A 288,358-nucleotide genomic window follows, 5' to 3' on the forward strand; every position below is an offset into this window, starting at 1 on the left:
AGAGCTTCAGAATACAACTGGCATCTTCAAATCTCATATTATTTGACTTTTCAGCATTTATTTTTACTGTAGATTATTTCCTCATTTTCAAAATTCTCTTTTCAAAATACTCTCCTTTGGGCTTCCTTAACACTTTCTTCCCTTGTATATCTTTGGTTACTGAAAGTCTCCTTTGCAAGATTATTTTGCAGGCACTAAGTGTTGAAACATTCAGTACCTTAGATTATTTCATACACACCCACAGCTTTGGTTATCCTCTGCAGGCCAATGAGTCTTTCTCCAGTATGGACTTAACTTTTTAGCTTTGAATCAGTACATGCAACTCTCTACCCAATACCTCCATGTGACTGGTTGTCTCCAAAGTTCTTCCTAAATATTTCTCAAATTTGTTCACTTCTAGCTTCCACTGTTACTGCCCAAATTCATACTGCCTACTTCTTTCTCTGGGACTACAACACTGCATTTCTTACTGGTTTCCACATACACTGTTGCCCTCTCCAAGCCCATCCTCCAAATTGCAGTGAGAATAATCTTTCCAACACAGTAAGTCTTATCATGTTAAGTCACTCCACCCACTCCTCCACACCTATCAAAAACCCTTCCTGAGGTCTCAATGCTCGAAAAAAAAAAAAAAAAAAAAAAAAAATTGTAGGGTCTTACTACATCTCTAGCCTCTTCCCAGTTCATTCTCCGTTTGAGTAGCTGCAATCCAGCCAGACCTTTCTTTCGGTTCCCTTGAATGCTCTGTGTTCCCTTCTACCACTGGGCGTCTAAGCAGGCTATTGTCTCTGTCCTAGTATCACCTTGGAGAAGTCTACTCCTTCATGTGTTCCTTCCTCATGGCAGCATTTCTTGACTTCTGCTGCATAACAAATCACAAAAGACATAGAGCATTACAACAAGACAAATTTATTACCTCACAGTTCCCTTGAGTTGTGACTCTGGTTAACTGAGGTTAACTGAGTCCTCTGCTCAGAGTGTCACCAGACTTAAAAAAAAATTGTTGATACATGCAAACTTATCTAAGGCTCAAGATTCTATTTCAAGCTCATTCAGGTTGTTAGTGGAATTTATTTCCTTGTGGTTGTAGGGTTGAGGTGCTCATTTTCTTTCTGGTTTCCATCAATAGGTAAATGAATAAACAAATCACGATATATCCATAGAGTTGAATATGATTCAGCAATAAAAGCAGTGCACTCTTAATGCACTCAATAACGCGAGTGAAATTCAAGCTAATTATTCTGAGTGACAAAAGCCAAACAAAAAGGAATATATACTGTATGATTCTATTTTTATTGTCAGGGAGAAAAGGTAACATCTTTTCCTCACGCATCACAAAGTTCATGGCTGAGGCTCCTATAGCAAAAATGCAGGTTAGCAAGAGAAAAATCATACAAATTTATTTAATATAAATGGTATGTGGCATGGGAGCCTTGAGAAATGAAGACTCAAAGAAATAGGGAAATGTGTGTATTTTTTAGGCTTAGGTTTGATGAACAGTGGACAATTGTGCAAAAGTATGATTGGGCAAAGGGGTATGACCTAATGGTGATCAACTAGGGAGATCTTGGGCCTGTTTGTTCAGATTCTTCTTGGTATCTCTGTGTTTTCAAGGATAAGGATGTCTCTTTCCTCTGGATATGAAATATAGGAATTTCAGCAATGGCATCTCTAGAATGAGAGTTTCATGACCTACTTTAGGAAAAGATCATCTGGGTTTTATGGCCTACTTCAGGGGAGGAAGGGCGAGCAGAAGTTGAGAGTGACTTCCTTGCTTTTGTTGTTTTTTCAAATGCCAACATGCCATATTTGGGGGTGGCATGTCCTGAGCCCCATCAATATAAACTTCGAGAAAATTTGATCTATCATGGCAAAAAGCAAATTGCTGGTTTCCCAGGAATGGGGCAGGTAGAGAATTGGGAGGGAGAATGACAGACAGGCATGAGGAATCTTTTGGGAATAACGGGTGGGCTTCTGATCAAATTGTAAGTTTTAAATATATGCAGGCATGTGCCATGGCTCCTGCCTGTAATATCAGTGCTTCTAGAAGCCAAGGAGTTGCTTGAGGCCAGGAGTTCAAGACCAGCCTGGGCAACATAGTGAGACCCCCATCTCTACAAAAAATATACAAAATTAGCCAGGTTCAGTGGCATGCACCTGTAATCCCAGCTCCTCAGGAGGCTAAGGTGGGAGGATCATTTGAGTTCAAGGCTGCAGTGAGTGATGATCATACCACTGAACTCCAGCCTGGGCAACAGAGCAAGACCTAAACTCAAAAAAAAAAGTTGTAATTGAAAATAAATAAATCATTTCATGCAATTTGTTATACATCCAGTATAAAGCTATGAAGAAGAAGAAGAAGAAGAAGAAGAAGAAGAAGAAGAAGAAGAAGAAGAAGAAGAAGAAGAAGAAGAAGAAGAAGAAGAAAAGAAGAAGAAACACTATAGGTTGTCTCATGTGTCTGAAATCATTGTGTTCTCTCACCTCCCTTGGTCAGAACCCCTGGGCTCCTTTTGAGTGGTTTCTCTCAGTTCCCAGGACATGGTCTTGGAAGTACACTTTGTCAGATGACCAACCTTTAATTGAAATCCTAGGAAAAGCACTGGCAATTATTTAGTCCAAGGACAATTTTGAGAATTGATGAACAAGTTTTAATCTTGTATGGTAAACTTTCATCCCTACCAAAGAGATCTATTCATACAGGGCTTTACACCAAATGGCACGTTGAACTAAAAATAAGGAATGCCACAAAGCTTTGCTGAAGGTACCAGGGAAATTAAATTCAATTTGTAAAATATCTTTTTTAGTGACCAATAAGTCAATTCAAACTAAGCTAAGGGTTTTTCAAGTATGTGCCCAAGAAATAAATTTTAACTGAAATCAGTTATATGTTTTCTGAAATGATTGAGAGGAACAGAACTAGAAATGTTCAAATGTCACCATAATACTGAACCAGAATCCATTTATTTGATTCAGGTGGTTCAAGTTTTTGTTCCTGACTTTGTCCCCAGTGTTACAGGCAAAACAATGTCCATGGTTTGTAGGCATCTCAGTGTAGCTCTCACTGGATAATATCCTAGTATAGAAAAATTATTACAATTCCCCAACTTACATGGAATGATTCTCTAATAAATGCAACTGATTAAATTCTAGTTAGAGTCACACTAGGCTTCCAAGTACCACAATTAGAGTAAGTTTCACCTCCCAAATCTGAAGAAAATACCTATATGAAAGAAAACTCTAGTCACTGTCAACCACATAAATGAAAGTGCTTGAATACCACAGCATGCATACAATTAGCTAATAAACTTCAACTCAATAATTACCTGAAATTAGGAAAGCATAAAAGAAAGAAAGGAATGTGCTGCATAACAACTCCACATTTTTCCCTAAAAGCCTTGCTCTCCAGTGGTGACAGTCACAACATGTTTGGGAAAATGTTATTGGACCTTGTGGAGTTAACAATATAGTGTGGCTTTCAGCTGGAAAGAGGGCTTTAAAGCAGTGCTAAGAATATGGTGGTAATTGTGTTCCACACCAGGGAAAAGAAGTAAAACAGCAAGATGTTGAAAATAATGCATTTTAATGGAAAGAAACATGAAACAAACTTCACAATGGTGCCCTTTTAATGTACTCATGATAACTGTTAATTTTGAAAATGTAAGTGGACTGTTTATAGCATATTCAGAGGTAGAAGGTAAAGGTTAAGAAGAAACTATTTTGGGATAATAGAAAGTATGCTACTAAATCTTAAAGCAGTAGCTACTTAAAATCTTGTCATTTTCCAAATTTAGTCCATGACCTAGAAAACGTTTAAATTGATTGTACTGCAAAGACTACATCTCCAAATAAAGTCACATTTGAGGTACTGCGAGTTAGGACTCTACCCTATCATTTTGGAGGGACATGATTTCACCCATAACACATAGATTACATAAAAACTAAGATTTAGTTATTGTTTTTTCACTTGAATGGTACCAGTAAAATTTGTCAACTGGCCATGAGATGATAACATCTTTTCTGTTGGAACTAGATACTGCATTGTTTTAATGGTTTGAGTGGAAAGTAACCTGTGCCTCCTGCAGACTTACTAATCTCTAACTCACCATTGATTCTGTACCTAATAAAGTAGCTCCATGTTGTTCATGAAAAAAAAAACAAAAAAACATTTAAATACACAATGTCAAGAAAGTCTTTTGATTTAATTTTCTGCTTGTTTCACAAGATCTTGGACTCATATAAATGGCAAAGAAACATCTTTATTCTATGGTTAACATTTTCATCTGTGTTTAAATGGCAGGACAATTATTATTATTATTATTTGTAACAGTGAGAATGTTGCTCAGAAGAAAAAAGAGTCTGCCAATGTTTTACAGAATTTCCTATTCAGGTCAGGCTACTATAACAAATTACCATAGACTGGGTGGCTTATAAATGGCAGAAATTTAATTTTTTACAGTTCTGGAGGCTGAAAGTCTGAGAACAGGGTGCCAGCATGGTCAGGTTCTGGTGAGGGCTCTCTTACTGGCTGCAGACTATGGACTTGTTGTGTCCTCATGTAATGGAGAGCAGAGAGAAGCAAACACTCTAGGGACTGTTATAAGGATACTAAACCCATTCATGACATATCTTCCCTCATGACCTCATCTAAGTCTAATCACCTCCCAAAGGCCCTACCTCCTAAAACTATCACAATGGGAGGAGTTTCAACATGTACATTTGGGGAGATTGTGAACTTTCAGTCATAACACAGTGACTAGAAAAAGGAGAAAGTTGTAGCACATTTACTAGAACATTTATGGAGAAATAAAAGCAGGGTAATACCATGGTTAACAGGATGGCTGTGAAGTCTGATGGTTCCAGGTTAAAAAATCTGTCATTAGCTAATTTTATGATCTTGAATAATTATCCAAACTCACTTTGCCTCATTTTACTCCTCAATATATTGGTGATAATACTATATTCATATAGATATGAGAATTAAATTGGAAAATATTCCTAAAAGCTCATAACAAGCCTCCGTATGTAATTGCTCTTATTAATAAACAATAGATGAGAGGGTTAGGAAACTAAATTACTACATAAGTATGAGCCCAATATTATATTAATAAGAACTATAAGGTTCAAAACTTGTAATGATACCCAAAAGGAAAATAATTTGGAAGTAGATCCCTTTCATTTCACATTTTTTTCTTCTTTTTTCTTTTTTTGAGACAGTCTAGCTCTGTCACCAGGCTGGAGTGCGGTGGCGCAATCTTGGCTCACTGCAACCTCTGCTCCTGGGTTTAAGTGATTCTCCTGCCTCAGCCTCCCGAGTAGCTGGGACTACAAGTGTGTGCCACCACGCCCAGCTAATTTTTATATTTTTAGTATAGAAGGGGTTTCACCATGTTGGTCAGGATGGTCTTGATCTCTTGACCTCATGATCCACCCTCCTCAGCCTCCCAAAGTGCTGGGATTACAGGCAGGAACCACCTGGCTAGCCACTTTTTTTTCTTAATCATAATAATTTCCTCAGGCAAAACATAAATCATTTTTACCTTGACAATGAATTTGAGGCCAGTCACTTGTATTCACTTTTCACGTAAGACTTTTTAACTTTCTTATTTTTATCACTTTTTTCCAATCATAAGCATAGAAAGTGTAAAATCAGGTATTTCTAGAAATTGGTCTTAGAGATAATTTTGTCCAACCCTTTCATTTTACTGCTAAGAAATTGCTATCTAGAAAAGTTAAGTGATTTTCTTAATGTTACACATTGAGTTTCTAACCAAAGAAGACTTTGACTCTGAGTTCAACAGTTACTGAAGGGTGGTAACTCTTCAAAATAATACTAACATATATTATATTGAGTCACACAGTATTGAACTTCCAACTGTTTTTTAACTTAATTTTCTGCCAAGTAAGAAGATTCCATTGGATTCACTAATAGAAAATTAATTGCAGCACCAACACCTGATATCCTTTAAAATCTCCCCATCGAGCAAGAACTAAAAAGTACCTACCTCATTGGCACATAAACAAGTATAAATTATCCTAAACAGGTATAAATTATCCCAAATTGAAATTTAAAACTAAACCATACTATATTTATTTAAAAAGTAAAGACACCCCTAAACTGATGGTATAACAAAATGAAATTAAGTTAATGCTGCAGCCCTTGGCTAAATTCATGTAACTGATTAACATGACAAACTCACTAAAAGATAAAGTAAGAGACAGGATCATTTTTAAGGTAGTCAGATCTGTCTACATTAAGTTCTCTTGAAGACAGCCAAACCCACAATGCCTTGCATTATTTGTTTGTTTTTTCACTGCTCAAGAGATTAAAAAGAAACTGATGTAATTTCTATTGACAAGGTTTCTAATCATCCTCACAACTCTACTTTCCCAAGAGTTTTGAGAATAACAGCCAGAGGAACTCTTGAAATGATGAAATTTAAGTAGTAGCACCAATTTTGGGAAGGATTTGTCTTCTCTTGGAGGAAGAAGAGGGTAGGAGGGAATAGTCTGGTTCTTGTCAAAGATGTGCTCCTAGGATGGGTAAATTGTTGACATTCCAAACACTTTTCCTGGTGTTAGAGGAATTGCAGAGGGCAGGTATTAGCAGAGGGAGAAATCTGTAGACACTAATAGGAGGAAGAGGGTCAGAGGCAGGACCATAGTAGAGGGACAGAGTGAGCAAGTGACAAAGGCTCAGTTGGCCTTTGTCATAGCATTAACTGTGGGCCTACAGTGTGGAATGAGCTTACACAGACAAACCTGTTGGGGAAAACAAACAAACAAAAACTCTGTGTCGAATTGAGGGAAATAACTTGCATTTGTAAAACATAAGGTTGAAATGGCATTTAGCTTTACCAATGCTTGTTTGCTTTTATGTTTAGAGTTTGCCATTTGTCACATTTTATCTATAGATAAATTCACAGGAAATGCGTAGTCCCATGCTAGTTTACAGAACAACAATAATAAGCTGATTCTAGTTGTGTGTATTTTAGCTTTAAAAAACGAAGCCAAATGCATATTGGTCTTTGAACTGAAGACGTTTTTAGATAATTTCCTTATTAATTCGGTCTGATCATACCGCAGGCCGCTGGAGCTATTGTTTTGTGACACTATTCCATGTCTTGTATCTGATTTTTTCTCATTTTGGCTTATTTCCTTATTTTGTGGGAGTAAACTTTCTTTAATTTTATTTTATTGTGGACATTTAACATTAGATTTACCTTCTTAACAAATTTTTACATGAACTATACATTACTGTTGACTATAGATACCATGTCATGCAGCACATCTCTAGAACTGACTCATCTTGCTTGACTGAAACTTTGTGCCCACTGATTAGTAACTTCCCATTTCTCCCCTCCCAAGCCCTTGGCAACCACTTGAATGAATCTGACTATTTTAGGTATCACATATACGTAGAATAAAACAGCACAGTATTTGTTTCTCTGAGACTGGCTTATTTCACTTAGCACAATGTTCTCAAGATTTATCCATATACTTGCCAGGCGCAGTGGCTCAATGCCAGAAATCTCAACAGTTTAGGAGTCTAGGGCAGGAGGATTGCTTGAGCCCAGGAGACTGAGACCAGTCTGGGCAACATAGTGAAACTTTGTCTCTACAAAAATTTTAAAAATTAGTTGAACATGGTAGCACATGCCTGTGGTCCCAGCTAGTTGGGAGTCTACAGTGGGAGGACTGCTTGAATCCAGGAGGTAGGGGCTGCTGTGAGCTGTGATTGTACCACTGCACTCCAGCCTGGGCAACAGAGTGAGATTCTGTCAGAAGAAGAAGAAGGAGAAGAAGATGGAGAAGAAGAAGGAGTAGGAGGAGGAGAGAGGGGAGGAAGAGAGGAGGAAGAAGAAGGAGATGAGGAGGAAGAAGAGAAGATTTATTGAATATAACAAAACTTTCTTGTTTTTTGAGGCTGAATAGTATTCCATTCTATGTATATGCTACATTTTCTTTATCCAGTCATCTGTCAATAGACATTCAGATTGTTTTCACATCTTGACTATTGTGTAAGGCAATGAACAAAAGAGTGTTAATATTCTTTGAGATCATTATTTCTATTCTTCTGGGTAAATGCACAGAAGCAGGATTGCTGGATCATATGGTAGTTCTATTTTTAACTTTTTGAGAAACCTCATACTGTTTTCCACAGGAGCTGCACCATTTTACATTCCCACCAACAATATGCAAAAGTTCAAATTTCTTCACATCATCACCCACTTGTTTTCTTTTAGTTTTTTGATAATAGCCATACTGACAGGGGTTAGGAGATATCTCATCATGGTTTTAATTTGCCTTTCCCTGATGATTAGTAATGTTAATGACTTTTTACATACCTCTTGGCTATTTGTACATCTTCTGATATGGTTTGGCTCTGTGTTCCCACCCAAATCTCATCTCGAATTGTAATCCCCACAATCCCCATGTTTCAAGGGAGGGACATAGTGGGAGGTGACTGAATCATAGGAGCAGTTTCTCCCATGCTGTTCTTGTGATAGTGAGTGGGCTCTCATGGATCTGATAGTTTTATAAGCGTTCAACTGTTCCTCCTTCATATGCTGTCTCTCAACTGCCACCATGTAGGACGTGCCTGCTTTCCTTTCTACCATAATTGTAAGTGTCCTCAGGCCTCCCTAGCCATGCAGAAATGTGAGTCAATTAAACCTCTTTCCTTTATAAATTACCCAGCATCAGTAAGTTCTTTATATCAGTGTGAAAACAGACTAATGCATTTTCTTTGGACATGTCTATTCATTACCTTAGCTCATTAGAGGCATCACACATAATGATTTCAAAATATATTACAAGGCTACAGTAATCAAAATAGTATGGTACTGGCATAAACGGTTGCATATATGGTCAACTGGTCTTTGACAAGGGTACCAAGAATATGCAGTGAGGAAAGCATAGTCTCATCAACAAATGGTGCTGAGGAAACTGCAAAAGAATATACATATAAAATAATGCACAGGCAAAAGAATAAAATTGAACCCTTATACAAAAATCAACTCAAAATGGATGAAAGACTTAAACATAAAACTTAAAACCTTCACAACACGGGTTTTGGCAATGATTTCATAGATAGGACACTGAAAGCATACAAGACAAAAACAAAAATAACTAAGTGGGATGATACAAAACTAATAAGATTCTGCACAGCAAAGGAACCAATTGACATATGAAATGGGGGAAAATATTTGCAAACCATATATATGACAAGGAGTTAGTTTTCAAAATAAATAAGAAACTCCTACAACTGAATTACTTAAAAAATCAATAACTCAATTTTCAAAAGGAGCAAATCTTCAAATAGATACTCATGAGAAACAGTACGTGGAAAGTTAGGTGTTTTTTAGACCATTATGGTCTCTACAGTTAATCCTTGAACACCACAAGTTTGAATGGCATGAGTCCCCTTATAAACATTTTTTTACATAAATATATTGGAAATTTTTTGGAGATTTGTGTCAATTCGAAAAAACTTGCAAACTGCATTGCCTAGAAATACAGAAAAGTAAAACGAGAAAATGTTATGTATGACATCAACATGTAAATTATACATAGCTATTAGTCTATTTTATCATTTACTACCATAAAATATGCACAGATCCATTACAAGAAGTTAAAATTTACTAAAACTTATGCACACAGACTGTACATGATGCCATTCAAAGTCAAGAGAAATGTAAAGAAATGTAAAGATGGAGTATTATTAAATTGTAACTGTATAAAATTAACTGTAGTACATACTGTACTACTGTAATAATTTTGTGGCCACCTCCTGTTGCTTTTGCCTTGAGCTCAAGTGTTGCCAAGTATCCTCTTAAAATGCCATGTTATGCTCATCATCTCCCTGTGAGCAGTTCATCTCCCCAGTAAAATGCAAATCACAGTAAAAAGTGATCTCTTGTGGTTCTGGTGTATTTTTCATGTATAGTGCAATACCATAAACATTGAATAACACCATAGGACCCATACGAAGTACCTCTAGTGATGCCAGAAGTGCTCCCAAGAAGCAGAGAAAAGTCATGATATTACCAGGAAAAGTTGGATTGCTTGATATGTACCATAGATAAGATTTGCAGCTGTGGTTGCCTGCCATTGCAAATAGACAATTTATCTTGTAAACAGGCAACACAAACTTACAGTATGGATAAATACAATACAGTAATGTAAAAATGTGTTTTCTCTTCCTTATGATTTTCTTAATAACACTTTTTTTTTCTAGACTATTTTAAGAATACAGTATATGATACGTATAACATACAAAATGTGCTAATAGACTGTTTATGTTACGGGTAAGCCTTCCAGTCAACAGTAGGCTACTAGTAGTTAAGTTTTGGAGTAGTACAAAGTTATATGTGGATTTTTCAACTGCACAGGGGGTCAGTTTCCCAATCCCCTACGTTGTTCAAGGGTCAACTGTATTTTTTCTAGTTTCTTTTTTTAAAACTTTATTGAGGTATAACTGATATACAAAAAAACCCACTGCACATATAAAGTATTACATCTATTGAATAACATAAATCTATATAAAAGAAACAAGCAAATCACAAGATAAAATGACTCTTGAAAAACAAAAAATGTGATACCCATTAAAAAAATTGTATATAATTTTTGAAGACAATACTGAAGATATATTTCAAAAAGTAAAACCAAAAACAGCTAGGTTGAAAATAGAAGAGTACAAATACATGATATTAGAGGATCATTGTCAGATGTCCTGCACCCAAATAACAGGACTTTCAGAATAAAAAGAGAACATAGAAAATTTAGTAATGATTATAAAAATAATGACAAAAATAATAAATATTTCTGAAGTAAAAGGCACAAGTTTCCATCTTGAGTGAGTTCTCTGAGAGCCTAGCATCATAAGTGAGAAATGACTCATACCAAGTCATGATATGATGACATTTCAGTTAATGGGAAAAAAGACCTTAAAGCTTCCAAAGAGAATAAAAGTGTGTCCTGTATAAATAATCGAGAATCAAAATGACATTAGAATTCCCAGAAGTAACACTAGAAGCTAGAACATAGTAGTGTAAAGCTTTCAAATTTTTGAAAGAAAGTGAATCAAACTTGTAAATCTGTAAGTAACTGAGTTATCAGCTGGGTATAAAGTTAAAGAAATAAAATTTAAGATATTAATGGTCTTACCAGATAAATAACTTTGAGATATCTGCTGTAGTGTCTATAGTTAACAATACAGTGGTATGCACTTAAAAGTTGTTAAGAGAGCAGACCTCATGTTAAGTGCTCTTACCACAAAATAAATAAAATTAAGTTAAAAAGCAAAGGGACACAAGGAAACTTTGAAAGTGATCGATGTGCTTATTGCCTTAATTGTGGTGATGGTATCCAGGTGTATACATATGTCCAAATACACATTAAATATGTGCAATGGGTTTTTATTTGAAGCAGTGAAATGAAGGGAAATAGAGCATTGCATGGAGGGACAAATTATTCATAAATTCATGCAGCTGAAATGAATATGAGTTATACGTATGTGTTGGGAGTGTGAGGGGCAGATGCAATGGGAAAACCAGGCTGATGAAAGAATAAGAGTTCCTTTGAGGCACTGTGGAAGATGGTTCAATGGGAGCCAGTTAATTGGGGGGCCTTGAAGGCTGAGTTGCAGAATTTGAAACAAGTACAAAAGGCAGGGGGGAGCCATTAACAACTATGACTCATGGTGAACCTTGCATGTGATTGAGCAGGGAAGTAGGAACGCCAGTGAAGTATCTTTTCCACATGGCAGATGAGAGGTGGTGAGAGTGATAGTGAGGCTGGGAAATCTCAAACGAACTAGAAATGAAGGATGAAAGAAAGATATTGGGAAAAGCTCTTAGGAACTCTAGATGATAACCGCTAGGTGCTAAGAATCAGCCTATTATAGGAAGGTCGCTTTCAAGTAAAAAATAACATGAAAGAGCCTAGGGCTTGTCTTTATGATTCTGGAATGTCTGTATGAAAAGTAGAATGTTATTCAATTGTTCCAATATTTCTGTGGACAAGCATTTAAGGAAGATTTGGGAGATGGGCAACATTACACACTTCTGATAACTGGTAGATTTATAATACTTATGTCAAAGGCCACCAGAAGAGAGAATACTTCATAGCTACAGAAGAGAAAATCCTTCCACATGCAGACAGAATCCCCAAATATGTCCTATGTTACCTAGCAAAGAAGTGATGCTGCAATTATTTCACTAGAAAAGTAGATGGGCAAGATCAATTCTTAAAAAGCTACCAGGTGGAAGAAAATTGATTGCCAGTATAGTTTTAGACATGGTTATTTTTCAATAATGCTTATTTTATGACAGATAAGACAAAATTGATAATAATTATGGACCCATGTTGGGTTTGACAACAACAACCAGATTTGAGGTTAGGCATACTCGAGTACAAAAAAAGGTGAACAACTAAAGTAAGATATTTTTTTCTTGATTTTGTACATTCATAGATGTTCAGCCAAAAAACCTAATTAAGGTATAAACTAGTGTGTCTTAAAATACATTTTTTGCTCTGGCCAAGCCAAAGCTTTTCTCCTGAAGTTACAATGGTAATTCAGTCAGACACAGTGTAATGACTACATTAACATTTGGTGGGAATGTTAGGACCAGCATGTGAGTCCCCAAGGAAAATAACCCTCAGTTATTTATGGACCTAAGAGCAGGTGCTCAGTTTCATCTCCTCTGAGAGTCTGCCGTTTCAGCAATTTAGCATCTCTTGTCATCACAGCCGCAGGGAGTTGATTAGTGTGATATTGAGGAAAAAAAAAAAAAAAAGATAACACCTACAGAATAATCAGTTCTATTTCTTTACTGGTGGGCAAGAGGGTAACTGCTACTTGTCCAGCTTCATGAAGGAGAGAGGACCAACTCACAATCATTCTTTCTACCTGCCCTTTATCACACTCCTCTCTCCATGAGAACCAGAGAGAGTCTGGCTGGGTAAGCCGAAGCAGTCTGCTGCCTCAGGAGGAGTCTTCCTTACCCTGGGAGTTTACAACAGGAAGTTTACAGCAGGAACTTGGAACTTTAGAGCAGGAATTTACTTGGGAACTTTACAGCAAGAATGAACCTGAGAGTGGGCCACTGTGAAGGCCAGTTCTGGTAGACATGTTTAACAGGGGAAGTTAGATATTCATATTGCCCCAACTTTCTCTCCTATGAAACCCTCTGTTGTTAAAGAATGCATCTAGTTCACTTTTTACATCACCCCAAAACCTTTCTTCTTGGGATTTATCTTTTCATTAAAAAAAACCTCCACATGATCATAGCATTCCTTAAAATTAGGCATGTGTGTCACCTCAGTTTTAGGATTAAAATCAAAATTATTGTCATGGCCTAAAAGACCTCTATGATCCAGCCACTGGCTGATACTCTGTGCAGCCTCATCCCCATCACTCCCTTTGTAGATCACCCTGTTCTGTGCAGATAGCTTCTTTCTGTTACCCCAGTCCCCATGCTCCTCCCCACCCCAATACCCTACAGGGGCTGTTTTCTCACTGGATAATGGCCTCCTCTCATTTCTACCTGGCTAATTCTTCCTCACCTTTTCAATCTGAGGTCATGCCACTTCCCACAGAGGACACATTTTACTGCCAAATTCAGATTAGATTCTACTTAATGTACCCTCTGATACACTGTAGTTTTCCTCCATGACACTTAGCAAAATTGTTGTGACATAATACTTATTTGGTAGGTGAGGTTTTTTGTTTGTTTTTAATATCCCTCTCTCCTACACAGATGTAAGATCCATGGGACAGGAACAGCATCTTCTCTGTTACCACCAAATCTCAGCATGGTGCTGATACATAATTAATGTTCACTAGGTATTTGGTGAATGCAGGACTTCACCAAATGCTTTTATCCCCCACCAGGACCTGAAAGAGTAGTAATATTGTTAGTATCCAACATTTTGCCACAAGTAGTATGTATCTTAGTAGGACTTCTAGAAAAATGAGTTTAAAACATCATCTAAACAGTAAGATTTGCAAAGACGGTACTAGGACTGAGTCCTGACTTCAAAAGTCAGCTCTGGTCAGTTGCAGCATGCTCATGCCTATAATCCCAACAATTCGATAGGCCAAGGAGGGAGGATCCCTTAAGGCCAGGAGTTCAAGACCATCCTGGGCTACGTAGTGAGACCCTGTCTCTACCAACAGTTTTTTAAAAATATTATCCAGGCACAGTGACATGTGTCTGTAGTCCCAGCTACTCAGCAGGTTGAGGCAGGAGGATTGCTTTAGCCCAGGAGTTTGAAGCTACAGTGAGCTATGATCACACCACTGCAGCTCAGCCTAGGTGACAGGGTAAGACACTGTCTCAAAAAAGAAAAAAACAAACAAACAAACAGTTCTGACAGCATTTCAGTGTTATGCATAGAATGCAAGGAATAAAATTACTGCTGTTGAGAGTAAAGGCTACTGAGTTTCAGTGAGGGGGTCAGGAAAGGTTTCGTGGAGCAGGTGAAGTTTTGATTAAAGCTTGAAAGATGACAAAGCTTAAAAAGGTATAAAAGGGATGATAGAGTGGAGGTTACTCTAAGCAGGAAGGATATCTGAAGTTAAGAAAGAAATTTTGCCCTGAACACAAAGTTCCCATGGAGAGAACTAGGCAAACAACTGGAGCAGTTTGGGATGAGACTGCTGAGGACTTTTGATAGCATCCCAGGACTTCAGCATTGTGACTGCAGCCACCACAGGAAGAAGAATCAGGTGCCGGTGGTCATATGGGCTGAGCAGCAGAATTGATGCAATGGAAATGGATACTCAAGAAGGGATTGATTGACAGTTGGAGGCAGAGGCTCACCAGATCAGGTGGGCAACTCTTCATTGGAGAACAGATGTGGGAAGAAAATGGGAGGGGATTAGAAGCCCAAGCTGATCTGATAGATCATTGGCAGCCTCTCGTGGAAGTGTCTGAAGAAACAGGAGTGCAGAAAAGGGAGTACGGAGGACTTGTTTGTCCACAGCTGAGGATGACTGAGCTGGCAAATGTTGAGTCTAACTGGTCTCTATGACCTTGTCGGTAACCAGATGTGTTAGTCCATTTTTACACTGCTGATAAAGACATACCCGAGACTGGGTAATTTATAAAGAAAAAGAGGTTTAATGGACTGACAGTTCCATGTAGCTAGGGAGGCCTCCAATTATGGCGGAAGGCGAAAGGCACGTCTTACGTGATGGCAGGCAAGAGAAAGAATGAAAGCCAAGTGGAAGGGGTTTCCCCGTATAAAACCATCAGATCTCGTGAGACTTATTCACTACCATGAGAATGGTATGGGGGAAACCACCCACATTATTCAATTGTCTCCCACTGGGTCCCTCCCATAACACCTGGTAATTATGGGAGCTACAATTCAAGATATAGGTGGGGACATAGCCAAACCATATCACCAGGCTTGTGATGCTTTGGGTTTTTCAGATTACCTTCCTCAAGAATGGGAGCCATAGAAGGTTTTAGAATAGGGAAGTGGCAACTAAGAGTTATTCTTTAAGAATAATCATGCAGAAAGGCTAGTGAGTGACATATCTATTCTGGACAAATGAGATCTGCCACCACAAACCCCACAAATATTGAAGGTACTTTTATATCTGGGTAGAATGCACGGTGGGGGTGAGGGTGATCCTCACAAGAGTCTGATAAAATAATTAGAATCAATTTGATTTTTCCCTTTTGGCCAAGAGGGAAATGTAAAATTGGCAGTGTAAGTAGCTTGCCTAAAGTAATAAGTCAAATTAGTGTCAGAACAGGGAGTAAAGCTCTCTAGTTCTGAATCCATTTTTATTAACCTGTAATTATTGTTAGATGTGTCTAAACCCTTATATAGTGTGATGCCCATCAGGTTAGGGGATATTTCACAGGCCACTGGTGGGGCCTTTGGCCCTTGGTCCTTCCCTGCTCTGTAGCCCAAAGTTGCCCCCTCCATTTGCAGAGACCTGAAACTTCAGTAAAAACCAAAGACTGCAACAACAGTCTAGTCTACCCACCTGCCATAATAATTAAAATTAATATGTTTCTAGGAGAGGGGGCCCAAAAGCTCAGGGCTCTAGCTGAAAGAAATATAGGTATGTAATTTCTCACACATTATGCTTCATTTATTTTAGAGAAAAGAATACTAGAATCCGGAGAGGTCAAGTGATTCATCTAAGACTGTACAACTACTTATGAGTGGATCAAAAACTACAATACACGTGTAATGTTTTAAGTCATGGTTTCAATGATGAGTCTTTTAAAATTCTGCTTATTCTGTGTGCTAGCAGGTTTGGAAGGCTAGAAAGTGAATTCAAAATCATTCGTTATTGATGCCTTATATTTTCCCCTGTTTAATAGCATTCTATGTTGCTGCGATATCTATGATTTGCTTGAATCAGTTCTATAGGTTAAGAACCAGTTGAAAGAGAGCGACAAGCAGTCATCATGGTTGGAAATAATCAACTCACCCCCTACCCTCCACCCCAACCTTTATTTGGGAACTCTATAAAGTCCTTTATATCAAGATAATGACTTCTTAATGTTTCTCTGTTACCTGAATGATGAGTTTATAGGGGATAATAAATACTAATTGACTGAGGAGGAGAAAACCACTCTGAAAACCCAGTGCTGGAAAACAGTTCTAAATAGGAGTCCGGCCTGGTCCAAAGGCCTGATGCCCAGGGCCATGTACCTCAAGCAGACAATAGCAGCAGCACATATGCGGTCAGTTAACCATCCCTCTTGTGTGGGTTGAAGAATTACCTTGTGTGTGGAGAATAAGGAGCAAAGCTTGGGATGTTTCAAGAACTTCTGAATTTATTTTGAGTCATTGTCATGGCCTGAGATTAGGCTATTATTATAGGATAGTGTCCTGACATGAAGTCCCACCTCCAGTTTGCCACAATAGACAGCATGTGGTCAGGCACTAGCTCACAGGTCTTGTCACTCACAGGAGTGACAAGAAGGGGAAGGCCTCACTCAAGGGCCTCTATTTCCTGACATAGTACTACCAGCTCCAAGAGGACACCTGGGCCCTGAAGAAAATGGCAGTGGCACGCCATTTTCATTCTGCTTGTTTTTGTTCTGACTTCTCTGGTCAAAATCCCAGGTAAGTCAAAGTGCTCTAGACTTGGAGTCATAAAACCTGGGTTTCCTGCCACTGGCCAGCTGTTACTTTTAGCAAGAGGTGCTCCTTCTGCAAAATGGGCATAACAATATCTACCTCAGATATCAATTGTAAAGATTTAATGAGATAATGGGTAAAGAATGCTTACTCTGGGACCAGCAGCCTATGAAAACTAGATGTCACTAGGGTCACTTTGATGACAAGGAAACTGATGCTTTGAGCAACTAGCAAGTGCAGCATCTTGAATTCAAACCCACACCTCCCAGACTCCTACATCCATAGCCTTCACTGATACCCTATATTGCCTCCCCTGACATTCAATAACTTTGTTTAAAAACCTCCACTCTTCTCCCAAAGGAATAACATTTACTGCATTTTATTCTCAGCATTCGATGTAGTCCTTTTTTAAGGGGAAAAAAATTAAGTCACATTTATAAATGTTTCCAGAAGCATTCCTGATACCATTTTCGTATTCTAAAAATTTCCTTCTTTCTACTTCTCTTTCCTTTCTCTGTCTCCCTGTCTTCCATCACCTACTAACCTAGTACACTTAGTGCTTAAACTATCATTATATCTCCATATTCCTACAGAATGTATAGACATTGTGGTGCCAGCAAAAGAGTAATTCAAAAATATTGAACAACTCTGATTCTATAGTAGAGGTTGTAATTTCGCAGTTCATTTTCAAGCCTCATTCATGCCTTCAGAATGGGATATAGGATAGCCTATAAGGAATTTTGTGTCTCCAGTAGAAATCTTGTGTCTGTAATTTTGTGCCTCCATTTTTTTTGCTTTTGACTCCTCTGCCAAACTCAGATTTATGAAGAGCATAATGTTCCACTACCTGTCAAAGATTTAGGTGCTTTAATTATCCTCCTTCTTCCACTGCTCTCACCAACTTTTCACTTTCCAGGCCTCTATTGGTGCACTGCTGCTGCTGGTCAGAGCTTCAGGAAGGTTTCCACACACGGGGCGCCTGGAATACTTCAACAAACACAAATCAGATTTTTGACAACAGCCAAATTGCTTCTTTCCAATGCTGAGCCACTGACATGGTACCAGAGGCATGTTTATCATGGCTTTTGGGTCCCATACTTCATAGGGGAAAGATTCATTTCACACACTTCTTTTCAAATTCATAGTTTAAAAAAATAAATAAATAAATAAATAAACCCTGCTCTTTTGGAATTTTGCCTGAAGAAAGTTGCTCATTTGTACTTCAGCTTATAAGAAAGATTGAAACAAATGTTGATTTATAATAAAATACATATAGACAAAAACTCTAAGCATAGGGAAAAACGTAATGAATTATCTACCCCAAAATACTATTTGTGAATGTTTTTGAAGGAGGAAGAGAACAAATGTAAGATAATCATAGCTTCACAAAAATACTGATTTCAGACCAAGAAAAAAATCACATGAATCATCTTGCTCAGATGCTTCATTTTATAAATGAGCAAATGAGGTCCTGAGAAGGTGACTGATTTAGCCAAGGCCACCTGGCCACTTAGTGACACTTATTTCAGAATAGTGCATCTGAATGCAAAACTACCACTGTGCTGTATTCTTTGGTTACCATTTGAAAGCAATTGCCCTGGAAATACAATCCCTTGCTCTTACACGATTGCAAGGTTCCTTAAGCCTAACTGATTATTAGTACTAAAGGGATCACTATAATACTATTAGAGTTAGCTAATGTTCAGGGGCTCACTACCATCCTCATCTCATGGATGCAAATCTTTTTTTTTTTTTTTTTTTTTGAGACAGAGTTTCATTCTTATTGCCCAGGCTGGAGTGCAGTAGTGCAATTTTGGCTCACTGCAACCTCCACCTTCTGGTTTCAAGTGATTCTCCTGCCTCAGCCTCCCTAGTAGCTGGGACTACAGGCGCCTGCCACCACGCCTGACTAATTTTTGTATTTTTAGAAGAGACGGGCTTGCAACATGTTGGCCAGGATGGTCTCAAACTCCTGACCTCGTGATCTGCCTGCCTTGGCCTCCCAAAGTGCTGTGATTATAGGCGTGAGCCACTGTGCCCAGCCAGATCCAAATCTTACTCAGGTGTATCTTGAGGTCTCTAGGTAATACTCATCCGTCAGTCTGTCAGCACCATTTTCCTTTTGTTACCTACTGACCTGATCTTCAAGGTCACTTCCAGGTGTCCTTGAACACTGCCACCACTCACCGTACCCTCCGTTACAGTACTGGTGGTTCCTCATTAAATACAAAACTACCTTCCTCCTCTCTAGGTCATAGGTGTACCTCTGGGACCTCAGGTTTCTAGTGTATCAATATCACACTTCTTTATCCCTCTCCTGACCCAGCTTTTCCTGCTTTCTTTTTACTTGGCAAACTCTATTGCTGTGACTACAATGTAACTGTTTATAGGATTGAGTTCCATGGAGAGACTTCCTGAGTGTTCTGGAATTTCTTCAATTCCAGATTAACAGGAAAGAAAATCAAAGTGATCCATCTTAAGTAGGATGTCTACTCCAGATACAAAGGGATTCTATCATACAAAATATCTATAGGACACCTACCTCCAGGGAAAGAGAGTACATTTCAAAGAAGGGGAAATGGCCAGTAGGCCAAGCAGCTATCAGATGGACTTGTTATCTGCGGCAACCTCAGTTCTGCGGCAACCTCAATTCTTGCCTCCTCAGAAGAAAGAATTTGACTGAAAGGCATAAGGCCGAAGGAGCGACCAAAGCAAGTTTTCGAGCAGGAATGAAAGTTTATTAAAAAGAATTTTAGGGCAGGAAGGAAAGAAAGTACACTTGGAGAGGGCCAAGTGGGCAACTTGAAAGACGGTGTGCAGTTGGACCTTTTAACTTGCGGTTTTACACCTCGGCATACTTCCGGGGTCTTGCTTTACTTCTACCCTGATTTTTCCTTTGGGGTGGGCTGTCTGCATGCACATACTTGAGCCCACTTTCCCAGCTCCTGAGATCTTATCAGGAAGCTGCTGATCACCGGTTTCAGGTGTTTCATCTGTTAGGAGCCCGCCTTTCCCTAGAACCAGCTGTGACCAATTATTATTTTAGAGAGACAGTTAACAACAGCCTGACCATCACCTGATAGTCGCCCGACATTCCTAATGTGTGCGTGTGGGGCGGGGGCAGCCCTCTCCTGCCCTGCTCGTGTCTGACCTGCTACTTACAGTAATAGACTCATTGTGAGACACATATCTGGGTCAGATATTTTGATGCCCATCCCAATTCCCTCCCTCTCTTTTTTGCTGCACAAAAACTTGCCCCTGTGATAATCAACAAATATAAATGAATAGATGCCACCTATTTTTTTCAACCTGTCAGATAATCCTGAACATCCACCAGTGAGCTGAACATGGGTTCAAGCTCACACCTTACTGCATAAATTAGTCTCTCAATATTTAAAATAATAATTGTACAGTTCACTCAGAAAATCTCATCCATTTAATCATTTGAATTTATAACAATGGAATAGTTTGCATGGTTTAGATCTCTTGAATATTGGAGAAAACACCCCAAGCCCATACTGACTGAATGTTAGGTAATAAAAGGTAGCCTTCTGCCACACCTTCTGCACTCTGCAAAACCTACCTTAGAATTCTTGTCTTTGAACCACACATTTGAGCCATAGCTCTTCTTCCTGTCCAAATACTTCAAATATCCAAGTGTAATTTTAAACACCAATGTGTAATCTCCTATAAATTAACTCTCTCATTTATTTACTGACAAAACATAGTAACTCATTTTCATAGTTCTAGAAAAGAGAAAATCTTCCCTTGATCTCCAAATTAGTCATCCATATAAATGGCATATTCCATTTTTTAATTGAATCAGACCTTTTCAGTCCCCCCAGCCCAGAAGACACATGCAGGGCTGTGCTGTTCCAGAACAGCAAAGCTCTCATCTAAGGTGCTTGGCTCTGGCTTTTGGGATAGGCTTTCTCAAGCCAAGTAGTTTCTCCAAGAGAAGAACAATTTGGAGAGAAATTCAACTCATTTGTTGTAAAACATGAAAATGCAATTATGTAATTTGCAATGAAAATGAGGCTTTCAATCTTTAAATTTAAATTGCTGAATCTCTTAACTTGGTGCTTACATATTGCCTTATATATTTTGTATTTCCTGATATTATATGTCCTTTTCCAATTGATGGCAGAGAGCATGCATTAAACTCTTTACATCCTCCACAGCTATTTTTATGTTACCTTCTGCATAGTAACATCAATTGCCTATTGACTTAAACTGGGCATAAAGCACTTACATTTTAATTGCATTTTTTAGAATAAATTGAATCCTCCAACTGAATACTGAAGGGCATAAACACAATGCTATTTACCATTCTTTATTTTGTGGAGAGTATATTTTGATATATACTTTATAAAATATTAAACCTTCAGCTTTCTACTGAATCCAAAGTATTTTAAGTAAAATAAAAGACAAAAGTATATCAGACCTAAAGTAAAAGTTGCAATCAGCAGTCCTAGATTCTGTTGCCAGCTTCACTTGAATTTATCCCTTCCTCTGAAACAGTTTTTCCTAATTGGAACAATCTTCTCAAAGGATAAGTGGAAGCACCCACTGAGAGATGCTGATCCGAGATTCTTCTGGGTAAAGCTATTAAGGTAAAGACTTGGAAGATACTGTGTCACTCAAACTCTGTTTATGTGCTGACGGACATTCCCTTCTTGGGACTTTACTCATCACAGAGCAACCTGGACCAAGCCAATAGTCTATCAGCAAGAGTCAGAGGGAAAAGCCAATGTCTTCTCTATTGAATCTTTTATGTTGAAGAAGTTATTAAGATGCATCCATTTGCTCATTTTTTTCTGAGTGGAAGAGTGTCAGATAAGGGCCCAGTGTTGTTCTGCTGATCAGGAGTGGGAAAAATGAGGGGGCCATAACCACCAGGACATCATTAAACCAAATGTATCCCTGATGTTTGAGGTGGATGTCAGTTGCAGATAAAGGGTCATTATTTGGACCATCCTCCATCTTAGGCCACTAATAGAGACCTCTAAAATTTGCTTCTTGTCTTCATCCATTTGTCATATTTTCCAAGGATAGCTCTGACTCTTGGCACATTCCTTCTCTATAGAAGAATTTTTTTGAAATTCTACGTATAAAGAAATCTACTCTTCAAGGACCAGTAAACATCCCATATTTTACATAGCATTTTCATTAATTAAAAGAATTAAAGGAAACCCCTCCTATCTCAGCATTGCTTATTATGTGTTCTGTGAGAATAAATTATATTCCAAAGGACATCACAGTATAGCTGTGTGTACACATGTCTAATGTTCCCAGTTAGAATGTAAACTCTCAGCAGGTGGGAACCAGGTCTTAGGTGGTTTTGTTTTCTCTTTGGTGTTTACTATACAGTCTGATCCCCTTGTATTTAAGAAATAAATATTTCATACTTGCAAAATGTTAAACTGATGTAACATACACAAATTTCATTAAGGTTTTTAAGAATTAAAATGAACAAAAAACATGCAGGGCAAATTAGTGTTCTTTCAAAATCCCTTTCTGACTATTATAATGCATTTATGCACAAATTTCTTATTTTCAGGAACCAAATAAAGTTCTTTCCCCTGGATTTTGAACCATAATAACATTTTTAATAGAGTAGATGGTTGGAGATAAGATTTATTTTCAGAAAACTGAAATATTGCTTTGCAACATCTTCTGTGCTGTATGTAGCAGATAGCGGGAGAAATTTTGCTCCTATTTCATTCATATGAACATTATTGCCGCAACTTCTATAAATAGAAAAACCACGACAGAATGTTTAACATAGGAAAAATAGTTGCTCAGGAAATCTTGTGTAAGTGGTCAATATTCAAATCATCTAGGAAGTATTAAAATAGCCATGTTCTTAGGACAGGAAAAAGGAAGAGTAATCCAAGGAAAACAATCTGAAACCTTAATGTATTATGTACTCAAAAAGTTAGGGGATTTGGAGAATTATTCAGAGGGGGAGAAAAAGTGCTGTGCTTCCTTATCTGTGTCCTTAAATTCAACTTAATCTTACAGCCTTATTGGGTTACTTTAAAATTCCATTCTGCAGGTGATACTGGGGGCAAAGACCAGGAACCCAGGCTAGATAAAATAGCCAGCAGAGAAGTATAGATCAACTGACAACTCCTACATCCCAACCCACGCATCTGATAGAGGCAGTGCGTCTCCCATTTCCTCACCTGTTTATTCATTTACACCATGATTATAATGCCAGAGACACTGCTAGATATTGGGTATACACTGCTGAATGCAAAGACCCACCACCTACCCTAGTACAACATTCCAGTTTTAGTGGAGCCAGACAAGCAATAAAGAAGCAAATGGACAACTATAAATAAAAACTGTGACTAGTTCAGGCCATGAGAGTATTTCTGCTTAAGAATGTATGGAGGGGTTCTATGTAAGGCATTGTGGTCACAGGAAGTTTTGTTGAGGAAGGCACAGTTAAGTTGTTGCCTGAAGAATTAAAGGAGTCAGACACATCGGTAATGATGGTTGGATGTGTTCCAGGAAGTGGTGTAAAAACTTAGAGACGAGCTCAGTGTCTTTGGGAAACTGAAAGAGATAGAGAGCTGATGCATGGAGTCTGAGGATGTGATGCAGATCTAGGTGAGGTCACAGAGACAGAGAAGAAATTATGTAGGATTTGTCTAAGCCATAGTAAGTAGTATAGATTTTCTTTTTTTAAGCTTAAGATGAAATGAGAAGTTATCAAAGATTTCAAGTAATAGAATAACCTGATTCTGTTTATGTTTTCAAAAGATTATTGATGCTGTTTTGCTGAGAACAGAAAGAGGGGAAGGAAGGATGCAGAAAGACATGTGGGAGGCTGTTGCGGTTGTCAAGGTCTAGGGGAGGAAGGAGGGTGGTTTGGGCAAAGAGACAGCCATGGGGCCAGAGAGAAATGGATGGACTTCAGATATATGTTGAATGGATGGACTTCAGATATATGTTGAAGGCAGAAGCAACAAGACTCAGTGATAGGTTCACTGTGAAGGGTAACAAAGAGATAAGAATAAAGGATTATGCTTAGGTTTTGGATTTTATAGTAATATCATTTTTACCAAGGTGGGGCAAACTAGATAAGGAAAGAGAAGGATATTTTGAAATGAGATTAAATGTCACTATGCTTTTAAAACTTAAATGTTCTTTTTAAAAAATAGGAGTGTTATACAGTCAAAATGCATGCAAAACTTCTATTTCTCTCTCCTTCATGCATGCATTTTCTCTCTTTCATACGCAGACACTTGAAAAAACTACAGATTTAGCACATTTTGAAACTCAATCTTCAACTGGTAGCAGGTAGTAAACACAGTCACAATCTCTTGGATAGAAGTTTACCCACTTTCTCAGTACATGGTTCCTGCTATGTTCTGAATGTTTGAGTCTCCCCAAAATGTATATATTGAAACCCTTATCGTAAAAGTGGTGACATGGGAGGTAGGTGATTATGTTGTGAGGGAAGAGCTGTCATGAATGGGATTAGTGCCCTGACAAAGCCAGCCCTGGAGAGTTTGTTCCCCTTCTATCATGTGAGCACACAGAAAGAAGGTGCCATCTATGAACTAGAAAGCAGACCCTTACCAGACCCTTGATCTGCTGGTGCCTTGATCTTGGACTTCTCAGTTTTCAGAACTGTGAGAAATAAAATTCTGTTGTTTATAAACCACCCAGTCTATGGTATTTTGTTATAGCAGCCCAAGCAGACTAAGATGGTACCCTTGGTGTCTCAAAAAATATTTTCGTGAGTGTACATACACACATATACTGGAAACAATTTTATTTTATTTCATCCTTAACCACTACCATTACTAATGGGTTGCATGTGAGCACCTCTTGGGCACTGCACAGCTTCTCAAACCTGTAAGCAGATTGCACACTGCCACCCTTATTTCCTCTTTTACATTGAATTCTGCAGGCTACTTGCTTTTTATCACAGCGTCCTTAAGAAAACTCAACTTTTCAAAGTTATGACATTATTAAGAGGAATGTAGTACAACTCAGTGATGCAACTGGGAATGTATTTAAGCTAATAATTTGCTTATGTCTGACAGATATGGTCTTGCTTCCTTTGAAAATTTAAAATATTTGCTGTTCCCCTACGAGTTTCCTGAGATGCCCTGGGACCCCTTGGTGATAGTGTGGGAAATGCACCTCAGTGAGCTGCTAGGAAAGCATGTAAAACTTAACCTATGTTCTTCGGCAAACAGCATTCAGGGACCACATTAGCATAGTCCAGATCTTTCCTCAAATCAACTTCTCCTCACTCTATGGTACCAACTTCCCAAGATTATTTATTTCTCCCAAGTCATTTCCATTATAAACTTTCCATACTCATGAGCCTCCAGTGGATTCCATTCGTCCTTTTGGATTTCAGTGCCAAATTTGGACTCTTGACAGGAGATCCTGCATCAACTGACCGTCTCTATCACCGTTCTCCCAATTCCCTGCTGTAACGCCCCATGAACACCTCACTTCAGCCCAGGAAGTCTTTTCTCCACTCTTTTTTGCACCTTTCTCCTCGAGAGCTTTTGCTATTTCTCATTGTGTAATCCTTCTTACCTTTCTACTACCTGTCCATGCTCCTTCAGTGACTAAGAACCATTTCATCCACAGGCTTCTCTGAGAAAACTCTGGGTGCAGCGTACTGCATGCCATTAAGTGCCTGAGCATGGAGTTTATTGCCAGACTGGCTGCATGTTCATCCTGTTTCTCCATGTATCAGCAATACAGTCTTAAATTACCAAACTTCATATGCTTCTGTTTCCTGAGCTGCAAAACAGGGAAGAATATTATATACATCAGAGGGTTGTGGGAGGGTTAAATAATTCCTTACTGTGAAATACTTAGATCAGTGCTTGACCCAGAGGAAGCACTTGGTAACTGCTAAATAATGACTATTATAGTTGTTGTCTTCTTTATTTTAATTACAAATTAAATGTGCTTGTTTTTCTGTAACTAGAGTAAAAGGTCCTCCTCAAAGATGAACAGCACAGTGTTTCAAGTTCTGAAATTGAGCTTGACTGGAACAATAAATCATTTTTCTAGATGATTATAAAATGATCATGTAAATAAGTGCATTATTTATGTGTACTCATTTTTCCATAACTACAGTAAAAGATCCCCTCAAAAATCAACATCACAGCGTTTCAAGTTCTGAAATTGAGCTCGAACTAGAAAAATAAATCATTTTTTGAGATGATTGTAAAATGATCATATAAATAAGTGCATTATTTAATTAGCAATCTGAGTTTTATGTAAATGAAGTTTCCTCAAACTGACTTTTACCCATATTGTACACTAAAAACTTTAAAAAAAATGTTAACTTATCTACTTGGAAGCTTTCTAATATACTCATTTGCTCTCTTAAAGAGAGGCTACTGACTATAAGTTAAATTAGTTTTGACTCACTATTTTCAACACAAACATCCATCACCACTCAGTGACTCTGTCTAGTGACCTTCCCACCTGTGTCTCCTCTGCCATTTCTCTTCTCATCTTGTTTGCCTGAAACTATCACTTTCTTTTAGTCAGAGAGAGGAAGACCCAAGAGGCTATTTCATTTGTATCCTTACTTTCCAAGTAAGCAGTTTGTTTACCACCACAACATGTGGTGGCCTGAGAAGGCACCTAATTGGGCTTGGTGAAGGAGAGAAGAATAAATTGGGACCAACGAGGCCACACATGATGGCTGAAACAATGACATCTGGGTTTATAAAGCAGAAGTTTTACAATAACGGTTTCAAATTATCAGAGAAAAGTTTGCTTTTTTGTGTGTGGTTTGGTTCTGAAGATTTGATATTGGCAGTGTATGAAATACAGAAAAACAAGGTCTTTCCCTATTTTTATAGTATGGTGTTTTAAAATGGTAGGGATGGGGTGAGGCCCAGTTGTGAAGAATCCACTTGCACCAGGGCATGGTTGGTGCTCCATTTCATTGCTATACTTCCAAACATTTCGTTTGAAGGAAGGGTTCAGAAGCCCCCTATTTTCAAAATGTGAATCCACTACATTAAAATGATGATGAGACAGAAATCACATCTTCAGTGATACATAATGGATTCAAAAAGCCAGACTAATGCAGGAGGCTGTGTTGTGTGGTTTTGTGCCTGCTGAAAGTGAACATTTAGTATGCATATCCGTTCTTTGTGTATCCTTCCTGGATGCATTATGTAGCTAGTGCATGTAGAAGAGATCATTATGGTACCGATTATTTCCACATTAACATGGCTGTACAACAGATTGGCTGACATCACTACCTTTATTAGATGCTTAGCAGTGGTTAACTAACAGCAAGAACATGAGCGGTGCCCTTGGACATAGTGTCACAATGGGTTGCCACCACTTTATTGTAAAATCCACTTTTGATGGCTAATTTTATATGTATGTCAACTTGGCTAGGCTATGATGCCCAGTTAATTGGTCAAATGCCAGTCTAGATGTTGCTGTGAAGGTATATTTTAGATGTGATTAGAATATACATCATTAGACTTTGAGTAAAGCAGATTGCCCTCCAATCAACTGAAGGCCTTAAAAGGTCCTTTGACAAGAGGATTTCTGCCTCAGTCTGTCTTCGGACTCAGGACTACAGTATCAGTTCTTCTTGAGGTCTCCAGCCTGCCAGCCTGCCAGCCTGCCTTGTACGTTTTGGACTTGCCAGCCCTCACATTCATGTGAGCCAATGTCTTAAAATAAATCAATGTCTCTCTCTCTCTCTCTGTACACACACACACGCACACACAGACACACACGCATACAAGCACGCACACACGCACCCCCCTTATTGATTCTGTTTCTCTGTAAAGCCCTGACTTATATAACAGCAAACCTAGCTGACAGCTACTTTTAATCTAGCTTCTTCCTCTGATTAAGAGGAAATGTTTCTTTCCAAATATAGAAGCCAATAAACTGATACGTTGCAAATGGCTTCCACTTGGGTTACTGCATTCCAAAATATTATTGTTATTACATAAATCAAAACAAATCAGAAGAGTAGCCCTGAATGCACGGTGCCCTTCAGGATGCCGAAGAGTGTTACTTCATACTAGGACAAAGGGAAAAGCTCTTCCAGGTTCCTGTGATAACACCACTCCTGCAACATCCCAGATTTAACATTCCAGTGTTTATATGGAGAGACAAATGAGACCCCACTAGACAACATCCATTGTTGCTACCTAATGAGGATTTCACCAAAAACACAGGAAAGCAAAAGTCTTATTTGAAATTCTACTTCTCCAAAGCAAGAAATATTTTTCTTGTGACCTTTGCAATTGATGGAATATTCGGTTGGATACACCTCATCTTTTCATTCTCTAGATTGTATTTGCTTAGAACAGTGACAAAGAGGAGCAATGTGGAAAGAAAGGGTGATTCCTGACATATAGCAGCAGATTGGCCAAAGGAAGGTGGGGATTCTGTGAAAGAGAGGAGGAGTGAAAAGAGAAAATAAAACTGGGAAATCAAAATAAAACTGTAAAAGGGAAGCAGTAATTCATTTCCATTCCAAATCTAGACATTTCTAAGAATTTGCAAAACTTGCAGTAGTTTTGTTTTGTTTTGTGTCCGATCAGCAATTGAGGCTATATTTTTTCCTTTCAAAATAGAACCATCAGTGTTGTTATAATCTTCAAACTATGCAAATAAATGGTTGGATGAATTTCATTTCACCAAGTAAGGATTTATGCTGAAATTTACTTCAGGCAGAGAAGTTAGATGCGTAACGATATATTAAATTCTCCAGGGGCTTGTGATGAATTCCTAGAGTGTAAAACTGCTCCCCACTGTTGTTTGTAGATAAGGACTTTTCAAAGTGGTCTGTGGATTTGAGAAATAAAGTAAATGGAAAATTTCTCCAAGTAGGGCATATTTCTGATGACTAAGATGAGTATATTATATCTATTCCAAGCTAAGTCAATAATGAATTGTTCCCAGATAAGCATACAAAAATGGGTTATATGTAGCTTAGAGCTGAAAGAGTTGATGTTAATTAACTAATTTAGTTCACTATACAACTGGTCCAAAGAAACAAACAAAAAACTCCCCAAATACCCCTCAAAATAACTGACTGTGATAGCATGACTTGCATCAAGTGATTGCATCAAGTGGATTCTGAATTCCATAGTGCTTTTTATCTTTCATGTTTTCTTATTTTCATGATCCAAGTGAAAACACTGAGCACTCATTATATGAGAGGAAAATCAAACTATAGAGTAAGTCATAAATGTGGACAGAACTGGATTAGAAAGCACATCCTTGAAAGAGGCATCACTGTGACTGATGAGAAAAATCTCTTAAAATCTTTGTAAATCATTTTTCATTGAAGATTTTTAAACCTTCTAATTTTTTTAACAAAATTGTTACTGGTTTTAAAATTGTCTCAAAAGCTAGGCGTTTAAATGGTAGCTTTTCTAATTCTAGAGAAATTGAATTTAAACAATAATTTACCGGGAATTTAAGTCAGCATAGAATGTCCCTGTTTTGCCTCCTTCCATGGTAAACCTATGTCAGTAGAACCATGCATTTTTCTTTATATTTTAAAATTATAAATATTTGAAAATGCTAGTGCTTTTCAAAGTATAACCAAAACTATAAAATGGAAGTGAAAATGGGTAGCCTTTCTGTCATGAAAATGGTAATTATAGCTTACTTGAAACTTATTTCACATGGAATACGTAAGATGCTTATGATAAGAAAAGAGAGGGAGGAGGGAGCTAGATTCTTGGAGTAGAAGATGAAAAGTGGTCTAGAGATGAAAACATACATGTTCTACCTAAGAGAATTTTTTCTCCAGGAAATACTTCCTCTTGTAAAAAGATATTCCTAGACCACTTCCTAGAACTGGAAAGAAACCCACTCTCCTGAATGTAAAGCAAGGAACCCAGGTGATGAGTCAAAATCCTTGCATTATGGTCGTCTCTTTATCGCTAGTGAATCCACACGGGTTGTTCCACCTCTCTATGCCTCAGTTTTTTAAGTTGTCAAATGGAGAGAACATCTTGTCTAAATATTTTATTGAGTCGAGGAAAAGAAAACTGAGATGCTATACATGGAAGACTTCTTAAAGTAAAAACAAACAAACAAACAAACAAAACAAAAAACAAAAACAAAACTGCTTGATTGCAATATTTTATTGCTTTGATTCCTCTACTTCAATAGTTTTTTTTTAGATCTTGCAGTTTTTTTTTTTTTTTTTTCGTTCTCCATCTCAACAGCAAAGCAAACGTTTCATAAACTCCAGTGGAGAAAAGAAACCTCCTCTGACAAGCTCCTTAATTTGCTACTCAATCATATTCTACCACATCAAAGTAAAATTGCTTTTGGAAGTTAGTGGCCCCATTAAAGAGAGTACAGCCAAGTATTGGAGTGAGATTCAGGTCAGAGGGCTGTGTTCAAACGTTGAAGAAACACTGAACACAAATAGAGCACAGGAAAATTCTCTCCGAGTCCTTTTCACATAAGATCTGTGCATAGCTTCCATCTCGAATTCATTAGAGGTCCTTCCTTAACTCACAAAGTACAGAACAACAACAAAAAAATCACATTGTCTTAGTAAGAATAACACAGTTTCTTATGAGGAGCCGATGCTCTTCTGTCAAGTTATGGCTGAAAGGGCTGTCAGGAATCACCTAAACAGGTGGTTTCCAAACTTTTTTTAATGCAAACTTTCTTTCATCAAATGAGGTCTTACTCTGAACATGGATACATAAGATGGCATAGAAGTGGCTCTGCTTAGTTGAATCAGGGGAGGATGAAGTTATCCGTTCAGTCACTTCACCTACCCACTGGAACTGTCACATTTTCAGAGTCCTAAAGCTCTGCGGTATGCAGTTTTAAAATAACTCATCTTTTCTCTTATTTTACAGACAAGGGATATTAATTTGTGTCCCTGGTGGAGGGACCAGAGCCCACACAAGCTAACTACATCTAGTGTTCTTTCTATTACACTAGCCCTTTTCCTTCATTTTCTTCCAGTGTCATATTCTGCTGAGCATAAAAGAGTTGGTTAAACCCCTGTGAGTGTGCTCCATGAGGGATCCTGTGGGAAGGAGAAGACTCTGGGTCTGTGAACAAAATAAAAGAAAAAGATGTAATGTGTGCCTCATAAATAAGATTCAGTCATTCAAAGGCAAAATAGAGAAATAAGGAATTAAATGAGGGTAGAGGAAACAGCAGCAGTTCACCAACTTTTGGTTGCACTTTAACATGTTCTAAATTACTGAGGATTCAAAAAAGCCTTGACTCTTGTGGGTTTTATTTTTTTATGTTTACCTAAGAAGAACATGACTGAAAAATTATAATGTATTTGTTAATTTATTCATTTAAAAATCATGTCAATAAACTGTTATATATTAACATAAATAAGGTATTTTAAAGAAAAATAATTATTTTCCAAATAAAAGATAGTGAGAAGAGTGGCAATTGTTTTATCTATTTGCAAATTTCTTTAATGCCTGACTGAGAAGAACACAGCTGGATTTTCATATCTGCTCTGCATTTGAGATGATATGAATGAAATCAGTTGATTTGAGTTATCACACACCTTGCAGCCTCTGGAAAATGCCACAGTAGGTTCAAAAGAGAATCCGAGTACAAAAGGCAAATGGTATCATAGTAGTAGTATGCAAATAGCTTTGACCCTACAGACTCCTGATAGGTGTTCAGGGACCCAGACAGGGGCTTGGATCACACTTTGAGAACTATTGGCTTAGACAGACCAGATATACCATGGGGATAACAAATTAGATAAGAAATAAGACAAAGATAGCACTTTTCAGTCGATCTTTCAGCAGTGATGTCTCTACTTGGAAACTGATAAGAAGTATGAATCAAAGCCAACAACAACAAACTCTAAAGTGGTATTCGAAACCCAAGGCAGCCCAATCAATTTGCTCTTGGAACTAAAAATATATAAATTGGCCATTTACTTTTAGACTGTGTAAGGCGAGTGAAGAGTAAATATCAACTTCGTTTCAATTAAATAAACAAAAACTAAACAAAAGGCAGAGTTTACTGCCACCACTCTACAACACATGTAGAAAGAAGCCGCAGTTCTAGGACAGGCAAAATTTCTGGAATTTCAACATGGAGTTTCTGAGTACAATATTGTAAGAAATCTATTTTACTTAGAGAGAAACTAAACTCTTTAAGAACCTTTGTAATTTGTTATAACATGTGGTCATTTTTATGTACTCCATGCCAGGCTTGTAGAGTTTAAGATCATCTTTAGAGTGACTTGTAAGTGTTTCTACAGGGACACTCTGAACTGAATGTTAAACCTTCTACCACTGTTTCCTTTCCTTTCAAAAATTTGCTGCATGCTGAGCCAATCCACTTGTCACCATTATCTCAAGTTTCTTTTGTATGCTCCCCACATCCAGATTCTCAAAAGTGTACAAAGCCATGTGCCCACAGGACAATTTGAGGAGGTCCCCACAGGGGCACATGTTGTGAATGACTCAACCTGAGAATGCTGGCTCCATCCTTAAGCCCCTCCAGGCTTGGCCTCAGGCTCTTGATTCAGGAGAACAACCATGATGCATTTTTAAATGTGAAAATGTAGCCTTTATTTCTCTTTTTCTCTGAGTGAATGGCCAAGAGAATGATAAGAGGAATGATGCTGCATTAGAAATTCAACTCATGGAACCCTATGTAAGAAAGACAATCAATCTTACTAAAGCAAGCATATTTGCCAATTTTGCCTTTTCAATATACTGCAAATGATACATTCAAAGTATTACAAATAATACCTTGTTGAGGGAAAATTGATAAAAAGAAATAAAAAGGAAAGAAGAACGATATAAGAGTAGAAATTGGAGAAACTGCATAGACAAAAATTTCCTTAAATGCATTTATTTCTTTTGCTTCTATCCACTCTATGAAACTCACTTCAGGCCAAAAGAAATATGAATGCATTCGAAGGTGAAAACAGATTATAATAGAAGTATCTCTTTGATTACTTTTGAAGCTTCAAGCCTCCACCATTTATTTTTATTATTTGAAAGTTATTGTGGCAGATACAACACTAACACTTGCAGAATCTGATAGAGACATCAACAGTGGAATAATGCAATTGCATGCAAATAGAATACCCCAACAATAAGAAAGTGTCAGGTGAATAATGACACATATCAGAATCCTGCTGGCATTTAGGGATTACTTTAATATAGAAAAATAATGAGGCAAGCAGAAAAAAACACGTAGGTGAATGTTTCCTAGAGAAATACTGGTCTGGAAAATTTACATTAGCCTTTTCATTTTTCTAAACTAAAAATACATAGTGTAGTCTTACTGGAAAAAAATTGTGTGCATATTTTTAATAGGAGGCTCTGGTTTGCCATGTAAATTACCCATCAGGGAACATAAGAAGAAAGGACTGGCTATAGAATTAAAATGACCTCAGTGGAAGCTGACACAACACAGAGGTGAGAATTTGTTGTGCTCTGTCATTGGTGTCCAATGATCAGTACCAGAGGACTGTCCCCCTTTGGGGTAGAGACTGGAGCAATGAAACCAGAGTGGTTTTTCTGTATGGTATTTATGCAACTAAGTATAAATACATTAAACCTGACTTGAGATTAAGGAAGCAGAGAACTTGTGTTCTAATTCCTAGCTCAGTTGTTTTAGCCTGTGGCCTTGGGCAAGTCTATGAGCCTCCTTATCTTAGTGACATATGATGACAATAATAATGCACTCAGGAGCACCAAGTAAGACATAGGGATGTGAAGTCTTTCTTTTTGAGTTGCTGCCAATCTTCTGTCTTCTCTTTCTTCTACAAGGGTCAGGTGTTCTGTAGGCATCAGTTTAGTGCCATCATAGTTTGCACACCAATATTCACAAGTTTTTAAAAAGAACTTCAAGACTTTTGCCTAACAAAGACTTGTAACAAATAGGGTATTTGCTCGATAAATACAAAATAAACATATAGCCTACATATTTAAGATTCTGTCCACATATACATACAGACTCTTCAAGAGGTATAGAAAAGTCTGCATTAGTTGATTTTCAGAGAGAGTGGATCAGTGTCTATCCAGAGACCTGTGGACATGACTGGGACTTCGTGTCAAACATTTTTTCTCCCATTCCTTCACCCCCACTCATTCAGCTTCGGTTCTTTTTTTATACATTGTTTAACCTTCCTTTGGTTCCAGGAGGCTTTTCCCTTCTGTTTGCCAAATATGTTTATAACCCCCACCCACCGCTGCCTTGAGGGTGTGCGTGTGTGTGTGTGTGTTGTGTTGTGTGTGTGTGTGCTGGGGCAGCACCTGTACTTCATGTACTACTTATGAAGTTTCTCTTTTTCTTTTGCAACTATTTATATAGTTTCTGTTCCCAACTTGCAAACAATACTTGTGCTTTGCTGTTTCTACTGTAAAGCATGAAACTCACTTGCCCTGGAGATACACCGTGGCCATAGATTTGCGTTTGGTCTGCACCAAAATTTGCCTTCTAGAGAATAGAATGCTTCTGGGGTTTTCTTCCCCACTAATTCTTGGTATGATTGAAGGCCAAGAAATTGGCCCCAAAGAAATTCTGTCTACTGAGTTTCCCGGCAAGTGCCTCTGTGAAAAGCACACCCCAAGGAAACAAATCTCCTCTGATGGTACTTTCTTGTTTCATTGGTTTTAAACATCTTTCACACAGCTCAGAGACAGCAGCAGAGGGGCTGCTTTGGGAAGTAGCCGAAGCTCTTTTATCTTGTAGTCTCCTCAATCTGGGCATAGCTTATAAAACAACACTGAAATTTATAAAGCCCTATAACATTTGATGTATTTTTAATCCACTCTTGGGTTGTGTAGTGATAAAAATTCAGGCAATGATAAGGCAACCTTCAATAAAAAAAATATTTTATGGCCAGAGAACTAGTTCATGTAAGCCCTACTCTAAAATCACTTGATCTGTAACTCCAGGGAGCAACAACAAAGAACAGACAACAAGGTAACTCCCTCTTTTGTATGATTCCCCTTCCTTAATTAATCAAAACTGTAAAAATGCAATTTTAGAATATCTTCTAAATACTCAATATTACATAAGGTTTAGAAAAAAAATTCACTTGCAAGTTACTACTACCATACTTTGAGTTTATTTCCTAATATGGTGAGCACATTATTTTGCACCTTGATTTTTTTACGTAGTGTATTCCAGAAATCTCTTCCGTATTTCTATGAAGTCTTTATATCTGTCATAATTACTATTAATGTAGCTTTTTATCTTACTTCAGCAATGAGATTTCCTTTTGTGATTCCATTTCTGAGTTACTCTAATTGATAAAGAGTTACGAATTGTCTCTTCTTTACTTGATGCATTAAGCACAGAAGAATTTAAGGCTTAGAAGCACAAAAGGTGGGGCGAGGCCTGTAATCCCAGCACTTTGGGAGACCGAAGCAGGCTGATCACGAGGTCAGGAAATTGAGACCATCCTGGCTAACACAGTGAAACCCCATCTTTACTAAAAGTACAAAAAATTAGCCGGGCGTGGTGGTGGGTGACTGTAGTCCCAGCTCCTCGGGAAGCTGAGGCAGAAGAATGGCGTGAACCCAAGAGGCGGAGCTTGCAGTGAGCTGAGATCATGCCACTGCACTCCAGCCTGGGCAACAGTGCAAGACTCCATCTCAAAAAAAAAAAAAAAAAAAAAAAAAAGTGGGGGGGAGAGGGGCCAGAGAACAAGTCATGGCAAGGAGCTCTAAAAGGTTTATTTCAGTGCTATGCCTGCTACTAGGAATCTCTTCCTGGTGTCTCAAGATGGCAGCACCACACTAGTCCATTGGCATCTGGGAAATGTTCATAGAGTCCCCTGGCTTCCAAATAAGTGGCCATGACCGAGGTTCAGGTCTAATACAGACTAATACAGACCACCGTTCTTAATACAGACTAACACTTGTCAGAGAAACCAAAGGAGCCATAACATGCACCTGTCTTCGAAATCTTGCTTGAAATTGAATCAAGGTACTTGAAACAAACCACTTCATTAATATTTCAGCAGAGCTACCTTCTGTTGCTGAGCTTGGAATGGTATGTCAAATAACATGATGCTTCAACCAATATCCTCAAATAGTCCAGATCACAGCATCACTCATCATTTATCATTCACGAAGGCTTGTCAGCTTGGCCATTTCCCTATGGTGCTAAAGCACATTGTTGAAAGCTCAGGCAAATCTATTTCCCTGTCATCCCCATCATGAACTGAGGTGAATGCAGATGCATGTTTAGGAAGTACTGATGTTAATCCACGTGGGAAGTAAATGTCACAGTCTCTTGTTATTGCATCAAGATCTTGTACTGGATTTAGGATATTTGGAAACATTGTCAAGTCTTTAACGCAGTCAGGAGTTCCTCTCCTAAAATCATAGTCAACAAACTTTCACTCCTGAGACAATATGCCAAAATTAATTTTAGATAGATAAAAGGGTAAAAAGTGAAAGAAAATGATAAAATCATTTTTAAAATCTAAAAGAAAATATGGACAAATGTTTATCTGATATTTGGAGAAGGAGAGACTTTTGAAGCTTTATATAAGGGAAAAATCACAAAGGATTTGACTACATAAATATTAAAATGTTTATATATCAACATTATAATTGAAATTTAGGTCCATCAAAAAGCTGGTAAAATATTTGCACCAATATGGCATTGTTAATAGTCTTAAACAATAAATAGATAATGAAATAAAAAATAGCAATGATAATTCAATAGTTAGAAACATAACGATCTTAAGCAGAACATTCGTGAAATAATAAAAACAAAAATTCACAAAAATGAGAAATCAGTGAACTTCCACTTCTAGGAAGATGAAGTAGACCTATTTTCCCTATTTCTCTGCTAAGTACAGCTAAAAACCATTATCCATAAAACAAACATAAGAAGTCTATGAAAGGTGGACAAAATATGGCAGACTGGCTAGTGACCTGGGAACTCAAGTGACAAAATAGTGGTGAGTTCTCTAGGATTTATTTATTTTTTTTCTTGTATATTCTGACTTGGGAGCTGAAAAAGCTAGTAACCTGGAAACATCAACAGATACAGACAAATGAAACCCAAACAAGAGCCTGTTCTCTGTAGTCAAAGGACCAAGAAAGTGGCAGCTTAGCATGAAAGAGAAGTTTTAGATAATAATCACTCTATCCTTGACAAGCACATGCCACAGACCTTGTTGGGAGCCTATACTTCATTCTCAACTGGCAGACATGAAATACTCTTTCTAATTCCTTTCTACTAGGCATCCAAGGATACCTAGTAGAGTCAGGACTTCCATTATGGCCCAGGAATGGTGAGGACAACACCGCTCCATGGTTTCAGTGAAGGTTATATGGAAAGCAGTAACAAGGCACTGTAGCCCCTCTCAGCCAAGGAGGCATCCGTCGAGGCCTAGTGTGAGCCAGAACTCACCGCTCATCCAACAGTAGCTAGAAGTCCACCTGCTCAAGTCTCTATGGAGACTGAGTGGGCAACCTGAATTTCTACCTGACTTGGCACTAAATAGGTAGCACCCCTCATTCCCCAGCCAAAGAGATGGTGGGGTGGGGTGGGGGGACAGCTAAAAGTAAAATAGGAGCTTTAGCTAAATCCAGAACCTTAAAACTTAACACCCAAAATGTCTATGTTTCAATTAAAAATCATTTCTCACACAAGAACCAGGAATATCTCAAACTGAATGAAAAAAGACAGATGTCCACATCTAGATGGTAGAGAGAGTAGAATTTTAAACAAGCAATTATAAAAATGTTTCACTGAGTACTTATGAACACGTTTGAAACAAATGAAGAAATAGAAACTGTCACAGAGAAATAGAAAGTCTTAACAGAGAAATAGAAGATATTTAAAAAAGAACCAAAAGGAAATTTTAGACCTGAAATACAAAACTGAAGTAAAAATTTTAACAGCAGAATGGAGGGCACAGAGGAAAGGATCAGTGAACTGAAAGATAGAACAGTAGGAAAGATCCAATCTGAATAACAGAGAAAATAACATAGGAAAATGAACAGTGCCTCAGGGACCTAAGAGACTATAAAAAAAGATGTCACATTCATATCATTGTGGGTCTCTGAAGAGAGAAAGAAGATGGCAGGGTTGAAAAAGTACTCAAAGAAATAATGGCTGAAAATCTCTCAAATTTGGCAAATGACATAAACCTACAGACACCAGAAGTGAAGTAAACCCAAAGAAATCCATACCAAGATACATCACAATTGAACTTCCGAAAAGCAAAGGCAAAAAGTCTTAAAGTAGCTCAAGAGAAATGACACCTGATCTATAGGGAAAAAGCAATTTGAACGACAATGGACTTCTTATCAGGAGTCATGAAGCCACATGGAAGTAGAAAACATTTTCAAGTGCTGAAAAAAGGGAACTCTTAACCCAGAATCCTTGGATATCCACTGGAAACAATTCAGGAATGCAGGACATTCTCAGATAAAGGCAAACTAACAGTTTGTCACCAGCAAACGTATCCTTCATTTTGTATCAGTGCTTTTGCGCAAGCATTTCCAGATAGCATAGCAACAAAGTGGGGTTAGGGTGATGGTGGACACTCCCTCTGGAGTAGCAGCGCAAGTTTCCTGTACAACATGGGTCCATGAACCTTACAAAGTTGGCTTATGGTTGGACTTTAGAAAGGTCCATAACATCCCAATATTGTATGCACAATTTGTTCCCCATGTGGATTTCTTTGAGGTGATAGTCATATGCTTTCATTAGATTCTCGAGGGATCCAGGACCTAAAGATATTTAAACCATGGTAATATCCCCAATGATACAATGACTTACATTGATGCCATATGCTGAATTAACTGCTTTGAGAAGTTTTGTCCTCATTTGAATTAAGATGGGACATGGTAGATAAGCTAGAATAAAGATACATTCATTTAAGAAGCTGGAAATTGTATCATTTAAATTCCTTATTAAGTATTATAGCGAGGAAGCTGAAATATAGTGGCATGGATAGTTGATGAAGAGCCAGTGAGGAAACCCCAGGGACAGGTGACTGAAAGGATTTAACAGCACAGAAATTGTATACATCAGAGTCCAGGAGGTGAAGCAGACCTCTTTACGTGAACAGTCTATAAAAATCTTGAGTAAGGCTTTGTATTTCCACAATTCATTGACCTAGGCATTTAAGTCAATTGTATCTAAAGTTCAAATGGTAAGGAGGCAACAAAATATTTTTTAAAATCTTTCAAAGCAGGTGGTGCCACAATCTCTGTGCTTCACAAATCCAAGTCATCATTGTTGGCTACCACTCCTCCATAGCCACAGGCAATATAAGTCAGGTATTCCTTCCAGCAATTGGGGCTATAATGTAAACTTAGCAAAGCTTCCAGATTAACACAGTTGTAAAAACAAGGCTTCCTAATAACCTGTCATCTTCTTTCCGAATTTCTCTATAATTTTAGTCTGTAGATGACATTCTTGTGGAGTTTTAGGTGACTGTCATATTGCAGCCATCTGGCAGCCTGTTTAAGAAGCACAACTTTGACATTATAAGATGATGCATCAGTGGTTAAAAACAAAACAAAAAGTGGTTGATGTTTACTGTAATAGAACCTCATAAAATCTGAGAGTATTAACTAATTAGTATTCATAAAAGCATCTTCAAACTGAAACATCCATTACCATTGAAAATCATTTTAATTAGATAAAATATTTCCCCAAGTTGTTTTTTTGTGACACAAAATAAACAAAAAAAGTAGACATTCAATGATTATAAAATGCTTATTTTGCTTTTAGAATGGGCATATCATGAATATCAGGTTTTTTTGTGTGTGCTTATGTAATTTCCTTGCTAGTAATTTTTCAATAATTCTGCACAATGTGTCTCAACTCCTTAGGTTGGACATGAATTCTTTTGTAGTCTAAACCTGACCATCTTTTAATTTAATTCCCACAATACTCAGACAGTAATTTTATATCCTACTTGTGAGGAAATACTAAGTAGGGTCCTGAGCTCTTATACCTTTCTCTTTTTTGTCTTTTTGCCTCGATTCATGTTTTCTGATACATGAATTGTTGTTGCTTGTTGTTGACCTGAAAATTTCTTCTTCAAAATTCAGATTTTCCTATGTTTTCAAACACACCAAGAATTTTTTCTTCTATGTTCCTGTAGTGCATATCCGTTTAATGATGTATAATGTATATATATTATAGTAATCTGTACAACTATTGCACCCCATTTATCTATTTGTTCATTTAAATATGTGGAAGGAGTGGCTCACACCTGTAATTCTAGCACTCTGAGAGGCAGAGGCAGGTGGATCACTTGAGGTCAGGAGTTTGAGACCAGCCTGGCCAACATGGCGAAACTCTATCTCTAATAAAAATACAAAAATTAGCCAGGCATGGTGGCTGCACCTGTCTCCCAGCTACTCGAGAGACTGAGCACCTAGGTGCATGGTGGCTGCACCTAGTCTCCCAGCTACTCGAGAGACTGAGGCAGGAGACTTGCTTGAACCTGGGAGGCAGAAGTTGCAGTGAACCGAGATTGCATCCCTGCACTCCAGCCTGGGTGACAGAGTGAGACTGTCTCAAAGAGAAAAAAAATATTATATATATGTGTGTGTGTGGTAGACTCACAAATAAGCAAGTGGTAGACTCTGTTCTAGGCACAGGAAATAAGCAGTTATCTTAATCAGGGTCTAAAATAGAAAGTATTTTGAATATTTACAACAGAGGGGGTTTAAATGGAGTAGTGGTAGTTTAGGTGATGGAGGAGACTAGAATCCAAACAGGGCCCATGGAAGCAGCCAGAAGTTAATAATAGGAAACCACCAGCACCCCAACACTGGTGAAGCTGAAAGAGGAGATGCTGCAAGAGCCCTGGAGCTGGGGTCACCCTTCATAAACTGGAACCATGACTACCTGCCTAAGAAAGCTACTTGCCTATGAAAGCTACCTGAAACCATGCAGGAGAAACAGCCTCTATTGGAGAGGCCATCACGGAACAAACTGAGGGAGAAATAGCCTGGATGCTCCTTTCTCCTGTTCTTCAATCTATTAGTCCTTTCCATTGTTATTGGTTCATTTGGAAGCCCTCGATTAAAAGAGCCTGAGAAGTGTCATCTGTAAGTTTGTCTCCCACCGTGGTACAGAGCACAGCAGAGGAAGAGTACAGAATGGATTGTAAGGCAAAAATGCCCAGGATTGGAACCTTGGTGAAAAATCAGAAACATTTTCTCAGCCTTCACAAACAGTCTGAGCATTTCATTCTATTTCATCTGTTTTCCTAACTCCTTTTGTGGCAATTGCACATTATAAGTGGCAAATATACATCTTGATTACCTTAATAGGTAAATGAAACAGGTACGAAATAAATAATCATTTTGATCTCACGGTTCCCTCCACAACTCTGACAAACTGCTTCACAGGAAGACAGTTTGAATGGCAGTTTCATCACATGATATCGAAAAAGCAGGACATAGCTTTCACTTCCCTCGTGGGCATTTTAGTTCTCTATACATATTGAATTTTCTCTGGTGTTTTGCTTTAGGCCTCATAAATCTGATATCCTTCCAAGGCTTCATAGTCCGGAGGATTATCAGTGTCACTGTATTCCAGGTGATGTAAATTGTTGTGACAATTTCCAGGTTTCATTCTGTTGTATTTTGTAGGACAGAGCCTGTCCCAACAGCCCTTCTTGCAGATGTTGCACTCAATGTTCTGTGAGAAGATCATTGGATTCACCTTGTGCAATCTGGGCATAAGATGGGCATTGGAATCGATCGCAAGCTTTTCTGGAGCAGACATTTCCAAGATTCTGCTGAACTTGTTGGCAAACTCTCTCAGTGTTATGAGTAGCATTTAGATTAGCAGCTGTTCCTCTTATTCCTATAAGGATTTTCTCCCTGGCCAATGTCTTTTTCTGAGCCATTCTAAATGCCAAAATTAGTTCGAAAAACGTGGATGGAGAGATTGTATGAACCCTCCTTACAAAGTGATTCAGTTCAGTAAACATTTTGGCATGTGGATTCTGTGCTTGGAACTGTGCTGAGCAGAGGGTGAGGGAGACAAAAATCACAGAGCAGTTAAAAATGTGAGCTTGAGTTGGATGGCTTTGATTCCACTGTTCACTGAATATGTAACCTAGGGCAAATTGCTATGTCTTTTTGCATTGGTCTTCTAATACATAAAAAGGAGATAATAATGGTATCAACCTAAAAGATTATTTTAAGTGTTAAATGAACTTAGCCATGTGGAATGATAAGAACAATACTTTGTGCATAGTGTTGGTCATCATCATCATCATCATCCTTACTTAAAAGCACTGCAGAGTCTGCATACTGCTGAAGGGCAAGGATTGAGGTGCCTTTACCTTGGCATCTCCCCAGTGCCTAGCAGAGTACCTGGGCCACAGTAGCTATTCCTATTTTTAAAAAGTATTCATATGTAGTGAAATGCTTCAAATTGCTTACTATATCCTATTAGAACATGCCCTAATTTTCATCCCTGATTCATTCAATCAGGAGAAATAAGCCCTTCACCCAGCATCCTGGCCTTTAGGCTGACTCCTGGATCTCTCATTCTCTGTCCACCTTCAGTTTGCATTTCGGAATAATTGGAGTTCAAGAGGAAAGTGGAGACAACAAGGGAAACCACCAGTGATGAGAAAGGCAAATTCAAAGTAAACATAGTGCGCCAGAGTAGGATGACACAAATCCTGGCACCAAAAAGGAATAGAATGAATGGAAACTATACCCTTTCCAAAAGCTTGCATGCTTTAAGGGTTTCCACTCTCACAAAGGCTTTCAGGTAGGTCTCATTACTTAGAATGCCTGCCCCCTCTTTCCTCCAAGCATCTACATCCTAACTATCCTTTTTAGTCCAAAGATGTATTTCTCCTGGGGCCCACAGGAGTATTTTCAATACAGGACATAATCCCCTTATAGATGTGAGTAGGTATTGCTTAGAGGCCTCCAAATTTGATCTTGTTTTCACTTAATTCATTTTTTCACTGGGTAACTAGTTCATTTATCAAGGTATATTGAGTGCGTTGTCTGTATCAGGCCCTGGGCTAAAGCACAAGACACAGGTGAATAACTCCAGCACTTTAATCTCACAAAACACAGAGAGACATTATTGTATAAACAGTTACATTTGTGAGAAAACTTTAAGCAGGAGTACATATGAGTGCTGTGTGGGCAGAGAAGTAGGAATACCTAAATATTTTTAATATAGACATTTTTTGGCTACATATCCAGTCTTCCTCAAATCCTAGCTTTCTCATTCTCTTAACATTCAATTAACTGGTCAATTCAGTTTGCTCATTCAATAATTGTTTATTGAGTTCTTGCTGTATGCTGACCTGTGCAGAAATCTAAAGTATAAATGATGTTTCTTTCCATGTAGGACTTTATAAAATATTAGGGAGAGAAAATAAAAACTCACAAAGCCCCTCTAAACAATAGAGGTTATAGTTTAAAAAGAGTTCATGGAGGGGGCGGACCTTAGCTTGGGCCTGCAAGTATTTACAGGAGCCTGGTACCTAGAGGACAGAGGAAGAGGACCTTCTAAGCAAGGAAGATTACTCAGGGTCCTCCTGAGACTGAATAGGTTCATGTTGTGTTGAGAGGACATACAGAAAAAAGAAAATCATTCAATTCAGGGAGTTGAGAGAGACAGGTGATAGGAGATGAGGTTAGACTGATGGGAGGGATCAAATCATGTAGGGTTAAAAAAATCTCAGAAAAAAACTGTATAATTAATTAGAGTATCTCATGCATACTCAGTGCCCAACACCCCATTCTACACCTTCCAGGAAAACAGAAGGCAAATAAGTGAATTACAGGTTTTCTTTGACAAACTGAATACACTAGATAGTTCCATTGCAAAGAGAAGTTGCTATCTTGTAGCCTGAACATAATGTTTAACTTCTTGTCTTTGCCACCTTTATTAAATGTCAGCCGCTGTCACTGCCTTTAAACCTTTTCACTTTGATCTCTCGGTTGTTGTGGGATCTATTGGTGGTCACGTAGAAAATCGTGCTGGTTGCTGGATTCCTAAGCTTTGCTCACATTGCTTGCCTTTTGTCTGCAACTCCTAAGATGGTGACACCTTGTCAACAGTGTCACAACTCAATATGGGCCAACTTTTTAACCTTGTCACCTTCCAGACTGATGTTTTTGAAAATATGTCAACAACACAGATGCTTGCAGGGCAGTTGTGGAGGTGAGTTTGTGGGTAGAACTGTGGTTATAGTCATGCTGAGGAAAAAGCTTATTTATACAGATAAATGAAACATCACAGAAAAACAAATATGTAATTTTTTTGACTTGAATAGCTAGACAATTTCAAAGGAATAAAAGCAGCAGAGCTATGAAGACAACCAAGCAAGTTACTAAGCATTTAAACAAAAATTGAGTATTTATACAAAGTAGCATGAAAAATAAGCATGGAATAGAGTCAGGGTTCACATGGGGCTTCTAAGTAGAGGGCTGAGAAATGAATTTCTCTTGATATTCTTCTTGGTTTCAGAGGGCACCGAGATTATCCCAGAGGCCTCCATGTAGCTCCGTCTCTCTCCCTCTCACTGCTGTTTTTGACCTGGGCTTCCCTCCTCTGTTGCCTGTGTGAGTAATAAAATTCAGGCTTCTACCCTCTTTCCTGGTGCCCAGCTTCTCACCTCATATCAACAAAGGAAAATACATGGCTGCTCTTCTAGGGTTTTCAGAGGGCTTCTCCAATCATGCCCTCAGAAAACTCCAAAAGTTTTCTTCTCCAAGAAAACTTCAGCCTCTTGGGTTGGGGACCCCTTCGCAAGACTCTTTTCTCACCTGCAGAAGAAAAAGTAGCCACACGGAGACCGAAATATCCATTTTAGTTAGTCTCTTGAGACTTTCTGTGGAAGCTAAAACAGGAAGTTTGAGCCAGTGCAGATGAGGGCAGGAGTCAGTGGAGACTAGAGGCCGTACAGCTCTCCAGGAAAGGAGTCTCAGCGTTTAGCTTCTCCTTTTGACTCTCACTTCTGTAGCCAACAAACATGTTAATCTCAACCAGGCCAGGCCAGGCTTTGCTGTGAGGAAGGCATCAGATAGCTGTATTTCCAAGGCAAAATAGGAAACATGAGTAACAATCAGGATCACGGGCTGAGGTTTGACATTTTTCTTTTTTTCTGAGAGGGGATTTCCAGTTGTTACCTGCACAAAAGGCAGCCATTTTGCTGTACTCAATTTGTAAAACAGAGTTTAGATACATTATCTGTCCTCAGATTAGTTTGGTACCATTGGTGTGCAAGGGCAGAAATCACGTAAGAATGTGATGATGGGATACAGCAATACTGCTTTGCCTACAGAATTTTCAAATTACATTTTAAAAGTTTATTCACTCCAACATACTTGCTGATAACATACTACTTACTTGGGGTGGTGGAGGACACCAGGAAATAAAAATATACAGTTTCTTACCCATAGGAGCTTTCAGGCTTGTGGAAGAAATGCTGGTGCTGTTATTCACAGCAGATGTCCCCCATACCCAAAATACATTTGCCTTAATAGCTATGAGATTGCAAGGAAGAAAGATTATGCCTGGTGAGGGGCTTCAGACAGGAAGTTGGATTTCCTTTGAGATTTTAAGGAAGGAAAACTAAAATATACTCTTCTGACAGTGAGAATAGATAGAATGATTCAAATCAAAGGGAAACAGTGAGGAAAGGCATAGAATTAACAGAGTCTGTAGTTTGTAGATTTGCAATTAGTGGGAACCCTGGCTTGACTGAAAATAAAAGGTATATGAAGTGATTTTGTCACACATTTAAAAAAAAGATGGAGAACAGTTTTGTTTCTTCATAGAGGGCTTACATACAAGGATGTGTAGTCTATATAGCAATGACAGCCGCAGGATTTATTGCACAGGAGAGTACCTTGACCAGGTCTTTAAAGCTCAGTGAGAGGTTTCCTTCCATGTACCTATCCTACAATATCATGCATCATACTGGATTGTAACTGCTTCTCATATATACTTTTTTATAGACTGAAGATTCTTTTTAAGTAAAGAACTACTTATTGAAAGAGGAACTTCTAGAGAACACTAGTTAGAACTTGGTACATATCATGGACTAAAAAAGTCTTTTGAATAAATAACTGAAAATATCACAGCTGACAAATATTGTACCAGTCCAGGGAAATCAGGGGTATCTTGGATAGATACTGGACACTTCCTGGGGGCTGAGTGGATGGGGAAGGCAAGGAAGTGGTTTTCAACCTGGTGACTTTGGATGGTAGTGCCTTGGACAGAAATAAGACAGTAAGAAATTGTCACTGCTATTTTGATGGGAAAATGTGCTAGCACACTCTTCCAAAATCACAAAATGCAAGCTAAAATAGCATGCCTGATCTCTATAAATGGATGACATCAGACAATTATAAAACAAAATCAATATGCTTATGAAATTTAATGTTTGTTTACACATATATTTTTTAAACTTCCATATATTAAAAGGTAACCTGTGCATTTGTCAGATGTTTTCTGAGTGTCAATATGCAACTTAATATCTTGCCTGAAGTCCAATGAACAACCAAACTATTTTACCCTAAAAATTTTAAGAAAACTCCCATAGAAAGAATGAAACAAAAGTGGTGGATCTGTTATTCATTAAATTGTTATAGTATGGGGCTCAATGGTAACTCTGCCCTGTTACTCCCTACAAATCATCCTGGTGGCGCAGAAGCGGAGATATTATCAAAGAAGTGAAGAGACAGTGGTTGGCTTCAGTTCAGTGTCTGGACTCACTCTGTCACTTCCTTCAATACTACTAACTGAAATGTCAAATGCTATTTAATTATAAAGTTTTAAAAAGTTAAACGCTGAATATTTAACAGGTTAAACTTACAGAATTAAGCATAACATTAACAGAGAGAAATTGTTAGTGGTGGTAGAATGTTATGTTCAGGAACACAATTTTTTACGAAAAGAGCCCTAGAAATAGTGATAGCTATAAATCAGTGCTCCAGGAGAACTACAAAATGTTTCAGGTATTTGGAGCAGAGAGAGATCTTTTATGGCTAGAAGAAAAGTACAAGTATTCATGTACTCAGGAGTACATGAACTTGACCTTGAATTATGGGTAGATTTGCAACAGGCAGCAACTCAAAGAAAAAGAATCCAAATAATACACTATGGAAAGATATTCCACTCCTGAGCTGCTGTTATTAGAACTAGAAAATTGACTGTGCTGTAAGCCTACAACTATTAAGAAATATGTATCCCAGAAGTTAACCAGGAAACACACTAAGAATAGAAATGCTCCCAATTACAGGGCTGCAAAAATTAAGTTAGATGTCGACAGAGAAAAATGTGTAATAAAATTCTGGTTAGTTACAATTTATACTATGTTAGAAGAATTCAATTCCTTTGGAAGAAACTTTATTTTCCCATTGACTTATAGTTATAGATGTGCTTAATTCCATCACTGATTTACTTTTATTGGTAATGAATATTATTGTACTATAGCTTAAAGTAGCTCTTTTTCTTGTCTTGTATGTCACGTAGTTAATGACCTGTAAATGAACTCAAGTATGTTAGGGAAGCTCATTATTTAAGGTAATTATTTAGCAGAGCAATGATCCTTGGGTTATGCAAATTACTGACATTAAATTATAAATTTGCAAGTATCTAGTTTTATGTTTCATTCTGGGCCCTCAAAGCGACCTTCCAATCCAGGTATTGCTTGATCTAAAGTTAAAATGAAAATATATACTTCAAGAGTGAGAGAGAGTGTAGATGTTGCCAACATTATGAGATTCCTACATTTTCCTGCAGGTGATAGAGCTGGAAATGATGCCCAGGATGATAGTGATGATGGTGACCAGAACAGTGATAGCCTTGGCTTAACATGTCCCCACCATGGGTATTTATTTAGATTTATGAATCTAGTATGTAACAATAGAAGACATATCTAAAGATTTTCAGCTTTAATGCCACTTTTTTCGAAGACTGTTTTTCTCAGATAAACATTTGTAATATTGTGTATGTGTACACCCACTTAAGTCCCAAACATTTAGTCAGTACTGAAAATAATCTATGCATGGTGGCATGAAGGAAGGGTAGCCAGGGGGGGAAAAACAGGCAAATCAATAAACATTTTCAACACTATGTGCTAAGTGAAATAGATGAACTATGGCCAGATACTTGGAAAAGATCTAGAAGGACCATTTGGTCTAGACTGGGAATAAGTTGAGAGTCAAAAGAAGTATAAATTGGAAATGGTGACCGGGGCAGAAAGAAAAAGCAAGTGAGAGGTGGGAAGCAATGGGCTGTTCTTGGAACTGCCAAGAATTCAGTGAAGTTGTAATGCTGAGTGTTAGGGGGTGGTGGAAAATGAGGCTGCAAAGGGATGAGAGGGAAGCAGGGGCTTGACCATGAAGGGTCATGTGTGAAAGGTTTGGTGAGAAATTTTTACTGCGTGAGAAACTGGGAGATACTGAAGGGATTTTAAGCAAAGAAATTACAAAAGTGGATTTTCATTTCAGTAAGATCAGTTTAGCTCCAGCATTAAGAGAGGGCAAAGGGTCAGGAAGGAGGTAGAGCCAGTCATAGCCTATTTAGCCGGGGCCAAAGTACAGGAGGAAGTTCCTCTGTCTGTTAAGCTAACATTTTTGTTGCTGCATCTGAGCAATTTGGGACTGGATGTAGTGTCAGTATTTTACCAATCATAAGTGTACTATGTGCTAGCTGAATTTGTTCTTGGCAAAGGGTACTGGATTCAGTCAAGGAAAGTCGCCTGAAGGATATTGCTATAACCTACATGAATGTTAGCAAAGGAAGTCACAGGAGAGAACAAGACTGTCGAACACATCAAGACACTCAACAAGAAAAATTAACAAGGCTTAGCTATTGATTGGGGGATGGGACTGGGTGAAAGGGAAGGGGATAGGGGATAATTTATCTTCTCACTTGGGCAAAAGGGTGGAAGGTGTGGCCATTCATTGGTTCAATGATAATAGTGCAAGAAGAGTAGAATGGTGGGGGTTGGGGACATTGGTTACAGTTTGAGGTGTCCTTGGAGCATTCAGGAAGAGATGTTTGTTTGGAGGTATTTGATCACGTAATTTTGAAGCTAAAGGGAAAGATACAAGTAAGAGCTACAGATTTAAGAGTCCTCAGACTACGGGTCAGAGTTGGAGCCATTCACAGTGGGTTGTGTCTTTCAAGTGGAGTGTAAAGAGTACAATGCGATCATCCTTGGTGGTGAGTCGTGTTACCCAGGCTAAAATGCATCTCTCTCTCACACACACACACACACACACACACACACACACACGATAGATCTTGGAAATAAATCACATTAAAACAGACATGAGATTTACTGCACTACTGCAACCATTCTCTTACAGATCTCAGTATTTAGTAAGCCTGGTTTTACAGGTGTAGGGGGGATTTGTTCTCAAACATGTCTCCATGTGATTCAGAATACTCCTTCTCTCTTCTTTCCCTTCACATGGCTGAATATGTGCTCAGACTTCTTAGTGTACAGCCAGCATAGCCAAGTCATTTGTATTCAGTCAGTCCTTCTCGGAATACTAAATGCTATGAGAGAATCTTAATCGATCTCCATTAAAAAATCAAGGGGGAAATTATTCTCAATTTATATTACTATAAATTGGATTTCATTTCCTACTGCTTCTTCCTAAATATTCTGTTTCTTATATCCATTCTTTTTCTCAGTTCTTCTTCTCTAATTACTGTCAGAATTACTACAATAGATATAGAATATCTCTTCTTGCTTTCTGCCTCCCTCTCAGAAATTCTTTCTGCATACAGCTGCCAACATGCTTCTAAAATATCACTTTCATGTCACTCACCCAAGGGCCGACAATGATTTTTCCATTGCCAATTACATCAAGTGCAGACTTCTTTCCTTCCAAGCTCTCTAGAATAAAATCACATCCAGTCTATACAATGGTATTTCAGGTTTCCCTGACACAGTTCTTCAAGGCAGTCAGCACTCCCTCTTCATTGACTCTTCTCACTAGTCTCCTATAATTCTTACCTTTGCTGTGAGTTTTGCCAAGCTGGGATCTCAGCAGTAATACACCTGGTTTATTAGAAAGCTCAGAGATGAGACTGAGAATCCCTGATGCTAGCTTCGGAGCATAGTGCCCTCTTTGGAAAGTGATTAGCTTCTCATCCATGATACCACGATACCTACTAAGTACATTCCACATTGTCTTATTTTTGAAGAGAAAATAAGACAATCTATGTAAAAGTGCTTTCTAAATCATAAAGTGCTATATAAAGTAAAAACTGTTTAATCAAAACTTTTATCTGTCTGAAAGTGAAGAATACATGATTTTTTAAACTATATTCATGTTGGTTATCTTTGAAAAGATGTCTTCTTAGATCCACGTTACAAGTCATTGTTATTTGAAATAATTAAAAACAGGGACCCAGAAGTTGGGAACGGAAATAGAGGCCAAATAAATTCAGACACTTTAAGTAACTTTTAACATTGGCCTTCCAATAAAGCAGCCTGTATAGTTTTTTAAAGCACAGGTGATTTTATCTGGCTAGCCAGGGGTCATTCAAAGTGGGGGGACCGGGAAAGGTAAATTAAGTTAACTGAAGAGTTAGAACTATGCTCCGAGCAGCTTCCGTGAGGAAGACAGGTAAGTGTCACAGGAGTAACAAACATCATTAAAAATTTTAAAAATCAGCAAAAAATTAAGTGCATTCTAATATATGTATGATCAACAACAAAGTATGTGTCTTGATTCCAATCACTCTAGAAATACTTGTTAAGAGCCTAGGATGAATCTTGACAGTCAGTATAAGGGCCAAGAGATTATTAGATTTTGTTTTAGAGTTGTGAAGTGTCTGGTGATTAAATGGAAATTAATAATATTAACATTACTCACTAGTACTAATTTAAGGATTCAAGATATTAAGGGTGCAGTTTTTGTTTCAGTGAATGCAATGGTTTGTTCTTTTCCCCAAGTTTTGCTTGCATTTGTCTTTTCCATTCCGCATTGTTCATCTTGTACTATTCTAGAATTATTTCCAAATGTGTCTGCTTTCTTTTCACAAAAAAATGGAAGGTTCCTTAAGGGCAAGACAAAATCTAATACTCTCTAGTCCTTATATTTACTGTCAAAAATGCATACTAGATTCCCAACAAGTATTTCTAGAGTAACTGAAATCAAGTCTAACAAAAGAAGTTTGCTATCTAAAGCTTCTCAATTATGAATATATCATGAGTTAAAAATTATTTTACTTATTGTAAGAATATACAGTAAGCTCCTCATAAATTTTTACTATTAATGGGTTTACAGGACCATATTTATTTACGGACTAAGATCCTATTCAGTTAATAAGATGTATTTTATAAAAAGTGGTGCTTTAAAAACCATTTTCTGATTACTTAGGTCAAAAATGCTTAGAAAATTCAGGACAGTTCATTTGAAATGCTCCTTTAGATATTATGGCCAGAAGTTACAAACTGACACATGTACAAATATACAAGAATCTTTTGTTTCAATGTTATACTTCTTGACAGAATTTAAAATTAAAACGGCACTCATACAATCAATTTAAGTCATTGAAAGTACATGGGGAATACTGAAAATACTTTCTTTTTTTCCCTCATTTTAAAAACAAAAAGGGCAACATCAATTTTAGAGTTTCTTGAGACCTTCAAATACATAGTCCCTAGAAGCAAGATTCATCAAGAGGAGAATCTAAAGCCTAACTGAGCTTTCAAAATACTGCCCACATATACCGTACTTGTTGAACAAATTCAGATTTATTGAAAGCAAACATTTACATTGGCTACAATGTTGGAACTATTACAAAGCTGGATAAAAGAGGCTTTAGTAGCAATAGAAAGCAAGAGCAATAAAAAGTGAATAGAGAAAATATTTGGCCTTACTGATCTCTTGGCAGTATTTACATTATGTACATATTGTTAAATATTTGTAATAATTTTAAGGCACCAAAGGTTAAATAGCAGTTTGCAATACTATTCTGTGCACAAAAATCAAGAAATGTATTGTAAAGAGGCTGTATAGTTAAAGAAACATAGGCATATCTTAATGTTTACATAAAGGAGTGGCTGCATTTAAAAAAATCTCAAATGATACATTAAATATTGGGCAGATCAAAGATATTATTTTTAGAACATTAAATTATATTGACTATGTAAATAAGCACTATTTTTTACTGACCTCCTGGTAAATGTGTAATGTAATCTATTCGTCAACACAGCTTTTTTCACACTCATGGATATGTTTTGTCTAAAAACTACTTGAAATTCTTCTGACCTACAAAAACTTATCCTAATATTTCATAATGTATACAAAATTCCCAAGAAGAATTTACTGGGTAATAATATACATCAAATCTATATATAATGAGACAAAAATTTAGCGGCATTAAATGCCAAAATGCTTGAATATTCAGTCTGCCATTCCAGTGTAGTCGTTGGGTGTTTTCATCCTTTAACTCTTTAGAGTGGGAGATAGTGGCTTGAGGTAATGGACATAAAATTGGCCCATGTAGAAAATCAATCTCAAAATAAACTAATTAATTTCAAATTTTGCAACCCAAATTCTTTCAGGTAACTCACTGGGTGTTAACCCTGACATTGTTACCAGTGACTGAAAGATCCATGTTACCACATTGTCCAGAAGTAACTGACAACATCTGTGTCCAGTATGGTCTTACTGTTGAATTATTTGATGACTTCTATTTGCAAAATTTTATTTGTTCCTGACATTGAAAACCCAATTTACCTTACCAACAGTCTATCAATTGTCTTGAGGTAGTGTTATAATAAAGAATTCAGCAAGACAATAGAACATCATAATGTCTGTAAAATGTGCTTCAAATGCCACCATGAAATCCATATTTATTTAGATGGTAGATGACCCAATGTTGAGTGGCCCCTTCGTGACATATTAAATTACTATCTGATGAAGTTATCCAGACTCTTTAATGAGGATGATGAATTTTTCATTAAAACTTTCTCAAACCCCATGCTCTAAGGCAAGTTATAGTTTTAAAAATATTTTTATTATACAAAGTACTGCTAAAATTCTTTCAGTTAAAGATTCATAGACTTACATATTATAGATTTTCTTTCTTTTAGCAAAGGGGAGAAAAATGAAGGAATTTCTTCTCCAAACTTAAATTGTCAAAGAAAAATATTCAGAGCATTAACAATAGCTTGGGTTGGTTTTTTATACTACACCGTATTTAACAGTAACTTTTAAAATGTGGCACTTTTAAAATTAAACTTTAAATTAAAAAAACAGTTTCAAACCCAACATATGACTGAGATTTGCTGAGCAACAAGTATAAAATTTATTCCAACATAGTGCATTCGAAGACACCAAAAGTGTCTTACTATAATGCATTTTATAGCACTAGATTATTTGTATATTATTACTTTTTTCCATTGTCAAATGTTCATTTTCTTCTCATTTTAATACAGTGAAAGAGAACATATTATTCATAGTAAAATGTTTACAAAATCAGCAATGTAGGAAAAAGTAGAACTAATAAATTAATAATTTTCTTTCCCTACTTCAAGGATGAAAATAAATGACTGCCTTTGCTTAGTGGGTTACTATCTAAGTAGCAACAGCTACACAATTAATAAAACCATTACAAAGCATCGGTGAACAGATTTCAAATAATTATAAAAACACAATACAATATCAAATGTTTGGAATCATCAAATAAGTGAATAGATAATATTTTAACGAATGACTGAATCAAAGCATGATAACAGTGTTCAAATCTCCAAATTGTATGGACCTGTTTGGATTTTGGAAGCACATTTATATGTTAGTAGTAGTAATTGAAATTAGATTCTTTAGAAATACAGAAAATCATCTCTATCAGTTATTATAGTATCCCCAATTTCAAAAAGTTCAATTAAAAAATAAGATTGATTCTCCTTAGAATATTTGCTTACAAAGTTCTGAGACAATTGTTTGAAACAAAATCTGTCATTCTGCATCATGATACAACTCAATTAACTGTCATAACAAGATATCTTACTTTATTATCATAAAAGATGCCTAGCATTAAACTATCAACTACTTTCTCAGATAGGTGAACCTACTCTTATTCTTAAGTCAACAGGAACAGTTTTTATTATGCCAATTTTCCTTAAACAGTCTTTCTTGAGTCCTACAAGTTATCCTTCCAGTTCAGACTCCAATACTATATTCTTTACAGATCACTCAAATGTTAAGTAAAACCATAATGGATTAGGTCAGTGGCTTTTAAATTATGCTGGAGGCACTCTACAGAGCTTATTGGAGGTGCCTCAGTGGTCCTAGTGGCCAAACAGGTGGAGTTCCAAGATTCCGTCTCCCAAATCGTGGTATCATGTTTGTCATGTATAGATGGTCTAATGTATAGACTAATTTCAAAAAAATAATTCTGTTGCTTAAAAATGTCTTAAAAACACAGTTAAAGTGATTTGGGAGACTTGCAGCATGTTGACAAAAAAAAAAAAAAAAAAAGCAAGGTCCTCATGTCCCACACTAGTCTTCAAATAAGTGGTCACAAAACACTGGATATGATATTGTATCTTTGCCCTACCCCACTACTATTATCCCTCAGCCTAGCCCAGAGTTCAGAGCCACAAGTCAAAACAGATCAATGTTTTAAGTAGATACTATCAAAATGATTAATATCCCAGCCACTTCAAGCCTACTTTTTCTTGCAGAAATAAGTGGCATATCAATTATTTGCAATATAACAAAACAAATGATTAGAAAATACTTCCTAAACTGCAACCCTTAACAACATGTATGACCTTTTTCTCACCTTTTATGCCAGACAAAGGAAATAAACACAGCAGTTATCACATTATACTTGCAAATGACTACACATTTTTATTTTTTTTCTATATAAATTAAAATCAGATAGAGCCTTGATTCAGGGTTTGAATAGAGTGGCAGACTCACTAATTAAACTGCTTTCATGAATGGCCTTATTCCAAAGACAACATGTGGGAAAATAAACACTGTCAATTAAAACTTGATGAATAAGAACTCTAGGACTCAAAGAATAAGAAATGATTTTGATGAAATTATGAGTCTTGAAAAGGAAATGCTGAGAGCTGGTGTTACTGTTCTCTATAAACTTATTTGTTGTCTTTTAATATAAAAGAAGCATCAAAGTTTGTGTTCTTTCTCAATATGAAAAAAAATAAGCAGAGGTATTAGATGAACAAATACAAAAATGCTGGTGTGGCATAAATAAAATGGTAAAATGTTTTCTTGTAGTAAATAAAAAATATATATGGTTTCTTTAAATTCTGAGGTCTTTCTTTCAAATACATAATCATTTGAATATAGATTCAGTCTACCAGGCCATGTATGTTCCCCAAATTATGACTTTTAGATAACATTTTAAAAGAGTTGAATTTCTTCAGACAAACTGAAAAATTGTCTGAAAATATTTTCAGTGAATGAATGGTGGTAAATTTGGCTCATATCTTGGTTTATGTTCAAATTTATTGCTTACTAAATATTATCTTCTTTCCATTAAATGAGGATAGAATTGTGAAGCTAAGCCATCTTTCTTGTCAAAACATACGTGTGAATATACACAGATATATTCACAACCACACATTTTGATGCATGAATCTATAGATGTGTATATTACATACTTTTTCGCAAAGCACTACTTCTAAGACCTAATTGTTTTTGTATGAAGAAAAATAGAAGAATAGGGAACATCCCTTCCAAAACATTAGAATGCCCATACTACTAATGATATAGCACGTCAGAATGTGCAAACAGTATACTTATTTCAGAGTATCTGATTGATTTAGATGCCATTATAAAATGTTCTCAATTCTATTTTGGTAACCTAAAATGTCGGTATATAATACCAAATATCCAGTTAAAGAGTTTAATATAAAAATATCAGCACAAAACAGTTTTTTCAATCTGTTTATTGTGTGAGCAACCCAAACTTTAGTTTAAGTGCTGTTGAAATTTTATTACTAGATTCCATAACCCTACAATTGATAAATCTTATACCATTTTAGGTATTTAATGAGATACTTAGAAATACTAAGAAAAACAACCAGTATTCAAAGGGTTAATTTTGTTTATAATAATAATAAATTATTTTATCATCTTCTTCAGTTCAAAATCCAGCTTTGAACCCGAGGAAGGCTTTCAAATCATGTTAATTAAATGGTGGTCCTTTAACCAGTAGCAGTTTGATTACCAATTACTCGGAGGATCTCTTTGTGAATGCCTCCTTCTTGTGTATTAATATTTGCATCTCCCACTTGGCCGTCTTCATAGCTGAAATACAAAACATAAAAATATAAAAACATTTTAAAAGACGGCAGCATTTAAAACAGCTTAGAAATGCTATTTGATACCTAAAATATAGCCCAAGAAAATAAAAAGCAAATTATACGGTTGTTTTTCAGGTGCGTTTAACAATGTGTCCTCATTGTGAAACACAGAACAGCCCATTCTACGTCATGCCTAAATTTTCCCTTCTTGCATTTTTTTTTTTTATCCTCTCATAAAGCACTGTCTGAGTTGCAAGAAGTTTCTCAGTGTCTTTGGCATTGCAGGCATTTCCCACAGCAGCTGCTATGAAGTCTACTATAAAAAAAAAATAACAGCTTCAACTTTATGTTGCTAAGATTCTGGACTTCTTAACTCTACTCCTACTTCAATCATGTCTTTATTTTCTGACTGACGACACTTCACTTTCTACCACTGCTTCTTTGCCATGCCTGCCTTCTAATAATTATTCAGCCACAATCAGTGCTGACCTTTTTTCTTATCACTGGTTGTACTATTTAGTCTGACTTTAACATATTCTTATTTATGCTGGCACTTCACAGAAGAATGCAAGCCTGCTAAGTTTACTTTAGCAGTAGAAGGGAAAATATAATATTAAAGAACAGCAATTACTAAGTTCTTTAAAAATAAATAATTACATTTTAGATGGTAATTCATTTTTCTCAAATAAACTTACTTGAGCAATAAGAATTTCCTAAGAATGAATTTTCAAGCTTTCATGATCATATTCAGAGGCGAACAAGTGACAAATTATTTTACTTCATAAAAATGGCTTCAAGACAGAAGCTTTAGAAAAGTGGTAATTACTTGAAAATAGATAACCAGGGATATAAGCACAGCATCTCAAAGACTAATACTAGCCACTATCTTTTCCTGAAATAGCACATTATAGGAAAATGAAAAGATGACATACAGCAAAGAGAACTTGGCTCCTTATGTAATCCACTGCTTAACCATCAAGTGATAACTGCATTTGTACCAAGTCTAAATTCTTAAGTAAATGACCCAAGGTTGTCTATTTGGTTAATTCTTATTGCTGTTTTAGATATACTCAGCAAGTTTCAACTTACATATACATGGAAATGACACCTCATGGTGAAACATTACCCTAAGAAAAAGAATGGGATATGTGGTACACAGCCCAATTACAAGTATTTTCTCAGGACAGTAAGTGCTCTGTTACTAAGATTAATTCTCAATCACTTTTATTGCATCCTTTTCCTTGGCCTCTCATTTCAATGATGGTTTTATACATGAATCACACCTCAGTTTTCTCTCTTCTCATGACATGCAAAATCAATTATTTCAGCCCCTTCCAAGTTTTAACTATCACACGCATGCTAATTCCTAAAACTCTACCTTCGATCCTTAAATTTTTCTCTCTATATAACTTTCCTACAGATAACACAAATTCAGTATATTCAAAGTCCTTATTTTTTGACCCTGGGACTGCTACTTTTTATTCTATCCATATCTCAATTTGATGTACCAGCATCCAGGAACACAAAACCTTTAGTCATTCTTGGCTCTCTTTGTGCCTAAACCCAATTAATTATCAAGCTATCTTGCTTCCAGTTTCGTAAACTTTCTCTCTACCTGAGGCCATTACCTTTGTTTAGGCCTCCATTGTCATTTGTCTAAATGACTGGTTTTCAAGTTGCAGGTTGTGTGTAACTAGTGGGTTTCAAAATTAATTTAGGTTGTCCAGACCAGCATGTTAAATGACGAATAGAATAGAATAGAATAGAATAGAATAGAATAGAATAGAATAGAATAGAATAGAATAGCGAACACTGACTTCAATACAGGTAGAAAGAATTATTTTTTTCTAAGTCACAATGTCAAACACATTTCTTTTTGTGGTGAGACAAACTGACCTAGAGAGTTGTTACAACATTATAACTGATCTCTCTGTCTCTACACTTATCCCCATCATCTCTCCTACAAGATCTATTCTCCACCCTGCAAAAGTGATAGGAAAATGACCACTATCTCACTTACAGAACAAAATCCAAGTTATTGGCAATATGAGTTCCTTCATCATTCAAATACAGACTTCCTCTCCAGTCATGCCCCATCACTCTTTTCAGTCAGATGGAAGGGTTTGTCTACCCAAATATTATACGTACACTGACATTTAAAAAGCATTAGAAGTTAGTGGAGAAGACATGAGACTCAAATTATTTGAATAAAGGATAATAATTTAAGACTGAAAGAGCACAGAGGAAGAGAGAGAAGAGAGCAAAAGTGGGAGTGAAGGTAAGAGTGAGAACTAGAGAGAGAGACAGAGAGAGAAAGAGAAAGAAAGCATGCTTAAAAGTATTAAATAAAATGCATATTTTTCTACTGTCTAGGAAACCCACAAGGAATCACAACAGTTGTGGGTTGAATGACAAAATTGACCAAAGGCATTGAGGTGTTTTAAATTTGTTGCATATATAATAACCAAGAAAAATCAAACATCCATTTAATTTGGGCAACTGGCAAGGCTTAGATACATAAGTTGATAGTGGCATTAGGGCATTTCTTACAATAGCGTATACAGAACATGTCACAGCTATTTATGATTTAAGAGTAAAGTTCTTTTATGTCTGGAAAACAACATAATTTAAAAGAAATAGCATATGAATGATACCACTAGGGAGATGATACATTTGACTGGGTTTTGGTAGAATGAAAAGTGAAAACGTCTAAAAGGAGACAAGAATTACTCATATTCCCAGGAGTGTAAAAGGATTACTAAAATTTTAATGAAAAATAAACCAATTTGCTTTAAAAATAATAGAAACTAGGATATTAGATGAAATTTAGCCACCCAGAAATTTCTTAGGTATGTCAGGACATTTCATAAATAAAAACTTTTGAAATTATTGACAACTTGATGGGAAGATCACTTGAGTCAAGGAGTTTGAGACCCACCTGAGTAATACAGCCAAGACCTCATCTCTACAAATTAAAAAAAGGACAAGGCAGCCTGAGCTGTCCAAACATAGGGTGAGCAGAATTCAGAGAAAAGACAGAATCATTTCAGACTGGGAGGTCAGGGGAGGTGCCAAGGAATAGACTGTTTGAATGAGCCTTGAAAAATAGGCTAATGGTCTAGCTGGTAAGAAGGCCAAATCATTTGGATTGACTGAGCAAAGGCACAATAGTGGGAAATACAACTCCAAGTTGTTTTTAAGAAACAGCTTGGACAATTTCACTTAATCAGTGGTTTGTGCATGTAACTGAAGTAAGGTAGAAGGGACTCTATATGTTGGAGAATGCCATGTTTCTATTTAACTATCAGCCTGTCTGGGCAATGAATAATCAAAACACTGCTTTAGGGAGATGAATATGGTACAAATGGTATGATCTTAGAATTTTATACGCATAGGAACGCAGGTTGTACACCAAAAGATTAATCCTAGTTAACTCTAAATGGGGATAATATGGAAAATGTTCTTTTTTTTTCTTTTTTGCTTATCTTCAATTTCTGAATACTAAAGAGGTATATCACTAGTGTAATAATGGTAATGTTTAATAAATCTTGCATTGCACAAAGGAGGCTAAGAGTGATGAAGAAATTAGAAGCAGGGAGAACTAATAACCCTTTGATATACTCTGGGGGGACAGAATAATATATCCACGGGAGTAAAGGCATTGGGACAAAATTGTGAAAAGATAAACTTGGGAATTGATGACTATGGTGAGCAATGAAAAAGAAATGGAAAACTACAGCTCAGGTTTCGAGTCTCTTTGATGTATAAAGTTACTGCACAGATTGGAGAAGGTGAGATGTTGGCAAGGGAATTTAAATAATGTGTTCTTATTTGCATATTGATTTTAAGGTATTAGCAGGCTTTTCAAGGGCAAATACTCATCAGTTATAATATTTGACTTTTTTCATTCCTACATTCATTCCTCACTTATTCATTCCTACATTCACATCTCCAGCCCTTTTGAAAATGGCTACCTAATTTCTACATACAGGTCTTAATGTCCTAGTACACATGCGTTTCAAGGTTAGTCATGTAATCAAGTTTTACTCACAGTTTCTAGAAACTAGAAATTGGCTTGGATCTGTTCATAACATCTGAACTATTACATTTTGCCTGAAGCACTTACATTTAATTAAGTTTCTTCATTTTGGAATTCTCTAACAAAAATTTTTTGAACTTCTAATTCTCTTCTTTTTTTTTTTAAATCGATATTTTCCTTCAAATTTTACTTTCATTTTTTTCTGATACACCAGCCTGTTCCCTAAAATTTCCCTCCAATTCTTCTCTCATTTTGTGCTGCTTACTTGCTGGAAAACATGTAGCATACTATGTGACTGTTTTATCAGCTCAACTGTGGGAATCAGATTAGCATGGGAGTTATTTTAATTTTCAATATTGTTACTTGATAATAGATTTTTTAAAAAGGTAACCATGTTAACTCATATCCTAGGCATTAGGCAAAGTTTCTAACATCCAGGATCACATAATGTATCACAAAAATTAAAAAGAACAGAAATTGAGTTTTTGTCTTATCTTCATTCTCATCTATTTATTCTTCTTCTAGGTGTTACCACGCATTAGGGAGGCTCACCACTAGTAGAACTCTGTGATCATATCTTTTATAGAGAAAGAAACTGATGGTTGCAATTAGAATGTACATTAATGAAACAAGTTCTCCTTTTGATGTGTTTTGAATTTATCAATTTTCCTTAATGAGTCTCCTGAGGGCACAGAAAGGATGAAATCTAATTTGTGTTCATAAAGCAATGAAAATGATCTTAATATGATAATATGAAATTTTTCCTTGGATTATTTAGGAAGTATCCGAGTGTACTTCTCTTTTCTTCATATGATTTATCCTCAATGCTTGCCTATGAAATACAGAAATTATTTTCTCCAGTAAACACCCCCCCACAACATGTATATCCCTACAGATAGGCTTTATGTATAATTTATCTAAAAGTTCAAAAGAAATAATACTTAAAATGGTACTGCCTATTAAAATATCTAAGGTTGTTTATTTAGCTTAGTTAATTTGAATGTTAGCAAGACACAGAAGGAGTAAATGAACTGATTAGATGACAGGCTAAGGAAAGGACTCTAGAGTTACTTTTCTGCCAAAATCTCAAGATTTCTCAATGAAATAACTTGGTGACTGAAGGTTTCTTTTTGGAAGGCCAACCATCTAACAGTGGATAACAATCAAGACAGTTAAGAAAGAAGAGACAAAAAATATATATATATATTTTATAAGCCTTTCAGTGGCCAAGACCTGCACTGTGCTAAATTAATCCTCGTAATAAACTTTAAAGGCACTGTGTGCAGATAGCTTCTCTAGGAGCCCCCAGGATCCTCTTGGAGTCCTTCTCTGCCTGCATTCTGCCCCAGGAGCCTGACCTGTAAGGACTTTCTCAATAAACTCCATTGTTCTCTAGCTTCTGGCAGGGTTTGGACAATGGGGCTTCCCAACAGGACTGCTTCCTGCTTGTGTCTTTTTGTACCGGGGAATGTATAACGTGCTAACAGATCCAGGTTACTACACTGGAACTGCGGTTTCCTTATAACCATATCCTTGTAAATAATCTAACTGGGGATGTCCCAAAAATATTTTTCACAGGTCATTTGTTTCCTGTTTGGATTGTGACTGATACAGGTATACTATTATCATTTTACTGATGAAGCCTAGATGGGTTATACAACTAGTCAATATCGCCTTACTAATTACTATTCAGCCAGGATTCAAACTATCTGATCAAAAGCCGGCTCTTCCTACTATACTTACTGCTGCCTGACTGTTAAGAAAGAAATCTATAGCCAGTAAATATCTATCGTAAGAACCATCACAGTTTTCAAATCATCCAAAAGAAAACCAGGCAGCTCCTAAGTTTCACTGTGAATAGTCTGTCAACAAGGCAACAGATCCAATGCTGAATGCACAGGGTACTAGGGATATACAGCATACTGAAGCAATCTTAACAGTTCAAATTTTCAGCTTCTTTTAAGACTACATGAAGTACAAAACAGATATGCTCAACTCTTCCCTGAAATACTTTCTGTGACAAGATCATGGATAAGGTGGGAACAGCATGGGAAAAGGGTTGGAAGCCAAGGGTAGCGTGAAAATTAGACTGGTCTATTGCACCCATTATTTAGGAGTGAAAAATAATGCTTTTATATTTTAATGCAACTCTTATGATAAAGCCATGCCAAAAAAAAAAAAACCCCACATCAACATGTACTGCATTGCCAGCTCGTGTTATATGCAATGTAGATCAATCTTTTATAGGACAGACCTTTCCATTATTTGTATTCTTCATCCCAGTTCTAAATTTTTAAAATTAACAAAAGTATATGTATGTATACATACAGAGAGATGGCTAGAGAGACAGAGATGATGTTTTTCTTTTTTTTTTTTTTTTTTTTTTTTTTTGAGACAGATTCTCCCTCTGTCACCCAGGCTGGAGTGCAGTGGTACTATCATGGCTCACTGCAACCTCCATCTCTCAGGTTCAAGCGATTCTCCTGCCTCAGCCTCAGTAGCTAGGATTACAGGCATGCACCACCACACCCAGCTAATTTTTGTATTTTTAGTAGAGATAGGGTTTCACCATATTAGCCAGGCTGGTCTCAAACTCCTGACCTTAGGTGATCCACCTCCCTCAGCTTCCCAAAGTGCTGGAATTACAGGAGTGGGCCACTGCGCCCAGCCAAGATGTTTTTTTAGTTGTAAGTTAACAGCTGTTTTTCATCAGCTCTTCTAAGTTAACAGCATTTAAAAATTATTTAGATTTTTTTTAATGGCTTACTGAAAATAAAACAAAAACACTAGTTGATGTTAAACTCAATTACCTGTTATATTTTGGCAGCTAAAGAGACCAAACAATAATTCAGTCACCACTAGCTCATTTGTGGCAAAGACAGTAATATACAAATTTGAGCATCCACTTACACGAAAAAGAATCGTGTGCAGACATGGTCAGTATTGGGGACAACCCATATCTCTCCATGTTTGTGCAGGTCAGGTGAGGTGATCACTGCAAGTAGAAGATAAAATTAAAGAACCACTTTATTCTAAAGAAATCCTAGTCCATTCCGGCTTAATATATCCCTTCTCTTTGAAATCTAAAGCAAAAATATAAGCACTAATGAACACATAAAAATTGTTTAAACTTACTGTCTATGAAGAAATATAGACAAAAACAGTGAAAGGCCATGTAACAATTTTATAATTTGAATAACAACTGGTATAACAACAAAAAGGAACTCATTTAAGTATTATCGAAAGCTGACAGGTCCTGACTTAAGAACTGTTTAGACACCATGTTCATGTACTATATAACTACTGTGTGTTGAAAACTTAAAAGACAGTTGACAGTAGCTACTAAAACTCCTAACACAAGAAGAAAAAAATGAATTTTTAGCCAAAGTCATATTTTAAAGTAAGAAAAAAGAAAAGTACATGATCTTGCAAATCACCCATCAATTTTTCTGTCATAAGTACAAAATAATATAATAATTTCAGTGTAGGAACAGAAAGACCTAATAGGTTATCTTCTCAGTGCTTGGTTCATCTTTCACATTTTTCATCGTGTCACATATTCAAATACCAACTTTAAGAGGAAGATAGCACATTAACTAAAGAGATAAGCATTACTTGATCAGAAATATGTAATTACCATTCTGGAAATATCTGCCTGAAATAAAATATATCACTGTCTGAATTCTTGCCAATTCTGCAATTTGGTTTGAAACTTTATGATCTCTACTGTACCCGTTTTTGCATTTGTGCCCTTTGAGATGATCACAAGGAATAATGCTTTTCCTATTCCACTGTAAGCACTCTATAAATATACTAATATTCTTAATTATAGATGAGCTAAGAACTAACACTACGAGGTTTGTAAAACTTTCAACTTACCTTCACATAAGGCTATGCATTTTAAGTTACGGCTTTGCAGGAATTGGGATTGCTGTCCTTTTTTCTGTGACTAAATTCCAAAAACAATTAACACTTAGAGTCAGAATGGAACACTTAGTGAAAAAAACTGTTCATCATCAAAAAGTCACTGAGGTGGCTCCAGGAAAAAAAAAAAAAAAAAAAAGCCTATCTAGACTAGCATCAATTTCCTTGCACTCTCTTAATATCAAGCTATTTTTATTTAATTTCTGTACATAATCATTACTAAATTATTCTTGAGATGAGTGAACTTAAAAATGCTAAATTAGGGTTCAATGATCTCACAACATGGAATTAGAACTCAAATTTATTTTTACTAAAAGCTTGGCCTCTATTTCAAGGTAAACAAAATTAAATTTGCATGATCTTTTCCAACATCAAAATCAATTATTTCAGATCATCTACTCCAAAACCAACCCATTTTTTAATAGCATCACTTACTAGGTCACAGAGGTTTCAGAAACATCACATGTAGAAAATCTGGGATGTTTTTGTTTTCAGATATTAGATTAGCTATACTCTTTTTTAAAAATTTAAAGTCACATTATTTATCAGATGAATTTTTAATTTTCCCAGAATATACTTGTTTTCTCTGAAACAACGTGAGATTGATGGTCATTCTACTCTCTGCCCAGAATGTTCTTTCTCCTAGAGAGGCACATGGCTCAGGTACTCATCACCTGTAGGTCTTGACTCAAATGTCACCTTCTCAGAGTATCCTTTCCTGACCATCCTTTTTAACATTCATCCCAGGTCCCTCTTCCACCCGACAGCATTAAATGTCTTATTTCCCTGGTTTATTTTTCTTCATAGTATCTAGCATTCTATCTATCTAAATATGTAGTTAATTTATTTATACCCCACAGTAGAACGTAGGCTCCAAGAGAACTGGAATATGTGTCTACTTTTGGCCATCACTATACTGCCTAGGAGTATCTCTGGTACTACAGTGGGAGATAAATACATATTTGTTGAATAACTATTGCATAGAGGCAATTCAGTTATTGCATTTCAGAGTGAGTTTTATTCCTTTATAAGTAATGACAACATTAAATAATTTTGCAGACTTAAAAAGCCTATTTTTCCAAGCTCTGCTGGCTAATGAGGCCACAGTTCACTAATCATAAGCAGTCACTAAAGTCACTACAACACCTGTGATGCATTGCTGCTTTTACTGCTTGAAGCTGGCTCGTCCTTGGCTGACACCTTCTGTTTCTTGTTCATCCCTGAAAACATCAGCAAAATAATAATTTAGGGACAAAGCTGTCTGATGCAGCTCAAAGTACAATCCACCTACTATGCAAAGTTCCATTCTAGGTAAAGGTTTGATCACATCAGGGTAGAGACAGTAACAAAGGGCTGTGCCCTTAGCACCTGAGGTGGAAGATCAGTGGGTTTTGGAGTCCTGGGAAAGTTATTATTATTATTATTATTATTATTATTTTGCATTGAAAGCAAGGATCGAAAATTCTTCTGCATAAAATTAATATAGTTTAAAAATTATTAAAACTTGATTTTAAAAGGCTTTTAGAACCTAACTGTCATTCCTACTCTCTGGCTAGGAGAAGGAGAAAATAAAGGGTGGGAAATATGAACAATGTCAGAAAAATATATTTACATTACAACTTAACTTTTCTGTTGTTATTTGTTGTTAAATTCTATGTAGAATCTAACATTTCTTCTAATTAAGACAAATTTTATGTTCTTTTTTCTGCAATATTCAGAAATTTTAGCTTACTCTGTAAATGCCATAATTTCTTACTGTGAATACTTTAGAAAAGCAGAACTAAAATACACATGTTTTTGAATATGTAGATTTGTATCTATACTTTACTAGAAAGTGTTCATCTACTGTTACATCAGAAGTTGAGATAGGTGTTGATTTTTGTAGTTGTTTCAGCAAATGGCCTAATGAGATGGGGAAAAGCCTGTTTACAAATTTGTGAAGTACATTTATCCAACTTTTTCAGGTCTTCCAAAAAGGTGCTGGGGTGGATGGGGACAGGTTGAGGAGAAGGCCTTAGGATTTCAAACGCATTTCTAACCAAAAAGCAAAGGGTATATATGCAGAGAAGCTGTCCTGTTCTCTTACCCCTACCCTTTCAGCCCTTAAAATCAACTACAGATGCTACGTCATCTTACCGTAGTGATTCTTACATTTGTCTCAGATCAAAAGCCCTTCAGGAATTTGAGAAAGGTATGTACTCCCTCTCCAGACAAATGCACATATACACAGACAAATTTTTACATCCATTCACACGGTTTGTACCTTTCCTCAATTCTTTCCATGAACCCATCGAAGGAGTCTATATACCATATAAAAAACAGAAAATCACAGTACTTGATGATTTGCTGTGTTTTTTCTTTATCTATGCTGAGAATGTACTTATTTATTTCAGCTGGTTTCTTAGCTTTTTATTTTGTACTGTTTTAGCAAGATTTAGAGTCTGATTTTAACCGATTTCTTCTTTGTTACTCCATTTCCTATCTCTACAGTATCTTACACTTCCTGATATTTATTTTCTTGTGTTATTTTGGCATATGTATTTTCAGAGATCACTGCAAGAGTATTTCTTTGCTAACAAGAGAAGGAGTCTAATTCCCCAACTCTTGAATATGAGTCAGGCTGTCCCAGACCTGCCAGTGCAGCCCATCCATCAACTGAGTGCCATTCAGTGGATACTTCAAGGGGCTAAAGAATCACTTAGCCAGGTCCCATCCCAGATTGCTGACCCAAAGAATCTATGAGCATAATGAAGCTGTTATTTTGCCCTAAGGTTAGGGTGCTTTGTTGAACAGCAATAGTTACTTGAATAATTATGTTTTAATTTTTCATATATTTCTAATTTTTCTTTTTTTATTTACATGCAACCTTCTAATTTTTTAAAGTTTTCTTTTCATCAGCATTTTACCATTTATCAATGTTGCTGTTTTCTTTTAGTATTTCTAATTATAAATCTGGTTTTAAGCATTCCAAGTTTCCTATCACTGAGAAACAACTTGTTATGGTTGGAAGAACATGAACTTTGGTAAATAAATTAGGAAGTTCTTTTTAATGTTCACCTAGTTATCAGACCTTTCTTACTATACTTTCCTATAACATGAGGATATTAAGACTTACCATTCAGGCACCATGTGAATGACATCTCCTAAAACGTGTAATGTGATCGCATAATTACACACACACACACACACACACACACACAGAAGCACACAAGCAAAACTAATTACATATGCAGTTATATGTATATAAAACCACTTAAAAGTGTGAAGGAACATACGCAGAACAATGAAGCTGTAGTAAAGGAGAGAAAATTTTCATCTGCTACTTCAAAAATTCTATGTAGCTTGAATTTATACAATGAGCATAATTATTTTATGTTTAAAACAGAATAGGTTAGTTGTTACATAAATCATACTGATCATTGTAAAATATTCCAAAAATTTTTAAAGTGCAAAGAAGAAAACATCACCAATTTCACCAAGGATAACTAATGCTAATAATTTGGTGATCATTCTTTCTACATTTTTAACTCATCAGGCTCCTGCACAGCACAAGCTTTCAATTTATTCCAAAGTATTCTTTCCCACAATCTCACCAAATTTACAAAAAGTTGTTAACAAGAGAGATGATTTTGAGGGTGTTTTTCTACTTCTAATGTTTCCATAATGTTCAAAGCTTCTTTATGGATAATAATCCAAAGATAAGAAATTAGCATGATATAGAATTACACTTAAAGATATTATGTATGTGTACTTTTCAGGGCCCTACATAGTGCTTTGCATATACTACAGTCTCAATATTCATTTATGGAAGGAATAAATGTAAGAAATATTAAATATTTGTTTAAATTGATAAAACACATATTCCATCTTGTACCCTAGGGAGAGTATTATAAATTCATCTTGACATTGTAAATTTAATAAAAATATATATAATAAGGCACAATAGAAAGCTGTGCATAGAGTATAAACAATAAGAAAATTAAAAGCTAATAAATTTGACTTTAGGATTACCTGAGTAACCAAATGATATGCTGGACATTGGACTAAGATAGATTCCACTTCCATACATTGCACCATGGAGCTAAGATGGGAAGAGTAGGAGAGAAAGAGAGAGAGAGAGAGGTCTGTTCATGGTTTAAATGTTAATATTTGACAAAGCAATCAGTTTCATGTCAGAACATTCAGTCTTAGAAAAAAATGACAGAGCTTCTATTCCAAGGTCTAATTTGAAAACAGTACTAACAGCCTTGTGCTTAAAACTCAGAGTTTATATATGAAAAAACGATATCTAGAGGAAAAAGATTCTTGATAAATGTTTTCCATTCTACCAGTAATAAAAACAATCACTTATTACAAAGTACACTAGCAGGCCTTTATTTTAATGGATCTAAAATTTTAGAAATTAAACTTGGTCTGAAAGACACAGTAACACATTCTGATTAGGATTTATATATTAGTGTATAAACAAAGCGTCCTGCTCAGATTTTCATTAAATAACACTATCTGTCATCCTGCTCTTATCCTTTGTTACATTTTTGAAGTTACATAAGTTTCATTAACCGAACCCTTCAACTGGTCTAAGAAACTATACTCAGATCAACTAAACTTCTTTCTCATTTTCTGTGTTCTGGGCCCTCACACGCTATTAGTATGAACTATTGAATACTAAACGCATTTAACATTTAACATTTAATTGAATCATCTAAAATGTCATTGTAATATGAGATCTAGCTCAAGTGGCTGGGTTAAGTATCTCATATTATTAAGTCTTAAGCATCTCATATTTTCTTAAGTCCTTATGCTGTCAGATGAAAAAAAATTCAGCTGCATGAGAGTGAAGTGAAATGTGCAGGATGAAAAGCATAAATAAAGATGAAGATGACAGCCACGATATTCTGCTAACACCAAGTACTGTCCTAGAGGCGGAAAAGCAGGTATTAGATGGCTCTCTAACATCCAGTCCACTTATTTCTACATTTTATTCTCTAAAAGCATTCATATTGAGGCCCAGTACTCAAGAAATGTACACTGAATTAACAGAACGCCTCTATGATTTTACTTTGTGCATAATGTTTTTCTACCTAAGTTAAAAGTGTGATTTGTTTTATTGTTTTCTCATAGGGAATTAAACTCTCTTTTCCTTTCTTTCTTTTTTTTTTTTTTTTTTTTTGTTGAGACAGTCTCGCTGTGTCACCCAGGCTGAGGTACAGTGGTGCGATCTCAGATCACTGCCACCTTCACTTTCACCTCCTGGATTCAAATTATTCTCTTGCCTCAGCCTCCCAATTAGCTTCGATTGTAGGCATGTGCTACCAAGCCTAGATAATTTTTGTGTTTTTTTGTATTTTTAATAGAGACAGGGTTTTGCCATGTTAGCCAGACTGGTCTCAAACGCCTGGCCTCAAGTGATCTGCCCACCTAAGCCTCCCAAAGTGCTGGGATTACAGCTGTGAGCCACTGTGCCCATCCTTTCCCTTTTCATCGTATTATCCATTTTGTGTTTAGAACATTGTGTTCTGCTTCAGTTCTAGTATGCCTACTACGAATTCCATATAATGTTTTACTCACATGCTTCCTCTTTTGCAAGTAAAAGCCTAACAACAGGGTTGCTTACTGACTCTCAATTCTGAAGAAGAATGAGGTCTTGTTAAAGCATTCAGGAAATTTACCTGCAGTCGTGTATTAGAAGCAACAACCAGACCATTCCTCAGGATGGAGTGCCAGTTTTCAATGTGTGAGCCACTAAAAAAACAGACGGAAGGGAAAAAGCAAAATCAAAAAATTAATTATCGTCAAAGTGGTCACAATATAACAAGTCATGATGCCTTCTGAAGGTTCTGGATTGCCAAATCAAGTATTATGTAGTTGACTTCATAACCAGATACTGAATGACCATCTATTGAATGACCATCTGCTGAATGACCATTTACTGAAAGACAGTGATATCTTCCCCATACATTTCTGGAAAACTGGGTGGAGCACACCCCCATAACATTAACCCTTACTCACTGAAATGCAAAGGTGCTTCCAAAGAGTTTTTTAGCAGCTCTAAAATTGGATTCTTTGGCTGGTGGACTGCTGAGAAGGAGGAACTGATGTGGAGTATGCATAAACTTCAATTGCTGCCATTTAAAATAAAGAAAAACAAAAACATGTAAAACTTAACATATATTCAGGCTGATGACAATTTCAAATTTTATTGGCTTAAGAATTATCCACTTTCAAACTATAGCAATTTTACACTAACCACATTAGCAAGCTAAATTGTATAATGTTTTAAAAACTCTACTTAAGTGGTAAGTCACATGGAATTGCAAATATGAAGAACAATTCTTTGGGCAAACGGGAAAGGAGTAGGAAACAGACAATCCAAAGTCATCTGTATTTAGCTTTGGAATACAGTACGCATTCATGTTTAAGCAGATCTGCCTTCTTAATTACATTTCTTTTCACACTTTTATTATTGAGTCCCTAAGTATATACTAGCTATTCAACTGGGGAAATATTCTGGAGTTTGCTAAGCAGAAAAGTTTATAAAACTGCAAAAATTATTATTATGCTTTATTTGCATATATTTATAAAATTGAGAACTTTTGCCTACATTCAAATATAGTCTCCTGCTTGGTCATGAAAATAAATGAAAGCAGAATCTTTTGGATTCATAGCTTGATAACATCTTCTAAGTGTTTCCCTTTCTCTTAGGAATATAGTTACACAGGAATATAAGGCACAGGAATCTCACATTTAGAGATTCATAGGTGGCAAAAATGAGATTTTTTTAGGTACAGCTCCTAGGTGATGATCAGAACTGAAATCCACAGTCTATTAGCTTTTTACAAATTATTATTTTTTAAGTTTACTAGGCTGATAAATAAGCTCTCTGAGGTCAACAGCTTCTCAGTTATAGAAAAGTGGAAATGTGCCAACATGAAACTGACAATGATTACAAAGCACATTAACTTCCTTCTGGTCAATCTCCATATAATATTTTTTCAATTGCTTGTGGAATGACTAAATGATTTCATATTGATGTTTTTATTTACTTAAAAGGTCAGAACAACAGCCTCAATTTGAATTTGTTATCTGGAAAGATTTGGAGCTAGTGAACAAATGGCTATTTCAAACTAAAGAATGAGATTTAACCTGGGTTTACTTCAATTCCTGGAGAGGCTGGCTAAAAATCACAAGGTAGGTTCTCCCAACTGGCAAGTACTCCTCCCATTTCTGTATGTATATGTAAAAAAACAAAACAACTTACCCTGTTAACTGGCAGTTTCACAATATGTGATCTATTACTTGATATAACCCTGAAATTAAAATGATCCATTAGTCACAAATATATGCCAAATATATTGAAAGTTCTTTTTCTTAATTGGCAAGTGATTGAAACTTATTTTTGCTGTGCCATAAACTAAACTTGGAAATAATTTCATTTAGTTGCATAATTTAGGTTTGCTTCCTGAAACAATTTAAAGAGCTTATGTAACAAAAAAGATAACATTTTAATTGGAGAAAACACACTAGAAAGTCGTTCTCTAAAACTTAAGACATAGTTTTTAATAAGCATAACCTCAAATATCAGCAAAATGAACTTTTGAACATTTCTGAATGTACTTTCAAATAATGATAGTCCAAATACAAATATGAGCAGTGAGTCATGGATCTGCTTCTTTTATTCCTCTCTTAAATTACTTAAATTAAGGATACATTCTTATGAAGATTTTTTTTCTTTAAACATTTGAGGATCTCTTTGAGCTGATATATACAACCTTTTTATATACAAAAATCCAACAAACGTAGACACTGCAGTTGAAGAAAATTAAATTCAAGTGTCTGAAAGGAATTGCTCCATACTTTCAGCACACAAAATAAGTAGGGAAAAGTACACAAAGTTTTGGTAGACTCTCTTCATATTGAAAGAAGAATGACTAACAAGCTGAAGGAAATGATCACAAGAATTAGAAGTTAACCATCTGACTGCAAGGAAAAAAAGAAAGCAACCAGATATCTGCAATTTTTACCTTCAATCTGAATATAATAATGAGAAAAATTTTAAGGTTACAATGGAAATTTAGTGTTATTTTTCTTAAATCTGTCAGAATTTAGTAACAGATCATAAAAGATACAAAGAAGGAAGGCTTCTATACCTAATTTTTGTTATAATCTTGTTAGACTAAATTAAATGTGTATTACACAATTTTAATGAAGTTAAAGTTAAGTAATCAGAATCTTGAAGAAGCCAGATTATTTTGCATCTGCCCACCTTTACATATTTTTTAAAACTTCCTGGTCGCAGCCTGGTATAAGTGCTTATTTATATCAATCTCTTATAAGCCTTACATTTTTATTACTGTATGGTAAATCTCATGGAGTTGGAGTTTTCAAAGTTAATTCAAAGAGACATGTATATAAAACCCTTCTAAGGGATGCTGAGTAGAAACTAGTGTCTTCATTTTGCAAATGAGAAACAAGAGAGGAAATTATTTGAAGTAGAAGAGGGCAAATTATTTGAAATGGGCATCACAGCAAGGTGACTTTTCAAACCACCTCTCCTCTTCATAGTCTAGCCCTCCTTCTAAAATTCATGCTGGGATAACACTGTATCCCTCACCAGGCTCACTCTGAAACTGTGCATCTTCTGCAGTGAGCAAGCAAAGAGTTAATCATATTTATACTGCCCTTGTTAAGGGGGCAAAATATAAAACAATTATTTTGGATTAGAAAGATTTCAATAATAAAGGTTGAAACACTGAGTTTGATCACTTAGTCCTCACTGAACTAGAAAATTAAATGAACCAAAATGCTTTTGCCAGATAATCTAGTTAATCACATCTTGAAAACTATAGGCAAACTGCTGTCAAATGCACTATTTATCCCTGGTAGTGTGTGTGACAGCATTCTCTTCCCCTTGTGATGTATAAGTTTTAATTAAAGTGAGAGTCGTTATGGACCCTTAGGTTGTAAAATCTCCAGGTCTCATAAGCTTGTAGAACTCTAGCATTGCAGGGCTTGTAAAGCAGGCATTTTTTTTTTTTTTTTCTTAAAGCAAGCAGTAGAAAGGGATGCTGTTTTCATTACAAGGAAAACTAAAATTTTATACCATTGCAGTAAGGGATGAGCAAGGGGGTCCTGTTTATCCATCTGCTTCTTGATTTCCAGATATGGTGCCTGAAAAAAAGTCGTAATACTTCTTGATTTTTCATAAAAATTTGTTTTTCCCTTTTTACAAAAGGAAAATCAGACCAAACAATATGCCTAATCTAGTAAGACTTAAAATTTTATGGACTTAACATGGGAACAACAACAATTATCCTAGTCTTTTCTCTCAAGATGATGGGAAGCATGAACTTACAAGCCACCAAAATGACTTGTCCCAACACTGTGTTAAAAGACTTGTCCAGATTTTAGCCTGGCTTCCATTTACACTAGGCTATGTCCCTAAAGATGGCCACTCTCCGGCCCCCTGTTGAGTGTCTGCTCAAGAAAACGCGAGGCTGCCAAACCACAAAATGTGTACTGTACCAGCCCACTTTGGCAAACCGTTTTTGGTAATTCTCCACTTATCCCATTCTGTAACTTTCCATTTTTACATAACTCCCCTAGTCCCATGTTCTTTTCCTTGCCTTTTCACTTACTTGTAGTGCCTTTTGCTTCCTCTCCTCTGCCTTTAAAAACCTGGATCACCTTTGTCTTAGTTGAAGTTGAGCTCAGTTTATGCTGCAGTCTCTCTCCCCCACTGCAGTGCTCTGAATAAATCTTTCTTGCCACCTTTACAAGTGTCCTGTAAAGTTTCTCTTTCACAATGATCATTTTTAACTGATAACTAGTATGAAGCAAAGCTTGTGAGAGCTACCACTCATGCTCATCTCTGACAGTCCAGACTTAGGTGTAGATCTTTACATTAAAAATTGGACACAATTTACCTAAGACGAACCCTTCCCTCAAAAGTATTTAATGGGATTTACCCAGACAACCATTTCACAGAACAAAGAGCAATCTCTCTGTGACAATTTAGGGCTATGTACAGGTCAGTACATTCTAGAAAACAGCACAGTATAATGTTGTATTTATTCAGAAAGGTTTAAAGAATTTGACACAATGAAGCCTGACAGCTTCCCTATGAAGTACACATTGGAAGAGGGCGCGGAATTACTAATTCCACCTTGACAGCAAAGCACCAAGCAATTAAGCAACTTGCCCAAGGTCACAGGCCACATTCATTGACAAGTCAGTTACACAATTTTGGCCTCTAACTTCCTAGGCTGACGCTCAGTTGTCTACGTTGCTCCTATTAAAATAGCTTACGCGTGACCCAGAATGAAGAAAGCAATTTTTGGCAGAGAGCTGATTCCAGAGTCAGAGTTTGTAGCTATTTTTAAATCCAAGAATAATCAGGGTCTAGGGTATAGTATAAATACCTTATACCAAAGTCTTTTTCATGACTAAAAATGTTTATATGACTTAGTGTAAGATATTCCAATATGTTCTTTTTTTCTCCTAGGTGGAAATACATTTTATTTTATTTTTTTACCTACACAGATAAGGAGTGTTTGTCTGAGAAAGAATTCAGATAATACAGAAAGGTACTGGCATAGAAAAACAACCCGAAAGGATGGTGATTTTTTAAGCAAATAATAGCATTTGTGAATTAAAGGATCTCTTGTTTACTATTTGCCAGACACACACTATTTACTGAGTGAATGAATGAACATTTGACTACATGAATAAATGATGATCAAAAGAATCAAGAAACAAAATGGAAATGGAAAAATGTACTTTTTGAGTACTCTCTTCCTACAGAGGAATAGAGATAACTCTGGGGGTTGATGGGGGGTGGGGAGAAAGCAGCATAGCAGCTTAGTGGGCCCTGGGACAGGAGGATTCCCCTATTCCCTCCCCAGAGAAAATAAAGGACCCAGGGTAATACTCATTATAGGCCTGCAAGATTCTCAAGGGCAGTGCAATCCTTGAAACCACTACATGCAAGCTGCACACATAATGTGTGTTCTCAATCTCGGATTATTAATTTCTACTTGCAATGATGAGTTTTAAACCTCTCTCCAAGTCTTTGACAGTGGAAAGGTCTCAATAATTCAACAGTGTGTGCTTTTCCAAGTGCTAGACTATAGCCCAGGGATGTGTTAGATTTTCCTAACAAACTCTGATCCTTGCTCATCAAACTATTTCCACCAAAGCTTCCCTTAATGACCAAAAACATAAACACATACTCTCAGGGAGCCTGGTATCTTCCAAAGTGGTTTTGGGATTTTGCATTATATAAAGTATTTATGGAAATTTTCCATTTTAAAGAACATTTCTGTTTTTATTTTAATACTCAAATGATGTTTTGAAATTGCTACCATCAATTAAAATTGACAGTCAGAAAGATGGTACCAGATTTAACCTTTGCCTTAAAATATCCCAACATACCTACATGTACCCAAGCTCTTGCTCAAGTTTGAGGGCAGAGTATTAGGAGTACAATTATCTTATAATTATCCGCTTACTTTCCTGAAGTCACAGTGTTACATGCTAGAACACTGATGTGATTTAATTAAAACATCTTAATACCACACAAATTTTTAAATGATTTTAGTTATACCCTGTATAATAGAAAAGTCTATATTTCACTACACAGCTAGAACTCTCAAACATTTTAAAAAATATACTGTACAAGACCAGATGACATACTTACTTGTGTCATTTCTCTGATAGAAGTTATGCTATCCAGTGCTTTCATTACTCGATCATAGTTCTTTTTCTGTTTAATGAAAAAGTAATGTTAAAAAACAGCATTTGCTTATAAGCTGTTGCAAGTCTATTTTTCACTAGAGAAATATATTATTTCCATATGTGAATTTTCCCTTAGGGTCAATTTGAAGGTAATGACTGTTTTGTGTACATAAAAGGGAAGACTATTATAAGATGGCTCCAGGACTTCAGTCAGAGAAAAGGAACAAAGAAAACAATGCCAATCCTTCTATAAGTCATGGGAGAAAAATCTAGAAACACAAAAAAGTTATGGGGCTCCTGATTCAGGCTTTCACCACTAAAACACTAAGCCATAATGAATAAAGTCAACATAGAATCCTTCTAAAATATAAAAACCCACTTCAAATCTCACAATTGCTTTTATTTTATTTTGATTTGAATATTGTTAACAAAAGAGTACGGCTGAGAGTATGCAAATGATAGCATACCGTCACGTAGCTGACAATTCATTTTCAAGCAAGATCTAAGTATATGTGCTGTTGCCATTTATGAAGAAATAAAGTTCTTCCAAGAAAATTGTATACAGTTGTTTCTATAAAATTATTTCAAGCTGAGTAGTAATAGAAACTGAGGTAATTTTAGCTCTTATGCAATTTGAAAGTTTTATAATTTCAAAAGGATTCTGCCTTATCTTTAGGAACATTTATAAAATTGCTTCCTTAAGAAAGGCAGGTCCATTAACAATATGAACTAAACTTTCACTAACCTTCAGACAGCTGGAGAGGAAGAAGGGAAAGGGGAAAGGAGGGTTGAAGTAAAAATGCAGAAAAGAAATGAAAACTTGTCCCTTTACCCATGATCTTTAAAATCAAAATGAGGTTATATAAGTCAGAATCCCCAAAAATATATGATGAAATTAAAATACTCATGGATATGCTTGATGAGATAGAGACTTAGATAGAAAGAGGAAACCTAATGAGACTACAATCTCAATGTTGTTGTTATTGTTAAAGAAAACTTTGTGATTGGTGTGCCAGGATAACAACTTACCCTGGGATTGAAGGCCAACATCTGAGGATCATTAGGATCTACCACAGAAGGATATGGCTCGAAAATCACAACTTTTCTAGGAGATTCCAACGCAGACCTACACATGGATACTAGTAGATCTACCACCTTGAAATATACACATAAGATAGTTACTACCCTTCAGGTTTTATCCAGTGCTTTGCCATTGTTTCTCCCTCTCAAGGTAGCATAAGTTAATGCGGAAGATCCAGGACTGCTACCAATCTCTCAAATGGGTAATTCAAGACTTGAGACCATATTTGACCAAACTTGACCATCAATTCAAAATAACAAACGTGTGCTGCCTCTCATTACTCACAACTTAATATCTCTTTTTCAAGGGCACACATTATATGCTAGCATTGTTCTACGCCCTATGGTAAGACAAGGCACAAGACAGACAAGTCCCTGTTGTGGTGCAGTTGACAGTCTAAGGGAGAAGATACACAATAAAATATTAGTTAAACAAGTAGATGCTTCAGTAGAATTTCTGATACTGTTACATGTTATATAAAAAAAAGTAGGCAACAGAGAATAATGCATAAAGGGACACTGTTTTAGAGTGGCTAGGAAAGGTGGTGAATCTCAACAGACCTGTATGGGGTCCAGGAAGGAGACATGCGACCATCTGGGTAGATGTTCCAGGTGAAGGAAGCCCCATGTGCAGGAAAAGACTTTGGCATGATCCAGGAATAGCTAATTGCTTGACAACATCTTGCCTCTTCCTATTCTCTATCAAAGCCCACTAATGATCTTTGATTGGCTAAAGACAATAGCTTTATTCCTATGTTATCCTATGATTCTTCTGCACACTCTACTAAGAGGCAGTATTATATAGGAGTTTGATAGCATGGCTCTCCTTTCCAGTCCCCAAAACAATATATTCTGGCCACTGAATTTAGACAGTATAGAAAACTGATACTGTCTAAATGGTCACAGTTCATCTGAACAGACATATCTACAACGTGAACACAAGTGACTTAATAAGGAAGCAACAGGTTTTAAATACATATATAGGGACAGCTATTTCTAGAAAATCTTTAGACAGGCATTTAAAAAATGCACAGTAAGAGGGGGCCAATTTTTGATTCTCCTGCTTTTAAGAGAGGAGCGTTGTGACCTAATGACAGTAGGGCTCACTATGTTGTGTGGGTACTAACAAAACACACCCACCCAATCATAGCATTCAGAATTTCCAGTGACCTAAAATAATTAGCAACGCTCATAACATGTCCCGAGTACACAGACATGCATATCCACAAGACACACTCAGAAAACATTAGAATGGAAAAGGTTAATATTCCTGACACACTATTTCATTTATGTGTGTGTATGTAAATACATGCATACGTATAGATAGATATATGCAAGAAGTTATATTCCAAGCAATAAACATAATAAGGACATAATAAAACCCTCCTTTTTGTCTTCCACTCTCAACCTCACATTCCTCCTACCCTAGAGATGCACATTAACCCTGATACAGATTGTTTTCAGCATTATCTGATCTCTAATGAAAACCCAAACAGGAACTCCTGACAAAGAAGAATCGGTAAGATAAAATAGCCTTGTGGGCGCCGTGGCTCACACCTGTAATCCCAGCACTTTGGAAGGCCAAGGCAGGAGGATCACCTGAGGTCAGGAGTTTGAAACCAACCTGGCCAAAGTGGTGAAACCCCATCTCTACTAAAAATACAAAAATTAGCTGGGCATGGTGGCAGGTGCCGGTAGTGCCAGCTACTCAAGAAGCTGAGGCAGGAGAACTGCTTGAACCCGGGAGGTGGAGGTCGCAGTGAGCCAAGATCACACCACTGCACTTCAGCCTGGGTGACAAGAGCAAAACTCTATCTCAGGAAACAAAACAAAACAAAACAAACAAACAAACAAAAGATAAAATAGCCTTTTCTGACACCCTATAGGGAGGAGGGGAATGACACAGATGGATACGCTCTCACTAAAACCCTTTAAAAATTATGTCCTGCTAATAAAGCAATTGAAGCTTTATAAAAGTCCATGCATTTTTGACCAATATTTTTACTAGTATATTTAAGTAAATTATAATGTAATAATGGGTAGTAAATTTAATTGGTAGAATATTTCTGTTAATATATGTCCTAATCTAATTTCAAAAAAAGAGTGTAACTACTGTGACTCAATTACATGGGATGCACCAAAGTTGCCAACTCCATGCTTACTTCCAGGACACAGCGCTAATGCCTGGAAGCAGCTTCTCAGCAAGAGATATTTCCACCTTTTCGTCTGAATAAGGTCTTATGACTGGCTTTCACCAGATCATCAGTGGAAAGGGGCTGACCTGATGCAAAGAAAGGTATGCCTTCCTCACTTTCTCTACTATATGGCATAGAGTAAAAACTACATGATGGAAGGGGTCCAGTTCGCCCAGTCACTACACAGAAAGTGGTCCATCAAACATTCTAATTGGAGTATGCGAATGACAAAATGCTACCATGTTAAGCTGCTGTGATTTTAGTTTATCTGTTACAGAAACTAGCATTAGACTTTTTAAGAAGAAAAGCATTTATAATACAATTTGGATTTATATTCCTTTGCATATCTTAATTTTTCTAAATATCTCATGGACTAAAACAACCACTTTAAAAAATAAAAGGCTGGGCGTGGTGGCTCACGCCTGTAATCCCAGTAATTTGTGAGGTGGAGGTGGGAGGATCACTTGAGCCTAGGAGTTCAAGACCAGCCTGGACAACACAGTGAGACATTGTATCAAAAAAATAAATAAATAAAAATGTAAGAGAGGCTGGGCATGGTGGCTCATGCCTGTAATCCAAGCACTTCAGGGGGCTGAGGTGGGAGGATTCATTGAGGTTAGGAGTTCGAGACCAGCATGGCCAAGATGGCCAAATCCTGTCTCCACAAAAAAATACAAAAATTTGCTGGGTGCAGTGGTGTGCACCTGTTACCCCAGATACTAGAGAGGCTGAGGCAGGAGAATCGCTTGAACCCAGGAGGCAGAGGTTACAATGAGCCGAGATTGTGCCAATGCAGTCCGGCCTGGGTGACAGAAAGAGGCGCTCTCAGGAAAAAAAGAAAGAAACAAACAAACAAAGAAAACAAACAAAATAAAATAAAAAATAAAAGTGAGCACACAACTATGACTTCGCTTTTTTTTTTTTTAATTTTGGCCTAAATGATATGTTTTCCCATTCCCAACATTTAAAATTAAAGATTCTAAATAGTATCTTAGTATATATGATGCATGCCATAGGCAACAAGTTACACACATCTATTTGCCTTCTTTGACTGAATAATATAACTGAAGAATCAATTTGGAGGCTGACTTAGATACTTGGGATGGAAATGCAAAGAAATATTAAGTTTCGGCAAGAAAAATTAGGACATTTGGTAAGTGAGGATAAAAAGGTCTGTGAATTTACAGAATCAGGTGCCTCCAAAGGACATTACATTACCTACAATTCAACTGGCAGAGCAACCCTCCCCACACCCCTTTCAGGCATAAAAGAAAGGCCTCCAAGCTCTTGCAAATGAGAAAAATTCAGTCATTAGTCTTTAGCCATTAGTCTTTTACTAACTAGAAGTCCATGCGACCAAGAAAGGCACCTACAGGAATAGCCTACGGGTATACAATGTAGTCTAAAAAAGGAAGCAGATTCAGAATTATAAACCAATCATTGTCCAATATTGCAATAGTAATTAAAAAAAAAACAAACTCTCTTAGATGAGAGTCCAATATCTAAACAAATAAAATGGAACTATTCTGTTGAAGTAGTATTTGGGGTGCTGGAATGGTAGCTGCTTGGACCGCAGGACACTGTTGTTCCAGGTGAGTCCCCTGCAGTGATCCCGAGGAATGTCTTTGCAGCCTCCAGAGCACCACTTAAAATGCAGGGGTAAACTGAGGCAATGAGACTCTGAGGTGGTTTCTTTTTGTTTAGAAGAAGAAGTGATTTCCCTGTAATCCTAAGGATTAAGACCAGAATACTGGGGCACCCGTTTTAAGAAATAAAGTATGAAAAAAATGCTGTCTTTGAAGTAGAATTACTAAATTTTCTGATCTTTGGATATTGATTTTTAGAATTACATCACTAAATTGAGCTGATCAAATACTTGTGCTTTATATCAATCATTATATAATTTGAAATTCATTTCTATTCAAAACCATTAATTTTAAGATGCAACAATGATTTTAAAATGTCAACTATTATTCTATCAGCATACCATACAGTTAGCATGTTACTTTTCCTTCTAATTTATAACTTACTATTTCTAGCCTTTAGTTTCTTTTTTAAAGGGAAACTTGCAATATAGTAAAATGTGTAAATTTTAAGTATACTGTTGAAGAATTTTTAACATATATGCACATACATAAATCTATATAAATATACGTGTGAGCATATTCATACAACACACCCCTTGTAAGGTTTAAATTATTTTTACATAGCTATAAATACCATATATAATAAAGTGCCTTTTTTCTTCCTTTTAGCAATATTATTTCCAAGGGACAAGAAAAACTTTCACATTTAACAAAGAAGGATGGAAAAGAAAAAGGCTCTCCATAGTCAGATATAATTTAGTAACCCTCTAAGTATAGGCTAGCTATTTTCTTAGTTTTAGGGATGCTCAGAACCTTTAATATGCAAATGTGTGCATGTTGGGTGTGGGAGAAATACAAAGCTATAGTTCAGAAATTTACTTTAATCATGGAATCATTTTTTTCATATCATATAAGACTAATATTCTACTGTTTATATTATTTGTTTAATTTATAATTCAATTATATGAAAAATACTGCCCTAAATATTTCATCAGGTGGATGCACCATAGTTTTAGTTAATCAGTAAAATGACTAGGCTAAGGGGTGCTTACATTCCTACGCTCTAGGCTACCATCTGTATTATTTAACTGCTGTGCCTTCATAAGCCTGATACACTGCCTCAGGCTGTGCATGTTCAATTTTACTGTCCTATAGTTTGTATTAGTAAACAATTTTTTAAAACTAGGTATTTGTTAAGCTATCTGGAATTTGTTTTTGCACACAGTGTAAGGTAAAGCGCTAAACCAATCTTCCCCTGGTACAGGCCATTTGTCACTTACTAAATAACTCTTTAGTAAGTGAGGAGGTGAAACCTACTTTTACATTAAATTTATTCATAATTTGATCCATTTGGGGGATAATCTGCCATTGATGTGTCACACTATTCTTTGCCAATACTATATTTTGTTAAAATGTTATAGCACTGCATATGTCTCTGTATGTGGTTGGTCTAGCCTCTCTTAATTAATGCTCATTCATTTTTTAGAGTTTTCTTTGATTTTTTTTCTTATAGATGAATTAGTAGTTTAATCAGGTTCTTTAAGTGGGGGAAAAAAAAAAACTTGAAATTTTGATGGAATTGCTTTTCTTCCTGTCTCCTAAACACTGCTAATGTAAAACTGAATGTTCTCTTTTTATTACATATTCTGCCTATTATCTTTTCACCTAAGGTTAAAAAATAAATTGGCTTCCATTTTATGGCAGTATATCTTTACAAATAAATTTTACATAAAGCATGCACGAGGGTTTCAATATTTCCACTTCACCGTGTAAGAAGAAATTACAATTATTTTTCATACAATAGAAAGTTGATTTAATTTCTCTCCTTGGCAATCGTGAAATGACAAAACACACATTGGATGAAGAGAGAACATTTAGTTTACATATAAAAAATATCATATGCCAATTTGCCACTTAACAAGAAGTTATCAAATATTTTCCCCAAAGAATAGCAGAATGAAGATAACTAGTGGACTGGAACACATTTTTCAAAGCAAAATAAGAAATAATTAGTATCCTGTGTTGCTACCTGAGCTCCAGTTGCTATTTCATCAGCAGCTTCATTCATTACTCCCAGGGTTTGAAAAGCAAACACACATAGCTCCCGTTCACACACAGTAGGCTACAAAAGAAAAGGGAATCAATATTAATCACAGAACTTTTTCCCAACTCTCAATTTCAAAATTAAATTCGTGACATTTCACATAATAAATAGAAAATGCAGTTTTAGTGTTTTTTAAAAAGGAAATCATACCACTTTAACAAGAAATAAATTCTTACATTTAGGTAACAATTAGCAGAATCATTTACTAATATAGAGTCAAAAATATTATTAAAAAGATCCTTTTCAGTTAGTTTTAGACACACTCAGAACAATTTAGCAGTAAAAAATTCCTTAAATAGGAAAATTTATCTCTTGTGCTTTCATATACATTTGCACATGAGATGCATAAAATGTAAATACCTACGCTGGTGATATAACAATAAATGAGTTTAAATATGAAAGCTATATAAAACAAACATATGAAAGAGAATTCCACTTTGTCCTATGAAATTTTGTTTGTAAAAAACAAAACAAAAAAAAAGCATGATTCTGTTTACTTGCTACCCAGCTCTTGAAAGACTCGTTTTGTTGCAAACACTTTTGACTTCAGTAACCTCGTGAAGTCAACAGCACTGAAATATACACTCTGCAATTACTTTGGAAGAGCTCTCATCTTTCAAATCTAATATAGTGTCATCCTCTGATTTATCTTATCTCCCAAGTTACATTGCATTAGGTAGCTGATGAAGCCTAACACGATGCAATCCACGGTGCCTCTGCATAGCAGACAAAAGGCATTTGTTAGTGCCACTGCTCCTACGCTCACTTCTTTCAGAGGCCAACTTGGTCTCTTGCTTAACCAGTGGGGACATATGGCCCCATTCTGAACATCCTTTATGTTCAGAATGGGCCCATATGCGTGGCTTTATAGATAGAAAGCTTGACCAATTACAAAGCTTTCTGGTTGACTTTGCTCCAAAAAGGATTTTAGGGAAAAAAAAATGAATCTATATATTTCCTTTGTCAGACTTAAAAGTGCATTTGATTCCATTTTCAGAAACTTCAGAACCATGAGAGGAAGTAGAGAAAGTTCTTCATCCAGACTCAAGCTATACACTCTGCAATATATATTTAGATATACATAGAGCAAAATGTTCAATTTCAACAACTTTTCCTTTGAGTGTTTATTTTTAACCTTCTCCAATTTTTTTGTGTATCTATATGTGTATATGCTTTACCCTCAATTTCCCCATGGATATTATATTGCTTCTTTTGTTCATTTTCTGGGGCTTAGAGCATGGTATGACCTGAAATAAGGCAACCACTTACTGCATATTTACGATAGTGTCAAACGCTATTCTGGTGCTTGAATACAATGAAACAGTACACAAACAAGAATCCAAGGAGAAGATAAACCTTAGATATCATAAAAGGCCCTGGGAATTTATTTTTATATCAGCTACTGAGGAAGTAAACAGTGACACAAAAGGGCACTTTGTTTTTAGTAACACTCTCGTAGAATAACCATCACTTTTATATGATTAAAATCCATCAATCCCAAAGGCTTATTTACTGACATGAGTTATGACTAGTTTTTATCTGAACCTTGAACTAGGCTTACTTTGTGATCTAAATATGTATATTTGTGTGTGTGTGCACGTGTGTGCATGTACATATATATACACATTCCAGGTAATATAACAATAGATATTACTTTTTCAGTGCCAAATTGCATATCTCAAAATAATAAGAGCTATTTATGACAAACCCACAGCAAGTATCACACTGAATGGGCAAAAACTGGAAGCATTTCCTTTGAACACTGGTACAAGACAGGGATGCCCTCTCTCACCACTCCTATTCAACATAGTGTTGGAAGTTCTGGACAGGGCAATCAGGCAAGAGAAAGAAATAAAGGGTATTCAATTAGGAAAGGGGGAACTTAAATTGTCCCTGTTTGCAGATGACGTGATTGTATATTTAGAAAACCCCATCATCTCAGCCCAAAATCTCCTTAAGCCGATAAGCAACTTCAGCAAAGTCTCAGGATACAAAATCAATGTGCAAAAATCACAAGCATTCTTATACACCAGTAACAGACAGAGAGCCAAATCATGAATGAACTTCCATTCACAATAGCTTCAAAGAGAATAAAATACCTAGGAATCCAACTTACAAGGGATGTAAAGGACCTCTTCAAGGAGAACTACAAATCACTGCTCAGTGAACTAAAAGAGGACACAAACAAATGGGAGAACATACCATGCTCATGGATAGGAAGAATCAATATCATGAAAATGACCATATTGACCAAGGTAATTTATAGATTCAATGCCATCCCCATCAAGCTACCAATGACTTTCTTCACAGAATTGGAAAAAAACTGTTTTAAAGTTCATGTGGAACCAAAAAAGAGCCCACATTGCCAAGTCAATCCTAAGTCAAAAGAACAAAGCTGGAGGCATCATGCTACCTGACTTCAAACTATACTACAAGGCTACAGTAACCAAAACAGCATGGTACTGGTACCAAAACAGAGATATAGACCAATGGAACAGAACAGAGGCCTCAGAAATAATACCACACATCTACAGCCATCTGATCTTTGACAAACCTGACAAAAACAAGAAATGGGGAAAGATTCCCTATTTAATAAATGGTGCTGGGAAAACTGGCTAGCTATAAGCAGTAAGCTGAAACTGGATCCTTTTCTTACTCCTTGTGCGAAAATTAATTCAAGTCAGATTAGAGACTTAAATATTAGACTTAATACCATAAAAACCCTAGAAGAAAACCTAGGTAATACCATTCAGAACATAGGCATGGGTAAGGACTTCATGTCTAAAACACCAAAAGCAATGGCAACAAAAGCCAAAATTGACAAATGGGATCTAATTAAATTAAAGAGCTTCTGCACAGCAAAAGAAACTACCATCAGAGTGAACAGGCAACCTACAGAATGGGAGGAAATTTCTGCAATCTACTCATCTGACAAAGGGCTAATATCCAGAACCTACAAAGAACTCAAACAAATTTACAAGAAAAAAAACAAACAACCCCATCAAAAAGTGGGCAAAGGATATGAACAGACATTTCTCAAAAGAAGACATTCATACAGCCAACAGACACATGAAAAAATGCTCGTCATCACTGGCCATCAGAGAAATGCAAATCAAAACCACAATGAGATACCATCTCACACCAGTTAGAATGGCAATCATTAAATAGTCAGGAAACAACAGGTGCTGGAGAGGATGTGGAGAAATAGGAACACTTTTACACTGTTGGTGGGATTGTAAATTAGTTCAACCATTGTGGAAAACAGTATGGTGATTCCTCAAGGATCTAGAACTAGAAATACCATATGTCCCAGCCATCCCATTACTGGGTATATACCCAAAGGATTATAAATCATGCTGCTATAAAGACATATGCACACGTATGTTTATTGCAGCACTATTCACAATAGCAAAGACTTGGAATCAACCCAAATGTCCATCAGTTACAGACTGGATTAAGAAAGTGTGGCACATATACACCATGGAATACTATGCAGCCATAAAAAAGGATGAGTTCTTGTCCTTTGTAGAGACATGGGTGCAGCTGGAAACCATCATTCTCAGCAAACTCTCGCAAGAACAGAAAACCAAACACCGCATGTTCTCACTCTTAGGTAGGAATTGAACAATGAGATCACTTGGACATGGGAAGGGCAACATCACACACCGGGGCCTATTATGGGGAGGGGGGAGGGATGGCATTGGGAGTTATAACTGATATAAATGACATGTTGATGGGTGCTGACTAGTTGTTGGGTGCAGCACACCAACCTGGCACATGTATACATATGTAACAAACCTGCACGTTGTGCACATGTACACTAGAACTTAAAGTATAATAAAAAAAAAAAAGAAAAAAAAGATAAAAAAAGAAAGTTCTAAATCAACTTTATTGACTTGTCAACTGACTCATTATTTTAAATAATATGCCTGCACTCCTCAGGATGAAGCTATGATTTGATTAATTTGTGGAAACACTTTTCCTTCCTGCATGTTCTTGGTTTAAAAATAACCCTCTTCCCATACTCAAGTGAGTAAGGCAGATTTCTAGGTATATTCTGCTACTCCAATAGTTTGAAGAAGGAAATCAGACAGAAATCAGGCACCCTAGAAAATCTGCTTTTTGGAAACAAAAACCAAAACACTTTGCCATCGTACTAAAAAAATGAGAAGTAAAAGGAAGGACTATGTTCTTATAAAAATAATTTTTTCTTTCCTTTTTAACACAGCAACTACAAAGGTCATGATGTCATTAATTTGTATACCATACACCATACTAAGTAAATGCTAGTAAATTTTTAAAATAACAATTCTGTATCTCTTGCTCATTTTTACTAGAAGGTTCAAGTAGTATTTAAGATGTAAGATGCAAATGACTTTATTTTGAGGTGTTTGTATATTTATTTTTGTAGAGTAGTAATCCTCCCTTTTCCTTGTTTATCCACACTTTATTTCTGAAAAGTTCAAAGTGTTAACACCAGCTGCTGCACTAAAAGAAAGTTATCAAATTATATTAAGTGACTAGATGTCTCTTTTGCTCACAGAAGGAACATCTTATTCAAGGAAGAGAAACTGAATTACTCCCTTAAAGACACACAAGTAGTTATATTGTGGGCTAGCCTTATCCTATTCCCACCCAATCCTCCACCCTGACAAATTCTACTATGACTATGTTATTTACACGGAAAATGTTAGCATCAATTCAAAACAGCACATAGTCATTAGAACTATTACCAGTTAAGTGTATTGCCATGTTTTATTGTACATAATTTAATACAAAGTATGTATGCCTAAATAAAACCAGGTGTTTATTACTTATTAATTCATTCTGAGTTTACAAAAAAACTATTAGTTCCAATTTGTAAAATACTACCTATTCTTAATATTATATTATATTGCCTGGAAGCAATTAACCGCTCTAATTTAGACTGCAAAACCATAGCAAGTCCCTCTATTATCAACACATACATATTTGCTATAGAATATTCATTAGGCACTATTTAAAAGCATGAGGAACGTATTTATATATGTCCCTGAAATAAGACATATTTTAGAAGTTTTCAACTAAAATGAATACATTTTTAACTTTATTTGAATCAAAGCAATTTAAATGTGAGCAATAAAAACATGTTTCAAAAAATGTTTTAAGCTCGGAAGAATATTTTAGAACCTAATTGTATTTTAAGAAATTTATGTTTTCCATGAATTTAAATTACCCTCTACTGGTAATAGAAATAATACAACTCTAAAGAATCTAGCTATGTATTTATGTAGAGAAAAGCATGGTGTAGGTTTTCAAATATTTTTGCCATGGTCTTTTTGTTTAAACAAAATATTTCACATAAGTCCAGTATACAAAACAGCTAAAAGTGGAGCTTGTTCCTGTTGGAGCACATGTGCACAGTTCAGTTTTCCTATCTATAAAATGGGAGTAAAAATAGTATCCAGCTCTCAAATTGATAAAAATACCAAGTGAGATAAGGTTTAAAAAATATCCTTGAGGTATGGAAAGCTGTTTAAATATTAACAATATAAGGGAACCTGGAGAAGCTAGCTCTACTTCCTTAACTCAATGTGTATACAAAGATAAGTATTTAATAAAAAATAGTTTTCTTTGAAGCATATTATGAAGTAGCATTTTTATTTGTATACCCACAGTTTAAAACTATTGCTGCAATTTTTCTTACTAAAAATGAAATAAGCAGAGTAAATATAAATTCCTATTTAAAAACTGGTATTGAAAAATGCAAGAATAATTATATGAATATCTTCTAGAATTACAAACTTAGAAGCCTTTAACTCTCTGTATTTACAGTTTTATAGTCAATGCTTTGGGTTCTGTTTGTGGTCAAGACACACATTCAGGGTGAGGGAAGGTGTGCGGTCCATGAAGAGAGAGAGAATCCCACAGCAATTAAGGCAGAACCACAGTAAGACAGCATCAGGTCTAATTAGGCCTAAACATGCAGTAGTCTCTATTTGTCTCATACAACTAAAGATGTTGTTTGAGTATTAAAACTAATTTCTATTTAGTTTGGATTTTTTTAAACAATGTTTTTGAACTAAAGGTTTTTTGGCATAATTATTATTTTAGTTAGTATTTCAGAAGTTGATATCTGAACTTCCATGTTGAAGGTTTGGGGAGGGTTTTAATAGGTTATGCTTTTTCATCCATTCTTCAAATATTAAAATCAGGTCTAAATACAAGCAGACCTATCTGTTTTACTCTTAGAAGGTAAAATGGGATATACCTAGGTCTATCCTCATGCTGAGTTTCTCATGAATTTTCATGGGAATGTCTTTGTGAAAGAAAATTGAATCAAATCTTGAGACCCCCAAACTCACTATGCCAAAGGGAAAGTTAAGCTTGGGAACTGAGTCAGGCCCTACTGCTTTCCTTTTGTTCCCAAACCGATAGCTGTTATTTCACAGCTCCGTGTCATAGCCTCACCCATGAGACAGGTTTCCACGACAATACAAGGTCACACATCTCCCCAGATGGCCTCCCTCACAAGGAAATTCCTTGAAGCCCCCAAATCTTTCAGGAGACATACCCACTATAAACTAGCCCTAAAACCAAGTTCTGCTGAATCTCATCCTGACAATGTCAATTATTAGCTTATCTTCACAGGGCGAGAACAATGACCAAGAACAAAGACATCCTTGTGCCTACCCTGTGATTAATACATAACTTTTTCCTCTACTCCCTCTTTTCACATGTAAAATGTAGATTTACTGAGGCTAATCAGAGCCTCATAAGAATGTAACCATTTGCCTCATTACCTACCCGTCCTCTTCCTCCCGCCTCAGTCATTTTTTGGTTAACACCTAAAACCGGACCAAATTATAACTGGGTGTTGTTAATTTCACTTGCAAAATAAGAACCTTAGTTACAAACATCTGTCTAATGTTGGATACACAGAAAATACAGATTCTCAGGTTTCTCAGTTGGCTTTGCTTCAGTAAGAATGGGCATTACTCTAAGTGGGTGACAGACATATGCAAACATATTTGGGAATCAGCAGACTAGAATCTCATGCCTCATCAAACCACTCAGAGCAAGTAATCCAGGGCATTTCACATGATAGGAGAAGAGAATGAGATCATAACTCTCATATCACATGTTGATGTGGGAAATGAGAAAGTCTATTAACCAAGGACACACAGAATGATTGCCAAGTATCAAAGACAGAAGCCCAGCTTTGCAAGAACTGTTATTCACACAGCCACACGGTTTTCTCCAGCAGAGTTCAGCAGTTCAGCAGAGTACACCATTGTACCAATCCACGATTGAGGTGATTAATGTAAGTGTAATAGAAAAGGGCATTAGGAATTTAGAGGCTGATAAAACTGGCATTTCTGACAATAAGTCCTTGTTTTATTGTTTTTCAAAAACAACTGAAGACACAAACTACATTTAAAAAGCATCTCTAAAACAATTTGCTGCATTAACACTCTAGTTGATTCCACAATGGAGAGAACCATGCATTTGGTTTTGGTTTGGTTTTGTGATGACAGTATAAATGACACTTTTAAATTGAAAATCAAGGACTTCCTGAACAATTCTTGTGATGTTAATGTAAGCGTTATGCAGATGCAAAATGTTATGTGTCGGGACTCAAATCTGGGAGTGACATTTATAATTTTTGTAAACAAAAGTGAAGAAGGAGCAGCAGGGAGTTTCTAAGTATGTAGTTTAGTTCCCTGTATTGCAGAGAGTATGACATGCTAACCTAGACCTCTGAGTGGAGTGACAGATAGTGCAAAAGCAGTGACTAAAATTTTAGGACTTTTGGAGAATAAAGGTTAAAGAGGATTTATGTCATCTAAAAAACAATCAGGCCTAAAGAAACGAAACAAACAAACAAAAAAACATGGGAGAGTCTAAGTTTGGAAAGCAAGATCTAACAAATGTAAATGTAATAAAATAGAATGGGCATAGAATTCTATAGAAACCTGAGTTTTATCTAACCTGTTTAATCACCAATGGGTTATAACTTACACTCTTTATGTCTCTGAGACTTACTACAGACTGTAATATGTCAGATGGGCTCAATAATGATCAGTGATTCAGTTAATTGGTTAATATCTCATAAGAAATTATATATTACTTCTTATATATTACTCTTGAATTTACAGCAAAACATTGCAATGTAAATACAAGTAAGATATAGAAAAAAATGAGTGGGACCAACTTAGGTAAAATATCTGTTTCACAGAATCAAGAGGTAGTTCTTCCTGTGTCTACCTCTCTTCCTTTCAACGTGAAAAGTTTCTTTAATTTTCATTTCCTGATCTGATTTCCTATGTCACTTATCTTACTATTTAAGAAAGTTTTCTGATATTCTTAGGTATCAGTCTGCATCACAGCAACAATAAACCATCTGATAATCATCCATATTTATTTAGAAAATGTTTTCTCTCTTGCTTATATAAAAGCATGGCCATTTGTAGAAAAATACAGCAATATTCATTGTTGCAGATATAAAGTCAAAATTTCGAGGAGACACCAAGAATACTAATAGTAACTATAATATTTCCACTACTTACTATAGAAATGAATTGCCCACAATTAAACCACAAACAGTGAACTCCCAACAACGTGTGTGGTACATTTCCAGAACATAAATGTGGTCAATTCAAGTCCGTAAGTCAAGAGTAAGAACCCCTGCCTGGTGCCATTCTATCAGTATTAGAATCCTATTTCTATTACTTACTAGCACACTAACACTGAATAAATTACTATTTTCCTCACCATAAAGTGGGGATAGTAATAATATATACCCAGAGAGTTATTAAGAGGATTATACTTGAAAATCCACATAAATAACTTTAAACATTCGGATTACATAAAAAACATGCAAAAAGCATTTACTTTTGATAACATTACTATTACCTTTTGTGGTAGAAATGGCAATGCTATAGAGCAAGCAATAGATCAATATCAACAGGTGAGCACTGACAACGTGAAAACATAGCCATCTAAGTGGGGCAGGTTGAGATGACCAGAGAATTCTCCCTATTCTCATCAAAAGGACACATTTCCCTGTGTCAAATGGAAATGGCAAAATTGCAGTTATTTAATAATTAAATGATGATTTCGTTGATTTTGGTTTCAGAATAACATTATATCTCTGAGAGTAAAGTTGACTGGCAAAAAAATAGCACATGGATTGTTTCCCTTAAGCAAAAAAATAAAATATCTGACAGATGATTGTGTTATTAAATGGCTACAAGAGATGTTTTTTAAAAGTATAAATCTTGAAATACAAAAAAAGTTCTAATAGAATTATTGCTTTCCAAGTTTTGTGTTTTATCTTTTCAAACACATATTCTAAACAGCAAGACAGGTTTCTTTTAAAAAGTGTAACAGAATCTAGCATGGTGCCTTCTACTTATCAAATATTAAGTTAAATGTTTGTGATGCAGTTTTAAAGTCAGACAGAATTAGGTTCAAAGCCAAGTTTCTACCTATATTTTCTGGGTGGTGTTGAACAAACTGCTTAACCTCTATAAATCTTAGTCTCCCTATTTGCAGCATGAAAGCAAAAGTACCTAAACCACAAGAGGTGTGTGATGATCAAATTAAAAAAAAAAATGCCAAATATCTACCCACAGTGCCTGGCACACAACCCTCAATAACCTCCTTTTCTCTGTTAACTATGATAGCTATTAGCTCAATCATTATTTTCATATTTATCTACATTTCATTATTTCTTAACTCAAAAACTGGACCTTGAATACTAAGCAGATATGGTACAATGTACTTGCTTGTTAAAAGCTTTGAAATAAGGAATGATATCAGCAAAAAAGGCTGAGTGAGGAACCCAAACTTGCACCTCTCTATAAAATCTTTAAAAGAAACTGGCAAAAATGGCCTGAGTCAACTCTTATGATATTCTGGAAATTAATTTAAAAACTTGCAGCAACCCAAGGATCAACAGCTGAATCTTGGTAAGAACCACAAAACTTGTGACATTTAATCTTTTTTTTCTGTTTTGGGGAAAACAAAAAGTGCAGCTCGTTGCCAGCGCTTATTTAATTCTACATAAACAGACTCTTTGAGGCTGAAGCAAATCTGATTTTCAATCAATGTGAAAACAAAATATAAAAACTGTTCTCAGAGCTATTTCTAAACAGAACTAACATCAGAATAGTCTGAACCATTAGAATCGTCTATTTCTGAAAAATCAGATTCATCAAATGAATCTTCAGCCAACACTATTCCAGAACAATGTTAACATTACACATACAAATGCTATGTTTTCTAGGATTTGACATTTTCAGTGATCAAGAATTACTACTATATTTTGTAAATGGAAATACCACTACTAAAACCAAAATGCTGTAAGTAGAATGATGTATTTTGTTTCCAAAGTAGATATACTAGAGCCATGCAGAAATAATAATAAAAGTGACAGATTTCATGGCAAAGTTATCTCCGGATAAACACTATTGCCGCAAGTGCTGCTGGCAAGTATTGTTGGGGCAAATGGGAAAAGGGTTAAATTTACCCTAATCCAAGCTTCCATTCGCGAGCTCAGTGGTAGCCTTAAAAACAATAGCCTGTATTTCCAATAATAGAGGGAGCAGAATGGAACTGATTCACAAAGAGATATCTGATAGTTCTCTGGAAGACACGCTGAAAATACTTGTCTTTATTTCTGCCTGACTTGGAACTCAACCAGTACTAAAACACTACCTGGAGTGGGGATTAAAAACATTTCCAGTAAGTGTTTTAGTTGTGTGAGGCAACAGATAATAACTGAGGCAAACAACAGAATAACCAAAAAGCTTAGAAGAAAGGATTGGGAAAAGAGATGTCCATAAGGACTATGAAAAACTCACACATATTCCTGGAAATCCAGAAGACCATATGCTTGCCCATGTCTGTGTGCATGCTCAAGAAAGACTTTAGAAGGCCTTAAATCTCACCTCTGGCTGATCTTAACACTCTGGACAAGCAGGAATGAAGGCTAAGGCCTGCCAAAACAGTTTGGCTGATCTAAATCCCAGAGTTCCAGCATTATTATACTTCAAATGTCCAGTTTTCAATTAAAAAAAAAAGAGGCATGCAAGGAAATAAGAAAGTAAGACCTATTTACAGGGTAAAAAGAAACCAATAGGAAGGATCCCAAGGAAAGCATAGATGTTAAATTTACTAGACAAAAACTTTAAATTGGCTATACTTAAAACATTCAAGAGCTAAAGAATACCATATCAAAATAAATGAAGAAAAGACAATGTCAACAGAGAGTATCAATATATAGAATTTATAAAAATAAAACAAACTCTGGAGTTGAAAAATACAATTACTGAAATAAAAAAATCATATTTGAGCAGGCAGAAAAAAGAATCAGTGAACTTGAAGATAGGTCCATTGAGATTAACTAGTCTAAGGAAGAGCAATAATAATAATATGAAAAAAAATATCAAGTGTAAGACATATATGGGACACCATCAAGCATACAAACATATAGATAATGGAAATTCCAGAAGGAAAGAGGAAAGAAAAATTACAAGAGGAATATTTGAATAAATATGGCTTAAAACATCTCAAATTCATTAGAAAAAATTAATCTACACTTCCAAGAAATCCAATTAACTCCAAATAGGATAAATTTAAAGAGGCACTTAGACACATCAAAATCCAGATGCCAAAAACCAAAGTCAAAGAAGAAATCTCAAAATCAGCGAGAGAAGCAATCCATCACATAATAAGGAATCCTCAATAAGAAAACAGGTCATTTTTCCTGGGAAACCACAAATACCCAAAGGCAGCAGGATGACATACTCAAAATGCTGAAAACAGCACAAATCCTCCTCCACAAAAATTTTCAACCACAAATTCTATATCCAGCATAACTATCCTTCAAACAGCAAAGGAGAAGGTAAAACACTCCCAGGTAAAAACCAACAGAGTTCATCATTTGCAGAGATTTCCCACAGGAAATAATGAAGGGAGTTCTTCAGATTAAAATGATAAGGACACTTCAGATTAAAATGAAAAGTAACCATATATACAGGTAAATACAAAGGACTGCACACAAATATATATATATATATTTTAATTTTAAACATAGATATATTTTTTAAAATTTAAACATAGATATAATACAAACATAGATATAATACATAATACAATAGCACATTGATAAATTTGACTTTGATTTTTTTTTCCTGATTTTTTCTGGTTTGGAAAACAACTGCATAAAGCAATAATCATAAATTTATGTTGATGAGCACATAATATAAAGATATAACTTACATATTTATATATAACAGCATTTATATGTACTTCCACTCTGGGAGTGGAGTTGAAACTTTGTAGGAGCAAAGTTTTTATGTATTATTAAGGCTGGTTACAGAGGCTCATGTCTATAATCTCAGTACTTTGGGCCAGGACTTCCAGACTAGCCTGCTCAACATAGCGAAACCCCATCTCTACAAAAAACTTTATAAAGATTAGCCAGGCATAGTGGCTTGTGCCTCCAGTCCTGGTTACTTGTGAGGATGAGGCAAGCAGGAAGATCACTTAAGCCCAGAAGTTGGAGGCTTCAGTGAGCTATGATCAGCACTACTGCACTCTGATCTAGAGGACAGAGCAAGATCTGTCTCTTACTAAAAAAAAAAATCAAGTTGGTATTAATCCAAACTAGATTTTTAGAAATTAGGATGTTAACTGTAATCCCTAGAGCAATCACTAAGAAAAACTGAAAAGCTACAACATGGGATTAAAATGGTACACTAGAAAATACTTATTAAACACACAAAAGAAGGCAATAAGGGAGAAACAGAGCAATAAAATGATATAATGCAAATACAAAATGAATAGCAAAATAGTAGAAGTCTTTCCTTATTAGTAATTATGTTTAAGTAAAAAGTTTAGCAAGGATTTAAAAACAAGATCAACAATTTGCTATCAACAAGAGATTCACGTTAGTTTTAAACACATTAATAGGATAAAAACATAAGCATGAAAAGAGGTATTCCATGCATATAATAACCAATAGAGAGTTGCAGTGGTTACACTAATCAGACAAAATAGACTTGAAGACAAAAATTGCTAATAGAGACAAAGAAGGACATGAAAAAAGAGTCAAAACATCAAGAAGATAAAACACTTACAAACATATATGCATCTAGCAATAGATTTCCCAAAACACATGAATCAAATATTGAAAGAACTGAAGGTGAAAACAATTCAACAATAATAGTCAGAGCCTTCAATATCCCCACTTTCATAATGGTAATAAAGAATAAATGAATTTGAAAGAGAAAATAGAGAAACTCAATGAAACGAAGAATCTGTTCTTTGAAATGTTAACTAAAATCCACAAGCCTGTAGCAGGACCAACAGAGATATGATACAAATGTTCAACATTAGGAATGAAACAAAGAGTATCACTAAAACTCTGCAGACATCAAAAGAACAACAAGAGAATACTAATAAATTACTCACATACATTTGACATCTGAGACAAAATGGACCAATTCCTCTAAAAGCAAAAAATATCACATTTCACCCAAAATAAAATAGATAATTTGAGGCTGGGCACAGTGGCTGACACCTGCAATCCCATCATTTTGGGAGGCTGACGCGGGCAGATCACCTGAGGTCAGGAGTTTGAGACCAGACTGACCAACATGGAGAAACCCCGTCTCTAATAAAAATACAAAATTAGCTGGGCGTGGTGGTGCCTGCCTGTAATTCCAGCTACTCGGAGGTTGAGGCAGGAGAATCGCTTGAACCCGGGAGGCAGAGGCTGTGGTGAGCCGAGATCACACCAGGGCAACAAAGGCAAAACTCCGTCTCAAAAAAAAAAGATAATTTGAATAGCCCTATAACTAATAAAGAAATTGAATTCATAAATTAAAAATTTTTCACCAGGTTTGATGGCTCACACCTGTAATCCTAACACTTTGAGAGGGTAAGGCAGGAGGATTCCTTGAGCCCAAGAGTTCAAGACCAGCCTGGGCAACATGGTGAGATCCCATCTCTACAAAACATTTTAAAAATTAGCTGGGCATGGTGGCATGTACCTGTAGTCCCAGCTACTCAGGAGGCTGAGGTGGGAGCATCACTGAAGCCCAGAAGGTTGAGGTTGCAGTGAGCCATGTTTGCACCACTGCACTTCAACGTGAGTGACAAAGTAAGACCCCATCTCAAAAAAAAAAAAAAAAAAAAATCCAAAACAGCAATCTCCAGGCCCAGATAGTTGTTATCGCATATTAAAAAATCAGTGTAATACATCATATTAATAAAATAAAAGAAAAACATAGTAATATCAAGAGACACAGGAAAACAAAAACAGACAAAAATGCTTTCATTATTATAAAACCACCTAACAACTAGGACTAGAAGGGGATTTTTCTCAACCTGGTAAGTGGTATCTATGAAAAATCCCCAACTAACAGTGAAAGGCTGAACATTTTCCCCCTAAATCACAAGATAAAAATTTCTTTTCTTGCCACTTCTAATCAGTCTTGTATTGAAGGTTCTAGTCAAGCACATTAGGTAAGGAAAAGTAATAAAAGGCATCCTGATTAAAAAGGAAAAAGTGAAACTCTATTTGCAAGAGACATAATTTTATATAGAGAAACAAAGAATCCAAAAATAACTTAATAGAACTAATAAATAAGTTCAGCAATGTTGCAGGAGAAAAGATTAACATGCAAAAATAACTTCTATTTCTATATAATAGCAAATAACATTCTGAAAATGGAATAAAACAACTTAATTTACAGTAACTTCAAAAATAGTAAAATGCTTAAAAATATACTTATCCAAGATAATGTAAGACTTGAATACTGAAAACTACAAAATAGCATTGAAATAAAAATTTAAAAGCCTAAATAAATAAAACAATCTGGTGAACACAAATTGGAAAGGTTAATATTGTTAAGATGATGTCTTGGTCTGTTCCGGCTGCTGTAATTGAATACCATAGGCTGAGTGGCTTATAACAACAAATATTTATTACTCATAGTTTTGAAGGCTGGGAAGATAAAGATGTCAGGAGATTCAGTGCCTGATGAGGGCCCATCTGCTGATTCATAGACCAGAGTGACAGTAAGGCCACAAATTAATCTTCTTGCTGTGTCCTTTCATGGTAGAGGAGTGAGAGAGCTCTCTGTGCTCTATTATAAAGGCATTATTCCTGTTCATGAGGGCACCACCCTCATGACCTAATCGCCTTCCAAACAACCCATCTCCTAACACCATCACATGGGAGTTAGGATTTCAATATATGAATTTTGGGGGGAACACATTCAGTCTACAGCCAATGGCAATAGTCTTCAAACTGATTTACAATTCCAGTGCAACTCTATCAAAATTCCAACTGCCTTTTTGCAGAAATGGATAAATGAACCATAGACAGAGAAATGCAAGAGACCCCAAACAGTCAACGTAATCTTATAAAACAAAAACAAAGAGGATTTGTGCCTCTTGACTTCAAACTTACTATAAAGCAACATTAATCAAGACAATGTGGTACTGGCCTAAGGACAGACATACAGATCAGTGGAAAAAGACTTGAGGGTCCAGAAATAAACCAAAACATCTATAGTCAAATAATTTTCAACAAGGGTGCCAAGATCATTCAGTAGAGAAAAAATAGTCTTTTCAAAGAACGGTCCTGAGACAACTGGGTATCTACATGCAAAAGAATGACTTTGGACCCCAACTTAACACCATATACAAAAATTAACTCAAAAAGTATTGTGACTTAAATATAAGACATAAATCATGAAATTCTTAGAGGGAAACATAAGTGCACTGTGTGATTTTGAATTAAGCAATTCATCTTTAGATGCAACATCAAAAACACAAGTAACAAAAGAAAAAATTGATAAACAAGACTTCAGAAAAATTAAAAACTTGTGTGTGTCAAAGATTACTATTAAAAAATGAAATGACAAACCACAAAATAGGAGAAAATAATTGCAAATCATATATGTGGTAAGGATAAAATATTCAGAATACATAAAGAACTCTAACAACTCATAAGAATACAAATAATCCAATTTAAAAATATGAAAAGGGTTTAAATAGGCATTTCTCAAAAGATACACAAATGGCCAATAAGCACATGAAAAGAGGCTCAAAATCTTTTTAGCAGAAAATCAAAATATTTTAGCATCTTTTAGTTTGTCATTAGGGAAGTGCATAAGAAAACCACAATAAGAAACCACTTCACACATACTAGCATGGCTGTAATTTAAAAAATAATAATAAATAGAGAATAATACATGGGGAAGATATATAGAGACTGTAACTATCATACATTGCCAATGGAAATGTAAAATTATGCAGCAACTGTTAAAACAGGTTTGGTGGTTCCTCAGAAAGTTAAACAGAGTTAACATAGGTTCTAGCAGTTCCATCAACTGATGAATGGATAAACAAATGTGGTATATCCATAAAATGTATATTATTCTGCCATAAAAAGAAATAAAAGTACTGACACACGCTATATAGATGAGCCGTGAAAACATTATAAGTGAAAGAAGTCAGAAACAAAAGGCCACATATTATACAATTCCATTCACATCAAATATCCAGAATGGCCAAATCCATAGAAACAGAAAACAGGTTCATAATTGCCAGGGGATGATAGGAGGCGGAAATTGGGAGTGACTGCTAACAGGATATTTCTTTTGGGGGTAATGGAAATTCCATTTTCTGGAATTAAATAGTGGTAATGGTTATATAATATTGTGAATATATGAAAAAACACTGAATTGTGTACTTTAAGTAGTGATTTATGTGTTAAATTTTTGCAATAAAAATTGCAAAAAAAATCATTTTAAAATTGAATAGTTCTCCCCAAAATGCATGTATACACCGATTCTTATTTTCATACTCCCATGATAATGTCCCAAATGTGTCAGGATGTTAGCATTTTTGGAAATCTTTATTCTGATCCTCTCTCTACTACTGTGTACCTCTTTTAACATGTATAGGACCAAGACTCTCCTCTCTTATATTCAGCATCTTAAATTGTGGAGTTTTGAAGGGACACTGCCTAAGCATCCTTGTCATATAACCTTGTAAACACTGGTTCTTCAAAATTCCACAATTTATGATGCTTAATGTTGATATAGGTATAGATGGATAAATAGCTGTTAGATAAACATATGTAAAAAATATAGTAAGAAACATTTTCCTAATATCAAACTAACTGCTCTTTCACAGGCTACTTTAGAAGTAATACGAATTCATTTTGTCAAAATTATATGTAAATAATTTGCTCAATAAAGAGTATTTGCTTTAAATTGCATTTATTTACTTATTTTTATATTTCGAACCTTTTCTGTATTTCTGTATTCTAAACCAACACTAACATTCTATCAGCAAGAACTTACCCTAAGCATAGGGCCATTTTGAAACACATGTGGCTCATCACATACCACACAGTATTCATTTAATACAGGGATCCGCTGTTCAGCAAACTCAATTGTCTGAATAAAACAGTAAGGAAAAATAATTAAGACAAGTTCATAAATGATTTTAAAACCCAGTAGGAATTAAAATATTTCTACAGTGGATAGAGTTTTGGCTCATACCTGCACGAGGAAGCCGCGGTCTCGTACTGGAATGCATTTTGCACCATTTGGCTATAAAAAGCAAAGTAAGAAAACAATAATAATTTCTTTAATTTAAAAATGTATAAATTACAGTCTTTTACTCTTTGCAATAGTGAATACAAAAGTGATCTAAGAGCACATGAAAAATGAATTGAGTCACTGATGATGACATCAAAATTAAAAACCTTTTTGTTCACTCTATAATAAATACCCTTTTCTACCATTACTAATGCAATTTTTGCCTACAGTAAATGAATAGCATTCTTAGTTGCTGATCTTCTAGCAAAAATGACTGGCATCTTTACATGATCACAAAAACTCATTTCTTCTGTTACTAATCAGCAAATGCTCATACTCTTCATTAGGGAACATCAGTCTTATTTTACAATTAGATACAATTATTCCTCCAAAGAAATATTAGACAGCTACTGAAAGTGTCATAACAGAAAACTATGTATTATGCTTAGCCATATTGGAAGTCATTAAGGCATTTTCTTTTACAGAATGTCTGAAATGATCTTTCTTGGATGAAGCTGACATGGGAAACATTCCACTGTGTAACTGTTCTACATTATTTGCTCTATGTCCTTAAAACTTATCTTTGAGTAGGAATGGGCTTCTAGGATGCTCATGTGAAACTGACAACATATTCAACTTTTCATAAAATAAATATACAGTATAGTTTACAATTTAATTTTGGAAATAAACCTATATAAGAATAACCTTACTTTCCTAAAAGCCTTTATTTTTTTCAATTTCATCTCTTGCTGAGTGTGTATACACATTAATGGTTAGAGTTAAACACACACCCCCAACATACACACATATATATTTAGCAAAAGGAAACAAAACTTTTCATCAACTGTTTTGAATATGTTAATAATATACATAAGACAGGTCTATGAATTTATCATTAGCATGAAATTGGCTATCATGCCAATTATGCTAGTGATAAATTTTGTGTAAGCGTTATTCTTGATAAATACCATCAAAAGGACTTAAATTATTAAAGTAATCTCCTGGTCCCATGTCCCCCCAAAACAGCTCCAGCATAAAGTGACTTCAGTAGAAAAGGGATACTAAAAACAACTTTAAGTGAAGCTCTGGGATAAAGCGATAAATGCTGCCCCTCTCCACAGGTAACAACATGCATGGGCAAAGTTCTCTTATATGTAATTGAAAGGGAATTACTCTTAATTTAACCACAAGAAAAATGTGGTCCTCCACCACTCATGTGAGAAGACCAGAGATTAGATACACATACTTAATGAAACATTAAAATTATATGCTTGTTTAATAAGTAAGGGCTTTGTGAATCCAATGCATTTCCTTCTGTTTTCAGTAGCATTTGTTACTATGACAAGAATTTGAACTGGACTTCAAATGGGTAGCTACATTTATTTTTTTTCAGAACCAAAGGTGACATTTCAGTGCCAGTTGCAAATGTATGGTATGCAAAACAATATCCAAAAAGATATTTTAAAATGGTAAATTAAAACAAAGTTTTGCTTCTTTTTCCACCAGATCTTATAAGAAAAAAAAAAAAAAAAATTCGACTGCACCTTAGCTAACATTTAAGAACTCAAGATGAAAATATTTACGCACAGCAGGCTGAGAAGATGAAGATGAAGACGGTGTTAGGATACCAATAAGCCCTGAGGTAAGAGAGAGCCTCCTGCCCTCTGCGTTGGGTTCCTTGAAAAGCTCAGTTTTAGATGACTTGGGGGCACTGGAGTAGGACTTGCTGAGCAACTTGTGATTTTTCAGTCCATACAATTCTTCCATTCTGAGATTACTAGAGTAAGACCTGCTTAACAGTTTGTGGGGCTTCAAGTTTGTGTTGTGCTCACATCGCGGATCTCCAGAACAAGATCGAGTCAATAGTTTATGCGACTTTAGAGTGAGGCATTCCTCTGACGTAACAGCTGCAGGGCAGGGACGGTTCAAAAGTTTGTGCGATTTAATTGTTGTCATAGCCTGCTCAGCCCTGGGATCGCTGGACAGGGAGCGGCCAAAGGTCCTGTGTGACTTTGTGGAGCACACATCATCAGTCTTGACTGTGCTGGAACAAGTCCTCCGCAGCAGCTTATGCGTTTTAGAGATTCCGTCCTGCTCAGATTTCAGTTTTGATTTGCTTTTACCACAACCAGGCGGAGGATAACTTGGCGACCTTCAAAATTGAACAACAATTAATACAGGGCAAATCACAGGTATGGCAGACCATGAAGAAAGCTTGTCATTCTCAAACTCAACTTGACTGTGCTACAAATATTCTACCACCTCATTTTAATATAGCCTACCCAGTCAAAACTGAAATCAAAGGTATGTGCAGAATGATCACAGGACTTGAATCCCATTTTTCCTGAAAAGCAAAAAAAAAGGTTCTAAGATTTTGTTTCCCTCCTATCTATCCCAAAGCCCTATAATGAAACTAATTTTGGTAGGAAAAACTCTAGGTGATTAAAAAGCAAAGAATGTAATTTTAGCAAACGTAACCAATGTTAAATAAATATTAATAAAAACTCTAAACAGAGAAATGAATATGTTTTTGATGGAATGCATCTAACTCAGTCTTTTCTTAGAGGTTATAAAGAAAATAAACAGATGCCAATACTATAGAAAGAATGCTGTAAGTATGAACTGCATCACACACACAGCATTTAGTAAGACAATGACGAAGTTGCCTGTTACCAACCTGCGCAAAGTAGAAAATAAATGCAGGGGAGACTTCACTTTCTTCTCTGACAACTTTTTATTGTGCAGGCAATTGGATTTTTCTTTGCTCTGTTTCCACTGCTGTGTAACAAATGTCTGCATGATTCTGTCAATCCAAAGGTAATTCTGTTATCACCACTCCAGGGCAATTTCAATTAATGTTACTGTATTTATTATGTAGAAAATGCATTTATCAAATAAAAGCAAGCACATGGAAATCAGTGAGATGCTAATTTAGAATCATACAAGATTTTTCATCCATAGGAAAGCATCATATAACAAATTCGCATAACTTAACTGTGACTAGTTATATCACAGTAAATGATAATGATTGCTATTTATTTAAATAATTAAATTATAATATTACTAGGATATAATTCAAACGACAGAACAATAGAGATCTAAAGAGAATTATAAAGACGGCCTTCAGGATCAACAACTTGAGCTGAAGTGGCAAAAAAAATCTAAATTTTTGGTGCTAGAAATTCAATTTTTAAGAAAATATTTGTTACTAATTATAATGCTATGTATTAAGACAGAAGTAAAGCCATTTTCTTTTTACTTGACTTGCTTCAACATCTTCTTCATGAAAAGGAAAGGAAAGCTATAAAGTCATACATAAAAAGAAAACATGCAGAACTTGCTCTACGTAGAAATATGTGGTCAGCAAATTACATCTTCAACACAGCCCATTTACCTTTGAATATACTATACTAAATTTTCAAAACTGGGTATCCTTAAATTGGTTTAGTTAATATCAGAAGGCAGGATGTTGGTAACTCCTAATCTCGATATTTTCTATGTCAAAATCGCTCCATCAGTGCTTTATAGTAAAGAATTCCAGAACGTCAACTGTGGACTTGGATACACTGTTCTTATCTGGGAAAGGTCCCAGGCTTGGATGGCTTCTGTATATCTCCATTTTCCACACGGCAGTGGCCCTCAACACTAATACTTAAGTAGACATGAAATTTTACAATTAAACATCAAGCATGCAATAAATTAAACTTTTTTTCTTCAAAAATAACTTCAGGATTGCCTGTTTTTTATGCTCTTTTCAGTTATTTCTAACACATTGCTTTGGGATCAGGAAAATGATCCCAATATTTGTTTATGACTTACAATATGTCACGGAGTAAAACAGAAATGTTACAGGCACATTTTTCCCTCTAATTTTCACAGTACCCCCAGCAAGTAGCTGTTATTCCACACATTTCACAAATAAGAGAATGAAATCTGCCCAAGTTAGCACAGATGCAAGTGACAGAGCAGTAGTACGTATATTATCAAATGGGTTTTGATACGTATAACACGTGTTATTCAAATTGGACACACGTGACTCTTAGCACAACGCCAGTTACTAAGTTCTCAGGATCCTTCAGGTCTTAACAAACTCACTCAGATGGCCAGAAAGTATATCAGTTAGGTTTTTTTTCTGCTAGTTTTGGTAAGTTCAGAAGAATAAACAGTTACATATTGAATTATTTTGGAGTCCTTTTAGCAGTGGAAGTGGTGAGAAAAAGGGAATAACACTGCAATAAGTGATGCCATGATTCCAAATTCACAGTAAATTCGCTCAGTCAGCACAAGAAACATTTTATTCATGTTTGAATTTTTTTTACCCAAAATTTCAGCAGGATTTAAATGTAATAATAAGATCATCATTTCTCCCTGTACCTAATTTGAAATTTCCACTGACACAACCCTTTGTATTAAGCAGAGTTAGATTTTCTTCCCATAGAAAATTGTTACTCCTATGCACCATTCTCTAAGAAAGATGGCAAGTGCTTGCCTAATCTTGATAAGCTAAGTGGAACAAAAAACCAAACAGGTCAAAATGGCTAAAAAGTTTCCCACTTTTATATTACATTAGGATTCAAAGTGTGATTCAACATCTAAAATCAATAATTCTTAAACTTGAATACCCAGGTACCTAGTTGTTCTTGGATGCAAAAGAAATTAAGTGTTTTCTAAAAGACGTTCAATGTTGTGTTTAATTTCAGGGGTAATCTGGAGTATACATATGAGCACATTTGGTATAACAACCACCTCCTTATAATAGAGAACCATGAAGGGACTTCAGTATTTACATTTGAGTTTGTGTTTACTATTGTGCTGGCAGCACCAAAAGGAACTACTACCATTGCCAGTGATTGGCTGATTGTAGGGGAAAAAAGTGAAAAATTTCAAAGTAAAGTATACATTTGCATCAAGTCAAGAGCAGATGATGTCATGGCCAACTATGTGAAAAAAGGTTCCAGGGCAGTGGAAAAAGCACGTACATAGGGATGACATCATACTGTTTTACATGTTAATTTAAAAAAAAACTATGCACTAGAGCAGCCAGTATTATATTCGAATTGTGATGGTGAAATAGCTTTAGCAAAATAATATCATAAACCAAATTAATAGTATTACTTTGAATTTCAAGTATTTTATTTTGATTTGCACTTAAGTTGTAAATTGAATTTCGTTTTACAAATGTAGGGAACTCTACATATGAAAAATTTATACCTAATTTTACGTTGCAAATATATTTAAGGGAAAACTGAAGATCTGTAATATTTTCCCCCCTTAAACACAACTAAGGTTTGATCAGTGCAGACTCAACATAAAGTCATACAAAAATCGAAGATTATTTCCATTGTCTGTGATATGCTGAGCCTTTGAATGATAGGATACCCTATATAAGACCAATCACTATATCTGTGATATCTGTGTCAGGTCAGCCATGAGAAAATACATGAATATTTTTTCTTTTAGGCTATTTTGACTTCACATTCTCTCAATATTCATTCAATGCCAAACATAAATTCCACATCTTATCTCAAGCAAAGGAATATCCAGGATTATATGAGAAGCAGATTAGTTTACGGGTCATAAGTACTGGTTTAGAGTCAAATTCTGGCTCTATCACTTTCTTGCTGTGTGACCATGAGCAAGCTGCTCAACCTCTCTGGGCTTCAGTTTCATTATCTAGGAAATATGAGAGTAACAAGACCTATTTCATAGAGTTGTTGTAAAGATTAAATGTCTTATTATATGTTAAACACTTAGAATAGTGCATGACACATAATAAGTACTGCATGAGCATTTGCTGTTGCTATTGTTGATAAGATTATTCTGCTGTCTGAAACCACTAGAAAAAAATTTTCCTGTGAAAAAGTTATTCAGTAAATAAGAGTGTCTTTTATTTACTGAAAACCAACTGATAACAAGGAGCCTAGATTCTAAATCTGCCTTCCTAACTTGCTGATGTTTCTAAGAAAATAACCTCTTTATATTGAGTTTCTTTTTATAAAGTATTGTGAGCATGAAATTAGATTGTTAAAATTATGGGATTTTAGGCTGGCAGTGACCTTAAGGATCATAGCCAAATCTAATTATTTATAATTAGGGAAACAAACATATCAGACCAAAATTTCTCAAGGATCATAAAAAAAAAAATCTAATCTATATTAACAAACTTTCCACATAGCTAATATTTATCCCTAAAAGCAAGTAACTCTTTAAAAACATTAATCACTTGGATAGGGATATTAATTAAATAGGTTATATATGTTACTAGGTACTTAAACAGTGAAAAAGGCACATAGCTTTCTTTAATTTCTCAGAGTTGGGATTATATATACAATTTTTTTTGCTGAGCCTATATAATGTACCCAGAAGCCATTAAGGGTAGAAGGCTATTTATTCCTAGACTTGTGTGCTTTTGTAATTCTTATCTTACTTTGATCAGCTCCATGCTACTTAAAAAAAAAAAGTTTGTAAGTGGCTTATAAAAGTACACAAAGTAGAAGAGTATAAAAACAAGGGAGCAAATTGAGTGAGGAAAAAAAATAATAGAATAAAAAAATGTGTCAAGGTGAAATGGTGCTCAACTTGGATAACGCCATCCATGCTCATCATGGAGGCAGGCTCCATGCTCATCTCCAAGACATGCAGGATATGGGCACAATGCAGGAAACAAAATCCAATCAAAAAAACACAACCAAGTGCTCTGGGAAAGCATACCTAATCCTAGAATGGAAAACTGAGAAAATTTATCCTGTGAGTCCTTATAAGAGAACACTACGTTACATAATATGCTAAACACATATTGTAAATTGAATTTAATTTTAAAGATGCAGAATTCTAAACATTAAGGGTTTATTATCTAATTTTATATTTGTATATCTTTGAACTCAACATTGGGAATTTGTAAGAATGTTTTTTCCTTTCAAATGTGGTAGGCACACAACTCACATTTGAGTAGTGCTGCCTCAATTTAAGTCATAAAAATTTCAGAAAATTCTAGAGCTCTGTAATACATACAAAATCCTAGATATCATATATGTGGCTTCCTACATCAGGCAAAATGATCTCAGTAAGTCCCCTATTTCATATATCAAATATAGTTTCAATAGATTTTTCTTAGAATATTGCTCAGTAGAAGCCCACATATGATTTCAAATTTAAATCCATTAAAATAAAAGTGATCATATAGACTGCATCACTATGAAAGGCCTAAACCAGGCTTTAAGTATACAGTTATCTAATGGTCTTTCTTGACAAATTTACATTTAAGCTAAATTTGCAGATTTGGAAGAATAAATAATCCTCTAGGAATTCTCCATAAACACAAATTCTTAAAGCTGATATTAAGTAGAGAATTTATTGTTTATATTCTGACCATGGCAAACTGAGGTACGTGCCTAAATTTTAAAATTCAGTTCAAATTGGGTGGCTTTATGTCTTCTTATGAAATCAAGGCCCACCTAGACACTATGTCTAAAGAGAAAGCTGTATTCCCTCTGTGTGGAAGGTTGGCGAAGGAGACCATGTGGATGGCATCATTATTTTCTTCAGGGAAAACCACAACAAGCCCTCTGGATGCATACCAAAACACAGGCCAATGGGTCCCAAAGGTCTGTGTCTCAGATCACATCAGTGATCATCTGATTTTAGAAAAATTTGAGAGTCAATTCTTGCGTCTGTAATTTATCAGTGTTCTCTATTTACTTCTAAGATGCAATTTTCTTTCTTTTTTTTTTTTCTGGTGCCATTGTATCCTGGCTCTATCAGCGTTTTCTTTTTCTGTTTTTTAAAAATACATTTTTATATAAAATAGACTTAAAGATCAGAAAACAAAATCAAGATCCAAACAGGAAATAAAGTATTTATTTAAAAAACGAACGTTTCAAAGCGGTAGGAATGGGAAGTAGGCATAGTGCAGGAGTCCAGGGCCAGTGGCTGCCCACCTCTGGGCCCCAAGGAATGAGCAGTGAGAGCCCTCAATAGAGCCCAGTAAGAAAGAAAGTCATGTACACGCTGCAGCCTGGAGCAGAGCAGCAGGCTTCAGTGGAAGGACTGGTCAGCTCAGGATGACCTCCTAGGGAGGAAACCAGGGCAGTAAGTACTTCCATCTTACTCTCCTTCCTCTCTCCACTGGTCATGTTAGGGACTCAGAGCCTGTGTCTACACAGGTCAGCCTCCCCAGGTAGAGTGCAGGGTGCTGGAGGAAAGAGAGTGGATCTGGGATGGCAATAGAAGGACCCTGGCCCAGGTGGAAAAGTGAGGCCTGCTAATAAATTATCAATGCAGCTTTTAGCATCAGGATGATTTCCTCTCTTGAGGGACTTGCTTCAAAAAGTTCTTACTGAATAGAAGGTTTTTGTTTGTTTATTTGTTTGTTTTCATGAACAAAATGAGAACTCGGTTCTCTTTAGCAGAAATTTATTTTTTTGCACTTTAGCAAACTTACTTTTTCAGCTGATGTCCCAATCCAAATCGCTCTTTTGTGGAAATCTGAAAGACATCAACAGTGGGCACTAGAAAGGAAAAAGGATCACAGTCACGTATTGACTTGAAACTGAAACTCAACCATCAGCCAGGAAAAGGCTGAAACTGCATTATATATGTGCATATACATATACACACTTAAAAGCAGTGCACATACAGTCCTAAACAATGCTATTTATGCTATATCCACACAGGAGATCATTAATGGTCATTATATATTAATGTATAATATATGTAAAAGTAAGAAAGAATGATCTCCAAAGTAAGCAACAGCTGAACTGGCCACATGTAGGACAGTTAGTGCATTACTTTTTAAGTGGAAGAAAGACAACATGTTTGCATCTACACACATCATTTTTAGAATAAAACAATGGAAGATAAGAAGGCACAGGAGATTTCCTTTTCATGTAATTCATACTTTTACCAGGTGTATATATATATTTAAATTCATTAAAATATATATATTTACATATGTTTAATAATATATGTTTAAATATGTTAAAATATATGTTTATATATGTTTAAATATATATATATTTTTAATCGGTAACTAAATATATAAAAATACATATATACATATATTTCTTTAAATCAGTAACTATGTTAATTAATAACTTCTCTCAAAAAAGTCACTTATTTTTCATTATTCACTGGTTTAAAGAGTATTTCTTGCACTCATCACTCCAGTCATTTCAGATGAAAGAGTAAAAACACACACGAATATCCCTGCGTCCATGAAGTCGGAAATCCACTGGGAGGAGGAAGATGAAAAACAGAAAAAAAGATACAATGCTAGATGGCAATAAAGGCTCTGGAGAAAATAAAGATGGGGAAAAACATATGGGCTGCAGGCTATGTGGGCTCAGGTTTAAATGTTAGATAAGAACAAGCAGGAAGAAAATGTCCCAGCCAGACCCAAGAACAAGGGCAAAGACCCTGAAGAGAAAATATGCTGAAATATTCCAGGAACAGCTGGAGAACAGTGTGGCGAGAGAACTGAACAAGGTCTCACGTCAGGAGATGAGAGCAGGGAAGGAGCATGGTGGAGCTGTGCAGGATCAATTGGTCAAAGAGCAAAGGGAAAAATAGGAAAATCAGTCAGGAACTTATTGCAACAAGAGAGGCAAGATATATAGAACTTGGGTCTGTGGAGGTGATGAACATTTCGGATTCATACTTCTAGGAGAGTGGACAGATTTTGCTGGTGGACTGGATTTGAGGTGTGAAAAAAAGAAGAGGAGTTAAGGATGAATCCAAAGATTATGGCCTGAGCAACCAGAGGGATGAAATTTACCAATTCCTACAATGTGAAAGACTGTAGGAGAAACAGGTTTGGAAAGGCAGATAAGACTAGTTATTTGACCAAATACTTTAAATTTGAGATGCTTATTTGATACTAAAATGGAAATGTTAAGGCAATTGGAGAAGCCCAGCATTTAGGCATTAAGGTGAGAGGCATGTACTAAAGATATAAATTTGGAACAGTCAGAGTGTGTGTGTGTGTGTGTGTGTGTGTGTGTATGTGTGTGTGTGTATATATATTTATTTAAAGGCATGAGGCTGGATGAGAAACCACTCAGTGAGTGTAGGCAGAGGAAAGAGAAAGTCTGAGGATTAGGCCCCGAGCCCAGCTCAGCAAAGAAGGCTGGGGAGGAATGGCCAAGAGGATGGAAGATTCCAGAGTGCTGCTACCTGGACACAAATTCAAATAAGTTTTTCAGGCCAGGCACGGTGGCTCATGCCTGTAACCCCAATACTTTGGGAGGCTCGGGCAGGTGGATTGTTTGAGCCTAGGAGTTCAAGACCAGTCTTGGAAACCTAGGGAGACTCCATCTCTATTTAAAAAAAAAAAAAAAAAAAAAATAGGCATGGTGGCATATGCCTGTAGTCCCAGCTACTTAGGAGGCTGAGGTGGGAGGATCACCTGAGCCTGGGAGGTTGAGGCTGCAGTAGCTGTGATAATGCCACTGTACTACAGCCTGGGTAACAGAGCAAGACTCTATCTGGAAAAAAAAAAAAAAAAAGAAAAAAAAGAAAAAAAAAAGATTTTCAAAGAGGAGGTAAACAACTGTTATGAAATACTGCTAAATCAATTAAGATGATAACTCAAAATAGGTTATGAGTCATTTGGCAAGAATGAAGTTACTGATGACATTGACAAAAGCAGTGTTTGAGAAATGATGGGACTAAAATCTGACTTGAGTGGATTCAAAGAGAGAAAAGAAAAAGGAAAATGAAGTAAGCTAATAGAGACAACTGTAATCAAGGAAATTAACAGTCAAAAGAAGCAGAGTATTAGGGTCCCAACTGAAGAGGCATTTGAGATCAAGAGGTTGTTTTTGTTTTTGTTTTTGTTTTAAGACAAGAGAAATATATGCTGATGTGAGTCTTCTAGGAGAAAAAGAGAAATAAATAGCACAGGAAGGAGGAGGAGAACTGAATTGCTGGGATGGTGTCCCAATTAGGTGAAAGGGAACAGAAACTAGTGTGCAAATGAAAAGATGACATATGGGAGCTTAGATAGTGCCATTCATAGCAACAGTTGGGGCAGCAGATAATTAGAGCAAAGACTGTGTTGCTCATAGGACCTTCTCAGATCACACATGCCCTGTATTGTAAGCCAAATGGTATCCCCTGTTGGCCACTACTTTGGGACACAAATGCTCCATCAATCAAGGAAATTGGGTGTTTGTACCACCAAAAAATTAGTTCGTTTCCTGAGAACTCCTTAATCTTTGTACAGAGAGTAAGGTATAGAGTAAACATCACTCCAATCCCACTTAACCCAAACCCAAGGCTTTCAAAATTCAAAAGTGCATAAAAACATTCTAACATCTTGAAAACCTCAGTGGAATTAAATGAGAAAGCACTGTATTTTCTCTAAGAAGACTGAAGAAGCTACAATCTCTTCAGAGGCAGACAGAAAAAGTGGGAAGATGAGGGCAGAGAAACAAAAGACATCTACCTACAAAAATGTAGAAAAATCCAAAATGCACTAGAACTAATGCCTTTACTGAAGAAAACTGGGTATGATATATACGTAGAAAGAAAGAAGGGTTATATAATACTAGATATAAATGTTTATCCAGAACATACAAATTATTCTTATAAATTGATAATACAAAGACCAAAACTTAATCATACTATGCATGACTAGAAAACAAGTGTTAACATTTATCAAAATAATTTTTCTAGAAAAATATAAATTTCAAACATTGACTCAATTAATAGCATAAAATCTAAATGAACTATAATTTTGGAATATACTAAAAGAGTTCATAAAATTCTAAAATTTCCAAAATTCATAATTTGGAATTCATAAAATATTCCAAAATTCAAGTTCTAAAACACATATTACTAATAAAATAAATGTAACTAATTATATTCAGTGTATTAATGAAATATGTTAATAAACAGAGAAACAGAGGTTGGAGTGTATAGGACCTCTGTACTAGCTGCAATTTTTCTGTAAATTTAAAAACATTTTAAGTTCATTTTTAACAACATTTAAAAAAATTAATACTTTCTTGATAATCAATAATAAGTTAGAAAATAAAATGAACTATAAAAGTCTAATTATCCAAATAAGTACTCAGGAATAAACATAGCTAAAATTAGTGATCTAAGCAAAACAAGCAAACAAACAAACAACAATAACAAAAATCCCCAGAACTGTACTGATACATAAAACTAGAAACTACAAATAAATGTTCTTTTATAAGAAAAGAACTTGACAGAAAGTACTAGTGACATATTTTCATGTTTTTAAAAAAGGTCAAAGTTATTCAATGTTTTCTTATCTCTCATATAACTGTAGTTGGGAAGTGAGGGCTGCCCAAGATATGTGGAAATTATTCTAATGCACTGATCATGCAAGAACAGAGGTACCAATAATGAGATGATATGCACAGAAATCATTTTAAAGTATTGTTAGTTGTTTATCATTTTCAACTAAAAACAGCTTTGTCCTTGTGATGAAAAACTGCATCTCTATATCAGCAATTCCAGAAAATATACATTATCATAAGAGTGATAAATTATATCATCTTTATTTAAAGTATATTTCCCCATATATAATACAAATAATCCTTATCTTTAGTTTCAAAGTGGATAAGGAGGTAGATGTCTTCAATTCATATCATTCCCGTTCTCTCACAGATATATTGTCAGATTAGCTGTAGCCAAATCTTGATGTTTAAATAACTGTTATTTATACATTTCCAAAATGTAGGAATAAATCCTTTTCAAAAAGAACTGTTAAGTAGGTCAGTCTAGATCTTGAATTAGCCATACATTTCTTGTAAGTCCATTTTACTATAAATGCTGATACCTTCCAAAGACACATTGGAAACACTCTTTTTAAATCACTGAATTTTTAAATCGCTGAATTTTGTTATTTCAAAAAGTTTTCATAAAAAATATCAAATACCAACTTTTCATAAATATCACTGTAAAAGACTTTTGCATGAATTGAAGCCACTAGTTATCAACAGTTAACATACTAAAGGGATCTGCAAGATAAACAATAATAAAATTCAAAGACAGGAAACACATTAGAAAAATAAAGGTTTGACAAAGCAACATAGAGAAGGAAAATTCTATATGGTTAACAGATATTTGGAGAAATTCTGATGAGTAAGTACAGCCAAGCAATTGAAATGATAATGAGTATGTGCTCTCAGCTCAGATTAGACCAACCCATAAAAATTCCACTGTTCATAAGTTAACTGTCATAAAGTCCATAAAATAAGTTATTTAAGGACACTCTTTGCAGCACTGATTATGGCATCAGGGATCTGACCATAATGTAGGTGGCCATCACTAACAAAGTAAATACGTAAATTGTAGTGGATCTATACTATAGTATATATTAGTGTACACAGAGCAACAGGGCCAGGAATTCTGTTGCTAAGTGGTTAAGAGAATAAAATCTATAGCACAATAGCATTTATGTAAATTTAAAAATGTCTAACAGCATTATGCATTTGACAAGGATATACATATAGGCCATTGTGTTTTGTTTGCTCTCAAGTCCATTCCTCATTCTTCCACCTTTAGGCTGCATTTCCATGGTCCCTTGCCAACTACCTTCTGGTTAGGTTTGACTAATGGAAGCTCTGTTTGGACTTGAGGAAGAGACAGAGAAAGAGAATCAAGGTACTATTTCCTTTCTTTTTCTCTCCTCCCTTCTACCCCATCTCCCTTCTCCCTCTCCCCTTCTCTCTTCTCTCTTTTCCCTCCTATTCCCTCATCTCTCTTTCCTTCTCCTCTCCTGTCTTGTGTGGGCATTTTTTAGCAGTTGTCATATCTTCTCCATGGTTGCAGCTCTTTACCAGACATGTCCTATTTCTGTGGCCGTAACTCCTACAGAGCAACTCCTGACATGGTTCTAGAACCTGTAAGATTTCCCTGATATTTGGATTCTGTTGCATACCATCCCTTTTCCAGTGTCACCCCAGCCCCAAGGGACTGTAGTGATCTCTTGCTGTCATCTTCCTTAGTGGTCTCCTCCTACCACTCTCTGATGGGCTTCACCATCCTGCTTTTCTTCCCAACTTTTTAGCCACTGGTTTAACTAACTCTTTAGGTTTAATTTTTTTACCTGAGATACTAGAGTGGTTTGTTTTCTGATTGGATTCTAACAGATGTAGTATCAGATATTGGGAGTGGTCTCAGGCAACACACCATAAAATGGGATACTGAAATTGGAAAGTTCATCTGCTTAACCTTAATAAGGTGATAACTTATTTACAGATGGAAACTGAAATAATGGTATTCTGTGACAGGCAGAGGCATTATGGGCATAGCACAAACACTCTTCATAAATATTTTCTCACTTTTTTATTTCCTAGCAATAATCCTAATCATAAGTTAGGATAAAACCTAATTATTCTCCTGGAATAATAAGTTAAAAGTTCCTTTTTAGTAACACTGTCTCCAGTTCTATCCATATATTATATATTACTGCACAGTTTCAATCATAGTTTCCTCAAATTTTCAATAAGAAAAAACTATCTTGGGGAGTTTACTAGTAAGATGGTAATGTGAGTGAATACTTTTGCACAAACACAGTCATAACCAGTGCCTAATAGAAATAGGAGAAAACCAGTAAAAAAGACCAGAAACTTGGAGTAATGCCATCCCCATGTGAGAAATGCCCAGCAAATTTTGCACAGAGCAGATGGAACCAATCCTAAGGGGCCCTACAGGATGGATGCGAAACTCTCCATTCTATGAAAGAGACAGATGCTATAAAAAAAGTCAACCACCGCTGACACCTCTCAGAACAGGGAGCAAATGAACCCTAAGGCAGAGAAGACACTCTAGATTGGTCTAGCAGGGCTTCCTCCCTCTGCAGATGCTACCTTTTTTGTGACCCTGGACCCATCATCCTTAGTTCTCTCAGAAGCAGACCTTGAGTGCAGACAAGGGACAAATAATGTACTCGGAATTGTTCTCAGGAGGAAACAATAAGAACAAGCGAGAAGGGGCTAGATAGGAAAAGAAAAAGCCAAGCAAGGGTACAAATCCAGGGAAAGTTCTAGTTTCCACCCCATCTTTGTACAGACTTGAAACAGAGTAGCTAGGCCACTGTACCCTCACACTAGTGACACCTCACAAGAGTGAAGGGAAGATAAAAAAAACTGCCAAGTACTTACCTGCACTCCCCAGGAAAGAGAAAGCTTATATGTCCAAGGACAAGCTACTGAGGGTCTCAAGTGGAGTTGTTAGCAGCCAAGGGTGCAGAAATGGGGATGGGAGCAAGAGCTGGGAAAGGGGACCCAGGGGAACAGGGTGGGGGTACTAGCAGAGCTCACAGCCCTCCCCTCCAGCGGGCAGATCTCAGAGCTGCCAACTCCAAAGTAGGGTCAGTATGGAATTCTCTTTCTTTCCTCTTATTAATGGAAGAAATTGTTCACACATCACACTAATTTCCAAAAGAAGAACATTTCAACTCTTGCTTGTATATAATATTGAGGAAAACAAAACTCCATCTATAGGAATAAAATGATAAACCTTTGACAATTACTGATTGATATTCACAACAAAACTCAAAATGACACTAAACAAATAAAATGAAAGCGACTGGTGATAAAGGAGGAATAATATGGAATCAGTAAAGAATATGGCCAAATTAAAAATACAATGGGAACATTAAATTTAAGATGAAATCACGAAAACAATTCACTCAGTGGAGCAGAAGACAGATTGGAAAGAACATATAAAGTTTTCAGATATGAAGGATGAAAGAATTAGAGAAATGAAAAACATGGAGGACAAAAGAGTTAGATCCAATCAGGATATTGGGATTAGCAGGTAAAGAAGGAATAATAATTACATAAAATGCACTTGAGGTGAATTAAGACTCAGTCAGGTACACCATGCAAAAATAAATACAGAAAAACTAGCATCAAGGAGAAGAAGAAAAGCAGTCCAAAAAGTACACAACAAAACACAAACAAATCAAAACGGACTTCTTGCAAATAAAAAGAGTTAAAATACTTCAGGCACAAAATGAGAAGTTTCTAAAGCATTTTTGCTTTTTGTAGGAGGAGAACTATCATGACCTCGCTAATTTTACTTGGACAAGTTTGTCTCATTCACAAAACAGAAAGTCATTCTCGGGTATGAAAAAAGAAAACATAATCCTCAGGTTTCCTTGGTTTCCAAATTGTTAAATATATAAATCAACCAATATAGATGAAAGAAAGAGCAGATGAGTTGTGACACTAAAGGAATTGTACTGAACATTAAAATAATCTAACCATGAGTTAAAATGAGTGTTAAAATATTTACAAAACCATGCAAATGTAAAAAATCTTTAAAGAGATATTGTGAAGGAAAATATCTCCCTTACATTCAAGATTATATCAAAAAATAAGTATCAGAGGTAAGATTACATAAAAGCATGCTTCAGTATCATCTCACACAGATGGGGTTTGGGTGAGTAGAGATTAACCAGCCCAATTTCATTCCTAACCCTAAATAAAGTTCAGACATAAGGATTTCCTTTTCTTTTAACCATCATTAAAATAAAATCAAATGACATTTCAAATCACTAAAATAAGAAAAAAGTTAGCCATATGGCAGAATATGTGGGGAAGGAACAAGAACACATACAACTATGGGCTGAAATATTCTTCATATATTACAAATCATTCCCTTATGGCGGATTTAATGACTTGAGGACAGTCTCATGACTTAACATCAAGGTGCACAGCTATTTATAAAATTCTTTGTCAACTTTATAAAAATAAATCATATACACATAGAAAACAGAAACAACACCAAGCCATTTAGCTTTCTTATTACAAGAATTATGAGAAATTACTTTTCTTTACATATTTATATATCTGAAATTATCAGAATAAAAATATTTTAAACCCTTATTTTTTCTTGTCCAGCATTAAATCAGTTAGAATATGTAATTTATATTATGCATTGATTAATTTGAATATAATGTATTATGCAAAGACAGAAAACAAGTGACTAACTTTAAAAATGAAAGATTTTTCCTGTATTTTATAAATCTGAAAGAACAAGTATGTTTCCTATGTGACAACAAACAGTAGATGTATATTCCCTGATATGCCTAAAGGAAAAACATGCAGACATCATAGTAACTTGTGTGGCAGATTAAAGATGCCCATGATTTCACAAGGTGCTGTCTATGTTCCTGTCCCTTGATTCTGGGTGGGCTCTTCAACCGCTGTGATCAACAGAATACAATCAAAGACTCACTATGTCTTTTCCTGGTTGCTTCTACATCCTGTCTCTTGCAACACTTGCATTTGCATCCCAGTCCCCATGGTACAAGAAACCCAAACCACATGAAGAAGCTATGTGTCAGACAGGTACTCTAGCCAAAAGCCTCAATTGAGTCCTGAGATGACACCTGCATCAACTGCTAGCCATTTGAACGTCCAACATCATGTGTATCCAACTCAGTGAGGCCTTGATTCGGCCCCAGCCCCACCCACATATGACTGCAAATCATGGGAGACTGCAAGCAAGAAGTGCCCAAAGAATAGTGAGAGGTAAGTTTTTTTAAGCCACTAAGTTTTGGGATTTCTTTTTTAATGTAGCAGTAGATAACTGGAACAATATAAGTAGATACAATTGTGTGTGTGTGCATGTATGCGTGTGTGTGTGTGTGTGTGTGTGTGTGTGTGTGTGTGTGTGGTAGAAGGTAGGAAAAAACATTTTACCAAGTAAATTTTGGCAAGACTTATGATAGGGTCCTTTGTTGTAAACAGCTATGAGGTGAAATATAATAGCAACATTGTCCCTCAAAGATTCAGCAAACAAATACACTATTATAATCTCTATTTTCAAAGACAGAAATATATTGCATTAAAATTAAATCTCAGAATCAGAGAGAGAAATAATTGTATCTAAGGAAAACCCAAAATATATATATTTACTGAGTTTCTACTACATGCAAAGTACTCCTTTGCGTTTTTTAAATGTTTGTGTCTCAGAAACTTGTCAGTTTCTGAAAATCTATAAAAAGAAATAAAGAAATAAAATCTATAAAAAGAAATGTCATGTTTCTGTTTCCATAAGTTATATTGGCAATAAACCATCTTTCTTAGAATGCAAGCTTCTTTAAATACCATTATCAAGATATTTAGCACTTTTGCTCAGAACTGACAAATGAACACGCATTTTGCTTAAGGCATAGTGCACAGCTAATTAATATTAAAAATAATAAAGAAAGAAATAAAACTAACCTGGGCCATTTAAATACTGCGTAAGTGAACAGTGTAGTCGAACAATTATAGGTTCTGTTCGAATTACTTCCCAAGCCACAGCAATCTCCTCCTGCACAAATATATTTAAAAGATGAATTAATCATTTTTTAGAGTTCAAAATGAAAAAAAAACACACACAAACTTTTAAAATTTGTGTTCGCAAAATGCATATAACATGAAGGCCTGTAAGTTATCTCAAAACCCACTGTTGCGTGAAAATATTGGCCTTCTATGTGTGAGAACTAAAAATGAACACTTAAAATATAACAAAGTATTATAAAAGCCCATAAATTTCAGATAACATTAGAAAAAACAATGCAAATATATATGTTTATAAAATCTCTGCTTCTTTGACAATCACATCAATTCTTCACAAAGCACCTTAACAGTCAATATGTAACTAATAGTATTATAAGACAACTAAAAATTAAATTTCCCCCAAAATAAAATAAATGTATTTTAAATGCACCATTCATATTACATAAAATTGATACTTACATCAAGAAAGCTAACATCGATATGCAGATCAATATCTACATCATCAATGGCTCCATATTCCCTGAAAGCAAACATTAACATTATTTTTTTCATTTTAATGATGCTTAAAAGATGGTGTGTGTTAGATTATTTTATTTAAAATTTTAAATCACTAATTCTCATCCTTGATTTTGACAAATAGCTCACATCTAACTGTAGATATGAAATAACTAATAATCTAGTTGGACTGTCATTTTTCTGTTTATACCACATAGCTATCTTTCTATTGTCTTGTACATGCACATGCATACATAAAATCAAGAGTTGCTTGGTTCATAGTTTTAAATATTCCGTTTTCTGTGGCAAATTAGTCAATCTTCCCATATGACTGCTTTGTTTTCACTACACTCTCTGAGGATAAGGAGCTGCTTCTGAAGACAAGAAAGGAGTTTATGACATGAGGAAGGAGTGTGGGGAAGACACACAATAATGCGCCCATAATTTTTCCTTCTAGTTAGGCATCAGTGGTTCAGAAGCCAATCTAAGTGTTCTGCCACTTAAATGTCAGTGTTTTGATGGGCAGCTCTAAGAGTCTGATTTTTTTTTTAAAAAAAGTAACTGTAGTGTATTCTACAGGAAGGAATTATGAAGACCAACTTTTTTACAGTGCAGGTACTGCCATGAACCAGCATACTTCTTAAGCAAATGAAAGAATATAAAAACAAGTTTTAATATTCTCCATATATACATGTCTGTATTTTTTATATTCTTATAAAACTTTGAAGTTACAAATGCTATACATAGTGAGAGATAAAAACCACAGAAATAACCTAAATGATAAAAGTTAATGACCAATATTTACTCAGCACTGATGTGCCAGAAATTGTTCTAAAGATCTTACATACATGTGATAATACAGTACTCACAAAACACCTAAGGCACTACTGCCATCGCCACTTTATAGATGCATAAATTGAGGCCCAGAGTACTAAAGTAACTTATCCATCATCACTCTATAGCAGAGCTGAGACTTGAATACATGTATTTTAGTTACTATTCAAGAAACTAGTACTTTGTGTTCAAAACCAGGTCAAGCACTAATGGATGATCTCATTAGGTCTTCATCACAGCCTTGTGAGGTGGATAATATTATGACATTCATTTTGCCGATGAGAAAATTAAGATTTAAAGATGTGAAAAAAGTTGCCAAATGAAAAATAAGTTAGTGGGGAAGTCAGGAATTGAATATATGTCCAACTCTAAAACTGTATAAAGTATGGTATCTGGCATATAGTTAAGTACTCACTAAAAATTTATGTCTATTATGTATTCAAGTAATAGAATTATAACACATAATTGTGGCACTTTATAGAGTTCAGAGAAGAAACTTTTAATGACTGAATAATTTTATGTGATTTAATGAATAAAGGAATCTAGGGGACCTTTTTGCTTTCTAATATAAATGACCAAAAACCAAAGCATATTAGAATATAAAGTAGCCTCTGTGCTTTCTCCATTCTCTCCTTTAAAAATACATTAAAACATTGAGCACATTTTCAACTTTTATGAAATTATACTCTTATTCTTTCATGGTTAATATATTTAAATGTTACATAAAGAAAGGGATAAAAATGATTTGCATAGGTATCCCTTTTTAAAAACCATCAAAGCATCATAACATCTGTGCTTTGCAAACTATTTTCAAACTATTCTAAAAATTTGAAGAGGAAGGAATTCTTCCAGACTTGTTTTATGAGGCCAGCACTACCCTGATACCAAAACCATACAAGGAAACAACAACAAAAGAAAACTACAAGCCAATATTCCTGAAGAATACAGATGCAAAAATCCTCAACAAAATCCTAGCAAACTGAATTCAATAGCACATTAAAAAAACCATATGCCATGAGCAAGTAGGATTCATCCTAGAGAGTGCAAGATGATTCAACATACGCAAATCAATAAACATGATACATCACATTAACGGAATCATGAAGAAAATATTATGATCATTTCAACAGACAAAAGGCATTTGATAAAATTCAACATCACTTCATGATGAAAACTCTCAACAAATTAGCTATAGAAGGAATATAACACAATAGAGGCCAAATTTACAAACCTACAGCTGACATCACATTGAATAAGGAAAAACTCAATGCTTTTCCTCTAAAATATGGACCAAGACAAGGATGCCCATCTTCACCAATCTTATTCAACCCAGTACTGGATGTCCTAGCCAGACCAATCCGGCAAGAGAAAGAAATAAAGGATATCCAATTAAAAAAGAGGACACCAAATTGTTCCTGTTTGTGGATGACATGATCATACATATATAAAACTCTAAAGACTCCACCAAAAAAACTGTAAAACTAATAAACAAATCTAGTAAAATTGCAGGATACAAAATCAACACACAAAAAAATCAGTAGTGTTTCTGTAGACCACAAATGAACTATCTGAAAAATAAATGAAAAAACAAATCTTATTTACAACAGCTATGAAAAATAAAATATATAGGAATAAATTAAACCAAGGAGGTGAAAGATTTCTACAATAAAAAATATAAAACATTAATGAAATAAATTCAACAGGACACAAAAAATGCAAAGATAATTGCTTGTTTATGGATAGAAGAATATTATTAAAACATCCATACTCTAGCCAAAGCAACCTACAGATTCAATGCAATCCCTGTCAAAATATCAATGACATCCTTTACAGGAATAGAAAAAAAATCCTAAAATTCACATGAAAGCACAAAAGACCCCAAATAGCCAAGGCACTGAGCAAAAAGAACAAAGCTGGAGACATCACAATACCTTACAAAGCTATAGTAACCAAAACAGCATGGGACCAGTGTAAAAATAGACATGTAGATCAATGAAACAGAATAGAGAACACAGAAATACATCCATACACTTAAAACCAACTGATTTTCAACAAAGGCTCCAAGAACACACCTTGAGGAAAGGGCAGTATCTTCAATAAATGGTGCTGGGAAAACTGTCCATGCACAAGCAAAACAATGAAACTAGACCCCTATCTTCATATACAAAAATCAACTTAAAGTGGATTAAAGATTTAAATGTAAGACCCAAAAATATAAAATTACTGGAAGAAAACACAGGGAAAATGCTTCATGGCATTTGTCTGGCCATGGATTTCTTGAATAAGAATTCAAAAGCACTAATAACAAAAGCAAAAATGGACAAATGGGATTACATCAAACTAAAAAGGAAACAACACAGTGAAGAGACAACCTACAGAATGGGCGAAAATATATCTGCAAGCTATGCATCTCATGAGGGGTTTATATCAATAATATATAAGGAACTCAAACAGTTCAAGAACAAAGACAAACAAACTAATAATCTGATCTTAAAAGGGGCAAAGGCCAGGTGTGGTGGCTCATGCCTGTAATCCCAGCATTTTGGGAGGCCAGGTGGGGCAGGTCTACTGAGGTCAGGAGTTCGAGACCAGCCCAGCCAACATGGCGAAACCCCATCTCTAATAAAAATTCAAAAAAATTAGCCAGGTGTGGTGGCACGCACCTGTAGTCCCAGCTACTCAGGAGGCTAAGGCATGAGATCGCTTGAACCCAGTAGGCAGAGGTTGCAGTGAGCCAAGATCGCACTACTGCACTCCAGCCTGGGTGACAGAGTGAGACTCTGTCTCAAAAATAAAAATAAAAGGCAAAAGATCTGACTGCGCATTTCTCAAAAGACATACAAATGGCCAACGGGTACATGAAAAAATGTGCAACATCACTGATCATCAGGGCAATGCAAATCAAAACCACAGTGAGATATCACTTCGCTCCAATTAGAATGGCTGTTAGCAAAAAGATAAAACGTATAACAAATGCTGATGTGGATGTGGAGAAAAGAGAATCCTTTTGCATTGCTGGTGGAAATGTAAATTGGTATAGCCATTATGGAAAACAGTATGAAGGTTCCTCAAAACATTAAAAATAGAACTACCACGTGACCCAGCAGTTCCACTATTGGGCAATTAACCAAAGGAAATGAAATCAGTCTGTCCAAGAGACATCTGTGCCCCCATGTATACTGAAGCACTATTCACAACAGCCAAGATGCAGAATTAACCTAAGTGTCCATTATTAGATGAATGGATAATGAAATGTGGTACATATACACAATAAAATACTGCTCAGCCATAAAAATGAAGGAAATCCTGTCATTTGCAGCAACATGGATGAACCTGGGGGACACTGTGTTAAGTAAAGTAAGCCAGGAAAAGAAAGACAAACACTGCATGATCTAAGTCATTTGCAGAATCTAAAAAAAAGCTGATCTCATAGTAGTACAGAGTAGACTACCAGAGGTTGGGAAGCATAAAGGGAAAGATGATGAAGAGGAGAAATTGGTCAATGAGTACAGTATCACAGTTCAATAGGAGAAATAAGTTATAGCATAGTAGAGTGACTACGGCAAACACTAGTATAATATATATTTCAAATTAACCAGAAGAAAGGATTCTTGATGTTCTCACCACAAAAAAAGATCAGTGTTTGTGGTGATGGATATCCATGGTTAAAGGGATCATTTAACCATTACATAATGTATATATGTATTGAAACATCACATTGTAAACCACAAATCTGTACAATTATTGTGTGTCAATTAAAAATAAAATTTTAAAAATTGTGTAAAGCACAGTATATGGCACTAAATAAAAATTTCTATCGACTATTCAAGTAATAAAATATCCCTTTTGTAGGGTTCAGAGAAGAAATTTGTACTGATTAAATGGTTTTATGTAATTTAATGAGAAAGGGAAAGTGGGAGATTTGTTTGCTTTTTGATATCTATGATCAAAATAATGTCAGCATATCCAAATATAAGGTAGTCTGTGTGCTTTCTCTGTCCTCTCCTTAAAAATATATTACAACATTGGTCGGGCGCAGTGGCTCATGCACTTTGGGAGGCTGAGGTGGGTGGATCACTTGAGGTCAGGAGTTTGAGACCAGCCTGACCAACATGGTGAAACCCTATCTCCACTAAAAATACAAAATTAGCTGGGTGTGGTGGCAAATGCCTGTAGTCCCAGCTACTTGGGAGACTGAAGAAGGAGAATTGCTTGAGCCCAGGAGGTGGAGGTTACAGTGAACCAAGATCGTGCCATTGCACTCCAGCCTGGGCAACAAGAGCAAAACTCCATCTCAAAAACTAAATAAATGCATATATATCTATGTGCGTGTGTGTGTGTATATATATATATAGAGAGAGAGAGAGACAGAGAGAGAGGGCACATTTCCATGTTTAAATTGCACTTTTTTTCCATGTTTAAATTGCACTTTTTATTCATGGTAATATTTTTATAGGTTACATAAATAAATGAATAAATATTTACATAGGAATTAATTTTTTAAAACCGGCAAAGCATCAATAATGTCTGTACTACATGATAAACATTAATCTTAAAGGATAAGATTATGTGCAAATTTCGATATGAAAGTATACAGAAAGTACTACAAGAATAAGAGCCAAGCAAATGAACACTTTCATCTCTGCCTTTAGTTCAGGGTACAGCAAACATTTTCTGTGAAGATGAAGACAGTAAATATTTTAGGATTTTCAGGCCACATACAGCCTCTGTTGCATCCATCTTTCCTGTCTGTCTCTTTCTTTCTTTCTTTCTCTCTCTCTTTCTTTCTTTTTTTTTTTTTTTTTTTTTTTTTGAGACGGAGTCTCACTCTGTCGCCCAGGCTGGAGTGCAGTGGCGCAATCTCGGCTCACTGCAAGCTCCGCTTCCCAGGTTCACGCCATTCTCCTGCCTCAGCCTCCCGAGTAGCTGGGACTACAGGCGCCCACAACCGCGCCCGGCTAATTTTTTGTATTTTTAGTAGAGACGGGGTTTCACCGTGGTCTCGATCTCCTGACCTTGTGATCCGCCCGCCTCGGCCTCCCAAAGTGCTGGGATTACAGGCGTGAGCCACCGTGCCCGGCCGGCTGGCTTGCCTGCCTGCTTGCTTGCTTTGCTTTGCTTGCTTGCTTGCTTGCTTGCTTGCTTGCTTTCTTTCTTTCTTTCTTTCTTTCTTTCTTTTTCTTTCTTTTCTTTCTTTCTTTCTTTCTTTCTTTCTTTCTTTCTTTCTTTCTTTCTTTCTTTCTTTCTTTCTTTCTTTCTTTCTTTTCTTCTTTCTTTCTTTCTTTCTTTCTTTCTTTCTCTTTCTTTCTTTCTTTCTTTCTTTCTTTCTTTCTTTCTTTCTTTCTTTCTTTCTTTCTTTTTCTTTCTTTCTTTCCTTCCTTCCTTCCTTCCTTCCTTCCTTCCTTCCTTCCTTCCTTCCTTCCTTTCCTTTCTCTCTTTCTTTCTTTCTTTCTTTCTTTCTTTCTTTCTTTCTTTCTTTCTTTCTTTCTTTCTTCTTTCTTTCTTCTTTCTTTCTTTTTCTTTCTTCTTTCTTTCTCTTTCTTTCCTTCCTTCCTTCTTTCTTTTTCTTTCTTTTCCTTCCTTCTTTCCTTTCGCTTTATGTTTCTCCTTCCTTCCTTCCTTCTTTCCCTTCCTCCCTCCTTCCTTCCTCTCTTTCTTTATTTCTTTCTTTTTCTTTCCTTCCTCTCTCTTCCTCCCTTTCCTTCCTCTCTCTTCCTCCCTTTCCTTCCTTCCTTTCTTTTCTTTCGTTCCTCTCTTCCTCCCTCTCTCCTACTTTCCTTCCTTCCCTCCTTCCCTTCTTTTTTTCCTTCCTTCCTTTCTTTCTTTCCTCTCTCTTCCTCCCTCCCTCCCTCCTTCCTTCCTTCTTTCCTTCCTTCCTTCCTTCCTTCCTTCCTTCCTTCCTTCCTTCCTTCCTTCCTTCCTTCCTTCCTTCCTTCCTCCCTCTTTCTTTTTCGTTCTTTCTTTCTTTCTCCAACCCTTTTAAAAAGCAAAACCATTTATAGTTCACAGGACTCTTCGAAACAAACCTCACAGCCCAATTGTTGTAATTTGAATGACCCTGAACACTGGCAAATATTTAATAAATAAAATAGATCCGATATCCATTGTGAGGCATGTAAAAAGAAAGAGCCACTAAACTGAACAATGAGGAAGGATGATGAATGATGTTTAAGAAAAGTTTTGGTGTGTGAAGAGGCCCTGTCTACAACCACACTTCACTAACATAAGTTAATCCTAAGAAAATGGTAACAAATATATTCAAAGTCTTACCTACAGCCATGTGTGTAAGAGCAGAAATTGAGAAAATAAATATAGAATAATAAGGAAACAGTTAAGTAAACTATAGCATGTTGTTAGGAGAAAAAATTATCCATTAGTGACGGAGTCAATACAAAAATATTCATATCCTGGGGGAAATGTTGCAAATATACTGACAAGCAGATTACCAAAAAAGCATGGAAGCTAAAATGATATTTTTAAGAAAATAGAAATAGGAAAATCAAGAGTAAAAACAGTCCTTATATGTCAACTCTAAATTGTGTGTAAAACTTATTTTATGAAAAATGTTATGATTTTCTAAAAACATATGCCTACTTTTTCTGGTAAAAAAGTTAATAAAGGCTCATTATATAAAATGTGAGAAATTTTTAAATGCACAAAAATAATCTGTCTTATCACCATATGGACATAATTCTTTTTGCTTATATCTCATTCCAGTCTCTTCCATGTATACAAGAATTATACAGTGTAATATATAAAGATTTCGATTCTGTTCTTTCACTTCTTCTATGATCAGCTGTTTTTCCCATATTGCATTATATCTTATATAATACAATACATAATTTTATAATATAAAATATATTATAAAAAATATAAAAATATATAAAAAATATATACAAAAATTATATTATAAAATTGGATTTTATATAATATAAAATTTTATAATGTAAAATTTTATAATTTTATACATAATTGTATAATAAAATATTTGGTTCCTTTTTATTTTTTTACAGTATAAATATTGGTAAACAGTAACTGGATAAAAAATCTATGTATATCAGTCTTCTGGTAGAATCACTTCTTGAATCACTGGCTTAAATAAACATTATAACCATATTTGGGATTCTTGATGTATATTGTTTAATTACTGTCTTAAATGGCTACAACAACTTATAATTACACCAGCCAATTTATCACCATGACCTTTTCTACATACTCATCATCATCAGACATTTTTTTTTCTCCCGTCTTTGCCAATTTTATGGGAGGAACACATAAAACATTTTTTTTGAACCTATTTACATTGGCAAAACGCTGGTATGTTTACAGGCAGGAAGATTAAAAAATATATATCAGTGGGGGGTCGTAGCAAGATGGCCGAATAGGAACAGCTCCAGTCTCCAACTCCCAGCCCGAACGACACAGAAGACAGGTGATTTCTGCATTTTCAACTGAGGTACTGGGTTCATCTCACTGGGGAGTGCCGGACAATCGGTGCTGGTCAACTGCTGCAGCCCGACCAGCGAGAGCTGAAGCAGGGCAAGGCATCACCTCACCTGGGAAGCGCAAGGGGGAAGGGAATCCCTTTTCCTAGCCAGGGGAACTGAGACACAGAACACCTGGAAAAACGGGTAACTCCCACCCCAATACTGTGCTTTAAGCAAACGGGCACACCAGGAGATTATATCCCACACCTGGCCGGGAGGGTCCCACGCCCACGGAGCCTCCTTCACTGCTAGCGCAGCAGTCTGCTATGTAACCACAAGGCAGCATCGAGGCTGGGGGAGGGGCGCCCGCCATTGCTGAGGCTTCAGTAGGTAAACAAAGCCTCTGGGAAGCTCGAACTGGTGGAGCTCACAGCAGCTCAAGGAAACCTGCCTGTCTCCGTAGACTCCACCTCTGGGGACAGGGCACAGCTAAACAACAACAACAACAACAACAACAACAACAACAACAAAGCAGAAACCTCTGCAGACGCAAACGACTCTGTCTGACAGCTTTGAAGAGAGCAGTGGATCTCCCAACACGGAGGTTGAGATCAGAGAAGGGACACACTGCCTGCTCAAGTGGGTCCCTGACCCCTGAGTAGCCTAACTGGGAGACATCCCCCACAAGGGGCAGTCTGACACCCCACAACTCACAGGGTGGAGTACACCCCTGAGAGGAAGCTTCCAAAGTAAGAATCAGACAGGGACACTCGCTGTTCAGCAATATTCTATCTTCTGCAGCCTCTGCTGCTGATACCCAGGCAAACAGGGTCTGGAGTGGACCTCAAGCAATCTCCAACAGACCTACAGCTGAGGGTCCTGACTGTTAGAAGGAAAACTATCAAACAGGAAGGACACCTACACCAAAACCCCATCAGTACGTCACCATCATCAAAGACCAGAGGCAGATAAAACCACAAAGATGGGGAAAAAGCAGTGCAGAAAAGCTGGAAATTCAAAAAATAAGAGTGCATCTCCCCCTGCAAAGGAGCGCAGCTCACCGACAGCAATGGATCAAAGCTGGACGGAGAATGACTTTGACGAGATGAGAGAAGAAGGCTTCAGTCCATCAAACTTCTCAGAGCTAAAGGAGGAATTACATACCCAGCGCAAAGAAACTAAAAATCTTGAAAAAAGAGTGGAAGAATTGATAGCTAGAGTAATTAATGCAGAGAAGGTCATAAACGAAATGACAGAGATGAAAACCATGACACGAGAAATACGTGACAAATGCACAAGCTTCAGTAACCGACTCGATCAACTGGAAGAAAGAGTATCAGCGATTGAGGATCAAATGAATGAAATGAAGTGAGAAGAGAAACCAAAAGAAAAAAGAAGAAAAAGAAATTAACAAAGCCTGCAAGAAGTATGGGATTATGTAAAAAGACCAAATCTGATTGGGGTGCCGGAAAGTGAGGGGGAAAATGGAACCAAGTTGGAAAACACTCTTCAGGATATCATCCAGGAGAACTTCCCCAACCTAGTAGGGCAGGCCAAGATTCAAATCCAGGAAATAACAGAAAACGCCACAAAGATACTCCTCGAGAAGAGCAACTCCAAGACACATAATTGCCAGATTCACCAAAGTTGAAATGAAGGAAAAAATCTTAAGGGCAGCCAGAGAGAAAGGTCGGGTTACCCACAAAGGGAAGCCCATCAGACTAACAGCAGATCTCTCGGCAGAAACTCTACAAGCCAGAAGAGAGTGGGGGCCAATATTCAACATTCTTAAAGATAAGAATTTTCAACCCAGAATTTCATATCCAGCCAAACTAAGTTTCATAAGTGAAGGAGAAATAAAATCCTTTACAGATAAGCAAATGCTTAGAGATTTTGTCACCACCAGGCCTGCCTTACAAGAGACCCTGAAGGAAGCACTAAACATAGAAAGGAACAACCGGTACCAGCCATTGCAAAAAAAGCCAAAATGTAAAGACGATCGAGGCTAGGAAGAAACTGCATCAACTAACGAGCAAAATAACCAGTTAATATCATAATGGCAGGATCAAGTTCACACCTAACAATATTAACCTTAAATGTAAATGGACTAAATGCTCCAATTAAAAGACACAGACTGGCAAACTGGATAAAGAGTCAAGACCCATCAGTCTGCTGTATTCAGGAAACCCATCTCACATGCAGAGACATACATGGGCTCAAAATAAAGGGATGGAGGAAGATCTACCAAGCAAATGGAGAACAAAAAAAAGCAGGGGTTGCAATACTAGTCTCTGATAAAACAGACTTTAAACCATCAAAGATCAAAAGAGACAAAGAAGGCCATTACATAACGGTAAAGGGATCAATTCAACAGGAAGAGCTAACTATCCTAAATATATATGCACCCAATACAGGAGCGCCCAGATTCATAAAGCAAGTCCTTAGAGACTTACAAAGAGACTTAGACTCCCATACAATAATAATGGGAGACTTCAACGCTCCACTGTCAACATTAGACAGATCAACGAGACAGAAAGTTAACAAGGATATCCAGAAATTGAACTCTTCTCTGCAGCAAGCAGAACTAATAGACATCTATAGAACTCTCTACCGCAAATCAACAGAATATACATTCTTCTCAGCACCACATCACACTTATTCCAAAATTGACCACATAATTGGAAGTAAAGCACTCCTCAGCAAATGTACAAGAACAGAAATTATAACAAACTGTCTCTCAGACTACAGTGCAATCAAACTAGAACTCAGGACTAAGAAACTCAATCAAAACCGCTCAACTACATGGAAACTGAACAACCTGCTCCTGAATGACTACCGGGTACATCACGAAATGAAGGCAGAAATAAAGATGTTCTTTGAAACCAATGAGAACAAAGGTACAACATACCAGAATCTCTGGGACACACTGAAAGCAGTGTGTAGAGGGAAATTTATAGCACTAAATGCCCACAAGAGAAAGCAGGAAAGATCTAAAATTGACACTCTAACATCGCAATTAAAAGAACTAGAGAAGCAAGAGCAAACACATTCGAAAGCTAGCAGAAGGCAAGAATTAACTAAGATCAGAGCAGAACTGAAGGAGATAGAGACACAAAAAACCCTCCAAAAAATCAATGAATCCAGGAGTTGGTTTTTTGAAAAGATCAACAAAATTGACAGACCACTAGCAAGACTAATAAAGAAGAAAAGAGAGAAGAATCAAATCGACGCAATAAAAAATGATAAAGGGGATATCACCACCGACCCCACAGAAATACAAACTACCATCAGAGAATACTGTAAACACCTCTACGCAAATAAACTAGAAAATCTAGAAACAATGGATAATTTCCTGGACACTTACACTCTTCCAAGACTAAACCAGGAAGAAGTTGATTCCCTGAATAGACCAATAGCAGGCTCTGAAATTGAGGCAATAATTAAGAGCCTACCAACCAAAAAAATTCCATGACCAGATGGATTCACAGCTGAATTCTACCAGAGGTACAAGGAGGAGCTGGTACCATTCCTTCTGAAACTATTCCAATCAATAGAAAAAGAGGGAATCCTCCCTAACTCATTTTATGAGGCCAACATCATCCTGATACCAAAGCCTGGCAGAGACACAACAAAAAAAGAGAATTTTAGACCAATATCCCTGATGAACATCGATGCAAAAATCCTCAATAAAATACTGGCAAACCGGATTCAGCAGCACATCAAAAAGCTTATCCACTATGATCAAGTGGGCTTCATCCCCGGGATGCAAGGCTGGTTCAACATTCGCAAATCAATAAACGTAATCCAGCATATAAACAGAACCAAAGACAAGAACCACATGATTATCTCAATAGATGCAGAAAAGGCTTTTGACAAAATTCAACAACCCTTCATGCTAAAAACGCTCAATAAATTCGGTATTGATGGAATGTACCTCAAAATAATAAGAGCTATTTATGACAAACCCACAGCCAATATCATACTGAATGGGCAAAAACTGGAAAAATTCCCTTTGAAAACTGGCACAAGACAGGGATGCCCTCTCTCACCACTCCTATTCAACATAGTGTTGGAAGTTCTGGCTAGGGCAATCAGGCAAGAGAAAGAAATAAAGGGTATTCAGTTAAGAAAAGAAGAAGTCAAATTGTCCCTGTTTGCAGATGACATGATTGTATATTTAGAAAACCCCATCATCTCAGCCCAAAATCTCCTTAAGCTGATAAGCAACTTCAGCAAAGTCTCAGGATACAAAATCAATGTGCAAAAATCACAAGCATTCTTATACACCAGTAACAGACAAATAGAGAGCCAAATCATGAATGAATTTCCATTCACAATTGCTTCGAAGAGAATAAAATACCTAGGAATCCAACTTACAAGGGATGTAAAGGACCTCTTCAAGGAGAACTACAAACCACTGCTCAGTGAAATAAAAGAGGACACAAACAAATGGAAGAACATACCATGCTCATGGATAGGAAGAATCAATATCGTGAAAATGGCCATACTGCCCAAGGTTATTTATAGATTCAATGCCATCCCCATCAAGCTACCAATGACTTTCTTCACAGAATTGGAAAAAAACTGCTTTAAAGTTCGTATGGAACCAAAAAAGACCCCGCATTGCCAAGACAATCCTAAGTCAAAAGAACAAAGCTGGAGGCATCACGCTACCTGACTTCAAACTATACTACAAGGCTACAGTAACCCAAACAGCATGGTACTGGTACCAAAACAGAGATATAGACCAATGGAACCGAACAGAGTCCTCAGAAATAATACCACACATCTACAGCCATGTCATCTTTGACAAACCTGAGAGAAACAAGAAATGGGGAAAGGATTCCCTATTTAATAAATGGTGCTGGGAAAATTGGCTAGCCATAAGTAGAAAGCTGAAACTGGATCCTTTCCTTACTCCTTATACGAAAATTAATTCAAGATGGATTAGAGACTTAAATGTTAGACCTAATACCATAAAAACCTTAGAAGAAAACCTAGGTAGTACCATTCAGGACATAGGCATGGGCAAAGACTTCATTTCTAAAACACCAAAAGCAATGGCAGCAAAAGCCAAAATTGACAAATGGGATCTCATTAAACTAAAGAGCTTCTGCACAGCAAGAGAAACTACCATCAGAGTGAACGGGCAACCTACAGAATGGGAGAAAATTTTTGCAATCTACTCATCTGACAAAGGGCTAATATCCAGAACCTACAAAGAACTCAAACAAATTTACAAGAAAAAAACAAACAACCCCATCAAAAAGTGGGCAAAGGATATGAACAGACATTTCTCAAAAGAAGACATTCATACAGCCAACAGACACATGAAAAAATGCTCATCATCGCTGGCCATCAGAGAAATGCAAATCAAAACCACAATGAGATACCATCTCACATCAGTTAGAATGGCAATCATTAAAAAGTCAGGAAACAACAGGTGCTGGAGAGGATGTGGAGAATTAGGAACACTTTTACACTGTTGGTGGGATTGTAAACTAGTTCAACCATTATGGAAAACAGTATGGCGATTCCTCAAGGATCTAGAACTAGATGTACCATATGACCCAGCCATCCCATTACTGGGTATATACCCAAAGGATTATAAATCATGCTGCTATAAAGACACATGCACACGTATGTTTATTGCGGCACTATTCACAATAGCAAAGACTTGGAATCAACCCAAATGTCTATCAGTGACAGACTGGATTAAGAAAATGTGGCACATATATGTGGGGAAAAGAAAGAGATCAGCCTGTTACTGTGTCTATATAGAAAGAAGTAGACATAAGAGACTCCATTTTGTTCTGTATTTGAGATGCTGTTAATCTGTGACCCTACCCCCAACCTTGTCCTTGCAAGAGACATGTGCTGTGGTAACTCAAGGTTTAATGGATTTTGGGCGTGCAGGGTGTGTCTTTGTTCCTAGAAAAGCTAGGTATTGTCCAAGGTTTATCCCCATGTGATAGGATGAAACAATGTTGCTAAAAGGTTTATCTCAAGGCACAGGATTTTCCTTTAAACTTATTCATGTCACAGAGATCCTTGTTCTTATGTCTTACTGCTAATTTCCTCCCTAAAAACGATCCTATTGTCCTGCCACTCCCTTATCTTTAAGATGGTAAAGATAATTATCTATAAATACTAAGGGAACTCAGAGGCTGGTGCCGGCGTGGGTCCTCTGTAAGCTGAGCGCCGGTCCCCTGGGCCCCCGCTTTTCTTTCTCTATACTTTGTCTCTGTGTCTTATTTCTTTTCTCAAGTCTCTCGTTCCACCTAACGAGAAACACCCACAGGTGTGGAGGGGCAGGCCACCCCTTCACATATACACCATGGAATACTATGCAGCCATCAAAAAGGATGAGTTTGTGTCCTTTGTAGGGACATGGATGCAGCTGGAAACCATCACTCTTAGCAAACTATCACAAGAACAGAAAACCAAACACCGCATCTTCTCACTTATAGGTGCGAACTGAACAATGAGATCACTTGGACTTGGGAAGGGGAACATCACACACTGGGGCCTATCACGGGGAGGGGGGAGGGGGGAGCGGGGAGGGATTGCATTGGGAGTTATACCTGATGTAAATGATGAGTTGATGGGTGCTGACGAGTTGATGGGTGCAGCACACCAACATGGCACAAGTATACATATATAACAAACCTGCACGTTATGCTCATGTACCCTAGAACTTAAAGTATAATAATAATAATAAATATATATATATATATATATATATCAGTATGACCCTTATCCACAACTGTTTTCTCCATAAATAGTTTTTCAGATTACTTCAACAGAATTTACCATAAAAGAATAATCAGAATGTGCATACATGCCTTTAAAACCACTTACATGTGAATTTGTAAGTATTTTGTATATGATTTCTTAAATGACGTTTTGGTTAAAAGTATCTTCCCAATTTCTAACGCTCCAAAAAAAGAAAATGAAGGGTTGCAAGTGTTCCTCTTCTTCACCATAGAAGAGCATGAATAAAGAATTTTAAGGAGGCAGAGGCCCTAAAGGTTTGCAATTAACTGGATTCTGTAGGTGTAGATGTATAAATAGTTACCCTTATTTGTTTGTATGCCAGATTTCAAAGAATTTACAAATGACTCTATGTATATGCAAGCCCATTTCCGTTGTGATGCCCTTTTTATATAATGCCAATAATTTCAAATTTCCCACTCAGAGATTACAAAGTGTGATTACAGTTTGTCCAGATGCAGCGACCCAGTCATCAGGATTGCTTCTATATCTGAGTAACTTTCAGCGGCCCAGGATCTCATGAATAGCAAATGCAGAATCAAGTTGAATGCTTGAAATATGACTACAACTTGAATTGTGAAGCTAGATATCTGATTGTGTCCTGAATGTAGTATTCGATATATAATAACTCAAAATAATTTCATGTGCTGCCTATATTTCTTCACTGTGAAAAGATCACATCAAATTGATGAATTTGAATTTTTTTAACATGAGGGAAACAATACAAAAAGATCTAATGAAATTGTTTCATTCTGGTCTGAAAAGAATGCCTCCACAAATGTTCTTTCCTGACATGTAGTGATACATTAAATTTGGGGTGAGCTACTCTTTTAATCTACATTTCTTGAAATCTGGTAATTTGATTTTGGATATTTAAATGTGACTTAGCTCATTTAAGCATATATGTATAAAGTTTTTTTTTTCAATGAATGTGGACTTTTGAGCCACTGTGTTAGAATTCTTAGCAATTTGTTCTCCTATTTTTAATGGAACTACTCAAGACAATATCCTCACTCATGAGACATTCACATACACACTTACAATATATTAACATTTAATATATTGGTCCTCCTTCATCTATAAAGCTTCAGCTTATTCATTACACTGTTATGATGTTTTATAATGCAGCCCGATCAAAATCAGCAGTCATTGTGTTGGTTATGAAAATATATTTCAGATATCTAGCCTTCCTTTATTAACTGTATGGAAACACACACACACACACACACACACACACACACACACACACGTGCATGCATGAAACTCTACCACATGTTCCTAGGAAGTAAGCCTCTATTACTACTTGGTTATTTCTTCTTTCAAAAACTGGATGGTTATATTTTGAGAAGACAGATATTTTGTGAAGATACATACACCTTCCCGTGTCATCTGAAACTCAACAGCTTGCATGTCTATCTCTGCATGCCTACTCAATGTGTGGTTTTTGCCCAGCGTGGGAGACATGTTTGTGAATGGGCCAAGAAATATGCAAACTCAGTAGTCAGGAAGAAATTCTGGCAGATTAAAGAATTTGCAAGACTGCATCCAAGGTAGCTATACATTTCTCTAAAGAACAACAGGGCTGAGAAAAATTTTAAAATTAGATCCAGATAAGAAAGGAAGCTCATGTAAAATTGTGCATAAGAGGTACAGTATAAACAACTGCTAGAACTCTGCAGTCAGTTTAACAATCCTCAGTTTTGCTAGGAGAAAGTCCTTGCGTTGGGAGTAGTGGTTAGTGTCTAGGATCTGAGCACCTAAAGCTTACATCTAGATTATGTCCCCTTGTTTTGGGAAAATGCTCTCTCCTTTCTTTCCCCTCTGTGCCTCCTGTCATCATTTCCCTGATTTTCAGAGTCAGACTGTTTTTATTCTTTTTCTTGGAGGCAGAGGGTGAAGACTCAATATGCTAGAAAGGAGATTACAAAACATTCAATCCAAGATCTTTTTTGATGAACGATATACATCTATGTAGGCTAAGGTATGTTGTGGTAACAAGCATTTTCAAAATCTCAGTGGCTCAACATGAAAAAAGATTTGTATCTCATTCTTACCTTATGGTTAATATAGAATTGAGGGTTAGGGTGGGGCAGCTCACTGTTGTCAAGAAGGGGCCCAAGGAAGCAGAGCTGAGGGGACATGGGAACTAACACACTAGCACTTGGCTCACATATGACTGGCCAAAATTAGTGATATGTCCATGCCTAACATTAAAGAGTACAAGGAAATACAATCCTACCATAAGACCAGAACAGGAGAACCAGAAGATACGTAAGCAGTCCTACTGGCCACTACAAATGAGAATTTAGAAATTTAGAGAATTTAAAGCAGTGCATTCTGAGGTATGCACTTTTTTCTTTCCTTTCATTTACTGTTTTTGTTTTTTAAAGGAGATATATGTTTGGTAGGCATGAGTAACGTGATATAGGTTCCTCAAGCCACCCCAAATCGTCAGAATGCTCGTTTCCCAAACATTACCCTCAAAAGGCCCGATTACAATTGTCTGTGCACAAAAAGTGATTGAAATAGTCACAACAGTTGACTGTTCACAATAGAACAGTCACAATAGAACAGTCACAATTTTAGAAGCTTCCAGCCTACATTAAGCATTAGTCACAATAAAAAGGTTAGACTATTACTCATATGACTTAAATTTTCTAAATGAAAGATGGCATGATCATAAGGCAAAGAATATTTTATATTAAATGGAAGTTTTAAATTTCACAAAGAAACTATCAGAATCATTTCTTTCCTAAACAAATATGAATTTTCTGATCTGTAATTCCCTTTCTAAAAATAGTAATTTTAATTTATTTTCCAATGACACTGATCAATTTTATTTTCATAAATATATAGAGAGATACATTTTATGAAAAATACAAAATGCGTTTTGTTGAATGATTCAAGATGACACTTATTCAGACTGATCACAAAAGTTCATGTTGCCCCAAGACCTAACTCACTTCCTATACAAGAGAGTATAAATCAGAATTATCATCAATGTTTACATGTATGATTCAACAGCCAGTAGTAGGCTTTTGGATAGTATGGCGAGGTAGAATTGTCATTACCTACTTAAGTAACGTATCATCACTCACTTTTTCTACACCTTCTTTCAGCCTTCTTTAAGAGGATTTTGCCTCAATAACCTCAGGATTTTGCCTAGGCAATCTCAGTTACTTCCATCTCTTACATAGAACTTAGATGTGGTTAGCTGCCTTTCTCATTAGACGTTGCTTTAAAAAAAACAAAACAAAACAAAAAAATTACTACTAATAGCCTGTTGTGCATATTGAGGTACTTTTGCTCTTCAAACTTCATTAAGTTCTTGTAAGCTCCAATTAGGTAAAAGAACAGCTAATTAGAACAGTCTGTTTTCAACAGACTTAGAACTTGGCAAGGAAGATGATTTCAAGACCTTCTGCTTAACTACCCACCTCTTTTCCCTTGAATCCAAGCCTAAGTATTTGAGACTAGACAGTAAATTCATTCTCATTTAAGTAAATCAAACTAGTCCTGTTGTGATTCACCTTTATTCCATGAAGCCTCTAGGAAGTTATTTATTTTGGAAATATCCTCTACAGCTAGAGAAAATCTAGAGCAGACAGGAACATGGCTTACATTCATTAAGATTTAAACTGGACCAAAACTATTACAAGTGAAAAGGGTAAGGGGAAAAAAATTCAAAACACTGATATGACTTTAGATACTTCATTTGACTGAATTTCCAAACATTTTTTAATCTAATTTCAGCAGTGAACAATTATCACTAATTTTAATAATAGAAAATACTAATGCAGATCATCACAGGTACTTAACAAATGCTTGGTGAAGAAACAAAAAAAGACCTTCATTTATACATGGCAATATGACTGGGGCCTAGACAGCATGGAAATATGTTTTAGAAAAATATTAAACTATAAAAGAAATCAACATGTGCTAAAGTTATCCACTAAACAAAAATACTTTTTTTTTTTTTTTTTTTTTTTTTGAGACAGAGTTTCACTCTCGTTGCCCAGGCTGGAGTGAAATGGCACGATCTTGGCTCACTGCAACCTCCGCCTTCTGAGTTCAAGAGATTCTTCTGCCTCAGCCTTCCCGAGCAGCTGGGATTACAAGCACCTGCCACCATGCCTGGCTAATTTTGTATTGTTAGTAGAGATGGGGTTTTTCTCCATGTTGGTCAGGCTGGTCTCGAACTTCTGACTTCAGGGAGTCTGCCTGCCTCGGCCTCCCAAAGTGCTAGCATTACAGGCGTGAGCCACCGCGTCCAGCAACCAAATTATATATTTCAAATAAAAGGAAGTTGAAGTCTATGTTGTATTATTATTGTTAGTTATATCCCATAGACATATTTTGGTGTATATAGAGAAGGAGATAATTGTGCTTAAAATTAAAGTTGTAGGCTTTCAAGCAAAGTTCAATTACTGCTAAAAAACAAAACAAAAAACAGCCATTGTTTTGGACTATGTATTGATAGTCCCAATTGCCTTCTTCATATATTTATTCTATAACACTTACAAATATGCACATTACCTAATCTGGAGCCATAATAGAGATCAATGTGAAATTATTGACGCTAATTTGCTAAAACTTTGAAGTTTGCAAAGACTCGCTTTTCCAAATATAATCCCAACACTTTCATTCAATTGTAGCCTAATATACCTTCATGAGTAGAATAGAGATGGTCTGGGTATACAATTCCAGTTTATCTTAGACTGCAGATGGTAGGGAGTTTCTGTTTCTGCAGTTAAAATAAAATGTTTGGCAATTATAAATTACAGCTGTGCTGTACTTTCCAATTAAAATTATTTGTTTGCCCTCTCAAAATATGTATATGTCCATTGAAGAAGTTACAACCAGATAATGTGAACGTCTTTTTTCAGATGTTGCCACTGAAAACAATCAGGATGCCAGCAGCCTATATTTCATGCATGTCCCATGTTATGCTAGGTACCACAATACATGAAGAATTAAAATCCAAACCAAAACAAAATGAACAAGAAAAAGCACTGCCCAACCATTCACAGAATTCAGTCTAGAGGGGGAGACGTAAGTCAAATAATTAAAAGACATGAGATGAATAATAAACAAGGTAAGAGCCAAATGTGATGGGAGTCCAGAGAACAGAGGAACTTATCTGCATTGGAGATTCCAAAAAGGCTCACAGAGAAGCTGACCCACGGACTGGGGCTTAAATAGAGACAGCAGTGGGATTTGAAGAGACGCATTCCCTGATCAAAGAATTGCTTATGCAAATGCCCAAAGTGAAGAGGAAATATGGCATATTTGGGTAGTCTGGGTGCATAAAGGGGCCAGTCTGAGGTCAGGCTACAAAAGAGGTCTGGAATTCCATGGAGACTTCGAGACTACACTGTAAGCAAAGAATGGAAATCTGAAATAACCAGAGCTGATTCCTGGAAACTATTATGGTGGCAGAAAAGGTTTTTTCTTACATTAAAGAGAAAAAAGAAAAGTAAGGATGGTAGGGTCTTCTGAATGATTAAAAGCAATAAAAATGATGTGTAAATTTATCACCAAATAATAAGTAACTACAGAATAAAATACATTATCATTCAAACAAATACTGTGCAAAGTTACACTTTTTTTTTTGAGGGACCAGATGACAGTGTAATTTGGATACCAGTAGGTAGGCATCATTTACTTTTATCCTTCACAAGCATGTGGCCATGATTTACGATAACAGCATGGGCCCAGCAGGCCAAATATATTCTAGGAATTAATTATGACACTACTTAAGATTGACACATCTTCAAACTAACTCTCCAAAATAATTTTTAATGCAATCAATGTACTCTTAAACAACATGTATCAAAAACATAGCCATAAATATGTCATTTTGTATAAGGAGAAACAGTAGACTCTCTCTAAAAGACTTTAAAGTGTAATTAAAACCCCAAATTTGTCCTTTAATTTAAATTACTCCAAAAGCCAATTTCAATGACTCACCATAAAATTTTAATTTTATTCACCAGTGATACGTATTTACCTGAGAGAAACTGCATGTGGCCCATATATCTCTCTCACTGCTGACAAATCAGATTCTAGTTGTGGGTGCTTGTGCAGTTCCCCATCATAGTTCACCTGATGAAAAGGGATAATTTAAAAGTGTCTCAGATGTGAAGGGAATCAAAAACTTAAGCAACCTTTTGAGATAGGTCTCCCTGTGTGTTTTACCATGGGCATTTTTAGCTTCATTAAAGTAATATATTCACTAATATCCTTAAGTTCACATATGACTAGAATAATTGATTATGGTTGGAACTTAAAGTTAGTTTATATTAATACAAAGAAAAAGCAAATGTAAAAACCTAGTGAAGTGTCTGGCAGATAATCTAAAAAACTTCTAGAATGAACATCAAAACTGAAGAAAATCATTTACTTCCCCTCTGTAAGAATTAGTAAACAAAAATCAAACAGGAATGATTTTGCATAATGTTAAAATGTTATATTGGTAAATGAATCATTTCGTTGGGAAAACTATCTCATTGCTAGAAAGACATTCCTGGAGACAGGAAAGCCCATTTTATTATATCATCTCTCTGTAGCCTTGCACATGCTTGATTGACAAATTACTAATTTTTCATTCTGAATAAATAAATTTACTTGCATTCTTTTACATAATTTTGGCTTTAATGTCCTTCTTTAACATATTACCCCCCCATTATACTATCCGACTTATAAAGCACATTTGCTCAAGGAGTTTATAGAAATAGAACCACATATTATATAGCCACACTCTAAAATCAATTGCTCAGTTTTAAAGTTTAGCATTATCCTGTAAACTTCTGAGGAGTTCTTCTATATATGTGGCTAGGCTATTCTCATATATTTAAATTATGAAGATTCTTCATAACAATTTTTCAACACCAAGAATTCAATGGCAATGAATACAAAAGCCAAATGATGAAGATGCTCAGTAATTTTGGCCCATCAAATTTAATAAAAGTTAAGCAGCTTCTATTTAAAACTAACAATATACACTTTTATTACAAGTGTCATTATCTCAAAATAGTGACTGAACACAACATGCTTAAGAAATTCAAGTCAAAAGCATAATAAAATGCTATCTGCAAAATCTCTGTAATGAATTAAGATGACTTCAATGTATATAAATGATTACAATTAAAAGGACTGCAAGGGAACCTTAATTTCTAAAAAGAGGTAGAAAATGTGCAAATATAAATTATATAGATTTTCTAGTTAGTTACAGAACCCTGAACAACACACAGGTACCTTAACTCTCAGGCACAGATTATCACTAGGACAACATGGCTATTAGAATTCTAAGATTAGGTATTTGTAAGACCACGTTTCCTTACCTGCCCTCCATAATAAAATTCTTCGGAATCATTGTCACCTTCAGAATCTTCCTCCACTGTACTATTCTGTCTTGACTCCTTAAAATAATAAAGTAAGAAAACAATTTAATGGTCAAATTATTTTATCTTTCTAAAATAGCAAGAGGCTATAATAGGCAGGTCTTGAGCATATATTATGGATTTTATATATAAAACATTCTTGGTGCAGTATAACCCCAAAACAAAAGGTAGTGGGAGACAAATGGCTTTGTGAGTGTACTCAGCAGCATATCTGCTTTGAAAGTTCTCTTTCACTGATTTTATAGGAAATGCACAATTCAATATTTGATGTATATTAAAAACTTATGTATAATCAATTATACCTTCAGTTTTGCTCTGATAAAAAAAGCTCTGGCAAGCTTATACTAATTCAATTTTATTAAAAAGCTCCTCAGCATTATTTGTCCCAGGCTGTTCTCACTTCTTCTGCCAACTCTAAACAATGGTATGAAAAAAAGAAACTTTAAATGCAATAATATAAAATCAAATTATGAAAATAAATATGAAACATATTATGAGAACTTTTGATATACAGAAATTATTTGCTTCAGAATTCAGATTTCAACAGGGTATTTAATTTAATATACTTCAACTTGAAGTTTGAATTTCTTTTTTTTTTTTTTGAGACGGAGTCTTGCTCTGTCACCCAGGCTGGAGTGCAGTGGCCGAATCTCAGCTCACTGCAAGCTCCGCCTCCCGGGTTCACGCCATTCTCCTGCCTCAGCGCCCGCCACCTCGCCCGGCTAGTTTTTTGTATTTTTTAGTGGAGACGGGGTTTCACCGTGTAAACCAGGATGGTCGCGATCGCCTGACCTCGTGATCCGCCCGTCTCGGCCTCCCAAAGTGCTGGGATTACAGGCTTGAGCCACCGCGCCCGGCCTGAAGTTTGAATTTCTAATTAACTGAACCACATCTGCCATGTGTCTGAAGTACAAACAATGAAAATTCATGGGGGTATTCCTATCACTGGCCCTATTAACACACGAGAAATGTAGGTATTTGGACACAGGAATCCATTCATCCAGTGCTTTGTAACCATCCCTAAACTTCTAGACTTAATTTCAAGTTCTTAAGGAAAACAAACAAACAAAAAAATGTGCAAAAGGAAATTTGGGTTTTATAAAATTCTAACCATTTTTGGTTTCAGCAATCCTTTTGTTCAACCAATAATTCTCAATGTGGATAAAGAAGGGAACAATGAATGGTGCAACACTAACAGGAAGAGGAGAGTTGGATCAAATGCATAATTTTGAAAGCAAAGAATTGCTGGTCCCATTGCACTCATTTTGTTTGTTTAATATCCTGATATTTATTTATAGATTCAAGTAAAGTCTTTGGAAACAGAAAGAAAAGATGAGCTTGTGTTTTTAAATACTGACAGAAAATAAGACTATGTACACCCTCAGTGTCACTTTGGCTAAAGAAATCATCTTTTAAAATTTTAAGGATCCCATCAAAATCATGTATAGCCATGTGTACCTATAAATCAGTTACATAAGTGTTCCTCAGTTAATTACATTGTTTGATGAAATAATACAGAATAAGTTAAGCTTTATATACATTTTATTTAGAGTTAAACCAGATATTTCCTTCTATGATTTTAAAGGGAACTTTCTTCTCAAAGTTAATTTTAGGCCACTTCCTACCATACCAAACGCCCCTGAGCCATTAGCTTGAGTTTCATTCACCATATACCATTTTAGTCTCACTAATGATGCTATTAACTACACATACTCAGTAAATTTTAAATGTATCTATATTGTTTCTAGAAAATAAAAAATATAATTTACATACCTCCCCATTTTCCTTTTGTAATTTGGATTTTATGGATAAGCAACAGTTAATGTCTTTTGTTTTTCTTAATTCTGAAAGAAAGTTATAATTAAAAAATATATTATGGTATTTAGTATGCTATTCACCAAGCATTCATGAGTTTTAGTACAAAACCACCCTTTAGGTGATTTCATCTCCTTCGAAAATGAATTAAGGGATATTTTGAAATCATGTCATGTTGAGGAGTTACACAATATGCAAGCTTTTCTGATTTTTCACTGTGCAGAAAGATGTGATTAAACTAAACAACCGCTTTACAAATTCTTTCAGCTCTCACTCTATAATTCATGGTATCCTCATTGCTGTAAGTGTACTTTTAAAATATTTAGTCTGTCACTATGTAAAAAAATATTTTTACAACAGCAATGTCAGCATATACGTTTAAACAGAACTTTTTTACAACTACTTTAAATTTATGCATTTACAAAATTGTTAAAAAATATACTTTAGATAGAAAATTTTCATGGAGACTGGATTTATAGATACAGACGATAAATATCTGTTACTGGCTAAATGAAACAAACAAACAAAAAGGATAATGCAATTTAAAAAATTAACCTAGAATAAAAAATAATATTACTATTACCTGTTGCTATTCTATGAAAAATTACTGGTATTGGCTCTGTAGTAACTAGCACATCTTCGTCATTCTCTGAACTTGACACATATGTATTATCTGCAAAAAAAAAAAAAAAGGATAATTAAAGGCATAAGTTTAAAAAATACATCCTTTATAAAAATAATAGCTAATTTATATGTACATCACTTTAGTTCCAACTCTCATAAACCACACACTACTGTTCTGATTAAACGCAAAAAATATGATAAAGTAAATTGCAGATTTATGTGTGAAGTAATTGTAAATAGTCTCTTTAAAGAAGTTTGTATCTCCTGGTGAAATACAGATTTTGAATAGAGACTATCCAGGTGCATCTCTAATATCCCTTATAGCAATGAATCATTTGGATGCAACTCGGTACCTTAACTCACTGGACAGGGTCCTTCCCAATATTAGCGTCTACTATAGGGAGCAGGGTTAGTGAGTAGAGAGAGAAAACTAAAGAAAAGCACTTGCTGCAATTAAAAAAAAAAAATCATTAGTGGGCCGGACACGGTGGCTCATGCCTGTAGTTCCAGCTCTTTGGGAGGCCTAGGCGAGCGGGTCACTTGAGGTCAGGAGTTTGAGACCAGCCTGGCCAACATGGTGAAACTCCCCATCTCTAAAATAAAAAATAAAATAAAGAAAGATTCATTATCAAATCATTCAAAAATTTGAGCTGAAGACTTTGTTGTAAATCATACCTTCCATATTGCTCTAATACATATTTTTAAATTGATAGTCTCACAATTATCATTCTTCCGTGAATTAAATTATCTACATGTATTATACAAGTTGAGTGCACAGAACACTAAATCAGTCCATGGAGTCCTTAAATTTATTATTCACTATTTGTTTCCTCTTAAAAAAAATAACATTTTTATGAGTTTAGCACTGTTTCTCTGATGAATACAGGTGTCCAAGTGTATGGTAATACAATTCCTAGGTATTTATTTTTCTTTGTTCATTGATGATTGCAAGGCATCTCTCAGAAGAGCTTTTTAACACACACTATCGATTCATTAATAATGGTCCTATAATGCACACATCAATGACCTACTAAATAGTATAAAGTAGCACGAACACATAATAGAAGCATGGATCAATTTCTGCTAGGAAAAATTAGTTGTTCTTATGACACAGTGAATGCACATTAAAAGATATTTTTGAGCCCAGTTTTCATAATATTGTGTCAGTACAGTGAGAACACAATTTTTAATTAATACATCTCTGAGTCATTATTTCCAAAGAAACATCTGTAGCATTCGTAGACCCCAAGTAATGAGTGAATGATAGTGATCTGTATGTACAGATTAGCTGCAAAAGATTGCCAACAGACCTAAGGCTTTAACAGTCAGGGAGCTAAGCAGGAGTGGATGTGAATTAGATTTGAGACAAAAGACGTTTGCCTCATTATTTTGATTAGTGCAATCACAAATTTTGCTTTATTTAGTTTTCCAATATTTTCATGGAGGATATGAGGTTTTCATGCTTATTGAGTGGGACCACAGATTAAGAAACAGGTTTAATATAAACTTAATTATCTCATTAGTTGAGACTTTGATCACTTATCTAGAGTCGCTTCTGTCGGGAACCTCATACTTTCAGTATCAAAAATGCCTATTAGAGTCAAATTTTTTTATTATGTCTTAAACCCTCACTCAAGAGTCTCACTGATTTGAAGTCGGTTGCTACTTAATATAAAACCTAATTATCTGTTTTCTCTGTGCACAATGGATTCCCTGGAGCTAACATTTAGGAGAGAAAGAGTATTAGAAGGGAGCATTAGAACAACAGAAACAAAAGCTGGCCACCAATTAGAAGATCCAGAAGAATCCGTAAGGTGGATAGCATCATGCAATTTCACAGTATCATGGAATGACGAAGATTTTACTAAAACACCAAGAGGCAAGTTAATTAAGACATTATGTTTAAGAAAACAGGGGAGTGAATAACTAAATAGAAAGGATTTTCTATCAAAATGGCTTTACGTAAAGTGTCAACACTGGAAGACAGTGAGATTTTATTCAAGAGAATATAATTTGGTGACTGTATGTTGCATAGGCTTGACAGCATTATGCCTTCAAACATATCATTTTCTAAGAGATTCTGTATGGTTTGTATTTTGATTAGTGTTTAGGCATTAGAAGACATGTAATTTCTTATTTTGGCTTAATTTACCCCAAATAAAAATGTTTTCAGGTTTCATGATATTATTTATTAAATTGCCATTATTACATAATAGGCCAGATCAGATCACAGAGACAGACCCAATTTATGATCAGAAACGTAGGACAGGAAAGAAAGCACATCAAATCTAGAAGCTGGTTCAATTATTTGAAAGAATTCACTTAGCTCTGAATTCAAAGCACTCTAGTCCTGGGCTTTTCCTTTTTGGAAGATTTTTGATTACTGATTTGATCTCTTTACTGATCATTGGCCTGCTGTTATTTTATGATTCAGTCTTGATAGGTTGCATGTCTCTAGGAATTTACCTATTTCTTCTACTTTACCCAGTTTAGCAATCCTTTTAAGATCCAGAGGAAATGGAATCAGTATCTTGAAGCGATATCTCCACCACTATCTTCACTGTGGCATTATTCACAATAGCTAAGAAGTGGAAACAACTTAAGTGTTCATCAATGGACGGTTGCATAAAGAAACTGTGGTACATATATACAACAGAATATTACACTCAGCAACTAAAAAAGAATGAAATCCTGCCATCTGCAACAACATGGATGAACACAGAGGACGTTACATAAGCCAAGTGAAATAAGCCAGACACAGAAAGATAAATACTGCATGATTTCACTTCTACGTGGAATCTAAAAAAGTTGAACTAGTATAAGCAGAGAGTAAGAACAATGGTGGCCAGGGGTTGGGGAACACAGGGAGATATTAGCTAAAGGGTACAAACTTTCAGTTAAAGCTATAAAATCAACAAGTTCTAGGACCTAATGTATAACATGGGTGGTGATGGATATGTTAATTAATTTGATTGTGGTAATCACTACATATGTATACATACATCAAATCATCATATTGTATACCTTGAATATATTCAATCTTTGACAATTAAATATTTTAAGATTTAGAAAAATCTAGACACTACTGCCAACTAGCTGTTGATCTCCTTTAGCCTAAGCCACAGTTATAGCTATACAATGAGAGGTTTGCACATGATCTTTGATGATCATCCCATCTGTATGAATCCATTCTATTGGCTTTTTGTTGTTGCTTAATTCCTTCTAAATCTTCCTCAAATTATTTTCACATTTGTAAAAACAACATATTTGTTTACAGGAGAAAGTGGAGTGTAAAAAGTGTTAAAGAAAGGACTTAAAGTAATAGAATGAGTAAGTGACAGAATAAGAATGTTTTTAAACTCAAATTCCTTCACTGGAATTCTCCATCTTGACTTCTAAGCTCCCCCCCTTTTTTTTTTCTGAAAACCTCTGGGGACAGTTAGATTTTTAATGTGTATGTTTTATAGTATTTAGTATTTCTTAAACTGTTGCTTTTATTCTGCTTCAAATACAGCATCATCTAAGTCAAGTTATTCCACCCCTCACTGCTATATAACTTAAGATAAATAATTATAACTCTAAAAAATAATTATATCTATTTCATGTACATTCTCGATATTTTTGCTGAATTTTCTCTATAATTTCACCTGATCCCCTACTGCAGTCAATTATTATCCCTATTTTAAATACTAGGAAACTAAGGCTCAGAAAAATTAAATACTTTGCTCAAATTACTTATTAATTACCTATACACTAGTAAGTGGTAAAACTTGAATCTGCCTGAATCCAAAAATCGATGTTTTGCCACTATACCATGTGCTTTTCTAAATATGGAAAGTATTGTCACTAAAAAGTTGCAATATCTTATAAAATACAAATGCTTATTAGGTATAAAAACAATTACATTTTTGGGGCTGTAATTTGATATAGACTGTATAGGATTCTAATTCTCACTGAAGAGGTTTATTCACAAGCTATACCTAATGCTCAAGTATATCATGTAGGTCAAGACTCTTTGGACTCACAGGTAGTAGAGGATCCAGAAAGTACCCCTTCATTCCTCTACTAGGGATAAGAGAGTCCACTCCCAACAGTAGGTAAGCCTTCCTAATTAAAAGTGGAAAGAGAAAATTAAAGAGTTCTGCCATTATAGCAGAGCCAACCTGTGACTTGTAATACACACAACTATTGTGTAATCCATTCTCTTACATTAAAAAATAAAAACTGTCTTCAGTATAAAATACACAAAGAAGTACAAGTAAATCAGAAGGCTGCTCTATTTCTTCACTTAATTATGAACAGTCAACATATCATTTAGTATTTCACTTATATACATGCTATTATGTATGCTGACTCAATAAAGACCCTCTAAATTTTCATTTCACTAAAACTATGAAATAAATTTCAATAGATGGCACAAGTTAATTAATAGATCACAATCATAAAAGGACAAATCTGTTCTTAGGGACATAAGCTAGAATGATGTAATCTTGACTTTGGAGGATAATACTGATACATTTTCATAGAGCAAAGAAAATTTCCCATGTTCAAACTTAGATGATTAGTTAATTACTGATCCAAATAATCCAGGAGAAGGTGGGGCGGCCTAAGCTATATTATTAGAAGGAATAAATAAATGTTGTATCAAGATTACTGCATTTAGAAATTGGATGCAACATTAAAAAGAGCTATTTGTTTGAAATATTCTTTTAAATGGACAAACTATTTGGAAGACAAACCAACAGAGGGAAGAACAAGAACAAATTTAAACAATAAAAATGGGCCAGGAGAAATAACCAGACATGGAAGATTTTTACAATTACAGACCAAATACCATACTTTTGCTAAAAAATTTGGACATTTCACCAACATAGAAACTTTCAAGAAGAAGACCTATTTTAAAATGACTAAGAAATAGGAAAACAGAAGAGATAATAATCATGGCAGAAAAATAAGACAACTGCCCCAGAACCATCCCTAAAAAGCTCAGACAGATTTGTCTGCAAGTTCTAGCAAATGCTCAAAGAGTTGTTTAATTCCTTCAGCAACTTAAGGTCTTTAATGTTAAAGTATATGACAAAACACATAATTCTCATAGATCAACATTGAGTTATTTGCTAATATAATTTGTTACTTTATTGTTTAAAGGAAAAAGTAGATATACCACCTCAACAGATGCCAAACAGTAGTTTGATAAAGACTTAATATTCATTTAAAAAAAAAAAAACCTTGGTAAATGAGAAAAAGAGTAATTTCCTTTCTGAAAACAACTGGAAGCATGCTCACTAATTTTGAGAAAAGATACAAAGCTGCCAACTTTCATGTCTATTATTAAAAATTATTCCAGTGCCAACAAGAACAGGTATAAATGTTGGAAAGGAAGAACAAATATAGAAGTTATAAAACAAGATGTCTACCTAAAAAGTCAAGCATATTAACCAACAACTCTTAGTACAAATAAATGTAGATTAAAATTTAATAATGGGGAAAACATTATCATATTAATGTTCACTGTGAAGAAAGCTCCATAAAAATACTAACACTACTTCCCCAGAGGCAACGGGAATCAGAACGTAATTACAGACTTGATTTTTATCTCCAAACTACATGTTTTGGGAAAATGTTATTTAATACTTGCCATCTCTCAGTACACTTCTCTAAGTATGAATTTATATTTTAAACTGCCCTGTTTTGCCTTTCATACAGACTGGCATTGAGAATCAAATGAAATTATGTATGTGCAAATACTTGGAATACTGTCCACTGGACAGTGTATTTTGATATACTGGTTATGTCAACCAATTGAAAATTCTGCCCCAGTATTTAAACCAGAATGCACTAATCTTCGTCTTCTGTAATTGTATTTTATTGCAGCATAACAACCTACTTTCACCAAACAGATTAAATATATATACTTACACTCCTTCCTTTTGGAAATGAAGTTATATTGAAAATTCATTGCAAACTTGCTCCAATTAGACAATTCAGTAAAAAGAGCACAAATGATAATCAATACTTTTTTTTAGAATTTCAATGTTTGTATATTGGCATTTCCAGGTGGGGCTCCCTTAAAGTGAGAAAAAGCCCAAGTAATACCTCTTGACCACAAGAGGGAGCTAAACACTTGGTCCACTTGGTTTACTAAAGGCATCTTCTACCATACATATTCTGTGCTACAGATTAATTCACTTAGTGTCTTCAACTTGGGCTTTAATTTGCACTATTATTTCTATTACCTTGACTTAAAGTCCTACTGTACCTCTCATGGCTGACATCTCTATGATCTGCCTCAGATGAAAAGCACATTAATTTTTATATTTACAATAAATAGTGGGGCCTCTATTTTCATAACATACTCGGCAAACATATCATCAAAAACATGCTATACTATCAGACAGGGCTGATTGCCTAACCAGCTACAAAAAGCATTTTTCTTATAAATACTTCTTGTATTGGTTCTTCCAGTAAAATTTCTTTAGAACACTTTTTGTATTGCTATTAAAAATAGGCATAGCCTTAATGAATAATCTCATTGTATAACTGGACAACAGTTTTATAGAATACTATGCTTAAGACATTTGGAGAGCATAGCAAAATAATTGCAAGGAAGTTTGTGATTTAAGAAAGTATTTTCAAATGTAACAATCTTATAAAATGATTAAATGCTTAATGCAAACTGCCGCAGAAAATACTTAAATGCTAAACAAGTAAGTTTTACATTATCTCCATACCAAACTATGAACTAATCACTATTTTTTAATACTAAAATGAAAAAATAGATACACACACACACTCACTTAGAAAACTGACTGAAAAATAAGTGTTACCTATTATTTTTACATTCTGAAAGGCCAAATGATGTTTGAAACTAACAATTAGACCATTGAGAGAATATTTATTTTAATTGTAATGATGTTAATGTACAGCCTGGAACCATCATAGGAATCTTTAAAGAAGTTTTCATTGGGAAATTATTTTGATTCTGCACTGTGTCTCAGAGTAAGACATGTACTTCGCAGGCAGTCGGCAGAATTCTTCTATAGCTTTAAGGCTTCCTCTACCAATGTTTCACCCCTTGATATATTTATATGTGTTTTACATACCCAGAAGAAAAAAATATTCAAAGGAACCCTGATATGAATATCTGTAATAAAACGAGAAAACCATACCTGGGTAATCTTCAGATACATGTACTGCGTAGGATACACTGTTAAAACAAGAAAAAAAGGTTCAAGTTACTGCTAAGGTAAACAGGTTTTTATAAAAGACAGACCAACCTGATATTACCCATTCAGTTATACAGATATAAGTATAAAACCACTTTTACATCCAACATAAGAAACTTACATGTTTTTTAAAATACGCTTTCCATTAGTCTAAATGAATCTTAGTCTAACAGTTTTGAAATATCTTTCTCCCTACAAGGCTTTATCTTTAGATAGGTCTTTTATTTCAGCAAGGTCTATTTTTCCTATTATATGATCATTTATATTCTTTGCTCAGATTTCATCAAATCATCTTTTCTTACCAAAAAAGTATTTCTCTTATTTAGTATAGCACCTGAGAATTTAAACATTTTTAATATTGTTTCCCCAAAATATGAAGTACTTTGGATAATCTTGGTTTTTTTCTAAAAGAATTAACAAAATATAATGGAAGTATAAGTAATATTATCAATCTTTCATCATGCACACACACACACACATATATAAACTTTATTCTGTTTTCATAAGGATTGAGTTGTTTCAAAACAATTTTTAAATTATATTTTAACAATTGCACAACTCCCTTCTCAGTAACCCTCTGCCTCTATGTCCTTATCTCATATGACATGAAAATTGAACATATTTATCTGTTCATTTTCTATCTCTGTCAACTAGATAGCAAGCCCCATGCGGTTAAGATCTACGTCTATTTATATTTGTAGTGTCATCATTTATTTTGGTGCATGACACACAGCACATGTTTAACATTAGCTATCTGACTGCATCAGTGAAGCTGCCACCTGCCACAGAAAGGTCAAATTTTAGTTTGCTTTCAGCTAAATTATCTTCCTGTTATGACAAAAAAAAAAAAAAAAACAAAACTAATTCTCTTTAAAGGAACATACAGAAGACAGAATCTACTCAAAGCATCATTCACAGTGTGAATCCAATATGATCAGAAATCACTTAATATATGTACAAACAGAAAAATGTAACCTATTTTCAAGAGAAAAGAAGGTCCAAGTGTTGGGATTAGCCCACCATAATGTTAAAACAGTTATTATAAGTATACTTAAGGATGTAAAGGAAAAACCAACCTGAAGAATACAGAAACAAACAAAAACAGACTATTAGGGACTTATGGAGCACTAGCAAAAGAGCAAACATTTGTATATTAGAGTTTTAGAAGGCTGAAGAAAGAAAAATTAATGCAGAAAATATCAAGAAGAGCTGAAAATTTTCCAACTTGAGTGAAAGACAAAGATGTGTTGAATAAAGAAGCTCAGAAAATCTGAAATAGGAAAGCACAAAGCAAATTACAGCCAGGTACAAGTAGTCAAACTGCTGAAAACCAAATGTAAGGAAACATTCTGAAAGAAGTCAGAGAAAAATAAAATGACACATTACACACGAGGAAACAGTGATAAGAACCAATGTTGACTTTTGGGGAGGGGAGGAGACAACCATCCAGCCAGAATTCTCCATTCAGTCCACACATTATACATACGTATGCACCAAAAATAAAGGCAAAATAAAGCAACTTTCAGATAAAATAAAATTGTGAAAATTGGTCCCCAGCAGACCTGCAGTATAAGAAGTCCTAAACAAAGCTCTTCTGGATGAATAATACCAGACGGGAAAGTCAAAAGAATCAAAAGCACCGAAAACTGTAAATATAAAACACGATTTTTTTAATGTTTTAAAAATATATTTGACTGTTAAAAAGTAAAATTATAGCACTTCACATACATATGATTATAGCATTGTAACAGGGATGGGTAGGATGGTTTTAAACAGTTGCAAGGTCCTTGCATATTATGTAAAATGAAGTTGCAAAATCCTTACATACGATGTAAAATGATATATTACCCCTAAATAATAACTATCAGAAAAGTTAAGGAAATATCCCTATAGCAAGTACACATGAACACACACACACACACACAAACTCCTTAAAAAGCTAATAGATAAATTACACAATAATTCTAAAAATCATTTTGGAAGATTTAATCCAAAAGAAAGCAGGAAAGGAGGAACAAAAAACAGAAGGCACAAAATAGAAAACAAAAAGTAAATACAGCCCGAATCTAATCATATCAATAACTGCATTGAATGTTAATGGAATAAGACACACTGAATAAAAGGAAAAGATGACCAGAATGGATAAAAAAGCAAGGTCTATGCTATCTTTAAGAGATCCATATTAAATATAAAGACACATACAGATTTAAAGCAAAGAATGGAAAAGATACTCCACACAAACAATAAGCATCAGAAGACTGAGGACTGAAGATATAGAGATCATTCATAATGATAAAAGTGTCAGTTTTTTAGGAAGAAGGCATACCAATCATAAATGTGTATGCACCTAATAACAAAACTTCATAATATATGAGGCAAAACCTGACATAAATACAGGAAAAATGAACAACTCAACAATCATAATTTGAGTAATTAACAGAACCAAACCAAAAAGAAAAAAAAATTAAAGACACAGAATATGTGAAACTGATTTTCATAGAACACTATAACTGCAGAATATCAAGATAGACCATATACTGAGCTATAACACAAATCTCAATAAATTTGAATGGATGGATGAACGTTGAGTCAACACAGCTTATACCCTGGGTTCCCTGGCTCATCTTGTCCTTATGACAGTTGAGTCTTAAGTCCTTGAATAGAGTTCCCAACTCCACCAGTCAAATCCCTGGCATGCTGCTCAGTCCTTGGAAAGAGATTAGGTAGAGACAAAAAAAAAAAAAAAAAAAAAAACTGAATAAGTAGATGAGTAGAAAAGAAGTATGATTAGTAATGAGACCAAGTTTGATACATTTTTCTTTCATAAAGCAAATTTGTTCAATTAAAAAAAAAATTTTTTTAGAGACGAGGCCTTGCTCTGTTGCCCAAGCTGGATCATAGCTCACTGTAACCTCAAACTCCTGGGCTCAAGCAACTGTCCCCTGAAGCCTCCTGGGTAGATTGGACTACAGATTTGCACCACCGCATCCAGTTAATTTATTTTATTTTTGGTAGAGACAGGGGTCTCGCTGTATTGCCCAGGCTGGTCTCAAACACCTGGCCTCAAGTGATCTTCCTGCCTCAGCCTTTCAAAGCACCTGGATTAAAACCATTAATCCCAGTATTAACTCAAGGACCACTTTATGGTAACCTGGTATGAGCCAAACATTGTGTTAATGCCAAATAAGATTTAAATAGAAAAAAATATATATATCAGAGGCAATACCTTTGGATGATTAATTTAGAGGGAACCAGAGAATATGATACATAATAACTATGACAGACAAAGGAACTTGAACATTTTAAAGCACAGTAGTATTTTTTTTTTTTTTACTTTTTATATAATATAGACTCACATAAATTTGAAAAGACTGTACAAAGGTCTCATGTATATTACCCAGTTTCCTTCATTGCTTACATGTTATGTACCTACAGTAAATATCAAATCCTGGAAATTGACATTAGTGCAAAGTTTGAGTATATAGTTCTACGTTATTTTATCACATGTGCATCACATACCCATTACAGCAAACAAAATACAGAGCTATTTGATCACATAAAAATTTCCCTTGTGCCACCTTTTTTAGAGACATATCCATCTCCCTTCACCTAAGCATCCTTAAGCCCAACAGCCACTAACCAGTTCCCTAGCTCTAAATGTTTTATCATTTCAAGAATGATACACAAATGGAATCAGACAGTATGAGGCATAATAGTATTTCCAGGCAGAATTAGTATTTTGAACAAGGTACTCTGATAGCTAATATTTAGGATGGATTGAAGAAAAGAGAGATCAGACTGAGAAGCTATCATAGTAGTAAAATATGAGCAAATATCAGTGAAAAGGTATGTATTGGGAATAAGAATGCAGGAACAAATGGCAGATGTTGGACCCCAGCCAATAGAGCAGCTTTGGAAATCATGGTCCTGAATCAACATGCCAAACATTAGAAGATAAAATATCCATGAAAACGGTGCCGCAAACAAGCTGGGGGAAATGTACACTATGACCCCATATGAATTCATTTTCCCGTGATCGATTCCCTTATACTGTCGAATGGTACTACGTAGAAATAAAACTGATGATCAAGGCACCATTCTGATCTGGCGGTGTTATGTGACAGAAGCTTGGCAATGCCATGCCAGAGATTATATTCAGTACTAAGCTGAATTAATTCCCAACAGCCTACCATCTCAACCAACCGCAATGGGCTTCATTTTTCATCTAAATCAATGTCTGAATCCAAAATGAGGCCTTAATTCATTCCTTTGTCTACCTCCAGTTAGAGGGCCTGTTGTAGTTCAAGACATACAAACAGGAGTCCAATGCAGCTTTGAGGCTTACTAGCTGGGAGGCATAAGAAAAGTTAGTTAAACACCCACAGACTCAATCTCTATTTAGTAAAATGGAAGAATCCATACCTACCTTAACAGCCTGCTGTGATGATTTAATGGCTTAACAGGTGCAAGGACCCCAGGACAATGCCAGACACATAGCAGCAGGTGCCGAATAATTTTAGTCAGCTTCCAGTAGAAGCAATTAAAATTTATAGAAGTGAAATTTACATGAATGAATGTTCTCTCGGGTACTCAATTTGCTAAAAAGTACAATATACTGCATTTATCAGAGACCCAAACCAACACTGATTATTTTATTTTATGGTCTTATTGTCCTCATGATATTAGGAGACATTCCCATGTTCGTGAACATACCTAATTTTTCAAATAGAAAATAGCAAACAGAAATCCTGTAAAATGATTCATCAGCCCCTTGTGCGACAGCATTTTCTCAGTGGTATACCAGAAGGAAAATCACCAGGACTGTAAAACCCTAATCAGTTTCACTTTGTGGCTTACAGAGTTCTAAGGGAAACAATCTAGTATAAGCAGACATGGATGATTGGCTCAAGGATCTAATGGGTAGTACCAAAAAAAAGTGGAAAGAGCAAAGTTTAAGTAGATTGCAGAGTACTGTTAGTATGTGCTGTACATAATAAATACCATATAGCAGGCAGAAAATATTGTCAAGAAGCATAAGTCAAAGTGAAAGAATGTGGACGTGAGAAGAAAGCAAAATCTGGAGCAACCTCTGAATTCCTTTTAAAAGTCATACTCATCTTTTGTCCTCACATCCCTGGAGCAAGCTCTGAATTCCTATTCAGAGAAAAAAAAAAAAAAAACCCTTCAGTATTTTGTGACATGCTGACTTACAATTAATTACACTGAGGTGCTTTGCCAGAGAAACTCAGGTCACTCAAATATGTGTTTGGTGTATATTATATGAATAGTGTGATGTATGGTCCTTAAAGTCACAACTTTGAAACCAGAATCTAAAAATTATTTTATTGCACCTCAATAATTTTCGAACAAAATGGTTACTCTCACCTCTTTTTCCTCTGAAAGCATCTGGCCCAACAAAAGACATCTCCCAATAGCCAACAACTACCAAAGGAGTTCCCAGAGCAGCCGTCAGTTGTTCCATATCTACCTAATCTCGTATTTTGTTCATATATTTGTTTAGTCCTATAATTGAAACCATTTCATAAGGTCATTCTTGTATCTACACTTCCCAATCACTCCATTACCATCCTTTTCCTTCTGAAATGTCTGCAATGAGCTAAGAACAGATAGATAGAGTTTGGTCTGAACTCCCAAGTTCATGGACCTAAGAAGAGTCTTTCAAAAGTAGTGGAAGATGGTAGTTCTTATGTAATAAAGATTGGAACTTAGGCTTGAACATGAAAGAATTTTAGACTTAAAAGACTTTTTCGATGCACTAATTCATTATCTGTATTTTATAAACAGGGCCCATAACTGCCATCTGTAGCGTAAAACTCCTGGATCCTCAGTTTATGCCTTTTCAACAACACCCAGAGGTTTTGACAGAACAAGTAAAAATCAGTATTTTATTGCACATTACCTTTTTACTTACCAGCTAATATTTAAAAGAATTTCTCCAATAAACTACATCCTCATATCTTTTATCCTTCCCAGCTAGATCATACTTTAAGAATTTAAATAAGAAAAAGCAAAAGGCAGAAACAAAAACTTGCACATGACAAACAATTCTCTACCCTAGCTAAGATGCTTATGAGTACAGATCTCAATTTTATTTAATCAATTTATTTTTAATCTTATTTATTTATTTATTTATGTTTTGGAGACAAGGTTTCACTTTGTCACCTAGGCTGGAATGCAATGGCCTCAAGTCTCCCAAAGCTCTGGGATTACAGATGTGAGCCATCGTGTCTGGTCAGGTCTCAGTCTTTGTTCACTTGCAAGTCAGCAGTTAAAACCTGAGACCACATCTCATCCCCAGACACACTGGAGCTTTCTAGAAGAAAATTCACTCCAGCACTTATAATTCTGTCTTCCTTACTCTTCAAGTGCTGCAGAGTGAAAGAGATTCTGTCCCACTACCCAACTCCAGACCCAACTCTAGTGTCTCAAGCTAGAAGGTAATTTGGGGCATGCTAGAAGCTCACCTTTGCTACTTTAATGCCATTCAGTTCCCAAAACATTCACTTTCATGTTCATCATCATTTCATCTTCCAAAAACATTTTCCGCGCGGTGGCTCACGCCTGTAATCCCAGCACTTTGGGAGGCCGAGATGGGCGGATCACGAGGGGTCAGGAGATCGAGACCATCCTGACTAACACGGTGAAACCCCGTCTCTACTAAAAATACAAAACTTAGCTGGGCACGGTGGCGGGCGCCTGTAGTCCCAGCTACACGGGAGGCTGAGGCAGGAGGCGGAGCTTGCAGTGAGCTGAGATCCGGCCACTGCACCCCAGCCTGGGCGACTGACCCAGACTCCGTCTTAAAAAAAAAAAAAAAAAAAAAAAAAAAAAAAAAAACATTTTCAAATTGTGCAGGTCAATCAGCTACAGCATCCTCATTCTTCACCATTATGAGCTACAATCTTTTTGTCATTTATCCAGGATTAGAGAGTTCTAGGACCTTCTTTTCCTCTTTACCAAAAATCTTGACATCACTCACATCCATTTGGACAACGTTAAGCTGCACATAGTTCCATGATCTCGTTTCCCTTACCTCTAGCTCACCAAATCTCCAAATGGCTATACCTTGAAGCTTGATTTGGAGTGAATGGCTCTCCTTCTAAAATCTGAAACTCCCATGCCCCACTTTTTAACCACAATTTTATCATTTTCCAGCTCTCACTCCTTTCCTCCTACTTCCAACATCCTTAAACAATGCATTCACTCTCTGTGTCTTTATCAGTCCCTCTGGGCTTCATTTTCATCTTCCCATGATTTTAGATACCTAACTGCTCTCTCCACAGCATCTTCAACTCCTTCAATGTGCAGCCCCTACCCTGCCCCTGCAGACTACCTGATCCTACCAGCTCCAAACTGCAGATTAGGTCATATTTGGCATGCTCAGCTCCTGGACCTGGGCTCTGAATGCTGCTGGAAAGGACAATGAAACTAAGGGGCCTGGTGCCCTACAGACATGTGGTTCTCAATATCATCTACTAACAACTCTGCTCAGTAACCTGAGAAACCCATTCTTCATAGACCCCCTTACTTTTTCTTCTCAGTTATTTTTGCAAATTTTCACAGCTTTCCAACACCCTGTAACAATCTACCCTTTCACTCTCATCAAAATGCTTTCTTTCCACATTAAGAGAGATTATTACATGGTTACTTCCTCAAGACATTCGCTCTATTCTGTCTTCCACCAACCACCTACAAGCTCATACCCCCTCCTTGTATTCAGGAAGAAGGAAATATCTGTCCTTGTAATCTAAGATTAATCCATCTACTTGCTGCACAGAACTCATAAACCCATATTCCATTTGGGACTTTGTTCTATTAATTTAATCTAACAATTTCACAATTCGAAATCTATCAAACATATGTAACCATGTGAGTGGGAAAAAAAACTAGCCACAAACATATTAATGGTAGCACTATTTAAAATGAACAAATGTGTTTGTTTTTAAGCCAAACTGCCAAAAATAGAATTATATGAACTACTGCACACAGTATCTGCTCCCACCCTTCTTCGGAACCACTCAACATGAAGACAAGAACAGTAAGTTCTCATTCTAGAAAATAAAACGCAGCCAAGTGTGGTGGCTCACGTCTGTAATCCCGGCACTTTGGGAGGCCAAGGCGGACGGATCACCTGAGTTCAAGAGTTCGAGACCAGCCTGGTCAATATGGTAAAACCCTATGTCTACTAAAAATACAAAAAATTAGCTGGGCGTGGTTGTGTGCACCTGTAATGCCAGCTACTTGAAGGTTGAGGTAGGAGAATCACTTGTACCCGGGAGGCAGAGGTTGCAGTGAGCCGAGATCATGCTGTTGCACTCCAGCCTGGGCAACAAGAACGAAACTCCACCTCAAAAAAAAAAAAAGAAAAGAAAACACATCTTTCTCACCTATGAAATAAATTACGTATTACCCTTTACTAAGGTAAAAGGATGAAGATTATTGCCCAACAAACATTAAGTTAGTTTCTCAATAATATGTTTTCCTATTTTCAAAATTTATTTTGGTAATTTTTTAAGTTATACTTTCAGCAAGTGAAGTAACAAGATCAAAAGTAATGCTTTTGTTTGTTTGTCTGTTTGTTTGTTTTTTAGGGAAGCGGTCAAGTCAGCAACTTCCATGCTTAAATATTACACTGTAAGTTAAATGTTTGGACTTCTAAGTAAACTATTTTCTTAACAGGGAGGAACTTGAGAGAACTAAGTCTGACATTGATTAGTAACATTGATGCATGCTTTGTTAATGATATTTTAAAAAGCAAGTGAGAAAAATGGGTTTTTTACACTACCTTAGTTCCATGCAAAAGACAACATTATATTTAAATAAAGCTGTGCTTCTTTTCCTTTACTCATGACTACAAATAAAAGGACACAAATACAATTCCAATAAAATATGAATAGTAGATAGATCATGTCAAGCCATCAAATGCTGACACCTTGATTAATTATATAAATACCATTCCCATATTGCATCCCAAAAGTTTAATATCTGAGCTTTTCTTTACTGAACACTTTGTAACTATAAGTAACTCAGTATTCTTTTGATAAATATTCAGTAACACGTAGATGTTTTTACCTTCACTGTTTTATATCTAAGTTCAAGTTTAAAGTGGTCATAAAAAGTTTAAAGCGGCTATAAATGATCTGCCCAGCATACCAAGATGGAAAAACTGAAAATGACTGAATAACTCTATAGCTGAATTAAGGCTTTGTCCAGTCAAGGGAACAAACACTATAATATTTACAGAGAACTTCGACAGTATGATACAACCCTCAGCATCTTAAATACTTAAGGCAAATAAAATAAGTTATTTCCAAGTTAATTTCTTGTGGAATATCAAATATATAATCTTTTTTTAATTATTATTTTTACTTTTTTTTGAGAAAAGGTCTCACTCTATCACCCTAGGCTGGAGAGCAGTGGCACAATCACAGCTTACTGCAGCCTCGACTTTCTGGGAACAAGTAATCCTCCCACCTTAGCCTCCCGAGTAGCTAGTACTACAGACCCAAGTCACCATGCCTGGCTAAGTTTTAAAAAAATTTAGTGTAGAGATGAGGTCTCAGTATGTTGCCCAGGCTGGTCCCAAACTCTTGGTCTCAAGCACCTCCTAAAATGCTGGGATTACAGACATGAGCTGCCATGCTACGCTCAAACACAATTTTAATAACATCTAAAGCTCCAGCAAGACCTTGCCTATCTACGCGTCTCATCTTCATCTAGCCTCACTGTTCTGTGTTCTCTCTATGCTCCAACAAAAAAGACTCCTTTCAGTTCTTGAGCACGTTGTGTTCCCTCTGCCTGGAATTCTCTCTCCCCTCCTCCTCCTCCTTTTGACCTGGTTAACTCAGTCTCATCCTTCAGTTCTCAATTCAGATGTCACCTCCTAAGAAAAAATTTTCTGATGACCTTTCCCAGACTTGATCAGCTCTTACTAAGGAGCAGTTACACAGTTTGTAAATATGGCTAATTGCATGACTTACTAATATTTGCTTCCCCTGCTAAATCCATAGAGTAGAAGGCACCTGTTTTCTTCCCGTTGTATTTCCAGCACCTACCATCTACCTAGCACATAGTGGGAACACTATAAATATATGTAGAATGAATGCTTATTAAAGATATATAAACCCATACCAGGTGCAGTAGCTCATGCCTGTAATCCCAGCACTTTGGGAGGCCAAAGCAGATGGATCACGAGGTCAGGAGTTCAAGATCAGTCTGGCCAAGATGGTGAAACCCTGTCTCTACTAAAAATACAAAAAAATTAGCCAGGCGTGGTGGCAGGCGCCTGTAATACCAGCTACTCGGGAGGCTAAGGCAGAGAATTGCTCGAACCTGGGAGGTGGAGGTTGCAGTGAGCCGAGATCCGAGATCACGTCACCTCACTCCAGCCTGGGCGACAGAGCGAGATTCCGTCTCAAAAAAAAAAGAAGAAAGAAAAACTATATACACACACACACACACACATACACACACATATATACACACACACTATATATATACACACACACTATATCTATACACACACTATATATATATACACACACACACCCATTGATCTTCCAAGTCTGAATAACCTTCCTTACAAAATTATTGTATAAATAAGAATTATTTTACAACCAGGAGAAAGAGCACAGACTTTAGTATATGATAGGCTTGAATTAAATTTTGCCTTTACTATAATGTAAACCTCAGAAAATTAAATTGGCTAACCCCTTTCTGCTTATTTGGAGAGATAATATCTACTCCCCTAGTGTTAAGAGGAGATTACAAGGAAGATGATATATGGAAGAATGCAGCTTATGTAGTGAGAGGAGATGATCAATAAAAATGATTTCTCAACTCCCTCCCCAACCCCATCCCCCTGCAAAAAAAAATCAAGGAATGAGTAAAAGCAGAATAAATCTGTAATGGACATCCAAAGGCCTCCTGAATATTCCGCTCCTTCCTCTCCCGCTTCATATGGAAGTCCTAAGGTTTTCATGAGGAGAATCCCTTCTCCCAGATGGAGAGGAAGACTGAATGACTGGATAAGCCATCAGGATGACAGATCCCCCTCAAATGGAAGGAAAGAGGAGTTACCTAGCCTGTGTCCTACACTTTGGCCTCAGTGGTTGTTGGTTCAGGGTGCTCCATTCAGAGTAAAGCTTGGGACTTCGATTCAACACCTGTGGGAAGTTTCTTGCTCCTCCTAGATGTGAATGAGGAAGCAGACAGCTCTGGTCTCTGCTGTTTAGCCTTCTCACACCCACAAGCAAGCCGGTCTAGGAATGTGCTTGATACAGAAAAAGGTGGAGCTTAGAAAATGACAGAGACAGAGACAGAGCCCTGATTTAAACTAAGCCTAAATCTCATTATCAATAATTTTTTTTTATTACATGAACAAATAACTATCCTTTTTACTGTTTAAGCCAAGCTCATCCAAGCCGTGACCTATATGCAGTCCAGGATGGCTTTGAGTGCGACTCAACACAAATTTGTAAACTTTCTTAAAACATTATGAGGTTTTTTTGCTACTTTTTTTTTTTAGCTTATCAGCTATCTTTAGCATTAGTGTATTTTATATGTGGCAAAAGACAATTCTTCTTTTTCCACTGTGGCTCAGGGAAGCCAAAAGATTGGACACCGTTGGTTTAAGCCAGAAAAAGTATTTTTGTTTCTTACAACTGAAATCATCCTAATTTTAGGTAGACCTATTAAAGTGCTTGAGATGTTTCAATGTAAGCATCTATAAGCTATTTGCATTAAAAACTGAATGTAAACATATAGCTTTAATTTTATGATTTTTACCTGATTATTTTAATGCAGTGAATACACACTAGTGATTTGTTTAGAGTTTCAAGTAATATTCATAAATTTTATAGAATAAATTTTAGGTCATGACCTAAAAACAACTGTAATAAATTAGACATTTATACATTACACAAGAAAAAACTACAAGCGCACAGGTTTTAATATTTTTCTGCTCGCCAAAGATAAAGTCATTTTCTTTATGATTTAATAATTTTTCCCCTAGTGGTTACATGCTATTTCAGGCCTTCATAGGTACTGATTCATTACTTTGTTTAAATACTATAGTAAAGCTGGAGTTGGATGTCCTAGTCCTATCCACTGCTTTTCTTGTTTGTTTCTTTTTGGATATAGCCTTTTGGGAGAAGAGCAACTAAAGAGGGCAATAGTAATACTTTTATGGACTCCAGAATGGTATTTCTAAGTGGTTACTAAAATCAATTACCCTTTCACTATTCATTAAGCTTTCAGAAAATGTTTTGTTCTCACAAGATTGTGTAAAATATAATTATTTAAATTATAAGGGCACTGTGCTTAAATATGGCATATTTTGATGACATATTTTGATTAGTAAGTATTTAGTTAGCAAATGCAACTCATTCTTAGGCCAATGAATATGTAACTAAAAGCCTCAATTACAAAAATCTAAGATAGCCGTGTGTATGGTTTTACCAAAGGAAAGGTGGCAGTTTAACAAGATAGTTAGGATTACAATGACAATTTTGAATATATGTTCAAACTAAGCTCTAAATGTAGATTTTTCATATGGAAGCAGAAGACAGACTGTTGACCCAAAATCCAATGAAACAGGAACTACATAAGATTGAAATAACTGGTGAGGGACATTCAATTGTGGCTATTTGTTTAGATACTGTTGATACTGTTTTAATATTCTATTTTCTAACATAAATATGAAAAAGTCCTTTCTAAGCTATATTTAATTCTGAATTTTGTGGATGCTGCTTTTCTAAACTAAAATAAACATTTTAAAACAGCATATGATTTTCACTGATTACTCCAGAATTCAGAAACTCCTAATGAGTGCCCTTATTCTCATGGCAAATAGAGTTAGTTTCACAGGTTCAATAAGAATATCTCTTCTTTTATTACCAGAATGTCATTGGATAACTCTATTTGGTAACCAAGGCTATCCCTGGAGTATCATATTTAAAATAATTTTCATTTAATCAGGAATAGCAAGCAACTATTAAGGAACAAGGAATGACTTTATATGTGGAATAAATGCCTACACACCCCTCCCAAAAAAACTGGCCTAAGAACTAGCTGATAGGTTCCCAGACTTATAGATGGTGAGGAAGGTCACTTTCTGGCAAGATGGGAATCATAGTAAATTTTGGGAGCCTCAACCAGAAAGAAATTCACCAATTATATAGATAGGTACTGAAGATAAAAATCAGGTGGAGAGAGTTTCTTCATTTTGTTTTTCTAGCCTCAAGAAAGCACTTTTTAAAGTCAAATGCCATCTTTCTTATGAAAATTTCAGAGGAAAAGTTAATTTTATCACCTTGATCAGTAGCTGCTCAACACACCATGGTTCTAGATTTGCAAACTCCAGGAAGCCTATATGGTTAATGAAGACTCTGACTGCAGGTTTTTTTGTTTGTTTTGTTTTTGGATGAAGAATTACCTTTGGAAAGTATTTATGATCACAGGAGAGAAACTCTAAAGGAAAAACTGTAAAAACCTTGAAAATGGGCAAAAAAGATCTTGGGTGTTTTTCCATTGGAATGATGGGCATAAGTTATAGAAAACTGGTAGTAATGCAAGTGATTCTTGTTCACGGCATTACAAATAAATTTTCTGCTAAAGAATATGTATCTCAGTAAGTTAAATGCCTGTACCTCCAATTCTCATTTGAACCATCTTTATTTAGTATGCAAACATAAGCAAAGAATCTTTGGAATCCATAAATAAATGTCTCCTTATTTAGGATTAATTTAGGTGCTGAACTGATTAAGTCAACTTTGTAAACACAGTAGACTTTGCTTAAAATACTTCTGGATTTTGAAAAGTTAGAAGTAACTAAAATGTTCACAGATAGGCATTGGTTAAGTAATAGCATATCCATTACAAAGATGCTGCACCATTACAAAGATGCTGTAGCCACTAAAAGAGATATAAAACTAGCTTAATGAGGCTATAACCCCGTCTCTGTTAAGAACAATGCATACTCAAATGCATACAGATGCACAGAAAAGTGTCTCTAAGGACACAAAACAATGTGTCACAAATTACTCTTTGTATGGATTTAAAATTTTAACTTTTTTTGCAGGGTATGCTTTCGGTGGGTAGGGGGAGGTTTCTTGATTCACTGATTGTTGTTATTGCTGATGGTGTTTGCCTTCTTTTTCTTTCTAATTTTTTGGGAGTCACTTTTATTAATAGTAATCAAACATAATTACAGGGGGGAACCACTAGATTTAATTCGAAACATAAATTCCATCTTTCAAATGAGAATACATTCACTAATAAAATGGGGGAAAATCCCCTAGATCTCCTGCCTTGATCCTACTCATTCTTCAGGTATTAGTTTACATTTTTACTTTCTTGAGCCTTCCCCCAGCTTCCACCCCCATGGCCCTACCTTACCTAGATAGAGCTCTATACCAACCCCCACCTAAAACTTTTCTTAGTTGTAATTAGAATGAATATCAGATTAATGCTTCTTTCTCCCACTAGATCGTATTTCTCTATGTATATCTTATTCACTGTTGTGTCCCAGATGCTCAATATATATGCAGGTTGCATCCTAAGAGATGTTCAAAATGTATGTATAGCTCCCTTGCCAGGGACATTGAATGATTCTTAAAAATGGCAGAATATAAAGTATTTTATGTCTTATCAAAGATAACCTGAATACAATTAACTTAAGTCTGTTTATAAGTCTGATTTTAGGATAGATGGATAACACTTGTCTTTCCCTCACAGAACAGATTTTTTGCATATATAATATTTTAAAGGTGATCATTTGGCCTATGATGTGTCTGCATGAAATAAATCATTGTAATAGAATTCGATTATACCATATAAAGTAAAATTAGAACAAAGGAGTCACATTGTCCATGTATACATTATGTACGGAGCATTCAAGTGCATTTATCTATAATTCAACAAGCCCCAAATCATGAAAATATTATACTTGATATTTGCAACATTGATTATAAAATCTGAACAAGCAGCAAAGGGCACTTCAAAGTCTTGAAATGTCAATATTTGTAGGCCATGCTAATATGTTTAAAATATATTCTGTTTGGGGAGCTACCCAGAAACCAAACAAAAGTACACCAGAATCCTATTATAATACAGTACTAACATACAAGAGAAGCAAGCATCAATCTATCTTACAAAAATGTTCTTCCAGTCACTATATATCCTACATTGCCCATGATGAATTTCTATTATAGTAATGTTATTACTAGATATGATAACTATATATTATTCTGCATATTTTAATATTAATTATTATGATTTGAATTTTAGGATGGGCATAAACAGCCCACTGTCTCAGCTTCCCTTTCTAGGCACTGCAGGTCAAAGAGTAAATCCACGCCTTGGCCTCCGTGATTTCGGCATTATGAATTCACTGAAGAAAATGAGAAAACTCCAATACTCATGAAAAATTCACTTCTCTATCTCTAAAAATAAACATACCTCTAGCTCCAGATAAGTCAATGAAGAAATTTCTCCAGTTACAGACTTCAGGGAAAAGCAGACAGCAAGAGAGAGCACTAAATATTTATTTGATCAATCAATTTAAGATAGAAAATATATATTAGTCATCCCAGAGACATCTGCAATTTAGATGAGAATTATATAGCTCTAAAGACATAAAAAAGGAAAAGAGACTCAATTTTACATACCAGTTAATATATTACTGACAAATTAATTTGTTTGAAATGATTATGTCGTTTCCAGCAAAGTATTCACCTACATACTGCCCTTTGTTATCATGAAGGACTAAATATATGATTATTGTGACTTTAATTCTCATGACTTTAGTCCTCTAGAGACAGCCCAAAGCAAATGAAGAACTGGCCACTCCTACACCATCACACAAACCTTTCCTTCTCCTTTTCCCCTTTTTTTTTTTTTTTCTGAAAAGGGCTGGGGAATCATGAAGGGAAGGAAAAGGTAAAATTTCCTTCATGAGATTTCCCAACGCTCATCCTACCCCCAAAAAAGAGATCCATAATAAAATATAGATTTCACATATAACAACTGACAAGATAAACATCCAAATGGGATCAGAAATAAGACCTCCATAAAAAAAGGAAGATGGAGCTCAATGTTAAAAGCCTTTTTATCACTCTTTCTATATGTTTATATTTAACAACATTAAATCACAGAATTTTCTAAATGCTTCCAAAAGTATTTTTCATAATAAAGTATGTCACTTAAATTCATCTTCCTCATTAGTAAAGTTATCAGTTACTGTTCACGGTATGAAGAAAATAAGGAAATGCTATACATAAGACAAGACAACTTAAGTTATGCTTTTGGAGGCAAGTGTGAAGTATTTGAGAACATACCAGAAACAAGTAAGTACTACAGATTTAAGGAAAAGATGGGCAAGTGAGGGAATCAGATCTGCAAGAAACTGTAGGGAATCTGGCTTGATAAGAAAGAAATAATCATATTAAATACTAAAATAAAGCCTCACATGATTTAAAAAAAAAAAAGTTTGAATATGATGTAAAAACATTTGATTCTACCATAGATATAGAAAAATTGCTTTTATACAATTTAATACAACTAATTGTGAGGTTGTGAGTCAACAACTGAAAAACTATTTTCTAAATTATTCAACCACAATTTCTGTCCCTGAGTATAGTTTAGTTAACATAAATACTGCTATCTGTAGCTTCATGTAGTTTTTCAAAAACTGATAATTTAAGAGTAGCTAAAGTCAATAAATCAAGAAATCATTTAGGAGGTTTTAAAAAACTACTTCATCAAGAATTCTAAAATGTGAAAAAGATTTTTTAAGAGAAAAAAACTATTTTTTAAAAACTATTGGTACTAACAGTTTGAATTTTCAGTTTTTAAAAGTCAAGCTGCCCATCAGAGACTCCAATAGGCACCATCTGTTAGGTCAGGAACAAGTTTTTCACCCATTTACTTTTGTTTTGTTTTGTTTGTGTTTTTGAGACGGAAGTCTCACTCTGTCACCCAGGCTGGAGTGCAATGGCGCGATCTCGGCTCACTGCAACTACCACCTCCCTGGTTCAAGCAATTCCCCTGCCGAGTAGCTGGGATTATAGGCGCACACCACCACGCCCGGCTAATTTTGTTGCATTTTTAGTAAAGACGGGGTTTCACCATGTTGGCCAGACTGGTCTCAAACTCCTGACCTCAAGCAATCCACCCGCCTTGGCCTCCCAAAGTGCTGGGATTATTACGGCGTGAGCCACCGCGCCTGGCCTTTCACCTATTTTTAATGTCATCTATGACCACAGATGAGAAATGTGAAAACTATGTGAGTATGTGAAAACTACTCACAGTTTCATTTCCTACAGTTAAAAGAAAAAGATGCGGCCGGGCGCGGTGGCTCACACCTGTAATCCCAGCACTTTGGGAGGCCAAGGCTGGCGGATCACGAGGTCAGGAGATCGAGACCGTCCTGGCCAACACGGTGAAATCCCGTCTCTAATAAAAATACAAAAAATTACCCGGGCGTGGTGACGGGCGCCTGTAGTCCCAGCTACTCGGGAGGCTGAGGCAGGAGAATGGTGTGAACCCGGGAGGCGGAGCTTGCAGTGAGTGGAGATAGCGCCTCTGTACTCCAGCCTGGGCGACTGAGCGAGACTCTGTCTCAAAAAAAAAAAAAAAAAAAAAAAAAGGAAAAAAAGGAAAAAGATACAATCTGCTGAGTCAAAGCTATTGCATGTCCTTTACATTTATCATTAAAATAACGACTTTTACTACTTTGTTCTCAAAGCTAAATTAGTCAACGAAATACTGAATGTTTCCAAAGAAGTGCTTTAATTAGTTTTTTATGCAAATATCAGTCGGCATATCTACTATTTCTATTCAGAATTTCTTTGAACCATTTTTAGCTAATCTTTACAAAATATTGTTAGAATTTACAACTTAAACAAAAAACTGGTTTTTAAAATTACAAGTAATATACAGTAATTTCTACAGATAATACTATCATATGTTTTGTGCTTGTTAAGGTTCCCTTCCATATTGTATATAGTTCATTTTTCCAGATTCTAATTCTAACCCTTCTTAGAACCACTCACTAAATTACTATTTATTGTATTGTATTTCTACTGCCAGTGATAATGAGTAAGAAACCAATGTTCTCATGTTCACATACTAATTCTTTGGGAAAATTTATGATGATAAAGATCGTCATTATCTGAATCTTTTATCTAATTACCATCAGTTTGTGATACGAAACCCGGGTGGCCTAATGTGCTTCAAATTTCAGAAATTTCCTTCTTTTAGAAAAGTAATTGAGTGCGTATTTTACACAAAACCCTCAGTGAGAAACCGTGTCATTAAAAACAATAATATATCTGTAGGGAGATGCACAAACACTCCCACTATGTGGCAAACATATGGGATATTTATAGATAGGGCAAACTATATATAATCTCATGTCTGTTTGAATAGGTTTACTGCTAAATGTGTTCGGAGTAAATTTACAAAATAAATTGGATTGAATTTTCAGAGCTTTTAAGAATCAGAAATTCTGGATAAGGAACTGTATCCAACCTATATATTTCAAGTTTTAATACCTAAGAAGATTACTCATGAGACTAAGTTCTGTAATTAAGCAAATGCATAACTGAGTATAGTAAGAAATCTATAAATATATACCTAAGTGTTGAGTCCTATACCTTATGCTTTCCCAACAACTGCATCCAAAAAAATGAAAAATATCTGAAGGGGATAATTAACATTTCCCATCATACTATGATCAGAATGAATATATCTTTACAATGGAAATAACAAAAAGCTGTCTAGTGACCCTTTATTCAGGGTACAAGCACATATTTCTTCTTTAGCATATAAATAAATTTAAACTCTACCATATTTCCCAGATGTAAATGAGCCAGACCTATACAAGCAAATGCACACTGCTATGAATTTCCTATTTTACATTTTCATTTGACTCAAGTCCAACAGACCAACACACTCATTCTTTTGGACAGAAGAGCAAAAGAGAACTCAATTGAAAAAAGAAATTCAAAATTGAGAGATGTTTTATTTCACTCTTTAAAGGACAAAGAATAAAAATTTTGGAAATTTGGAAAAAAAATGTACATGTGATCTTGATTTCACAGAGTGTTAGGTTGGAACAGAAGTCAGAAGTCACCCAGTTGCACATCCCTTATTTTACAGACGAACAAACATAAATTTAAAGAGACTCATTCAATTCCATGTGGAACCAGAAGCAGAGCCAGGTTTTCTGACATTTTCCTCTAAGTCATCAGCCTCTTGTGATTTTCGCACTGAGCTGTTTTGCTTATGGCAAGAAACCTCTGATTACTTTGGACAAGATCTAATCTTTCTTGCTGAAAGTATTCCTGAACCTACAGTCAACAGTGTAAAGTTACTGCCCCATGTGAGCCAAATTTCACTGGGTAATCTGCCCTTGCACATTACTTCCTTGTCTTCTGATTAATATGCCTAAGTTTATGCAGTAATTTCTTCGTCTATTAACCCTCACCTTTGATCATTATTAACAAAAGAACTTATTCAAAAAGTATAAAATTATTTTCAAAGGAAATCACTTAAAATATAACAAAAATATCTCAATAATCTTTGGTTTTCAATAAATATTCCATCAACTAATGTACTGGTTCATATTAGCACATAATACATTCAGTTGTGTCACATCAGCTCTTTTTAAGAAATAAGAATTGGTTTGTGAAATGGTTGGGCTGTGTTCGCATGGAACTCTCATCTTGAATGCAGTTCCCATAATCCCCACGTGTCATAGGAGGGACCCGGTGGGAGGTAATTTAATCATGGAAGCGGTCAACCCGATCCTGCTGTTCTCATAATAGCGAGTGGGTTCTCATGAGATCTGATGGTTTTATAAAGGGCTTTTCCCCCTTTTGCTCTGCACTTTTCTCTCCTGCTATCATGTGAAGAAGGACATGGTTGCTTCCCCTTCTGCCATAATTGTAAATTTCCTGAGGCTTTCCTAGGCCTGTTGAACTGTGAGTCAATTAAACCTCTTTCCTTTATAAATTACCCTGTCTTGGGTATTTCTTCATAGCAGCATGAAAACAGACTAACACAGTTTGACATTTATAAAATTATACAGATTAACAAAAAAAAATTGATAAAATTTAGAAAAAACCAAGTCCTGTTAAAATTCTCCTACAATCTGAATTGAAAGCTCAATTAAATTACATGGATTTTTAAAATCTACTTCAATTTTAGAAGTGGAACTATACAAGGTGCTTCCTAATTAGTAGTACACAAGCAAAAACACTTTCTAATATCTTAATGTATTTATACATACATATCTGTATGTGCTCACTTTAAGAAAGCATTTAAAACGTTTATTTCACAATGCTTGCATTCTCAAATGCATATAGCTCCCTTTTCTCATTCTGCACTGTAAAATGAATTCTGTTCAGCTAACCGACATTTAATAAAAGATAGACAATGATTCAAGGCCAAGCTTCATAGTACTAATGCGTACTTTTTTTCCTTTTAAAACCAATGAGTATTTTTATGTTTAAAGTCTGCAAGGTGACAAGACACTGATGATACTGAAGCTGTCATCACTGTCAAGAAGGAGTCCAAATTTATCAGTAAAGAAGAAAAGAAAAACATTTGAGACAGCTAATCTTGAAGAGATGGATGGAAGATACCTGCAGGAGATACTCACACCTAATTGAAAAGAAATTACTCAGAAAGAGTAAGCTTTCTAACGGTAAGAAAAACAAAATTTATTCCCAGAACACAGACTTAGACTTACAAAATGGACCATCTATCTGTTCTTTCTATTTTACAGGCAAGAAGATTAAGGCCCAGAGAGGTCTATCAATTTGTCCCAGTTACACACCACTTGGTTCAGAACTTAGGTCTCCTTTGGTCCAAATACCTTTCATTACATTTTATTATTTCAACAATTGTCTAATTCAATTTGTACAGCATATTTAGTAACTCATCAGAAATCAATTTAAAACAATTATGCAATGTATTAAACAGCCAAGCGTGAAGAAAAAGTTGTTTCCCCTGTATGCTCTTTCCTTAGCAAAGCAACTTCTGTGAAAGGAGGCATGTCTAATTGCATTTGGCATTACTTTTGCAAATTGATTAGTTATCCAGAGTTCCTATAACAATGAGATGACCCTGCTAAAAACTATTTTTACTTAGTTCATAGTTACCAAAGCAGTATGAGAGCAAACATTTATCTAGTTTTATTTTGTTAGGTGAATGAGATTTTCACTTTAGAAGAGGAACAATTTTGAACAACTGCACATTAATGTGTTCCATAAGACTGGACCATAAAATCATCACATAGCTAAGTAAATTTACAAGAAAAAAAATGTTTAACTGTCAGTCAGTTCCAATAAAAAATGAGCTAATAAGTTGCCTTTTTCAACATAAACAAACATCTTTGATTTCTGTCATCATATTTTTAAGTATTTTTCAGGTACACGTGTATTTCTAATATAAAATATGGAAAAACTTAGTTTAAAATATTTAATATACAATTTCATTTTAAGAGATCAAAATTATACTTTACCAATTATGCAATATTTTAAACTTTGACGGAGAAGCTATCAACTCAAAAACAGCTAACTTATCCTTTGATATCAAAATACTTTAAATATTAAAATATTAGCTTTGCTTTCTCTTTGGGAAGTATTTCTAATATTAAGTAGTCTCAAAAAAGGAAAGACAACGAATTCTGGGAAAGCAGTAATTGACTTATTTGGGTGCCAAAAAAAAAAAAAAAAGTCTGTGTATTTCTTTAGGAACTGAGGAAACTACGAGACGTTAATTTAAAAGTGTGATTCCTATGAAAATAATAGATAGATTGACAGATAAACTGCAAATTAAGATGTACTCAGAATATCATAGAGAAAAAAATGAAAATGATGTCAGTTTTAAAAGACTGTATAAAAATAAATCAAAATGCTACTAAAAGTTTCTCAAAACTCAAAATGTTAAGATCAACAGAATCATTTTTATGAGCTAATTCACAGATAAATTCAAGTCAGTCTAATTGCAATAGCATCAATTCATCACTTATACTCAACTCTAAAATTACAATATCAATGAAGCTTCTACATTGGATGTTGTCAATTAATAAAGGGAACAGGGTAATGTCTTAGAAATATTCATTAGAACTAATAGGAAATACTTAAGCCATCATTTACTTCTACCTAGAAAAATGACACAGAAGTAATCAATGCTGGCAGTCCCAAGGTCTTGCCAGTGCCAAGACCTTCCTTCTCAAATATACACCATCCTAACTCATTTCAGCAGTCACAAACATGACTCTAGGGAAGCCATTCAAAGTGACAGTCCCATTATGACTAAAAATACTGCAAAAGACAACTTTTAAAAGCACACATGAGAGGTTTTATAAATCTGACAAATAGGAAGTCCTTGAGAGAAATGACATTCACAGAGTGAAAAGAAGTATTAAGAAACTGAATTCAAAACTTAACTCTTACCAATCATTAGTAGTTGGAACTCACACATTCATTCAACCAATTATGGAGTAAATGATTATTGAAGACCCACTGTGCCAACACAGGTGGAAAGTAAAAATAGACAGGGGCCTTGAATTCAGAAGTTTCTAGTCCAGCAAGGGAAAACACAATTAAAATATCACCCAAATAAATGAAAATTATAGTTGTTAATTTTCAACTCCAAAGGAGGACTACATCATGTATTGTGGCATCACATAAGGGCCCATAACTTGCCAAAGGGTACCAGGAAAGTTTCCTTCAGGGTGTGATGACAGGACAAAAATATGTGGATTAGTAAAAGAAAATAATTGGGGAATTTGAATATACCATCCTCATTCTTCAAACTTTTCACTTTTTCAGCCTTATAGTTCCAAATTAAATGTCGAATCCAAACCTCCCTTTAGCAGTTATTATATTTTATTTCTCTATGTACTGGTAGCCCCTGGCACAGTGGAAGGTATAGACCATAACTGACCTTCACACATTCTGTCAAAATTAACTGAAAACAAGCCTACAAGCCATGTACATTAACAGAAGTATTTTACTTTTGAACAACATAGTCCACATGTACTCTGGCCAAAAGCTGGATCAAAGCAGATGACATAGTACCTAAACAAAGAACAAAAATATGAAAACAGGGACAAAGTTTGAGTGGATCCATGTCCATCTTTTCAAAAGAACACCAAGTTCGAGTGGGAAGTGGGAGCAGGAGCGGGGACTGGGTACACTCCAACAACAGAAGGGAGTAGTTGGCACGCAAAAGCCAGGTCTGACTCACAACGTGTCTAAATGTGTCTGCAGTTCTTAGTACAAGGAAGTATCTCAAATGTTCATCTAAAGAAGGGTGAAGGAAGTCATAAAAATACTATAGCCCACTGATAGGTAGAAAACTAAAGATAAAATGATTACCAAAAACTATTATCAGAGCTACACCCTGTCCCTCACAAAATACTACTGTATCGAATACAAATGAATTGCCTGTGTTTTTCTGACAACCTTCAAAAAGACCCTGGGAAATCTCAGATGGTTTTGATTTATGACTATAAATGCCATCTTTACCAGATAGCATGAGAGGGCATAGTCCTCAAATGAGAGAGTAGTTTCTAATGACACAATCTTTGGGTTATTTCCACAAAAAGAATTAATATAGGAAACAGAGAGATGTGTTATTCTAAAACACAAATTCCCTCTACAATATTTCCACTCAACCTTCCAAATAAAGGAGTCTTGCTTTAGAGGCAAGCAGAATGGCCTGTAGCATGGGGACAGAGATTCACAGTTGACAGGCCCTAGGCAGTCCCCTTTGTACTTGCATATGACCAGCCCGCACAATTCCCGGTGGTTTTGCCCTTCTCAGAGAATATTCAGGAGCCAGCAAGTCTACATGAGACCAGTGTGCAAAACAGCTCCCTTGTGGGGTTTCCCACACTGGGGTAAAGGAATTTCCTCAATCATCGCTGTGCTCAAGCCAACTTTGTTAAATGGGGCTTTGTTCCCAGTGGATTTTTAATTGAGACATCATTGGCAATATACAATATGCTTTACAGTGGTTAGTGATGCTAATCATGTGGCTAAACAAGAAAAAGCAGCTTCCCCTCTTACAGTTTGTGATCAGATCTGAGGTACTCCTATCAATAAAACATATTTGTAAAATGTGGGGAAAAAGTAAAGCTTGAAAAGAAACTAATAAACTAGATTACACATACGTCCTCCATTGGATAGATTTTTACTAAACACCTTTTTTGTACTAAGCACTTAATGATGTCATTAAATAAAACACCATAAATTCACTGTTATTGTACAGTCGAGGAAACAGATTCGCAAGTTTAGAAATGCTCCCAAAGTCACTGGGCTACTAAGGGAATTAAAGTAAAGCTTCAAACCCAGGTCTGCCTGACACACAGCTAAACTAAAAAAATAAAAATAAATAAAAATAAATAAGTAGCGAGGAGGACAATTTTAACAACATGGCATAAGCTGTGGAATAACCACATATCAAGCAATCAAGTTGTCAGCTTTCAAAAATGAGGCATCACAATGCCATAAGAGTAGGTGGCATAACCATAAACAGCTCAGGCTCTAAAGGATGCATCTCTGGTCATGATTTGAAGGAAATCTTGTGTATATGCACAAAATCAGAAAAACTAACTTTGTATACTATCTAAGTAGCATTGCTTACAAGTTGATAATGCCAACATTAGCAGTGTCATTTCAAAACACAAAAACCAACAGAGAAGAACATACGGATTATATTTTAGAAAGACTATCTTAAGATCCAGCAGATCTACTTCTATTGCAATTTAACTAAACTACAGACAGTTGCCTGAGTACAAGTGTTGTATACTGTGTAAACAATGGAAACCGTTTGCCATGGAAAAAACAATCAGCAAATTTAAAAAATGTCTTTTAACTTCTGTTAGCTAGCCCACTAATTTTGCTTTAACAGCCATATTAGCAATGAACACATGAAATATGTCTGAATTTCACAGATACCCTGACCGAACATGCATTCATGTTAGGGAGCAATATTTAGCCAATATTTTCCCAGATTAAAAGTGAGGATTTAAACATAAGATTTTTATGTGAACCTGTGTATAACTAAGTATCTTGCTAAAAGTACAAACAGATGAATAATTCACTAGTTGCCTTTTCTTACTTTAGACATTAGCCATCATTTGATGCAACACAAACATTATGTAAGACGGTTCATGAAAAATAATGAAATGTATTTTATTGGTATTAAACTATTACATCGACAAAAATTAAAAAGGCATTTAAGTACTGTAATACAATACACATGTTAAATAAAATATATTAAAGAGTATCATAATATATAGTGCAACCAACCAAAGTGCCCATCGACTAATGAGTGGATAAAGAATATGTCTTATATATATGTATATCCACATACACACACATATGTGTTTAGTGGCTGAATACCACTCAGCCACTAAAAAGGGACAAAAATAATGTGTGCTACAGCATCATAGATGGCACTGGAGGCCATATTCTAAGTGAAGTAACTCAGGAGTGGAAAACCAAAAACCATATGTTTTCACTTAAAAGTGGGAGCTAAGCTATGAGTACACAGAAGCAAACAGAGTGATATAATGGATTTTTGAGACTCAGAGTGGGAGGGAGGAAGGGGGTCTGGGGATAAAAAAAACTACACAGTAGGTACAATGCACACTACTCAGGTGACAGGTGTACTAAAATCTCAGAATTCACCACCGTGTAATTCACCCGTGCAACAAAAAACCACTTGTACCCCCAAAGCTACTGAAACAAAAATCAATAAAAAGAGAGCATAATAATATAGTCAAAACTGTAATATGTATTGCTTTTACCAAAAAATTAAAAAACAAATAACAAAATTATAATACATTCCTTAATAAAAGAATAAATTGCAGACAGATGGCAGAAGAGGAAAGAATTATCTTACATTTCACCATATATCATAAGCAGCCATTTCTGACAAATTGTGGAAACTCATCTACATATCAAATCATGTAGCTGCAATGTTTTTTCCCTGAACCAATCAACTTCTGTTTTCAGTAAAGAATAACCAAACTGATGTTTTTTTTTCCTTTGCTGTGCTGGCACATACACTGTGTCATTTAAAAGGAAATAAAGCAACACATTTGATTAGCTATAATTTATTTTAAATGCATCTACTGAAAACTTAGCAATTTGCCTGCTTAATGAGGTAGGTAAAAGTAAAGAATCAATTTTCACACATATAATATAATTTCACTGAGCTATATTTATTTGTTCATTCCAAAAGCAAAAAGGAAAGGCATATAATGTAAACAGACAATCGTATTTTCAAGAATTTCTACAGCTGGTCTTGAAGAATATTTATAGGCATGTTATTTTACAGTTAGATGTTTGAAGGAGGGGGTGTCTGTAGTCCCAACTACTCCGGAGGCCGAGTAGGGTGGACCACTTAAGCACAGGAGTTTAAGGCAAGCCTGGGGAATGTAGCAAGATCCTCTCTTTGTGAAAATTACTTTTTAAAAATTTAAAAACAAAAGTTTGCCTAAAGAGAATAATTCCTCCTGGAGGATTTCAAATACTCTACTTAATATTTAAAAGGAAAACTAAATTTCTCATCAACAAATTTTAGAAAATAATTTCAATGCCTCACGAATTTAAAACTTTGACCAAGTAGAAAACTTTTTTAATAATTCTCACCTTCCTCCTAAAAGACTATTTTTTTAATCTAATAAAGAATAGTAAAAAGCTTGTTTGGCAAAATCTGAAAATATTCCTCACTAATATATAGTTTTTTCTTATGTTTCCTTTTTTGTCACTTAGTTTTGTCTTTTGGTTTTCTTTCTACATACCTTCAAGAACTTAGTTTTTCCTCTAATTGTAAAAAGAGGTTAAGAGGTTTATCTAATGTCACACAACAAGGTGACACAATTAGCACAAAAATCTAATATTCACCCAGAACCACACCTACCTAAATGAAATTAAATACAAATCAACCACCAAAAAAAATCACTTCTTTTAGAAAAGAAAGGCCTCTTCTCGTCTTTGATATCCAAACACTCAATCATATTAATATTGTAATTGCCATCATCATAATCATCATCACCAAAGTCTTGAGAAGGCAACTGTTTAATTTAGAAACTGAAAGACAACAATCTATACCTAGTAGAGAATACAACGAATTAAACACTTGAGAGATATTTAATACCTTTCCATTGCTTCCTAAGAAAGACAGGACTTCACTCTGGAATTCTAGAGTGAGTTTTGTAAAACATGAGACTTTTGATGTACCCAATTATAAATATTTTTAAATTTATCAAAAATTTATCATTCAAATTATCTAAAAGTTGATTCTCAAGAGAAAGAAATGTTTAGCTTACTACTAATATTTGTATGTAAAGGAAAAGTTATCATATATAAGAGGCAAGAATACATTTTAACATTCATCAAATGAAAAGGCTGGGCAAGATTTAGTAACTCTTATCTTTAATCAGCAAATCATTTCAAATGGCATCTGATAACTGTTCACTGCTGCCAAGCTGCATTACAGATCATTCCAGTAAGCAGGCTATAACACAACACAATTAGACAAGTTAATTATCTGCTGCAGAAGTATTCATAATGTAGAGTGAACTGAAATATCTTCCTGATGCTGGATTGTCCCAAACACTCCTAGTGAGTACAAAACTCATATCACATTACAGGGTTAGGAGAGAGCATATCAGATGCATAGAATCTTTAAGCACATATAACATCCACACATGAACATTTTAAAAAAATATCTGTCAGAGACAACACTCTATCTTCACCAAATCCCATTTCTATTTCCTCCAGGGAACACAGTTGGATTCCATGAGACCAATGGTCTGAGAAGCAGATAGTTTTTTGGAACAATTCTTATATGACATTAGGTAAATACTATAATAAACCTAGATTTCAGAAACTTAACACAATACAGGCTGATTTCTTGTATACATCATATCATATGAAGAAGAGTGGGGGACTCAGCTCCATACAGTCCCTGAGGGACCCAGGCTGACTGACCGTTGTGTCCCACCATCAGCTAAGACTTCATCCTCCTCTGCAAACTACTAGTGAAGCTGGGAAATGGAACATAGCTGTGCCCAAGGGGAGAGGGATTAGTAAACACATAGAAGTATATACCTTAGTCATACATTTGGCTTGTTATAAAATGTATGAATATTTACTTGGAAAACTCTTTCCTTAACTATTGAACTTTGGTTTTCAGTGGCAGTGACAGAAATGAGAAATGAATGGCAAAGAAAAACAACTACATATAATTTTAAAGCAGATCTCCATAAGCCTGAAAACTTTCTCAAAAACAACTGTTCAGTCCAGCTGTCCCTCATCCTTCAAATATTATAATAAAACATTCACTAAGAAAACTGTAACATATTTTAATTGGACACACAAAAAAAGTGAACAGCTTGGGCACAAAAAAATAAACTTTGATTCATCTACTTAGTCATGTTTCTTAATATTATTACAAAGCTACAACATTTTTAGGGCATGATATAGATACAGGAGAACATAAAATATAAAAAGAACAGAGTATCTTACAAGAATTACCTGTAAAAAGAAGACCAAAAAAAAATCAGAATTGCTTTAGCAGTTTTTTAATCATTACATTTTGCGTACAAAGGCATAGTTCTTATCAACCAATAAGAACTTTTTCCTACTAATGAGAAAGCTCTTTTATTAATTCACTCACCTTTTCTAGCTAAATAAGACACTATTATGTTTAAAAATAAAATATAAAGAGTTACCAAAAGGGAGACAGGTTCAGCCACAGAACATCATCAATCTCATTCTGAGAATGGAGGCTGTTGCAGCTATACTCCACCCACCTGAATTAATCAGCCACAGAAATGGAAGGCACAGAAAAATACAATTGGTTATTTAGTAAGTCACCAGTCCTTGACTTTTAGAATTAAGAAAAAAATGGGAGGGAAAGATTCACTGAATTGAATATTCTCTCTCTCAATTCTGTCAGTTCTGAACTCTGTGATAAATTACAGAGTACATGGACTACAACAGAAGGCACAATAACTTAATACTTCTTAAATAGCTGGCCAATTTTTATATGCCAATAAATCATCTCAAATATGGTAGCATTACAAATGCTAACTCTACCTGGGGTGATGGGGGATGAAACTGTAGCCTCCTGCACCCACTGGTGTTTAAATGACATGTTTTCTCAGAGGAAGCACTCACAGCTGCAGCCTCCTAATGAAAGCTATACCCAGGTGAGACAGACTTTTCTTAAGATCAGGAATGCTGCCATTGGAAAGTTTCACAATGAAGGCTATAAGAGGACTGGAAATACTTTATCCCATCTCAGAAGTATTTCATATACACCCCCTAAGGCAGGTTAAAAAAAATTATTTTAATTAGATCATTAGATGACTCTTCTCCCCACAGGCAGCAGAGGACACAGGAGATGTATCAGAACAAAGAAATAGGGCCGTCACGTATGGCTGTGCAGAATGTGCAATGCACAAGGGCTCCAAGCTGAAGGTTTCCCAAGAAGTGGCTATCTAAGTTGTGTTCTGCTCAGTAAGACTTGCAACCTAGCACAGGTTGTTCTGAAAGAAGAGATGCCATTTTCCCATTTTCAAAGATTCCATGTCAAAGAACCTTTGACATGAGGGGAAGAGAAGGAGCAAAGGTCAGCTCATGAGCATGATGTATTCCAAGGAGATGCAGGCTTTTGTGGCATCTAGAGTTGGATGGTATGGCAGATACTACTCGAGCCCAATACTTATTTACATCTTTTTCTATAGAACCCTGATGTTTAGCTTAGAATACGGTGCACTGAATCAAGACTATATATCCCAGGCTCCTCTGCTCTAAAGAATTATGATATAATTAAGTTCTGGCCAGTATGGTACAAACAAAAGTATTCTGCAACAGCTTCTGGGATCTTCCTTTCAGAGGCAGCCGGCAGATGGCTCTGCCACCTTCTTCTTCCATTATTCCCTTTTGTCAGAAACAGGGATACCACCCAGGACCATAAGGAAGAGGTGAGCTGAAAAGGGGGCTGAGGGTCGCCGAACAGAGTGATCAGACCAGGCCTGAAAGACCTAAAGGAGAAGAAAACACTTCTTATTTAGGGTGATGTTATCACCAGCTTTTTGTTATTATAATTATTGCCAACAAACTGTGATGTGGAGCTTTAAGAACTGAAAACACACTAAAGGAGATAAGAGGGGCCCAAAACATACCACTTCCCAAATCCCCACTGAATGCAAACTGCTGCCGTGAGTTAGATCTTGACAGTGATAAATCAAATGTCTCTTTTCATGTAAGCAATGCAAACAACAATATAAGGATGCTTTGATTATATAAGAAGCAATAAAGGAAGATTTCCTAAACATATTGCTTTCGAAAGGTTCTCCACCAATGAAAATTAGTATATTGTGGTTGGTGGGACTCATAACAAGGATAGAAGCATGTCAGATTTTTTTAAAATTTTGCCTGAGGATTTTATGCTTTATAACAATTATAGCTGACAAGACACTACAGATTCTGTTAAGTCTTTCAGAGGTTCAATTAACAGCATGAAGCTGATCTAGGATAGGTTCTGACTTTTCATAATGAAAATCATTTCTGAAGATGTACTGCATGTTTTGTTACCAAGGGGTATTCTTTCTCTGGAGAAGCTGTGAAAATACTTCTTTTTATAATTTCTCTCTTTATTCTTTTAAACTACCAAACTTCTAAAAGAAAAAGGAAACCACATATTTTAATAGGATTCCTCTTAAAACCTACAACACAGGAGCCAAAAATACCGCCAATATTTGGATGGAATAGGGAACCCAGAAATAAATCCATGCGTTAACAGTCAACTTATTTTTGACAAAAGTGCCAAGAACATACATTGAGGAAAGGACAGTCTCTTCAATAAATGGTGCTGAGAAAACTGGGTATCTATATGCAGAAAAATAAAACTAGACCCCTATCTCTTGCCATACAAAAAAATCTAATTGAAATGAATTAAAGACTTAAATCTAAGACCTGAAATTATGAAATTACTAGAAGGAAACACTGAGAAACACTCCAGGACATTGTACTGGGCAAAGATTTCTTAAGTAAGACATCAAAAGCATAGGTAACCAAAACAAAAATGAATAAATGGGATTATATCAAGCTAGAAAGTGTACAACAAAGCAAACAATCAACAAAGTGAAGAGACAACCAACAGAATGGGAGAAAATATTTGCAAGAAAATATTTGCAAACTACCCATCTGACAAGGGATTAATATCCAGAATATAAAAGGAGCTTGAACAACTCAATAAAGAAAGTCAAATAATCCAATTTAAAAATGGGTAAAAGGTCTGAATAGACATTTCTGAAAAGATGACATACAAATGGCCAAAAGGTATTTAAGAAAATGCTCAACATCCCTAATAATCAGAGAAATGCAACCCAAAACTACAATGAGTTACCATCTCACCCCACTTAAAATGGCTTCTATTGAAAAGACAGGCAATAATTAATGCTGGAGAGCATGCGGAGAAAGGGAACCCCTTGTACCTTGTTGGTGGGAATTAGTACAGCCACTATGGAAAACAGTACAGAGGTTCCTCAGAAAACTAAAAATGCAAATACCATATGATCCAGCAATTCCACTGCTGGTTATGTACTCAAAAGAAAGAACATCAGTATGTCAAAAAGTTATCTGCACTCCCATGCTTACTGCAGCACTATTCGCAAAAGCCAAGATATGGAAGCAACCTAAGTGTCCATCAGCAGACAAATGCATAAAGAAAATGTGGTACAGATACACAATGGGAAACTATTCAGCCATAAAACAGAAGGAAATCATGTCATTTGCAATAACATGGATGGAACTGGAGGACATTATGCTAAGTAAAATAAGCCAGCCATAGAAAGACAAAGACTACATGTTCTCACTCATATGTGGGAGCTGAAAAAAAACTGAACCAAATTACTGTTGGCACATCTTCAGGGGGAAAAATTACATATATAATTATATATATATACACATACACATACACATGTATACACACATACATACACATACACACATATATGTGTACATATGCTTTCTCCATGGTTTTAAAAGCAGTTTCTATTTAGTCAATAAGACATTTACAATTTTTATCAAGAAGTCATTACGCAAGATTGCTTCTTAGAAAGAAGTTATAAGGTTAATTTACCTGTATTGTTTAACAATTTTATGCTAAAATTGTTTTATCAAAGCTCTTACCTAATGTCAAATTCCCAGAATATGAATTTTCAACTGGTCACAACTGTGTAATTCCTTGATGATTATATTCTCACCTCTTCAACTTCACTTGTGAAATTTTTTAAAATTCCCCTTATTTCTGAGATCATTTCCATTAGCTTCCAAACATACTCTAGTATAATCAGCACTCCAGTATAATCTATTTTCTGATATAACCTAGTATACTTTTTCGAAGCTACCATCCTATTTCTTTGTTCTACTTCCTACAAATGATGCTTGAAAGAGTCGCCATACTCACTACTTCCATTTTTTCAGTTTCCATTTTCCTTTTAAACCAATCAAACTGGGCTTCTGCTTGTTAGTATAACCAACAACCTCCATGATCCTAAATCCATCAGTCACTTCTCTCTCCCTACTCTCAGTAGCACTGAGTAATTAATGATTATGCAAAACTGCTTCTTGAAGAGAAGTAATGAGGTCAACTTACCTGCATTACTTTCAAAATTTGATGTGCAAAGATCCATTGTTTTATCAAAACACTTTTGTTGGCTTCTATGACACCATCATCTCTCTTAGTTTCTATGCCTATGGTCCTTCCTTAGTTTCAACTGCAGAACCCATCTTCTTGTTTAGCCTCTAAATTATGGGAATATTCCAGGGTTCAGTCCTGGGACCTTTTTCTCTACTTGCACAGATATTGTATCATCTACTCTTGGGCTTTAAATGCCGTCTCTATTGCAATGAAACCCAAATATACCTTCCCTACACACTAACCTCACACTTAAACTCCAGACTAGAAATTAACTTCCGATTTGACCTGCTGATTCCCCACTCCTGAAATCTATTCTTCCCGTGCTTCTCTATCTTTAGCATCTACATGCTTGCTCAGGCCAAAAGCATTATTCTCATGATTGATTCATTTCTTTCCTTTACCCCTCATATCTGTCAATTCCATCATAAATCTCATGGACTACTTTCTGAGGCTGCAGCTTTGCATTTCCCCATTTTTAACCCCAACTCAAGCCACCATCATCTTTCCCCTGGACTCCTTTAATAGCCTCCCCCCAGATGGTTAAATTCCTTTGTTTCTCCAGATAATCCACTGCATGCAGAAAATCCAGAGTCTTCTATTTACAAATTATATAATTCAGTATATATTTACAAATTATGTAAGTTTCCTACATTAAATCTTCCAATGGCTTCCTTCATAGTTAGAATAAAATCCAAATTATTTAATATGCTCTACAGATTCTTTCCCCTGCCTACCTTGCCTTGTTCATTGCTGTAAACACAGCATTGTAAACATACTGAACAGTGGCCGATACATAATCGGTGTGCAATCAGTATTTGTTAAATGAATTAATGGATGGAATACATATAAAATGCATACTAAACTTATAGTATGTTTATTCAAACACAACTTACATTCACTAGTAGGAAGAAACTAAATATTTTACCACTCTTTTAATCTGAGACTCTTAATGTTATGTAGGCATTAGCTCATTTAATCATCAAATGCTTTGATGAGCAGATTAAAGATAATATTCACTATATTGACAAAGGTATTAAACCACGTTAAAGAAATTTCCCACCACAGACCGCTGTTTTGGACTAAGCTCCTGCACTAAGCCCAAAGACCAGACAAAACTAGAATGGAGTCACTCATGCCAGGTGTCACATAAGCTGAATTTTAAAATGGGCCAGTTTTCAAAAGAAGATAGGAGATTCCAACAGAAAAGGGCCTAGTCTACCTGAGCCAGCATGATAAAGAAATCCCCTCTGTTTTTACCCTGTAGGGTAAAGTAACTTTGAAACAATCAATCTGCTTTTTGTTCTTAATTCAGCCCTTTTCTGCCTGTAAAGCCAGCTCCCTCTGCTCAGCTCAGCAGAGCACCTTCCTGTTTTCACAGAGTTGAGAAGCTGCCCAATCCATGAATCACTAATAAAAGCCAATTAGATCATTAAACTCAATTTGTTGGAACTTTGTTCTCTGACAATCAGAACTACCCTATATCGTATAATTATTGTCTCACTTGTAAAACTCTATGCCACATCAGAGTCATCTTCCTTTGTAATTTAACTTCCTTTTATTCTAATGTAAGGAATAACCAGCCTCTTACTTCTCCATAGAAGGCTCCAGGTTAACAATTCTCAGCCTCTATGTGGAAACATGGGGATATAACATGATCATTTGAATCAAAGCAAGTTTTTGGAAAGAATTACTCATTTCGATAAAGCATAGTAAATTTGGGATTCTTGCCACAACATCAATTTTATTCATTCATATGTACTTTGTCCAACTGGGAGTTAAAGAGGAATGGAATTACAATGAGAAAGTTGGGAACTGAACCCTTCAAATTAGGATCCAATAATAGTGTTTATCTTTGTCCATTATGTACGAAGAAGGTAGTATTTAAGAAAAAAAAAGGTTATATTATTCTTGAGACTGAACAAGAAGGAGACAGAAGCTCTGGACATAACTGTTTCTAAAAAATCTAATAGTTTCAACTGCCAATTTCATACAAGCATAGAAATTTGCTAACATAAGTTAAAAAGTAAACATACTATGTATTATAATTTAACACTGAAGTTTTTTATATTCTCTCAACATTTACCTATTCCCCTTGTTACTACTGTCTGTGGTGTAGACGTCTGAAAAATAGTTGTTTAAAAACACAAATTTTAAAATTTTGATTAATCATGTTATATGTTATTTATTAAGTGACCAATTTGGTCATTTTTATTTGCAGTAATCACAAGCTTTTACAGTAGATCCTCATGAATACCATGACACTCTGATACACACAACCCCCCGCAAAAAGTATGCACTACAATTTCTCTTCTCTCCTCAAATATGAGGAAGGAGCTCATAAAAGTATAAATATATTCCTAGAACAGTTATAAAAATATAGGTGTATTCATAGGAACTTATCCAAAATATGAAACATATCCATTATACATATTTTGACAGAGTTTGTAGAAGCATTTTGCCTCCTGCCTACTGTTCTACTGTATGGAAAGGTTACTAAAGGGTGGTAACTGTGGGCGCTTTCATAAAGACCATGTGAGATGCTTTTGCACTGTGGTCATGTTGGGTGAATTTAATGTTACTGTTTGCAGTCTTTTGAGAGTGCTGAAGTGAGAGGAGGCACTGCCATGGGTCAAAAATTGATATGCTGCTTGAGTTGGGAATAGTTAGCTGGCCACTGATGACTGTTTCCTGATGAACTCTTACTAAAATTACAGAAAATGAAGGGGAAAAAAAGCATAAATTCACAAAGACAGCAAGAATGAAAGAGGAATCCATGGAAGACAGATTTCTAACACTTTTAGAAAAAGACAAGGGGCTGGAAAAATGTGAAGTGATTTAACAGTATGGAAAAGCTAGTGGTGGGCTTCTTACAGGAATGACAGCTAAGGATAACAGAAGCAGTGGCTGCCTTAAAGACCCTGGAAAAGCCCCAGTCTTGTACACACAGTCAGCTGCAGGAGGGAGGCTAAAACCAGGGGCTGATTAGAAGGCTGGACATAGAGTTGTAAGGTCCTGGTTCCTTCTCTGGGTGACTGCTTCCATCATAAAGCCTATCAGTCCACAGCCCTGCGTGCACCCCACAGTTTCCAATAATCTTGGCAATAACTTAATCCCCCAGAACACATTCCTTCTTTTGTGACATGGAAATAATGCTTATTTGCACTTGTTTTCTACTGATATTGTGAAAAATCACCAGTGGCTACCTAATGCATGCAGGGCTTAAAACCTAGATGAAGGGTTGATAGGCGCAGCAAACCACCATGGCACATGTATACCTATGTAACAAACCTGCACATTCAGCACATGCATCCCAGAACTTAAAGTAAAATAAAACAGAAAATTAAATAAATAAATGGTTAAAAAAATAGAAAAGAAAAACTGTAATTCTGTTCTAAGAGGATTATGGAAAAATAGTAATAGAATTTCAATGTCTTATTTCCTATCCTTTCTTCCTAGCTTGAATTTGTTTGTCTTTGTTGTGAGCCAAGCAGCAACTGGTGTTGGTGAGCTGTTGTGTGTAAGGTATTGAGTTCCAAAAAGTCTTGACAGAGGAGAAAATGTGGGGCTCTTTCCAACATGGGTTAGGCACTGTTCTGAAAACCAGACTCAGATACCCTCAGAATAAACTTTGTGCTTGATGAATTCTGGGATTAAAAAAAAAAAGAAAGAAAAAGAAAGAAAGAAAAGAAAAATCACCAGTGGCTTAAAATGCCACAAATGTATAATCTTACTGATCTACAGGTCAGAATTCAAATTAAATGGGTTCAACCAGACCAGAATCAAGATGTCAGGGGGGCCACATTCCTGCCAGGAGCTCCAGGAGAAAATCTATTTCTTTTCATTTCCAGGTTCTAGAATCTACCCACATTCCTTGTCTCAGGGTTCCTTCCATCTTGCTAGGCAACAGCATAGCATCTTCAGATCTCTGACTCTATCCCTCTGCTTCCTTCATCCCATCTCCTTCTCTGACTCACCTGCCTCTTCTAAGGATCCATGTGATGACACTGGGCTCAACATCATTATCAAGGTAATCCCCCCATCTCAAAATCTTAATTTAATCATATTGGCAAATTCCTTTTGGCCATGCAAGGTAATATGTTCACAAGTTCCAGGATTAGGATGTGGACATCTTGGTGGCCATTATTCTGTCTACCACATTGTATTATCAGATTAATGAAAACATTAAATGAGATTATCCAAATAATAATAATAGCTGGGTGTGATGGTTCACACCTGTAATCCCAGCACTATGGGAGGCTCAGGGAGCAGATTACATGAGTCCAGGAATTCAAGGTCAGCCTGGGCAACAAGGCAAAACCCCATCTCTACAAAAAATACCAAAATTAGCCAGGCATAGTGGCACATGCCTGTAGTCCTAATTACTTGGAGGGCTGAGGTGGGAGGACTGCTTGAGCCCAGGAGGCCAAGGCTGTGGTGAACCAAGATCACACCACTGCACTCCAGCCTAGGCAACAGAGTGAGACCCTGTCTCAAAATAATAATAATAATAATAATAGCTAATGTTTATTGAGCACTCAATATGAGCAAGCACTCTTCTAAGTCCTTTGAATAATCAACTTATTGAAACATCATCACAGATCTATGACATATAGACAGCTCTCACAGCCATTTTACAAATGGGGAAAATAAAGCACAATTAATATACCTAAACCTAATAAGAGCAAATATCTGACATGAATGGTTTTAAAAGTCAAGCCATCTGGCGCTTATACTCACTCTTTTAACTGCCACAGAAACACTGAATGAATTTTACTTGTTATTATTACATCTCTGCATTAAGTTTATCATAATACCTTACTTCATGCCACTAACATAAATAATAAAAAAGAAAATATACCAAACACAATAAAATCAAGCCTAATATTAGCAACAAAACTTAAAAGAAAAAAAAAAAAAACTTTGTTCCTCCTACTTTCCTGTTTTAAACAGTCCTTATACAAAAATATCTTTCTTCTCCTTCTCCCCACCAGATCCATACTTGTTTCTTATCCCGCATGTGCCCGTGGCTCCCTGCACTTATCTTGTCACTTATGACATTATATTATAATGTCTGCTGCTTTATCTCATCCCTGCTCTGTGAATGCCCCTCAGTACAGGGACTCTTCTATATTCAGGGTGGCCTGCAGAGTCTGGTCCTCAGTGCTTACTGAATGAGTGAATGAAGAAATCATGAACTACAATAATTTAAAAATCTGGCCACTTGTTTTGCCAATAATCTTTGCAACTTTTACTATTTTGTACATTTCTTACAATAAAATGTTGTCTGATATTAACATAAAATCAATATGAAGTTGAACAGATTCTAAAAAGCTCCTGTTAGTTTCTGCCATCAACAGTACAATAATCGAAGCATGAAAAACATGAACAATTCATTTTGTCGTATTATAGGTGCTCCACAAAACAGTACATATTCATTGTAGAGAAACAGAAGATTTCCCAGAAGTTGGGTTTTTTAAAGTATAAAATGCCAAATATCTATTTCTAAATATATAATCCTAGGAGAAGCCTACAAAATGGTAACCAACAGCCAAAGGTCAGCATATGCTGTTCTTATTTTTTTGGACATAACATAATTTAGTTTCTGCCATTTCACTTTGTAATCTATTTCAAATCACTTTGAATAAAGTGAAGATTAATAAAACTTACTACTCTTAAAATTTATAAAGAAGAAAATTATATTGCACCATAAATATCTGTCAGAAATGGAAGAAGTAATGAGGTCCTTCAGGATGCAGATAAATCAACTTTGCAGAAAAATCATTTAGGTTTTTGTTTCTCAGAAGGTTTATTATTACTACAGTAATGCTAGACAAATAGCCTGGCCTATGATTTACTCTACTCACTTAAAAGAGAGAAAAGAAAGGTTAACAGATGTTAATAATCACTATGGAAAACAGAAATAAAAGGTAAAGCAGTGATGTCTCAGCAATAATGCTTTTGGCTGCAACTGTCAAAAACCTACACTGAATTGACTTTAAAAATAAGGACCTTGATTTTGTTATGTAAATGCAGAAACGTATGTTGGATGATGGGCAGGAGGGCTGGGGGGTGGGGGAGGAGGAGGTCTATGACTAATTCAGCGGCTCAACCAAGGACTCAAAGACTCAAGTTCCGCCCATTTTTTTATCTTTCTGTTTCTCACAGTATAGCAGCAGTTTCAAACTACCTCGGGGCTAACTTCCTGTATGGCCCACATGACGGGTGCTGCAGTCCCAACATCACATCCAGACATGAGAATGAAAGTCAGCCCCAGAAGCCACAGCGCAAACTCCTCACATTTCACAGGCCAGAGAGAAGTTCCTAGCCAGCCCTGAATCAATCAGTTAGGGGAGAAGGGAGAAGGCAAGCCACAGGGACAAGTCATATGACTGAATTAAACTAATGGGCTTTTATTCCTGAGCTGGAGACAAGGCTATGCATTTTCACTAAGGTGTGATTTCTTGAACAACACCGGTGTTCCCTTTGCATGGAAAAAGGTAGTAATGAATGGCTGATAGACAACAGTATTTAAAACAGCAAGAATATCAGAAAACTCAGCTCTACAACTGGCCTAATTCCCAAGCTCTGAGGAGGTAAAACGAGGGAGGAAAGTTTCATAATAACATAACTGTGTTTATCAGAGGAGGAATCAAGATGCCATTTTACAGACCACCAGTAGCAACAAACAATTCACCAAAAGGTAGTTAAACACACTAATATATGCTGAGTCTAGGAAAGCATTCAAATATATATATTTGATTGTATGCACAGGCACATTTTTATATGTGTTTATATACAGATAGAGACACAGATATGGATAAATGATTGACAGATAGATAGTTATAAAGCTACAGATAGAAACAGATACACTGTGGCTAGGTAATAGGTCATAAAAGTAGAACCTGATATAAAAATTTTCAATCATATATGTAGGTTGCAGACACAGAAACAAAAATTGTGTTCTTTTTCAAAAGTCTACACCACAGTTACACTGCTAAATCTGTTATATTTAACTACCGATACTTTGAAAACGGGGAATGAAGTCCAAGAAAATTCACACAACAAAGGAGTATCCATGCAAAAACAAGCTGATCCTTATTTCTCTCTAAAAAGGTTCCTACCAGACCAGACCAGAAATGAGAATTAGCAGGAACCAGTAAGATCTAAGTACCATCATACCATCAGGTGTTGAACCCATTCTAATATCTGATTCTTGTAAATAAAAAAGGTTTATTTAATTTAAAAAAAAAAAACTTTTTTAAAAAGGTTTATTTGATTAAAAAAAAAACACCTTTTTTAAAAAAGGTTTCCTTCTAAATAAAAAAAGATATAAATAAGAAGCATGAAGCATGTGAATACTTCCCTATTACTATTGCTGATAAAGTATTAAGGCAAAAGCAAACATTGCCTCAAAACTTACCTCAAAATATAGAAATAAGTCAGTGGGAGATGGAATCTAAGAAAAGATCCATGAAAGTACAAAAAAAAATCAATTTATATTTCAGATTAAATCAGACATGCAAATGGATCTCCCTATGATAACAGCAGCAGAAATGTGCATATAAGTAATGAACTAATGGAAGGTGCTAGTTTCATCACCTTTAAGTAACTAATACATGAGGAGCACAATGATGTAATAAAATCAAAGCACAATAATTAGCCCCAGAAAAAAATTGTTAATATGAATTTTCCCTCTGTCATTTTTTTCTGTTCAAAATCTAAACAAAGTTTCTCTTTATTAAAGGGTCATGAAGCATATTTCACAAATATCTCATACATATATATATGTGTGTGTATATATGTGTGTGTGTGTGTATATATATATATATATATATATACTCTTTCTACCTCATATTCTTATAGTCTCTCTCCCCCAACACCCCAACACACACACACACATATACACACTTGTACACACACTCAGTCCATCCATCCATCTCTGACTCTTTGTCTATTTATCTCTCTTTTGGTTCCTTGGTCTTTTTCTTTTCTCATTTTTATATTTTTGCAACAGTACCAGGGCTTAACAACACTGGCATTTTTTTGTGGAACGAGTAAATTGCATCTCTGGATGAGTCAGAATGAAGACACTGTAAGCCTGTGGCTACTGCACTCAAGAATTTTACTGATGATCTCCTACCATGATGCTTACATTATTATTAAAATATGTTTCCCACTACCTTACTTTTAAATGTGAATAGACAGTGAAAGATCAGTAGACATTTGAGAAAAGCCTACAACGTGAATATGAAAGATAAGAACAAATTTAAAAATGACACTTGGAGGAAACAGAAGCAATGAAAGAAACAGAAGAAACTTAAATTTACTTAACAGAAATATAGATAACCAGAATATACTTGGCACATGAAACAAGAACAAAATGCTCTAAAAAACATTTTCAAAAGAAAAATTAAAAAAAATGAAAGAATTTTAAAAGAGCCTTTGGAAATTTAAAATATGTCAAAACTTAAAAATTCAACAAAATGGTTGGAACATAAAAATGAAGAAATCTTGAAAAAGCAGAATAAAGAGATGAAGAGGTGAAAAATATGAAAGTAAACATAAGAAACTGAGTATCACTACAGGAATTTCAATGGGAGACCCCAAAAAAGGAGTAGAAGGGGACAAGAAAATATTATCAAAGCTATAATACAAGAAAATGTCCTGGCCCAGCATGGTGACTAATACTGGTAATCTTAGCACTTTGGGAGGCTGAAGTGGGAAGATTGCTTGAGGCCAGGAGTTCAAGACCAGCCTGGACAACATATTGAGACCCCAACTCTACAAAATAATAAATAAAAAATCAGCCAGGCATGGTGGCAAGTGCCTGTAGTCCTAACTACTTGGGAGGCTGAAGCAGGAGAATTGCTTGAGCCCAGGAGTTTGAAGCTGCAGTGAGCTATAATTATGCCACTGCACTCCAGCCTGGCTGACAGAGTAAGACACTGTCTCTAAAAAATAATAACAATAATTTTTTTAAAAAATTTCCTAAGACAGGAGCCTCCACAGTGAAGGGTTTTGCAGTAAACACCAAGCCTGATAGATATTTTTTATAAGTTTACATAAAGTCATATCAATGTGAAATTTCAGAACTTCAGGGATGAAAAAGAGATTTGATAAACTTCAAAGATATGCCAAGGCAAGTTACAAATAAAGAAATTAGAAAAGTACTAGATTAACCAGCAACACTGCACAGTAGTAGGATATTGAGCAATCTTCAAAATTATGAGGGACAATGAGTTCTAACACAGAATTCCATACCCTCTCAATGTATGAATTAAAATGAGGGTAAAATAAAGGTATTTTAGACATGCAGAGATTCAAAAAAAAAAAAAAATGACCTTCAATACCACTTTTCTTTACAAAGAATAAAGTTTTCTTTACAAAGAGTGTTATGTTTCAGTAAAACAAGAAGAATATGGCATCCAGAAAAGAGAATATGACACACGACCACAGATTTGCATCACACTCTCAAAGAATATGGTTCAGATTCAAGAAAAAAGGAGAGTTCTGGGAAGGTCTCTAGGGTGGAGGAGAAGGCAAAACTAATTCGTTATTGATAATTGATTTGATGTGTTAGACTATTTAGGAAAATTATTGAGAACCATGACTAACATTCTTAAATTATTGGGGAAAAAACAATAATGGATACACAGCAAAATACAAACTAATGGGAAAAATCGAAAGCAATTTTTAACTCTAGGAAAAATAAAAAGTAGAAGGAAAAAAATATATACTTATGGTGTAACAGTGCAGTCATTGTAATATGCTGATTAGTGATGCAACCAAAAATTCTGAAGTGGCTATGGTGAGAGATGGTGTGGTAAGGAAATGTAAGAAAGATAAATACTCACTAATATAACAGGCATTCAATAGAAACTGTCTAAAACTTATGTCAGTAAAGTGCATCTCAGCATATTGTTTTAAAATATGTTAAATATATGGTTGATATAAGACTCTTACTACTGTTGGGTTTTGTAATCAAATATGTGCTTACTTGAAGAAATACATAAATTTCTGCCTAACTCCCCATAGAAAACAAGAGATCAGGCAACTGTAAGACAATAGAATCAGGATAATACTGGCATTCTCTCTCTCTCTCTCTCTCTCTCTCTCTCTCTCCCTCCCTCCTATCTATCTCTATCTCTCTATCTCATATCTCTTTGGAATATCTTCCAAAGGGTAAATCTTCAAATCATTCAATTAATTGCATTCAGATTTTAAAGGTTAGCTTTAATGACTTAAGAATTTTAATCATACCTTCACAATTTGCCACTGTTTTTGAGAAAAAGATTATGCATTCTAGTTAGCTGTCAAGTCTACTTAATTGTTACTGTGAAATGAGTATAAAAAATTTAAAATCTAAATTTAAAGTTCTACAGAATGCAAAAACGCTTTAGGAAAATCATTAAATGAGCAATAATTTTAATTTATATGTATCAAAGAGATACATATAAATTCTTTCCTGCAGGAGTTGAACCTTGGGAGATAAACTAATGACTGATTATATATTTATGTTAATTGAATGACGAATTATATACTCCATCTAAAGAATTATGTTTACGTTATATATAAACAACAATTTACACTGATGCATGTCTGACAAGCGTCTGATTTATTAAATCAGTAAATGTTCTTATAAATGTGTACAAAAAGGTTTTATATCAGTTTACAAAGAACATATTGATTTAGTGAGCTACATAAATATATGCAAATCTAACACTTAAATAAGACTACCCAATAAAAAAGCAGCTATATAGATTTTTGTATAAATTATGCAACCCCTGAGTAGTGATTTCACAAGATACATGCATGCCAGTATATGAAAATTACAGAAATCAACCACTGTCTGCTAGCATCATAATGCACTATTAGAATCTGAATTAGGTCATGCTCAAATTAACCAAGTTTCACTTAAGTAAAAGCACTCTGGTAAAAGGTATCTGTTTTTAAAAAATGAACATACTTGGTGCTATTCTCTTTCTTCTTATTATTACTTCAAATTATTGCGGGATACTGTCCCAAGCTCTGTGGTATTTGTACATGTGAGTGTGTGCTTATGTGTATTATAACATATTGTTATTCCTATTCAGAAATTGGAAAGACTAAATAACTGCTCAATTAGAGGTATAATATGCTGAGAAAATAGTCTTAAATGCAAAAACAAAAAATAAATAACTACCCAAAATGATGAAGATCTTGAACTCAAATTCAAACTTTTGAGCTCTTAAAATCTAAATCACTAAAATTACTGTTAAGTACGCTTGTTTCTGACATTAACAATCCTAAGAAGTTTACAATCAAAAGGCTCCAGCTATAGTCAAATGGGACAGGAAGAGAATTAAATAATTTTTCAGGCTAGAAAAATTGATACTAGACATGAAAACTTTTATATCCCCAAAACCAACCGTTTGAAAAACATAAAGGTTTCCTAAAAATTACTCAGAAAAAAACATTTAAAACTCAATAAAATATATGTAAAAGCATATGAAACGTCATAGAAATAAAATTCCAAACTTTCAATAAACTGAAAAAACCCAAACTCACTAATAATCAGTAGATACAAATTAAAATAACAATGGGATATGATTTAACATATAACACTGATACCAATTTCAAAATATAACATGAGTTATTAGCAAGAATTGGGGAAACAGTACCTTTCTTCCTTGAGTATAATTTGATAGAACCAATTTAGAAGCAACTGTTAAGCATGAGCATATCTTAATCCAACTAATCCATTTTAAAACCTACCCTCAAGAGAGTCTAGCACAAGTATACAAGGAGACACAAAGATTCTCACTGAAAGACTGTGCATGATAAATGAGTGAAAACCTTCTAACTGACCCTCCATACGGAGAATGGATACATAAAAGTAGTAAACTGAATAAACTAGATCTACATGAAAGTCTGAGACGAATCTCAAAAAAGTAGTAAAAATGCAGTTTGCAAGAAAATATACAGTGCAAAAGGGTTGATGTAAACATTAAAATGCACACTCAAGGCAATATTACATGTTGTTTATGAATACATGTGTAATCAAAGCATAATATGTACTTGGAAATAGTGTTTGACAACTTCAGGACAGTGATATCCTCTGGAGAGAAAGGAAGCTGAAGTGATGAGAGGGTGGGTTTTAATATATCGGTAACATTTCTTAAAGAAAAAGACATCTAAAATATGAAAAAAACCTACTTAATCTCAAAAGTGAGGATATTATTTTCAATACATTATTTTTCTGTTTTTCTGTATGCTTGAATTTTTCGAGAAAAAACAAAATAAAAAGAAACTATCTCAAAGAGGTGTAGTTATAAAACAGTAAGGTAAGTGCCTATCCTAACTTGAAACAACCATAGAAGGTGGACAATTCCGCTATAATGAAATTGACATAAGGTCATCCAATGGCTTGAGCAGATACATATCATGGTTTATGGAATAGATTTGTGTTTCTGGTATGCTGTACTCAATATATATGTTTAAATTGGGTCTTCACTTTAAATATAAAACCAATTCATTAATGACTATCTTCAAATAACACACTCCAGTACTTTGAAACACACCTAGTATTACTGAAGAGTTCCTTTATGTATATGCAGTGAAGAAACTGCAATGTAACTAATGATTCCTAATTGATCTGTTTTTCTGAGTATCAGGGCCTTGAATTAATACAAGTCCTATATCTAAACTAAAAATCAAGATGTTGAAGGTTAAAAATACTTCTCCTGCCAAATCTAAACAAATATATCTCAAAGATTTAAAATTCAGCAACTCTTAATAATTTAAATATTCCAGAAGTATTTGTGTAACCTAAGCTCCTACTACCTTCTTCATGGTCCTTTTATTAGGACATAATAAAGTACTTACATTACCCACAAAACGCAAGCTCTTCAGTTTTCAGTGCATTTGCTTATGTTGTTCACTTTTCCTGAAATGTTGGATCTAATTCTCCTGCTCAGGTCTAGCCACTCATCTTTCAAAATCTTTCTTCTTGAAAACTTTCCCAAACTTTTCTCCTTCCAAAAACCAGCAGAACTCCTCTTTTGAGGCTAGCTTCTTTCAGTACTTACTATTTTCTATTGCAGCTATGTGTTTACATGTTTGATTTCCTTAACCATACCATGAAATTATTAAAAGCACAGATGCTGTTTTTATTTATCCTTTTATGTATGAATACATGGGCTCAGGAAATTTAAAATAATCACCTTAATACTATTGAAACCATAAATATAAGTCCATCCAAACAGGTTTATAATAGGAATATAGGTTGGTATTATTATTATTATTGCCTGTACACCACTACTACTACTATTATTACCTCCGTACTATGGCCCAGTAATCACTGTTTCCTCATTTTTTTTTTCTTTTCTTTTCAGGGACAGGGTCTCACTCTGTCACAAAGGCTGGAGTGCAGTGGTGTGATCACAGTTCACTGTATACTGGGCCCAAGTGATCCACTGGCCTCAGCTTCCTGAGTAGCTAAGACTACAGGCACAAGTCATCACATCAGGCTAATTTTTTAACTTTTTGTAGAGACGGGGGTCTCAATATGTTCCCCAGGCTGGTCTCTAACTCTTAGCCTGAACAATCTTCCTGCCTTGGCTTCTCAAAACACTAGGATTACAGGCATCAGCCAACCACACCCAGCTGATGTAAATTTAATATAGTATCTATGAAAGCTGTTCTAACCACCAGCAAGCAAAGGATTATAACAATAATATTGATTATGAACACTATGACAGTCACCTCTTAAAGGCCACACTCACTCACAGTGACCAACCCCACTGAGCATCTACTGAGTCAGTCATACGGTAGTAGTTATGAGAATGGGCTCTGGAGCTGGCCTGACAGTTCAAATTCCTGTCTGCCACTTCCTACCTGTGTTACCTCAGACAAGTCACTTAATCTATGTGCCAGTTTCCTAATCCATAGAGGTAGTAAGAGTACTTAATTTAGTTAACTAATGTACTAATTTTAAAAGTTTTTATACTGTACTAAATAATTTAATAGTTTTTATATGTAAAACAACCCAAAATGATGCCAACATATAGTAAGTACTCATCAAGTATTACATGTCATTATCACATTTCTATTTTGTCTATGCATGAAGTTTGCCTTACTTATTTTAAAAGTTAGCAGTACTACCTGTCAGTGAAATATATTAAAACGTTTTTATGGTAGTCAATGTTGTTGCCAAAAATGTGCCTTCTTCCTTTCTGGAAAAAAACAAAATCCTATTTTTTTCTTTTTTTAAAGGTATCCACTTCTCTCTTTTTCAGGACTTAAAGTAATATGTTCCCATTCCTTGGTCCAGTGAGAATAAAGGTGAAGATATGAATTCCTGGCTTGGGTGACATATTTCTTCTTATACCTTCTGTTGAACCTGAACAAGGAAGCAAAGACAGTGTCTATTGTGAATGGCAGTCATCTTGAAAACAGGAGCAAAGTAAGCCTCAGGACAACGCCTGCATAGCCAGGTTCCTGATGACATCGCTTAATCCCCTGATTTTTGCCCTGACTACAGCTTACTGCTGCTGTCTTCTAGTCATTTGAGATAATAAATGTGCTTCATATTTAAGCCAGTTTGAGTCCAAGTTTTCTGTTATCTGTTGTCAAAATATCATAGAAGCAAAGGCCGGGCATAGTGGCTCACACCTGTAATCCCAGCACTTTGGGAGGCCGAGGCAAGTGGATCACTTGAGGTCAGGAGTTCAAGACCAGCCTGGCCAACATGGTGAAACCCCATCTCTACTAAAAGAAATACAAACGTTAGCTGAGCATGGTGGTGCATGCCTGTAGTTCCAGCTACTCAGGAGGCTGAGGCAGAAGAATTGCTTGAACCTGGGAGGCGGAGGTTGCGGTGAGCCAGGATTGCACCACTGCACTCCGGCCTGGGCTATAGAGAGAAACTCCATCTCAAAAAAAAAAAAAAGTGTGTATATATATGTATGTATGTGTGTGTGTATATATATATAAATAAAATAGAGACAGTGTGTATTTTGCAGCATAGGGTAAGCTGACAAAGATACCATCCCTGACACGATCACTGCATACTCCACCACCACTGTAAAAAAAAAAAAAAGACATATTTCATTTAGGGTTAATATTCCTATGTGCTTTATATAATGTTGCAATTACAAAATATGAAGAAAAGTCTCGCTTAAGCCCGAAGACTCGAAAGTACGTTGCCAACATCTTACCTACTGACACAGAAATAGTTGGTCCCAATCAGCAATAAAAAAGTACTTTGTAAATACCAATATTATGCCGTGCATGGCTGGCTACAGTTGTATATTATACCAATCACTATGAACTTGTACTGCACATTCATTTTACTCGTTGCTGAAATACTTTACATGTAATCACATATGTCAAAAAAAAAAAACTTAACCAGATATATTCTGGCATACCTTATAAAGGTTCTCACACTTTAAAGTTCTCAAGATTCCACTGAGATGCAAGTTAAAACACAGATTTCCAAGCACTGCACCCAGAAAATGTGATTCAGTTGTTCTGCAGTGGGATTTAGAAATCTGCATTTTTGTGTGCACTTCAATAATTCTAATGCAGCCTAATCCTGAAGCAGATTTTAAGAAACACTGCCCTAGACCAAATTAAAAATATATCAAGGAAATGCAGGCAAATGGCAACAGATCAAATAGTATAAGTAGTTTATGAAAGTCAAGTCCCAGCCCAGTCCCATCAACTCCTTTTTTTTTTTTTTAGAAACACAGTCTTGTTCTGTCACCTAGGCTGGAGTGCAGTGGCTCGATCAGGCTCACTGCAACCTTCACCTCCTAGTTCAAGAGACTCTCATGCCTCAGCCTCCCAAGTAGCTGGGATTACAGGCACACGCCACCATGTCCAGCTAATTTTTTGTATTTTTAGTAGAGATGGGGTTTCACTATATTGGCCAGGCTGGTCTCGAACCCCTGGCCTCAAGTGATTCACAGGCCTTGGCCTCCCAAAGTGGGACTACAGGTGTGAGCCACCGTACCAGCCCCATCAATTCCTTTTAAATTTATTTAGTTTTAGTTCCTCTCTGGTTTTCTCCATATCATTTATATCTTCTTATTTTATCACCTTCACATTGTTTATATATGATATAGACACTATTATTTTTAATCTTTCAACTGTTTTGCAACTTGGCAACTTGAAATAATATATTTCTATCCCCATTTCTTTGTCAACCAATTTTTGTCAGCAACCTGGCTCACCTCTTCTCCTCAAAGCAGAGTCAGATATTACAGAAAATAGTTTCTAGATGTTTGACCAAAAAGCATTAACATGTTCTTTTTATCTTTTACTCCTAAAATCACATATTCTCTTGAGCCATGCTGCCTGAGACAGAGCAACTGTTTTAAACAGTAAACTATTTTTGAAAGTAATAAAAGTACTTACTTTTAAAATTTCATTTTCAATTAATTTCTCTCATATAATGGTTTGAGACTTTTATATCCTTTATTGCAGGCTTCTGCTTTTAAAAACACTAATGAACTCAGTTAAACAAGAATAAGTCAGACATCCTTATCAAGTTAGTATTTTTCTTTTCTCACTCATGTGACACATTAAGAAACAGCAATTAAAAAAAGAAGCAAGCTAATTAGCTACCGTGGCTGCTCTCCTATAATCAAGTGCAAACTTGCAAGTAGAAAACCCCTTGATTTACTTTGATGTCCAGAAACTCATCAAAGCATAACACAGCCAAAGTAAACCCCTATACAGTAACATTCAGTTTAATAATCACAATTTTAAAGTAATAGTTTAAAAACTGTTTAAGACTAAAATTTCCACCAAAACATATTCCATTGTTTACATTAGTCTCAATCTATATTGAGCAGATAATCTGGATGGCAATGAAGACACTGCTTTGTCCAGTTTGAAATTTGCCCATTTGTAAATGTCATATTCCTCCCACATGCAATATTAAAGCTTTCACTTGCTTTACAAGGAAGTAAATTATTGATCATGAAATAGTTCTAAATTTACACATTACACTGCTCTAGAGTAATCTTGCAACTCTTCAAATAGATCAACGAATCCAGGCTTCTAAAACCATTTTGAACATTCCATATGCATTCCTATTTTAAAGCAGTACTGTCCAAAAGAAATATATTGCAAGCTACATTGGCAATTTTAAATCATTGCATTAAAAAAGGTAAAGAGTAGATGAAATCAGTTTTAATAATATGCTTTATTTAGTCCAATATAGCCAAAACACTATCATTCCAATATACAATCAACATGACAATGTTAATGAGATATGTTACATCCTTTTTATTACACTAAGTCTTTCAAATCCAGTGTGTACTTTTAACACTTACAGCACATCTCAATCCAGTCACATTTTAAGTGCTCAAATGCCACTTTTGGCTAGTGGCTACCATTTGGGGGAGGGCAGAGTAAGAAATAACTTTCAGAAATAAAATGTTAAAATTATCACTGCAAGTGTTTAGAGGTGAGCACATAAGGAGTGAAGATTCAAATAAACGAAGTGAGCACGTGCTCACTTAGGTAATTATATCTTGGTCAGAGTAGTTTTTCAAAGACGGCAGAAAAATCAACATTTTCTGATTATGTCCTGACAGAAGATAGTTAAGTGACCTTTCTGACTGTCAGATTGGTGACCAGGATCCACATATACCAAGGAAAATTGTGAGGATATCTATACACAAGAGCTAGCCACAAGAGTCAATAAATATCACACCTCTCAGGACTTAGATATGCCTCAAGTTTCAAAGGGGAAAGGAGGCTAAACTCTCCAGCTTAAGGCAGATTTGGCAACCTCTCTGCTAGTGCACAAGCTGGACAATTTCTCCCTGCAAAAAGAGATTGAATGTGAATTAAGAAAACAAGTTAAACAAATGTTAAATACACTTCAAAAGATTAGCTACAATAAAATAGATCATAATAAGTAATTAAATCTTATATCTTGCTGTATATGGTAGGCACTTTCTCCTACAAATCATGTTTAAACATGGAAAATTCATGTTGGAAGAATGAAATTTAAAACAAACAAAAAAAAAAACAGGGTTTCATTTTATCACCCAGGCTGCAGTGATTACTGCAGCCTCAACCTTCTGGGCTCAAACAATCCTCCCACCTCAGCCTACAGAGTAGCTGGGACCACAGGTGCACAACACCACACCTGGCTAACTTTTAAATTTTTTGTAGTGATAGGGTCTCCCTATGTTGCCCAGGTTGGACAACGAATGAACAGAGTTAGACCATCATACAACTGAGGGGCCTGGAAAGTGAGTTTTATTTTTATTTTTATTTTTTTTTTTGAGACGGAGTCTCCCTCTGTCGCCCAGGCTGGAGTGCAGTGGTGGGATCTCAGCTCACTGCAAGCTCCGCCTCCCGGGTTCACGCCATTCTCCTGCCTCAGCCTCCCGAGTAGCTGGGACTACAGGCGGCCCGCCACCTCGCCCGGCTAGTTTTTTGTATTTTTTTAGTACAGACGGGGTTTCACCGTGTTCGCCAGGGGGTTTTATTAAAACAGTGGAGAACACATGGCAAATTCATTGAGATCAGGAGATTTCACAGCTTTGTTCTCCCAAGTGAGAACAGAGGCTGAAATATATCAGGCCCTCAATAAATATGTATGGAATGATGAATAAGCTGTGGCAGTGATAATAATCACGAATCCTTCAAGGAAGAAATCAAACCCCCTCAAGGAGACCTCCAAGAAATGATCTCACTGAACAGGACAGTTCAAATATCATCTCTCATATCCATACATAATAAATGATGAAGACAAATTATTTCTTAATCAGAAATAGCATTTCCCAGTGATTATATCACCACGTTAATCTGCCTTTAGAAGACTTTTTTTTTTTTTTTTTTTTTTTTTTGGGACACGGTCTCACTCTGTCACCCAGTGCAGTGGTGTGATCACGGCTCATTTAGCCTCAATTTCCTGGGCTCAAGCAATCTCCCCACCTCCGCCTCCCAAGAAGCTGGGACTTAAGGTGCAGGCTGCCACACCCCACTATTGTTTGTGTTTTCTGTAGAGATTAGGTTTCGCCCTGTTGCCCAGGCTGGTCTTGAGCTCTTGGGCTCAACTGATGCTCCCGCCTCAGCCTCCCAAAGTTCTGGGATAACAGGCATGAGCCACATCACCCGGCCTATAACACTTTTTATCTTCTGTAATTATCTGGTTTGTTTGTACAACTATCTGTCTGCTGATTCCACTTAGATGCCAAGCTCCACAAGGACAGGGTTCCAGGCAGCCCTGTCACCACTATGGCCATGTGCCTAGCACAGAGGAAGCACTTAAGGAATGACAGGAGAATTAAAGACAGATAATTTCCTCACCACTTCCTCTTCTTTGTAATGGACGTGTTCACCTAATGGTTGTTTTTGCACTAAGTACTATGTGATACCTCAATTACCTCTATAGGAGAATTAAAGAAGGCTGACACTACACTAATTAAAGACACAATTTCTACTATGTTTGTTAAAGTGAATAGAAACTGAATCTAAGTGGAGGGAAAGAGCAGTGTTGCAGCAATGGAATTTTAGATTTTATACATTTTCTAGTAGTGCTAAAACTAAGATGTCAAATGCAAGAGCCTCATCTTCTAAGTTCTAAGTTTTGAGTGAATCAGGGCATTTTGACTTAGAATGAATTTAGAATACTTTTTAGAAAATAAAAACGCCTTAGAATGAATTTAAAATACTTTTTAGAAAATAAAAACGCCTTAGAAAATCACATAACAAAATGAGAAGCCCTGAAAATTGTCATTTCAGACTACTTTCAATTCTCCAGGAAGGTGTCAGTTTAAAGGTGGTAGTTTCTAGTGGTCACCTGTAAAACAGAAACATATTTATCCCATCAAAGGATTTTTCTACTGTTATGTTTTATCAGGGATCACAGATCAAGTTATTTATTGTCACATGATAAGTAAATTACTGCAATTCTGTGATCAATTATGATTTAATACTTATCTTTTTTCAAAAAAAAAGTTAATTTATTGTCCTTTCTTAGTGAAATTAAAAAAGATTTAATTGATGTTAAATATAATTTTGTAAAAGTTAAGAGAAGATGTTCCTTTTATTTCTAAAGAAAAAACAAGAACATTTACATAAATAGTGCAAGTAAATAGGAATACATTTTCATCAGGTTTTAAATTATATATTCTGGCCGGGCGTGGTGGCTCAAGCCTGTAATCCCAGCACTTTGGAAGGCCGAGACGGGCGGATCACGAGGTCAGGAGATCGAGACCATCCTGGCTAACACGGCGAAACCCCATCTCTACTAAAAAATACAAAAAAAAACTAGCCGGGCGAGGTGGCGGGCGCCTGTAGTCCCAGCTACTCGGGAGGCTGAGGCAGGAGAATGGCGTAAACCCGGGAGGCGGAGCTTGCAGTGAGCTGAGATCCGGCCACTGCACTCCAGCCTGGGCGACAGAGCCAGACTCCCTCTCAAAAAAAAATAAATAAATAAATAAAAATAAAAAATAAATAAATTATATATTCTACAGGAAAACTTCATGTCATTTTATTAAGGTGGTCAGTTGTCAAAGCAAGAAAAATGTAACAGTTTATGTTTCCAAGCTAAAATGATCATAACTCCCCAATTACACCAATTATTTTCGTGCATGAGAACTATAGGAACAAGGTCAAATTCTTGAAGTTTTTAAAACAAAATTATGATATAAAAGGATCTTAGGTTCTAAAAAAGAAATGGAAGAATTTCTAAATGCTTGTATATAACCGTGTTATTGACCAACAACAAAAAAACTCAGCAGGTACTCTATCTGAAGCCCCTTGAGTGAAGCAAGATTTTTGTAGGATGTAGCTATATCTATGCAGAAAAGCAAACAGTTTATTTTGGAGTTATTAATCAACACATTTTTTAAATGGTCTTTCCAAACTAACTTTGTCTCTTTAACAACCTCATGAATTTTCCAGATTTTAAAAGAGCCAATCTTATTAGCCAAAGTCACTTCTAAAATAATTATTCAAACTATAAATGGAGTTATATAATTAGAAATCCATATATATTGCATGCCACTTACGAAAACTACGCAAAGGGGAGCAAATAAATATTTATAAAGAGAATTCAGATAAAAAGCATATTCGTTTTGTTCGAAGAATTAAAACCTTTATCCTCGGATAACCAAATTCACTATGCTTTGAGTTTTGTTTTACTGACGTACTATGATCCGTATCCCACACATCCAATCAACACCAATTCCTGATAATTCCGCAGTAAATGTTTCTTCAATCCATCCACTTATACATATCCTTATAGCCATTACCAGAACAGTCTTCTGTTATTAACAATAACTATACGAAACCCTTTCCATTTTATCATTCTTTTAAGAAAAAAAAAAATGAGTGGAGAGGGAGTCAATAACGTAGACCGTCAAATCTTTAATCTGTGTTCATTAAGCACTCTAAGATTAAAAATCTGTAAAGTCAATTCACATCTGGAAACCACATTTAAAATTAGAACAGGATACTCAAACAATCTAAGATTTGAATATACATTCTAATAGAAGAAATTCTCCTGGAATTTCCATTGTCTCACAGATAAATTCAGAAAACTCCAATAGCATCAAGAAGTGTTTTAATGGGTACTCAGATGGATCTGGAGTGCTGCTTGGAGGATTATCTTTTAACTACTTCAAGTTTGACGGTGAGGATTACTGAGCATAATGATTATCCTGAGAGAAGGCTTTTGCTAGATTAAAATAAGACATGGAAGTTTATGAAGCAGTAGCTGAGTTAGCATTACTACATTAATATTGTATTCGCAGGGAGAAAAACATAATTTTGAGTAATTATGCCCCAACACAAATATTCAGTTATTAAATATAAGTAATAGTCAAGAGACTGCAAACACAGTTAAAATAAGAGAAAACCAATACAATTCTTACTAATTTAAATACTTGCCTTAAAACATTGCTTAGTAAATTTAGATCACAGTTTGTTTATTTCCTTGTAGTTGATCAAATTAAGTCTCCAATTTCACTACATTACAGAAACATCAAACAAAAAGTTACGATTAGAAACCATAGGCTACTGAAGGAAAGAAGTTTTTATCTTTAAACTTATGATCTTGCCTCCCAACTGTGAATGAAGTTATCTACAGAATAATCAACAGTTAGATGAAACTTGGTTTTCGCTACAGAGAAGCTTTATCCTCTCAGAGAATTTTAAAGAGGAAAACCATTTAAAGATAAGTTCACTTTTCAGCATAGTGGCAACAGATAAAAAATACTACCTTTTCACCCCTAAACCAGTGCAATTACTGTTTCCAGAAGCTGATTCTGGCACTTCTGGGCCTTGGTATACGGGAAAGAGGACAAAAAATGATTGAAGACTTAAATCCCACTATTTTATTGAACAAGTGAACCATCAAAGACTAATGTTTCTCACCAGAATGTCTAATATTTGGACTTCTAAAAATGGACGAATATTTAGTCTAGTTTACTTCACTAATTTTAAATGAAGACAGGTTCCATGAGTCATGCTATCTATCCTTTTTTCAAGTTAATGGAACTTTTACTCATCCAGTGGGTGATGATGTTATCCTGTCAACAATATATCTGGCAGAGTAGAAACCAAGGGCCTCAGCTGCACCCAGAGACCTCTTATGTCCTAGCAACTTGATATTAATTGATACTCAAAATATGGTCCATAGTCCAGCAGCATCAGCTCACTTTTAGTAGCTTATTAAAAATATGCCCATCCCTTCTTGGCCCATCTCAGATCTTTCAATAGATCTGAATCTGTATTTCAACAGATGCCCATGTAATCACATTCAAGCCTAAGATTTATTCCATAGAGCATACCTGTGTTTTCATTATACTGATAATACAGATGGCTGTAAATAATTTGGGTGACCCACAATAGCCTCTTTAGGAATACATGTGGGAGGAGCCTCAAGCCAGTGATAATATGGTAATGAAGATGGCTAAGTAAACCTGTTTCCCCTGATCTCACCATCTCTCTACACTAATCTGCTCAAGGCAATAGGGAAACTGAGGTAGCTAGGAAACAAAAACATATGAAAGTGTTATGTACAAATACTTTGAAAATGCTAAAATCTTAAATAACTTCTGGTATTGCGATTATTTCTAAAGATTCCAATACTGTCAAGATCCATGTTCTTTAGAGAATGGACTTAACATAGCAAGGGAGAAATCCAAAGAATCAATGAACCCAGTGCTCCTTTCCATGCTCCAGTGCTGGAGGCCCTTCTTAATTTTCCATTCACTTAGGCAGTCATTTAACATACACTTTACTCAAAACTGTCTGTGTAACGCCATGTTATAGGAAAGGTACAGTCGGTGGAGAGTGAGAGAGACAGGACCCCACTTAAATGGAACTGAAATCATCATGACTGTAGGACAGGTTTTAACCTTTTCCAAAAGGACAATCAAAACCCAATGACACCACTGTGTCCTTATTTCCTGAACAAAGGAATGTGGAAAAGTATCTTTTCACTATAGTTCAGAGGAGGCAAGTTTGGAATTTTTTTCAAAATAAACTTTTCTTTTTTGTAAAACAAGGTAAAATCCTGCTCTAACTTTTCCCTGGGGGAAGGCAAATAGGTCTTGAATACATTTATTTGGTACATTTATAGCTAACTAATTCAAAGTTAAAGATCATTTTGGCTGGCATAGTTTATTAAACATCTACTCTTCTAATCCTTTTCTTTCCCTGAACACTTTCAGGGAACCCCTGGTCCCATGGCTTCCTTTTGAGATGTTTCTGGTTCACTTTTAATTTTTCCAGTGGGTTCTCAATCCATTAAGAGAAGGGATAAAGGTACTATCTCATCAGAATAAAAGACTGATTATTCTTTCATTGGGTAACGGTCCTTGGCTTTTTTCCTGCTCTCCACTGTGCTTTGGGGGAAAAAAATTGTATCATCCTATTTCCACTGAGATTCTGCTGCATTTAAAACTCTCAGGTATAATTTCTGGCTTTATATAAAGCACAGGGTCATTTTATCACAGTAATAAGAAGTAAAAAGATGCTAAGGAATAAGAAGGTGATATGAAGAACCTGCTGGGAGAGAAACTCATTCCTAAGTATTTCAATTATAATATTCATAAATGTTCTAGGATTCTCAGGTAGCCCTGAAAACAATAAGGAATGTTTTAGATTAACATGAACACTTCAAGTACAAAGGTCATGTTGAATTCACCATCTGCCAGAGTGGTAGACACATAAATCAATTAGGAAATATTTTACATGTTTTGTTCTCTGAGGTTTTCTTATCTAAACCTCCAATTTAATTGTGAAGCTCAAATTCATTCATTTATTAACTCATGCATTCGATTGAGAAATATTCTGTGAGCACCCATCTACCTCCATGACACCAAAAGTCCTCACGAAGTTCACAGCCCAAGAAATAAATTAAACTTTCATCCAATAGTCATATCTAAATGTGTAAAACTAAATGTGTAAATCTAAATGTGCAGTTGCAATGGTATGAGAAAACTCCAATAAGGAGATTTAATGTAATCACAAGGAGAGAGAAAGAGACAGAAGGCTTTCCTTCCTGACACTGAAGATGTAACCTGAAGAATACAAAGGAGATGAAAAAGGAAGTGGTGCCGCGGGACCAGCACAGTGGTTATTTTCATTATTAGTAAAGTTGACTGAAGTAACAACAGTATATATGCCATATGCTGAAACACATTATTGAAGACAAATGAGAATATTACTTACTTAAAAGATATAGCTTTGAATATCCTCTGTCTATTACTATCAACGTTTTGGGAGGTAGAGGTAGGAGGACTTCTTAAGGTCATGAGTTCAAGGTCAGCCTGGACAACAAAGCGAGACCCTGCCTCTACAAAACATATAAAAATGAGCCAGGCGTGATGGCATGTGCCTACACTCCCAGCTACTCAGGAGGCTAAGGCAGGAGGATTGCTTAAGCCCAGGAGTTCAAGGCTGTAGTGAGCCATGATCGTACCACTGCACTCCTGCCTGGATGACAGAGCAAGAGTTTGTCTGAAAAAAAATTTAAGAAAAAGAAAAGATAATGATAAATATAATTTGGATTTTTTCTGAAATTGATAAGCCTTTTATTAACATACTGATTTAAGTACCGATTTTCTTCTTTAAAATACTAATGCACAGGATTTGAAATATAAGATAGGATTTTCATATAAGATTCTGGCATTCTATTCATTCAATAACTTTCCAAACCCCTGAGAATTTTTTTATTCTGAAGGATATGAACTTGTTTTCAGACTCATTCTTTTTTTTTTTTTTTTAATTGAGACGGAGTCTCACTCTGTCGCCAGGTTGTAGTGCTGTGGCACAATCTCGGCTCACTGCAACCTCCGACTCCCCGGTTTAAGCGATTCTCCTGCCTCCGCCTCCTGAGTAGCTGGGATTACAGGCACGCCCAGCTAATTTCTGTATTTTAGTAGAGACGAAGTTTCACTATGTTGGCCAGGATGGTCTCAATCTCCTGACCTTGTGATCCACCCGCCTCGGCCTCCCACAGTGCTGGGATTACAGGCGTGAGCCACTGTGACCGGCACAAACTAATTCTTCTTAATGTTCTAGCTGAGTGGTAGCCCTTGTTGGGTCTCATTACCATAAAGGAGAGTAAGAACACCCAAGGCAAGAACAGTTAAATCCAAGGGCACAGAGGTAAGAAGGTTAAGTCCTGAGGGGCTGGCAGCAGCTAAATTTGCAAAAGAAGAAATTCCAAAAGCTACCATCAATTAAGAAAGAAGCAACAGATTAGGGGGCAAGCAGATAAAAAAGTACAAATAGAGAAATGGAGAAACCTGAGAAGTGATTAGAGGTGGGGGGAAACAAACAGAACTAGGAGAAAGTGATGTCAGTTAAGTCAAAGGAAAAAAAAGACTTTTCAAAATGAAGATGCAAAATAGAAGGTGGCCAATCAGAGTAGTAAGGACAAAGGACAGATATCACAGCAAAGGGAAAATGAAGAGCATGAAACACTGTTGCAGAGGGAGCAAGAGAAGTCACTGGTGGTTAACAGGATCCTACTTTGTATTTAGATAATATAATTATGGCTGCCTTATCATTTTTATCCTTCCAAACGGAAGATTATGGGCTTCTTGAATGAGGATTATTCAAGGAATTTAATGTATACTTCCACACAGATTAAACTGTTATACCTTGAGAGGTCAAATTTAATTTAAAACTTGGGACAATTTTTCAGTTACCCAAGTTTACACTATTTTTAGCACAAAACTTTTAGCTTTCACCTAGGTAAAGATTAAATAAATTCTGATTTAATGTATTTTCTTTTTGCTATTTCTCTAAAACAGCCCAAACAGTCTAAAAAGTGATGAAAAACTAATAAAAGATAGATTAACCCACAGAAAGAGCTATGGTATAGTTTGACTCACCTTAATCCTAGGCTACATTATAGAAATAAGATTAATTAGATGTAACTGTTTCTCTTTTCTTCATTAAAAGCAAAATCTTTACTCTCTCCTTTATAAGCATTAAATTATGTTCTCACAGTGCTGGTGTACAGATTTAACTTTTAAGATTTACATAATTCCTAACAATAAAGAGCATATATTTCTTTCATCTCAAAATCATGTCTTTGTTAAAAAGTTAACAGTAAATTCAACTCAAATATATCAAGATAATGTATAGCGGAGAATGATTTTGAATTCATCTAAGTGAAAAATTTTGAAATTTATAATTCCCATAGCAGCTCTAAATTACAAAAACATTGTTCAGGTACACTAAAGCTTGAATTTTGCATATCCAAATGTAAATCAAATTGCAGTGCTTCAAGGAATAGTAACTCCATATCTGATGAGTTATTTTTAAATCAAAATAATTTATTATTAGAAAAAAAGTTTAGAAATAGTCCATTACTGAACTATACAATGAAGCAAGGATGCAAATATTAGAATAAAATTGAAAAATAATCACAGGATATAAATGACCATATTTATTTTTTAAAAGAGCCACAAAAGATTACCTTATATAACTATTTTGCCCTTTTGTTGAAATAATCATTAATTAATTAGTGCACATTAGTACAAATTATGGCGTTTATGAAGTGTGTCTAATAAATACTCAATTAGCTGAGCTGGTCAGACTTCAACAATCATTTACAACCTAGTTCATTAATTTAGGAGGCCTGAATGACTAAGCAAGAACCTGCACGAAGTTGTTACTTTAGTAATTTTCTAAGCATTGGGTGTGCTACATCAGGTCATGGTGACACCTATAGTTCATATCTACATGATGACTGACAGTTCAGTATTATTATCAAGGCACTTGCTACAACATAATATTCTCACTCCATTTCTATACTTGGGAGCTGATTACTTCATAGATTCTACATAGCCAGTGTGATGGTTAATATTAAGTGTCAACTTGATTGAATTGAAGGATGCAAAGTGTTGTTCTTGGGTGTGTCTGTGAGGGGGTTGCCAAAGGAGATGAACATTTGAGTCAGTGGACTGGGAGAGGCAGACCCACCTGACTCAATCCAGGTGGGCACCATCTAATCAACTGCCAGCATGGCTAGAACAAAGCCAACTTGCTGAGTCTTCCAGCCTTCATCTTTCTCCTGTGCTGGACGCTTCCTGCCCTTGAACATCAGACTAGAACATTAGACTCCAAGTTCTTCAGCTTTTGGACTCTTGGACTTATACCAGTGATATGTCAGGGGCTCTCAGGCTTTCAGGCACAGACTGAAGGCTGCACTGTTGACTTCCTTACTTTTCGGGTTTTGAGACTCAGACTGGCTTCCTTGGTCCTCAGCTTGCAGACAACCTATGGTGGCATTTCACCTTGTGACTGCGTGAGTCAATACTCCTTAATAAACTCCCCTTCATATATAAATCTATTAGTTCCGTCCTTCTAAAGAACCCAGACTAATAAAGCCAAGTACATGTGGTTCCAGTTTCTAGAAGGAAATATCTCAATTTGCACTGCCAGGCTCATAGTTAAAACTGAGGTTCTTAAAGTCACCCTAAGGAAATGCCACAAAATTTATAAAAGCAGGGCTGAAACTCCTTCACAAGAAATGTGGTTACAAGACCCTTTTAGCAAATGTTAATTAAACCTAGGAGAATAAAGTAAACATAAAAACATTTTCAAATTCATTATCAAATAAATACAAATTAAATAAATGCAAATTAAATTAATAAATCAATATCAAATACATGCAAATTAAAACTATAAGGAAATTCAACTGACAAGGAATTAAAAAGAATTCTAATATCCCACACTAAGCCATGAGAGTGCTGGCAGGAGTTGATGTCACTTCCATAAGGGCAATTTCACAACATGTGTCATAAGACTCAGAATTTTCACTTCTAGTCATATAGTATGAGTAAATAGACAAGTGCAAAAATGTATAAGTACAAGGGTCCCTGTTCATTGCAGGATACCGGAAGCAACATAAAATGTTCACAAATAGGTGTTTCAAACATAAAGAATGGTACAGAAAGAAGATATAGACAATTATTTACTGCTACGGTTAAAAAGTCTACTTGCAAGACACCATTTAGGGGTTTAGGATAATCCTTCTTTATGCATAATAAATAAAAGTGTGAGAGTGAGAGAAAGCAAATAAGTGTGTGTATGTACAGAAAAAAGGGGAAAGGACATATATCAAATTGTTAACACATTACCTTTGGGTGCTTATAGTTACATAAATTAATGTAAATTAATAATTGATTATATAATTGATCATACAATTAATCCACATAACTTAATCATATAATTAATCCACATAGCTTAATTATATATTTATATAATGTGATTATATGGTTACATTATATAGTTCAATCAAATGGTTAATTTATATAACTTAATTTACATGATTGATTTGTGTAATTTAATTATATAATTAATTTATGTAATAGATTAATGCAAACTATATAAATTAAGTGCTTAAATTATAGGCAGTTTTACTTTCTTTATATTCTCTGCATTGTCATAACAAGTATGCATAACCCTGAAATCATGGGCAATGTAGACACGAATATAATTTAAAAACCTTAGAATTAGTCTATATTGCCCTAGCTGAATTGAACTTATGATTCTATAAATGTTATGTTCTATCTTGAGATAGGGTCTGACCTCCTAAGACAATGGACACAACCAGCAACACCTGGAAAGGTTTAATTTCCTAATGGTTTCAGAACAAGGCTTAGATTCAAAACATTGGCCAAATGTCATTCATTCTATGCCTGGGAATCCTCTGACCTGCAATACTAAGGGTAAGAAAAGGCTGAGCCATAATAGCTAATTCTCATGCTAATTCAAACTTTACTTGAGACAAGCCATTTAAAAATCGGTAGGGGAATCTATGGCCAGTTGGTATAAATAATTAAGGCAAGAAAAAAAGCATTTAGAATTCCCCTTTCAGTTATCAACTGATAACTTGGCTTAAAATCTTCCTTTGGCATTTTAGTTTGGTAATCATTTTAAGAACTTTGATGCTTAACTTATATGAAGAATTCCTAATGGAGGTCCTCAACACCCTTATGATAAAAATTTTTAAGAGCTCTTTTCCTGAGTTCATCATTTGGAAACACAGATTAAAAAAAATATATAAAGTCCTGCTTCAAAGAACTCTCTGTTGAAGTCTCTCTCAGTGAAGAGATGAATGAATACAGGCAGGAAAATCAATAATTATACATAATTGTTTTAAGTGTTGTAACAGATAACACAAGGTGCCAAGGAGGTACAGAGTGCCTCTAAGACAGGGGAATGAAGAGCCGGGTGGGACTACTTAAGCTGAAATTTAAGAGAGTAAGATTTAGTCCAATGGATTAGAGGGAAAAAAGGTACCATTTTTTTACCAGCCTATGAAAGTAAGAAAAAGAAACCATGCGGACAAAGAGAATTCTCAAGGTAGGGTTGTCTAATGAGGTCCCAAGAGCATTCATTCCTTCATTCAAAAGATTTGACTGAGTACTTCTTTAAGTCAGACACTGCACTAAGAAAGAAGAAATAAAAAATAAAATAAAAAAACACTGTGCAAAGAAAGAAGAAAAAAAAATCTTTTTCTGCCTTTAAAGAATAAAAAAGACAAAGTCATAAATAGAAACTTTAATCATATGATCACTATCCCCAGATGACTAAGTATTAGGGGCTATGATAGCTCCTAGAGGAGATGTTTAATTTTGAGAGTCTTAGGGAAGACTTCCACTGAAATAAACAGGAATAGGCAATGCAAAATAAAAATATATTAAAAATTATAAATAATATGATAGACATTTGTGAATTAAGGCTGGAAAGGTCAAGAGATGCCAGATCACAGACATTTTTGAATGACATGACAAAGATTTTAGATTTCACTCTGCGGTCAGCTGAATAACAAGGAAGGGCTTTAAGCAGAGGAAGTAATATCATCAGATCTATATTCAATAAAGATAATTTTGCTATGAGTTGAATGGAATAGAATGAAGCAAAACTGGATAAAGAAAGACTAATCTGGAAAAGGCTTTTGAATAGTCAAAGTAAGAAATGGTGGTGGTGGTTGGAATTAACATAGAGGAAGCTGGAATGGAAAGTAGATACCATTCAGTATCAGCCATTTGACTGATACGATAAGAAATAATTAAAATCATTAAGAATGTGGTCACTAATTTTAAGTAGGGGCTGTGGGAGATGAAGACACCTTAGGTGCCACCAGGTTTTTGACATGAGTAATATGGGTGACTAGTGGAGTCAGGCACTGGCATGAGAAACTTGGAAGGTGGGTAGGTGATGAGTTTAATTTTTAAAATGCTGAGTTTGAAGATTCTTAAACTGTCCAATTTGTGGTGTCTAGTAGGCAGTTGATACACAGAACATAGATCTAAGCTGAAACACAGATTACATAAGAACAGAGTTACAAGGCTTCAGGAATTTGGGGGATCTCTGGGATGTGGTCTAACCAACACAAAGGAGTTGATAGAGATTTCGAGTGTATGGAGTGGATAAAGATGAGGAAACAGAAGGTGCCATTAAATTACACTGTCATTTAAAATACTGAAATAGAAAGTGGAGTTCTATAAAAGGGGCCTAGCAATGACAGATGTGAGGCAAAAACCAGGATTTCATCGCAGCAGCCAAAAGAGGAGCGCACTTCCAAAAGGAGGGCGTGATTAACCTCGTCTAAGGAGACATTCCACCAGTGAAGTAAAATGAAAGCTGCTTCAATGGAGTCCTGGAGGCACTGGCAGACGGCTGTGAGGCTGAAGAGATAACCTGAGGATGGAAAGAAAAGAATATAAACACTTCTGTCTGAGAATCTGGCTTTGGAGGGGAGGAAAAAAGGAGCAAAGGGCGAATGGGGAAACCAGAGAGGTTTTACTTGTATGTTTACCGAATTTTATATGTTTTTCAAGACAGAAAGAAGCTAGTGAGAAAAAGCTAAGTGAAAGGTAAGTCATGCAATGGATTTGTGGTGTCAGGCATTAGCCAGAGGCTCCTTTCCAGTGAGATTTGAATAAAGGAAGAAAGGATGATGAGGACATGTTAGAGTTGTAGGTATCTGGCAAGAAGTAGAAAGAGCTGCTACCTATTGGATATTGACTTCTATATGAGTTTCGCATTTTGAAGAAGGTGGAGAAATAAGAAATTTGAAAAGTGTAGAGAAGGGAAGTAGAAACAGCATACAGAACTACTATGGATAACAGGGGAGAGAAATGAACAAAGAAACAGAGTATTTGTTTCCCAGTACTTAACATATGTATACCATGTATGTAGTGTCTGATATGTGAAGGTTTGGTTGGGGATGGAAATCATGCATTTAAGAATATCAGTTGCCACTGTTGAGTTTCTATCTCCAGAAATGCTATCAGTCTGGGCATAGGACTGTACTAGGTGAATAGATCTTTGGACATAGTTTTGCTAGATGGGTCCAATAAAAGAATAAAAAAACAAAGAAGCTGAGCTGCCATTGCCAAATGATGGAACACAGCTAAAAAAGGAAAAGGTAAGATTGAGAGGAAGTTAATAGAGTTAGTTGGACGAATTCAACTGGGCACCAAAGTCCTCAAAAAAGGAGGGGGTATAACCAGGAGTTTGGTAAAGACCAGCAAGAGGGAAGAGAGAGAGGCTGGCCAAAATAGAGCTTTAAAAGAGAGAATTTTGCACAGGATGAAAAATAAAGCAGCACTAGGGATCTCTTCCTCCTCCAAACCTCTTCACAGTGGCTTTTCCAATTTTTTCTACTCTTCTTAAGTTCTCTAATTCCTCTACTTTCTTCCAAAAAGAAATGGAGGCCATCAAGTAGGAATCCCTTAACGTACTATCATACATAATTCACTGATCCTAGCTTCTAGTTGTAAGGAAAAGGGGTATGAACTTATGTGGAGCCCTTCTAAGAAGCTACAGGAAGAAGGATGGCCTCAGGCACAGCCCAATCTTCACCTAAGGCTCAAAGCAAAAAGCTGGAGTTTGTCTACTGGTTTGTTTCCCATGTTGCAGAGGACAGAAAAGTCTCCCTTGTCCCCTTGGGTTCACAGAGAATTAGAAGAGCAAGGGAATGAGAGAACAGAAATAGATGGATGATCAAAGAGCTTTAGCTATTGAGTAGGAACCAAGAATGGATGTGAGGTACAGTGGAATGTTACCAAAAATGCCAGTCCCAGCAGCCTTGGGCTGGAATGATAGTGTTTCCAAAAGAGCTCTCCAATAGAAAACATCTGCAATCCAGGTGCATGGTGGGACCTATGCCTCATTTAGAAATTACCTAGATCTGTGGATTCCAAAAGACCCTTCTACCAAGTGAGGAGGAAGACAAGGAAATGAATTAGATCCCATCAACCTCATGAAGTGTTCAGAAACCAACATTTTCTAGGTCATAGGAAAATACAGCATGGGTGATAATGCTCACCAAATATTCCTTTCGCTCCTCTTCACTGCAACCCTTACAGTCACGTATACATGACTAATGTGAGTCCATGAAATGTGAGAAGAAGTGATGTGTGTCACTTTTGGGCTGAGGTAGTAAAAGACCCAAATAGAATTCCCCATTTTCCCTCCTTCCCAGAAATGGAGATTTAAGAGGGAGTGTTTCCAGATAATGTACATACAAGATGGTGGTTCTTCAATCTGACTCCCCAAGTGATTAAATAGAGCAGAGGCCTCAACCAGCTGAAGATGGATACAGAGAATAAGAAAAAGAAATAAACCTCAGTAGAATTAAGTGGCTCTAATTTCACAGCTATTTGTTTTTTGCAGCATAGCCTAGGCTACAGTCAGTAAATGTAGAAAACTTCCATGTTGGCTAAGAAAATCAAAGCTGTGACAGCTAACAAGAGTGGATGGGGTGGAAAAAAGGACAGAGAACACAGCTTACAGTTTCAAAGAGCCCATTCCTAGAAAATCACACCTCGAATAACAGGTGGATTAAGGATCTCTTTCCCAGAAAGCCAGAAGGTCAAAATAACAGCTTAAGAGCCCCCAGGAACAATGCAGCATGCCCTAAATAACTTATTAAAAAAAAATCATTCATATTTAAACATCTTCTCAAATGCCAGCCCATTTTCTGGCACAAACAAGGAAGCAGTTCTCAGTGATACTATCTGTCCAAGATCAAGTGCACTCAAACCACTATTTTCTTGACTGAGTAGCTTGGGCTACCGCTCAACCAATAACACATCATAATGTTCTTAATTTTCTAAACTGACAAGGCTATATAATAAAAGGTACAAAATGTATATAACCACTCATCATAGGTAAGTGGCTGGTTTTCTCTCAGTAAAGAATTTAAATACTTTAATACCTCGAGATTCAAGCTAGACTTACTTTCTAGGTATTATATTAATGTTAATTGAGAACTTTGATAATTACTTCCTATATAAAGATGAGAATTATCTGATGTTGAATTTCCATCATATTAATATATACTTTAAGCCACATATGTAGGTTTGAAACCTACATCAATCACACCATATAAGTTCTAAATGAATTGTAGAATATTGTCCAAAAAATTATTTACATATCATTATCCCCACCATAAGCATTGGAAGGAGGTTATTCATTATGCCATATTCTGGTATATTTCCCAGTGAATCTCTATCTCTTGTGAAGTTTCTTCTTATGCAATGCCTGTTCACCAGGGATCTATGAGGTTCATGATAGAAATACTAATAGCAGTTACTGAAGTCTGAGCAGACTTGTGTGTTGCAGATGCTGTGTGTCAGAGTGAAGTATTCTTACACAGTAAAGTACATTTACTTACTTAAGTCCAACTGTTCACTAGTTTTCCAAGGTCAAGGAAAAAAAAATGAGTTATGAAATGGAAATGGAAAAACTCTATCTGGTCGGCTTTGTGGTTACTGCACCAATATCTATTTCTTAGAAATTTTCCTGCTAGCCAGGTACAGTGGCTCACACCTGTAATCCAGAGCTTTGGAAAGCCAAGGCAGGAGGATCCCTTGAGCCTAGGACTTCCAGACAAGCCTGGGCAACACAGCAAAACATCATCTCTACATAAATTAAAACACAGCCAGTGTGGTGGCTGTAGTCCCAGCTACTTGGGAGGTTGAGGCAGGATGATCATTTGAGCCCAGGAGGTGGAGGCTACAATGAGGCAAGATTGTACTTGATATGGTTTGGCTGTGTCCCTAACCAAATCTCATCTTGAATTTCCACGTGTTGTGAGAGGGACCCCGTGCAAGGTAATTGAATCATGGGGGCGGTTCTTTCCCATGCTGCTCTCATGACAGTGAGTAACTCTCAAGAGATCTGATAGTTATTATAAGGGAGAGTTTTCCTGCACAAGCCTCTTTGCCTGCTGCCATCTATGTAAGATGTGACTTGCTCGTCCTTGCCTTCCGCCATGATTGTGAGGCTTTCCTAGCCACGTTAAACTGTAAATTCAATTAAACCTCTTTCTTTTGCAAATTGCCCAGTCTGTGGTAGTCTTTATCAGCAGTGTGAAAACAGACTAATATAGTAAATTGGTACCAGTAGAGTGAGGGGCTGCTGAAAAGATACCCAAAAATGTGGAAGCGACTTTGGAACTGGGTAACAGACAGAGGCTGGAACGGTTTGGAGGTTTCAGAAGAAGACAGAAAAATGTGGGAAAGTTTGGAACTTCCTAGAGACTTGTTGAATGGCTTTGACCAAAAACCTGATAGCAATTATGGACAATGAAGTCCAGGCTAAGGTGGTCTGAGAGGGAGATGAGAAACTTGTTGGGGACTAGAGCGAAGGTGACTCTTGTTATGGTTCAGCAAAGAGACTGGTAGCATTTTGCCCCTGCCCTAAAGATCTGTGGAACTTTAAACTTGAGAGAGATGATTTAGGATATCTAGTGGAAGAAATTTCTAAGCAGCAAAGCGTTCAAGATGTGACTTGGGTACTGTTAAAGGCATTCCGTTTTATAAGGGAAGCCAAGCATAAAAGTTCAGAAAATTTGCTGCCTGACAATGTGATAGAAAAGAAAAACCCATTTTCTGAGAAGAAATTCAAGCTGGCTACAGAAATTTGCATAAGTAACTAGGAGCCGAATGTTAATTCTCAAGACAATGGGGAAAATGTCTCCAGGGCATGTCAAAGGTCTTCACAGCAGCCCCTCCCATCACAGGCCCAGAGGCCTAGGAGAAAATGGTTTCATGGTCCAGGCCCAGGGTCTCCATGCTGTATGCAGCCTAGGGACTCCATGTCCTGCGTCCCGGCCACTCTAGATCTGACTAAAAGGACCCAAGGTATAGCTCGGGCTGTTGCTTCAGAGGGTGGAAGCTCCAAGTCTTGGCAGCTTCCATCTAGTGTTTAGCCTGCAGGTGCATAGAAGTCAAAAACTGAGGTTTGGAAACCTCTGCCTAGATTTTAGAGGATATATGGAAATGCCTGCATGCCCAGGCAAAAGTATGCTTTAGGGGACAGGGCCCTCATGGAGAACCTCTGCTAGGGCACTGTGGAAGGGAAATGTGGGGTCAGAGCCCCCACACAGACTCCTTACTAGGGCACCGCCTAGCGGAGTTGTGAGAAGTGGGCCACTGTCCTCAAGACCCCAGAATAATACATCCCAGCTACATGGAACTGTAACAGCTTGCACCATATACCTGGAAAAGCTGCAGACACTCAACACAAGCCTGTGAAAGCAGCCAGGAGAGGGGCTATACCTTGCAAAGTCACAGGGGTGGAGCTGCCCAAGACCATGGAAACCCATCTCTTGCATTAGTGTAACCTGGATGTGAGACATGGAATCAAAGGAGATCATTTTGGAGCCTTAATATTTAACTGTCCTGCTGAATTTTGGGCTTGCAGGAGGCCTGTAGCACCTTTGTTTTGGCCAATGTCTCCCATTTGGAATGACTGTATTTATTCAATGCCTGTACCCGCAATGCATCTAGGAAGTAACTAACTTGCTTTTGATTTTACAGGCTCACAGGTGGAAGGGACTTTCCATGTCTTGGATGAGACTTTGGACTGTGGACTTTTGAGTTAATGCTGAAATGAGTTAAGACTTTGGGGGACTGTTGGGAAGGCATGATTGGCTTTGAAATGTGAAGACATGAGATTTGAGAGGGGCCCAGGGCAGAATGATTTGGCTGTGTCCCTAACCAAATCTCATCTTGAATTTCCATGTGTTGTGGGAGGGATCCAGTGGGAGGTAATTGAATCATGGGGCAGGTCTTTTCCCATGCTGTTCTTGTGACAGTAAGGCTCAAGAGGGGAGTTTTCCTGCACAAGCTCTCTTTGCTTGCTGCCATCCATGTAAGACGTGACTTTCTCCTCCTTGCCTTCTGCCATGATTGTGAGGCTTCCCCAGCTACATGGAACTGTAAGTCCAATTAAACCTCTTTCTTTTGTAAATTTCCCAATCGTACGTATGTCTTTATCAGCAGCGTGAAAACAGTACTCCAGCTTGGACTACAGAGAGAGACCCTGTGTCTATAAAAATAAAATAAAAAATGTTCCTGCTATTCAATACTATATCATATCTTCCTCAGGAGAGTTAATTTGGGAATTGCTAAGTTTATCCCTGACTCTAGGGATGGTACATGGAATTTACACCTAAAATAATCAGCTTCTGAAAGCTCCCCTCTCTGGAAATGGAAAAGGAAGAACCTCAGGAGTTGTATGCAGCTGCCTTGCAATCCCATGGGAAACAATGCTAGCTCACAGGAAGTCAAAAGCTGACTGTTGAAAAGAAACCAAGCTCTTGAAGACATTGTTAGACCCCGAAACAATCAACCCAGAAACCCATTTACCACTGAATCTAGAGTTAAATAAGCAAGAAAATCCCCTTTTATTTAATAAAGGCTGAGTTGGGTATTCTGTCATTAGTAAATGTAGGCATCCTGACATGTGCAAATGTCAAGACACACAAGCTCTTGTGCAGTTTTCCATGCATGGGGACAGTGCCCTGGTATTCCAGAAATCCTGGCTTACTTATCACCACTCTCTAATCAACTACAAATAACATTTTAAAACTAAATGCAAAGAGAATGATTAGGAATATCATAAAATCTACATTTCTTAAAAAAAAAAAAAAAAAGGAGATTACAGTGAAGTAGTCTCAAGCAACTGTTTTCTAAGTGGGAAGGCTGAAGCAAGAGACCTTAAATCACTTGACCGTCTCCACAAAACAGAACTGAAGCAGAACCAGAAGTCCCCTGATGGCCCTTCAAGCACACCACCCACAAAGACACTGTAATCCCTCATACCCCACACGCTACTTCAGGGAAAGGGACAAGAGGCATCTTGTGACACTTCCTAAGCTCCTGGCTTCACAGTAGCCATCCTGATAATTACTTTTTGAAGTCCACAGTTAAGTGAGTTATGGAAATCATTCCAGATACTGGTTCACCAGTAACATCAGTTTAGCCCTAAATATTGTCATAAGTTCTATGACAGGCTCATGTGATTTAAGCTGGTGCTCTGTCAAGACTAGACTTAGGCATTTTATCCTTTTTATGACTTTATGTATGTTGAAGAGAACATATGAATATACTTTATATATATGAATATATATAAAACCTTCATTATCACATTATTCTCAATCCAGCATTTTTTCAGCCCCTAATTTGCATGTTAATTCAGCATTCTTACATCTTTACAGATTTTCATCTAAGACTACATTTCTATTGTTTTATATAATCAGCCCCCCTAAGATCAACATGTCTACATTTTTTGGCAAAGACAAAGGCTACTGATTTCAGGACCATTATTTTCCTTTTCCAAAAGCACAAACCCAAACTGAGAAATAAATCAAGAGAAATTCACCTCTTTTCTATGCTAATTTAGGAGTAGAGTCTATATTTCTTTTCAAACCCAAAGAGAATCAGTCATACAATATGAATGTATCTACTTTCGCTTGCTCAGATTGAGATGAAAGATTAATATTTTCAGGCTGGTAGTCAAAACTATTCATTCAAATATTATTTAATAAAATCCAAGAACCAGCTAAAAAGTCACTTAAGCTAATAAACCTTCACTACCAGCCTCATGGGAAATTGTGTACAGTTTTCTACTAGAATAGCCTATAAATGCTTACTGAAAATGTCTAAGTTCATATCTTGGTAACTAACATTTTAATTCAATCTCCAGAATAATATATGCTTCTTTAGTGCTAAGATATGAATATTAGAGGCTTTCTTTCTCAAAAGTTCTATGTAGTTATATTTTCACAAATAACCATATAATGTTAAAATTCTTCTGTATGTGGCATAAAACATTTTAATGGAGAAGGTAATGTGTAGGGAGTTTATTAGAATTTGTGTTTATTCTTAGTTTTAAAAACTGCACTGATTACAATATAGAAAAAAACAAAATTATGTTGTATATCTCTTACAGTAGAAGAAAAACAGTAGTTCTAAATTTAGAAAGGAAAAATGAATATACACAGTGAAAACATGTGTCAGTGATGTTAATCAAAGATCAACTATTGCTGAGACCGGCAATATTAAATCCCTGCACAATTTCTCATATTATAATGGAGATTTTAAAAAGAAAATATGATCACATAACATAATGAGAGCAGAAGTCACTCTCATCCTTCATCTTTGTATTCCCAATTCAGGAAGCTGGTATAGTGTCTTCATTATAATTACTATTCAACAAACATTTGTAAAATGAAAGAATAAGGAATGAATGATGAGAAAAATGATAAACATCTACCTCTGTCTCCTGGGAGTTAATTGCACTACTTTCTTTGAAATTTAATTAATCCTCACTGTCCTTGTAAAATAGCCAAAGGGAAAATATATTTACATTGCTCTGAATATTGATGGAATCTACAAAAAGGGTTAAACAACTTCCTCAAAGTAAATAAAATGTTCACAATCCAGCTAGGATAAAAGGATTTAAATCATTTCCTAGGTAGAGGGCTTTCAATTAGAGCCCTTGCTGCATTAACCATGGGAACTCATCTCACTCTCTTCATGATGGAGCCCTGAGTGTTGCTGCTAATCTGTACTCTACCATTCCAATGCTTTTAAGGTTCCTTTTCAGCCCTTCCTCCTCCTAATCCACAAATACGGAGACCAAGGCATTTTTTGGGTGAGTCCTAATTTCAAGCATTCTGTCCTGCCCTCCCCAAATGTACTCACACTTATTAGACCATATGTTCCTATATTAGCTCAGAAAGGGAAAAAAAAACATTAATCACACTTGTATATAAGAGATCATAGAAAAACAATTTACAAACCTGTGAAAATACCATTCATTCTCTGTTCACCTCTGGCCCACAGCTAAGCAATCCGTAGGATATAAATGTACCCTATCTTCACTATTCAGTATTCATAAGGATACTACTTATGAATTGGAAATCTGACACAACATTTACATGACCTAATTTTGAAAATTTAAAATAGTGTAAGGCCCCTAGGCTTAATTTTACAAGGCAAAGATTAAAGGGACACAGGCAAGCATATATTCTCTTTCTATGCTATTGGACACTGGTAATTTTTTTTTTTAACTTAAAATATTTGACACTTAAAATGCCAAACTTCTACATTTCTGCAGTAAAAAGGTAGTTATCATATTGAAGATCATTTCTTTCTCTCCAGGAAGTAGGGTTAATATTAGCACATGAACTGAAAATGTTTCAGTGATTATAAAAAAGTCAAAATGAATTCATTAAAATTTAGCTTGCCAAAATGTTAGTTTCACGTTCTTGGTAGACGTCCTTTTTATTTATATTCAAATGAAGTGAACAACTTACAAGCAAAGGAAATGGCATCAAATATTTGACACCCTTCCTCCCAAGATGTAGTGATTTATTATATTCAAATGAAGTGAACAATTTACAAGCAAAGGAAATGGCATCAAATATTTGACACCCTTCCTCCCAAGGTGTAGTGATTTACACTTTTTGCTCAGATCTAGGTTTCTCCGCTCAGGAAAAGGGGAGAATGTACCCATATTTGGGAAAACAAGTTTCTAACAGCACAGTTTTGATCAAACAGCAAAACTCTATCCACCTATATATTGCCATCTGCCAATATGACAAATGGTCCCATGTGCAATATTCACACTGCATTGTAGCCAAACCTGTAAGTCAAAGGATATGAAATAATAGTAACCATACATTAAGCACAGAAGAAAACGAAACAAACAAAAAGGTTTTAAATCATCCAAAAGTATGTCTTATTTTGGATGCTCAATATGTTCTTACATTCCCTCAGGTCATTTGTGTCATTATGAACACAATTCTAACAAGCTTGATTATTTTATTTCCATTCACATATTACAAGCAACAAGCTGAAAAAGTAGAATGGGGTGTAGGGAGACAGAAAAACAAAGTAGAGATTAGGGCTTGAAGTGTCCCTGACCAGTTGACAACAACCACATGGAATAATAATAACAAAAAAGGAATGTTACCATCCCTCATGCTAATCCTTTTCATTTTAAATAAACAGGATCTAAAAATAATAATAATGCTTAGAAGTCCTAACCACATCAAGAATGCTTCAGATCAGTGACCCAAGGAACCTTCGAGAATGGATGAAATAGACCCAAAGCTGAATTCACCTAATTTTAGGCCAAAAAAAACCCAAAAACAAAACAATACCAAAAAAATCTTCAGATACTGGGAGAACAAATCTCAATTGCTCAATTGTATCTCATGAAAACAATTTTTCAACATAAAACAAGAGATATTTAAGATTCATTAAGTTCTTGTCATTTAAAATTTTAAGACAAATATTTTCTAATGGAATTACACATATTTGTATGATTCTTCTAGTTATATCCATGGTAATAAATAATCTTTTTAGTTGGAAATAAAACCCACTTGTGCTCTATTATTAGAGAAAATATCTACATAAATTAGTTTTTAAGATAACTAAAGTCTATCTTTTGAATAAAATTTTAACCACTTGCAAAATTTCTAACACACTTAAGGTACTCAGATGCCTTGTCAAGTAGGGTAACAAAAATCATTTTCACCTGTTTGTTTTAATAACAGAGAATCAATTTTATGAAAATCAGGCATGCCCTCAGGTCCTAACAAAGTATACAAAGCTGAATGGATCTATGCCAAAAACGCCAGGTTTTACTTTCTTACTTTAGTCTGATTTTATACTTCTGTCCCCTTTCTTACCACATGACTTCCAGTATCACTTACAGACTAACCCTTAAAAAGGGGAAGGCTAAGTTACTAACATTTGGAAGGCTTATGAAAGTGAAGCATACTTATGAGCCAGTAATGTTTTTATTTATGGAATGTATGTGAGCCATACACTTTAGCAAGCTTTGGGGAATGAGAGTTGGGGGAAATCAACTCTTTTATTTGCTAATTGGTATTTCCTTTAAAAGATAGATTTCCTCCAGATTTGAACTGTGTTAATAGTTACTCTAGAAAAATTGGAGATTTATGTGCCTATATTTTATGTTGTAAATAGACACACACCCAGAGACACTGAGAGAGACAGACAGTAAACAGAGGAGCACTAACCACAAACAGTTTACAAATGACCTTTGTGCTCATTCACCCGTCTGTTCCCCACCTTGCCTTTTATAGCAACTATAGCAACAGCCATGAGAGTCATTGTGGGGGAAAAAAAAAAAAAAAGAAAACTAAAAAAATCCTGGAAGCTTCTAAAGAATGTGAGTAAAGGGGAGGAAGCTGTGAAAAAAAACGAATAAAGGGCACCGGTGGATCCAGAGTGCTGAAGGAGGCAGACTGGCCAGCCAAGCAATGAGTGTCTGGTACCCCAATATCCTCTCTCACAGAATGTGAACAGCTTTCCCTTTATGACACTGTTTAAACTTAATTGAAATTATCAAACAGACACTTTCCTCAAACATATAAATCGTGAGGCAGTTCATTCAGGCTGTCAGTATGTATAAAGTTGCTCCAGCCACCTTTTTCTAATGGCTTCTCTATATCTTTTACATATGAGAGATTTGCTTGGGACAATCTGACCGTAATTTAGAAGTAGGAAATGGGAAGTATTTGTATCTTCTTTGCCTAACTCATATTAGTTACTCAAGTAAGCATTTCTTCCATTATTGCATTTTCTTGATTACAAGTTTTATGTTTTCTCTAAAACATTTATCAGAAGAAACTTCCTAAGCACTATGTAGAAGCCATGATATTTATCTGCCACTGTCAGCAAAAACATGAACTTAGTCCTCAACAGAATATTTCACTTCATTCTAGTGTCACCTCACCTCTGCGTCACCTGCACTGGAGTCACCACTTGCCTGTTGGGTAAAACCAGGATGCACCACTGAAATAAAAAGAGGTCAGACAATACAAGAAAAGCCAGTAGAAATTGCCAAACGTATCAGAATACACACAGGCTTTCCAAGGATATGGGAGAGTAGCCCAAGTGAGAGAGACCTGCCAAGAGAAAGGCACTTGAGCCCACCCTGAAACAGGATTGTTGACTTCACAGAGAAATTATTTAATTTTCAATAACACAATTCAATTAAGGAAAGGGAAATACAAGGCTAAGCAAATAAGAAACGAAGACAAAAACCCAACCTTTCAAATCTAAAGAAAATAATCTGTTTTAAAGAACATGTGAAGATCAGGAACCCAGAACAGGAGAAAGGAAAGGCAGTTAATGCTGGCATCTGATAATAACCAAAATACGGAGTCTGGAGAATCGCTGGACTCTAAAAATTATAAAGGTTTAGATTTAAACTTTGTACACTGACGAAAAGAAAACTGCGTGCATTTATATTGATCAATGTACAATACTGCTGCTTTTTAACTTTAGTGTATATGTAGGGTAGATTTTTTTTAAGTGAAAGCAAGTTTATTTAGAAAGTAAAGGAATAAAAAGGTGGCTACTCCATAGGCAGAAAACTAGTGTAGTTATTTATTAGAAATTGTTGTTCAATAATAGTACATGTTACAAATAAATATTATTTTAAACTGAAAAAACTGTAGACTTTCAAATCAGTTAGGGTGGTCACCCAACAAAAGGGCATTTTTTTCCCCCTTAGTCTCCTTGTTCATGTTACTCACAACAAGCATTGGGCTAATGCTATGAATAATAATAACAAACACTGCCTTCTGTCAGGCCCTGTGCTGAACACTGTCTGAATATGTATAGGAAGGGGTTAACTCAGCAGGCCTTGTTTGCTCAGACTCTTTACATTCCCAAGAAAGGTCTGCCTTTAGGACTGGTCCTTGGCCAGCTCCTGGAGATTGAGCTCTCAGCTCTTAGAAAATTCTACCTGGTAAGAGTAGTTTTGCATGTTTGAGGTCTTGAGCCACAAAATACCAGTTTAATCAGATAGTTTATCTCAACAAATGTGATTTATGGCAAACATAGATCTCTAATCTCCCTTTCTCTCTCATATATCTATATAGCTATATTTATCTATCCCTATCTATATACCTATCTATATCAAATACGAAGATATGTCTATAGCAATTGTATATACACAGAGAGATAGTATGAAGAGAGACATGGATATTATTCTTCATTTTAGAATGTTATCTTGGCATGTTTAAAAGGAAAAGCTTAAGATGTGTTGCAGCTGCAGTACGTGTGTGTTATATGTATGTGTGAGAGACACACACAAACACATTTCAAACATGTTTTATGTTTAAGCTCAATATTCAAACACAGAAATATAACATCCATTCTTAATACATTTTATGTAAGTATTGCAGCAGCATTATTATATATTGTATTTCTATGATGGTTGAAAATTAGTAGGCAGAGAATTTTTGTAATGGTTCTTAATAATTTTTGTAATAGTAAATAATTTTTGTTTAGTATAGTTTTATAATCTATATATGAATAAAGTTGATATTTCTATTCATATAAAAATGGGATTTACTCTCATGTACTTATCTACATGCTAAAACCATAAGTTATCAATTTTAGTTCTGTGCCAAGGCACTTTTACTGAATAAAAATAATTAGCTAATTTTATATTTTCCTGATTCAAATTTATATGCCTGTGTAATGCACAGGGGTTTTTTTGTTTTTTTGTTTTTAATTTCTGTAAATCAGAATCTTCAGATGTTGAAAAAGTCTTTCCCTTAAGATTTAAAAGGTACCTTTGAAATGCAGCATATCCCAAAATGCAACCCAGAGGCTGGCAATGTCAACATTTTTCTGTTTTAAAAAACCTCTTATGAAAACTATTGCCATACTAAATTTTTTACTTGCTGACGACTTACAGCTGGAAAGGATTCTGTACATATAAGACATCAAATATTGAGGATACTGGAAATTTTAAATTAATGGCACAGAAAGTCAACAAAGGAAGTTCATATGAAATCAAACCAGTAATATGATTACAAAAAAGTTAAAAATTTTTCTTGGCCCCAGTCTCATCATTTCTGAGCCAAATACAATTCTCATTGAAATCACCTAACTGAAACTGAAATTATCATTCTAGGCTGGTTTTCCCGTAAAGATGGACTGCTCCAAAAAGGAGAATCAAGAAAGAATTTGGCTCACAGTGAATTATTAAAACTTTGTCTTAGTTAACTAAAATTAAATCTGACTGTTTTTTGTTTTTTTTTTTTTATTTTTTATTTTTTATTTTTTTTGAGACGGAGTCTCGCTCTGTCACCCAGGCTGGAGTACAGTGGCCGGATCTCAGCTCACTGCAAGCTCTGTCTCCCAGGTTTATGCCATTCTCCTGCCTCAGCCTCCCGAGTAGCTGGGACTACAGGCGCCCGCCACCTCGCCTGGCTAGTTTTTTTGTATTTTGTAGTAGAGACGGGGTTTCACCGTGTTAGCCAGGATGGTCTCGATCTCCTGACCTCGTGATCCGCCCGTCTCGGCCTCCCAAAGTGCTGGGATTACAGGCTTGAGCCACCGCGCCCGGCCTAAATCTGACTGTTAACTACAGAAATCATTTCAAATTCTGTGATGATAATAAAGTAATGACTGCTTTTCAGCCTGGAGGAACTAACTTTTTTTTTTTTTTTTTTGTGCTGCATATCTAGCTGTGGTGCATTTTAATGAGAAATGATGACTGCATCAGCTTATATCCATGGAGCAGATTTTAGCATTCAGCTTGGGTCTCCCAGTCAACATCTATGAGTCTCTTCTTAAGGAGATCAATGACACAGATACATTAGACTAACAAATGTGATGCCAACAATCAAGAATTCACTCAGTTAAGATTTTCACTCAGTTAAGATTTTGCACATGAGAAACCTAGAATTTACTAGATTCTTGTACTTGCGAGGCTTCACTCATTTCCCTGAATCACAAAAGCTACAGAGTATTTAGATAGAAATACACATACTCTTAACATGAACCATTTTAAATATATGTATTACCGTGTCCACAGGAGTACACTTTAAAGCAGGGACTTCACTCTTCAATCTCTCCAATCATGCGTTACCCAAAGTAGCATGTGGTTCCCTAAAGCTTAACAATTGACATTGCCTTAAAAAAGGGGTTTTCTTCCCGACTAATCAGAAAAATTCTGAGAAACGATTTTGAATCTTTCACTAAACTTCTCATTTGGTCACATGGAGGAAAATGATTTCACCAAATAGATACTCTCATTGATTTTTTAATGTAATTTATCAAAGAAATCAAATATTTAGATAAATTCCAGATTTTCTCCATGAGCTTCTCCAAAAGTACATTCCATCATAGACTGCTCACTAAGAAGCTCTACTGCAGTCAGTGACCAAATTTAGGAGGACATAATGACTACTTCTGCTACACAGAATCATTATCCATCTCTAACACTTCCCTATGAGACGGAAGTCAGACTTCTAATCAGGTACCAGAGAAGGCTCTGCCAACTTCAGGGCTTTGATGAATAAGAAAGGTTGAGAGCCCTTATCATAAATGGATTCAGTATAACTGAGTGAGAGAGTGAGAGAACCACAGAAATAAATCCTCATGTAGAAAAGTTAGGGGCATCAAATGCCAAATGCCGGTTAACCAAAGCTTTCTTTGTCATAAAGCAACTTCTATAAAAATTGCTGAAAATAAATTCTTCATGGCTCAATATGAATCAGTAATTTCCATTTCTATTACACTGTTGTTTACCCAAAAACTATTTTTCATGAATAAGACTCAGAGTTTGCCAAAGTGTTTTCCACAAAACAACTGTTTTGAGATATTTCAGATTTGTAATCAAGTAAGTCTGAAAAACCCAAAATACTTCATTCACCTCTTGGATATGCATAAAGAACACTAACACATAATGTTCTAAAAAGCCAATCATTAAAACTGTTTTATATTGTTTAAGCATTTCCTAGATATATTTGGCTACAAATCTAACATCTACTTTAACAGTTTGGGAAATGCCAACACATAATGTAGGAATACTACTCTGTCATTTAAGAAACTAGAAAATATTTACTATATTCTAGGCAGTTGGCTAGCAGTTGGAGTTCTAGTCTCTAAACAAAATATGGACTTATTTCTGCGACTTTTTTGTTTTAATGTGACATCACTCTTTTAAGCAGCTCTGTGCTTAACAATTTTTTTTTCCTGGTTTGTTTTCCACTTTTGTCTGTATTTTATTCCTTCACAGATGTGAAAGGCTAACAAATATAAACTAGTTACATTAATCAGCCTCTGCCTCAGTTCTACACTCCAAATACAGTATATATTCTATCAACAATCCTTGAATAATAACAACTTGTACTTGTTTTTTAAACAATAAAACAGGCTGGGCACCATAGCTGGCTCATGCCTGTAATCCCAACACTTTGGGAGGCCAAGGCGGGCGGATCACCTGAGGTCACCTGAGTTCAAGACCAACCTGGCCAATATGGTGAATTCCCGCCTCTACTAAAAATACAAAAAAATTAGCCAGCTGTGGTGGTACATGCCTGTAATCCCAGTTACTGGAGAGGCTGAGACGGCAGAATCACTTGAACCCGGGGGGCGGAGGTTGCAGTGAGCCAAGATCGCACCACTGCACTCCAGCCTGGGTAACAAGAGCAAATACTCCATCTCAAAAATAAAATAAACAATAAAACAATGATAAAAACACAAATAACTACAGCACTTCAGAGTTAGTTGACAAATCCACCTTTTCAATCTATATTTCAAAATGTTCAGAAAGACACCATCCTAGGGGAAGTCAACCAGCAGCAACCTCTCTGCTAATTTTTGTACACAGAAATTTGACCTGACAGCACAAAGGTTTCAATAGATGTCTCCCTCTAAAATTAATATTGAATAATTTATCATCTTCCATTTAATACCAAGAGGGTATCAGCCGCAAACGGAAATATCACTCATATGCAAATAAATAACATTCAAGGCTTTTATCGTTGTGGTTATTAATCTGTAATGGATGGACATAAATCTATTTACATTCTCATCCTATCCTCAAATTTTACTATCCTCTCTTCTCATTCTTACTTTGTTCTACTCATATTGTCACTCTATCCTCCTATGCATGAAATGTTATGTATTCTAATCAACAGAGATGCCATTCGTAGGCAAGGAAAAAATACAATGAACTGCTCTTTGTGATAAGAACCATGATCTTGATATCCAAACCAATCATATTATGTGACACAGATGTTATCAATCAATAAACTTTACACAGCTTTATACTAAATTAATACAAACTGCTGTTGAGTGGACGGTGGATGGTCACTAAGCAAACAGAAGCATGTAGGTATTAGGAAGCATGAGAAACATGTATCAGTGGACAGGGAAGGCAGCCCTCAAAGGCCAAGAATGTAAGTTTTAGGTCTATATGGAAAAAGCTGTGGTCATATTTGAAGGCTTCTGAACAGAGGAATGATTAATTTCATGCTTAAAGAGTTCAGATGTAAATAAACTGGATGGATAAGAAACTCAAAATCAAGAATTTTAAGACACTGGGTTAAGGTGATTGATCTAAGTCAAAGCCAACAGGGCATGGGCTAAATGTTGACATGAGGTGGGATGAAGAGGCATTTCAAAGTAGAGGTTGGTGGAGCTTCAGGAACGAGAAGAGGAAGACTTGACTTGAAATCTGAAACTGTAATCCCCATACCTGGCTCAAAAGATGTGATACTGACTAGGAAAAGGCTGGAGAGAGAAGCTTCTTTTAAAGAGATAATAAGGGATTGTTTTGATGTGCTGGGTTGAGGTGAAAATGACAAATATTCAGGTGGAAGTGTCCAGCATTCAAGTAGGATAACTTGGAACAGAAAGCCCAAATTATGTCATGGTGAAATGAGGATAATAAGTCTTATTAATAAAAACACACCTAACTAGTCTTTCCTGGGAAACATGAAAAATGGAATTTCAGAAATTTAGAGAATGAAAAAGGAAAGATTACAAGGCAATAAGTTGATTAAAATAGACTAAAATAAACTAATCAGTGGCAGCTATCTTAAAGCAAGCTATATCTTCTACAGCACAATCTACCCAAATGCAAATCTGGGCAGAGAATTACAAAATATTTTTAGGATTGATAAAATTTCAGCTATATGTCTGCTTAAAAATGCTACAGAGAGAAATTATGGGAAATTTAGATGGATTGGCCAAATATTTGCATAAGGATTCCACAGCCAATGTATATACTTTTCCAACTATTATGGTTAGCACTGGGCTTAGGCACTACCTTTGCCAACCAGTAGATTTTCAGTATTGCCCCTGGCAGACATCCCATTAGGAATCTCTCCCCATTCCCAAACATTCCCAACTATTCTAGTCATGCCAATTCAACCAATGTCCCTTAAGCCTTACATAAACATTGACTTACACTGAAATGTATCCTATGACTCTTACTAACTATGACTTACTTAAACACCCAAGCCTCTGTTTTTCCTGCTATAAAATGTGAAGTAGCTGACAAAATGCCTATTTGTATTTTTTGGAAACACGGGATAAGGCAAGGCCAGCAAAGAAAACAGCAGAGACAATGCTTAATAAATATCACTAGTAGGATCACCTTAATCCATGAAGAAAATAGAGTTTAAATTTTTTAATACAAAAAAACTCAATAAAGGTATACTTATGTGAAATTGGTGGTTATTTTCGGTCAGTGGTTTTAAAACTCAACAATGAAACTGTTTTCAAAAAAAGTTGTTATACGTAACAGAAAAAAGCAGCTGCAATTTTAAAAAAGATATGAAGACCCAGATTCTCGCTCATTCATTCAGCTCGCTTCACACTCCTTCCCCACAGCTACCCCAGTTCCTGAGGCAGGTTCCTAGGGCGCCAAGAAACACACTTTTAAAAAATCAATATTCTGAATATATAATAAGTGATGTAAAAGTATGGTGAGAAAGTCCCCATTGCCAAGAGAAACATGTTAATTAAAAAAAAAAAATCATCACTCTTTTCATTGTGACATCTTGAAGAACACGGAATGGCTTCAACATAACTGTATATGCCAAGATTTCTGGAGTGGGCACGTTTGATCTTCTTTCATAATGAAAATTGACAAACCTTTTTAAGGGGATAGTATTGCTTCTTTATCCTCCCCCTCCTCACCCCTGCACACACATACATTTCTCCTTTCTGGGGAACTCCAAAGAAAACAAAGGCCCTTTAGCAATCAAGTAGATTGTCTCTCTTGATGGCATCCCATGAGTTATGGAATTACACACTGGGGGCCACGTGGATTAGGGCCCCTAGAAAGTCTCCTTGATCACCAGAGTGGTGTCGATTTTTTCAACTGAATTAATTACTCTTGGAGTCCAAACTCTCCAGTGTGCCACAGTTCTCATCATTCCCTAGTATCTGAAATACTGCATTATCTGTCCCCTAAAAGTATTTGAACACGTGACCCAGAGAAGAGGACTTATAACTTGACTAGGCAACTTCTGTCACGCTGGATTCATATGAAATTCCATCACAAAGGCAGGGCGCGGTGGCTCAAGCCTGTAATCTCAGCACTTTGGGAGGCCGAGACGGGCGGATCACGAGGTCAGGAGATCGAGACCATCCTGGCTAACACGGTGAAACCCCCGTCTCTACTAAAAAATACAAAAAATTAGCCGGGCGCGGTGGTGGGCGCCTGTAGTCCCAGCTACTCGGGAGGCTGAGGCAGGAGAATGGCGTAAACCCGGGAGGCGGAACTTGCAGTGAGCTGAGATCCGGCCACCGCACTCCAGCCTGGGCGACAGAGCAAGACTCCGTCTCAAAAAAAAAATAAAAGAAATTCCATCACAAGTCACATCACCAGACTGGGGACCCTGAAGTGTTTGAGTATCCACATCTGGTCATTTAGGCTAGGAAATTCCTTCTTGTCTGCCAGATCTATTAGCATTCATTTTGTAAGTCATTCAACACCTACTTACTGAGAAGGAATACTGGACTAGACAGCATGCTAGGGGCTGGGGAAACTGCAATGCATAGGAGAGAATTCCCATCATCAAGAGGCTCACAGTCAAACAGACATAAATACGCAATTGCAATATACTGTAACAACATGGTTTTCGAAACACCTAGCAGAATCATACAGACGAAGATGCCAGGAAAGGCTTCTCAGAGAATCTGGCTTAGCAACTATCTCAACAAAGGGAGCTGAGCAGGGATGGGCCAAAGGAGAGGATAGAAAGTAGGTTGTGGGTAAGTTTTCCAGGCAGCATGTGCAAAGGCCCATGAGAAAGAGGAAGGAGCCTGTGCTTTGAGGAATATTCGATTACTATTATCAGTGTCACACTTGCTATTTATCTAGACAGAAGCTCCTGAAACAAAAAGGATACACTTCAAAAGATGCCAATATATCCATGACCACACAAAAGAGTGTCTAGTCATATAATAAAGGGTGTGTACATATGCAGGCAACTCACAACATCCTGCCAAATTTAATATTAAATTTCTAATTTCATTATAATTTCTAATAAAACATTAGACTTACTATCATAGAGAGTCATACTCCTTGATTGGGAAACTCTCAATAAACATTCTTTCGTCTCACATATTTTCTAAAGGAAAGAAATTAATGTTATATTGTTGGGTGAAAAAAAAAGTGGTCTCAAAAGAGTATAATACAATTTGGGGATGCATACATATTTTATATGCATATAGAATTATAAAAATCCAAAAGAATAAATTTTAATATGTTAACAGAAGTCATGTATTTTTTACTTTCTTCTTTTTGGCATATCGTTTTTTCTAACTTTTTTTCCCCCCCAAAAAATAATTCTTATTTGTGCACTTTTAAAACTTCACAGTAATATTTTCACAATACATTCCTGGCTGAAAGTTCATACTCGGAATGCCAGAGTAGTCCATGGCCAGGCCCACTGGGCTCCCCTTGCTCTCTCCTTGGCTTTGGTAACCACTGGCCCCAGGGACTCAGCCTGCTTTCCTATCCATCCCTCAGTAGCTATCACCATGCAGGTTACCCCTTCTGTTTCTTCTACCACTAACTCCATGTCTGACTGCAAGTGAAAGGAACAGAAGCCCAAACCTTTGGGTTTTAAGGAGTTTATTGCTAATCAGTAAAACAGAAAGAGACAGGAGATAAGCATGACAAAGTATAGAGAAGAAATGACTTTTGCCTAAACTTCCAAATTGTGTACAATTGAAGCCTCTGCTTTATAGTTCTTAGCACACCTCTCAAATAAGAAGGCACTACTGGGAAGGCTCTGAACCTGTGGCAGAACCACTGATAGCTGTGGAGCTATTCCAAGGAGTCTGGGAATTAGGGGGATTATCAAGATCACTGTTAGAATAAATTAATCTTACCATATATATAGCACAAGTTTTCAAGCATATGTAAATGCTACTAATAACTAAATAATTGCACCTTGTTTTTCTTTAAACTGTAACTCTCAAGTATGCTTCTACATAATTTTTTGATGGTAAAGTGTCTGCATGCTCAAAAAACTTGAGAACATTAATGGAGAAGTAGGAGGTCTTGGAAGTGTGACAGAACAGGTTTACATGGAAGCTTCATTTAATTGGCAGAAGTGACTATGGGTCTTCAACTCTCTGAGCTTCAGTTTGCACATCCAAAAGCTAGGATACAATTCCATGAACCTTTCTACCTCAAATCCACAAGGCAAAATAGCAAGATATTAACTGCCACTCTGATGACCACCAAATAAAAGGACAATTTATTAGGCCACTTGCCAGTATGGACACAATCGCCTCTTGGCATTTCTTATTATCCACAGAAAAATTAAAAGTATACATGTAGAACAAAATGATTGTATTATTTTTTTTTTTGAATAGTAACATGTAAGATCAATATTTGTCTTTAAAAATACCGCGTAACTCGTTCTCGGAAAGTGTCAAAAAGAAAATGGTACAGTACATTTAATCTACAACTTGAATTTAAAAATATCCTTGAAATATGTTCTTAATGGTTAGATGAAACGGTAATTAAATACAAATAGAGATAATCATATACTCTCTCTCCATAAGGCTCCCAACTCCTTCAGTGAAGTCTAGTTCACCTAAAGTGACACTATTAATTCAATATTATAAGTTGATAAGCACATTAAATCAAAATACAGCAAGATTATTTTAAGAGTCTGACTGAAATGTCAGGATGAGAAATAGATTAATAAATATTGGTTTCTAATGTTGGTAATGAAAACAAATATGTTATTTTCAGAAAATAAATGGTCTTCCCCATTATATACAAATTATAAAGGGATTATCTGCAGTTACTACACTGTAAGAACTTTTTACATATTGTATTATAGAACAAGCTTTTGAGATGACAAAGCAACACATCAGCAGTTTAATCAATTGCCTTTCTTTTATAACAGGCTGGTCTACATTAGATTAGATATAAAAGACCCAGGTGTACTTGCGCTCAATCTTAGCCAAATGGCTAAGAAACATCCAGGTACATTTAAATCAGTGACAAAAGGAAACACTATCCCTTAATAAAATTACATAAAATAGGAAACATCTCTTACTTTAAGAGCAACCATGGTACTTGTTCCTATGGTGAAAACTGATGTTATCTTGATTAGTTAATTATTCATCCCAACACCTGGCCTTGCTCCCTTTTCCACCTCTAGCTATGTTAACACTAGAGTTCAATAATTTGCTGATAAAGAATCTTAACTGCAGTATCTAACAGATCTTAGTGATTAAGCATATGACTTACCCTTTGATTGCACAGATAAGTCAACTGAGGCCAAAAGAACTAAGGTATCTTATTAAAAATCAGAAAGCTAGTTAGTTGAAAAGCCCACCTGTCCTTCCTGCCCACATGTCTCACCAGAAAAACAGCAATGGTGAAAAGTCAACTCTGATTTTAATGGGCCACTTTGTGTATTTTAACTGTTAAAATAATGGAAGAGGATATTAGTCATATACGAAGATCCTTTAGATATGATGTGTAGGACCAGCGTTAATTTAATCAACCAGGTCTCCTCTCATTGAATTATTAATTCATAATTACAAAGATGACATTACAGTAAATTAAGAAATACTGTAATTTCATTATCTCCCAAAGAGTATACACTGAAGTTTGGTGATTCACTGTTATATTTTCAACTAGTAAATCAATGTGCCAATTCTGGGGCTTAGGCATATTGTATATACTCGAATGATATTCATTTTAATTAAATTTGTTTTAAGATGTAGAATGTAATACAGATCCTACGTGTTTTTAAAAGTGCACATCAATTTCAAGCTTTTAAAAATGTATGTACACAAGAAAGCTTCTTTTGCAATATATATGTTTATAAATGTTTCCATTAGCTAAGATATATTTTGGAACGTGATCAAACAACATTGAATTTGACGTCAAGTCTTAACAGCAGGGCTGGTCTCAGGAATTCCCTTCTAAGCTATATCTGATACTTCTCATATGTGGCTACTGCTCTTTTAAACTACTGTGTCCCTAAAGGGCTAAAAGGAAGAAAATCCTAACCTAACAAGTTAAGGCAGCAAGGCATAGTATTTGAATGGCTACCTTTCATTTTAACTCTACTTCCTAAATTCAAAATTGGATTTGGGTTTGTTTCAAGTTGTTCACAATTTACTAACGAAATGTGCATCTCTCATTCTTCCCCCAAAAGAAAGAAGTCATCCACTCCAGCTACATATAAGTCTCCAATTTCTTTCTTACAACTAAACGTGAAAACCGAAATACCACTCATTGAAAAAAAAAAAGAATGTGTAGAGAATTGGCAAGCTGCATGTTTATGTGAACCTTCAGAAAACATGGAAACACGCAGCCCCAACTCACCAGGAAAATCAACACTTGTGATCAAACTATTTTGTGACATTTTATGTCTTTTATACATTTCACTTCATATCCAGTATTCCAGTTTTGCACCGGCTTGCCTGTATCAACCCCAAATCGCCTAAGAGTAATCTAGTACTGTAGCAGAACAGTTTCAACGCTCATTGCCTGTGGCGTGGTCTTCCAAACAGCTGAATCAAACATTGATTCCCCTCCCCCCGCTATTTAAAACCGAGGGACGTCAGGCTTCGGTTGTGGGTAAAGAAAAGCCACAATAATCAAACAAACAAGCAACCAAAATACCCGAACACGGAACACGCTAAGAACAAAGGAAACACAAGCATGTGAACAGGAAATGAAGCAACTCTATACACATAAATACCTTCTGGAGCCGCCAACGTAGGTAAAAGTAAAGGTGGAGTCTGAGTATCTGAAATCTGAAACAGAAAGTCCTGTTAAAAGCTACCCATGGAGTGGATTTGTTTTAACCCCGACCATGACTTAGGCCCCCCATTTGGTGGAGTCAGGGGAGGCCTGGCCGGGCGGGAGGCGAGGGCTGGAGGGTGGCGAGGTACCCGCTCTGCGCCGCGTCCCAGGGGATGCGGCGGGTCCCCGACTGGGTGCAGCTGGAGGCCGCCCCCCGCAACAAGTGCCGGGTGCCATGGCAACGGCGGGAATTTCGCTGTCAGGGAGGCCGGAAGCAGCACCCGCCGGGCTCGCGGCAGCGAAAGCAAAATCCGATCTCTCTCCCGGGCGAGCAAAATGGACGAAAGGCGACCCCCAGGAAGGGGCGCTGGGTGCCTTGGGAATCCGAGGAATCCCTTCTCTTTGCCAGTCGGAGGGGACTAGAGGGCGCCGAAGGGGCCGAAGATCGGCCGAGCGCTGCCCCCGGGGGTCCTCGGCGCCGGGCGCAGCTGACCAGCGCAGCGCAGCGCAGCGCAGCGGGCTCCATTCCCGGCAGCCGCCGCTCAGCCCATTGCGCAAACCCGGTGGATCCAACCAACCCCGCTCTGCCGCTGCTGCTGGAACCCAGGAGGCGTGCTTGGAGGCTTCGGGCACTAGGCGGGAGTGGAAATACCACGTACTGTCCTTTCGCCTAGACCTCCGCTCGGGCCACGCGGGTTCTGCCCTCAAAGCTGGTGGCTGCCCCAGACTTGGGGGTGGGGGGAGGGGAAGGGGAGAGGCTGGCGCCCCCTCCCCCTTTTAGCTCCCGCTGTCGTTGCAGCAGCTGTTGCCAAATGAATCCCAGAATGGGGACGTGCAACCCTCCACCCCACCCCCAGCCACACACGTCGCGGTCAGAAAACTGGGAAGGGGGCGCTGGGTCCAAGGTTCTGGAAAAGCAAGAACTCACCTGCAAACAGGCAGTCCTTCTCAGCTCTGGACTTCTGGATCACGACGTCGATATCCTTCTGAATTCGCTCTTGCCTTGAACACATCCCCATTAAATAAATCCCTGGAAAAGAAGCAGCCGCTATTTCCACCCCACCCCACCCCCCTCGCACGCTTCCAGCTTTCGTAAATATTCAGTTAAAAATGAAACCTCTGGCCGAGGCAGGGGCTGAAGGCGAAGTGGTTTCGGAAGTGATCCTGGGTGAGAGAAGAGGAGGAGGTGGAGGAGGAGGAGGAGGAGGGGGAGGTCGGCTTTGCATTCCCAGATGTGACCGCCCAGCTGCTGCTCGCCGCTGCTGGATTCCAATTTCCTCCCCTTCTGACAATGGATGGTGATGACACTGAGTCTCACTTTCTCCCTCCCCCGCCCGGACCAACGGCCGTGGGGGGCCGAGGGTGCAGGAGACGGCCGGAGAGCGATCACCGGCGGGGCGGCGGGCGCCGGCGAGGGGCGAGCCCCGCTCCGGCTCACGCGCGCACACCCCTCACGGCCCGCACGCCGGCCTTCCACACCCGCGCACACTCGCGCCTGCGGGCGGCGGCGGCCGTGCCCAGGCTGCTGCAGCGCCGCCCGCCCGCCGCAGACCCTCCGCGCCCGCCGCCTAGTCACCCGGCCCGGCTGCGGGCCGCCGGGGCTAGCAGAATATCAGCCATCCCGGGCGGGAGCCGCGTCTGCCCACCCCGACCTCCACTCGCGCTGAGAGCTGAGCGGCAGTGTAGGTAGTGAAGACTCCCTGGGGCTCCCAGCTTTCCCTCTCCGCGCCCCTCCCCCCATCACTTTTATGAATTCGACTCCACTTTCTAAAGGAATTACGAGTCATGTGGCAAACCCAAACCGGAGTGGCTGGGAAGGGAAAAGGGGGGAAAAGAAAATCTTGAAAAATTAAAAAAATAGTAAGACGAAAAAATCTTTCCTTGTTGCCACATCACATAACACGGAAAAAGCCTCGAAATTACTCCAGAAGTGCACCCTCCCTTTCCCTCGGTGCCTGAGTCTTTTTCCTCCAGATGGAAGTAGTTCAGCCCCTTTGGGGCGCCGTTTACGAAACACAGCCCCTTTTGAGGGACTTCCGCCTCTTGAAAAGACTCACCAGTTCTCCCTTCCTAGGTGTTTCTGTTCATGAGAAATTGTCAGAATCAACTGGCACGTTCCGGGGTCTTCCTAAAAGATGGAAACCTGTTTGGCTTGATTTTAAAAACCACCTCCTTTGACAGTCAGTGAAGGGAAAGCTACAATCCAGATGCTCAGAAATGAGATACAGATCTGATTCTCACTTTCTGTTCTGCCTAAGGACACCTCAGGCTGACGTAGCTGCCCCACCTCTGTATTGGTTTATGCCCTAGGAGAGGTCTCCAGCAGGCAATTCTCTTGTTGATCTTTTCTCCACTGAGAAGGCTCCCGCCAGTAGACCATAACTCGTTTAGCTTTGCATTCTCAGTGCCATGTACAGCGCCTGGAATACAGGAGGGTGACCTAAATGTTGGCTGAATGCATGAATGGTCATTTCTTGCAGCCTCTTTTCATTACCCTGTCTCATCAGCTTTCTTATCAGCATAAGGGCCCAAGAATTGCCAAACTGTTTCAGACCCTTAATCAGTTTAGTTCTGATTCTAACCGTGACAACACGTTGTTCAGCACGGTAGGAATGACTGCCATCCCTGAAGGAGTCTTAAGATTTTGTATAATCAAAGATTCTATGTTCTAACTCCTTTATCTTTCAGGAAAGAAATTACAAAATAGTTTCGTTATCCAGCCATATTCACTGTGAGTTATAAAAGGAAACCTTCTTCTGCATTATCGAGATCCACTGCAGCCTTTGATGTAGTAAAGCCGCAGTCACAACAGGCTGTATCTCCTGCTCAGTCCTCTCCTGAAATGCCTCCTGTTTAGAGTAGGACAGATTCAAGCCCTTAGTCCTTCCTGGATATGTTGCTTTGTGTAGGTCCTTTGGCTGCCAAAAACGCTTTCTTCTCTTCCACATCACCACTGAGAATCATGAGTATTTCTTCTTCCATTATGTGCTCTAACTTCTCTAAAAGTCTGAAAGTCTATTAACTCACAAGAATTTATTTTATAGTTATCTAGCCACAAGGTTTGCATCTTCCAAGTAGAACCCTTACTACAAATAAATGTGAAATAGTTTTAAAGCTACCAAATATTTTTTTTTGTCTGGATCAGCTCTTAGTTTACTACTCACTCCTTAAAATAGGCCTTCTTGTGACTTGTCCGATATTTGATTTTTTTTTAAGCTTCATGGGCTGCCCTGTTTTGGTTAAATAAAGCTAACCTCATCCTGTTCATGCCCTTAAGGTGTGATGTATTTAATAAATATCTTTTAAATTTAAAGGAGTAAGATTAAAAAATAAAAACTAACCTATCTAGTATGTATTTCTGCAAGATAAATTTCTTTAATAAAAACTGTACCAGCCTAAATCCTTCCAAGGATCTTCCAGGCTAGATCCTTATGGAATAATTTGCTCAAAGTAAGTCAGCCCATATCCAGGATCCTTTCTTTACCTTGCCCCATCTCCGAATATTTAAGTGTTTATATTACGTGTGGTCAACATACTTCCCTTATCAAAAACTATATGCACCTTTGAGATGAAACCGTCCCTCCTTAAATACTCATGAGCATACAACATACACATGCATTCAGGAACATGGCACATAAGAAACCCTTCACCAATTTGTTAAATAAATAAAATCAATATTCACAGTGAGGGAGAACTCAGGTGGTATCCCAAACTAAATTGAAGATAATAATCTACATGTTGGATGATAGACTACCAAAAAAATTCCACCGGTTTAGAATAATGAGTCTAAGCCAACAGATAGAATTTATTAGCGAAAAACAGAAATTTTTTGCCTATGCCAAAAGACCCAACTGTGGAAGTGTAAGGTAATGGACATGAGGCACTAAGTTCAATAATGTGATATAGGTATTAATAACTAACATTTATCCAGAACTTATTATTAACATGTATGCAGAACTTATCCAGAATTCATTAACATTTATCCAGAACTGCTAGAAACTGTTCTAAAAGCTTTACATATAGTAACTCATTTAATATTCATAATAACTGCATATACTAGCTGTTATTTTTCTCATTTTACAAAAGAGGAAACAGGCACAAAGGGATTAATTCATCTAAGATGAAACATGGACTACAAGAAACTCTTTTCTCTCTCCAAATCTTTCAGCAACTGAATTGAACTTAAAGGAATAAATGGGTACAGAAGCCACACTAGGAAGTAAACCGGCCCCGCCAATGGCTGCAGGCCAGGAGTGAAGCCAAGAAGCCCTATGATGGATTCTGAGGAGGGCTGAAGCCTATGGACTCTAAAAATAGCCTCTGCTAGTGGCAGTTATATTTCCCTTTCTTGCATTCAACTTCCTTTCCCAAATGACCCAGCCATTAGTACAGTCTTAAGAAAAGTAAAAGCCTGACTTCTGCCATTCCATGGTTATTAAGAAGAGGATAGGAGGCAGGATTAGCAAAGAGGGGAACAGCCTTCTTTGCCAAATGCATAATACTGTCATCAGTGGTAAATGCCCATGGGGGTGCCTACCATCCTTGCTGGGCTGTGGAAACAGCACTGGGACTGTTTGCTTTTGTGGCAGAACCAGTGAAGGAGGGACAGAGTAGGGCCGAGGCATTGCTGTGAGAAGACACCACAAAGGGCCTTTAAATAAGAGTGAGGAAGTGGGATTTCATCTGAGAAAAATGGAGAGCCACTGGAAGGAAGATGATCTGAAAAGTTCTTTCTGATTATTAGAGTGGTATAGCTTCTCCTTATGGTGGTTCTGTAACAGAAAGAATGCCTGCTAAGGACCCAACTACCTTCTAAGTAGAGGGACTTCTGCAATTCTTTCCTTATAAAGCCGCTAGACTGGCATGGCAGCTCATGCCTGTAATCCCAGCACTTTGGGAGGTTGAGGTGGGAGGGTTGCTTGAGGTCAGGAGTTCAAAACCAGCCTTGGCAACATTAGAAGACCCCTGTCTCTACAAAAAATAAAATTTAGAAAAAATTAGCTGGTCGTGTGGATGAATACTTGTAGTCCTAGCTACTTGGGAGGATCCCTTGAGCACTGGAATTTGAGGCTGGACCACTGCATCTAGTTGAGGTGACAGAGCCAGACCCTGTTTCTTAAAAAAAAAAAAAAAACACTGCCTTTGGAAACTAATCCTATTTTTCTGACCTCATCTGATAGGTCTACTATGAGAAACCAAAGACAAAGTCAACTTTGAATAAACTTGACAAGCTGAAGGAGAATTTTAGGTGATGTATTGTGGAATTTGTCCCACTTTGGTTCTTACCATACCCCTGTTAAGTTACTAAGGTCAAATGTGACAGCACAGCAGTGATGCTGAGATTTTATGGCATCTAACATCTTAACTAACCTAAGTAATACTAAAGCTACAGCATGAAACCTTAACTCTTCTTTCTAGTTCCAAATTTCACTTTAATTTAGATCCATTTTTCCTATAAAATTTTAATTCCCCTTTCTACCTAGAAGCATCCTAGACCATAATTAGATGAGATGCCTCACTGTGCCATGCAAGCAAACTCATTCTTAGCTTGTACTCACTCATATTAATTCCTTCTTTTGAATACCTCTTTTGCTTTTTCTTGGTACGTAAATACTATATGAATATATTCACAGTGCAAATGGTTTAAGACATATATTAGAACATAAAGTAAAATGTGAAAATTCTTACCTATCCTGACCCCTAACTCCACTCTTCGTCCCAGAAGTAACTAGTATTAATAATTACGTGGGAATGTCTTGCATTACCACATTCTCATATCTTCACACAGATGTACATATGTTGACAGATTTATACATATAAATTTTAATTTAGGCTGGGCATGGTAGCTCATGCCTGTAATCCCAGCACTTTGGGAGGCCAAAGTGGGTGGATTGCTTGAGGTCAGGAGTGCGAGACCGGCCTGGGCAACATGGTAAAACCTCGTTTCTGCTAAAAGTAGAAAAATTAGCCGGGTGTGGTGGCATATACCTGTAGTCCCAGCTACTCAGGAGGCTGGGGCATAAGAATCGCTTGAACCCAGGAGGCAGAGGTTGCAGTGAGCCAAGATGGCACCATTGCACTCCAGCCTGGGTGACACAGTGACTCTGTCTCAAAATATAATAATAACTTAATGGCACTACATAATATATATTGTTTTACAACTTGAATTTTTTTTTTTTTTTTTTGAGATGGAGTCTTGTTGTGTCACCAGGCTGGAGTGCAGTGTCATGATCTCGGCTCACTGCAACCTCCACCTCCCTGGTTCAAGCAATTCCCTTGCCTCAGCCTCCCAAGTAGCTGGTACTACAGGCGTGCACCACCACACCCAGCTAATTTTTTGTATTTTAGTAGAAACGGGGTTTCACCATGTTGGCCAGGATGGTCTCCATCTCCTGACCTCGTGATCCACCCCACTCAACCTCCCAAAGTGCTGGGCTTACAGGCATGAGCCACTGGGCCTGGCCACAACTTAATTTTTCTACTTGTCTTGAAGAGCTTTCTTTCTTTGTCATGGAAAGAGATCTAGCTCATTCTGTTTAGCCACTGCAGAGAATGATATTGAATGAATGCACTATAATAAGTGTTAACCACACTTCTGCAGTCATGATGGCTTTTGCAAAATGTTTTGTGATTAAAACAATTTACAACAAATGCACAACTTTATGCACAGTGTCAGCAGTTTCTTTGGGAAGTGAATTGACTGGATCACAGGGAGCTGGCAATTTAAAAATTTGATAGATACAAGCAAATTGCTCTCAAAATTACTTTATCATTTTAAACTCCATTGTTTTTGAGAATACCTAATTCCCTACAACGTTCCCCAACAGTATATAAAACTTGTCTTTAATTTTTTTTTTTCCCTAACCAGCTAGGTGTAAAGTATTCATCTTGTTTTTATCTGTAGTTCCCTAATTATTAGTAATACTGAGCATTTTGTCAAGTCAATTTGTATAGTCTCTGCATGAATGCCTGTCATTTCCTCTATTTTTTAATTGAATTTTTTGTTTGTATTATTTATTTGTAGAAGTTTTTATATATTCTAGATAGCAATTCATTTTCTGTAATAGATACTCTTTAATTACACAAAAACCTTAAATTTTTATTGTTAGAAAATAAAAAATACACTTTGGGAGGCCGAGGCAGACAAATCACCTGATTTCAGGAGTTTGAGACCAGCCTGGTCAACATGACAAAACCCCGTCTTTACTAAAAATACAAAAATTAGCTGGGCATGGTGGTATGCCCTTGTAATCCCCAGTTACTCAGGAGGCTGAGGCAGGAGAATCACTTGAATCTGGGAGATGGAGGTTGCAGTGAACCGAGATCACGCCACTGCACTCCAGCCTGGGTGACAGAAAGAGACTCCGTCTCAAAAAAAAAAAAAAAAAAGAAAAAGAAAAAGAAAAAAATTTAAGCCACCTCCAGACCAAATGCTACCTTCTTCAAAAAAAAATCTGTCTTGATTTTTCCAACTCGCTAATCTTCCCTCATCCCATTTCTAGACTATAAGTTCCTTGCATGCAGGAACTGTTTTTACTGATCTTTGTAACCATGGAAGAGGTTATCATAGAGACTATCTTAACACACTAATAGTCCCCAACTTATGATAGCTCGACTTTAGATTTTATAACTTTACAGTGGTGTGAAAGCAATACACATTCAGTGGAAACCTTACTTCAAGTGCCCACACAATCATTCTGTTTTTCATTTTCAGTACAGTATTCAAAAATTATATTATATATTCAACACTCAATTATAAAATAGGCTTTGTGTTAGATAATTTTGCCCAACTATAGGCAAAGGTAAGTATTTTGAGCACATTTAAGGTAGGCTAGGCTAAACAATGATGCTCAGTACGTTTATATATTAAATGCATTTTCTCCTTTTGATATTTTCAACTTATGAGTTGACTGGGACATGACCCTATCATAAGCTAAGGAGCGTTTGTAATGCACAAGGAGGGGTCTTAGTTATTGTCTTTTATTGCTGTAGTTTCTAAATTCCTTGAGATTTGAATTCTGCCTGCTACTTCTTTGTTTTCACTGCCCCTAAATAGCCCATAGAATAACGTTTAGTAGGTTGGAGTCACACAATATACACGCATTGATTGATTGATTTTATTTTGCACTCACTTTCAAAGTTTCATGTTTTCTTTATAAAAGAGAAGCATTTCCCCAATTATAGGATATTAATTTCATATTATGTAATGAGGTTTTCTCCCAAAACAGATCTAGGTCCAAGTAAGTTTGGAGGAAAATAGATTAAATAAAGTTAAATAAATTTTTCTCTTAATAATTTTAAGCCTGTAATATGCCTACTATGACATCTCAAAATGTTGTTTTTGTTTTTTGAGACAGGGTCTCCTACTGTCACCCAGGCTGGAGTGCAGTGGCACAATCACGGCTCACTGCAGCCTCTACCTCCTGGGTTCAAGTCATCTTCCCACCTCAGCCTCCCAAATAGCTACAGGCACAAGCCATCACGCCCAGTTAAAAAAAAAAAATTGTAGAGCCAGGGTCCAACTATGTTGCCCAGGCTATTCTCAAACTCCTGGGCTCAAGTGATCCTCCTGCCTTTACTTCCCAAAGGGCTGGGATTACAGGTGTGGCCATGTGCCTGGCCCCACAAAGTTTTAATTGACTTTTGAGTTTGTTCGGTTGGTTGGTTGATTTTTGCAGTGCTTACTTAGGAATAGGATTCCGTGTAATTTCAAAAATATGTTTTTAAAATTCAGGTAAAAACGTCTGTATTATTTTTCTCGTTTGTGGTATTAATTGTCAAACAATTTTAACACTCATCTCAAGAAAGGCTTGTGGTGACTGGGATTTGGAGTAAAACAGACTCAACTTCTGACTTTTACTGGAGTGAAACGGACTGCAGCTCCTAGATATGTGAACTTGGGCAAGCTACACAATTTCTTACTACATAAAATCTCAGTTTTCTCATCTGAAGAATGAGGAGAACAAAGGTTTCTATCTCTTTATAGTTGTAGAAGAGAATAAAATGAGATAAACACAGGCAAAAAAAAAATCTAAGTTGCTGAATAAGAATTATTTATTATTAAGGAGCCACTTTTACTCTCTCCTCACCCTTCTATACAAATGATTAATTCATCCTTTGTTTCCCCAGTTTAGCTGGTAGTTTTCTATCACGTTTTTTGGATTCATTTGTTTCAAGTAAATGGTAAGTCCCTGCATAGAGACTTCCTCTTATTTCTATTTGTAAACCCCATGGGCTTGGTGTCATCTGGGAATGCAGAGAGATTTAAGGCAGAGAGAGAAGCTTGAAGGAATGGTAGAACAAGTCCCTCCCGGGAGGTACATTTTCTTATTGGCAATCACAATCCAGTCTTGCCTTCTTGAGGCCTCATCCAGGGTCACTGTATTTGTCAGAAAACATTTGGTTGCATGACAGAACTGTAACTCAAACCAGCAAAGACAAGATGCAATTTATTGACTGGTACAACGGCAAAGCATGCTTAGATGACCTAGCTGACAAAGCAAGAGCTGGAGGTCCCAGGGACTCGGAATTGAACAGGGAACTCAACCAGAACTTTCTCTTTTCCATTTCTGTTTGGCAGTTTTTTGTTTTGTTTTGTTTTTTGAGATGGAGCCTTGCTCTGTCACCAGGCTGGAGTGCAGTAGCACAATCTTAGCTGATTGCAACCTCTGCCTCCTGGCTTCAAGCGATTCTCCTGCCTCAGCCTCCCGAGTAGCTGGGAGTACAGGCACGTGCCACCATGCCCAGCTAATTTTTGTATTGTTAGTAGAGATCGGGTTTTACCGTGTTGGCCAGGATGATCTCAATCTCTTGATCTTGTGATCCACCCGCCTCGACCTCCCAAAGTGCTGGGATTATAGGCGTGAGCCACCCTGCCTGGTTGGCAGGTTCTTTTAAGTAACAGGAAAAATTGTCCTGTGGTAATCCCAGATCTATGACATACCAGTTTAGTAAACTCAGTGGGGGAAGGATAACTTTTTTTTCTCCATACTCTAAATATTAATCTCAGGATAAAAATGATACCATTCGCTACCCACATTGGATCAAGGGCCCATCTTTGGGACAAGCGCTGTTGCCAAGTGGATGAGATAGTAAGATTTGCTGAGCCCAAGTCAAGTACCTATTCCTGTGTTGAGGGGCAGCATGTGGGAAAGGTGAAGGCAATATCTCTCACTGGTCTACTGCTAGTCTGATCAAAAGTCCTTTGCTACACCAGTTCACTGCATTTCCCTAGGCTGGATCTGGCATAATCACTCATCTTTTTGAGGGTGAATCATATTTTTTAAAAAAAGGATGATTTTGTTCCTCACAGTTTGGATTTCTTCTAATTTTACTCTCTCAGTGCAATAATTATAGTTGCAGGCTATGCTCCATGTTGGTGCCCCTCCTCTGTTCTTAGGCCAGTTATAGCACTTACCACATTTACTGTTTGTCTGCCTTTGTAAGAGGCTAAGCAAATGTGCTTGAAGCCTGAGTAATTTGCTCTCTTCAACAGTGTTTCTCCCAGACGTAAGCTAATGTGTGAAACACAGAGAGCACCCAATACGTACTTGTTAAAAGAAAGAAAGATCAAAACCTTCCAAGGTGCAAAATAGAACACAGACAAGAGGCGTAGAACTCAGATTGAATTGGAGATGGAGGTTTGGGGGTGTCAGAGATGCTGAGTGTGGAAGGAAGAGTAGGCGTGGAGAAAGTAAAGAACATTCTAGGTAGTGGGGAGGCATAGAGACAGCGGTGCGCTGGAACTGGCTCACATAAAAATGCAAGAACACTTGTGCACTTCTCTTCTCAACTTCACACTCAGGGATTTCACATTGGTAGGTGGATGTCAGCCGTGGTGGGAGTATTTACACCACAGAAATTGGAACCACCACAAAGCACTGCTTCTGTTCTGTTGCCAGAGAGCAGACCATTAAATATTTGCCATGCCACCATATAAAAGCACAAAGGGGACAGGAATGTTGCTATAGATGAGGCTATAAAGGTATCTGGAAATCAAGTCATGGAGGAACTTAAATTTTAAGCACAGGCTGGGCGCAGTGGCTCACCCCTGTAATCCTAGCACTTTGGGAGACCGAGGCGGGTGGATCACCTGAAATCAGGAGTTCGAGATGAGCCTGGCTAACATGGCGAAAACCCGTCTCTACTTAAAATACAAAAATTAGCTGGGCATGGTGGTGCGCCTGTAGTCCCAGTTCCTCGGGAGGCTGAGGCAGGAGAATCACTTGAACTTAGGAGGCAGAGGTTGCAGAGAGCTGAGATCGTGCCTCTGCACTCCAGCCTGAGCAACAGAGCTTTCTCAAAAGAAAAAAGAAATTAAGCACAGTCCTCTGAATTTCTTAGCCACTGAAAGATTTTGAAAGGGAAGGCATGACATGACTTGATCAGTATCTGCTGGCTAGCATTCTTCAACAATAGTTTTGCATGGCAAACTTGGCAGAAGGTGGCCTAAATAGTCACTTTATATTAAATGCTTGCAGTTCTAGGGAAGTTATTACCTGTCCTAGAAAATCAATCTTATCCTACAGTTTACCCTAGAACTGTGCTAGACTCAATCTAAGCTTGATTCCATCAGGCCCAGGTGTGGCCACAACAGCAGCACCACTTTAAATCTGTGCCAGTAGCTCATATATTTTATATAGTACAAGTCTGTTTCCTCATACCACCTTGCACACTGGCCTCCACAATGTTGACATTAGCAAGCTTCCAACAAAAAGGTTGGCAGCCCTAGCCATATTTTTTTCTTTTCTGTCTAGGTTATTTTAGGTGTGGACCTACTTAATACCAGAGGCATGAACTAAATAGGTTTTCATATTGCTTCCGAATCTATGAATATATACAGAGAAAAGTTTATTCATGAAAGAGAGAAGGAAGGAAGGAAGGAAGGAAGGAAGGAAGGAAGGAAGGAAGGAAGGAAGGAAGGAGGGAAGGAAGGAAGGAGAAAATAAGTCAAGGGAGGGAGGGAGAGAGAGGGAGGGAGGAAAGGAGGGAGGGAGGGAGTGAAGGAACAAAGGAAGGAAGGAAGGGAGGGAGGGAGGGAAAGAAAGAGAAAGACAGAAAGAAAATGAAAGAAGGAGGAAAAAAAAGAAAAGAGAAAGAAAGAAAGAAAGAAAGAAAGAAAGAAAGAAAGAAAGAAAGAAAGAAAGAAAGAAAGAAAGAAAGAAAGAAAGAAAGAAAAGAAAGAAAGTCCAGGGAGGGAGGGAAGAAGGAAGGAGGGAAGGAGAAAGAGAGAGAGAGAAGACCAAGAAAGAGTGAGAGAGAGAGAGAGAGAGAGAGAGAGAGAGAGAGAGAGAAAGAAAGAAAGAAAGAAAGAAAGAAAGAAAGAAAGAAAGAAAGAAAGAAAGAAAGAAAGAAAGAAAGAAAGAAAGAAAGTTAGTTATAATGCTTTTGAACAGGATGTGCTTCACCTGTTTGCAAAAGGAGACGTGTTCTTCCCAGGATTGTTGAGATGGTAACTCTTAAAATGGTAAAAGGAACAGCAGCACATGCAAGTTGGATGAATTGAGGAACTGCATTGGAACACTCTTTTCAAAGTCACTTTGTTGTTTTCCATTTAGAGTTTTGCTTTTATGGAAACCTGAAGTGTTATCAATATACAGGCTCTTGAAAACTTCTTACTTGACACTGCAGCAGTTAAAGTGCCTTCTTTCCCCAGTTGCTAATCTCAGTTGCCTTGAATCTAGCTCTCTTCTCTTGGGGTCTTTGGCCTTTTGACTGCCCCGCATAAGGAATCTGTGTTTAAAATTATTTCTCTAGCTGTTTAAACTTCTTATAGATTACTAAGAAAAAAACGTAACAGAACCAGGAATTAGAATGAACATTTCTATTGCTAGTTACTACCATGGAAAAACATTTGCAGGAAAACCTGGTGAATTTAAACCCATTAAAAATGTATTTTTCTTCCCCCTTCTTATGCAAGTGTGTGATCCATGAAAGAAACTGTCATAGGGCAAATTTGTGCAAATCAAAATGTAGTTACATTAAATTAATAATATACAATTACTTCAAGAATTTACAAAACAGGCTGGGTGCGGTGGCTCACACCTGTAATCCCAGCACTTTGGGAGGCCTAGGCAGGCAGATCATATGAGGTCAGAAATTCAAGACCAGCCTGGCCAACATGGTGAAACCTCATCTCTACAAAAATACAAAAATTAGCCGGGCATGGTGGCATGTAATCCCAGCTACTTGGAAGTCTGAGGTGGGAGAATTGCTTGAACCTGGGAGGCAGATGTTGCAGTCAGCCGAGATCTCACCATTGCACCCCAGCCTAAGCAACAAAGTGAAACTCTGTTTCAAAAAAAAAAAAAAAGAATTTACAAAACAAACTTACGATAATGTTTGTATAGACATAGAATAGATTATATTATTCTTCAAAAATCCTCTTTCCACTAATCTGCATGGGAGAGGTGTACTTCTTATTGTTATTGGATGTGAGACCATCTTTGGCTTTGTGCCAGATGGAGTGTGCATTGCTGCCCCTTACCTTTGAGCTGCCCCTTACCTTTGACTTGTTTTGATAAATAGGCTGTTTGCAGGTATAAAACAAGTAGAAGGTTGAAATGTGCTCATATGGTTGGACTTGCTTTCTTGTATTTCTGCTATCGCTATGAAAAAAAAAACCCATAATTTAGGTAATCTGATTGTTTCCAGAAAAATGACAGACATGCAGGGCAGACCTGTATTCAACTTGCAACTTGGAGACAAGTCCATCTTATTCCAGCCTCGATCAGGCCCTGACACATGAATGAGAGGAAATGATTGTTGATTTTAAGTCACTGAGTTTGGAGTAGATTTGTTACTCAGCATTATTGTGGTAATTGCTAACCAAGAGAAATCAATAAAAATGATGCAAAGAGTTCACTGAAAACTTGCTGCTATAATTAGACAATTTTTTTCTGGGAAAGAAGACCTTTGTACAAAAATCACCAACTTTACGCCTGCGAAAATACCTTCATGCTTTCATGGTGGTGCCTTTTGTCATGCTCAGCTCGTGCCTTGTAAGCTGAAGGTGGAGTCTGCAAACAAACTTTTGTAAAGTCAAATTCTTGAAATCTGAATGCATAGTTTATCTAGAAATTATACCAAAATGTTAAGAGTGATTATCTCTGGATAATAGTATTAGAAATATTTTTATTTCCTTTTTTCTTATTTCTAATATTTCAATAATAACATAGATTACTGGCATAATTTTTAACATTTTAGTTTATTTTAAAAGGAACAAATTTAGCCTGATTTCCAAATTATAGATTTCAAAATTGTCACCTATTTTTCCATGCTGGGAATTTCAAAACTCACAGCAATGACCAAGAAAGAGAGAGTTAATATTGTTATACTTTGGCTGGGTGCTGTGGCTCATGACTGTAATCTCAGCACTTTGGGAGGCCAAGACGGGTGGATCACTTGAGGTCAAGAGTTCGAGAGCAGTCTGGCCAATGTGGTGAACCCCATCTCTACTAAAAATACAAAAATTAGCCAGGCGTGGTGGCGCATGCCTGTAGTCCGAGCTACTTGGGAGGCTGAGGTGGGAGAATTGCTTCAACCCGGGAGGCAGAGGTTGCAGTGAGCCAAGATTGCAACATTGCACTCCAGCCTAGTTTAAAAAAAAAAATTATTATACTTCAAGAAACACAGTATTTATTCTACTTTTACTCTATTTTTAATAAAATAAAATAAAAATATATTTTAAAATAAACTTCTGTAAAATTCTATTTTGAGGGGTACATTTAGATATTATTTATCTGACATTGGAGAAAAAGTCTGTAAATCATAGGGTATGTTTTACCAGGGTCTGAGGGCAGGATTTTGTCTTCTTTATAAACCTGCACTCAACTCCCCACTCGCCACACACACACCCTTTTATCCAGTATCATTTGAGGGATGTCATTTTCCACCCCTACAGACACAGACAGGGATCACTTGTGGTCCTCAGGCACAATGCTGCCTGTGGTTCTGCACAGGGTAAATCTGCACAGGTCACAGAGGGGAATTTTAGTGAGCACCACCCCTGGGATTAGGCAACATACTCTGCTTATGCAAAAAAACAATAGGAGTGCTGATCAGGCTCAGCTCTCTTGGGCCCCCAGCAATACCTCTCTTGCTGCAGGTCTTTGATGCAACATTCCTCATTCCTATCAGAGTGACTCTTTCTAGGTCTTAAATTTCTTTCCACTTTGAATATCTACCCTCTCTCTTCTTCATTTTGATCCCAGAGGATTTTGGATTTGGGTTTGTTTTGTTAATTTTTTTTTTTATAAGAAGAAGATGAGGTGACAGTCTACTCTGCTTCTAAATACCTTAAGTCTAGAATCCTCTTTATTTCCTCAGGACTTAGAACTTTAGAAACTACAGCCAGAAAACATTTTTTCTCTGCTTTATCTTGTGACACCCCTCTCCAGAGGCAATGAGCAGAGTGGTCTAGAAAGTACATGAAAGCATTGGATGAGAAAAAGAGAGAATAAAAAGTAAAATAAATTAATAGCAATATACAGAGGTAAACAGAGATATATGTTTAATAAATTAATGGGCGTATTATCCCCTCAAAATTACTTTTCTGTACTAGTTTTTAGAAGACCATATTTAGCTTTCCTCTTCTAGAAAGGATAACCTTCCATCCACTAGCCTGCTGTTTCCCTGGCTAGAAAAGACTATGGGACTACTGGTATTAACTATTTTAGAGAATGTGCAGTCAATATTAAAGAAACTATTATCAAATGATACTTGTTAAAGCATGGTAAGTGCAGGCTGGGCATGGTGGCTCTCACCTGTAATCCCAACACTTTGGGAGGCCGAGGCAGGCAGATCGCCTAAGGTCAGCAGTTTGAGACCAGCTTGGCCAATGTAGTGAAACCCTGTCTCTACTAAAAATGCAAAAATTGGCTGCGCGTGGTGGCGGATGCCTGTAATCCCAGCTACTCAGGAGGCTGAGGCAGGAGAATTTCTTGAACCCAGGAGACAGAGGTTGCAGTAAGCCGCCGAGATCACGCCACTCCACTCCGGTCTGGGCAACAAAGCCAGACTCAAAAAAAGAAAGCATGGTAAGTGCTGTAGTTTGGATGTTTGTCCCCTCCAAACCTCATGTTGAAATTTTATCCCTAATGTTGGAGGTGGGCCCCAATGAGAGATGTTTGAGTCATGGGAGTGGATTCCTCATGAGTAGAGTAATGTACTCTGTGGATGTACTCTGGACGGAGATGGAGAGTGAGTTCTCACTCTATTAGTTCCCACAATAGCAGGTTGTTAAAAGGAAGCTGGTCCCTCCCCCTCTTTCTCTTTCTTGCTTCCTCTCTCACCATGTGATCTCTGCACACTCCAGCTCCCCTTCACCTTCCACCATGAGTGAAGCAGCGCATGAGGCTTTCACTAGAAGCAGATGCTTGGGCCATGCTTCCTGTACAGCCTGCAGAACTGTAAGCAAAATAAAACTCTTTTATTTATAAGTTACTCAGTATCATGTATTTCTTTATAGCAACACATAACAGACTAAGACAATAAGGAAAACTTTATTCAGGACCATTGCTATAGGTATAGGGACCATGACAATGGCGTCTTGCATTGAAGAGAGATATTGGGCTCAACTCCAAATATGGCATGGGCAAGTGGGAATTTATAATCAGGAAGCAGTATAGGGGTCAATGGGTAGAAAATTACCAAGAGAATCAGGAGCAAGAGGGAGATTCTGGCTAAACTAACCTAATAGGGTTCTTGCTGAAGATAGGCCTGGGTCATCAGACATCACCCGGGGTATGATGAAGGATGAGAAGCCTGATCAGATATGGAGGATGATCAGATATTGGAGATGGGGGGTTCTTGCTAAACTGACTCAGAAAGGTTTTTGGTTAAAGTTGGATTTTGCAACTGACTAAAGTTTGGCCAAGCAAGGAATCTTTGTTAGTACTACTTCTTGTTTAAGGAAAGAAGAGACATTCATCTTTCCTTCAAACAATATAAGTCTCTTTTCTTGTTTGATCACCTTTTATTTATTAAGGACCAGTTGAATCATCTGTTGGGACTTGGTAGCAGAGGATATTTCCTGGATAGTGTGAGCTATCAGGCCTTTAATGTGGGAAGATTAGTTTCTATAAAAATAAAATTAAAAAAAGATTAATAGTTGGAATGAAGTATAAAGACAGTTTCTGAGTCCAGAGGGCAGTTGATCAATAAGATTTCTAGATGCTGGGCTTGTAGTATCTTCAGCTGGAGTGAGAAGAGGCATTGGATTAGTTTGCAGTTTGAATGCCATAAAGATTGGCCACACACAAGCTGTTGTGGTAATTTTTCTGAAGCTTAGGTCAAGTCATCCAGTTTCAGTTTGAAGGACTTCAAGAAAAGAAAAGTTTATAATTTTAGTGATTCGAAGCCAGAATAGCAGGAAAAAAATGAAATATTAATTTGGAGTGTTGTAGCTAAATATTGTAGTAAACTAGAAAAACTTCAGGATCTATTGCAGATTACAGGTAGATAATAAAATCTCAGGAAAAAAGAAAAACAAAAAACAGAGCTAGAATCTAATATTGGGTGCACTACAGTTTTCTCCCGAAGCATAGCTTTTCTCTCTATAGTCACTCTCATTTCTGTCAAAGATAATCAAAGTCAGATTGATTTCTTTGCTAAATAAATTTAATCTCATTAAACTTGTACTGGTTATGCACACAAGTGCAGTAAGAGTAGCGATTGACCATTTAGGCTCTTTTAAAGGTTGCTTTTGTCAGATAAGATATCTCAGATTAAACTTTTTGTTTTTGTTTTTTTAGACAGAGTCTCCCTCTGTCACTCAGGCTGGAGTGCAGTGGTGCTATCTTGGCTCACTGCAACCTCCACCTCCTGGGTTCAAGTGATTCTTCCGCTCAGCCTCCCAAGCAGCTGGGGTTACAGGCGTGTGCCACTATGCCTGGCTCATTTTTTTTGTATTTTTACTAGAGACGGGGTTTTCACCATATTGGTCAGGCTGGTCTTGAACTCCTGACCTCGTGATCCACCTGACTTGGCCTCCCAAAGTGCTGGGATTACAGGCGTGAGCCACTGTGATCAGTCAGATTAAACTTTTAAAAGCCACTTGAGACTGGGATGCAAGCCCAAAACTTGTCATTAGTCTGCACCTGTAACCTTTATAGATTTAGATAAATTTCTCTCTTCTTGAGGTCCCTAAAATATCCCAAGGTTTTCACACCTGCCAAGAAGTGACATTCCTTACTTACCTGTAAGTCTGGGAACCCTAGAGCTAGTTTTTCCAAGATGGTACTTTATTGGTTCCATAAAGTCAACCTTAGTCCAATAAAGTCTTCTGGTCATATCTGAAAACATGATGTTTCAGTCAAAGCCTTGGTGATATAACCTGTGTTTCCTGTTTGTCCTGTTACAAAGACAACAGATTCTTATTAAACTTGTACAAATAAATACATTGCCATAAAAATAAGAATATTCACAAATAGTTTCCAAATTCTGGAGGGATAAGTTAGGGAGAAAAAGTAAAGTAAATGTTTCCATTTTGCACAAAAGTATTCTTTACTGAATTCGTGTAAGCTAGAGATAGCTTAAAAAAAGTTTTCTCCAATCTGGAAAACAAAACATTTAAAGAACTAGCAATGTTTCAAACAAAAAGTCATTTTAAAAATTATTCTCATCATTTCATTCAGTACCATGTAATTAAATCCTGTTTTGCTTGATCTTGGGTTAGTAGTTACATGAACCCATCAGTTTTATTAGAGTTGTAGACATTCTTACCAGTCCAATGGTATGATGTTAAAGTTGTTCAGAAACCTGTATTCCAGAATACTCATAAGAGCATTTTCTATAAATCTCCTTGAAGAAGAAGCCATTTTGGACTGTAGGACTGTAGCTAATTTCAAATGCTTTTAGAGAACAATTAAAACAATAACTGTCTACAGATGACAAGGACTTAAAATGTCCGTGGTTAAAAAATCTGATGAGAGTTCATTACAATGATGCAATTTATAAGAAAATTTGGTTAGCATGACATACAGCATTTTAACATAATAACCAAAATTATGACTGACAACATACTAGATTTCTAGGAATCTCATACAATTTTTGTACACTTATCTCAATAATATACCCATAAATATAACTAAAAGATGGCTTAGCATCACTTATTATTTGAATGCTACCCATATAATTTAACATATTAAATAAATCTAATTAGTTTAATGTCTCTTTCATACAAAAAAAAAATATATATATATATTTTCTTTATGGCTTTCTGAGGGTCCAATATGGAGAATCCTAAGTTAATTTGAGGTCAAAAAGACGTAATTTAGATGTGATTTTGGGAAGATTGTCAAAAATGTCAAAAAGTTTAAGACAATTAAATATGACCATAGTTATCTATTTAATAAAAGTGCCATTAAAAGATTTTAAAGGCAAATTCAAATTACATAGTTGTGAATAAGAACTTAGCTCCTTTAATATTGAGAAGACTCACTTTTCTTAAGTAACCAAAGACCTAATTAAACAACATGAAACTCAAGAAATTATCTTGATGAAACAGAGTCCATGTTTCTGAGGCCAATTACTTAAAAGGAAAAAAATACTTTTTACATTCTCAGACCAAAATTCCAAGAAGACTTTACCATTTTAATGGAGAAGATCAAATGCTACTTTTGAATCAATGTATTACTAAAACTGTTTTAATAAAACCTTATAAATAAATCTATACAATCTCAGTCAGCTTAGACCATACAAGATATTTTCACAATACTTCTAGACATCTTTTCTTATTTACTTTTGCAACAGACATACACAGGTAATTAAGCAATTTACTTTTACTATATATTCTATTCTTAGGTTGAATTTATGGTTTTATGGCCTTAAACATCTAACAGTAACAACACAAACTTGTCTAATCAGCAAAGCCAGGTAAAATAAATGTATGCTGACAATTCTGAAAATGTTTCTATTTTTATTTTACCAATATTTTTTAAAATAGCTTTTATTTACTAAGGATTATCCCAGATTATGTGAACTTAAAAAAAAATTGGGTCAGTTTCTACTTTTCTGAAAATTTTATACATTCTTATTTGTCTGCATGCTCATTTATACCTAGCCAATTTGGGTATTTTAGTTTGGTAATAACACTGGAGGTAGAAAAACATCACATATACATAACATAATAGCATAGATACACACGTAAACATACACAAACATACAGACTGGTGTAACCAGATCTTATGGCTTTTCATTTAAAAAATTTTAATCAGGCCAGGTGTGGTGGCTCATACCTGTAATCCCAGCACTTTGGGAGGCTGAGGTGGGTGGATCACCTGAGGTCAGGAGTTTGAGACCAGCCTGGCCAACACGGCATAACCACGTCTCTACTAAAAGTACAAAAATTAGATGGACATGGGGCATGGTGGCACCCAGCTGAGGCACAAGAAACACTTGAACCCAGGAGGCAGAGGTTGCAGTGAGCCGAGATTTCCACGCTGCACTCCAACCTGGGTGACGAAGTGAGACTCTGTCTCAAAAAAAAAGAAAAAAAAAAAGGTTATTAACTATGAGGCAGTAAAACAGAGTAGTACAAAAATACACAAACTCACTGGTTTCTCTCCACTTTATATTGTTATCCAAATTGTGTTTCTGATGAAAAAGAGGTAAGTTGAGTTGACCTACATAACAAAGGCTAAAGCTTTTGACCAATATTTGTGGAGGAGGCTTTTAAGATTTTTTTTTTTTTTTTTTTACTTTCTCAGTTTCCAAATAGTTCCTTTTTTCCTCCTATTTTCAGCCCCAGGTGCTTGTTTTTGAGCGTCCTCTGAGTCCCTTGAGAGCCTCTGCAAAGGAGGGTAGGATAGGGGTCCTGAAGTTCAGCAGAAAAGAAATGGGTCCGGCAAGAGTGGACAGAGAAATAGTCAGCAGAGACTTGAGAAGAGGGGTTTCAGGTGACAGAGTTCCCATGGGAGAAGCAGGATCCAATAGAGAGAAGAGAAAGAGCAGAGAGGTTTTACAAAGAGCCGGGAAGAACAATTTGCAGCCCAGGGAATCAGGGAATAACTCCTTACTCAGAAAAAGAGAGCCAGGAAGAAGAGACTTCTAACCCAGGGACTCAGAGAGTAGCCCACTCAGAACAAGAAGCCCACACGAAGACCTTCCTGCCCAGAGAATTCCTTTCAAAAGAAGCCTGGGACTCTACCCAGCTTCAGAGAGAATACTCATCCCTTAAGATTCAAAATCTGTCCTTAGCTGTCAAAAGGCTTTTGTCTGGAGCAATGGCTCAGGAATCTGATTCACCAGTGAATCCCTAATCAGTCAGAAATGACAACACAGGCTTCAAAGGCATGCATTTAGGGTCCTGAGTGAGAGGCCCAGGATCCAGTGATGAATCTGGTCCTATTTGAGTTTCAACACCATAATTGTTACAGAAAAAATTATTCAGTGATACTTTAAAAGCACAGTAAAGAAGACTTTATTCAGGACCATCACCATAGATATAGGAAACACTGCAACGCAGTCTTGGAACTGGGGAGAGAGATGGGCTTAACTCTGAATACAGCATAGGCAAGCAGGAATTTATAGCCCAGGAGCAATGCAGAGGTCAGTGAATGGAAAATCACTAAGAGGAAACATCAGGAGTAAGGGAGATTCTGACTAAACTGACCTAAAAGAAATTCTTGCTAAAGACTGGCCAGGGTGATCAGACATCACCTGCAGAATGGTGAAGAATGAATAACCTGACCAGATATTGCGAATGAGGGGTTCTTTGGTAAACCTGGCAGTGTTCTTTGCTCAAGCTGGATTTTGCGAGGAAGTGCACAGTTTAGCCTAGCTGAAGATTTAGAAACCTGACTAAAGTTGGCCAAGCAAAGAATCTTTGTTATCAACATATTTAATCAAGCCTCACATCCCTGCCTTAAATGATCAAACCATCCACACTCCTGTGTGCTACTGTTCTCTGTTGGGGTCTGCGTGTTTCCTAAACAAAGGAATGAACACACAAGACAAGACAAACCTGGCGGCTGCCTTGAATGGCATGCTCTGCTTTATTTTATACAGTCATTTGTGGAATGTTGCCAAGTCACAAGACACATAGTTGTTTTTCTGACCTTTCCCTGACTTTCTGGATTTTCAAGATGTTTACACATAAACAAGTCCCCAACGCCCTGCTTCGTTTGCAAGAGCAGGACTTATCAGGAATGTCTCATTTGCAAGCACGTTGTCCTCTACATTTCCCCTTTCCTTATTTACAAGTTTGAATTTCTTTTAAAACCATCATTACATGTTGGGCTCGCTGGGTTTCGGTGTTTGCCCTTTGGCACCGTCTCCAGCAGACTGTGAAAATGACAAAGGCAAGAACAACAATCAATACATTACTAGAAACAGAGGTCAGCAAAGTTTTTACAGGGCTCATAGGGTTCAAAGACGTCAAACTTTGTGCAATACCAGTCATCAAATCTGCACCAGTCAGCAACGGTAACTGATTGCGAAATGTTTCAGAAATGTTCTGTGTTAATTCTTGTATTTCTAGGGAAAGATTATTATGACCAATTAAAAGTCTCTTTATCTCAGTCCAGTTATGTACAGTGCTGTTAAAAGGAACAGGAGTAATGCAAAATTGGGTAGTGTTCCAATCACATTTCAACAAAGCTCGGGTATTCAACACTGTTAGCTGATCTCTCAACCAAGAAACCACTTGCTCCAGATTATCCACTCGTTCAGTCAAATGAGCATCTATGTCTCGTTGCTGCTGCCACAACAAATGTGATTGTTTATGCCATTGTTGCACAAATTCTGCATTTTGTATACTCTGGTGTAGAGCTAATCCAGCAACAGCAGCGGTGGAAGCAATTGCTGCAAGTCCTATCACCGCGGTCTCGACGATCCCAACCTTCCTCCAACTGTGGTGGACAAGATCTTGCATAACCTTGTAAATTTGAGTAACCCCAGCAGATTCACTCCAAGTACATGTTAAATTTACAGGTAGCCAGGTTTCTTTTCTGGCTCTTAGTATATATAAATCGGAATGAGACTCATTCCAATGATTATTCCACCAAGTAGTATTCATACAACTTAAGAATGTACAATTGTTTGTACAGTTAACTACCCCTGTATTATTATCCCATTTGAAAATTCCTGTCAACAACAAGTAAGGCTTTCTTACACATGCAATAACATATCTAGAACTATTTCAATGCAAAGATATATGGAAAGGATTAGCAATATTAGTAAGATTTAAGGACATGTTTCCTGTGAAAGTGAACATTGGTTTACCAGCAGCTAGCAACTTCCAAATATGACCTTGTATTTGTGAGGTATCAGCCAAATGTGGCATAGGGGGTGATAGACCACCATCATGCCAAATAATAGTTTCATTGTCATCTGCAGAAATGCTGTGATTACCTTTATGCCAACCCAGGTTGACATGGCTGAATTTAGTCTGAAAATCTCCATGTACACTCCAATCTGTAACAAGGTATTTATGACTCTTCCCTTTTACTTCTTACAACAATCATGGCCCACTACTTCTACATCTAGTCCACTCTAGTTGGGAAACACCTCCGGACACATCAGGGATAGAGCATAAAGATAATGTACTTGGCAGAGTTTTATTAAGTACTGCAGTATGATTATACTTAAAACTTTGAGCCACAATAATCATAGTAAAGGCAGAGATATGACTATGGTTATAGCGAACAGCCCAAGCCTCATGAGAAAGATGCAGACAATGTGGACTACCCCCAAGACATATAGGTAACCCTTCAACCCCAAATTGATATGAACTATTTACTGTGCCAGTGTTTAATTCAGGATCCTGGTTTTAAAAAGTCGATGGCATCCAAGCAGTATCATTAGTAAATATTGGGACTTCTCTGTCTCCCCAGGCCACACCTTGATATAAGGGTTGAAAAGGAATATAAGCCCAGTATGTAAATTCTCCAGCTGTTACCTGACAATTTACTATGGCCAGCATAGCCAGGAATAAAGTCAGTGGGGTTTTGGGCTGCCCAGCTTGTTGAACAACCCCTTCAGCTTCTTAACCTTTTCAGTTGTCCCCATGTCGGGGGCTCCGCACGTCGAGTTCCAAAGGTGAATGTTCTCTGAGCGCTCAGAGTTAGCTCCTGGAATTCCTTCAGGAACTCTACGGATTGGCTACTCTTCGCCATGGCACTGTTTCAACCGTCGAAATGGAAACCACTCGTCTCAGGCACCTGTACGGACAAGAGCATAGTCTCGGCCCCATTGTAAAACTTTTCCTTTTAAATATTTCCCTTGTAATGAAGGATAATACACCCACAGATTACTGTTTTGCGGCTTTTCTAAAGGCTGTTGAAAATGTTTCACCGCTGCAGACTGCTGTAATTGGCGCCAATGGTTGAGAAAATTTAAAGTAAAAAGGGCTTTCAGAATTTGATGTTTTGGGGAATCTCACCCATCTCCCCCTTTTTGTTTTAAAAGTTGTAATTTTAAGGTAGCATTGGCTCTTTCAATAATTGCTTGACCTTGACTGTTAAATGGAATACCAGTGGAATGATGAATATGGTATAACAAGAGGAAGGCAGCCAATTTGTGAGAGCAATAAGCAGGGGCATTATCAGTTTTTAATTCAGCAGGGACTCCCATAACTGCAAAGCAAGTAAGTAAATGAGTAATAACAGAGTCAACCTTTTCAGAGGGTAATGGCGTAGCCCACTGGAAATGTGACCACGTATCAATAGTATGATGAACATATTTTAAACGACCAAAGGAAGGAACATAGTTACATCCATTTGCCAAATGTGATTTTGTTGAGTGTCTCGAGGATTAATACCTGGACTTAAAAAAGGTGCAATAATAGGAGCACAAGATGGGCAGGCTCTGACAATAGCTCGGGCTTGATGGCGTGTTATAGAAAATCACCGTTGTAATCCTAAACTATTAGTATGATGTAGTTGGTGCTCATCCTGAGCCTGTTGGACACTGCCAATAAGTAAAGAAGTGATCTGACTATTGCCAAAAGATAAAGGTCCTGGCAAAGCTGAATGAGAATGAATATGAGTGATAAAAAGGGGGGCAGTGCGGGAAGTAAGAGTTACAAATACTAAAGAAACTAATTTTTGTAAAGGAGTGTGGGGAAATAATGGTACAGAAATCTGAGAAATATATTTAGTTATATATACAGCACATTGGGAATCACTAACTATATTACAAGGGGTTTGAGGCCAGTCTTGTAGAACCATAAGAATGGCAAAAAGTTCTCCTTGTTGTACTGATTCAAATGGATAGTGAGAAATTTTTGAATTGTCTGAAGTCCAGTATCCAGCCTTTCCATTGCTTGAAGCATCAGTAAAAAAGGTGGGACCTTTAACTGGAGTGTAAGAGATAGGATTATATGGCAGTAAAGAATATTGTTGCAGGGCCGGGCGCGGTGGCTCAAGCCTATAATCCTAGCACTTTGGGAGGCTGAGACGGGCGGATCATGAGGTCAGGAGATCGAGACCATCCTGGCTAACACGGTGAAACCCCGTCTCTACTAAAAAATACAAAAAACTAGCCGGGCGAGGTGGCGGGCGCCTATAGTCCCAGCTACTCAGGAGGCTGAGGCAGGAGAATGGCGTGAACCCAGGAGGCGGAGCTTGCAGTGAGCTGAGATCCGGCCACTGCACTCCAGCCTGGGCGACAGAGTGAGACTCCGTCTCAAAAAAATAAAAAAAAAAGAAAAAAAAAAAAAGAATATTGTTGCAGAAAAGCAGATAATTTATTACTAGGATAATGCTGAGAAAAAGAACTAGTATACTCAGTGCAAGCCACTTGTCAACCCTTATGAATTTTAACAGAGATTCAATGTATTGATTAGATAATCAGGTAATAATTTTTATAGGGTCAGCACCAAGCAACTGACGAGCTCGATGTAGTCCTTTAATAATTAATTCAGCCAACTTATCAATATATGGATGAATTTTCTTAATGGCTTTATTAGCCAAAAACAGCCACTCCAGAATATTATTATCTTGGTGTAAAACAGCCGTTGGCGAATGGGGAGTATGAAAAAGACACAATGAAAGTGGAAGATTGGGTGCAATATAATCAAGGTGAGCTTCACTAATTCTATTTTCTACAAACGACAATTCTTCTTTTGCTACAGGGGATAAAGTCCCCATAGGTTGAATACAAGTATTTACAGCTCTAATATCAGTTAATAAGTGCCATTTTCCTTTTTTTTTTTTTTGACAAGACAAACACAGGGGAATTCCATGCAGAAGTACTTGGTTCAATATGCCCCTCGGCCAATTGTTCCTTAACTAAATTCTTTAAAGCCTTACGTTTTTCTTTAGATAATGGCCACTGTTCCACCCAAACAGGAGTTGTAGTTTTCCACTTCAATTGTAAAGTTTGAGGCTTGTGGACAGTGGCTAAGAGTTTAAAGGATTGTAGCCCATTTTGAACATCATATTTTTGGCAGCTGAAGAAATATGAGGAATGCTTAAAAAGGCACCAAATTGTTGTAAAAGATCACGGTCCCAAAGGTTAATATTAATGGGAACAATATAAAAGAACACTTTTCCTTGTTGTCTTTCAGGTCCTACACAGCTCAGGGGCTCGACACTTTGGTAGACTATAGAAGCAGTACCTAGGCCAGATAGAGTAACTGATACTTGTTTCTTTTTCCAATGATCAGGCCACTGAGCCAAACACTATTATATATATTCACTCTTGTGTGGACTAATCCCTCAAAAAGTATCCCATTAGTTTGCAATGAACATAAAGGTTTTTGATCAGAAACTAAAGTTTCCCAGAAAACAGTTTTCCCAGTACTACCAAAACCTCCTTGACGAGACACATCTCTAGATAAGAAAGGAAAAAAAAGGCAATAAAAGCAATTGTGCAATACGTTCCCCTGCCTCTAGGCGCATAAAGTGTGATACTTGTACCATAATAAGGATTTCATCAGTAAAATTAGGATCAATAATTCCTGGGACCACCATTAACCTCCGCATAGTGCTGCTGCTTCGACCTAGTAAAAGTCCTACATGTCCCTTTGGCAAAGGACCACACACTCTGGTAGCCAACTTATATATTCCTCCATTAGGAGATAAAGTATAAGGTTGGACAATAGCTAGGTCAGCAGCAGCACTCTGCTTAGTGGTAGCATAAAGCTGAGAAACTGGGGTAGGGTAAGATGTCTTTAAGGAGGACTCGAGGTCATTCCTTGATGTTGTAAGCCACTGCTCACTGGGTATTGGGGTAGGCTTGCATTGTAGTTGTTGGGGCCCCAAGCCTGCGGGCCCCGGCTCCCGTTTCCTGAGAGGGGTGACAATACATTCCCACTTTTATCAGTTTTTGAACGGCATTCATTGGTCCAATGTCGACCCTTGCCACATCGTTTACACATATCAGATGGTAACCTTTTTTCTTTTAGAGCAGAAGAGCCTAATTTTTTCTGGCATTCCTTTTTAAAATGACTGGGTTTCCCACATTGATAGCATATACCTTGTTTAGAATTGCCTTTTAAAGCCTTAGAAAGTGCCCCAGCAAACAATTGAGCATTGTAAATACCTGCACAAGCCTGAACGTATTCAGCTAAATCAGCTCCACTAGCTTTTAGAGGACACAGCAATTTTTGGCATTTGGGATTAGCACTCTCAAAAGCCAGAGTATCCAAAAGAATTTTAGCAGCAGGACCTGAACCTACAGTCTTTAATACAGCATCTTGAAGATGGGCTACAAAATCTGGATACGGCTCAGTGGCTCCTTGTAGGATCTTTACAAAAGATAAAGAAGTTTTACCCACTATTTCAACCTTAGTCCATGCTTTTATAAACAAGGCTTTAATCTGAGTGAGAGCAATATCATCTAGGCCTGCCTGAGCATTAAGAGTGGCGTATTGTCCTGAACCCATAAGCTGCTCTTCAGTAGGTCCAAGGGGTTTCGGTTAGCATTTTTTCTAGCTTGTACTCTTGCTTCCTCCCACCACCAACTTTTTAATTGAAGCCATTGCGAACCATCAAGGACAGCCTGTCCCAACGTTTCCCAGTCAATAGGAATCATCATATGTTCTAAAGAGAAGGAATCGAGAAGGCCAAGAACAAACGGTGACTGAGGTCCATAATTAGCATTTTTTTCAAAAATTTAAATTGTAGGGCTGTAAAAGTCACATTCTGGCCACCGTTTGGGAACTGAGCATTGGGGCCGAAAGCAGCCTGTGTTATTGGGAATAAATCTAATTCCTCGAAATCATCCTTTTCCTTCGATTCCTTCTTTTCTCCTACAGGAGGAAGAGGCACAGAGAAAACCTGACCTGACATAGGCAAAGAGGTTGGAGGTGGAGGCAAAGGGAAATCCTTTTCCAAAGGAGCAGAAGGGAAGGTAACAGGGAAGGCTCATGGCGGAGAGATAGGAGAAACAGGAGCAGTGGTACCTTGCAATTTTAACAACTGTTGTAACATCTCTAAAATGCGCTGCAAATCAGAATTTCCTTCAGATGAAGGAGGCATTAGCTCTTTTTCCAATTCCTTGTCCTCAACAACCGGGGCATAAATATGTTCCTCTCTAGGATCATTCTTCTCTAAAGCTTCAGATGCCTCACCTCCTGTGGCAGTATCGCCACGCTCTGAGTCAGTTTCAAGTAACTCTAATGCCTGAGTAATGGAACTACACAAAGTCCACAAAGTCAGAGGCATTGTTTGCCCTCGCTGATGAGCTCGACGCAGGACTTTAACCACTTGTAACCATTCCTTTCGATTTAACTGCACTTTGGTTTGATATTGAAACCAATAACAATGTTGTTCAACATGGGCAAACAATCACTTCAAAGTCTTATGTTCCTTAACTAACTTCTACTCCTATAGACATAACAGTCCCTGGAGTAACCACAAATATTCAGAGGCCAGAGAGGTGGAATTCCCCATAATTTTCCCGTGGGTCCCCCTTCCTTTATTTACCTGCCCGGGGTGTTCCCCCTCTGGTTCCTTGCTCTCGTGGAGCCACGGACCCTGCTCGCTGTGCCAGATGTTGGGGTCCACGTGTTTCCTAAACAAAGGAATGAACACACAAGACAACACAAGACAAGACAAACATGGCGGCCGCCACGAATGGCGCGCTCTGCTTTATTTTATACAGTCGTTTGTGGAATGTTGCCAAGTCACAAGACACATTGTTGTTTTTCTGACCTTTCCCTGACTTTCTGGATTTTTAAGATGTTTACACATAAACAAGCCCCCAACGCCCTGCTTCGTTTGCAAGAGCAGAACTCACCAGGAACACCCTGCTTCGTTTGCAAGAGCAGGACTTATCAGGAACCTCTTGTTTGCGAGCACGTAGTCCTCTACAGTTCTCCATGAAAAGTTACTCATTTGTCTTAACCAAAATCCAGTCATTCTAGAAAGACACCAGGAGGACCAGAAGTTTTTCTGCAGCATCTAAAATTTCCCCACACTCTAGGCCCCAATCCTTTTCCTTTCCTTGCTGCTTTTAGATCCACATTGTGTAACCCTCATCTAGAAAACTCAGTTTCTTGGAATCATTCTGTCTTTGTTTTTGTTAGTTTTTTTTTTTTTTTTTTTTTTTTTTTTGTCGTTGTTGTTTTGTTTTTGTTGTTGAAATGGAGTTTCCACTCTTGTTGTCCAGGCTGGAGTGCAGTGGCATGATCTTGGTTCACTGCAACCTCCATCTCCCAGGTTCAAGCGATTCTCTTGACTCAGCCTCCTCAGTAGCTGGGATTGCAGGTGCCTGCCACCACGCCTGTATTTTTATTTTGTATTTTTAGTAGAGACAGGGTTTCATCATTTTGGCCAGGCTGGTCCCGAACTGCTGACCTCAGATGATCTACCTGCCTCGGCCTCCCAAAGTGCTCGGATTACAGGTGTGAGCCACCGCGCCTGGCCATTCTGTCTTTTTGTGTAATGCAACTTGTACTTCTATGTAGTAAGTTATCACAATGGTGTCAGACACTCTGAGGAAAAGTATTTTACTATATCATTCCCATTACCCAATCAGGAAGTCTTAACAGGCAGATTTTAACAAAAATATAATACACAATTATGTCCTAGCTTTTCTCACATACTTCCTTCCTTATACTTCACACATTTCTTTTTCTCAGCACTCACTCTTAAGTAATAATTTATTTCCCCTGAATATTATTTACCTTCTGTGGGCTACCTTACATATCATCTGAAAGCATGATCAAAACAGTTATATTTGTGAATAATTTTATTTTGGTTTGTGTCTTAGCAGAAGGAGGAGTTAATAGTAACATTTTTAATCTCCCAGAGATTGCCAAGGAAAACATTCTCTTGGCTGAATTTATGTAGAGTTCATCTTCTAAGCATAAAATATTTTATAAAGGAATGGGCCAATCAAATAACTGCTATGCAGTCGACACCATAAACCAAGTTAACTTAGTACCACTCTAAGTAGTTGCTGGGAATATAATGATTTTCAAAGACATGATCTCTAGAAATAAATAACTAAAAGAGAAGTACGGTGTCATGCATTTATGCATACATATAAGCAGGGACTAGAGACCAACAATAGAAATAAGGGAGGTTTTTACACTTGGGGTGGTAAGGTCACAATGATTTCTTTGGAGAGAAAGCAGAAACCCTTCTTTAGTAAATGCAAACCACCACGTGTTTAATAAAGATACACGACCTAAGCTTTGAAAATCTTTTAACTAATTCAATAACCTTACCAAGTATCCATTACTACATCTCAACAATCGAATTTATAGTGACACCTTTGAGTTAAATCTCTCCATAGATGTCCAGAAACAGCTTAATTCTGTTAACAGCTGCCCATTGAATTACGCTTTATTTGGTTGTAGAATCTCATGTCATCTGTTATTCTCCCTCACAACTTGGGAGATGTTATTCCTGTATTGTCTGTTCTCATTGTTGATGAAGAGAAGTCTGTGATGATGTAATTGTCCTTCCTTTGCAGGTAATCTGCCTTCTATCTCTGGTTGATTTGAAAATATTGTATTAGTCTTTAGTATCTTGCATTTTACTGTGGTATATCTATGTATGGATTTATACATGTTGAGTTTGCTCAGAGGTTGGAGTATTTCCTCAATCTGAAAAGCCCTAGTTGTGAAAATGTTGCTACAGAAAAACTTTCTTTTTTTAACTTAAAATCCTTTTTATTGGGAAATAAATTTAAGATTATAGATAAGTTCGAAAATAAAAGAATTGTTAGAACAAAAAATACTCAGGCTGGGCACGGTGGCTCAAGCCTGTAATCCCAGCACTTTGGGAGGCCGAGATGGGCGGATCACGAGGTCAGGAGATCGAGACCATCCTGGCTAACACGGTGAAACCCCGTCTCTACTAAAAAGTACAAAAAACTAGCCGGGTGAGGTGGCGGGCGCCTGTAGTCCCAGCTACTCGGGAGGCTGAGGCAGGAGAATGGCTTAAACCCGGGAGGCGGAGCTTGCAGTGAGCTGAGATCCGGCCACTGCACTCCAGCCTGGGTGACAGAGCGAGACTCCGTCTCAAAAAAAAAAAAAAAAAAAAAAAAAAAGAACAAAAAATACTCATACGCCCTTTACCCTAATTTGTCTATTTTTTTTTTTATTCAATTTAGGTTACCATTTGTTCTCTCTCTCTCTCTCAATATATATCCCAATTTTCAGTCTTTAGATCTAAACCTTTCAGCAACCTGGATTATCATGGCCCCAGCATAATGCTTGGCTTAGTATCTCGTGAGGAAAGACTTTTTTTTTTTTATTCTTAAGTTTTAGGGTACATGTGCACAACATGCAGGTTTGTTACATAGGTATACATGTGCCATGTTGGTTTGCTACACCCATCAACTTGTCATTTACATTAGATATTTCTCCTAATGCTATCTGTCCCCTGGCCCCACACCCCCTGACAGGCCCCAGTGTGTAATGTTCCCCGCCCTGTGTCCATGCATTCTCACTGTTCAGATCCCACTTATTAGTGAGAACATGCGGTGTTTGGTTATCTGTCCTTGTGATAGTTTGCTTAGAATGATGGTTTCCAGCTTCATCCATGTCCCTGCAAAGGACATGAACTCATCATTTTTTATGGCTGCATAGTATTCCATGACATGTATGTGCCACATTTTTTAATACAGTCTATCGTTGATGGACATTTGGGTTGGTTCCAAGTCTTTGCTATTGTGAATAGCACCGCAATAAACATATGTGTGCATGTATACATCTTTATACTAGCATGATTTATAATCCTTCTGGTATATATCCAGTAATGGGATCGCTGGGTCAAATGGTATTTTTAGATGTAGATCCTTGAGGAATTGCCACACTGTCTTCCACAATGGTTGAACTAATTTACACTCCCACCAACAGTGTAAAAGCATTCCTATTTCTCCACATCCTCTCCAGTATCTGTTGTTTCCTGACTTTTTAATGATCACTATTCTAACTGGCATGCAATGGTATCTCATTGTGGTTTTGATTTGCATTTCTCTGATGACCAGCAATGATGATCATTTTTTCATATGTCTGTTGGCTGCATAAATGTCTTCTTTTGAGAAGTGTCTGTTCATATCCTTTACCCACTTTTTGATGGAGTTATTTGTTTTTTTCTTGTAAATTTGTTTAAGTTCTTTGTAGATTCTGGATATTAACCCTTTCTCAGATAGGTCGATTGCAAAAATTTTCTCCCATTCTGTAGATTGCCTGTTCACTTTGATGACAGTTTCTTTTGCTGTGCAGAAGCTCTTTAGTTTAGTTAGATCCCATTTGTCTGTTTTGGCTTTTGTTGCCATTGCTTTTGGTGTTTTAGTCAGGAAGTCTTTGCCCATGCCTATGTCCTGAATGGTATTGCCTAGGTTTTCTTCTAGGGTTTTTATGGTTTAGGTCTTACATTTAAGTCTTTAATCCATCTTGAGTTAATTTTTGTATATGGTGTAAGGAAGGGATCCTGTTTCAGCTTTCTACATATGGCTAGCCAGCTTTCCCAGCACCATTTATTAAATAGGGAATCCTTTGAGGGGAAAAAAAATTATTTCTAATATTTTAATCCAGCTATGTATGTAAAAAGAAGTCTTTTTCATATTTTATCTAGTATTTCTGTACGATTGGAGTATGAGTCAAACATCTCAGTATAAATAAAAAGTTACATTTCAGTAATTTTTTTTCTAAAATTACAAAATGCTAGTGGTCAAAAACACTACTATTTCCAATTCTTTTTACTTTGTTAACATTATTACTTTTTGTACTTTTGAGAGAAGAGTTTGCAATCCAAAAAGAGCAGGAAGGAAGAGAGATTTACTCTATACATATGAAATATTTATGTATCTATATATCAACAGTTGACCTTAGAATAACACAAGTTTAAACTGTATGAGTCCACTTATAGGTGGATTTTTTCAACCAAATACGGATTGAAAATATAGTATTTGTGGGATGTGAAACCCACATATGTGGAGGGCCGACTTTTCATATGCGAGCTCTGCAAGGTTGACTATGGGACCTGAGTATGTGCAGTTTTTGGTATATGCAGGGCTTCTGAAACCAATACCCTACTAATACCGAGAGATGACTGTATATGTCTCTATATATCTACTCTATCATATATGTGTATGTGTGTATATATATGTGTGTGTGTGTATATATATATATATAATTCCTATATTACTTTCCTAGGGCTGTTATAAAAATTACTACAGACTGGATGAGTTAAACAACAAAAATTTATTTTCTCACACCTCTGGAGGCTAGAAATGTGAGGTCAAGGCATCAGATGTATTAATTTTACTCTAAAATTTCTCTCCTTGGCTTTTAGATAATCATTTTCTCATCTTGTCTTCTCGTGGTCTTTTTTCTGTGCACATATATGTCTGTACCTAAATTTCTTCTTCAAATAAAGACACCAGTGATATTGGATTAGGACCCATACATGTGACCTTATTTTATTTTAGTTACCTCTTGAAAGTCTCCATCTCCAAATATAGCCACCTTCTGAGACACTGGGGTGGCAGGGGGCAGAGTATAGCACATGAATTTGGGGAAAAGATACAATTCAGCCTATAACATATGCAATATATCCTTCCCTGATCTGTATTATATAACTTGTATATATAGTACATATATAATTTAATACACATTTTAACCTCTTGATTAATTTTCTCACTGCAGAGAAAAGAAGACTTAAAGGAAAGCTTCAGGTGACTATCATTTTTGAAAGAGTAAGAATTGAGCCTGCCCTTAACACAATAATGAAGTAGAAATAAACTGACATAAGGAACAGTATAAAAAAGTTATCTTATGAGTCAAGATTTCAGTGTGATGTCATCATTTTTTCCAGGGATTAAATATTAGAATATATTGCATGCCCATATTGAGGTGGAATCATAAACTTATTTCAGACTTAATTATAATGGCTCATTTTCTCATGCCTTCCCCACTGAACTTGTATGTAGCTGGGGATTAAGCTGAAAATTTGCCTTTTCTGTATCTAGCATAGTTGCACCAAATCTGACCTTAATCCTAAAATTTCCTCTCTGTAATATCTTGTTTCCAAATCTGAGGTTCACATTGAATTTTCTCTTGTTAGAAATATAACTGGCCGGGAAGGGGAACATCACACACCAGGTCTATCACGGGGAGCGGGCAGTTGGGAGGGATTTCATTGGGAGTTATACCTGATGTAAATGACGAGTTGATGGATGCTGATGAGTTGATGGGTGCAGCACACCAACATGGCACAAGTATACATATGTAACAAACCTGCACGTTATGCACATGTACCCTAGAACTTAAAGTATAATAAAAAAAAAAAAAAGAAAAAAAAAGAAAAAAAAAATAACTGGCAAGGCCAACCAAAACCATTCATTCCATTCAGTTGCCTGTGAACAAGCTTGATTTGCTTTGTTATTAATATGGCTTTTTGGGGGTTAAGTAGAAAGTTGTTTTGTAAATATCCCTCAGTTTAAGTATATATAGTTTACATTTCCAAGTAAACTATAAATTCTCTGAGAAAGGCCCGGCATGGTGGCTTAAGCCTGTAATCCCAGCACTTTAGGAGGCTGGGATGGGTGGATCACTGGAGGTCAGGAGTCTGACCTGGCTAATGTGGTGAAACCACATCTCTACCAAAAACACAAAAATTAGCCAGGCATGGTGGTGCACGCCTGTAATCTCAGCTACTCAGGAGGCCGAGGCAAGTAATTAAACCCAAGAGGTGGAGGTTGCAGTGAGCTGAGATTGCACCACTGCACTCCAGCCTGGGTGACAGAACTAGACTGTCTCAAAAAAAAAAAAAAAAAAAAAAAAAAAAAAATTCTGAGAAAAGATCTGTGACTTCCATTCTCCCTTAGAGTAATTGTTAAGCACTCACAATTAGATGGTTATAACAACTATCAAAGGAAAACAATTCTTTTAGTAAATATTTTTCATCATTTTCTCCTTTCTAAGCCCTATGTGATGCACTAAAAACTGCAGAGGAAATCAACACGTTCTCTACCTCACAGCAGATTTCTTGGAGAGAGATGGGGAGGGGGGGAATTAGGGTTGCTAAATGTTGTCAACATTGTAATATAACTCTCAAAGGGAGATAGTTACTGGGGAGGCAAAGTACTCAGGCTCAGATTTCAGGTTACCTAGATTTGAATTCTATCTTCATTGCTTCTTTTATGATTTGCCCAAATTACTTAAGCTCTTTAAACCACAGTTTCCTCATCCTTAAGCTAGGGATAATAAATAGAACTTATCTCATAAAATTGTTATGAGGATTATAAGTGATTATGAAGTTGATTAAATTTCCCCAGTGCTTCATACAAAGAAAGGACTCAAAGGATATGCTAGTTCACAGTAGGGGCATAGAAGAAGATATCCCTCCTCTTCTGGAATATAGGGTATACGTAACTGACCACTACAAAATTGAAGATAGACTAGAGAAAAGTTAAAAATGAAGAATCTAATAACTCTTTAGCCAAGAGAAAATGAAACATGAGGGAAAAGGAGAAGCTCCAAATGAGGTCCACATTTGTCATGGCCACTGAGTGGTGTTGCTGCTCAGGCAGAGGAAACCCAGAAGGAGGAGTCATTCTGTAGTTAGAGAGCACTTAATGAGATAATATTAGAGATAACTGAGGTTGAGTTGTTGGTACATATCTAGGTGCAAAGTCTCCATAAGTCTGGAATTTTGAATAGTTTTCTGGAGTCATCTGGTTATTGTTAAAGCCAAGAGAATTGGTGAGATCACAGAATAAAATAATGATCAATAAGAGGGAAGGGAAGAGAGGCAAGAATGGGACACTGGGAAGCACACACACTTAATTAAGGTTTGGTAAGGTGAAAGGTGTCAGCAGAGAATGTAAAGGTGAAATAATGAGAGAAATAGGAGGACATCAAGGAGAAAGTCATGTTTTGAAAAAAACAAAAAGGATACATTTTCAAGAAAGACTTTGTCAATAGTTTAAATGTCACAAAATAGTAGAGTATAATGACAATTTAAAAAAACAAAATCTATTGCTTGTGTTAATTAAATAACTAGTAACCTCGGCTGCAGCAGTTTCAGTAGAGTAATGAGAGTTTACACCAAACTGCAGCAGTGGAGTGAAAATAAGTGGGAGGCAAGAAGAGTGAGGAAGTGGAGGACAGTCTTATTTATTTATTTACTTATTTGTTTTTTAATAAAAATATTTTCCAAAGCTGTCTTTTTTGGAACTTCCAACATGTCTGCTTAAGAGCTTGTCTAAGTTGAATTCATTCGTACTTCTTGAACCTAATTAGTTTCTTTTTGTTGTTTTGTTTTTTTTTTCTGAGATGGAGTCTTGCTCTCTCACCCAGGCTGGAGTTCAATGGCGCAATTTTGGCTTACTGCAACCTCCTCCTTCTGGGTTCAAGCAGTTCTCCTGCCTCAGCCCAATTAAGTCTAAAGACACTGCATATATTGGCAGGGAAAACCTAAAACACAAAGTCAAAATTCCAGTTATCTCCCTTCAGTGCTCAAATCAACAGTTCATTTGTTGCAAGGAATGGGAATCTGGACTCCAGGGAGAAGAATAGAGTTTTAGGAGGAGAGTTCTCGTAAAACTAATAGAAAGAGGGTTCTTTGAGATACCAAGGATTTGCAAGATTTTATTTACAGTGAAATGTTAGTTTCAGACAGGCCAGGAGAAATAGGTCTATTAAAGGAAAGCAAGAGTAGTTGGCCAAAGGAAACAACTTGCATTGGAGCCTGAAATTAAATATAGTAATGACCATGTGAGAGACCCATTTGACTCAAGTACTTCAAAGCATTGCCAGTGTTAGTTTCTGTTCCATAATCAAGTGGGGAAAAAGTGAAATGTCTTTGAAGAGCATTTCCTGTAGGTGACCTTTGAGGAGGTCCTGAAAATTCCAAACCTACAAATATTAATGGCAAAGAATAAAAATTTATGTAAAATATTTTTTAAAATCTTTCTAAATGGCAAGATATTATATATTATCATTGTTAAAAGACAAACAAATTGAGAAACATCATTAGAATTATATGCAGCAGACAAAATGGTCACTTTTTTTTTTTTTTTTTTGAGATGGAGTCTCGTTCTGTTGCCAGGCTGGAGCACAGTGGCGTGATCTTGGCTCACTGCAACCTCCAACTCTTTGGTTCAAGTGATTCTTCTGCCTCAGCCTCCCGAGTAGCTGGGATTACAGGCACATGCCACCACCCCAGCTAATTTATGTATTATTAGTAGAGATGGGGTTTCACCATGTTGGGCAGGATGGTCTCGATCTCCTGACCTTATGATCTGCCCGCCACAGCCTCCCAAAGTGCTGGGATTACAGGCATGAGCCACTGCACCCGGCCAAAAGGTCACTTTTTAAACTTAAAAATTATTAAGAAAACAGTGAAAACTTAATAGTTAAAAGAGTAGAAGATAGGGACAATTACTACACAGAAAAAGATAAACAACAGAGAAAGATAAATAAATTGCCAGTGAATATGTAAAAAGATTCTTAGCACCAGTGGTAGTTCAAATCCAAATAGCACTGAGTTAGCATTTTTAAACTAATAAATTGGCAAAACTTGTAGTTGATAAAACCCAGTGCTGTTAAAATCCTGAGAAAAAGGGCTATGCTCATGCAGCCTTGGAGCATGTGCACATTGATGAATTTTTTGGCGTAAAAATTAGTGGTTTCTATTAAAATCAGCAGTGTAATTCACAATCGCTAAGACATGGAATCAACCTAGGTGCCCATCAACAGTGAATTGGATAAAGAAATGTGATACATATATGCCATGGAATACTTTGCAGCCATAAAAAAGAATAAAATCATGTCCTTTACAGCAACATGGATGCAGGTTGACGCCATTAGGCTAAGCAAATTAACACAGGAATAGAAAACCAAATACCACATATTCTCACTTATAAGTAGGAGCTAAACATTAAGTACACATGGGCACAAAGACGGAAACAATAGAAACTGGGGACTACTCGAGGGTAGAAGGAGGGAGGGGGTAAAGGTTGAAAACCAACTACTATGTCTAGTACCTGGGTGATTGGATCAATCATGCAGCAAACCTCAGCATTACACAACATACCCATGTAACAAACCTGCACATGTACCCACTGTATCTAAAATCAAAAGTTGAAATTATAAAAAATAAAAAAATAAAATCAACAATGTTTATTTCTCTCACACAGCAATCACTATGATGTACTTGGAATAATATATGCATAAGGATGTTCATTGCAGTTGTTGTTTGCAAGGGCAAAGTGAAAACAATCTGAATAACCATCAGTATGACAGAGAGTAAGTAATTAATGGTACGTCTATACAATGCCTCATGCAGTCACCACTGACAGCATGGGAAAGAGATACATCTATTATGTACCACTAAGACATATGATTGCGTGATAAATGCAAGGTTCATGAATAAATAGTATGTATACTAGTATAGCATAGTTCTTTCTAAGAAAGAAAGAAACCATAACACATACAAGAATGGACAAGAAATTATTAACAATAGCTAAATTTGGTGATAAGACTGTAGGTAGTAAAAAGCCAGACTTTCATTTCTCATTTTAAACCCAATGAGTTATTTAAATCTAACTCTACTGCATTCATTATCTTTATAATAAAATAAATATATATAACAATGAGACATAGTTTTTAAGTATTTGGGATATAAATTAAACATTAATATATTACTCCTCTTAAACTTTGTACTTTAGTATTCCAATTCTCTGTGAGAACTCTGAAAGCTTCATCTTCCACAGTTGAGGTAATTCTCTGGTGTCTTATTTTGTTATTTTCTTGCCCTGAGATTAGCAATGTCAGATCTCCAAACTGCTAATTCTTCTCTTTGGCAGATCAAATACTTCCTCTTAAAAAAATTAATTTTTTAAAATGTATTTCATAGGATTTTTATTCTCTCTCTCTGTGCATATGTGTGTGTGTCTGATTAGTCTTCATTCTCTTAAAATAGTTAGTCCTGATAGACCTCTTTCTTCAAAATTTGTCTCAGTTCTTTGGCAGTTTGCTCTTACCTTATAATTAAAGATCAATTTCTGACTTGTCTTGTTCTAGAAAACCTCAATGGAAATTACAGCAAGCTGAATAGGATATTAATTAAAAACATAAACCTGGTGAAACCTGAACGTAGAGGCTTCAACCCAAAGATGCTTCCTATAGTTGACATGGCCATTCATTCCTTTAAACCATCTATTTTTCTTTTGAATTACATTACCTTTAATTCTGTAAATTAGATGTTATATAGCATGAGGAAAACTGCTGTGAATAATTATAATACTCATTGCTGAATGATGTGACTTCTTCCACAAAGCTAGGCTATTTCTGAGGGAAATTGTACAATTAGATCTTTAGGTATTGTGACTTGTTTTGGAAATCGTGGTGGCCCTCCAGGGAGCTAATGAATCTTTAATTATTTAGAGGTTCACATGAGACCCCTTACAGATATAAGCACATTGGCTCTGTAGCTAAGGGAACATTTAAAAACAGTAACATGAAATGTGTCAGACACACAGGAAAGATGAAGAAGCAAATAGAAGCTAATGCAAACAGAGGAACTGCCAGCTGTCTGTGGCACTCTGTAGCTCTCTCTGTCAGTATTTGGTTGGCAATGTAGACATAGTGAATGACTGCAATTACATATGTTAGGCTCATTCTGAAATGCGGGAACCTTTTAAATTTTCATGTAGAAGCCTGACAAGCAAACTACATCTAGGATATACTTTGATAACTTTGAGTTGAAAGCCAAATTTTTTGAAAGTAAACCATCTCCCTGTTTTAAAGTAGTGTTTAAAATTATAAAAAATATTAATACATCTGTAATATGAAATATTTAGATACAAATACTACAAATGAAAATGATTTTTTTTTCACTTCTGCATCCATCTTTTCTCTTCTCCCTTTAGGGAAAACACTTTTGTGTAAAGGCCTCCAAAATATATGTAGAGGTGTGTGTATGTTAAAAACATGTATACATATAATGCATAACCAAACAAATGAAATATCCTAAACATATGGACCTGAAAATTGCTTATTAAATTTGGACTGAACATATAGGCATAAATGTGGTTCAGAACTGTCCAGTTGAAGCAACTTCACTTTGTTAGGTCAACAAAAGTTGGGGACACTAAGATCTACTCCTCTGATTTTGTTCTAGCATTATCTTAATGGAAATGTTTACTGAAATGGAAATACATGTAGTGGACATCGTAGTGGTATCTCAAGCATTCAGTGTTCCCTGCTCTCACACACACCTAATCAAACAATGAATTTCTCAGCTTCACAATGTTTAAGTGACATGAGTCCCATGCCCAATTCTTGGTCATTGTAATTGGTGCATGAAGGAGCATGTGCCTTCTGCTAATCAAATCAGAATGAAGTACAACTTTTTCATTCCATGATTGAAGAGGGAAATGCTTTTTTCCCCAAATGCAGCAGAGGAAACACGAGGTACTAGGAGTGGAAGTTGTCTACTCATGACATGATATTTCAAGCCATAGAATAAAACTGAGACCTAATTTCTTAGTCTTTTCAGATTGTTATACCCAAATATCACAGCCTGGGTGGTTTATGAACAACATAAATTTATTTCTTACAGTTCTATATGCCAGGAAGTCCAAGATCAAGGTGTCAACAGATTCAGGGTCCAGTGAGGACTCTTTTCCTGGTTCATAGCTGTCTTTTTGCTGTGTCCTTACATGGTGGAAGGGGCAAGGAAGTTCTCTGAGGTCTCTTTTATAAGGGCACTAATCCCATTCATGAGGGCTCTGTCCTCATGACCTAATCATCCCCCGAAGACCCACTGCCAAATATCATTACACTAGCGAATAGATTTAAACATACAAATTTTGGGGGGATACAAACATTCAATCTATACCACTTAAAGTAGAGTGAAGAAACAGGGGGGACAAGAAGCATTTATTTTGTGTCATTATTAAACTTCTACATTAAACTATCTTGAGCCTATACTATTGTTCAAAATCTCTTTATTATATGACCCAGTTTGAATTTTGCTTTTTATTGTTTGCAACCAAAATTAACCTAATACATTAAAATGTACTATAATGTTAAGTCATAATTCATCTGTACTAGTAGTATTTGCTAGAGTGTTTAGGGGAATATTTGCTTGTTAACTTTCTAATAAATATAACACGCCATGTTCAAATACATTTGGAAAATACTGAGCATTTCATACTTTTAGAGACTCAAAACAGGCAGCACATTTTTTAAAAATAAAAATAAAACCAAATAGCATTGCATTTGGAGAATGGTATAAAAAAAGATAATCTGATAAACTGGAGTTATCAGAACTCAGTGGATACTATGTGTTAGACACTATTATAAGCCATTAAACATTTTACAAGCTTGATACCTGAGTTAAAAATTAATAACCCAAAGACTTATTGGAAGAGAAGAGTTGACACATTTTTATTATATTAATGACATAAAATATCATAAAAATTAACCTCATTATATACAACAAATGAATGAACATAAATAATATTAAATAACTATTAGAAAGTCTCTCTGATTAAGCACAGAAATAGGCAGTGCTTTTGACCAATAAATGGAGGACATACATTATTTTCAAATACCAAACAAAAAGATTCTAAATGTAAAGGTTTTAGACCCAAAATATGTTAGTCAATTCATGACAGCAGAAATTCAGCAGGTCATATTTTTGGGGTAATGTAAATGACAATAGAAATCATGGACTAAAGTGTAACAAACAAATAATATCTAGGCAGCTGGAAATTTTATTAAGATCTGTTAAATTAACTTCTGGACTAGAGCAAAAATCAAACTAAAATTCCTCAGGGAGTCAGGAAGGGTCAAATGGAGAAGCAGGGGGATTGAGGCAAAAACCCTAAATTATACCAATATTATCTCTCTCTTTTTTTTTTTTTTTTTTTTTTTTTTTTTTTTTTTTTTTTTTTGAGACAGGATCTTGCTCTGTTACCCAGGCTGGAGGGCAGTGGTGTGATCATAGTTCACTGCAACTGTGACCTTCTAGGCTCAAGGGATCCTGCCACCTCAGCCTCCTGAGTATCTGGGACTACAGACCCTCACCACCACCACACCTGTCTAATTTATTTATTTATTGTAGAGATGAGGTCTCATTTTGTTGCCCAGGCTGTCCAGTATTATCTTAATGTTATAGAAAAAAAGTAATTCTGGCCATATGTAGGTATTATTGTTTGCAGTGGAATATCATTTCAGAAATTTGTGCCAAACATAAAATTAGTTTTCTAGTAGTAAAAAGTAATTAAACTCTATAAATTATTATTACCCCTAGTATACTGGGAAATGAGCACATGTTCCAAATGGAAAAACTTGGGATGTCTAATGAGATGCTGTTTTCTGTCGTAGAAAATCTATGTAAAATGTTATTCCTCACGTGTACACTATTGATATTTGAGACAGCACATATTAACACTTCAAGGAGTAAAATAAATGTGTTGATTATATCCACAGTTTTCATATTTATTAATTATATGTTTCTTTTTTAATGTAATGCCTATTGAAAAACTGTAAATGGTTGTTTCTTAAAATTGAAAAATACTGCCTAAGATTTTCCTATATATTTCCATATTTCACTTTTCCTGTGAGGTTAGAATGAACACTTTTAGCTAAGACATTTAGGCCTCCAAATCCTAAACCTTTTAGAATGTTAGTTTATTACTTGGGTTTTACCTAAATTATTTTCTGCTGATTCAAGAACCTGAGGTCTATCCAGTTACATTTTTATTTTTTTATTTTTGTTTTTATTTTTTGAAACAAAGTCTCTCTCTGTTGCCAAGGCTGGAGTGCAGTGGCATGCTCTCGGCTCACTGCAACCTCTGCCTCCCGGGTTCAAGTGATTCTCCTACCTTAGCCTCCAGAGTAGCTGGGATTACAGGCGCATACCACCACGCCCAGCTAATTTTTGTATTTTTGGTGGAGATGGGGTTTCACTATGTTGGCCAGGCTGGTCTCAAACTCCTAACTTCAGGTGATCTGCCCGCCTCAGCATCCCAAAGTGCTGGGATTATAGGTGTGAGCCATCATGCCCGGCTGTATCCACTTACATTTTTAAGACCAGCCAGGCTTAATATATCTTTGTTCTTTAGCTCAATTCAATTTGTTGAATTTTGCCCATTGTACTTCATGTGACACAGAATATATCTTAATTTAAAAAGACATATGTTTGTTGAGCTATCTGTTACGTTTGTATATCTCGAAATTTTAAGAATATAAACCACAGAAGCCAATTATGGCTGACATTAACAATAAATAGGTTTATCACAGAAATAGTGGGGAGCTTGTAGAACTGTTGAGAAGGCTAGAAAGCCAGATCAAAGCTAGGCAGCCAGGAAATGTACCCCAAACCATGCTGTAGAACTCATCCAGGGAGGAAACCACTGTCACCACCAGTAAGAAGTAATGCTGAAGCTGCAGAGAGCAGCAATTGCAGCAATTGCTCAATCCTAGACTAACTGGGAAGCCACCAGCTCCACTCCCACTTGTTCGCTGTGCAACAGATATTGTAGCAGCTGCTACATGGCCTCCACCAGAAACAAGAAAAAGCATCACTGAATCTGCTTCTTTTTTTATTAATTCTGAAGTCAAAATTCAGCACTGGCAAACAGATTGGCAAAACCTAAATCATATGCTTATACCTTAGCTGCAAAGGAGGCTGAGAAAGCAAGCATTTGGCATTTTAGCTTCTAAAACAGGAGGTGGTTTCTTGTTTCCGTCAAAACTGATAGGCTGAGGAATTCCTCAAACACAGAAACAACATCAAATAATAAATATTCATGCTTTAACTTGCTCAATATCAATAAAAACTTTCTCTTTTGAAAGTAAACACAAAGACCCAGGATTCCTTATAACAGAGTGCCACTATTTCTCTAGTAATTGAACATGTACCTACAATCTCTTGAACAATGAAACAATAAAAATTCTCCATCACAGCATGTACTCTGAGTCTAAGAATTCTGGGTGATGTCCATTCCTCTACGAAGTTCTTCAGTATACTCTCTTGACATTCTGCCATATATCATTTAAAAATTAAGTTAATCACCCTCAATAAGCCCTGTTTTAAAAAGAGGGATAAATGAAGAGGAAAGAAGGAAACTTGTTAAGATACATAAGTATGCACAAGACAATACAAGAGAAACAATGTGTTTGGATGTCAAGGCTCTCCTTTCTACAAGTGGCCACCAGGTCACTGTTGGCATCTATGGCCATATGCCCTCAGCTAACACCTCTGCTAGTCAGGGTTTTACCTTGTGAGATGACCCAATATTCATTCCTGACAGAAAAATGTCCTCGATAATCTATTTGTGTGAGCATGCCATGGTCATTGTTAATTTCTTTCATTTTAAAAAAATAGACTCTATTTTTTGAGCAGTTTTAGCTTTGTGGAAAGATCGAGCAGAAAGTACAGAATTCTCACCTTTATCCCACCCCCAGTTTACATTAGGGTTCACTCTTTGTGTGGTACAGGTCTATGAGTTTTGCAAAATGCATAATGTTAACTACCCATCATTACATTATTACCAAAGTATTTTCAATCCCCTAAAAATCACCTATTTCAGAACTATTTATCTCCCTACCCATCCCCAAACCCCTGGCAACCACTGATCTTTTGTTGTTGTTGTTGTTACTTAGTTTTTATTTCATAATCATAAACTTAGCTCTGCAATCCAGCTAGGCATGGAAGGGAACCAGGAAAACGTGGAACCCAAAGGGAACTGCAGCGAGAGCACAAAAATTCTAGGATACTGCACGCAAATGTGGTGGAGGGGTGCTCTCCTGAGCTACAGAAGGAACGATCTGGTGGTTAAAATAAAACACAAGTCAAACTCATTAGAATTGTCCACAGTCAGCAATGGTGATCTTCTTGCTCGTCCTGCCATTCCTGGACCCAAAGTGCTCCATGGCTTCCACAATGTTCATGCCTCCTTTCACCTTGCCAAAGGCCACATGCTTGCGCCCAACCACTCAGTCTTGGCAGTGCAGATGAAAAACTGGGAACCATCTGTGTTGGGTCCAGCATTTGCCATGTACAAGATGGCAGAACCTGTATGCTTTAGGATGAGGTTCTCATCATCAAATTTCTTCCCATAGATGGACTTGCCACCAGTGCCATTATGGCATGTGAAGTCACCACCCTGACACATAAACCCTGGAATAATTCTATGAAAGCAGGAACCCTTATAACCAAATCTTTTCTCTCCAGTGCTCAGAGCACGAAAGTTTTCTGCTGTCTTTGGAATCTTGTCTGCAAACAGCTTGAAGGAGACGCGGCCCCAGGGCTTGCCGTCGATGGTGATGTCGAATAACACGATGGGGTTGACCATGGCTGACAGTACAGGACTCCCAGTGGCGGCGGCATCTGCAAAGATAACCACTGATCTTTTTACTGTCTTTATAGTTTTGCCTTTTCCAGAATGTCATATAGTTGAAATCACAGTATGTACCCTTTTCAGACTGGCTTCTTTCACTTAGCAAAATGTATTTGTCTTTTCTGTGTCTTTTTGTGGCTTGACAGTTTTTTCCTCTTATCACCGAATAATATTCCACTGTATGAATATACCAGTTTTAAGGTCAAAATTTACTACCCATGCAACAGTGTAGCTGCATTTTAAATTTTAAATTTAAAATTTTTGACTGTTCGTCTAAAGGTCTCAGGTATCCTTAAAGGCCAGATAGAAGTCTCTCATCCTCTAATGAAGGATGGATCGTAAAATGGAATACTGCTAAGAATCTCCCCTTGGGTATTAATTCTGCAAAAACCCAGAATCTCAGAGACAAGAGACAAGTATTTGGAGTGGATCATTAGATGTAATGAAAAAAGAAGTCACTTCAACATTCATAACAAAGATCAAAGATTGTTGTATATTTTATATGGGAGACACCAGACAAGCTTATACTTAGTTACTAGCTCAGAAGATACACCACCACATCCTCTAGCATGAGTACAACCTTTTAAGCCATTGTTTCCAGCTGGCACTGTGATTGAGTCTTTAATAAAATATTCGCCATTCTATAATAATAATTTTGGCCAGTGATAGGATAAATGGTGGACCGGGTAAATCCAAGAAATACTACTCATTTGTTATACAACAAACTCTTTGAATACAAGCAATGTAGAACAGGATATTATGGCAGTATGTACAAAGCACTCAATGTACCAATGGAGAGTGGTGATCAGAGAAACATGATGTCAGGTAAAGCAAATGTAATTCAAGGATAAATGTAGATTCCATTTACAAAATTCCCTGTTGCCTTTATCATAGGGGAGCACCAGTAAAATCAATGAGTCTGACAAAAGGTGACTGTTTATTCACCCAGGATATGTTATTGTGTGCTTAGCCTTGGTCCTTGTTGCTTGTATGTTGGACACCCAATAGTCTTGACAGCTAAATGGGCTTTGGTAAGGGACAGTGATAAAGTTCAACATGTTGCTAAACCTATGTGTATTCTCTACTACTAGCACCAATGTTGCTGTTTATTAGCCTTCTGAGCAAGCAATGTAGTGCCTGGTTAAAGAGGTTGTTTCATACCCTCATATCTATTTGATAACCTTCCTGATGATAGTTTGGTGAGCATTCATATTAAGCACAAATATTCTTACACTTCGGCTCATTTTCTGTGGTTCATCTACGTATTTTTTCCCCAAAACTCATTGTCACCAGTCCTACAATCTGTCCTTCCAAGTCCCTAATAATCTTTTTTTTTTTTTTTAAGGGAGTTTTGCTCTGTTGCCCAGGCTGGAGTGCAGTGGCGCAATTTTGGCTCACTGTAACTTCTGCCTCCTGGATTCAAGAGATTCTCCTGCTTCAGCCTCCCAAGTAGCTGGGACTACTGGCGCACACCACCACACCTGGCTAATTTTCATATTTTTGGTAGAGATGGAATTTCACCATGTTAGCCAGGCTGGTTTCAAACTCCTGACTTCAGGCGATCCACCTGTCTTGTCCTCCCAAAGTTCTGGGATTATAGGTGTGAGCCACCAGGCCTAGCCCCGAGTCCCTAATTATCTAGACAACTTATTAGCTGCCACATATAAATCAATAACATCTCTTCTTCTAGACATCATGGACAACCAATTACATAGGCTGAATTTCTTTTAAAATTGCATTCAAGTAGGTTATAATGCATAAGCAATCTACTTTTGGCTGTTACCGTGATGTTGTACAGTAACTTCTGTAAATCAGGCTGAATTTTTCCCTCACTAATCAACTGGCCATAGAGAACTTCCCATGAAGACATTGGTATAGATTCTATTATTCCTTCCTGCTGATGAAGCAGTATAGTTATTTGGAAAACACTTATTTCATGATAAGCACCTCAGTGGTCATTTTTTTTTTTTTTTCCATTGGTAGGACTTCAGTTTCTACAATGGTCCAGGATCAATCAAGAGTTGTTTAAAGAAAACATTTATTTTGTAAAAGAAAGAAGCATTTTGTTCCAAATCCTAAGAACCATAGTAGTGGTGTGTCAGGTTCTATTGCATCTGGATATAAAAACAAAGGGGCACAATATTCCTGACCAGTTGGAAATTATTATCTTGATCTCAATCCCATCAAAAGGTGGCAGCATGACAAGTCATAAAGTAAAAGGACCAGGTGATAAAATGAGGTCTCCAAAATCCAAAGCATCAAAGTTCTCGATTAGTGGTCAGGGCTGCAAAGTGCCATAATTTTTCACTTTGGAAGGCATATCTTGACCCTTCAAGGGAGGTGTGTCCCAGACATTAGCAAAAATAATATATTTTATTTATATTTCTAACAAAGTATGTTAGAAGATTACCCGGCAAGCAAGGGCAACCATAAGATTTTAAATCAAAGAGAATATCAATAGAAATGGTCATAATAAAAATTAACATAATGTAACTCTAATGCAAGAAAACAAATTACTCAGCGTGAAGCTAATAACGAGAGAACTATTGGAAAATTCATATTGACAAGTCCATATATTATGATGCATAATTAATCATGTTAGATTATCCTAGTTAAGATGTGCTTGGTTGAAATAGAAAACCTTACTAACATAGTGACATAACATAGTGATATTTGATTTTCACTCAACAAGAAGTCTTAAGACAGTTGGTCCCAAGAGTTTGCTTGGTATCTCGGTAGTGTCTTGAAAACCTAGTTTCTTTTCATTCTTTTTTTTTTTTTTTAATCTTACACATTTTTGAGTTTATTCTAGAAAAATAAAAATGTATAAAGATCTAGTTAGACTACTGTGGTCAGTAAGAATAGGCTAAATAATTTATAGTAAATCCATTTGATATTATGTATACATTAATGCTGAAATATTTGACACAGAAAGATATTCAGCATTTAAATTCAAAAAGCAACTTAAGTGGAGGGTAAAAACAGTATAATCAGGATAAGCAAGTAAAATAAAATGTGTACTGAGAGTAGACTGAGAAAGTCTACGAAGATATACAGCAAAGCATGATCAACCTTCTCCTTTTTGCTTACCTATAATTCTACAATGTGTGTATATTACCTGTTTGCTTTTAATAGTTCTTTGACTTAATTTATAGAGTTCTATGCTCTTATTATCAGTTCCTTGATTTTACCTGAGTCCTAGAGTTCTTAGCTGTTTTTAGTATCCTTTACTTTAAAGCTCTGTCTCCACTAATTTCCTGGCAATTCAGTAATAATTACATTAAGGTAATAACCCTCTGAACCAATTTTATAAGCAAATAGATAAAATTTATATCTTTAGGGTAATTCCAATAGATAATTCCTGCATTTCTACAATGTGCATATATTACCTGTATATTGTTTGTTTTCAATAGGAGTTCATGGAATTTGAAATCAGTAGAAAA

The 288,358-nt window shown here is 36.5% G+C and overlaps 1 protein-coding gene and 1 pseudogene across 4 annotated transcripts; both read right to left on the reverse strand.

The window, feature by feature from the left end:
* Positions 1-51,825: 51,825 nt before the first annotated feature.
* Positions 51,826-241,485, reverse strand: LOC105499347 (poly(ADP-ribose) polymerase family member 8). Of its 4 annotated transcripts, none has more exons than XM_011771891.2 (27): positions 241,208-241,485; positions 240,079-240,180; positions 239,107-239,161; positions 151,458-151,495; positions 144,248-144,337; positions 143,623-143,693; positions 141,790-141,867; positions 140,457-140,551; positions 119,376-119,436; positions 118,857-118,947; positions 109,085-109,151; positions 103,322-103,447; positions 102,232-102,796; positions 100,606-100,656; positions 100,405-100,500; positions 82,961-83,053; positions 77,100-77,225; positions 76,033-76,098; positions 73,438-73,505; positions 71,596-71,644; positions 70,347-70,459; positions 70,007-70,079; positions 68,349-68,418; positions 65,484-65,557; positions 64,293-64,362; positions 63,324-63,408; positions 51,826-56,378 (listed from the first exon to the last, which is right to left on the reverse strand). In XM_011771891.2, exons 2-27 carry the CDS (start codon positions 240,167-240,169, stop codon positions 56,276-56,278), a joined length of 2,565 nt encoding a protein of 854 aa, XP_011770193.2. In that variant the 5' UTR covers positions 240,170-240,180; positions 241,208-241,485; the 3' UTR covers positions 51,826-56,275. The 4 variants fall into 4 exon arrangements, with proteins under 4 accessions (XP_011770193.2, XP_011770192.2, XP_011770195.3 ...); XM_011771890.3 differs by lacking the exon at positions 241,208-241,485 and adding an exon at positions 240,268-240,628; XM_011771893.3 differs by lacking the exons at positions 77,100-77,225; positions 241,208-241,485 and adding an exon at positions 240,268-240,586.
* Positions 241,486-284,295: 42,810 nt separating this feature from the next.
* LOC105499346 (peptidyl-prolyl cis-trans isomerase A-like) lies at positions 284,296-284,870 on the reverse strand (annotated as a pseudogene).
* Between the last annotated feature and the right edge of the window lie 3,488 nt (positions 284,871-288,358).

Source organism: Macaca nemestrina, chromosome 6 (genome assembly GCF_043159975.1).
Source record: "Macaca nemestrina isolate mMacNem1 chromosome 6, mMacNem.hap1, whole genome shotgun sequence".
NCBI lineage: Eukaryota > Metazoa > Chordata > Mammalia > Primates > Cercopithecidae > Macaca > Macaca nemestrina.

Coding starts and splice junctions, on each gene's coding strand:
- LOC105499347 (XM_011771890.3), bottom strand. CDS start 240,376: ATGCAAAGCCGACCTCCCCCTCCTCCTCCTCCTCCTCCACCTCCTCCT. Junction 118,948..119,375: donor TCGATGTTAGCTTTCTTGAT/GTAAGTATCAAT, acceptor ATATTTGTGCAG/GAGGAGATTGCTGTGGCTTG. Junction 56,379..63,323: donor TGCACACGATTCTTTTTCGT/GTAAGTGGATGC, acceptor TTTGTATTTCAG/CTATGAAGACGGCCAAGTGG.